At 44.4% G+C, this 288,358-nt stretch overlaps 1 protein-coding gene, 1 long non-coding RNA gene and 1 pseudogene across 16 annotated transcripts; 1 reads left to right on the top strand and 2 right to left on the bottom strand.

Moving 5' to 3' along the window:
* Positions 1–3,728: 3,728 nt before the first annotated feature.
* On the bottom strand, positions 3,729–29,510 carry LOC138845405 (TBC1 domain family member 3B-like). Of its 15 annotated transcripts, none has more exons than XR_011382498.1 (10): positions 28,029–29,416; positions 27,375–27,444; positions 25,831–25,870; positions 25,346–25,423; positions 23,622–23,731; positions 21,888–21,936; positions 20,768–20,888; positions 18,876–18,941; positions 18,173–18,272; positions 3,729–15,793 (listed from the first exon to the last, which is right to left on the bottom strand). XR_011382498.1 is itself a non-coding variant. In XM_070057973.1 (10 exons), the coding sequence occupies exons 6-10, from the start codon at positions 24,863–24,865 to the stop codon at positions 18,727–18,729; spliced, it is 546 nt and encodes a 181-aa protein (XP_069914074.1). In that variant the 5' UTR covers positions 24,866–24,922; positions 25,346–25,423; positions 25,831–25,870; positions 27,128–27,213; positions 27,375–27,444; positions 29,426–29,510; the 3' UTR covers positions 3,736–18,726. The 15 variants fall into 15 exon arrangements, 12 of the variants coding, with proteins under 12 accessions (XP_069914074.1, XP_069914075.1, XP_069914080.1 ...); XM_070057973.1 differs by lacking the exon at positions 28,029–29,416 and adding exons at positions 24,815–24,922; positions 27,128–27,213; positions 29,426–29,510 and having other exon boundaries at positions 3,736–18,941; XM_070057974.1 differs by lacking the exons at positions 25,831–25,870; positions 28,029–29,416 and adding exons at positions 24,815–24,922; positions 27,128–27,213; positions 29,426–29,510 and having other exon boundaries at positions 3,736–18,941.
* A 1,678-nt stretch (positions 29,511–31,188) lies between these two features.
* Positions 31,189–32,287, bottom strand: LOC138845404 (high mobility group protein B2 pseudogene; annotated as a pseudogene).
* A 43,446-nt stretch (positions 32,288–75,733) lies between these two features.
* Positions 75,734–257,648, top strand: LOC138845452 (uncharacterized). Its single transcript, XR_011382716.1, has 4 exons — positions 75,734–75,883; positions 218,396–218,513; positions 252,794–252,971; positions 257,490–257,648. It is a non-coding gene; the product is annotated as an uncharacterized lncRNA (long non-coding RNA).
* Positions 257,649–288,358: the final 30,710 nt, after the last annotated feature.

The following is a 288,358-nucleotide window of genomic DNA, read 5'->3' as shown; positions in this document are numbered from 1 at the left end:
GATCAACTCCAGTGCATTTAAGTCTGGTGTTCTGCCAGGGAGACACTGGTCATCCAGGGAAAATCTGAATCTCCTCCCACTCCCATCCCCATCCCATGCCACTTGTCCCCCGATTCATGCTTACGGGATTCTCTTTATTCTTGTTAACATTTAGACTTGCCAGAAGAGAGTCCCTTGTCACTCCTTTTCATGAATATTGTTTGCCTGTTGGAGAGCACTCTGTCTCTCTGATGACTGCTTATCTGCCCTGTGCCCCCACCCCTCAGGTGCAGTGCCCCCAACCCTGTGCCCTTCGTTCCACAGCATCAGCAGTTGCTGTGTGTTTATAGCTTTGTTCTTCTCAGCATTGAGAGACAAGCTCTTGAGCTTTTCTTCCTCTTCACTGATTTTCTCCTCTGCAATTTGTTAACACTTTTCTTCTCTTAACCAGGTCCCTGTCCCTGTGTCTCTTGTTTTGCAGACCCTGTGTTTCTCTTAATTTAAATGAGAAGCTGAAGCCTGTAGTTAAAATATTTTTTTTCTGCTATTCTTGAAGTAACACCTTGACAGTAGAAACTCTGTTTCTGAGCACCCGGGACTCCATCTTGAGAAAGCACCCCCAGTGTGATATTCTGGTCTGAAACTATGATCTAAAACTGATCTAAAACTATGCTCTAAAATATGCTGTTCTAAAACTATGATCTAAAACTAGACAATAACAGTACTCAGGCAATAACCGTTCACTGCATCCCACTTGGCAGAGCATAGAAACTCCCTAGTATGATTGCTTAAGCTTAAAACAGATAAGCTGCACCTGGATACTGTTAACATTGTAATTTGTCTGTTGTCAAGGTTGTAATTGATACTTCCCAAAGGCCTTAGATCAGCTTGACCCTAGTAACCATGTATTCCCCCTCCCCCAACCTTGTGGTTTTTGCCTTTATAAACCCTGTTTCTTTGAGCTTTGGAGTCAAGAGTTCTTTAGGGCATAATCTTGGGCAATAAAGGACTCCAAAGTTTATCAGTGTGTGGTGCTCCTGTGTTTGCAATCGCTCAGATGTGACAACCTGCACACCACTGCTTCCTTCTCTTTGGGTGGCCATGTTTCTTGCGTGCCTCTCTTCAGAAGCTGAGGCTCCAGGTGCTCCTTCCTTCCCCACCCCGGAAGCCATGCCCATCATCTGCTGGATCCTTTAAGCCCATCCCACGTCTATTGCTGCCGTCTTGTAGCACAGGTGGACAGTTGAACACCAGACCCACTGAGACCTCTGGCTTACATGGCTGGGAATCAGCATTGCTGGATTCAGTTGCATGGGGAAAGGAAGCCTGCTGCTCCTTGTCTCAGTGTGACTGCCCCTCCAGCCAGCACAGCCAACACAGGGTGCAGTGAGGGTGTGCGGGAGAGGGCTTCATCCTTTCTCTGGCTGGTGGACAGTCTCTGCCCATCAGGAAGATGGCCTGAGTTATCATCTCACTCCCTGCATCTTTAGGAATGGCTAGTAAACAGGTGGAGGAGAGCCTCAGACGTTTGGAGCTGCCTGTTGGCGTAATTCATTCAGCATTGCAGAGAGGAATGGTAAGCATTGCAAGAACCTAATACAGCTGCCTCAGGGGAGAGCTTGCAAAGAGCCTCCTGGTGCCATGTGGAAGCTGTAGTTACTTAGGCACTGACTCAGGTAATAACCAGGAAAAAATAAAGTTGAATTTCTACCTCTCTCTTTAAACCAAAAAAAAAAAAATTCTCCATATATTGAGTACTAAAATCTTTCACAGATGAAAAAATAAAAGAACCAAAAGTAAACATGAAGACACCTTTTAATCTTAACGTAGAAAAGGCATTTGAAAGGATCTCGCAGAATCCAGCAGTCTTAAAGAGAGAAGATGGATAAATTGGCTGATAAAATAAAATGATTTTTTCATGGCTAAAAGGTACCATTAACAAGGTATCTTGGTCTATTTGTTGTTACTATTAAAAAATTCCTGAAGCTGAGAAATGTATAATGAGAAGTTTTTTGGCTCGTCATGTTGGAAGCTGAAAGGGCAGGATCAGGTGGCCCCATCTGTTCAGCTTCTGGTGTGGGGCTCACGGCAGATGGCATCAGAGTGGTGGCAGCAGGTGCAGAAGAGAGACCGGGCCAGCTGGGAAGACTGAGGGATTCAAGGCCCTGGCTTGCTCTCCATAACAAGTCACTCTCTGGGGAACTAACCAGGTGCCACCAGAACTACATTCCTCACTTTCACAGGTGAGGCCCCCAGTGATGTGATGACCTTGCACCTGGACTCCCATAGCATGAAATTTCTACTGCCTGGCAGTGCAATCCCACTGGAGAGGAACTTCCGGCATGCGAACGCTTTTTGTAAAACATTATTTATTTGAAAGGCAGAATGACAGAGAGGGAGAGATAGAGATGTTCTAACTGCTGTTTCATGCTCTAAACAGCTGTAAACAGCAGGGGCCCAGAACTCCATTTTGGTGTCCTATGCGGGTGGAAAGAGCCCAAGGATTTGGGCTATCTTCCGTTGCTTTCTCAGGCACGTTAACAGGAGCTGGATCTGAAGTAGAGCAGCCAGGACTTGAACCAGGCACTTTGCTAGGGGATGTGTGTTTCCCAAGTGGTGACATAAGTACTGTGCCCAAAGCCTGCTCCATTCACTCTACCTTGGAAGTTTCCTTTATGGGAATTTGTCCTAGGCGTATCCCCATGAAAAGCATAACATCATTTACTACAGCTCTGATTACTCTAGTAAAAGAATGCAAGCTATGTAAAAGTTCATCCATTGGGATCTTATCAAGTAAAATACAGTAAAGAAAATAATACACAGAAATACCAGAGTCACTTCTTTTATTTTTTAAAGATTTACTTATTTGGAGGCAGAGTTATAGAGAGGGAGAGACAGAGAAAGAAAGGTCTTCCATCTGTTGGTTCACTGCATGGTCGAAACAGTTGGAACTGTGCTGATCCAAAGCCAGGAACCAGGAGCTTCTTCCCAGTCTCCCATGTGGGTGCAAGGGCCCAAGGTCTTGGGCCATCTTCTACTGCTTTCCCAGGCCATAGCAGAGAGCTGGATCAGAAGTGGAGTAGTCAGCACTTGAACCATATGAGATGCCAGCTCCTCAGGTGGAAGCTTAGCTTACTGAGCCACAGTGCTGGCCCCCATGGAATCATTTAAAAATGAGAGGCAGTCTACCCACACAGAGAGAAAACACTCTCATGCCATATTAAGTGGAAAAGCAAGGAGTGCTGCAGTGTACACAGAAGGAGGGCTGCACAACCAGGTCACTGTGCATCTACAGCCACCTCTGGAGGGAGCAGCAAGAAACTGGAGACTGGCTTCAAATTTTTATTTTCACTTTTTTTAAAAAGATATATTTATTTATTTGAAAGGCAGAGTTAGGGATAGAGAGATTTATCTGCTAGCTCACAGGTGGTGGCTTAAATTGCTATGCCATGTAGACCCCACTTTTTTATTTTAAATTTTACTGAAATGCAGAGGGAGAGAGAGAGAGATCAATCTTATCCTATCCTCAATGCCCATAGCACCCAGGGATGGTCCTAGCTGAAAACCAAGATCCCAGAACTCAAGCCAGGTCTCCCAACTAGTGGAGCCATTGCCTGCTGGCTTCCAAGAAGCTAGAATTGAGAATGGAGCTGGGACTCAGACCCAGATGTTTTGATCTGGGATGCGGGTATCCCAAGTGGCGTCCTAGCCATGGTGCCGGATGCCAACCCCAGTATCAATGCTTTAAATGCACAGTGGGGGAGGGGAAGATTCACTGTTTACCACCCGCCCCTCTATGCTCTGTTTTCTAAGACAGTCATATATATGTATCAGCTATTCAAAAAGAGAAAAACACGATACATATATGCACTGAAAAGAATGTTACTCATTTAAGTTATTGTGGCTGGTAAGGAAAAAACTCACATTTTTCTTGTTTTTAAAATAGAAGAGTCATAAACCTGTTGTCAAGAGATGGAATCATTTTATTTCCATCAGCTGAATTATCATGGCAATATTGGACACGGCATCTCATGGTGGAGACAAATGCGGAGTCAGCACTGATCTTTCCAGTTCCGTCTTGGTTTTTCCTGCAGAGACAGTGCTGTCTGGTCAGAGCTCCCGAATCACCAGCCTCAGTCTGCACTGCCGATGTCACCTCCATTGATCCACCAGCCCCCTTTACTCGGGGAGCATGGTTGAAAATGAGGTTTTCCTTAAAATGCTCTAATCTCTTCCCTTGTTAATTCTCCACCCCCTGCCTGACTCTCTGTTCCCTCTTCCCTGTACCCCAGGCAGCTGTCCCAGCCAGCTCTGCTGACCTTGTGGCCCATGTCCCTGGCTGCACCTGCTTCTGCTGTCCATCTCCTGCAATGCTACATGTATGGGTGGTTGGCTCAGCAACACTGACGCCTTGGTGGGGGGAGCGGCTGAGCTCTGGGTGGCATTTGAGAGCTTCACACGCTTGACCTCAGCTTTGTTTCACCCCTGCCCCCTGCCCTATGCACCCACATCCTCTGGGTTTTGAGGGAAGAACCAGGCTGGAGCCTGCTTATGCAAGACAGGGCTGTATTGGAAGGATCCCTGGAGAGGCTTGGCTGTAGTGGCCTCAGGAACCCTCGGGCCCACCTCTGGTTCCTGTTCTTCCCTGGGCACCAGCTCCCTGTGTTCCTTTCTTTGGCTCTGTTCTCCACAATGGACATGGACAGTGCCTGAGCTTTCTGCCTGCAATCTCAGCCACTAAAAGTGAATGGGCTTCTAAGACCCTAGTTCCAGGGAAGTGTCTCAATGGCCAGAGTGGTCTAGGTAGGAGGGATCAGGCAAGAACATGGCAGCTTCCCCTACTGATGCCTGGATACAGGTGCGGACGTGCAGTTCCCAGCAGCTCCATGGACGCTGTCCCCTTCAGTCCCCATGTGCTGGGGACGATGTGCACTCCTGGTGGAGGGGATTTGGGGGCAGGAGGTGGATTGGGAGACATGAACAGAGAGGAATGAGGTTCTCCCAGGAAGAATCCAGTGCACCAGGGCCCTGGGGGCTTCTCCAGCATGTCCTCTGCACGAGGTCGTGGTTTCTGCTGGAGTCACCCCTGGCTCCCGGAAGTTGGGCCGCTGAGGGAAGGAGTTCCTTCTCTGCCTTCATGGGAGAGACTGCATGCTGGAAATGCTACCTGCTGCCAGTTTAGCTTTTGCTAGGCTGCCCTTCAGCCTTGGTGAAGCGCCTGCCCAGGAGAGCATTGCCTGAGACTATGTTTGTGTCTGTGCTGTCCAGGGGCTTCTGGGAATGGCTCAGTCCCTGCTGAGAAGCCACTAGGCAAGTAAAGTGACCGCACTTTTGAGGGTAGAGGCCATTGCAGGGGTAGGATGCTGTCATACCCGGCTCTGGTCCAAAGCAGAGGTGGTGGATGGGTGGGGAGTGCTGAGGAACAGGCTGACATCGGCTTCAGAAGGGCTCTTCTGATTCCAGAGAGGGCTGGTTCTGAAGGGAGGTCCAGGGTTGTGGGGTGAGACCATTTTGATTCAAGGTAGTCCTGACAGCTGGGGTCTGTAGAACTGGGGTGGGGCAGGAACAGCTGAGGCCACCCTCAGGGGGTCTTAGCTCCTCTGGCCTCCAGGGGGCTCCCTGCTCTTCTGGCCTCTGGCCTCTGTGTTTTCCTCTGAGGGCCAGGTGCCTGGGAAGGGACTCTGAGAACCTGCTGGGGTTCAGGCCATGGGCTGCAGCCCCCCTATCTTGGCTGGAGACTGTGTATCCCCAGGAACTAGTGCTCAGGGTAATTTGAGTCCCCAGTTTGCATAACCAATAGGGCCATTCTGGCACCCTGCACCCCCTTCCCTGTTGCAACCCCTCCCAGTGAGTGATGCCCGAGGCCCCAGACACAGTCCCAAGTGCCACCCAGCTCACTTCCCTTCTGGATGCTTTGAAGCAGCCACTGAGCCATTGGTTCCATCTGACCTACAACATGCACCCAGAACCCACCTTGTTGCAGATGCGCCTCTGATTCTCTCTTCTAGGGCAGTGCCAGATCCTCTGCTCACCCACCTTCAGCGTCCATTTCTCCCCATCCACCACTCTGCTGAGGGCCACAGAGTTCATCCTTGGGCCACACGGGACTTCCCTCCTAGGAATCCTCGCACTGCCTTCTGCACTGGGGTGGGGAGGGGTGGAGGCAGTGGTGCACATCTCCCGGTGGCTGCAGGGGCTGCAGGCCTCTCAGGGCTTCCATGTGCCTGCAGAAGTCTGGGCATCACATGACCTGGGTCTGGCCCTGACCATCTGTGGGTCTGAGGCTGGGGGTGGGGGTGGCCCCAGTGTGTGGATGCTGACTTGAGTCTGCATTGCCTGGGGATTTGTGTGCACTATGTATGTGTGTGTGTGAGTTTCTGGGTGCATGGTACATGCTTTCCATCCCGTGTGGCACCTCTGAGCCTGTCCTCTTGGGGGTGGGAGTGATGGCTGTGCATGGGGGATGTTCTGATCTGGAACAGTGTGGAGGGAATTGTTCTGTATGTCCCATAGAGAGACCATGTGCTCTGTTGTTGGGAGCAGAACAGTTGTTGATTTCTGAGACTCAGGTCTTTCCTGCTCCTGTTAGGGCCACAGACTGGCTGTTGCTGGTTGTTCACAACCTGAGCAAGTGCCCCTCCCTTCCTGAGCTCCAAGGAGGGGAGGAGGGGGAGAGGCAGGGGGAGAGCACGGAGCCAGCCAGGCCTCCATCTGTCTCCATGATTGACCACGTCTGGGAGAGTGCAGGTCAGTCTTGCGGGGAGAGCTGAGTGTGCCAGGCTCACTGTGCAGAGACTGGGTGCCCTGGAGGGCTGGGGAGGCAGCAACTTCTCATTGCTGCATCTCTTCTGGCTTTGGGGTCCTTTGTATCTGAGCAGAGTGAAAGCATTTGTTTGAGAAGAGCAGGTGGAGGGGTGGTGAGGGGTGGGGGAGTTTGAGTGAGGGGAGCCTGGGCTAGGAGGGATCCAAGAGTCAGGGGCACTGGGGGGCAGTGGGGAGCCAGAACCCCAGGCCCTGGTGGCCCTTCTGAGCCTCTCTGTGCTGGGCTCATCCTCATCCTGCTCCATATGCCTGGTTCACTCCCCCATGAGCCTCTGGCACCCAGGCCGCTGTGTCACCTGCTTGTCCCAAGGAGGAAAACCCTAAACCAAGAATGTCCTTGACACATAGGACAGAGATGGGGCCTGAGACTGAATTTCTCCATGCTGGTGTGGCCCTGGGAAAATGAGGAGGGGGCCCTGGCAAGACAGCCTGGCCCCCACCCCAAACCAGACCGAACAGGACAGCAGCAGCAGCTGTCAGCTGTCGCTCGAGTCTCCCTACACCCACCAAGGTCCTTTCTATCACACAAAGGTCGTTCCAGATGACTTTGGGTGTCAGGAGACTTTCAGTTTATTTAAAACCAGAAGAGGACTCCCATTTAGGGGCCCGTGCGAGGGAAGTGGAAAGTTGTGTGCTGAGAGAGAGGAACAGAGCTTGCGACAGTGGCTCAGGGACTTTCATCTGGAAGGAAGCTTCTGCCTTTGAAGAGGCAGCTGGAGGGAGGTTTGATGTGGGCCAGAGGGGGAGAGTTCTGAGAATGAGCCGCACAGTGGCCAACTCCGCCAGTCAGTTCAGTTCAGTGCCACTGACATTCGCTCCGGAGACGGCCCGGGGCTGGGAAGGGGCAGGGCCTGCAGAGAAGACCGAGACGTGGCTCTGCCTTCAAGGTGCTCACAGGCTGGTGGGGAGCCAGGAAACCAAGACCGGCCACCGGTGCCACATGTGGAAGAGGAGAGGAAGTTCATCCAGCCCTCTGCTGGGGCTCTGGGTGGAGAGCAGGCAGGGCAGGTGGGTGTGGGAGGCTAAGGCATGTTCACAGAATGGCTTACACCACACTGTCAGAGTTTAGGTGAGGAGAGAAGACAGATCTCACTAGAGGGGTCACAGTCACACATGGTTTTTTCTTGGGGATAACAGAATGGGAAGAACTTGCTGTTGGGAATACTTCAAAACATTCATGGGGAAATGGAATTAAAAGATGAGTTTAGAGTTTGATGTTTGGCTTGGCGGTGAAGTTGCCCACATCCCACTTTGAGAGCCTGGGTTTGATTCCCAACTCTGCATCCTGCCTCCAGCTTCCTGCCAACCCACGCCTTGGGAGGCGACAGTGGGGACTCAAGTGGTTGGGCCCCTGTCAGTCACATGGGAGATCTGGACTGAGCTCCAGGCTCCTGGCTCTGGCCTCGGTCAAGCCCTGGCCACTGTGGGCATTTGGGGAGTCAGTCAGTAGTCAGTAGCTCTCATCTGTCTGTCTTTCTCTGATGGTTTGCCTCTCAAATAAATTTGAAAAATTTCTAAAGGGGCCATCATTGTGTGGGAACCTGTGTTTCTCTCCACCAGAGGCTGGGACAGAGAACCAATGGAAGGTGCAGGAGCAGGATGGAGCTGCATGTGGGAGAGTGACAGCAGGTGGCCAGCAAGCCCAGAGCCAGCCTGGCCACAGAAATGGCTGGGCAATAAGGGCAGAAAGGACATAGTCCCTACACCTCTGAGTGGATATCTGTGATGATTTTTGTAACTTGTATGGAACTACCCTACGTTTATCCCCAAAGCAATATTGTGGAGAAAGGGGCACAGTGTCGTGCACAGCCCAATCTGCATTCTTTGCTTGTGTTTCTGCAAGCCCACGGAGGGGGCATGGTCTCTGGAGATGCTGTTCAAATTGGCCTTTTTTTGCCCTCCCTGCAGCTCCTGGAGAAAACCATACAGAGTTTTATATTCTCAACCTGAGAGCCAGCTGCCTTGGCTTGACTCATCACCGAACTCATCACTTCCTGCTTGTCGACTCCCTCCACCCTCACTGCAAGCCTTCACCTCCTCTTCCTCTGTTCACCTGCGAGCATCTGTTAACTTCCTCCACTCCCATCTGGTGTCCATTCACAGCAGCCCAAGGATCCACTGCACAAAGCAGTCCTTTTGTTGATGGGGTGTGGGTGGAGAGGCAAGACTGGAGTTGTTAGTGAACCCCGGAAGAGGCCAAGCTGGGCATGAGACAGGTTCCTCCTGGTTGTTTTGCCAAAGGAGCCCCACTGAAGTGGCAGGGAAAGGACAGAGGAGGGACCTACAGGAGTGAACCAGCAGTGTCAAGGTCACTGAGCCGCCCAGGGAGGTCTCCTTTGTGGTGATGACTGGACAGGAGGACAGCCTAGATGTCCCAGGGACTTACTCCACCGAGACATCCGAGAGTCCCACGGCAGTAGGGCTCAGCCTGCCCAGATCGCTGGGGCTTTGGCCTCCCCAAAAAGCCATGGGGACAAGGATGAGCTGGAGCAAGGCTTCCTTTCTTCCCACTCTGGGGGGAACTCCTCAACCCCTGGCCTGCCTTCCTCCTGCAGCTTCCTGATTCATGCCGAGGTCTGGCAGATGCTTCCAGAAACCTTGAGGACCCGAATAAGATCTGTAAACATGCACCTCCCATTGCATCCCTCTTGCCTGCCTGGGAAACGTCATGCTTCAGTGGAATCTAAACAGCCTTTAATTGTGCATCAGCTCTCAAGGACCATTTAGGAACCCAACCAGTATTTACAAATGGATTTGAAATTTTCTCAGTAAAGGGAATTCTGTGACTTCTCAGTGCCTTGGAAAGCAAACAGAAGATAAGGCAGGCTCATTATTTGTTCAGTGATATGGGCAGGGTGGGGGGGCCATGGCCCAAATCAGGCACCCTCAGGATTTTATCTGGTTTGAAACAGGAGCTTTGGAATGCACCTGACTGCAGGGAGTGAGCATCACTCCAGAGGGGAGTCCTGCTTCCTGAGTAGAGCTCATCTGGTTCTCAGACACAGAGAGGCAGGCAGTGGGTGTGTCAATGGCTTTCCTCTAGAGCTGGCTGCTCTCCCCCCCTCCCTCTCTCTCTCTCCTTCTCTCTCTCTCTCTCCCTCCCTCTCTCTCTCTCTCTCTCTCTCTGCGTATCTTTGAGCTTGGAGCTGGGTCTTCTCAGTGGACTCACTGGAACTATACCACTGCTTCTGCTGGGTCCCTGGCTTGGGATTTCTTAGACTCTGCAGTCACATGTGTTAATTCTGTGTAGTGTGTGTGTGTGTGTGTGTGTGTGTGCGTGTACACAGCCATGTGTATCCTATTTGCTCCATTTCTCTGTGGAACCCAGACGAATATGATATCATCTGTGGTCTTCATTCCAGGTTGGGCTAGATGATGCTTGTCTCTTTTAAATGCTCACAAGCATTTTCTCTCATCTTACTGGTTTTTTACCCCTTGTTTACAGGGGTGCCTCCTGCTTCACATCATAAATTTCTTGGATTCATTTCCATAGTTTCAAGATGCAGCACTAGATGCAGCCAGGGTGACCTGAGAAAATGTATGCACCAGTGGTCAGTGCATGAGCTGCCGAGCTGCTGTGAGCTCTGTTGATTGGAACAGGGCCCAAACCTACCTCCTCAGAGCTCCCTGTCTAGTTCTGATTCTCCAACCATGGCTAAGTCAACATAGGCTGACACCTGTGCCTTGGGAAAGGTATTCATCAGTATGTGTGCAGAAAAAGGCCATGTGATCGAAGGTGTTCCCTGGGGACATGGCCTCAGACAGAAAAGCAGAAGGAACAGTCAAATTACAGTGAATAAGTGAATTACAGCATGTCAGCATGTGGGCACTTACACAGTTTTCAAAACTGTCATTCTGAAGACAGTGGGACAGTCTCCAAGCAGACAGACATCCTAAAGAGAAAATCCAACTCTGTACAACAGTCTTCATTTGTTCATTCATTCATAAGCACAATGCACAAGGCCTGCTCATTATCAATGAGTCTCGATTTTAATAAAGACTTTCAGGGGAAAGGCAGATGGGGCTACACCCTCAACACAGGACTTTGATTTGTGGGTATCTGCACCTGCATTTCTCTCCTCCCCCTGGGCCCTCTTCTTAATACCCTCAAAGCCTCCTCCCTTACCAGGATGGCCTCGCCTTTCTTCTTTCCATCCTGCTCCATCTCCTTTTCTCCTATGTGGTCTTAAGAAACCAGAATTATCTGGTTTCTGCAATCCTGGGTCCCCACATGCCATATCCTTCTCCATTAACAGTGGAGTCTTTGGGAGTATACTTTTCGCAGAAGGCAGTAGAAGGATTGTAACTAACAAAGTATGTCTCCTGTCCAGACACATGCTAGAGACTACACATCTCATCAGAGATGCCAGCCTCCCTGGGTCTCAGTCTACTCTAAGCTCCATGTGGTGCAGAGGGCACAATGCCCAGTAGCTCTGGGACAGGTGAAGCCCCTCATGGCTGTTCATGAGGAACTGAAGGTGGCATTGATGGTGCTTGTGGCACATCATGACCCAGCCATCTTTGCTGCCCTGTTCTCTCCCTGGCACAGTGGGGAGGAAGCTTCTGGAAGAAATGAAAGGGAGTCTTTTGTCTAGTTGTAGATATGGCCCTATGGTGCTTAAATAATTCATGTGTTTGTAAAATAGCAAAATAAATGTTTTACATTTGAATTTCAGCCATGAGGAACACCCTTGAAGCACACAGATTAAGAGCTAGACTCCAGACATGAACACCATTGCTCAGCAAGGTGTTGCTACCACTGGAGGCTCATAAGTTGGAGCTGATTAGACTCCACACTCAGAGCCCCAGGATTCCAGCCTGGTGGCTGGGCCTGGCCCTCCTGGGAATCCAGGGAGGAGTCTGCCTCTTCCTTCTCTCTCTAAAACCTATTTCATTCATATGAAAATCAGAGTGACAGAGAGAGATAGGGAGACAGGAAGAGATCTTTCATCCATTGGTTCACTCCCCAAATGGCCAGCTGGGCCAGGCTGAAGCAGGAGATGGGAACTCCATTCAGGTCTCCCACGTGGCAACAGGGGCCCAAGCACTTGGGCCACATCTGCTGCCTTCTCAGGTTCATTAGCAGGGAGCTGGATTGGAAATGGAGCAGCTGGGACTCAGACCAACGCTCATATGGGATGCTGGCATCCACAGGCTGAGGCTTAACCCACTGTGCTGCAATGCTGGTCCCATCCCACTTGTCTTTTTCTGGTGAGACACCAGAGGCCTGGATTTGGAAGGCTCATCAGCCAGGAGTTAGGGACAGGAGTTTTAATCAGAAAGGAGTGGATTCAGGAAACTAGGAGGAAGAGCTGGGCAGGAGGCTGGGCTCAGGAGGTGCTGCTGACTTCCAGGGGCTCTGGGCAGGCTCAGAGAGCTGCTCTCCAGGAGATCGGAGACTGTCTCAGCAGCTGGCAGTGGGTACATGAGTGGTAGCTGGGATGAACCCCAGAAGCTGCTGGCATAGCCCCGTATCTGCCAATTGCTGACACCTGTGGCTGCCATGGAAAGGGATTGAAGCTCCTCCCCTGCTTCTACCTTCCAGCTGTCATTGCAACCTCGTAGTAGCTGCATCTCAAACAAGTCCTGCAGGCAGGGGAGTCCTGGAAGTGTGGTTCCCAGGCTCTCAGCCCCACAGTCCTGGAAGGTGCTGAGAGGGCAGAGCTGTGCCGGGGACCACGGGTGTCTTTTTTTTTTTTTTTTTTTTTGACAGAGTGGATAGTGAGAGAGACAGAGAGAAAGGTCTTCCTTTTGCCATTGGTTCACCCTCCAATGGCTGCCGCAGCCAGCATGCTGCAGCTGGTGCATCACGCTGATCTGAAGCCAGGAACCAGGTGCTTTTTCTGGTCTCCAATGCAGGTGCAGGGCCCAAGGACTTGGGCCATCCTCCACTGCACTCCCAGACCATAGCAGAGAGCTGGCCTGGAAGAGGGGCAACCAGGATGGAATCCAGCACCCCAACCGGGACTAGAACCTGGTGTGCTTGCGCTGCAAGGCAGAGGATTAGCCTATTGAGCCACGGCACCAGCCGGGTATCCTTTTTAGCATTAGACTTGACAAGAGGCAGAGCCCACTCCAGTGTCTCTATTAATAGAATAAGCTTATGATTCTTCACTCTGCTATGATTCCCACCTGCTGCAGATTTGGAAGGGACTAGGGAGGCTAAAGGAATGGATAAAATCTCCTAGTGTCATGACACAAGCAAAACGACCCTTGCATTAAAATATATGAGAAACCAGGATGGAGATGCACCCATAGCTTTGAATACTATTCATTTATTTCATGTTATCTCCTGAGGTTCCTCCTATAATATCCATTATTTCAAATGTTCAAGTATTGCTTTCATCTTGAAAAATATGCTTAATAAACTTAAGAAAGTATTACTGCTGTGAAAAAAGTCCAGAAGCACGATATCCATTTTGTTATATATATAATATATATATTTCAAAAACATTACTTTAATGGCTCTACATTATTTAGTCATATGAATTTAACATTCATACATAAATCTTTGCTCTGAATTTAGTTAATTCCTTAGGATAGGTTTCTAGAAGTGGGCTGCTCATCCAGAACCATGAGTTAATTTCTTTGCCAGTGTTGAGAGTGATTACCTACCACCAGCAGCACACAAGACTGCCCTTCTCTGTCACTTTGTGAATATGAGTGCAGACTGTTTATCTTATAAAAACACAAAAAAAGGACTTTGTCATTTCTATGGACAAATATTTTATGACTCTATAGTTTTGCTTTTTTAAAAATTATCTTTACTTATTTGAAAGACGTAGCAAACAAGAGTGAGCAAGTGAGAGAGAGAACTTCCACCCACTGGTTCACTTCCCCAGATGCCTGCAACATCTAGGGCTGGGTTAGGACAAAGTCAAGAAGAGCCAAGAACTCTGGATCTCCCACATGGGTGGCAAGAACTTAAGTACTTGAGACAGTCATCTGCTGTCTTCTAAGGGTGCACATTAGTGAGAAACTGGATCAGAAGCTGAGGTAGGACCTGATCCCAAGCATTCTGATGTGGGATGTGGGCATCCAAGTGGCAGTTTAACCTGCCCCATCATTTCTTTGATTTTCACCAGGAAGGTAGAATTATATAATTTTCATTATTTAGGTCCTGCATATGTCTTTACAAAATACTTATTGTTATATAGGTACTGTCAGCTTAAGGCACAACATTCAAAATGAACAGCATGACATATGGTGATGGTTAAGACTGCTTCCTGCCCTTCTGCTGGGTCAGGGTGCCCTGCGGTCAGAGTATTTGCCTGTTTGTTATACTCCAGAGTGTTGTACATACATATAAGCCACAACACACATGTGAACACATATATAATGTACACACACTGTACATTTTACAAAAAGGTAGAATATTACGTACATCATTTTGAAACTTTTTATATCAATGTAAATTATAGCACTTTCCATGTATTAGCACAAAAAAAGCTATGTTGCATTCTTTTTAATGTCTGTAACATATTCTAATATACTATGATTTATTTAACTAGTCTACTACTGATAGTCATTTTAGGTTATTTTTCATTATTATAAACCATGCTGGAATCAATAACTTTGTAGTAACTAATTTTTAAACATTTAGATTTATTGAATTGGAAGTGCTTAAGTGTAGATTATGTATGTTTTAAATTATATATATATTTTAAAGACTTATTTATTTGAAAGTCAGAGTTATGCAGAGAGAGGAGAGGCAGAGAAAGAGAGAGGTCTTCCATTCAATGGTTCACTCCCCAATCGGCCACAATGGCCGGAGCTGTGCCGACCTGAAGCCAGGAGTAAGGAGCCTCTTCCGGGCCTCCCACATGGGTGCAGGGGCCCAAGGACTTGGGCCATCTTCTACAGCTTTCCCAGGCCAAAGCAGAGAGCTATGAAGTGGAGCAGTGAGACTAGAACCGGCACCCATATGGGATGCCAGTGCTTCAGACCAGGGCGTTAACCCACTGAGCCACAGCTCTGGCCCCTTAAATTTTAATACATATAGTGTAGTGGGTATTTTTGGTAACCTTAATAAGAAAAATAAAAAAATGCCTAATACTGAAAGCCTAACATTTTATAGAATTTTTCTTACATTTTTTTCTACACATAGTTATATTTATATATAGTTTGATTACAAACTGTTTGTGATTAGAAGAAACCAATTACTGTCTTCTTGAGCCATGCTGGGATTGCAGCCTGGGAGTGTGTTCCAATAGTAACATCTGTGCTGAGGAGCTGTGACTGGGACATGGGGTACCCCGATAAACATGATGTCTAGGGGCTGGTGTTGCGGTATAGTGCATGAGGCCACCGTCTGCTATGCCGACATCCCATGTGAGTGCCAATGTGCATTTCTGCTACTCCTGATCCAGCTCCCTGCTGATGGCCTGGAAAAGTGGCAGAAGATAGCCCAAGTACTTGGGGCCTTGCCACCCATGTGGGTGACCTGGAAGAAGCTCCTGGCTCCTGGCTTCAGCTTGGCCCAGGCCTGGATGGTGCAGCCATTTGGGGAGTGAACCAGTGAATGGAAGATCTCTGTCTCTCTGTCTCTTCCTCTCTGTGTAACTCTGCCTTTCAAATAAACAAATAAATTTTAAAAACAAAACAAAAGAAACCACGATGTGTAGGTGTGTTACGAGAGTGTTTCTGGATGAGTTTGTGAGTCAAGGGGCTCAGTGATGTAGGATCCCTCCCCAGGGTGAGTGGGCATCTCCTAACCCATTGATGGCCCAAACAGAGCAAAACGCTGAGAAAGGACTTTGCCCCCTTTCTTCTGCCTCATTGTTGAGTTGGGACATCTAACCTCTCTTTCTCCTGCCCTTGGCCTGGAATTAACACCACTGGCTGCTGTGCTTCACAGGCCTTGGACTCAGATTCAGTTACAACAGCTGGCTTTCCTGTGACTTCAGCGTGCAGACTGCAGATGGAGGGACTTCTTAGCCTCACGTTTCTTGGGAACCAGTTCTTCATAATACCTCTCCTTTTTTATACAAAGCTATTCAAAAAATTTGTGGAAATCAGAATTAACAGATGCCCCAACAGCCAGACCTCGGCTGATCCTGGGCTGATTCTAGGTCTGCTATGTGGGTGCAGGGACCCAAAGCACTTGGACCACCTTCTACTGCTTTCCCAGGCCAGAGTAGAGAGCTGGATGGGAAGTGGAGCAGCTGGGACTTGAACCGGGGCCCATATGGGATGCTGATGTAGCAGCCAATGGCTTTACCTAATATACCACACAGCACTGGCCTTTAGAAACAACTGTTGACTTCTTTTCATAACCATGTGTATTTGGTCTGGTTAGTAACACTTCCATTTGAGGGAACTGAGGCACAAGGCTTTAAATAACACACTCAGGGCCACGGGTGATGCTGAGGACTCTTCCAGGCTGCTGGCCCCAGAGGGGAGGGTGTGTGCAGCCTGGGCCAGGGGAGCCCTGGGACAGCTCCGGCTGCTTCTGTACAGCCACACGGGGTGGTTGGCCTTGCCCACCCCACCTCACTCTCTCATCTCTGGGGACCGAGGCACCAACTCAGGACCCTGCCACCTACCCCACCTGACCTCCTGGGTCCTAACAGTGCATTGGCTGAGTTACCCACATCTGAGTTCCTCCTAAATGGCTGGAAAGGAACTGAGCCTAAGATGATGGGAGTGAGAGCTGGGGCTGTGGGGCAGACATGGAATCTGGTTCAGGCCCTCGGGGACAGGGAAGGCAGTTTCTAAAGAGGTGGCAGGGGCCGGCGCCGTGGCTCACTAGGCTAATCCTCTGCCTTGCGGCACCGGCACACCAGGTTCTAGTCCCGGTCAGGGTGCCGGATTCTGTCCCGGTTGCTTCTCTTCCAGGCCAGCTCTCTGCTGTGGCCAGGGAGTGCAGTGGAGGATGGCCCAGGTGCTTGGGCCCTGCACCCCATGGGAGACCAGGAAAAGCACCTGGCTCCTGGCTCCTGCCATCAGATCAGCACGGTGCGCCGGCCGCAGCGCGCCAGCCGCGGCGGCCATTGGAGGGTGAACCAACGGCAAAAGGAAAACCTTTCTCTCTGTCTCTCTCTCTCACTCTCCACTCTGCCTGTCAAAAAAAATAAATAAATAAAAAGGTGGCAGGGGTGCCCTGTGTCTTCTGACCCTGGGCCACTCTCCCTTTCCTGGTGAGACTGGGCTGTCGCTGCTTCTGTCCCACAAGCACCCAGGGGAGGCAGCACCTGGAAGCACAATGGGGCCACCCCAGTGCCTGAACAGCTTTGCACCTGGGCCCCCACTGCCAGCCTGTAGAGCTGGGACAGACCCATCTCTGCTCTGCATGGGGCCCCAAGCACTCAGGTCATTGATGACAGCAGCAGCAGGGGATGAGCACGGGGACCTCTCCCCACCAGAGCCCAAAGGCCAGCAATGCTCTGGGTCCCAATGACTTATGCTGGCCCGAGGCTAGGACTGCAGAGCCCACACTCAACCGCACTTGGGTTCTGCCGTGGGGGCCCCCAGCACCTGCCTCTGTGCCCACCCCTGCTCACAGGAGTGCACTCAGCCCCCATAACTGGGCTCGGGGCACCTGGGCCTTCCAGGGGTCCTTAGATGGCTGAAAGGGACCCAGTATTGGCTGGCTTTGGCTGTCACTGTGCAGGGTCTCCCACAGGCCCACCTCCCTCTAGCCCTGCCCACATGTAGGTGGGAGCCCCACCCACCCCTGTCCTATTAGGGTCCTCTGTGCAGACAGCTGTGGTCAAAGGGTCAGGGGCCTGTGTGGGGTCAGTTGGGGAGAGGCCCCCTGGGTAGGCAGGGCTGCTTCTCATCTTGCTGGAGTGGGGGTCCAACTGTGCTCTGGGCTCCTGGGGTCACTGAGCCAGGGCACCTGCTCCAGACCTGGGCAGCGTAGCTCAAGGCAGGGCTTCGACTCCACCTCACAGTGGAGGTCAGCCAAGGAGCCAGAGCCACAAACAGAGCCCTGAGGACAGCTCCACAGCCCGGTCCCAGAGTCATGGTGGGAGAGCTGTCACCCTGTCCCTACCCTGCAGGAGGATTCAGGGAAGCTGCCCAAGGCCCTGCCAGACCATGCTGTCAGAGCTTCTGAAAGCAGAACTGCTGAGCCCAGGGAGGACAAAGAGGATGAGGAAGAGGTGAGGTCCTGTCGGCTGCCAGGGCCTGGCACTCCCACTATTGATTCCCCCAAGGGAGAATGGGAGGGGCCGTGTGCTAGACTCACCTTTGGGAGGCAGGAGGCACTGGAGCTTCCCCAGCTCACGCATGGAGGCCCACAGCTGCCTGATGACCACATCCTCACTCATTGCCCAGGCCTGCTTCAGCATCACCCGAGGGACAGGCAGGGGGACCCCCAGCTCCTCCGTCCCTTGCACCCAGGCTTCTATGGGCCCTGAGAACTCACTGCAATGGATCTTGAGGGCCACGTACGCCATGGTGGTGAGCACATGCTTGCCCTCAAGGATATAGATGTCCCACATCCTCAGAGCCAGGGGGAATGGCACCTGGAGGACAGAGGCATTGGAGGACCCCGCCCATCAGGGCCTCAGCAGGGCCCATGGGGTGGGTGTGCAGTGTCACTATCCTAGGACAGAGGGAGACTCTAGGAGGCTGCATCACACAAGAAGGCCAGAGCTCCTCCTGGGAGGGAAGGTGAGGGTGGGGGACTCATTTCATTGGGAGATGAGGCCATGCCTCACAGCCACATCCCCACTCACTCAGGGAACCAGACCCAGAGAGGATGACCATGTCCTGTCCTGGACCCTGGGGGTCTGCACACTTTGGAAGCCACCCTGGAGATGCCAGACAGCCCAGGGACCTGGGGGAGGGGTCAGCCCTGTGCCACTGGGGGTCTATGGATCTCTTGCCACTGGCCTTTGCCAGGCTCTCAGGATGGGTCCTGGTGGGATCTGTTCCCTCCTTGCTGTCCCTGAGGCTCAGCCTCAGCTTGGACCACCATTAGCAGGGCAGGGCCTGCCTGGTCTGCACAGCAGGCTCCCTCCTGTGTCTGCTGGGGCTGGTGGAGCTCAGGGTCACAGGCCACCAGGACAGAAGAGCCAGGCACTGGGAGAGGAGCTTCCCTGGGAAGGGGTCCCCGGGGCACTTACCCCATCCAGGAAGCACTGGATGTACCAGTGCGTGGTGTAGTCCTCCAGGCACACACCTTCCTTCTCCTAAGAAGAGGCAGAGGGGGCTCAGGGCCCAGGGCCCAGGCCTGACTCCCTCTAATCTGAGCCCTGTGGCAGAGCCCCTGGGTGCAGGAAGCCCAGCAGCAGGTGCATCCCCTCTCCCAGCCATGCAGGTTCCTGAAGGGACACAGGTCCCTCAGTCCACTCTGCCCTGGGGACAGCATCTCCCTTCAATCTACGCAAACTCTGGGGGACCAAGTGCTGGAAAACACACCAATACCCAAGCTCCCACAGACCCCAGTAACCAAGGAAAGTCTTGGTGAGGATGTGGCCTCCCCTGGCTCAGGAAGCAGTCAGGACCCCTCTCTGTCCTCCCCTCCCTGAGCACAGAGCCCCCGAGAGGAGAAAGGAGATGCTTTACTTACCAGGTGTTTCTCCAGGGAGGGGAGCACGCGATGCACAATATCTCTCAGGTGTTGCTGGAATTGCTCCAGTTTTGGGGTGTTTGGTTTGTAGAAACCTTAGTATCAGCCACACCCCCATGGTAGAGCTTCCTCCTAGGAAGGCTGGGTGGGGTGTTTCTGAGCACTGAGCATCAGGGGCAGGTGGGAACGAATGTGGCCAGGGCAGAGGACCTGCTTGGGAGGTGGGTGCAGGTGGGTGACTGTGTGTAGCCCAGGCCAGGCTGCCCCCTGGATACTGCTGGGGTGAGTGCTGTCAAACTGGGTGTCTCCTGACCATTCCAAGACTCAGGAGTGATGAGGGAGTGACCCTACAGGGGATGCTGCCTTCTGCAAGTTCCCTGGGTGTGGCTCTGTGCTTGAGAGGCTGTGTAGCAGACTCATAGAATGGCAGATGTCCTAAACAGCACTCTGGCCTCAGAATAAGCCCTAAAGGCATTCGGATCCAGCTGAAAAGCCCATGAGAGTATTTCAGGCATGGAAAGCCAAGACACTCTGGCAAAAAAAAAAAAAAAAAAAAAAAAAAAAAAAAAAAAAAAAAAAAAAAAACAAACCTAAATGAAAGATCTCCGTGAGTGAGATCCCAGTGGAAAGAACAGGTCTTCAAAGAAGGAGGTGCCTTTCTCTGAAGGGAGGAGAGAACTTCCACTTTGACTATGACCTTGTCTAAATAAGATAAGAGTCAGAGAACTCAAAAGGCTTCCATAGCCTTGGAAACTCATGACAAGAGACTAGGGTGATTACTGATGCCATAGACAGGAGTGTCAATTTGTAAAGTCAACAACAGGAGTCAGTGCACTTACTCCTCATGTAGGATCTCTGTCCTTAATGTGCTGTACATTGAGATTTAATGCTATAACGAGTACTCAAATAGTATTTTTCACTTTGTGTTTCTATGTGGGTGCAAACTGTTGAAATCTTTACTTAATGTATACTAAACTGATCTGTATATATAGAAAATTGAAAAAATCTTGATATGAATGGAAGGGGAGAAAGAGCGGGAAAGGGGAGGGTTGCAGGTGGGAGGGAAGTCATGGGGGGGGGGAGCCAATGTAGTCCATAAGCTGTACTTTGGAAACCTATATTCATTAAATAAAAGTTTAAAAAAAAGTTAAAAAAAAAGAGAGGCTGTGTAGAGATGTGTGAGGCAGAAGAGCCAGAAACAACCTGAGTCACTGGACAAGGACAGGATCCCTTGTTCTGAAGGTTCCCACACCCAGGATGGCCATGGTGAAGCTGCAGAGCCTTTGGAAGGTGGTAAAAGAAGGGGGCTGGCTCAGTCTAGGATTCCTCTGCCAGCCCTGGCTTACAGGGAGCCCCCCCCACCGGGACATTGTCCTGCACATTCAGGAGCCATTGAGGGCCTTGCATGGACTTGCATGCTCTGGGCCCCACACGCCATCCACCTACCATGCATTGTGTGCTTGCTGTTTTCCATGAGCTGGACCAGGGCCCATAAAAAGTCTTCCTCAGGCATGAACACGAGTAAGAGCCCCACAACATGGCTCAGGCCCTGGCTGTATCCCACCTCCTGCAAGATCCCAGAAAACCTTTAGGAGACCTCCCTTGGCAAGAATAATATCCTGGGATGACCCACCTCTCAGGGAGATCAGTGTCACCCACTGAAGGGTCTAGGAAGATTGGGGAGGGAGCCCCTGTGCCTGAATCCCGCCATTTGGTGTCAGCAGCCCAAGAATTGGAGCCCATAGAAGTTCTCCAAGTTCCTGGAGGGAATCCTGCAGGGCCTGAGCTTAGGCAGCACAGGGGAGAGACCTGAAGTCTGGACACCTGTTACCCCCAAGATGTCAGGATGGGCCAGGTTGCTGTGGGAATCCAGATCCATGCCCATGGAAGTTTCTGGACCCCTGAGCTCTGCAGGTGACCTAGTGGCCCTTTCTCACATGAGGAAGAAGTAAGCCAGGAAGTGCTACCAGGACCAGAACAGGTGTGCCTCTGTCATGGGTGCAGGCCTGGGCTTCCTGAGTGCCAGGCCCCCTGGGAACCAGGGCACCAGGCAGGGTTGGCCAGTGGCAGGTCAGGGGGATGGGGATGTCCAGGCCTTGCTGGGTCACCCATGGATCCCTGCACCTGCTCCACTCATGGGAAAGGTCTGAGTGGGTGGTTGTGGCAGTAGTGCTGTGTGGAGTGGGATTCAGGCCCATGGGTCCAACTACATGTCTGGTGGGTATAATGGCATCAGTGGGACCCAGACTCAACTTTGATGAGCAAAGTCATACACCTTATCTGCCCTGCCTTCGCCCCCCACCCCCGTGTGGAATGCTAGTCCTGGGAGGGGCAACCCAACACTGCCAAACTCCTGGGCTCTGGAGGCCAGCCCAGGAGAAGGCTGCCTTTCTCCTCCCAGAACTTGAGGTTGGGGCCAAGGAGGCCTGGAGCTTGGCCCCTACCCCTCTGTCTTGGAGTTGTGGATGAGAGAGGCCCCCTCAACCCAGCCTGGGATCTCTGTGACCAGGGGTGCCCTGCAGGGACTGCCGGGATAGTACCTGCGATATGATCCCAGAATACTCACGGGATTGTATACGGAATACTCCATGAGCACTTGGAATAAGGCGTGTTGGCTGGAAGAGAGAGGACAGAGGCTGTGCGTCCTGTGCTACCGAGGCTCTCAGTGTGGCTCTGCCTAACAGAGCCTGACAGCCACACGCAGGGCCTGTGACACTCTGCTCGTGAGCAGTGATGTGGTCAGGGCACCTGCGTGTTGTCCACTGTGTGGGTGAACACTGCCTGCAGGGACACGCACACCTCTCAGGGTGCAGTCACGTGCAGTTTTGTTTCCCCAGGTGGGTGTTCATTGCACAGGTGAGCGTTCCACTGTGGGAGATGCAGTCCCATGGGTCTAAGCCATGGAGAGTCAGCCTCCCATGCACGTTCAGCCTGGAAGGGGGCAGCTCCTGTCGCCTATGTATTCCCCATGAGCCCTCTGTGGCCAAACTCTCCACCTCCCCCAGCCCATGGCCACCACTGCCCTATTGTGTGTTCCAGGGTTTGGCCTCTTGCAGATGTCCTGTGAGTGGATCATAGCATGTGTAGCCTTTGAGGGATGCTTCCTCTCTTAGCAGAATGCACCTGAGATGCATCCAGGTCAGCCCAGGGCCGAGCCTCATCCTGCCTCTCACTGAATCCCGTTCTCGGATTCAGCTGTGACACGGGTTGCTTATCCGTTTCCCCACTGAGCATCATGCAGGCTACTCCTGTGTCCAGTGACTGTGAACACAACTGTGAATCTTGTGTGTTTTCTGTGCACTCAGCTGTTCTGGTGGTTGTGTACATGTGCGTGTGTGCTGGGGGTTCGTGTGGAAGGTGTGTGTTTCTCATTGTGAGAAATGGCCCTGGGTGCTGCCGAGGGCCTGGGCTTCTGTGCTCTGTTCCTGGCAATGAACCAGAGTGGCACTCACCTCACATTGTCCCCAGCACCCAGCGTCCTCAGTCGTTTTTTTGTTTTGTTTTGTTTTGTTTTTGACAGCCAGAGTGGATAGTGAGAGAGAGAGACAGAGAGAAAGGTCTTCCTTTTGCCATTGGTTCACCCTCCAATGGCCGCCACGGCTGGCGCACTGTGGCCGGCGCACTGTGCTGATCTGAAGGCAGGAGCCAGGTGCTTCTCCTGGTCTCCCATGGGGTGCAGGGCCCAAGCACTTGGGCCATCCTCCAGTGCACTCCTGGGCCATAGCAGAGAGCTGGCCTGGAAGAGGGGCAACCGGGAAAGAATCTGGAGCCCCGACCGGGACTAGAACCCGGTGTGCTGGTGCCGCAAGGCGGAGGATTAGCCTAGTGAGCCATGGCATCGGCCTCTCAGTGGTTTTAGTTCCCCCATTCTCACAACTGTGCACTGGTGTCCCATTGTGGTTTAGGTGCTAAGCATGTGTTCATCGTTGAGGAGGTGAATTGTGTGTGCCGTTATGAAGGGGCCCTCCTGAGTCTGTGTCCCTGAGGTACTGGGCGGCTGTCCTCTGCTTCCTTGTTACTGAGGTGAAGGGCTCCTTGAATATTCTGGAAATAATACCTTTATTAGGTAGATTGCTAATACTGTCTCCCCTTGTGTTTCTTTTCATTTCATTCTCTCTACAGTGTCTTTGAGAAAGTTTATATAATATAAAAAAGTTTATATAATATCTAAAAGGCAATTTTGTTTTCTGTGCTAAATGAACTATTTTAGGTTTGCACCTAAGTCTTCCCTAGGCACCCCATGTGCCCCAGGACCCTTGCTCCTCCCACCCCCAGGTCCTCCCCAGCCCAGAGGCCTCACTTCATTCTGTAACGTTCCTGGAAGATCAGGTGGTTTCTGAAAGTCCATGTGATGGTGGAGTCGATGTGATGGAAGTGACTGGCACCCAGTCTGGCCTGCTCTTTCATCTCCTGCAGAGCAGGGACAAGGAGGGGGACAGCCTCAAGAACTGCAAAAGCCCCATTGCCACACAAGGACTTCAAGTCCACGTCAGCTCTTCTGGCTGACAGGGAGAGTTCCCTGCAGGGAGCTCATTCCTTTCTGGGTCCCACGTTGAAGGAGGGTCATGGACTCCCTACTTGCCTCAGCATCCACATCACCCCAGTGGCCAGCATCCCTGCTGAGGGGGCCACTGAGACCCTGATGGTCAGCATCAGCCAGGGGCTCTGAAAGGTCCCTGTGCACTACCCCTGCCTGCCCTCAGCTCTCAGCACAGACTCGATCTGACCCCAGCCAGGCTTCCAATCCTCCTCACTGGCATCTCAGGCCCTCCAGAAGTCAGCCACAGCCTGACCACTCCTCCATGCTGCCCCCTGCTGGAGGGGCCCATCTCCATCCAGATGTTGGAAGCCACCCTTGGCTTGGAGCTGAGTCTGGGCAATGACTGTTTCAGGCCCAGCTCCCAGGGCAGCCCCAAACTGCAGACTTGGGAGAGGCAGGGTGGGCCACACAGCTGGGCCCTTCTCCCTGATGGCATCTGGGGACATGAAAGCCAGCTGCAGTTGCCAGCCCTCTGTTCACACCAGTCCTTGCTCCCTCCTTTCCCAGAAGCATTGAGAGCTGTCTGACCATTGGACCAGCCACTGCAGGCAAGGGCAATGCCAGGGGCTGCAAGTCCATGTGAAGGCAGGGCCAGTGAAGGGCAGGCCCTGTTAGCACAGAGCCTGTGGGGCTCCCTACCTCACACCATTGTGATCTCACACTGGTAGACCTCGCTATTCATGGACCAGCAATTCCTCTGTTCTGGCCTTATCCCAAGCTGCCCAAGTGAGCTCAGCAGAGAGCAGGTTAAAGCCTCTGGCACAAAACACATCTGTCCAGTCCCAGCTGGGTCTGAGGAGATGTGGAGGAGGCACTGACTAGGATCTAGGGAGAGGAAGGCAGGATGGGGAGGAGGCTCCCAAGGGCTCAGTGAGGGACAGTGCACCATGGAGACAGGCTCCTGACCAGGCCTGAGCAGCTCAGGCCCCCTTGGGCTGAGTGCAGAGCCATACCACATATTTGCCTGGATTCTGGGCCTTCTTTTTGTCCACCTCCAGCATCATGGCCCACACCTTCCCATGCACCTGCGCAGGGATGCCTTAGTAAATTCTCTGCTGAAACTATAGGAGAGAGGAGGCTCTGGTGAGTGGTGAACATGGCCACTCAGGGAGGGAGCATAGGGTGAGACAGCAGGAGGGAGAAGCCAGGGGAGGATCTGCCCAGATGGGGGCCTTATGACCCACAGTGACTGGAGGGCCAAGGGCTCAGGGGCACTGGCTCTGCTGTGCACTGACTGCCCCCTACAGGGCACCTGGAACCACACCTGCCCTGCATCCAGGATTGTCTTCAGCAGTGACTTCAGATTTTCTACCAGGACAGTGTCCTGTGTGTATGGGAAGGGGTGCAGATGACCTATGTCCCTAGGGGTTGGACAGTTGCCCCTGGGCATCTGAGAGGCAGGCAGTGCCTGGCACAGGAATGGGCACTGCTCAAACCCCAACTCAGCTCTCAGTGTTCCTGAGGGGTCCTCATTGCCACGGTACCTTCTCGCTGCCGCAGTATTTTCTGTGGTTCTTCATCATTTTTATCCATTTCTGGATTCTGCGCATCTCCTGTTTACACTGGAAAATGAGACAGGATGACCTGAGCCCAGCTTCGGGCTCTGAGAATGGCCCTCAGATGCAGCTCAGGAGCTCTGTGGGTGCTCAAATGGAAGGAGCCAGAAAAGGCAGACCGTGAGCCCCAGATCTGTCTGGGGGAGTGTCAGTGGCCTGGCCTCTGACCCGAGCTGCCCTGTTGTAAAGACAGAGCCCCTGAGCTCCAGCCATGTCACTCCCAACCATGCCAATGAGTCAGCTATGGCTCAGTTCTGGGACAGGTGAGTGTGTGAAGATGTCAGCAGGTGCCATGTAAGTAACTCATCGCAGGACCTTATGGTGTTCCCACTAATCACTGCCCAGCCCCATGTGCCCCCTCCACCCAGCTTTGCTTCCAGATGACTGGCCCATGGCCAAGGACTTGTCCTTACCTTTGCCCCTAGGGTGCTGTCTTGGGGCAATTTCTGCTCACTGGAAAGCAAGGGAGGTGGAGAGGTGAGGACCGGACCACAATAGGCACCTCTACCTCCCTAGTGGGCCAGGGAAGGACCAGCTTCATCCTCTCATCCCAGGGGACTGAGACAGGAAGGGAGGGGCTGGTGACCATGAGCAAAGGGAGCCCAAGGCCAGGCAGGGGCCCTTGCTGCCAGTGGGGGGCTCCAGGCCTGTCAGAGGTCCACCTTTCTGGGTGTGTGGCAGCACCCCCACAGCGGCTGGGGGGTTGCTGTCCTGAGCAGGGCCAGGCTGCCCAGGGGTGAGGCAGCTATATCCCCACATCAGCTCTCCCAGGATGTCACCTTGGAACTGAGTCCAGGTGGCCTGCCTGAGAGATGCTCAGTGTTGTGAATGTGCACCTGGAGCTCGAGGCACCTGAGACCACCACACTCCTCAGGGTCCCCCACCACATACCCTCCCCCACTGTGCACTGGCCACCTGAGGTGCATGCACCCCACCTCACCCCTCCTCTGTCAGCCCGGACTGTGGCCATCTCTCCACCACTTGGCTCCTGCTTTTTCTCCAGGTTCTGGCACAACATGGAGGCAGAAGACCCCTATCCCCATGCTAAGGTGGGCTGCTGAGTCATGCCAGAGATGGCCTGAGATGGCTCCATCCCTCTAGGTCACCAGAGCCCACCCTCCAACCATGGGGCCTCTCTCCCTGACATTTGTGGGAACAGCTTCCAAGTCTGACTCCTGCTCCCAGGCCCCAATCTCCCAGCACAGACCCGGGGGCAGGGCCCTCAGCTGCAGCCTCCCTGCAGTCTGTACTGTGGGAGCCCACAAGCAGGTTCAGAGCCAGAGAGACTACATCCCTGGCCATCCTTCAGACTAGGTCTTCATAAGCCTTGAGCCTGGCCCCTAGACCCAGGCACCTCCTGGACAACTGCCAGCTGCTAGGCTTGTGCCCCAACCCCATGGACACAGCTCTGGAATGTTGATGGCCAGGCTTTGTTGCCTGGGAGCATGGGGACCCTCAAGCCACCCCCTCTAATTAACAAAAACAGAGGCCTCAGAGTAAGAGTGTCCAGTGCTTGCCCCACATCCAGCTCTGTCCCTGCCTGCAGTCCTGAGTCACAGGGTCACTTGGCTCTGGCCAAATGCTGACCAGTGCCTGCCTATGACCACAGCTGGGGTCAAGGTTGGGGCCTGGGGACAGGTGTGCCACCTCATGTTGGGGTTTCTGACCCCAGTCCCTGCCCTGGGGTGAGCTGAGGTGTGGAGGACTCACTGCAGGAACCCAAGCCTTTCTGGGACGAGGCAGCCTCCCTCATCGTCCTCTTCTTCAGTCTCCAACAGTGCCACTCCTCAGCGTCCCTGCAGCCGAGAGGGACCCATATGAGAAGCCCGGGTCTCAGCCACTGGGGGAGCTGAGCTGCCCGCCCTGCTCTGTGTCCCCAGGGAGGCGGCATCTGGCTCTCACAGGCACAGTACTTGAGGCAGGGCCCCACCCCCTCTCCCAGCACCCTGGCCCATACCTGCTCATATTTCATGATGATCACTGCTCGCTCCTGGGCCCTCCGGGACCTCAGGGTGTTCATATCCCATCTATAAGACACACACACACATGTGAGCCAGCATAGGGGAAACCATGGGAACTGCTGCCCTGAGGGCTGTCCCCCTGGTCAGAGGGAGTACCGCCACATAGCCAGGTGGGTGGGCACCTGATGGCTGCATCCCAGGAGGATGACTGATCCAGAGCACAGGAACTAAGAATGGTTGGGGAAGGACAGCCCCCACCTTGCCTCTCCTGCCCTTGGAAAGGATGATCCTCCCCCAGCCTGGCACCCATGTGTCCTCCAGGGAGACCAAGTCTAAGGGTCTCCCTGGATGCTCCCAGCTCCCACATCTCTGGGGCTCTCAGAGCCAGCCTCCCTGCCCCACCTGATACCAGTTGACCCAACATCTAGTCTTGAACCCGTGTCCAGACTCATACTCACACCAAGGCCCATTTGACACTGATGCCCAGCAGAGAGGGAGGAATGAGATGACTGTATACACACTCTGCACACAGGGGCCCACTGAGAGCTTAGCCACATCATTCATGGAACCCAGCGTGGGAGACCAGTGCCACCCACCTGGGCATGACCTTCCCCACACCATAGCTCATGCAGAGAGCAAGTCCCACTCACCTCTGTCGAAAATCCATTCGATTCTGTCAAATGTGTCTCCTGCCTACGCTACCAACACCTGGTCAGTTGAGCAGTAGACACACTACTGGCCACTGGTCGCCTCACAGCCCAGAGTGCGCATCTCAGTGACTGTGACATCACAGAAGCCTGCCAGCCAATCCCAAGTGGCTCTGCTGTGGCAGGGGTCAGGGTCCTCAGCCCTGGCTTCATTAAAGGTCACCAGAAGTGGGGCCTGTGTTCTCCACAGGGCCCAGGTGAAAAGGGCAGGACTCTGGCAGTACTGCCCCAGAACCATGGGGTCAGGGCTCTCTGTCACCTGCTGTAACGTTCCCAAGTCCCAGGAAATCTGCACCCCCTGCCCCTCCCTTCTTCTTCAATTTTATTATAGCACCACTGTGAAGTCCTCTTTATTTGAACACAAGATGGCATAGGGAGCCCCACATAGACCTTTCCCCACACTCCCAGGCTGCCCCTGCAAAGACCTGAACTGAGACTCCCAGGTGTGAAGCTTCCTGTCCTACCACAGGCACCACCCCAGCACTGCCAACCTCTGCTGTCCCCTCCAATCAACCTCAAGAGACATCACAGGGCCTCATCTGAGTCCTGGGACATGGGGCTGGGCAGGTGCTGGGAAAGACTGAGTGTGCGAATAAGCCGCCACTTCCTTTTTTTTTTTTTTTTTTTTTTTTTGACAGGCAGAGTGGACAGTGAGAGAGAGAGAGACAGAGAGAAAGGTCTTTCTTTTTGCCATTGGTTCACTCTCCAATGGCCGCCACGGCTGGCGCGCTGTGGCTGGCACACCGCGCTGATCCGAAGGCAGGAGCCAGGTGCTTCTCCTGGTCTCCCAGGGGGTGCAGGGCCCAAGCACTTGGGCCATCCTCCACTGCACTCCCTGGCCATAGCAGAGAGCTGGCCTGGAAGAAGGGCAACCGGGACAGAATCCGGCGCCCCGACTGGGACTAGAACCCGGTGTGCCGGCGCCGCTAGGTGGAGGATTAGCCTAGTGAGCTGTGGTGCCGGGCAGCCGCCACTTCTTACAGGGCACTCTGGAGCTGCCCCTGTGTTTCAAGTGAGCCATGGGCCTGCGTGCATGGCTGAGAGCTGTGGCTACACAGCTGCAGAGATCACCTCTGACAGTGGTGCTTAGGGAGCGCAAGGTGAGCCTGCGTGCTAGGGCCCTGCCTGCCCACAGCACAAAACCTCAGCACACAGACCAGACCCCTCCACGCACTGCTCCAGCCCTTCCTTGAAACCGCTCTGAGTCCCAGGGCCAAGGGCTCTGTTCCTGTGGTGTTCACACACAGGCACAGCCACTTCGCCCATGGAACCCAGCATGGGAGACTAGTGCCACCCACCTGGGCATGACCTTCCCCAAGCCAAGAGCAAGTCCCACTTACCTCCATTGAGAATTCATTTGATTCTATCAAATGTGCCTCCTGCCTATGCTACCAACACCTGGTCAATTGGGCAGTAGATGCACTACTGGCCACTGGTCGCCTCACAGCCCAGAGTGCACATCCTCAGTGACTGTGATGTCACAGAAGCCTGCCAGCCAATCCCTAGTGGCTCTGCTGTGACAAGAATCAGGGTCCTCAGCCCTGGCTTTATCAAAAGTCACCAGAAGTGGGGCCTGTGTTTTCCCCAGGGCCCAGGTGAAGAGGGCAGGGCTCTGGGAAGGGTGCCATGGAACCAGTGGCACCTGCCCCTTTGTGTCGGGCCCCCTCTGGGTTCCTGTGGAGCTGTTTGGTGGGACAACCCAAGGGACTGACCTTGAACTCTGCAGTCTGATTTTTTTCATTTTTTCCTACAGTGGTGGCCAGTGCTCCATAGTAAGAAGGAGAAGTTCAAATAGAGAAATCATCTAGAAACTTTGAATGCAGAGAGGGAAGATAATTCAAATCTCTAAGTGCCATGTATGTGATATAAATTTATAAGGTATTATCACACATTTCAGAAATATATCACCACACTGTATATTCTAAATGTCACATAATGGACTCAGCTTTCTGATTTCTCAAATATGTCTTCTGTGCTGTCAAATATATTTTAAAAGTAAGTATCTTTTTAATGGCCCATAGTGGGTCACCTCGACAGAACAGGAGAAAAATCACAATTTCTCCTGGTGCTAAGTGCTTTGTACATGCAGAGGTGGCCAGAGAGAGGGAAAGAGTACACTGTTCTTTTCCAGGTTGTGGTGTAGGAAGGGTGAGGTTGGAAAACCACATGGGTCCCAATGCTGCCTGCAATTCTGGCTCCATGGCACCTTCAGGAGGAAAGGGAAAGGGGTGTGGTCCCTGCTGTCAGGGTGGGAGGGAACAGAGGGAAGGGCACCATGTGTAGCATGGACCCTGTCTGGGCTATCTCATTTACTCCTCCCTTCTCTACCCTGATACACACAGCCGTCTATCAGAAGGGTGCTGAGGTCAAGGCCTGGACCAAGGCTCTGTTAAGGTGATGCTGCCTGAGCAGGAGGCTTCCACTCAATCTCATCCCAGATGGACTGTGGGGCATCCGCCCTGGCCAGAAGTTGCCAGCTCTGCAGCCTGAGAAGATGGAACCCACGGAGGCACTGGGGCATCTCCAGCCCTATGATCTTAATGGGGAGACTGGCAGGGCTGGGGGATAGGGAAGCATTCAGGGTCCTGCCCTTAGGGGAAACAGATCTAAGTCAGTTAGATGGGGCCAGATGAATAGCAGAGTTACAGAGCAGAGGGAGGGAGGGGGAAGGGCAGAGGGGAGCGGATGAGGTCAGTCCTGAAGCTGCCATGTTGAAGCCCCTGCCCTTGTCACTACCCGCAGCAGGTGTGTTCTGGGAAGCCTAGAGATCGGTCACATGGAAAAGGAAGGGAAACACAATGGGGGCTTGGGGGTCCTGGCTAAGCTGGGCCATTGGGTTCCTACCTGCAGAGGGCGCACAGGCCCAGGTGGCATCTCTGAGGAGGAGCTCCACATCCCAGACACCTGGTTCCGTGGTGTCCTTCCAGCCTGACGTCCATGGGTCTCCAGATGTCTAGCACCAAGCCCTGGCTCCGAGTGCAGGCAGATGGCTCCTGAGATAACCTGACCTGAGCCAGGCAGGCAGAGGATCCCCCAGGCCTTGGACCTCCTCCTGGGATCCTGTTCGCTTTGTTTCTGGCTGTGTTCCTGATGCTTAGATAGATTTTTTTTTTTACATAACATACATAATTTTATTACAAAATTTTTTTTAAAAAAAACAAAGAATGCAACATCCTAAAAAAAAAAATCCAAATTTACTAATGATACTAATTCCTACAACTTTGCTGTGCTACCATACACAAGTCAAGAAATTAAAGAAACCATTAAATATTTAGGAACATTCAACATCAGAAGCTTTAAAATCTAACTGTATGTAGTAGCCCCTCAAAAAGCTACAACCTGCATTTTTTTAAAAAAAGTATTTTCTCTACAAAGAATCTTATTAGCTATACAAAAATCTGTACAGTTTTTTTATACTGAAGCTAATATTGAGCTGCACTTGAATTCACATTCTTAGCAAAACAACTGCCTGAGCGCACACGCACACTCCACACTCATCATTACAGGATAGCCATTTATTCTTCATCTTCATCCTCTTCCTCATCATCTTCATCTTCTTCCTCTTCTTCTTCTTCCTCCTCATCTTCAGGTTCATTCTTCTTCTTTGAGCCTGTGGGTCTACCAGGGCCCTTCTTTCCCGCTTCACTTTTGCCCTTGGCACGGTATGCAGCAATATCCTTTTCATATTTCTCCTTTAGCTTAGCTGCTTTCTGTTCATATGGTTGTTTATCTTTGGCTGACTGTTCAGACCACATCTCACCCAATTTTTTTGCAGTGTCCCCAATGGACAGGCCAGGGTGTTCACTTTTGATCTTTGGGCGATGTTCAGAGCAAAACAGAAAGAAGGCAGATGGTGGTCTTTTAGGAGCATTGGGATCCTTTTTCTTTCCCTTCTTATCACCCTTGGGAGGAACGTAATTTTTCATCTCCCTGTCATAACGAGCTTTATCACTTTTTGCCATATCTTCAAACTTGGACTTTTCCTTTGCAGACATGGTCTTCCATCTCTCCGAGCATTTCTTAGAGAATTCCGCGAAATTGACCGAAGAGTCAGGGTGTTTCTTCTTGTGCTCTTCCCGGCACATCTGCACGAAGAAGGGATAGGAAGACATTTTGCCCCTCGGCTTGTTGGGGTCTCCTTTACCCATGACGACGGAACGGCGGCCACCTGGTGGGGAGGGAGCCCGTGGGTCGGCGCGGAGCCCGCCTAGATAGATTATTTTAACTTCATGAGCTGGAAGGCATACCTCCTTCACTGTGTTGCCCTGTTCACCTGCCTTTCAATCAGGGGACCCCTCACCAGGAAGTAGCGCCTCTTACCCAGGATATGGGGGTGGTACCATGTAAACACTTCCATTTTTTTGAAAGCTCATAAAAAGTGAGGAAGGATGGAAGCACTCTCTCCTTGTAGACTCAGGACAAGCAGAGCAGGGTATGATGATTCCCTTCCCTTAGCCATTTCTCCATTAATAAAGCCCTAATGGGCCTGTGTATTTTTCTCACTTTGTAACTAAAGTTTACCACACTGCAGGCTGTGTTTGGGCCTGTATTTAGAATTCTTCTCTAAGTAAAAGGCAAGAGTCTGGAAAATTAATTTAGGCTCAGACCAAGCCCATAACATTCCCAGTTTCAGACTGACCCACTCAGGAGTCGGGTCAGGTCCGTGGATCCCACCTTTTTGGGAGATGCCCATGCTTTCACTGGAAGGGTCTCTGCCAGGACATCTTCCCTGCAAGCCTGGGGCCCTGGTCCCATGCTCCCCTCACTGTCCACAGGAGCTGTTGGGAAGCTGCTTTCTCAACCCCTCTGGCCAGAGCTGCCCTCCAGCTGTTGTCTCCAACCCCCAGGCCAGGCCCACACAGCTGGCGGTCAGGTTGGTTCTGACCTGCTGACTGTTAGCAGTGCAGTTTGTTCAGAACCAGTACTGTGCAGGCTGCAGGCGGGAGCCACAGCAGCACTTAGAAAGTTCCTGGAAAGTGGAATTGAAAGATAGGTTGCTTTTGTGTGGGGGGAAAAAATCTTTGTAATCAGTGCATACAAGGGGTCTACAGAACATTCTTGGAAATGTACATTATGAAAAAATAGTGCATGGATTTCAGTGTTTTTTTTTAACCAAAATGAACTTGTCATTGAATTCCATGTTCCGTGAACTTGAATTGCCCTCGTATTTTTGGTATCACTCACATGCACACTGTGGCTCCACAATGATTCATTTGCTGCTGCTGTTGCTGTGTTCAGCTGTGTCCTGTGATAAGATGCTATCCACCTGCCCCTGAGGAACAGGCTGGAACCCTGTCTATGAGCATCACAATCATTATCAGGGCCTGCTGCGTGCCCTGTGCTTGTTAGAGGCACTGCCTGCTATGGAACTGATTTAAGCATCATGCCTGTGATGATCCCCCTTTGCAGAGGAGAGAATGGCTCAAGGCCATTAAGCTGAGTTTTTGAAAGGGGAAGGATTCAAACCCTGGCTGTCTTACTCCAAGGCCAGGACTTCTAAGTGCCTTATCACCTTGCACATCAGCACTGCTCTCTCTCTCCTGGAGCTTGCATGGAGACTCCGATCCAGAGCAGACACAGACATGCTTTGAAACCATCAGCCTTGTGGCTGTGGGCCTCGCTTCACCCATCTATAAAATGGGTATAATGATTGCTCCTCTCTGGCATTACTTGGGAAATAGCAAATACTGAGTGTGGAGCCTGGATAAGTCTGTTGTGAATGCCCCGTAGCTGACAACTGCTCTCACTGGGGAAGCACAGGGCCTGTGGCCTTGGTGGGTAGTCCTGAGCAAATGCCACAGAAAAGCCTCTCCCTCATAATCATTGTCCCACGGCTGTGATGGATAGCTCAGAAAAGCAGTATTGCTGACAGCCTTTTCTGTATGGCCCCTCGTGAGAATCTCTGGCTTCCTACATTGGCTTCTGCCTGTGCTCAGCCAGCTGGACCACAGCCAGGTGTTGGGGAGTCAAGAGGGATTAGCCACAGGCCTATTCCAGATGCAGAAGGTTATTACACGCATGGTCTCCAATGAGTCACATCTGCCCATGTCAACTCTGGGCCAGGCCCATGATTTTGCTTTGTCCAAGGGCACACCAATCAATGTGACGTGGGTAGAGGCTGGACGGGTATGCATGCATTATAGTGTGAGGCCAGCCGAGACCACGTGGAGGAGCCACTGAAGCACCCAACTGTCCAGCCATGATCACCAGACACTTGAGTGAGGCCATCAAGGTGCGCACCAGTCCCCAGTTGATTTCCCATGACCACAGGTGCAGGGCACTTTCTGCCCTGGCAATGGAGCAGTGCTGGGGTTGCCTCCACATGTGCTGGAGGGCTTGGGCTGTCAGGGTGCTTCCTCACCACTAACCTCCTAAGGAGAGGGACGCTTCTGGTCTGCAGTGTTTGTTTGTTTTTTTGGGGGGGGGGCAGCATCTCTGCCATGAACGCTCTCTCTGCACATGGTGGATGGTGGTTTGGGTGCTGGCCACGCCTATGCCTCCATTTTCTGTGTAGAATCTGCTACTTTTGGAGTATGTCAGCAGGGTAACCCCACATGACCTCAGCTGCCTCTGCATGCAGAAGTCACAGCTGCCCGGTCACCCCTGTTCCCTCCCACAGAACAGTTGTATGCCTGTGCCTGCGTTTTACATGTGCACACCCCAGGTCCTGCCCAGCTTTGTGGCAGATCATCTTCTGTGCACATCAAAGATGGCACTTGCTCTTGAAGTGAGCTTCCCCATTCACTTCCAGGCTCAGGAGGCAGGCCAATAAGAATGCATGGGCAGCCTGGCACTCCTGGCTGAAAAGGGTGTTAAATACTCAGGTACCTCAGCTCCGCCAAGGAGCAGGGATAAATATGGCAGGTAGGAAATGGCCTAAATTGCTCTTGATGACTCTATTCAGTAATGTTGGTCTTTTCCTTCCAGTCCCACATAACAATAGTCATTTTCAAAATGGGGTGCTGCAGTTGTTTTTAAGGAGGAATTGACAATAGTGACCTATAAAGCAGTAATTTGCCAAATGTTCTTTCTTTAAGCTGTTCGCTGGGAGATGCAGGAATGTCATTGGACAGGAGGGATGGTGACTCCAAGAACCACTCATCAGAGTGCCTGACAAATGCTCTGACTGCACCCAAACAATGCTGAGCCCTTAGATTCCTTATGTAAATTCACAAGCAGCAGCCCAGTCCAGCCTCTGTCCTTCGAGATCACAGGTGCATGTGAGTCATTCTTTATGCTCTCATGCTGCTGGATGTCGGGTGCCCAAGGTGAGAGTATGTGTGGGTGTTTTGCATATGCTCATCTGAGACTCTGACTCTGCTCTGCTCGGGGCTGGCATTTGTTCTGGAGTTTTCCCTGCAGTCCTCCTCCCTTGCTTGCCAGTTCATGAAGGCAGAGCATCACATGCCAGACTTGCTGGCCAGGGTGAGGGGTGGGAGAGAGTGCATCACAGGGTCCAGGGTGCAGTGGCTTTCAAGGTATTGCCCCTCCTGCCTTTGAATTTCCTGAAGCCCAGAGCACTCAAGACCTTTTGTTAAAGGCCTTTCAGGGCAACAAGAGGAGGGAGAGGGAGTAGACTTTCCATAGTCTGAGAGAGGTGATGGGAAGAAGGGTGCCCCTACTACTTAATGGGAAGATAATGCTATACTAATACTTAATGCCATACTACTTTTAGAGGGAACAAGGCCTCAGGGGAAATAGTTCCCAATGTGGGCCAGGGGAGAATGGCTTGCAATTCTCAGCCTTTACAAAACTCCTGCACCTTGTAATGTGCACTACAAGGGGGTACTGCTGGGTCTCCTAAGCCTCCTTTGGCCTTAAGCCATGGAGTTGTCAGCAGCAACCCTGTTGTGGCTGGAGGCCTCCCTGTGGTTTATGGACTTTTTCTATGGGCCCATCTGTTGCAAACCTGGAGAAGGTGGCCCCAGTGATGAATGAGATTTTGTTTTAAAAAAGTTTTATTGATTTGCAAGGCAGTCACAGAGTATGAGAGAGAGAGAGAGAGAGAGAGAGAGAGAGAGAGAATATTTTCTCTGCTGATTCACTCCCCAAATTGTTGAAACAGCCAAGACGGACAGACAGAAGCCAGGAACTAGGAACCCCAACCGGGTTTCTCACATGAGTGGCAGGGGCACAAGCACTTGGGCCATCTTCCACTGCCTTCCCAAGCGCATTAGTAGGGAGCTGGATCAGAAGTATAGCAGGTGGGACTGAGACCAGACTCGAATATGGAGTACCAGGGTTGCAAGCAGTGGCATAACCTTCTGTGCCATAATGCTGGTCTCACAATGGGGATTCAATTCCTTTTATTCTGCCAATATTTTATTATATCAATGGCACTACATTTAAATGGCCATGAGGCCAATTCAATGTAATTCCATTGGAATAAAATTCAAGGATTTGAAATGCAAGGGTTCATGGGAGAATGTAATTAAAAACTGTCTATTTGGGTGCAAACCTTTTTGAAATCCGTGCATAGTTTGTTAATCATATGTACATTTTCCATTAACTGTTTTTTTTTTTTTGACAGGCAGAGTGAACAGTGAGAGAGAGAGAGAGAGAGGAAGGTCTTCCTTTGCCGTTGGTGCACCCTCCAATGGCTGCCACGGCCGGCGCGCTGCGGCCGGCGCACTGCACTGATCCGATGGCAGGAGCCAGGTACTTATCCTGATCTCCCATGGGGTGCAGGACCCAAGTACTTGGGCCATCCTCCACTGCACTCCCTGGCCACAGCAGAGAGCTGGCCTGGAAGAGGGGCAACTGGGACAGAATCTGGAGCCCCGACCAGGACTAGAACCCACTGTGCCAATGCCGCAAGGCAGAGGATTAGCCTAGTGAGCCGCAGCACTGGCCCCATGAACTGTTTGAAGACCTGTCATCCACAGCAGCAAGCTGGGTGAGGAAGGGCAAGTCTCCTCCCACAAGTGGAGGCCTCCTAGAGGGAATAAGCTGTGGGTCATCAGTCAGCCTCTGTGTCCTGGGGCTGTCATGGAAGGACCTCTTGGGGAGTCAGCAGGGGAGGCTCAGGAGGCTGCTGGGGCAGAGGGAGGGCTGCAGCATGAGGGAGAAGCTGAGCATGGGCAGCAGTGTGCTCAGATGGAGGGGCAGCTTCCTGCTTCTCAGTTTCCATGCCTGATGTCCATCCTCCAGGAGATGACTTCAGTGGAGGGTACAATTCCTGTCTTATGAAACAGCTCCATCCCCTTGTGGTCCTATCAAATAAAAGAGGAACCCAAATAGGAATATGGGCTGGGACAACCCAAACACTCTCTATGATGAGATTCTTAATGGTTGCCAACAGCAGGAGGCATGTTGGTGCTGACCCCTCCCCACACATCCTCCTGTTGCATCACCCCATTGCCACCTGTTTGGTGCCAGTGCACGGCCATCATCCTCTGCCTCACTCAGGGTGAGCTCAGTTGCTGCAGCAACAATACCCTGGGATCTCAGGGGCGTAAACAAGCACATTCATTTCTCTCAGCTTGCAGGCTGGTGGGGGGCTCTGCTCTCCCTCGCTCAGGTTGGGAGGGAGGCTCTCCTCTTTGCTTTCCTGTCCTGGCCTTTCTGCTTCAGAGGCCCAGTGGTTGGGAGGGCCTTCCTGGAAAATTGACTGTGTCCCACCCTGTGGGCTGTGACCAGTCAGGGATATCAGGGCAGCCTGCATCCACATCTGGTTCCAGGTGGGTTCCAGTTGCTGGAAAAGGATCCCTCGAGATTTTCCATGTCTCTGTCTAGAGCCTGGGACCAGCAGGATGAGGAGTGGCAGCCATTTTGGTGGGATGTGCAGCACACCAGTGGAATATGTGGTGGCCTCTGTTCTTGTTTCTCTTTTTGGGGTACTTGCCAAGATTCTATCAAGTATGTGGGCTCAGCCGGAAGCGCTGGAGACACTTACCTCTACATGGCATGTATGGCATCATTCTGAACCCACTGACCAGCACTGAATTCCAGAGGCAAAGAGTCACTCTGGGTGGCTAGCATGGTGCTTGTTTTTGTGACCTTGGGACACCGAAATGGTGCAAATATGTTGATTTGGGGGTGATTCTCCCACATGTTAGATATAAAATATATTCAGAATTCTGGATACTGACAGCTCACTGCTGACTGTGGTGTTTGCCCTGTGTGTGGGTAGATCTGTGTGTCATCACACACTTCCCAACTGCAGTGCTGTCTCTGGTCTACAGCACCAAAAGGTAGCAAAGGTGGTGACCAGGTTCCTTTATCCTGTGCTTCCCCCAACCCCCTTATCTCTGGTTACCAGGTGGTCTCCCCAGCCCCTCTGCAGACTCTGTGCCAAGTATATGGTGGCCCCTGACTGCACTTGTATTCCCTGAGGACTCTCAAGACTATTGCTTTACAGTGCAATGAGCTCTGACAGAGGCCATCTCTTGCTGCTGATTCAGTGGTGATGTAGTGCTCTCATGTGCTGGTCTTTTTCTTTTTTTAAGATTTTATTAATTTTTTGAGAGGCAGAGTTACAGAGAGAGAAAGATAGACAGAAAGGTCTTCCATCTGCTGGTTCACTCCTCATATGGCCACAATGGCCAGAGCTGAGTAGGTCTGAAGCCAGGAGCCAGATGATTCTTCCAGGTCTCCCATGAAGGTGCAGGGGTCCAAGCACTGGGGTCATCTTCTATTGCTTTCTCAGGCCATAGCAGAGAGCTGGATTGGAAGAGGAGCAGCAGGGACATGAAATGGTGCCCATATGGGATGCTAGCACAGCAGGTGGAGGCTTAGCCTGCTATGCCACAGTGCTGGCCCCATGGGCTGGTCTTAAGTCATGCAGGATGGAGGACAGAAATTCCTTGTGAGAATGGGATGGATCTTTTACCTCTACCCTGCCTCCCTGCTGGAGGTGGGGTATGGAAGGCAGGTGTGTCATCAGTAATGGTAGAGGTACCATTTTAGGAATGCAGCAATTATGGCCTAGAGTTCAATAGAAGACATGGTAGGGACATGTGCTGTTCTACTTCAATGCTATAAAACACCAAATGCTAAATTTAACACCAACAGAAAATGAGTTATCTCTCACATTTTCCTGTGCACTATGATTAAGAATAGCATTGTGTGGACATGATCAATGAAACAAAATAATGACCTCTAAGAATGCCACGGGAAGCCAGAGTTCATGGATGGTGTGTATGATAGATGATGTAATGGTCACGCACAAGTAACGATGTCATTAAGATCAAATAACTTGAGGGGCAAAATCTGTTATTTCACTAAATCAGTTTCCAAGGTCAATGGCCATGGCTCCTGAATAATAACAGTGCTGATACCTTTTACTTATCACAGGGGATGTAAAAATGGTATACTGGACAACAAAGGACATGAAGAGATGGTATGCTCATTGGACAGAAAGCAATTACATCAATATCCATATATACAAATATACCCAGCAATCACTAGAATCTGGAGAGTGAACATCTCCATGTCGCCCAGAAGTTTCCTTGTGCCCTTTGGCAATCTTTCTTTGTGCTCTGTTCCAATACTCACTCTCCCGGGGCAGCCTTTAGTCTACTTTCTATCATTATACATTAATTTGAATTTCTAGAATTTTCTATTAATAGAATCATATAGTATGTCCAAATATTTAAATAAACACAAACTTTTTTTATGGAGTTTTCTTCATTCCTCTTTTGGACAGTTTGTTATCAGTGTGTAGAAACTTGTGTAGTCTTTGTTGCTGATTCTTCATCCTGCAACTTTACTGAATTTATTTTTGGTGCTAACAATTGGAGGAGTAGTATTCAGTATTTTCTATATGTAAGATTATGTCATGGGGCCGGCGCTGTGGTACAGCAGGTTAACACCCTGGCCTGAAGTGCTGGCATCCCATATGGATGCTGGCTCGAGTCCCAGCTGCTCCTCTTCCAATCCAGCTCTCTGCTATGGCCTGGGAAAGTAGAAGATGGCCCAAGTCCTTGGGCCCCTGCACCCACGTGGGAGACTGGAAAGAAGCTTCTGGCTCCTGGCTTCGGATTGGTGCAGCTCCAGCTGTTGCAGCCAATTGGGGAGTGAACCAGTGGATAGAAGACCTCTCTCTCTCTGCCTCTCCTTCTTTCTCTGACTTTCAAATAAATATTTTTTTAAAAAAGATTATGTCACATGCAAATAAGGACAATTTAACTTCTTTCTGATTTTAGTGCCATTTTATTTCTTCTCTTGCCTAATTGCTCTGGCTGGGACTTCTACTACTATGTCAAATATTGATACAATTGGGCATCCTTGTCTCATTCCTCATCTTAGAGGGAAAACTTTCAATGTTTCCCCATTAAGTATGATGTTACCTGTGGATTGTTTACATATGGCTTTCATCGTGAAGTGGTACAGTCCTTCTTTCACTTTCATTAGCTCGTTGACAGTTTTTATCCTAAAACAATGCTGAATTCCATCCAATGCTTTTTCTGCATCTTTCAAAGTGATAATACAGTTTTTGTCCTTAATTCTATTAATGTGATATATCACATTTATAGACTTCCCTGTGTTGAAGCATCCTTGCATCTCTGAGATAAATCCCACTCTATGATGACCCATGATCCTTTTCATGCACTATTGAATCCCATTTGCTAGTATTTTATTGAGGGTTTTTGCAATCACATTCATCAGGAATATTGGCCTGTAATTTTCTTTCACTGTGGTATCCTTGTCTGGTTTTGGTTTTATAGTAATGCTGGCCTCATAAAATAATTTTGGCAGTATACCTTCTTTTGCAATATTTTCAAAAAGTTTGAAAAGGACTGGTATTATTTCTACTTTAAATGTTTAGTAGAATTCAGCAATGAAGGCATCAGGTCCTGGGCTTTCCTTTGGTGAGAGAATTTTTATTAATGATTTAGTTTCTTTACCCATTATTTATCTACTCAGATTTTCTGTTCCCTCACGATCCAGTTTGGTGGGTTGTATGTGTCTAGGAATCTATCCATTTTTCTTTATGGCTGTGTAATTGATGAAGCGAACTCCTATAATCCTTTGAGTATTTGTGGTATCAGTTTTAATGTTCCCTCTTTCATTTCTGATTTTATTTGAGTCCCCTTTTTTCCCTGGCCTAGCTAAGGATTTGTCAAATTGTTTTGTCTTCTCAAAGAGCCAACCCTTGATTTTATTGATCTCTCCTATTCTCTTCCTAATTCCTTTGGCTTCTCTGATATTTATTATCTCCCCTCTGCTAACTTTAGGCTTAGTTGTTCTTTTCCTATTTCTAGTTATTAGAGCTATGACAACAGATTGCTTATTTGAAAACTTCCTTTTTTTCTTGTAGGTATTTCTTGCTATAAACTTCTCTCTTAGAATTGCTTTGGCTGGGGCTGGTGTTGTAGTGCAGAGGGCTAATGCCCTGGCCTGGGGCGCTGGCATCCCATATGTTGCCGGTTCAGGGCCCAGCTGCTTGGCTTCCTACCTGGCTCTCTGCTGTGGCCTGGTACTTGGGCCCCTGCACCCATGTGGGAGATCCAGAGGGAGCTCCTGTCTCCTGGCTTTGAATCGGCACAGCTCCAGCCATTGCACCCAGCTGGGGAGTGGGCCATCAGATGGAGGACCTCTCTCTCTTTATTGATTGATTTATTTATTTAACAGATAGAGTTAGACAGTGAGAGAGAGAGAAAGAGAGAGAGAGAGAGAGAGAGAGAGAGAGAGAGAGAGAAAGGTCTTTCTTCCATTGGTTCTCTCCCAAAATGGCCACTATGACCAGAGCTATGCTGATCTGAAGCCAGGAGCCAGGTGCTTCCTCCTGATCTCCCACGTGGGTGCAGGGGCCCAAGCACTGGGCCATCCTCCACTGCCCTCCTGGGCCACAGCAGAGAGCTGGACTGAAAGAGGAGCAACCAGGACCAGAACCCGGTGCCTATATGGGATGCCAGCACTGCAGGCAGAGGATTAACCAAGTGAGCCACAGTGCAGGCCCCTGTATCTCTCTCTCTCTCCCTTTCTCTCTCTGCCTCTTCTCTCTCTGTGAAACTCTTCAGATAAATAAACAAATCTTTTAAAAAAAAGAATTGCTTTGGCTGCATGCCACAAATTTTGATATGTCAGTTTCCACTTCATTTGTCTCAAGATACACTTTAATTTCTTCATTGACCCAGTGATTATTCAGGAGCATGTTGCTTCATTTCCATGTTTCTGTAAATTTTCCTAAATGCATTCTGTTATTAATTTCTAGTGCCATACCACTGGAAAAGATAGGTGATCAAAAAATATAGCTGATATGATTTCAATCATCTTTAATTAATTAATGTTTATTATATGATCTAATGTGATTTACCCTGGAGAATGGGCTGTGTGTCCTTGAGAAGAATGTGTATTCTGCTGCATTTGGATGGAATGTCCTATAGATATCTGTTAAGTCAATCCACTCTGAAGTATAGCTTAAGTCTGGTGTTTCCTTTCTTTTTCTATCTGAATGATCTGTTCATTGCTGAAACTGGAATGTTGAAGTCCTCTACTATCATTGTAGTACAGCCTATTTGTCCCCTCAGGTCTACTAGTAATTGCTTCATACATTCAGACACCTATTTTTGGGTGCATATATATTTACAACTGTTAGATCCCCTTGATGAACTGACCTCTTAGTCATTATTAAATGACCCTCTTTGTCCCATCTTCCAGGTTTTTACTTAGTCTGTTTTATAGAAATATAGCTACTCCTGTCCTTTTTTGGTTTCCATCTGCATGGAATACCTTTTCAATCCCTTTCTCCTCAGTGAATCTTTACAAGTATAGTGAGTCTCTGGTAGCCAGAATATAGTTTAGTCCTATGTTTTTATCCATTCAGCCACTTTATGTCACTTTACTGGAGAATTAATCTATTTTCTACAATAGATGTCATGAGGAACAGCTACTTAGGCCCCTCTTCCATCTGGCCCTGTGGCTCTCCACAAGGTGCACCCCATGGCAAATGGCATGCTTGCAGTGGCAGAGCCATGAGATCAGTCCCAGAAATGGGCAGAAAGGATAAGATGTCATTAACACACACCAGCTGTCGTCTGTCTCCCTCCCTCCCCCAATGTCACAAGGCAGAGAAGGACTCTGGAAATGCTGTGCTTTTATGTGAAAGGTCAAGGAAGCCAACAGGTTGAACACCTGTTCAACCTTAACTGCACAAAAAATACTGTAGGTAAAGCAAGAAGTTATGTTCCATGCTTGCCATGCGAACAAGACTGAGGAATTCAGAAGGCACAAGAAGCATGAGATACTTAGCAGCAAGAAGAGAATGTCAACCTCCTTGTCTTTTTCCCTCATTCCATTTATGTTGCTTCTGCCTGATCCTCCACCAATGTCCTTTTCTCTTTCCATTCACAAGTGTGTTTCTCTTAGCAGGTGTCAACAAAATATAGCCCAAAGACCAAATCCAGTCCACTACCTGTTGTCATAAATAGTGCTTTATTGAGATATAGCCATGCTCATTTGTGTCTGCACTGTCTGTGCTACAATGCCAGAGTTAAGTACAGGTGACAGAGGCCTTATTGCCTGCAAAGCCTAAAATATTTTCCATGTGGCTTTTTATAGGAAAATGTTGGCTGGCCCTGCCCTTGAAAATACACTATGCCTAATCTATGGTCCATAGAATGCTATAATCTTGGAGTTGAATTAGTGTCACCTTATTTTTTTAAAGATTTATTTTGTTTACTTGAAAGAGTTACAGAGAGAGGTAGAGACAGAGAAAGAGGTCTTCCATCCACTGGTTTCAATCCCCAGATGGATGCAATGGCTGGAGCTGCACCAATCTGAAGGATTCAGGAGCTTCCTCCAGATATCCCACATAGGCACAGGGGCCAAAGGACCCGGCCTGTCTTCTACTGCTTTCACAGGCTATAGAAGAGAGCTGGATCAGAAGAGGAGCAGCCAGACTAGAACCAGCACCCATATGGGATGTTGGCAATTCAGGCCAGGGCTTCAACCCACTGCACCACAGCACCAGCCCCAGTGTCACATTATTTTTAAGAGTCCTTAATAAAATTGAGACTCTGAACTATGCAGAGAAGTTTCTGCAAGAATTCTCAGAAGCCATATTATGTTTATACACATTTTAAGTCTCCAATGAAGAGATGTTATGGTCTTGGTGCCTGAACCTTATTTTCAAAAGAAAATGAGGGCACAGGTATTGTGACAAGAGGGTTAAGCTGCCTCTTGGGATGCCAGCAGCATCCTCTATCACAGTTGAAGTCCTGTCTACTCTGTTTCTCATCCAGGTTCCTGCTGATACATCTTGGAAGCTAGTAAGTGGTGGACCAAGTACTTGGGTTCCTGCTGCCCACATGGGAGACCTAGGTGGAGTTCCTGGCTCCTGGCTTAAGTCTGGCATAGTCCTGGTTGTTGCAGGCACTTGGGGAGTAAACCAGTGGGAGGGAGTTTCTCTTGCTCTCTCGTTCTCTGTCTTTCAAAAGATAAAAATAAGCATTTAGTAAAAATAAAAGAGAGAGCCTTAGGCAGAGGCCTTAAGTACTATCACTGTATTAAGTGTATAATCCCAAGCAGCAGGCCAAAGGAAAGGAGCAGGGGAGCAGAGAAAGAAAAGAAGGAGAAATGACTCTGCATTTCCAGTCTGGCTGCCACCAGCCAGGGCTGCTGCTGGCCTGTAAACCCTGGATTCCTTATTGGTTTTCTACCTGGATGATCTGCTCATTGCTGAAAGTGGAGTGCTGAAGGCTTTTGGCCATTGTGACAGAAAAAGAAGAAAATGTGTCCATCAATTTGTAGGGGCTCAGAGTAGGTGCCCATGGTGACAGCAGGCAAAGTCAGACACCTGTGCACCTGCCTGCAAGTGTAGCCCATGCAGAGGTGTCACCAGAGGTGCAGCCCAGAACAAGAGAAGGGTGATGACACAGAAAAGATCTGAAGTGGTGCACACAGTTCTGATGCCAGAAAACACAGAATGTTGAGCTTCCTAAAGCTACTTGTGATACAGATGAGGCAGGGAGCCAGTGAGGAACAAAGGAGCTAAGAAGTTTCCAGCAGTCTCGTCTCATTGCCTGGATCCTAACTCCCCCCTCCTTGCCGGTCAATTTAATTGATGCACCTGAGCCTCCTGTATCATAAAGATGCCATTATGAATATGTGTACACTGGGCTCCACGTGGAGATGCCAAGAAAACCTTCCCAGGAATCATCACATGCACTGAACCCTGCTCAAGCCCCACCCCATTTGTATATTCAGTTAGGTCACCGCCCCTATCCAATAAAAGAGACCACTGAACTGGGCTACAAATGCTTCTCCTTGTAGTGTGTGCCTCTCCTCATGGGGCTACCCATGTTAACTTTCAAATGTTCTCTCTCTAAATAAATCCTCCTTCCATTTTTGCACTCAATATATGACTCTACTTTGAATTTTATCTCACATGGAGATAAGAACCTGGAGTAAATACAGCTGGGGACCTTCCCCACCCCACCCGCCTACAGCAGTTGGAGTCTTTTTTTTTCTTTTTTTAAAGATTTATTTATTTATTTGAAAGACAGTGACAAAGTGAGGGGGAAAGACAGAAGGATCTTCCACACTTGTGCACTCCCCAAATGCTCTCAGCCACTGAAGCTAGGCCTGGCCTGCCTCAAGCCAGGAGCCTGGAATTCCATCCGGGTCTCCCATGTGAGCACAAGGGCCCTAGTACCTGAACCATCTTTTGCTGCTTTCCCAGGTGTGTTAGCAGGAAGCTGTACGAGAAGCATAGCATCTGGGACTCAAACCAGCACTGGGTTACAGGATGCTGGCATCACAATAGGCAGTTTCATCTGCTGCACCACAACACCAAGCCCTGGAGTCCTCTTTTCCATGAGTACCCAACAGATACATCAAAGAGCACCAATGTCATTCACACTGGTCTACACTGTCCAGGCCACACTTCTATAGCTCCCAACTATCCACATCAGAAAGCCTCCCTTCTGACTCTCACAGCCTCACTGATGTTTCCTAAGTCTCTTCCAAGCCAGGTCTCTCTTCTCAGCAGCAACCCCTACCGAGAGGCAGCTGAGCCTAGCGAAAACAGCACACCTGGGTTAAGGGAGCCCAGTTTGAATGCAGCTCACCTCAGCAGCTGTGGGATCCTCTGTCAGGTTATCCAAGTTCCACAAGTCTCTGTTTCCTGAACTCTAAAGCAAGCTGACTACACATAGTGCCATGAGGAATCAAAGGTCACCCAGGTAAAGAGTTGCCCACAATACCTACACAGTGCACTGGAACTGTCCGTTTTATTATGACTGTATTGTCTCATTGTGTTGGCCTTGCATTTCCATGAACTCCTCTCTTCCCTCAGCTTTCTGTTATCCCCAAGTTACCCCTTACCCCTGTCTCCATATTTCCAAGTCATCTTCTCCTGTGGAATGAATTGTGCCCCTCACTCACAAACTCATACATTGGAATCTCAACCTCCAGTATAACTGCATTTGAAGATAGGGTCTTTATAGAGGTTTTGGTGGCTAAATAAGGTCATAGATATGGGGCCCTGCTCAGATAGGATTAGTGTCCTTAAAAGAAAAGATATCAGAAAGCTTATATTCTATTATTCTATTTCTCTCTCCTTTGCTCACACACATGAAGGAAAAGATATCTGAAGAAAAATGATTCATATAGAAATCTAGATTTACACAAAGGACCAAAAAGACTGAAAATAGTAACTATGTGGGGAAATACAAAAAACAAGTGTCAACAAATTTTCAAGTATTTAAGTCATACAGAATGAATTCTGTGATTATCATGCCATTAGATTAGCAATCAACAATAAAAAGATATCTGGAACATCACCAAATTTTTGGAATCTAAATAACATACTTCTAAGTAACCCATTGATCAAAGAATATATCAAAAGGGAAATTATAAGGTATTTTAATGAATTAAAACAAATTAATGAAAAAAGCAACTCACCAAAATTTGTGGAATGCAATGAAAGTTACAAGATGAGGCAGCTATTCCATTCTTCAATATTTACCCCCAAAATAGTAAAAGTTTGTGTTGGGGCTGGCACTGTGGTGCAGCAAGTTAGCACCCTGGCCTGAAGCACCAGCATCCCAAATGGGTGCTGGTTCTAGTCCCGACTGCTCCACTTCTGATACAGCTCTCTGCTATGGCCTGGGATAGCAGTAGAGGATGGCCCAAGTCCTTGGGCCTCTGCACCCAATGTGGGAGACCAGGAAGAAGCTCCTGGCTGCTGGCTTCAGATCAGTGCAGCTCCTGCCATTGAGGCCATCTGGGGAGTGAACCAACAGATGGAAGATCTCTCTCTCTCTCTCTCTCTGTCTCTACCTCTCTCTCTGTAACTCTTTCAAATAAATAAAATAAATCTTTTTGAGGATTTACTAGGAGTAAATTTTAAATGTTCTCATCACAAAAAAGGTAAGAGCATTGAGATAATTCATGTCAATTAACTCATTTAGCCATTCCAAAATGTGCATGTATTTCAAAATATTGTGCTGTATGTGATAAATATATGTAATTTTTGCCAGTTAAAGTACATTTATAAGTAATAAACAGGCCTGATTCAACAGCCTCTCTGAGGTCACCAGACCTTTTTTCTGGCTGAGAAGAGTGGACTCCAGCCTTTGGTAGCACCTCTGCTTGCCTTGGGAAATATCTGAGGTGCCGGTGGGGGTCTCCCCAAGGGGGACCAAGGCATCAGTTTCTGTCTGCAGCAATTGGGTCTGCCAGAGGTGGGAGCTGAGGCGGCTCAGTCAGTCTTTGCCATTGTCTAACCGGAAGGAAAGTTTCTTTCCCTCCCCACTGCACTCTGAGCACTCTGCAAGGGCCTGAAGAGCTTCCTTTAACAACTCACACTGAAAGGCAGTTCTGAGCTGGAATTTCACTGAGGGCAGCCCTGGGGGTGGGAGTGGGAGCCAAGAGGTCAGGCTTCCTGACAGGCAGGCGGGCACACCTCGGCCAGTCAGCCCAGTGGTCCCTGGTTCCGGCCCAGTCTCAGCCTGGGGGAGAGCAGCCCTCCAGGTTTTCCCTGAGAGCAGCCTTCCACGTCCATCGGGAGTTCTGGAGGCCCTGGGATGGGCAGGGCAGCCACTGCCTTTGTGCCTGGGCCTGGTGACTGTCCCTTCCGTGCTGCTGCTTGCCCATGCCTCACCCTGACAGGACTCTGGTCTCTCGGCACCTGCACTCCACTGTGTCAAATTCTGCAATCCACCATTTGCCCACCTTAGCCAAGGACCCGGGCAGCTGCTGAGGCCGGCAGTCTGTGGGGCTCCATTTTGCTTCTCCTTTGGGCTGAAGACTTTTTTTCTTCATCATTTCTTCCCCCAGCCATGGACAGGGCCTCTGGGTCCAGGGACAACAACCACACGAGAACTCTGGGGCAGCTGTGTCGGTTGCAGCATTCAAGTCGCAAGTACTTGATCCAGCACCTGCAGCCTCCCTGGATCCCAAGGGCCGAGGAGCCGGAAGCGCACCTGCACAAAGATGTGGGAGGCAGGCAGCGCCCCGCAGGACAACGGCTGCGCCTGGACATCCACCCCGTGGGCAGCGCTCCCCAGCGAGACACTATGACCCGGAAGTGATGCTGGCACGTGACCTCCTGCTCCACCACGCGCATCGCCTGGGTTCCAGCCTGAGCGTTGAAGATACTGCTAGGAGCCGCCAGGAGCTGGTGTCCGAGGCTGGGAAAGACCCCGCCCAGCCAAGGGTCAGGCCCATGGTGGCCACGCCGTTTTTGGGGACGTGCTGGAACTCTCTTCATGATTTTCTGCGGGGGCTCTAGCGATTCTCCACGGCGGCTTCCGTAAGTTTTCACCTCAGGACTTTCAGTTTTGTTCCTGAGAAACGAGTATTTTTCCCCCTCCTACAGGGAAGGTTGATGGAGGAAGGAAGGTGTGGAAAAGAGGGAGAGGGGGGAGAGAGAGTAGGAGACGGGAGAAGAGAGAGGAAGGAGGAAAGGAGGGAGAGTGAGAAAGAACTTTTCCTGCTGGCCCTGAGAACATTTTGTGGCATTTCCTCTTCCCCGAGCCAAAAGTATCCGTGGCAACTCAGTGAGAAGAGGCCATCGCCGCCTCTCTTTTCTGAATCGTACTGATGTGTGACGTGTGCTGCAGTGTGCTTGCGGAATTCATAGGTGTACAGCTGAGGGACTGTCACAGACCCAGCACACGTGGCACGAGTGTTACGATGAAAGTAAAAACAGAACCGTACTGAAACCCAGGACTCCCTCTTGGGCTGTGTTCCACCACCGCTCTGCTCTACTGATGCCCAGTTTTATTTTTCCCGGATATGTGTGTCTTGCTTTTGTGGGGCAGTGTTATCTTTGTGAGGGTCGTCTGCATTCTTCCGGTGGGTCATGGAAGGCTATTCCTGCGGCTCTAGCGTTCCTGCGTCCATGGCCATTGGAGCAGTTCTGTCCGCGTTCTATGCAGACCCTCTGTGAATGTCTGCAGCAGATCGCTGATGGCAGCACCGTGTGTCCGCGCAGGCATACGCGTTCCTGTAGGAACTGGAGGGGCTGTGTCACTGAGTGCGCGTGTTCAGCCTTGAGCCTGCTGTCTCAGGTGTGGATGCACCTTCCCGCCAGCAGTGTGTGAGTCCTGATTGCTTCCTGTCCACAACACCTGGCATTTGGCACGTCTTTGCCTTTCAGCCCTTCCAGGGAGTTATCATGATAGGGCCCTGTAGGTATGGGGTGTGTGTGTATGTGTGTGTGGGTGGGTGTGTGTTTCTTTTTCAAATCTTGTAGTGTCGGCCGGCGCGGCGGCTCACTAGGGTAATCCTCCGCCTGCAGTGCCGGCCCCCCAGGTTCTAGTCCCGGTTGGGGCACTGGATTCTGTTCCGGTTGCCCCTCTTCCAGTCCAGCTCTCTGCTATGGCCCGGGAAGGCAGTGGAGGATGGCCTGTGTTTGGGCCCTTCACCCGCATGGGAGACCAGGAGGAATCTCCTCGCTCCTGGCTTCAGATCGGTGCAGTGCGCTGGCTGTAGCAGCCATTTGGGGGGTGAAGGAAGACCTTTCTCTTTGTCATCCTCTCTCTCACTGTCTAACTCCGCCTGTCAAAAAAAAAAAAAGTTTCTAGGAAAACTGGAATTAAAATGTAAGTTTACTTTGATGCAAAAGTTTTGAAATCTATGCATCATTTCTTCCTTCTAAATGCTTTACCTGACCTTTTAGAAGCCTCCTTGTACACATGGCTTTCAAAAAGTCTTGCACCAACATAAATTGAGCTTTTACCCCAGTTTTCTGCCAATTTTTGCAGCCCCCTCAGACTTTCTCTCTACTCCTGATGTCTTTCACCAGCCGTGGGTTTTGTCTGTTCTGGAGCATCCTGTTGACGGAACAATACGTCATGTTGCTTCCAGAGCCTGTGGCTCAGCCATGCTTGCTGCTGCACAGAACCCTCGTGTGTTCCCTGTGATGGCTGAGCACCCTGCAGGACGTGAGCAGACCCGTGTTGGCAGCTGACAACCCCTTGCTACTCTGATGGCCATTTGCATGGTTTCCCGTGTTTGGCTGTGATGAGCAAAGGTGCTGTTATATGTGTTCTTGTCCCAGTCTGCCTGTGAATGCACATTTTCATTGTTCTGGGGGAAATGCACCTACCAGTAAAATAGCTGGGTTCTAGAGTAGGTGTAAGGTTTTTGAAGAACCTGCTAAACTGGTTTACAATGTGGTTGTACCATTTTATACTCTCTAAGGCGATGTTTGGGAATTCTGTTTTCTCCCCATCCTTGCCCACATTCGGGGCCATCAGTTGTTTTACAATAGCCATTGTATTGTGTAAGAGTACCCCATGTGGTCTTTTTTTTTTAATTAATTTATTTATTTGAAAGAGTTATACAGAGAGAGGAGAGATAGAGGTAGAGGTAGAGGTAGAGCTAGAGGTAGAGGTAGAGATAGAGGTAGAGGTAGAAAAAGAGAGAGGTCTTCCATATGATGGTTCACTCCCCAATTGGCTGCAATGGCCCGAGCTGTGCCGATCTAAAGCCAGGAGCCAGGAGCCAGGAGCCAGGAGCCAGGAGCCAGGAGCCAGGAGCTTCTTCCTGGTCTCCCACACTGGTGCAGGGGCCCAAGGACTTGGGTCATCCTCCACTGCTTTCCCAGGCCATAACAGGGAGCTGGATTGGAAGTGGAGCTGCTGGGTCTCAAACCAGCTCCCATATGGGATGCCAGTGCTTCAGGCCAGGGCCTTAACCCACTGTGTCACAGTTTTGGGCCCCCCTCTATGTGGTCTTAATGTGCATTTCTCTAATGACTAATGATGCCCAGCACTTTCATTGTGGCCTGCAAGGAGGGGCTTCTTGTCCATTCACAGCATTCCATCGTGAAGTGTCCAAGACTTCTGCTCATATTTTATTTTTAAAATGTTGATTTTAATGGACATACAATATTTATCTTTAATTGTGGGATACAGTATTCTAATTCAATACTTGTATACAGTATATAATTACCAAATCAGGGTAATGAGCATTTCCACATCCTTATATTTTTTGTTTAGAGCCTAGAGCTCCTGTCTTCTGGTTCTTTTCAGAACAGTGGGTTACTCTGAATTGTACCTTCTTTGTTGTGGTGTAGAACACTGGAACTTATTCTAATTCTAACTGTATTCTGATACCCATTACTCAATCTGTCCCTGCCCTCCTCCTCCCTGCCCTTCCTAGCCTCTAATATTCACTATTTTCCTATTGAAGAACTTTGGACATTTCCTGGCTTGGATGAATATGAATATAGCCACTGTAAACACTTAATACTAGCTTTTCTGCAAATATATATTTTCATTTCTCTTGAGCAAATATCTAGAGATGAATTTCTAGGCTATATACTAAATGTATGTTTCACTTGAAAAGAAATGGTTAAACCACTTTCCTAGAATGGCTGCTTGGAGTGGGCATTTGGCTTAATAGGTAAAATACTATGTGGGACACCCATGTCCCTAATCCCCTAATCGGAGTACCTGGGATTGAGTCCCAGCTCCACTTCTAATTCCAACTTGCTGCTAATGCACACTTTTAGAGGCAGCAGGCTAATGGCTCAGGTAGTTGAATTTCTGTCACCTGGGTGGGAGATTCAGCTTTAGTTCCCAGTTTAGGCTTCAACCTGGCCCTGCATCCGCTGTTGGGTAATGAACCAGCAGATAGGACGTCTGTTTCTTTGTCTTTCAAATAAATAAATAATAAACATAAAGTCACTGTTGCATTTTGGGTTTGTGGGTGTTTTAGTTGCTTTATATTCTCCCCAAGAATTTTCATTTTTTCCTGGTAAATGTTTACTATAACGGTTAGTTGTTATTGCTTAGTTTGATGAAGGTCTAGTGTTGCTGAGAAGCATCTCAAAATGGAGCCTAGCATTAAGACATTAACTGTGGAGGTGATAATTGAATTCTGCATGTTGTGATTTGGTCTTTGGGGCCAGTCTGACCTATGCTTGTCTTCCTTAATTTAAGGAGTTGATTTTTAATAAAGAATTGACTCATAATCATTATACTGAATACAGAGGGACTACAAGCTAAGGGAGCCAGACTGGGGCCTGATAAAGTCTACAGCAGAGGCATTAGGGAATTGGAACTCAGTTTCAGTTCTGTTTCTAATTTTCCTCCATTCCCTAGTGTCTGCATTGTTTTGTGTTACTTGAGCAATTTTTGGTGTCCTATTTTACTTACCGACTGAGTTTTTGATTTGCAAAGTTTTTTAGTGACTTCTCTCTGGAATTACTTAACTTTACCAAGTCTAATTAGAATTGATATTTTATCAATTTCAAATGGAATATAGAAATCTGACCACCATGTTGTCTCTTTGCTCTCCTCCCTGAAGTTATAATTGCCATACTTGATTACAGTATGCATTGAAAAATCTATAACACAATGTTATTTTTTTTATTTGACAGATAGAGTTAGACAGTGAGAGAGAGTGACAAAGAGAAAGGTCTTCCTTCTGTTGATTCACGCCCAACATGGCTGCCAGAGCTGGTGCGCTGTGCCGATCCAAAGCCAGGAGCCAGGTGCTTCTCCTGGTCTCCCAGGGGGTGCAGGGCCCAAGCACTTGGGCCATCCTCCACTGCCTTCCCTGGCCACAGCAGAGAGCTGGCCTGGAAGAGGGGCAACTGGGACAGAATCCAGCACCCCGACCGGGACTAGAACCTGGTGTGCTGGCGCAGCAGGTGGAGGATTAGCCTATTGAGCCATGGTGCCAGCCATTAACCATCTCTTAAAAAGCAGGTCTGTTGCGGGGCGGTGTTGTGGCAGAGGGTTAATGCCCTGACCTGAAGTGCTGGCATCCCATATGGGTGTCAGTTTGAGACCCAGCTGCTCCACTTCTGAGCCAGCTCTCTGCTGTGGCCTGGGAAAGCAGTAGAAGATGGCCTGAGTCCTTGGGCCCCTGCATCTGCATGGGAGACCTGGAAGAAGCTGCTGGCTCCTGGCTTCAGATTGATGCAGCTCCAGCTGTTGCAGCCATTTGGGGGAGTGAACCATCAGACCTCTTTCTCACTCTGTCTCTCCTCTCTCTGTGTAACTCTGACTTTCAAATAAATAAATCTTAAAAAAAGAAAAGCAGGTCTGTTGGCAAAGGATTCTCCTAGGTTTCCTTTAATTTAAAAGCAGTTTAAATTTCATGGTTCTTTCTGAAGTATATTTCCACTGTTTGTAGAGTTCTAAATTGATTCTCTTCTTCTAGTGCCTGAAGAATGAATGTCATCTAATGAGGAGTTCCACAGTCATTCGGATCATTGTGCCCTACAGGTAACATGTTGCTTATCTCTGTCCAATTCATTGCCTTTACTTCTTTGCAGTTTCAGTTATGCATTTGAAAACATGAATCCTGAGTTTTGTTAAAGTTTTGAATCTGTAAGTTGTGTCTTTACCTAAACAGGAAATTTCAGACATTATTATTTTTCCATGTTTATATTCTTTCTTCTCTGGACTTTGTTGACATTGTGTTAAACTTGTTGTGATTAACCAACATGTTCCTAAGATCTTATTTTTTTTTTCAGTCTCTTTTCTCCCTATTCAGAAAGTATATATTTTTAATTGGGTTATCTTCCCTCTGCCATCTCCATTCTGGTATAATTTTTTTCTTTTGTAGTCATTGTATTTTTGTTTTAATATTCCATTCAATCTTTACATTTTCTGTTATTGGTATGACTTTCTGTTCATTTGTTTCTGAGTTATTTCACAATTACATGCTGGAACATTTTTTTTTTCATTTTTGATTCTCTTTATATACAGAAGATCAGTTTAGCATACATTAAGTAAAGATTTCAACAGTTTGCTCCCACACAGAAACATAAAGTGAAAAATACTGTTTGAGTACTAGTTATAGCATTAGATCTCAATGTACAGCACACTAAGGACAAAGATCCTACATGAGGAGTAAGTGCACAGTGACTCCTGTTGTTGACTTAACAAATTGACACTCTTGTTTATGGTATCAGTAATCACCCTAGGCTCTTGTCATGAGTTGCCAAGGCTATGGAAGCCCCCTGAGTTCACTGACTCTGATCATTTTTAGACAAGGCCATGGTCAAAGGGGAAGTTCTCTCCTCCCTTCAGAGAAAGGTACCTCCTTCTTTGATGACCTGTTCTTTTCACTGGGATCTCACTCGTAGAGATCTTTCATTTAGGTTTTTTTTTTCCCCCAGAGTGTCTTGGCTTTCCATGCCTGAAATACTCTCATGGGCATTTCAGCTGGATCCACATGTCTTAAGGGCTGATTATGAGGCCAGAGTGCTGTTAGGACATTTGCCATTCTATGGGTCTGCTGTGTATCTCACTTCCCATGTTGGATCATTCTCTCCCTTTTTTATTCTATCAGCTAGTATTTGCAGACACTATTCTTGTTTATGTGATCCCTTTGGTTCTTAGTCCTATCATTACGATCAATTGTGAACAGAAATTGATCACTGGGACTAGTGAGATGGCATTGGTACATGCCACCTCTATGGGATTGAATTTGAATCCCCTGGTATGTTTCTAACTCTACCTTTTGAGGTAAGTCAACTTGAGCATGTCCCGAATTGCACATCTCTTCCCTCTCTTATTCCCACTCTTATATTTAACAGCAATCACTTTTCAGTTAAGTTTCAGCACTTAAGAAGAATTGTGTATTGACTACAGTATTCAACCAAAAGTATTAAGTAGAACAAACAAAAAAAAATACTAAGAGGGATAACATATTAAGCTGCTCATCAACAGTCAGGGTGAGGGCTGATCAAGTCACCATTTCTCATAGTGTTCATTTCACTTTAACAGGTTTCCTTTTTGGTGCTCAGTTAGTTGTCACCTGTCAAGGAGAACAAGTGGTATTTGTCCCTTTGGGATTGGCTTATTTCACTCAACATGATGTTTTCTAAATTCCTAAAAGGGATCACTTTTCAGTTAAAATTAAGAATAATTGTGTGTTAATTACAGAGTTCAACCAATGGTACTAGAACAAAAAAAATTACTGAAATGGATAAAGTATTACATTGTACATCAACCATGAGGACAAGAGCTGATCAAGTCACTGTTTCTCATAGTGTCCATTTCACTTCAACAAGTTTCCCCTTTGGTGCTCAGTTAGTTGTCGCCAATCAGGGAGAACATATGATATTTGTCCCTTTGGGACTGGCTTAATTCACTCAGCATGATGTTTCCCAAATTCCTCCATCTTGTTGCAAATGACTGGGTTTCCTTGTTTTTGACTGCTGTATAGTATTCTATAGAGTACATGTCCCATAATTTCTTTATCCAGTCTACTGTTGATGGGCATTTGGGTTGGTTCCAGGTCTTAGCTATTGTGAATTGAGCTGCAATAAACATTAGGGTGCAGACCACTTTTTGTTTGCCAATTTAATTTCCTTTGGGTAAATTCCAAGGAGTGGGATGGCTGGGTTGAATGGTAGGGTTATATTCATGTTTCTGAGGAATCTCCAGGCTGACTTCCATAGTGGCTTAACCAGTTTGCATTCCCACCAACAGTGGGTTAGTGTCCCTTTTTCCCCACATCCTCGCCAGCATCTATTGTTGGTAGATTTCTGAATGTGAGCCATTCTAACTGGGGTGAAGTGGAACCTCATTGTGGTTTTGATTTGCATTTCCCTGATTGCTAGTGATCTTGAACATTTTTTCATGTGTCTGTTGGCCCTTTGGATTTCCTCTTTTGAAAAATGTCTATTGAGGTCCTTGGCCCATCTCTTAAGTGGGTTGTTGGTTTTGACGTTGTGGAGTTTCTTGATTTCTTTGTAGATTCTGGTTATCAACCCTTTATCAGTTGCATAGTTTGCAAATATTTTTTCCCATTCTGTCGGTTGTCTCTTCACTTTCCTGACTGTTTCTTTTGCAGTACAGAAACTTCTCAATTTGATGCAATCCCAAATGTTAATTTTGGCTTTGACTGCTTGTGCTTCTGGGGTGTTTTCCAAGAAGTCATTGCTGGTACCTATATCTTGCAGGGTTTTTCCAATGCTCTCTAATAATTTGATGGTGTCAGGTCGTAGATTTAAGTCTTTAATCCGTGTTGAGTGGATTTTTGTGTAAGGTGAAAGGTAGCGGTCTTGCTTCATGATTCTGCATGTGGAAATCCAATTTTCCCAGCACCATTTATTGAATAGACTGTCCTTACTCCAAAGATTGGTTTTGGACCCTTGATCAAATATGAGTTGGCTATAGATGTTTGGATTGATTTCTGGTGTTTCAATTCTGTTCCATTGGTCTATCCATGGAACCATATCCATATTGAGATAATAATATGGTTTTTCTTCTGCAGTCTGTTAATGTGGTGTATCACATTGATTGTCTTGCACACATTAAACCATCCCTGCATACCAGGGATAAATCCCACTTGGTCTGGGTGGATGATCTTTCTGATGTGTTGTTCATTCTATTGGCGAGAATTTTATTGAGGATTTTTGCATCTATGTTCATCAGGGATATTGGTCTGTAATTCTCTTTCAGTGCTGCATCTTTTTCCGGTTTAGGAATTAAGGTGATGCTGGATTCATAGAAAGAATTTGGGAGGATTCCCTCTTCTTCGATTGTTCTGAATAGTTTGAGAAGAATTGGAGTTAGTTCTTCTTTAAATGTCTGGTAGAATTCAGCAGTGAATCCATCTGGTCCTGGGCTTTTCTTTGTTGGGAGGGCCTTTATTACTGTTTTAATTTCTGTCTCAGTTATGGGTCTGTTTAGGTTTTCAAAGTTTTCCTGGTTCAATTTAGGTAGGTTGCATGTGTCCAGGAATCTATCCATTTCTGATAGGTTTCCCTGTTTGCTGGCATACAAATCCTTGTAGTAATTTCTGATGATTCTTTTTATTTCTGTGGTGTCTGTTGTTATGTTTCCTTTTTCATCTCTGATTTTATTGATTTGGGTCTTTTCTCTTCATTTTTTAGTTAGTTGGGCCAATGGGGTGTCAATTTTGTTTATTTTTTAAAAAACCAGCTCCTCGTTTGGCTGATTTTTTGTAATGTTTTTCTTGATTCAATCCTGTTGATTTCTTCTCTGATTTTAATTATTTCTGTTCTCCTACTAGATTTGGGTCTGGTTTGCTGCAGTTTTTCTAGATCCTTGAGATGTGTTGAAAGCTCATCTATTTGGTGCCTTTCCAATTTTGTGATGTAGGCACCTATTGATATAAACTTTCCTCTTAACACTGCTTTTGCTGCATCCCATAAGTTTTGGTATGTTGTGCTGTTATCCTCATTTACTTCCTGAAAATTTTTGATTTCTCGTTTAATTTCTTCTATGACCCATTGTTCATTCAGGAGCATGTTGTTCAATCTCCATGTGTTTGCGTATGCTCTAGGGATTCCTGAGTTGTTAATTTCCAACTTCATTCCTTTATGGTCTGAGAAGCTGCATGGTATGATTCTAATTCTTTTGAATTTGCTGAGATTTGCTTTATGGCCTAGTATGTGGTCAATCCTAGAGAAGGTTCCATGTACTGCTGAGAAGAATGTAAAATCTTTAGCTGTAGGATTGAAAGTTCTGTATATATCTGTTAGATCCATTTGGGCTATAGTGTCGTTTAAATCTACTGTATCCTTGTTGATCTTCTGTGCTGTTGATCTGTCTATTTCTGAGAGTGGAGTATTGAAGTCCCCCAGTACTATTGTATTGGGGTCTAAGTCTCCCTTTAATTCCCTTAACAAATCTTTTAGATAAACCGGTGCCCTGTAGTTAGGTGCATATACATTGATAATTGTTATATCTTCTTGTTGTATTGATCCCTTAATCATTATATAGTGTCCCTCTTTGTCTCTCTTAACAGTTTTTGTGGTAAAGTTTATGTTGTCCGATATTAAGATGGCTACACCCGCTCTTTTTTCATTTCTGTTGGCATGGTATATCTTTTTCCAGCCTTTCACTTCCAGTCTGTATGGATCTTTGTTGGAAAGATGTGTTTCTTGTAAGCAGCAAATAGATGGGTTTTGTTCCTTAACCCAATCAGCCAATCTGTGTCTTTTAACTGGACAGACAGTTCAGGCCATTAACGTTCAATGTGACTAATGATAAGTGGTAACTTTGCCCTGCCATTTGCCAAAGATAAGTTCTAATATATGCTTTGAATTCCCTGTGATCTTTTGCTGTGAGGTTTCCTTCCTTTATCTTCTTTCATATTGATGACCGTGTTTCTTTGTTTCTTTAAGCATCTTTTGCAGGGCTGGATGAGTGGCGACAAATTCTTTCAATTTCTGTTTGCTATGAAAAGTCTTTATTTCACCTTCATTCACAAATGATAGCTTTGCAGGATATAATATTCTGGGCTGGCAGTTTTTCTCTCTTAGTACCTGGGCTATATCTTGCCATTCCCTCCTAGCTTGTAGGGTTTCTGATGAGAAATCAGCTGTGAGTCTGATTGGAGATCCTCTGAGAGTAATCTGACATTTCTCTCTTACACATTTTAGGATCTTTTCTTTATGTTTCACTGCGGAGAGTTTAATTACATCATGTTGTGGTGAGGATCTCTTTTGGTTATGTTTACTGGGGGTTCTGTGAGCTTCCTGTACTAGGATTTCTCTGTCCTTCTCCAAACCTGGGAAATTTTCTGCTAATATCTCACTAAAAAGGCCTTCTAATCCTTTCTCCCTCTCCATGCCTTCAGGAACTCCTAGAACCTGAATGTTGTTTTTTTTAATAGTATCCTGCAGATTCCTGACAATATGTTTTAGATTTCTAATTTCCTCTTCTTTTCTTTGGTCTGACTGTATCCTTTCCTGTTCTCTGTCTTCTAAGTCCGATATTCTCTCTTCTGCTTCACCCATTCTGTTCGTAAGGCTCTCTATTGTGTTTTTCATTTGATCTATTGAATTCTTCACTTCATTATGATTTCTCGTCACTATCCCAGTTTCTTGTTGTACTAGTTGTTTCATTTCATTTTGATTCCTCCTTAATATTTCATTTTCATGAGAGAGATTTTCTATCTTGTCCATTAAGGATTTCTGTAGTTCAAGAATTTGTTTTTGAGAACTTCTTAATGTTCTTATCAATTTTTTGAGATCTGCTTCTTGCATTTCTTCTAACTCATCATCTTCATAATCTTGAATTGGGGTGTCTTTTTCATTTGGGGGCATCATGGTGACTTCCTTGTTTTTATTGCCTCGGTTTTTGCGTTTGTTATTTGGCATATTGGAGATATTTGGTTTCTTCACGGTGGTGCTTTTTCTTGTTATACTATGACTCTAGATTAAGTGGACTGTCTGTTTTTGATGGAGCCTTAGAGGCTTGAGATGGGTGTGGCCTGAGAGCTCTGTTTGGTGTGCCAAAGGTGACACTCCCAGGTTAGGCATGGTAGATCTCTCTCTCTCTCTTTCTTTTTTTGATTCAAAAGGGAAGTAATTCTGCACAGCTGAACGAAGTTGGAGGTAGTTAGCAGGTAAATTATATACCCACAGGAGCCAGAGATCAGAAGCTCTTTCCCAAGGACCACATAGGGAATCTGTTCTGCCCTCAGGGTGGGCTCAGATTCTCCTTCAGTCTCCCACTGGGTTGCCAAAGTTATGGAATTGTAGCATCTCTGGAGAGTACTCATGTGGATTCTGTGAGTTCTCTCTCCCACCGTCTCTTTTTTCACAGTCTCAGTTCAGTAGCACCACAAATTTACTAGGTCCTAATCTCCTGTTAATTCGCCCTGCCCAGAGTCAGGTTTTTCTGCTAGGCTCAGGGCTGGTGCAGACCTGAGGTCGCTCTGCTTATGAGGTATGTCCAAGATGGCGCCTGCTCTTTGTCTTGCTCGCCCTTGAGAGGTGAGCGGAGAGAGAGAAACCCGTGTCCGTACCAGTCACCTTTTTTTCCTCTCTCTCTCTTCCAGTTAGCCTGGTGAACTTTTCCCCCCGGGGGTCGTTCCCTCTAGTCTCCTCTCTCCGCTTGCCCGCCGGTGTCTCAGGCTATTGAGGTTCAGCTCACCTCGCGTTCCAGCGCTGGTGTGGTGAGTCTGCCACTGGTGTCCCGAACTGTGGGCTCCCACGTTCTCCACGCAGGTCCACTGTGAATCATGCGTTCTGGAAGAGTTTCTTCTGATGTTTCCTCCCCTACTCTTCCTTGAACCTGCAGTATCTCCACTTTTATTAAACTGTCTCTCCCCGGACTATCAGTGTGCTCCCTTCCTATTCCACCATCTTGCCTCCTCCCCCTCATGCTGGAACATTTTAATGTTAACTGTTCTAAATTCTTTGTTGGATAATTTTAAAAGTTTGTATCTTGGCATTAACATCTGTTGCTTTTTTTTCTCCCATGTGAATTGCTATGTTTCTGGCTCTTCATATATTAATTTTGGATTGCACCCTGGGTATTTTGAATATTGTGTTATAAAATTCTGAGTTTTAAAGCAAATCTTATGGAGAAGGCAGTTTTTGTTTTGTTAGGTAATCAGTCCTGGTTTAGGGCACATCTTCCAATCTATCTTCTTGGGACTGTGGGTCTAAAGTTAACCAAGTTTTCAAGGCTTTTGTAGTTCTCTTTGGAGCCTGTGTGTGTGTGTGTGTGTATAAATGAAATCAGGGTAATGACATATTGTTTAGTTTATTATCAAATTTATTATGTTTACTTGATCAGATCTACTTGTGTCCAGCTGTGGGTAAGCCCAGAAATTCCTTCAAAAAATCTTTTAATTCTTGGGGCTTTAGTTGCTCCTCTCCCCAATGTGATTCTTTTATTTATTTATTTGACAGGTAGAGTTATAGACTGAGAGAGAGAGAGACAGAGAAAAAGGTCTTCCTTCCATTGGTTCACTCCCCAAATTGCCACTATGGCTGGCGCTGTGCCAATCCGAAGCCAGGCGCCAGGTGCTTCTTCCCAGTCTCCCATGCAGGTGCAGGGGCCCAAGCACTTGGGCCATCCTCCACAGAGAGCTGGACTGGAAGAGGAACAACTGGGACTAGAACCTGGCACCCATATGGGATGCAGGTGCTGCGGGTGGAGGATTAACCAAGTGAGCCACGGCGCTGACTCCCCCCACAATGTGATTCTGTGACTGCTTCTGCATCCAGAGACTAGTGGCACCAAGACAGAGGGTGCAAAACACCAATAAAGGTTTGAATTGCACTTAGGGCCCAAGGCTCTGGGCACTGTGGAGGAGGGCTCCCTTGCCCCAGGGTCTGGGTTCTTCTGTCCTGGGGTCTGGGATTCAAGAAGATGGAGAAAGAAAGAAAATCAAGATTTCTGTTTTCTCTCTAAGCCCTAGAAACTCCTTTTTCTGATTATTGTGCCAAAGCCCTTGGGCTCTTTCTGTACCCTGGTGCCTGGCTATGGGTTTCAGCTGGCTTTGCAGGCTGACAGATACTACCAGAGAAACTGGTAGACTTCCATCCATTAGTGATACTTTTGATTCTGTTCTTCCTCCCTAATCTGCCTCTTATTTACTTTTCAGGTCTCTGAAATTACTGCTCGATGCATTTTGTCCAGGTCTTACAGTTACATTTAGTATTAGAAAAAGGGTGGATTGTATTTAGCCTATTGTATCCAAAATTGCAACTCCTTTATTGATCTCTATTACAGCGATTTCATATTTTGTGGTTTCAAGATGTCATTTTCTCAGATGTTTCCTTTTCTTTCTTCTTTAATAGTTTCATAATATTAATAAAACATGCAACCAGGATATGAAGAGAGATACTTTTTATTAAAAATGATTTTTCCAAATGATTTTCTTTTTTTCTTGATTAGATTTGCTGTTGTCCCTTTTATTTGTATTTTAGTGTTTCCTGTGTCTTTGTTTTCCAGTTGTTCACTAATCACCTCCACTCCTAATGGCACTGAAGTACTCTTTGAAATGGTGAAAATGTTGAAAGCACATGTCTTTCTCTTTTTGTATAGCTGTGCTTATCCCATGCATTGTGATACAGGTTCTCCCTAAAATAGGAGATGAATGTTCTTATTTCCAGATTTTTTGATGTACTAATTGTGTGCCCTGAGAATAAAGCCTACACATTTTCTTCTTTTTAAAATATAGAATATTCTTAATGTGTCTTATTTTTTTTCTTTCTTTTTGTATACTATCTGTGGATACTACAAAAGAAATTGTATTTTTGTGATTCTGGGGTAGTGTGTTATCATTTAATGACATTATTATTTGTCTGTTCTTCTGCTTTCCTTACTGAGCTATGACCACCCTGGGGGCAGGTGTAAATGTTTTTTTTTTTTTCATATTTGTGTTCCCAGCAGCCAAGACAGCCAGGCAGAATGTGGATGCTGGAAACATTTATTCATATTCTTTCTGACTGTGTAAATTTCTTTGACATTCTGTATGTTTCTGAAGCCCATTTTCTCTTTTACTAATTGATTTTTCTACAGCATCAATTGCATTGACCACTTCCAATCCTCATTTAAATTGTTCTATAGTGTGATTTAAGTGTATTGTCTTCCTTTTTCAAAGATGTCAAAGGAATAAGTTCTTGTGGTCTGAAGTTTTTTTCACGTTTGCTCAGATTTTGTTTCTTGGGAGTCTGTCTTGAGGTTTTATTTTTGTTGCTCATCCTTGTCCAAGCCTTGGATTTGGGGTTAGAGTGTTCTTGATCCTTAGGTCCAACTAATACTGGAATATGGAGTGCCATATGATATCACCATGTGCTTATTAATAAATTCCCAATATTAATAAGCCTGTGTGGCTTCTTGCCTAATATTCAGATAAGAATTCTGAACACCGGCATAAATGAACGAGGCAGCATGATAAGTTTTTAAGCATTTTATTCAGTGGGAGAAATGCATAGGAGAGTGTGGACCCTATGTAAAAGAGAAAGAAATCTGGATTCATACCAAGTACCAGGAGCCAGCCATGTGGAGGAGCATGGAGGCCAGGAAGCATGGGGCAGGTGGCCCTGGATGTGCAGGGGCAGCAAGCTTCCCCCCACCAATGGAAAAAGAGGCAAAAACCCAAAAAACGGCCGGACCCACAGTGTCCCAGGCCTTTAATCCACTTCCAGAGGGGAGTGGTTAGTTAATCTGATTGACTGGTAGGCCCACAGGTGTGTCTAGGTAGGGGCTTGAGGTCACACAGGGGTGTGGTTAAGGCATGTCCTTCCAGCTGACAAACCTGATCAATTTTATCCTCTATGCCTGCCTACAACACAACCAGAGCTGTTGACTTCTGTGTTTTTCAGATTTCTAGCTTCAGTTTTCCCCTTATTCAGAATGAAAGGATCATCAATATTGCTTCTAAAATTGGGATTTGTTGTCTGTGCTAAATTTAAGTAGTTTTATTATTCTATCATTCCACTTTTGAGAATATCAGATGTTTCCAAAGATGGATTAAATCTCACGAGGAAGGTTTCTTTCCATTTGCAGCAAGGGTCAAGCATCTGTTTTCTTGTAGTCATATTGTCAGTACTACTTCAGCATCAGGGTGTGGCTGGGGCTTGGGTGATTGCTGCATATGCCTCTTGGATGAGAGGAAATGGCACTTGCTGAATCTGGGGCTCAAGTCTGAACTTAGCACTGTAAGGTCCCTCGTGCCTGGCCTGGTTGTGCATCTACGGGTGCAGTGTCAGCACTTAGCTGGCCACCAGTGTTTGGGCCATGCTGCTCTCTCTCTTGACTCGATGTCCCCTGGGAGGCAGAGTTCTGGGACTGGGTTGGCAGCTGGTACCAACTTGTAATTTTCTCCCACTTTTTAAGACAGAGTATACATTTGCTGCAGAATATGAAATATGCTCAACATTCTTGTCAAACACTTTGGGTGTTAATGTGAATTTTTTTTACCCTTTGACAGAAAATGTCATGGATATTTTAAGAGGAAAAAGGGAGAAGGGGTATGAATGCCCTCGTGGTGCCATCCTTCTGGAATGACAATATATTCTCATCTTAACTTCCTTACCTGTAACTTTTATCTGAGAATCTTTCCTGTGTCATGTCTGGTAGCTTCTTAGTTTCCAGTAGCATATATTTTAGATGAGGTTTTCATCTTCTTGATGACACTGACTGTCATATATTCGATCTTGACTTTGAGTCTACTGTCTCGCATTCTTGCTTGTCCTAATAAAATCTCCTCTGTCTGTTGCCATGGCTCGGCCATCTCTTAAAGTCATGAGTCAGGAAGTTGAGTCTTGCATTGGCTTCTGCTTTGTTGATAGTTCATACCCATTTCTCTTCCAAAGTTGTGATCTTTGGGTGAAAGAAAAATTAAAATATAACCACAATCTCTATCTATGTTCTTCATTTTCCTCTAGGTATCTGAAATCTTTCTATGTGTAAATCATTTGCTTTTTATTTTATTTGCTTTGAGTAATAGGGGAGAGATTAATGATCTGTGAGCTGCTTGCATCTCATAAGACTCCTATGGTGTATCATGTTCATGTTTCAAGGGAGCATACGTCTATCACAGCAGTGCTTGGTCACCTAAGCCTGTCACGTTGGTTACTATTTCCTCAAACACAATCTATCACATTAAAGCATCGAAGGTAAAGTTTTATAAGGATTGGCGAGAAGGTCACAGGAACAATTTATTAGTCTGCTTTTGGTTCCTTTAAAATACCTTCAATTAAAATGTCCTTCTTGGAAAGGCTTGATTTCAGTGTATAATTTGGAAGTCACAGTTCACAATTAGGTGACCCCATAGTCTAGCATCTGATGGAGGCTGGTCATGGTGGGTATGGAGGAATAATTATGTGGTGAGCCAGGCAGGTAAAAGAACAGCTGGCTAGAACTTTAATAATTATTTCTTTGAGAACCACCTCCAAGTGCACACTTCCATGGTCTAAAACCTCCCACCTGACATACCTCCCAGGTGCCATAATTAGATCAAGCCTGTGTCTTTAATCCATTGACCTTCAATGTTAAGATAGTAGAGTTTATTTTATTTTATCTTTTAAGATTTATTTATTTATTTGAAAGTCAGAGTTACACAGAGAGAGAAGGAGAGTCAGAGAGAGAGACAGAGAGAGAGACAGAGAGGTCTTCCATCCACTGGTTCACTCCCCAACTGGCCACAACAGCTGGTGCTGAGCTGATCCAAAGCCAGGAGCCAGGAGCTTCTTCCAGGTCTCCCATGTGGGTGCAGGGGCCCAAGGACTTGGGCCATCTTCTGCTTTCCCAGGCCATAGCAGAAGGCTATGTAGCTGAGACTAGAACTGGCACCCATATGGGATGCTAGCCCTGCAGGAGGCAACTTTACCTGCTACACCACAGCACTGGACCTGGTAGTAGAGTTTAGTGCTGTGGTGTAATGGGTAAAGCTGCCGCCTGTGGCGCCAGTATCCCACATGGGTGCAGGTTCAAGTACCTGCTGCTCCTCTTCAGATCCAGTTCTCTGTTATGCCCTGAGAAAGCAGTGGAAGATGGCCCAAATCCTTGGGCCCCTGAACCCACATGGGGAACCCAGAGGAAGCTCCTGGCTTTGGATCAGCCCAGCTCTGGATGTTGTAGCCATCTGCAGAGTGAACCGGTGGATGGAAGACCTCTCATGCACTTTCCCACTCTCACTCACTTACTCTCTGTCTCTGTCTCTCTCTCTTTCCCTCTGCCTCTCTGTAATTCTACTTTTCAAAGAAAATAAATTTTAAAAAAAGCAGTAGAGTTTAACCATCTTGTATGAGTTTGGGGAAGACAGGTCTTACTCAACCCATGACAAACATTCAGGAGCCAGTAATTACCTATCTAACTATGTATCTATGTATCTGCTTGAATCAATTAATCTTTCTATCTATCAATTGTCTGTGTATCTATCTCCTTAGGAGACTAGAGTCAAACCCTGAAAGAACATCTGGGGCCAGGGTGAATTTCTCTGCTCATTCAGGGCTTTCTGGTCACACCTCCATGCTTCTCTGTCCTTCATACATTGTTCTTCCCCTTTGTGTGCATATGGTTATGATCAAAATGGGCCTTCAGCTGTTCCTCAGCACTTTCCAGTCCAAGTGCACAACAGAGATAACTGACATCTTCACATCTCAAACTCCTGGGAGAGAAGATTCCTTGATCCAGATTGGGTCCACTCAGCTGCATCAAGTAGGAGTGAAAATGTGTACCTCTGAGTAGGTCAGTAGTTCTCAGCAAAAGGAGTGTGTTGGCTGGAAAGAAACCACAAAACAGTTCTGCCACAGCATCCCCTCCACACAGCATCACTGGCTGCTGAGCTCTCATGGACATGGCAAGTGTTGTTTTCTCTCCAGTTTGTTCAGACTCCTCCATAGAGTCTGGGATGTTTCTACTTATCCAGAATGCCTGGTGCTCATCCTCCACAGGCAAAATGGAGAACATACAATTTTAGCTCTGAAACAGGCCAGAGATTCTTCCTACTTTAAACCTTCTGTTTGTATGCCTGTTCTCTCATCTGAAAAGTGGACATAAATGGTGCCTTTCACTATTGGAAATCCAATAGGATCATGTATGGAGCGGTACCCAGGATAGATAGTATGTGGCATGTGGCATGTGCACAAATGACTTTGAGCCATAGTCTGTCACATTCTTGCACTGGTCACTGATTTATCCTTTCACTTTGAGCATCCTTTTCTTTCTGGCTTCCTTCTCTCTTGCGTTATGACAGCTCACTGTCTTTGCAAAGCCCCAGGCTGTGGTTTGTAGAATTCTCCTTGGAAACCACAATAGCATTTGCCCATTTCCATCCTATCACAAACTTTCCATTTTTGCATTAGTTTCACAAAGCACTGACAGAAGCTTGTGAATTCCATTTGAAAATTCTCTTTTAACTAGGAGTAGAGCTCAAGTTACACAGATTTGAAAGCACTAAGAGACTGTGGGTGCTCTTAAGTTTTCTGAATGAATTTAAGGCTCTAATTGCTTCATTGTTGTCCAGTCATTTTATTCTCAGTCTGGATACCAGGTTCTTGAAGGAGTGGTTAAAACATCCATAGCCCCTATCTCAGTACTTGTATTTGATCTCCAGCTCTTACTCCTGGCTCCAGTTTCCTGCCGATGTAGACCTGGGAGGCAGTGGTCTCTCTGTTGGGTTTGGGCCCCATTTTCATTCTTTTTCTTTTTTTAAAGATGTATTTATCTGAAAGGCAGAGTTAGGGAGAGAGAGAAATATTCTGTTGGTTCATGGCCCAATAGCTGGGGCTGGGCTAGGGTGGACTGGGCTGAAACCAGGAGCTTCATCTGGTTCTCCCACATAGGTGACAGGGGTCCAAGCACTTGGACCATCTTCCACTGATTTCCCAGGGGCATTAGCAGGGAATTGGATTGGAAGTAGAACAGCTGGGATTTGAACTGGTGCCCATCCATATGGGATGCTGACATCACAGACAGTGGCTTAACCCACTGTACCACACCAGCCCTTGAGTGATTCTTTCACACTTTGAATTCATTACTGTATGATTCTTTTACAATCTGAATTCTCAATAGGCAGATCCAGTGTTTTCTGTAGATAACAGTTTCATTAGCTGAGACAACATGAGTAACTTATTCCACATCTGATTCACAAGAAGTTTTGAGGTAGCTGTAACTATATCCTAATCACTTCTCATTGTATTTTAGTTATTTACAATAGCGGGCAATTGCTTGAGGGCAGGGATCAAGCTTCATCCTTAAATTTTCTTTGCCTAGAATGCAGCCTCATAATAAAGATAACAATAGCCACTATCTGTTGAGCTTTTATTAGGAGCCAACTGCATTATCTTATTTAATCACCACAGCAACCACTGGGAAACATGCAGTTACATCTCTTTCTTTATGGATCAGACAATGGCATTATAGAGAGGTTAGTTAATAGGCTCACATTTCCTACTGTAAAATGTTAAGGCTGTGGTTCAAATGCCATAGGTCAAACTCCAGGGCCAGGCTCTGAGATGCTGCACTGTTTTATTTTGTGTTTGGGGGCATCAAGCACAACTGAATTGAACGCCTGATTTCTTCTTTCTCACCAGAGTGTTTAGGTAAGATGGGATCAGATATTTTTTAGAATTATCTTCCTTCTCAAAGCCTACTCTTTCTCTTAAATTTCTGAAATCCAAGTTGTAACATCTAATATATATTTTAAGCTTTACCCAACTGTTTCATCTTTTACTACCATGGATTGATATGACAGCAGAGTGAACCAGTGGATGGAAGACCTCTCTCTCTCTCTGCCCCTCTTTCTCTATGTAACTCTGACTTTCAAATAAATAAATAAATATTTTAAAAAGATTTATTTAAAAAAAAAAGTCTAGGGTGACATTTGGGTTACTTTCTTCACTGTCTGCCATCCTTCTGTCCAGTTCTTGTTTTGAATAGGTCATATTCTCTCAATCGCTCTCTCTCTCTTTTTTTTTTTTTTTTTTGGACAGGCAGAGTTAGACAGTGAGAGAGAGAGAGAGACAGAGAAAAAGGTCTTCCTTTTCTGTTGGTTCACCCCCAAAATGGCCACTATGGCTGGCGTGCTGCGCTGATCCTAAGCCAGGAGACAGTTTCTTCCTCCTGGTCTCCCATGCGGGTGCAGGGCCCAAGCATTTGGGCCATCCTCCACTGCCTTTCCAGGCCACAGCAGAGAGCTGGACTGGAAGAAGAGCAACCAGGACAGAACCGGCACCCCAACTGTTAGGTAGGAAGTTAGATATGAGCTTATGTGTGTATGACAGGCCTAAAGAGAAGACATCTATATCCAGCATATGCATCTACATCTCAAAGTCATCCCAATAATGTTTCAGGGGCAGCCCAGTATTCGCATCCTGCCCTGCCCCCTTCTACCTGATAACCTGCCAGGTGGAGGTCCCCGCCCCTTCTGCCTGACAATCTTCCACAATCTCCCAGATGCAGCCCAGTATCTGCATTTCAAACACCCTGCCCCACATCCCAATTCTCTAGGGGTCCTGCTCACCCTTCCTCTGAACCCAGGATGGCACCAGCTAGGCTTCCTCCTGTCTGATACCTTCAAGGGAAAACTCAGATAGGAGCTTCTTAATATTTACAGCCAAAAATCCTTTGTTTCAGGAGGAAATGTGTGAAGACAGAGACCCATCTCCTTAAAAACCCCCAGCCTCAACCAGACTGCGCGCTCAGCCCTCTGCCTCTCTGCTGAGCCTCCTGCCTGCCTGGCCAGGTGCAATGTCTCCACTCAACCATGTAACCTTGTTCCTTTCCCCCACCCCAGTCAGAGCAATGACACTCTCTCCCAGGTCCTGTCTAGAGAGGTGCCCATCCATTCGTATGGATGTCCCTTCCCTAATAAACTTTGCTACTTTTACTTTCCACTACTCTGTCTCACACCTGGATTCTTTCTTGTGCGAAGATCAGAACTCTCCATTCTCCGGTAACACAACCAGGACTAGAACCTGGGGTGCCGGCACCACAGGCAGAGGATTAGCCAAGTGAGCTGAGGCACTGGCCACCAGCCCTTCTTTTAAGGCAGGCATTAATGAGATTGTTTGGTAAGGTGCAGGCTGAAGTCCTACACACTTCTAGGAATGAAACACATTTTCACTCTGTTTTCTACAATGCTTGAAGGCAGTTGTACTTTGGAAAGAGACGGTCTCCCCCGAACACCTGCAGGGTACAGCTACGGGATTCTGAAGTCAGGGGAGACCAGGATCACTGCCTCCCATGCATGTCCCTAAAGATGCAGTGTTTATGGAAAGGAGCTGGTTTAAAGGGGGATGCTGAAGTGAGAAATTGAGAAAATAGGCTGTTTTCAGCTTTGCTGTGCTTGTAAAGCTTGGAAAATCAAGAGCCACATGGAGGATTAACCCAGTCTGTTTCCTGCTGTGCTTCTGCTAGGACAGATTCCCTGTAGGCCTTTCTGCCAGACTTTCATTAACAGAGTCCCCATCACTGGCTCAAATCAGGCCCTGACTCTGGTCGGATTGCTTTGCAGGGATTTGTTCTGAGTGGGTTGGTGGCAAACACTTCACTTTAGACATGGCCAAGAAGGAGAATGTGGTTTTGTTTGGTGATAAAATGCAATTGCAGCTATTGGGGAAAAAATAGGAAAGTAGAGAGTTTCTGATGTGTGTTTTTAGCATGGTGTTAGGACCTGTGGAGCTATAGCCTAGAAGTGACTAATTGGCTCCAGTGTAGAAGTCAGGACATGCCTGTGTTAAGCTCTAAATAATGTGTAGGGAGAAATGACTTAGTTTGGCAGCCCACGGCAGACTCGCTGCAATTTGCCCATAGGGAGAAGAAGTAATTCAAAATTTGTTAGTTTCCTATTCAGGTTCTTGATCAGTTAATTATGTTATGTTAGTTACCTTCAGAAAAACTCCTTTGAAAATAACTTTTTTCTTTTAATCACTCCAATTTTATAAATTAAGACACAGAAGCTCGGAAAGACTTAGCACTAGGTCACACGTTTGGTCATGATGGGATCCAGATCTGATATCACAGCCCACAATTTGCAAGTGTCAGATCAGTGTTTTTTATACGTGGCTTAATCTCAATATAGGACCTACTTTGTTATAAACACACACACACACACACACACACACACACAGACTCACATACATGTGCACATGCACACAGTGAAAGAAATCAATGGGCCACAAGCATCTATGGAGGAAGTGTGATTATAAGGAAGACATCCTTGAGTTTACTGGGAATAAACCTTTCCTGATCAACCTCACTCCCTTCATTGATAGTTACTGGATATAAAAGTTGTGAGGAAAGACCTTAATAATGATCTTCTTGAGGGGCCGGCACTGTGGCATAGTGGGTAGGGCTGCCTACTTGTGATGCTAGCATCCCATATGGGCACTGGTTCAGGTCCTGGCTGCCCTCCTTGGGCAGCTCACTGTTAATGGCCTGGGAAAGCAATGGAAGATGACCCAAGTGTTTGGGCCCCTGTTACCCATGTGGGAGACCTGGGTGAAGCTCCTGGCTTTAGTATGGTCCAGTGCTGGCCATTGTGGCCATCTAGGGAGTGAACCAGCAGATGGACAATCTTTCTGTCTTTCCCTCCCTGTAACTCTTTAAATAAAAAGTCCTAAAACATGACTGGACTAGTAGTTGTGACAGTGGGCTTTTTCTCTTGTACTCTTGCCAGCTATGACTCCTTCCCTTTGCAGGCATTTCCTTCCTTCCTGTGATCCTGCTTAGATGTACACACTGGGACTCCATGTAAAGCTCCGGGCTCTGGGTGCACTCCTGAAGGCTGACTGTGTCACAGCTTGTTTCTGTGTTCATGCTACTGACAGAGCCCTTTACATTTTGGAGATCTCTCTCTTCTAGCCACTGGAAGGCTGACGATGGCACCAGTTTTAAGTCCTGATACAACCCTGACAGGTGCCTTGAATCTTTGTGGAGGGTCAAGTGTGGGCTTCTGAGAAGGGTAGGGAGCTAGTGGTGGGTGTGAAGCAGGGCAGAAGTGGAGATGAGCAGGTGGCTAAGCTAACTTTAGGCACTGAAGTCCAAATAACAATGACCTGGGGTAAGATGAGAAGACCCAAGCATTCCTTGACTTGGCTGGAAGAGAGTGACCATCTCATCCGAGTGACAAGGAGACTAGGCCAACAGCTGCTTTTGTTTCCATCCATTGTGGATCAGAGCAGCCCACCTCAGTGGTTCAAAACAATAAGGATTCAGTTAGCTTGAGAATCTTCAGTAGCTGCGGGGTATAGCTGGGAGCTCAGTGGGGCTGAGGGTGGACACCTTGGTTCCTTTCTACATAGGCCTCTCTACATGCACACCCCACTCCGCAACAGCTGTGTGGGGTTACCTCACAGCCTGGTCGTGGGGCTCTCAGAGTGAGCATTCCAGAGAACCAGGCAGGGCTGCAGGCCTTTGATGGTCTCCCCTTACACAGCATCATTTTGTACATTCTATTTGTGGAGTCAGCACAAAGGGCTGTCCCCATTCAAGGGGAGGGAACATGAGCCTTGGTTCAGAATCACATGGTAAGGGAGCAGGTGAGATGAAAGAGGCTCCTGTGGTCATTTTGGGAAAGTCACCGAGGCTAACAGGAAGGCTGCAAAGAAGAGAAAGGGGACAAAATGTGTTGTGGGCTTTCGTTTAAGGATTTGTGGTCTCACTCTCCCAATGGCTTTTTAATTCCATCCACAAGTGATGGATGGGTGCTGAGGAAGTTCACAGAGAGTGTTTTGTTCTGAGAATATTGAAACTTTTTCTGATAGAGGTAGCTCCATTGTTGTCTTATTTTACCCTGGTTATAGCTTTGGTGCAATGAGTGGAATTTATATTCTGGTACAGACTAGGGAAGTGGAGTTCTCTTCTAGTTGGAGAGACAGCAGAGGAAGGCCTGAAGAATTTGTTCAGAACATTGTGTGTGTGTGTGTGTATGTGTGTGTGCCCCTGTACCTTTCAGAAGGTAAGTGATTACACAAATGAACTGCAGTGCAAAAAGGCTGAGGCACTGTAAACTAAGCCCTGGAGACCAACTCAACAAAGTGAGAGGCTTTTTGACTTTTTCTAGTCTCTGGGATGGAGATACAGGCCCTGGAGCCCACAAGACAAGAAGAGTGTTTTAGGTAGAGCAGTCCAAGGCTTCACCCATGCTTTTGACCCTGATGGGCAGAAGAGGCATCAGGTAACAATTGCTTCCCCTGTGTCATGGGAGCTGTGGCTTCAGTGGAGACAGGGTGAGGCTAAGACCTTTTAAAATTGCTAACTGGTATTTGTTTTTTTTTAGAAAAATATTTTTGCTGGTGCTGCGGCTCACTAGGCTAATCCTCCACCTGCGGCACCAGCGCCCAGGGTTATAGTCCCGGTTGGGGCACCGGATTCTGTCCCAGTTGCTCCTTTTCCAGTCCAGCTCTCTGCTGTGGCCCAGGAGGTCACTGGAGGATGGCCCAGGTCCTTGGGCCCTGCACCCACAAGGGAGACCAAGAGGAAGCACCTGGCTCCTGGCTTCAGATTGGTGCAGCATGCCAGCCGCAGCATGCCAGCTGTAGCAGCCACTTGGGGGATGAACCAATGGAAAAAGGAAGACCTTTCACTCTGTCTCTCTCTCTCTCACTGTCTAACTCTGCCTGTCAAAAAATATTTTTAACTTTGAAAGATGGGTGTGTGTGTACAAACACACGACAAGAGCCCCCAAATGCTGAATGACTCCCCAAATGCCAGCAACAGTTAGAGCTGGGCCAGGCTGAAGCCAGGAGCTAGGAACTCATGCTGGGTCTCCCAGGTAGGTTTAGGGACCCAAATACTTAAACCATCACCTTCTGCCTACCAGGTTCACATTAGCAGGAATCTTGAATCAGTAGTGGACCTGGGACTTGGACCCTGGTACTTGGATACGGGATGTGAATGTCCTAAGTGGCTTAACTGCTAGGCCATATGTCAGCCCTTTAGCTGTCATCTCTATAATGTCACTTCTGTTTTTCCTGTTAGAAGCAGGAGATAAAGGTGATATAGAAAGGAATCTTTCTAGAGAACCCACTGCCATGGGGATGATAAGCATTCAGTGGATGATTTTGTAATGTTGGGCCATTGACAGAAATATTGCATCCTTGGAGAAGCACAGAACCCTACTTTCTCAGGTAGTTATGATCCAGAAAGAAAATCACATCTTAAAAAGTGAGATTTACCCCCCCTCCAAACACACACACGTTCATCCTGACCAAGTGCCAGCCTTCCCTATTCAGATACATTCAGCAGCCATGAAAGCTCACATTGCGCACTGCACCATGGCATCTGTTGAAAATGTACTGGTCCCTAAAGCAGGTCTTCTCTCCATAGATAGCCTTGCAGGAGGGGCACTTCAAGCTCCCATCCTTGTTCCCATTGCAGTACATGGCCGGCAGGCACAGCAGGTGGAAGGCATGGCTGCACTTGGCGAGGCGGCCAACAGCCACGGGCCCCATGGTCTTGCTGTCGGTCACGTCACTGTACCCAGATGCCACGGACAGCTTCTCCATGCAGATGATGCAGTCTTCATTGGGGGCGACTTCAGCTCCTTGGTGTACTTTCTAATCACCTGCTCTGGCTCTGGCTTCAGAGTCCCCCTGCAAGTGCTTGCTGGACCTGGCTGGGCTTCGGCATCTGCACAGACACAATGGCAGGGACACTCCCAGGGTTGTTCGAGGGGTCACTAGGGAGGGAGGCACTGGCTACTCTGGATGTGGAGGCTCCTGGGGGCAGCAGCTGTGGTCCCAGGTGAGCAAGGCTGGAGCAGAAGAAGAGGGACTGGCTCCCCACAGCAGGAGCTGCTCCAGCCCAGGGGTTGATGGTGTTCAGCCTGTGCGCAGACCTGCTGCTCCAGGTAGTCACAGATGCTGGTCTCATAGGCAATCCAGGAGCTGTCATCACTCAGCCACTCCCAGAGGACACCTTGGCCAGGGACTGAGTGCTGGGGAAACAGGTGCCTCCTGACAAAGGCACATAGCCAAGGCAGTGTATTAGATGATGTAAGATGAAATTATTTTATTTTTATTTATTTTAATTTTATTTATATATATTCTTTCTCTTTTTGGAAGTGAGGTTGTTAGTTAAGAGTGGGAAGGAATCTATTTTACTTAGGTCGGTAGTAGTCATGACTGTTAAAGTTGGATGTTGACTTGAGTGTTGAGGACATAAAACAAAATTAAGACCAGTTAGCATGATTATGGATTTTCTTATGGAATGATTTAGCTCTTAAGGTTAGGCAAATGTATCTTTAAAGTGACAGATAAGCTATTTTTGTTTTTGTGGGCCATAGCCTCTGTCTCAATATTTGACTCTGCCATTATTGCATAGAAGTAGCCATGGATAATGTAGAAGTGAATGAATGCAGTTGTATTACAATGAAAGTTACTCAAAAACTGGCAATCCATTTGGTGTGAGATGATTAATTTCTTCTGATTTATCTGCTTGAGTGTGCAGGTAAAGGCAGAAGATATAGGGGTGTCAGTAGTCTCTTCTGCCAACAAGTATGATGGAATAAGAAAAGGTGCTAGAAGATCAAGTGTGTCTCCAAGAGATCTAGGTAAATGTGTTGTGCCATGGACTGTGAGTGGGTTAAGAGAGAAATGAGGATATGGGGGCAATGATGGAAAATGCAAAGAGGCCAAATCAAGAATTCCAGGTCTCTGTAAGATCAGAGAATGGCAGAGATTGAAGTGCTAGGCTCAATTTGCTGAAAGTTGGAAGGTGGGGGATAGATAAAGGGAAGTATATGTAATAGAGACTGCTCAGAAGTAGAGTAGTTACTGGTGGTCTGGAAGGCAGGGGAATGGAATGGAACAGGAGGAAAGATTAATGAAATGAAGAAGAGAAGTTGTTGAGTTTAATCAGCAATGTATTTTCCAAGAATGGTGATGTATGAGGATACTTCAAAAAGTTTGCAGAAAATGGAATTAAAAGATAAATTTATCTTGGTGCCAAAATTTTTAAAATTGGAAAAATGAGGTATCTTCAAAAACTTTGTAGAAAATGTGTATTGTGAAAAAACACTAGGTACAGATTGCAATTTTTTTTTCCCTCCAAAATAGATATCTTCTGGTATCATCTTCCACAGACTTTTTGAAGTGCCCTTGTGAGTGTTGCTGAAAAGGAAGACAGTGACCTGGACTCTGCTGTGTTCAGTGAGTGAGGAAGAGTGACTGTGTGGTCGGCAGGTGATCGCAACAATGAAGGCAACAAGGGGTAAGTTTGAACTTAGACTTCAAAAGCACAGGGATTTATGAGGGAGGGAGGGACACTTCACTGGGGAAAATGAGGCTCCTGAGCCCAGCTGCAGGCACAGTGGACAAGGCCACCACAGGGAGGGCTGCAGGATGTTTGCTGTGCACAGTGATAAGCTGGTGTCCTCTCAAGAAAAGGAAAAGGAAGTTCAGTTCAAGATCACACCCTAGGAGAATTTACTGACAGTTGAGTATGAGTTTCAGTGATGGTACAGGCTGTCCTGTCAGCTGGAGAGGAGGTGGCCCCCGAGTGTACGTGACAGACAGCTTGGGATGGTGGCTCTTTCCTGGAGGGACCGGGAATGGGTGGGTAGTGTGGCAGTTGGGAGAACAGGGCAATGAAATCTCTGGTCAACTGCCTCCCCCCCCCCATTTTTTTTTTTTTGAAGTGCTTTTAAAGTGGATTTTAAATAGACTTTTTAATTCACAAATAGTTGCATATATATATATATATATGGTGAGCAATAGAATGTTTTAAAAATCAAGCTAATGCATATATCCATAATTTCACTGATGTATTCTCTTTCTGTGGTGAGAATGATAATCCACTGTTTCAGAAACTTTTAATCTCACAGTGTATTATTATGAACGGTGGTCATCGTGCAGGGCAGATGCTCACTGAAGCTGATTCCACAGTCTCACTGAAACTTTGAACCCTGCCATCAGTATCGCCTTTTGCCTCATACCCCTTCCCTCCCACCTCTGAGAACCACCTTCCTGCTCTGTTTCTATGAGATCAGCTTTTTAAGATTTCACATATAAGGATACTATAAAAAGATCATGGGGAAAAGCTTGTTATGAAAAAATCATACATGGATTTCAAAATTATTTTGTCTAAAAATAGACTTACCTTTTAATTCTGTTTTTCTGTGAGCTCTTTGAAGTACACCCTCTCATGAGTGAGATCATACAGTATCTGTCCTTTTGTGCTTGGCTTATTTCACTGGGCATGATGTCCAATTCCTTTTATTATGTGAAATACAGTGACCAAATTAAGCTTGTTCAGAAATTTAAATTGGGGTGACTGGAACCATGTTTGAATAAATAAAGAAATTTTTTAGGAGTTATGGTTAATTAAAATTAGCTTACGTCTTACTGAAATTCAGGAAAATTGTGTCCTCACTGCATTTTGTAATGGGGTTGAAAGTTTTCCAACCTGCAGTGGATTCCTCAGCTTTGGAGTGCGGCAAGTCACACGAGATGTGCTGTGACAGTGCCACCTGACCAAAGGGAGAAAAGTTTGTGGAGTTGCTCCTAACTGTGGCTCCTTGGAACTCCTCTGGAGGAAACCGAACTATGTAGTAGAACATATTCTAGAAATGTCTTCGCACTAAGGTCGAGAGTCATGGGTTGGGACCCGGTCTCCTGAGGCTCTTTTCTCTTAGAAGAAGAAGCATCTGATAAATGCAGCAGGGAAAGACCCCACGTGGGGAGGGTTGTCCAGTGACAGGCTGTGGCTGACGGCAGTGAAAAGTGAGGGTTGTGTTTTGTGTCCCTATGATAGTGGGTATATTTTAACTTGATGTTTCCTTTGCCAGCAATATGGAAAAAAATAATAGCATATGATAATGTGATATAGGACAGTTGGGTAAATTAGGCCACACAAATAAAATTTTAATTGTATAATTACATTCTTAAGTTGGATGATTGCCTTACTTGCTCTTAATCTGCACAGGAAAATATTTTTTAAAAAATTTGTTTACTTGAAAGGCAGAAACAGAGAAGGAGACAGAGGGAGGGAGAGGGGAGAGGGAAAGATCTTCAGTCCACTGATTCAATGATCAGTGGCTGTAATGATCAGGGCTGGGCCAGGCAAGAGCCAGGAGCTTCTTCCACGTCTCCCACATGGGTGCAGGGGCCCAAGTACTTGGGTCATCTTCTGCTGCTTTCTCAAGTGTATCTTCAGGGAGCTGGAACAGAAGTGGAGCAGCTGGGATTCAAACCAGCACCCACATGGGATGCTGGCACAGTGTGCAAAGGCTTAACATTCTATGCCACAGTGCTGAGTCAGGCAAACTTTTATGAGCCATTTTTGTGAACTTTTATATACTTTTTGTGGGATGTGGCTGAGGCACAGTGGAACTTAAAACTGGATGGAAAGCCACATGTTCTACTCAGATACCTGCTACTAGACTCTGATAGAATTTACTGAGAAGTACTAAATCACTTTGACTTTGTAATTCTCTCTCTCTCTCTTTCTCTCCCTCTGTGTGTGTGTGTGTGTGTATCATTGTTGTATGAGGAAAAGATTTCAGAATACTGCCCAAAATAACTTGAAACTGATTTAAGTCTCTTGGGGGATTCCTGAGGGCAGTAGAATGTGAGGATGATTCTGGAATTGGGGAGGGCAGCAGGCTCTTCTGTTAAGACTAGAACTGGTGCCCACATGGGATGGCAGCACCACAGGTGGAGGCTTAGTCTACTATGATACATTGCCAGCCCCAACCCTCCCTTGATTTCTACAATGATCTACTTTCAATTTACTTTATACTCATAAGATTAACCCTACACCCTACACTAAGTAAAGAGTTCAACAAATAGAAGAAGACAATGTTCCTCAATGGTAGAGAAAAGGGCTATAAACAGTCATTGAATCTCAAAATGTCAGTTTCACTGCTATACATTACATTTTTGGTACTGTGTTACCACAGATCATAGAAAACAGGATGTTTGTCTTTTTTGGGACTGGCTTGTTTCAATAAGTATAATGGTTTCCAGTTGCATCCATTTTGTTGAAGACAGGATCTCATTCTTTTTTTGTAGTTGAGTAGTATTCCATACTACTTTTATATCTAGATCTATCTATACCACAATTTCTTTATCCAGTCATCAGTTGATGGACATCTGGGTTAATTCCATATCTTAGCTATTGTGAACTGAGCTGCAATAAACATGGGAGTACAGATAATTCAAATGCTGATTTCATTTCCTTTGGGTAAATTCCCAGAAGTGAGATGGCTGGATCATATGGTAGGCCTATATTCAGATTTTTGAGGTCTATCTCCATACTGTCTTCCATTGTGGCTGCAAAAGTTTATATTCTTGCCAACAGTGGATTAAGGTACCTTTTCCCACACATCCTCACAAGCATTTATTGCTTGTTGATTTCTGTATGAGAGCCATTCTAACTGGGGTGAAGTAAAAACTAATTGTGGTTTTGATTTGCGTTTCCCTGATGGCTAGTGATCCTAAGCATTTTTTCATGTGTCATTTGAATTTCATGCAATTTGAATTTCCTCTTTTGAAAAATGTCTGTTCAAGTCTTTTGCCCATTTCTTAACTGGATTGTGTAGTTATTGTTGAGTTTCTTGAGCCCTTTATAGATTCTGGATATTAACCCTTTATCAGTTTCATAGTTTACAAATATTTTCTCACATTCTATTGGTTGTCTCTTCACTTTGCTCAGTGTTTCCTTTGCAGTGCAGAAACTTCTTAGCTTGATATAATCCCATTTGTCTATTTGCCTTTGATTGCCTGTGCTTCTGTGGTCGTTTCCAAGAAGTCTTTGCCTATACCAATATCTTACAGAGTTTTCCCAATGTTCTGCTCTAGTAATTTGATGGTATCAGGTTATAGATTTAGATCCTTGCTCCATTTTGAGTTGATGACAATCAACCATAAATGTATGTATTTATTATGGACACTAAGTTCCATTTCATATATATATATATATGGTATATATATGAAATATATATATATATTCATGTCCTTATGGTAGTACCACAGTGTTTTGATGTTAGAAAATGTGTCTTTCAACATTATTCTTCACTTTTTTATAAGATTTATTTATTTATTTGGAAGTCAGAGTTACGCAGAGAGAGAAGAAGAGTCAGAGAGAGGTCTTCCATCCTCTGGTTCACTCCCCAACTGGCTGCAATGGCCAGAGCTGCACTGATCCAAAGCCAGGAGCCAGGAGCTTCTTCCTCTGGGTCTTCCCACATGGGTGCAGGAGCCCAAGGACTTGTGCCATCCTCCACTGCTTTCCCAGGCCATAGCAGAGAGCTGATTATCCTTCATTTTCAAAAATTGTTTTTCTATACTGGTTCCCTTACATTCCCTTATGAATTTTACAGTCACTGTGTCAACTTCTGAAGAAGAGGCAGCAAGAATTTTTATAGCACTTAAAATGTTAATCTTTCTAAAAATTTGGGGAGCATTATATTAACAATATTAAGTTTTCCAACCCAGGAACACAATGTGTTTCTCCATTTATGTAGATATTTAATTTTTTACAATTATGTTTTGTAGATTTTAGGTTTCTATGTGGAAATCCTTTTGAAAATTTTATTCTTATATTTTGATAGTAATTATAAATGGAATTGTTTCTGATAATATATAGAAATATAGTTTATTTTGGTCTATTGATATTTTATCTTGCAGCCTTCTTGAACATGTTTATTAGCTTCTTGTGGATTTCCTAGGATTTTTCTCTACTTAAGATCATGCTATGTGAGAATACAGATAATTTTACTTCTTTTCCAAAGAAGTAGCCTTTTATTTCCTTCATATTGTGAAGCCTACAATATAATGTTGAATAAAAGTGGTGAGAGCAAAAATATTTGTATGTTTCCTGGTCTTGGAAGGAAAGCTTTCCGTTTTTACTACTTATATACCATGTTAACTGTGGGTTTTTCATATTTATCCATTGTCAAACTTGAGTTTATCTTCCATTCCTAGTTTGTTGAATTTTTTTTAATCACAAAGGGCATTAAGTGTTCTCAAATACTTTTTTCTTTCTATAAAGATGATCTGTGGATTTTTTTCTTATTTTATTAACATGATTTACTACATTAATAGATTTTTTCATGCTAACCACCCTTTCATTCCTGATCTGGTGCTCATGGCATATAATCCTTTTATTATGCTTCTATATTCTGTCTGGTAGTGTTTTTTGAGGATTTTTACATTCTCTCTATATTTTTAAAGACTTATTTATTTAAGAGGTAGGGTTATAGACAGAGAGGAAGAGACAGAGAGAAAGATCTTCCATCTGCTGATTCACTCCCCAAATGGCTGCAACATCTGGTGCTGGACCAATCCAAAGCCAGGAGTCAGGGGCTTCTTCTAAGCTTCCCACATGAGTGCAGGAGCCCAAGCATCTGGGCCATCTTCCACTGCCTTCCCAGACCATAGAAGAGAGCTGGGTTAGAAGAGGAGCAGCTGGGACTTGAACTGGCACCCACATGGGATGCTGACACCATAGGCAGTGGCTCTACCCACTGTGACACAGTGCCAGCCCCTTTTACATCTATATTTATGGGTGATATTCATTTGTAGTTTTATTTGTGATATATTTTATTTTGGCATCAGTGTAATACTGGTATCCTGGAATAAGATGGAATATTTTCCCTTCATCTACATTTTGCAGGGGTTAGTGAATTAATTATCCTATAAATGTTTGGGGGCATTTACCAATAAAGACATCTAGTCCTGGACTTTTCTTCATGGGACTTTTAAAGTTGATTATTAATATAGTTTTTGTTATAGGTATATTAAGATTTTATGTTTCTATTTGAATAAGTTTTTAGTAGTTGTATATTTCTATGAATTTATCCACTTTATCTAAGTTGTCTAACTTATTGGCATGTGATATTTCCATAGTGTTCTGTAATGTTTTGAATTTTTGTAAGGGTGGTAATGTCCCTTTCATTTCTGATCTTTACTAATTTAAGTTTTTTTCTGTTTTCTTTTTATAATTAAGTTTATATGGTTCACTGATTTCTTTTAAGTAATCAACTTTTGGTTTCCTTGGATATCTGCATTTTTTCTATTCTGTTTATTTCAGTTTTAATTTTTATTTTTCCTCCTTTTGCTTTAGATTTAATTTGCTCTCCTAGTTTTTTAAGGTGAGAGTTTAATTTTATTGATATGATGTCTTTATAATTTAATATAAACATTTACAGCTATAAAATTTCCTGTGGAAAACAGTAGAGATGAGGGGTTGGCATTGTGATATAGTGGGTAGAGCCAATGCCTGTGATGCCAGCATCCTATATGGGTGCCGGTTCATGTCCCAGCTGTCCCACTGCTGATCTAGTCCCTGGTAATGGCAGCAGAACGTGGCCTGAGTACTTGGGCCTGTCACCCATGTGGGAGACCAAGAAACTCTTTGCTTTGGCCTGGCTCTGCCCTGGTTGTTGCAGATACCTGGGGGGTGGACCAGTGGATGGAAGATCTTTCTCTCTCTGTTTCTCCCTCTCTAACTCTTTCAACTAAAAAGTAAATCTTAGAAAAACAAAAACAAAAACAGTATAGACGTTCCTCAGCAAACTGAATGTAAAACCACCAAATAGTCCAGCAAGAAACAACATTATATCAACATTCTATCAAAGGAGATGGGGTGATTATATATCCGAGATAACCAAAGCCCTGTGTTTATTGAAGCACTGTTTACAATAACCAAGATGCCCATTGATGGTTGAATGAATAAAAACACGTGGTACATAAACACAATGGAATCTTGTTTAGCCAGAAAAAAAGATTTAAGTTGTGTCACTTGAGGCAACAGATAGACCTGTGTTAAGTGAAATAAACCAGACAGAGAAAGACAAATACCATGTGCCCTTCACTCACTGAGGGAAGTTGGTCACATACATGTGAAGAGTAGAGTAGGAGTCGTTAGAGTTTAGAAAGAGTAGGGGAAGGCAAGGACAGAAAGAAGGTGGATAAGAGGTACCACAATACAGCTCAGGTGGTGGGAAAGTAGTTCTCACATTCAGTAGCACAATAGGATAATCATAGTCTATGACAATTAATTTTACATTTCAAAATAGGGGTTGAAAGATCCCCAGCACATAGAAATCATAGTATTTGAGGAGATGGAGATGATACTTACCTTAATTTTATTATCATTCCATATTATATACATTTTACCCGTGTCAAAATATAACACTGTGCTCCATAAGTGCAAATATTATGTGTGTTACAGATAATAAATAAAATGTCTTCAGAGCACTTGTTTTGCTTTTGCTGAATCCTCTAAATTTTAGTATATTGTTTCTTCATTTCCATCCATCTCACAACATTTTCTAATTTCCCTATTGATTTTCTCCTTTGATCCATTGGTTATTTAAGAGTGTTTGCTTTAATGTCTATATATTTACAAATATCCTACATTTCCCTATGTATTGATTCCTCACTTCATCCCGTTCTTAACTCATTCCATTCCATTCCGTATGATTACCATCCTTCTACGTTTACTAAGACTTGTCTTATTGCCTGACATACACTGTATCCATGAGACTGTTTCATGTTCACTCAGGAAGTACATGCATTCTAAGATTGATGTAGGTCTCTAAGAGGTCTGTTAAGTCTACCTGGTGGACAGCATTGTTCAAGTCTTCTACATGCTTATTAATTTTCTTCTAATTCTATTCAGTATTGAAAGTGGAGGTCTTTGTCTTCATCCATCATTGTTGATATTTATTATTACTTAGAATTGCCTAAGAATCTATCATTATCTCAAAATAAAAGTTTAATTTATTCATTTTTAAAATACTTTATTTATTTGAGAGGCAGATTTACAGAGAGAGAGGGAGAGAGAAGTCTTCAATCACTGATTCACTCCCCAAGTGGCCACAATGACTGGAGCTGGGCCTATCCAAAATCAGGAGCCAGGAGCTTCTTCCAGGTCTCCCAGGTGGGTGCAGGGACCCAAGCACTCAGGCTGTCTTCTACTGCATTCCCAGGGCATAGCAGAGAGCTGGATCAGAAGATCAGCTGGGCCAGGAACTGGTGCCCATAATGGATGCTGGCACCACAGGCAGAGGCTCAGCCCACTGTGCTACAGCCCTGACCCCTAAATTTTAAACCATCTGTACAGGGGCTGGTGCTGTGGCACAGTAGGTTAAAGCCCTGGCCCACAGCACCAGCATCCCATATGGGCACAGGTTTGAGTCCCTGCTGCCCCACTTCCAATCCAGCTCCCTGCTAATGGAGCAGTGGAGGATGGCCCAAGAACCTGGGTCCCTGCACCCATGAGGAGACCCAGAAGAAGCTTCTGGCTTCAGATTGACTCAGCTCCAGCCGTTCTGGCCATTTGGGGAGTGAACTAATGGATGGAAGACCTCTCTGTCTCTGTCTCTACCTCTCCCTATAATCCTGTCTTTCATTTAAATAAAATAAATCTTTAAATAATAAAACATCTGTACAAACTTCTAAGTGTAATGGAGCTCTGTTATTGGTCCCTTGTTTAGCTTTAGTTATTGGAGACCTCTCCCCACTTCATTCCTCTCAAATTGAAAGCCTTAGCTTTGCTGGCAAATCTAAAAAAAAGTTGCATTTAGCATCCTGTTCTTGAAGTGTCAAGATGAATCAGAATATAGCAGTACACAGCAGGTGGCAGAGCCTGATCCCTGGGCATGACCGAGTTGATCTTGGAGGGATTGTCCAAAGGTAGGGATGCTTAAGTCTCCGTCCTCAGAGTGGAGTTTCAATTATAAGTCAGTAATAGAGTTAGAAACCAAACCGGTTGAAGTCAATGTGGTTAATGTAGCATGGGTGCAGTTGAAAGTCAAAAGCTAAGAGGGGACAAACAACGAATGAGAGTCACTGTGTCAGAGAGAAAGCAAGCAGGTGCCAAGGTGCAGATCAGGGATCCCACCAAGTCAAAGCAAACGTTCTCTCTGGGAACATCTGCCAGGCCTGGCGGGGTTCTTCTCTACACCTTATTTCTGGCTGCCTTTATTCGTGCTCCTCTAGAGGATTTTCCTACCTCTTTAAAGGTGCCCAGGACTTCTGGTGGTCAGTGGACTCCTTATGTGCCTCCAGTAAAAGGACTCCTGCGTTTGGTCACACAGGTGTTCAGGGTCTACGATAGATTGAGTATTGCACTATGGGGAGTGTCTGGTGCAGCCTCTGGCCCATAGCAGAGACTCCACAGATGTGATTTTCTGTTTGCTGCTCTTAAGTTGTGCTGTGTCTTGTATGCCATTGAAATTGCACTGAAATTGCTTACTTATGTACTTATTTATGTGTTTATTGACTGGCTCTGGCAATCCTTGAGATTCCCTTGGGGAAAAAACATGGTGTAATGAAAAGAAGCTACCACTCAGCATGCCTAGTTCTGAAAACTACAATGATGAATCAAGTTATGGAACATCTTTGTGTACATACGGTACACACACATAGCCATGCAAACATGTGCACCTGCACGTAGATGCATACACTGGCACCACACACACCAGAGCATGGCTATTGTAATTATTAAGTTTGACATTTGTAAAGCACCAGCACTGGGCCTGGTGATCAAAGAGTGGAAGTTCCTTAATATTTTCTCGCATTTCTCCTTCCATTCCTCTGCCTCAGCTTTTGCACCCTGCCCTCTGTGTGTGTGTGTGCGTGTGTGTGTGTGTGTGTGTGTGTGAGAGAGAGAGAGAGAGAGAGAGAGAGAGAGAGAGAGACTGAGACTGGCTTTTACTCATTTGGAAAAATAAGCTCAAACATTCTGGAATCCATTGTCCAGAATGAGATTCTGGCTTTAGGCAAGTCAGCCACCAGATTTGATAATTTTGTTCTTGAAGCTCACCATTTCTTGTAGCTAAATTCACCAGATGGAGCAGAGGTAGAAGGATAGGTACAAGAGTGCTCCTGCTAGCAAGAGGCTTATTTTGCCCCTTAAGTACACGTGAGTGTTCCTGGTCTCTGCTGCACAGGAGTCTCAGGCTCCTGTGACTGTGTCATTCCTTTTGCTTTCCCTCCATCCTCATAGAGATGGTGGTTGTGCTGCTGCACCTGGATTTTGTTACCGTGGTTACAGCTACAGTCACTGATGGAGAAGGGGCAGGGAGCTGTATATTTATCAGGGCAAATTATACTGACATTTAAATTGGAAGCATCATCATGGAGTACAGCTGCTGAGGAGTGGGAGTGCATGTGCCCCCTTTCCAACTGGGATGTGGGGAAGACTCTTGTCTCCTTCCGTGTGTGTGTGTGTGTGTGTGTGTATGTTCATGTGCATGAATTCCTTAGCCTGTAACATGTTTGGAGGTCTGAGATTCTGATTGGGAATAGAAAAGAGCCTTTTTATTGTTTATTTTTAAATTTATTTTCATCTACTTGAAAGGCAGAATGACAGGGAGATGGTGAGAGAAAGATCATTCATTCTCTGGTTCACTCTCCAAATGCCTGTAACAGCCAAGGGTGGCCACTGCTGAATCCAGGAGCCTGGAACTCCATCAGATTTGCTGTGTGGGGACCAGGGCCCAAATATTTGGGCCCTCATCTTCTATCTCCCAGATTTGCATTAGCAGGAAGCTGGATGGGAAGTCAAGTAGCCAGGGCTTGAACCTGCACTTCAGTATGGGATGCAAGTGTTCCATGCCATGGCTTAGCCTGCTGTGCTCACATGCCTGCTTGAAAGCCTTTTCAATGAGTTGAAGGGTCAGTGCTGAATTAGAAGTTTCTCTTCAGATGCTATAAATGATGACAAGCCAGTCAGATTTGAGCAGAGAATGATACCTCTGAAGCTTCAAGGAGTTGAGATGGAGAGTCAGATGGACAGAGCTTGGGAGGGAGGCAGCAGTCTGAGGAGGGGGGAGATGGGACAGAGCCTTGGCTAGGTGGGTGCTGGTGTCTACAGTCTGCTGCTGGGCCCTGGGGCCTGGCAGGCTCATGGGAGGTAGCAGGTGGATTAGCTCAAGGATGCCCATGCTGTCTGGAAAGTGGCAGAACCAACTATACTACTGAGTTGTGTCTTCCCCTCCTTTGGGAAGAAGATGAGTTTAAGGACAGACTGGTTGCAAATGTTGTCTTTGTGCAGTAGAAGGCTTGAAATATATAAAACATCTCCACACAGAAGTGAATTTGCCACTGGAGTTCTTCCTTGTTAGTCAATTAACAAATATCTACTGAGTTCCTACTCCGTGCCAAGGGTGAAGGAGCCTCAGGCCTGCAGTGCTCTTCTTTGTTCTTAACCTCAGTGTCCTCACCTTAATTCAGCACCTGCACTCAGATCAAGTGCACCCTCCTGAGACAGGCATTAGGACATTGGAGAGGATAAGAAGCTCTAGGCAGAGCTCTAGGAAAAACCTCTAACTGGCTGTAGATTTAGACTCTACTTTCCAGCAGGTAGATGGAACAAAGCTCCTTGAAACCTCTGAGCCAATTCCTACCTTAGTGCCAAGAGTCCAGGACGGTGCTGATGGAGGGATGCCTTGTCCACTTTACCTCATTTTTCTGGTATTGAGTAATCTAAACGGAACCACTTCCATGAATACTTTGGGAGATGAAGAGCTTAAACATTCTGTGTTCTCATTGGTTAATCTGGAGAGGATGTGTATGTGGCCAGCCATGTATACATAAAACTCCATCCATTTGTGCTTTTACTTCTGTGTGTACATCCAAGTGGGTGCCTGCATGTGTTCAGGTATGCAAATGTGGGTGTGTGTGTTTGTGTGTGCATTACATACAAGGGGACTTCAAATAAGTCCATGGAAAGTGTGTATCATAAAAAAACCTATGAATTTTAGCAGTTTTTTGCACCAAAATAAACTTATCTTTTAATTCTCTTCTTTTCAAGAACTTTCTGAAGTCTCCTCATATGTAAAAGACCTCTCAGTGTAGGCATTTGGAAATCAGAACTTGATTTGAGGGTTGCTGCTGTTTCTCATAAACTCTGTGATCTTGAGCAGGCAACAGTAGCTCCTTGAGCCACATTTTTTCATATGAACATGGAAATAATTAATCCTATATCACAGGCATCTTTGGGAGGATTATATGCAATAATTAATATAAAGCATCTGTCAGGTGCCTGGTACCAAAAGGGCGATTAACAAATATTTCAGCTCTCTTTCCTGCCTTCCCATCTCCCAACTGTGGAAAGGCATGCCTCAGATTTTGTTGTTATTCTCAGCTGGAACAAACAGCTCTAACTTAGGCATATCAGTAGCTTGAATCATAGGCAATTTATAGAGTTTTGTAAAAGCATATTCACCTATTTGTTCTCATATCCATTGGCCACAGCAAAGCAGTCAAAATCATTCTTACAGAATTTTTTTTAAAGATTTGTTTATGTATTTGAAAGGCAGAGTTACAGAGCAAAAGGGAGACACAGAAATCTTCCATCCCCTGGTTCACTCCCCAGCTGGCCACAAAAAGCCAGGGCTGGGCCAGGCTGAAGTCAGGAGCTAGGATCTTCTTTCAGGTCTCCCACATGGGTGGCAGGGATCAAAGTACTTGGACCATCTTCTGCTTTTCCAGAAGCATTAGCAGCTGGATTGGAAGTAGAGAAGCTGGGGTTCAAACTGGTGCCCGTATGGGATGCCATCTTGGCAGGTGAAGGCTTAACTTCCCAAAGTCATTTTAGTTGGTGACATGTGGAAGAAAGAATGAGAAGGCCCAATCAGAGTAGTTGTTATCTATGATAGCAATGCCTAGGCTCTAGCTCCCAAGCTCTTGACTTGAACAGAGGAGGATAGGACTGCTCCATATAGAATGACATTAAGATGCAGATAAAGTACCCTCCTTATCATTTCTTCTTTGTGTTTGGCCACAATTGGTCCCCAAGTCTTGGAATGCCATCCCAAAGAGGAGTGGGGAAATTGCCTCCAGATTTAACAGTCCTTGTTTGTGGTTTCATATCTGAAAGATCAGGGGCTTTGTGTCAGGTGTGAGAGGCTCTGGGGATGCCTTCCTGCTTGGTCTAGAAGAGAGGATAAGACCTTTTATTACAGCCCTGCCACTGGTAGGTGATGGCTCCACTTGGGCAGGAACCTTGAGCTGGTTCCCTCTGAGAAGTGGCTGACACTACTCTTGCATTGGTGGCTCCCTGTGTTTGGGACTCCCAGTCCACCTAGGATAAGGGTTCATGGCCTGTGTGTTTGTCTTCATCCATGTTGAGCAAGAGCCATGCTGGGATCTGTAGCCATTCTGGCTTGGTTCAAGAGTGGTTTAGTTGAATCTAGCGGACAGGGTTAAAGAGAAGAGCTGCAGTTAGACTGTGGAGGGTAAGATTTAGGGGAGACCAAGACTAAGGTGCAGTCTCTGGGATTTCTTATAGCTGTGCAGCTTGGCCAGTGTTAAGGTGGGCCAGGGAAGAATGTAGAGGAAGTAATGACCTTGAACATCAATATTACTGAACTGCTGGATATTTACTGCAAAGGAGCTATACTCATTCCTTATTTATCTGTTGCCACAGGATCACATTGATTCATAAATGCAAGAAGCCAAAGGCTTTTATTTATTCCCACTTTACCCAACTGAAACAGGCAGCAGCAACCCTGCCCCCACTCCATCCTTAATGTCCTCCAGGCATGGGCTGTAGAGAAGTTTCTGTGTCTGTCTGTGGGTGTGCAATCCTTAGTCAAACTCAAGTGTCACCTTTTAAAAATTTTTCTTTCCAAGATCAATTCTTTAAAATCACTTACAGTTCTTTTTTCTGTGGGCCAGCTTGGTTTCCCAGAGGGCTAAGCTGGCATCCCATATTTGGAGTGCTGATTTGAGTCTTGGCTGTTCCACTTCTGATCCAGCTCTCTGTTAATGTGCCTGGGAAAGCATTCAGAAGATGGCCCAAGGAACTGGGTCCTTGCATCCATGTGGGAAACCTGGAGGGAGTTCCAGGCTTCTGGCATTGGCCTGGCACAGTCCCTGCTGGTGTCAAAGTCTGAGTGTTGAAGTCCAGTCAACTGCACTTGAGTTCCATCAGTAAGAACACTAACCAAATCTTTCTCTTCATTGAATGCAACTTAGTATCTGTCATTGTGGGTAATGATTTTTTTAAGGTTTATTTTTATTTGAAAGAATTTCAGAGAGAGATCATTAGATCTTCTATCCACTAGTTCATTCCCCAGTTGGTTGCAACCCTATGGGTTATGATTTTTTTCTCTAGTTTGTTGAGAAGCTGAAATGAAAATTTATTAAAAAGCTTCTATCTGCTGGATCATTCACAAATGGCTGTAATAGCCAGGGCAGGGCCTGACTGACCAGAGCTAAGAATCCATCTGATTTTTCCAATGAAGCTCTCAGGGACCACAGTACTTAAGCTACCTTTCAGTGTCTTCCCAAGCACATTAGCAGAGAGCTAGATCAGAAGCAGAGCAGCTGGAACTCTAACTTGTCCTCTCATATGGGATGATGGTATTTCAAGCAATGGTTTAACCCACTATGCCACAATGTCAGCCCCTAACTGAAAATTTAAATATTTTCTGCTCAACTTCTTACACACACACACACACACACACACACACACAAAGACACTTGAAAATGTGGACAACAGAATTAAAAGGTAAGTGTATTTTGATGTAAAAACATCTTAAATCTATGTATAGGTGTGGAGGACACGTAAATCTATATATGGGTGTGCATACACACATGTGCTTGTACAAAGTTTGTGATACACAAGAGCTTAACTGTGCAATTTCTTCTCTGTTGTCTTCATTCTCTATACTTCCTATATTAGGCAGGAATATAGTTTAGGTTAAAACCAATTGGGATGGGATTTAGTGGTTTCTGTAAGGTGGAATTCAAGGAATAGAATTGACTCAGAAATAGATTCAAAAGATCAAAATATTATCAGTAAATAACTCAAAGCTCAAAAACATCATGAGTACACTGACATTTCTTTTCATACTTCTCTGCTGTGTTGTCTCTGGGTTTTTTTATTGAGAAGACTTTTTCCAACTGTGACACAGATGTTCCCCAGGCACTAACTGGCCTGACCCACAGGCAGCAGAAGTTCTGTCCCAAAAACTCCAACAGGAGTTCTGAAGCTTGATCTAGAAAGCTGATTCCCTGACCAGCCCTGACCTCCAACTCTGGTTATCAGGCCTGATTCAGGGTCTGCATTCCCATGGTTCCCCCTCCAAATCCCTGTAATAACCTGGCTTGGACCATGGTGAAGCCAGGAGCCAGGAACTGCATCCAGGTCTCTTTCAGGGTTGGCAGGACCCCATCATGTGAGCTATTCCCCAAGATCTGCTGTGGCAGGAAGCTGGAGTTGGGAGCCGAAGCTGAGAACTGAACCTAGGCACATGGATGTTTCTTAACCATTAGGCTAAACAGCTGTCCCCAAACAAGGCTCTTTAGACTAAGAGAGAAGGAACTTAGTGCTTGGCAGACAACACAGTCCATGTGATGATTCTGTCTGGTTTTGGCTACAGTAGTCTGCATTACTTTCAGCTTCGCTGTTTGTGCTTTCCATTACTTAGGGCAACTATGATCTGAAAATATTACTGAAGTGCAATGCAGAATTAAAGCATTTTGAGAGAGAGAATATGCACATAACTTTTATTGCAGTTTATTGTGATAATTGTTATATTTTCTTACTAGCCATTATTAATCTCTTAATTGTGCATAAATTATCAATTTAACTTTATTAGAGGCATATATATATATATATATGTGTGAAAAAAACAGTCTTGCATATGTAAGTTTGGTATTATCCATGCTTTCAGGTATCCATTGGGGGTCTTGGGCATTTCCCCTGTAGATCAAGGGAGGCTAACTGTAATCTGTCATTGTCTGCAACATTTGGGCTCTGGACAATGCCTCACGTCTTTGTTTTCTGTCCTGTCATTCCTTAGCCCTTTCTTTCCAGACTGGAAGCTTTAGTAGGAATGTGCTTCCTCTGGAAGAATACAATGCATCCAGAATGAACAATGCTTGTTTGAAACCAAACATGTGGGTTTAAGTGTTCCTCCTGCAACCCCACCATCACTACTACCACCATCATCAAGAATATCCATTTCTTGAATACTCAACATGTGCCAGACCCTGGCTAAGTGCCTTGAAACAGAATCTCATTGTATCTTCACAATAAAGTATTATCACCCTTAGTCTTCACAATGGGACAGATGTCTTTGTTTGCTCTATTTTACAATTAAAAAAAGCTGAGGCTGAAGTCACAGTACACAAAGCCAAGATTTGAATTGGATTTTCTGGACTCCAGGTCCTAGGCTTTTAACTAAGCTCTATGCCATTCCCCCAAAGCATTGTAATACTAATGATTTACCTAATGTTAACATAATTTTTCAGCTTTCTGAGCACTGTTTCTCAACATACAGCCCATGGACCACTTACATCAAAATCACTTGGAATTGCATGTTAAAAATTCAGATTCCTGGGCCTTATCCAGAAATCCTGTCAGAATCTGTGGGTAGAGTGTAATGATGATAGCTCTCATGTGATTGTTTCCAAAGTGTGAGAGCAGTTGTTGAGGGGAATTGTAGGATGACCCCTCTTCATGCTCATTTCAATCTTTTGGTTACTTCCTTGTAACAGTTCTCTCAGCAGCAATAACTTTTGAATTCACTGAGAATGGGGAACCAGGAGCAGCAGTTGGCCAAGGTCAGGATTCTCAATCTGACCTTAAGGTTCAAAGTTTTGTTTATAGGGAATGAGAAATTTTAGCTCAGCTAGAATAGCTCCAAGTCAGAGCTACTAGCATGATTGCTCATTCCCATCCTCCAGTTCAGATGAATTTCTCCTGTTGTATTTATCAGCCTTCTTAATTTCTTCATGTTATTTACCCACATCTGTAATTATTATTTACTGTAGTCCCTCCTTACCTGTGGTTTAGCTTTCTGAGGTTTCAGTTACTTATACTCAACAGCAGTCCAAAAATATTAAAGGAAGAATTGTGCAAAGAACCAATTTGTAAGTTTTAAATTGTACACTGCCATGAGTAGTACAATAGGATCTCACACCATCATCCTCTGTCTTGCCTGGGAAGTGAATCATCCCTTTGTCTAGTGTATCCACATTGTATAAACTACCCTCCTGTTAGTCACTGCATAGCCATATTAGTCTCAGTTATGAAAACCTATACAGGTTATTGAACTATCTGAGGTTTCAGGCATCCACTGGGGAAGTCTTGGAACATATCCCCTGAGGATAATTGTGTTAATCCTCTCCTTATCTGATTGGAATGCAGCTTCCCTGAGGGCAGGGGCTTTGACTTTGCTGAGGAGAGTCACCACAGAATCCAGAGACTAGCACACGCCTGACACCTTCTGGATGCAGGGATACTTAGAAGAATGCATCAGTGATTTAGTGGAAGAAGCATGGCAGTGGCAGTCTCTTGATAGTGACCTAAAGGCTGGCACCAGTGTTGTGGACTGAAATGCTTTCTATCATTTGAAGTCAAGCCTCAGCAGCTTCTTGGGAGCATGAGAGTAGGTGCCAGTATCAGTTAGAATAAGCAAGTGCATAGGATCCCCAGCAGCACTCTGATCCAAGCAGCTGTTTGAAACAAGTCAGAGGCCACATGGAAGACATGTATTGGAGATTATGGGAAAAATACACCTGACTGGCCTGTGGCAGGCCAGACCCTGGATTTGGGCAGGATTTCCTGGTGCCCATGAGTAGTGTAGGCTATTGATTCTGTTTGGCTATTAGTGTTCTGTTTAGCTGGGTTAGACCCAGTGGGAGGAGTGGGCAGAGATGAGCCTGAGATGTACGGTTGTCATTGGGCACAGGCAATAGTAATATCTTTTGTTCTTGATGACACAGGCTCTTTGCTCTCTTCCTTTGGAGGTTTCCATGCCTGTGGTTCCTGTTCTCTGTGAGGTGGCGGAAAAGAATTACCTTGGCCCAGATCCTGAACCATCTCCCTCAAATGCTGAAATGCCACATGAGGTGTTACAGTGTCTTCATGTCTCAGCAACAAAATGTTGAGAGGTTTGAATTCTGCCTCTAATTTCTGACTATTCTCTGCTTCTAGAAATTTATTGGTGGAGACTCCAGTATAAAATGAATACATGCTCATTAAAATATTTAGAAAATATAGTAAATTAGAGAGACAAAAATAGAATTAGTAACACTACATCCCCAAACAACTGCTGCTAATATTTTAGCTTATTACTATCCTACAAATTTATTTTGAATAGCTTTTAAAAGTTTGCATTTGCTTTACATAGTAGTAATCATGCTGTATACATAATTTCGTATCCCCAAGTATAAAATTATAATGGTAACATAGCAGCTTTTCCTTGTTATTATAAGCTATTCATAAATATCAATTGTGTATACACAGTGGCTTTAATCATTTCCTTACTCTTGGACATTTAGGTTGTTTGCAATTATTGAATAATGCTGTGATGAACATCTTTGCATATAAAACATTTCCCACATCAGGAAATTTTTTTTCTTAGTGTGAATTTCATGGAAATGGAGCCACAGTGTTCATGTTTGTAAATTACCCTTACCAGCAGCTGAAAAGTAACTTGTGCAAATTATAATAAGGTGCCATTTCCACCAGGAACTTGACTGCCATCTACAGGAAAATTGTCTCAATAACTACATCTATAATTCTTGCAAGGAGAGTAGCGCCCCTTGGAGTTGTTCAAAACTCAGCCTGTACAACCATAAGTGGCAGACCTGATGTAAATATTTATAAGATTCCAAACTCCTTTCCATATTTTCTTTATATATATTTGAGAGGCAGAGAGCTCCCATCTGCTGGTTCACTACCTAAATGTCTACAACAGCTGGGGTTGGGCCAGGGCTGAAGCCAGGGGCTAAGACACAACCCAGGCCTTCCATGTGAGTGCCAGGAATGCAGTTACTTGAGCCATCGCTGCTGTCTCCCAAAGTGCCCATTAGCAGAAAGATGGAATCAAGAGCCAGAACTGGGAATAGAACTCAGGTATCCCTATGTGAAATACAGGCATCTTCCCCCCCCCCCAAAGGTTTATTTTATTTTTTGAAAGGAAGAGTTAGAGGAACACACACACACAAACACACACACACAAAGAGAGGGAGGGAGGAGGGGGGAGGAGAGAGAGAGAGAATGAGAGAGATTTTCCATCTGCTGGTTCACTCCCCAGATGGCTGCAGCTGCCAGAGCTTGATCAGACTGAAGCCAGGAGCTTCTTCCTGGTCTCCCATTGGGTGCAGGGGCCCAAGCACTTTGGCCATCCTCAGCTGCTTTCCCCAGGCCATTAGCAGGAAGCTGAATCAGAAGTAGAAGAACTGGAGCATGAACTGGTGCCCATATGAGATGCTGGCATCACAGATGGTGGTTTTACCTGGTACCCCATGATGCTGGCCCTGGATGCAGGAATCTTAACTTCCAGGCAAAACACTCTCCCCAGTTCTCTTAATGGTAGTGTATAAGTATGGCATTTTACCATGCTTTAGTATGGAAACTTATTTTAATTGTTCTAATTTTTGAGGGACATGGTACTTTATTGATTTAGATTACTAATGAGGTTTAAAAATCATGATTTTCAGTTTTCTCTAAGGAACAAAAACTCTTTTATCAAAGATAGATTTTTCTTTTTTTTCCATCAAAGAAATGTTAAGAGGAAGTTGATAACTGAGGCTAGGTCTGGCGCCCAACTAGACAGAAGGTGTCTGCGGCATATGCCCAAGTCTAGGTCTCTGTGGCTGGGAACACAGAGTTGGCTCTCGGAGTTTCCAATTCTCCCTTCTAAGAGGATTCCTCCTGCTCTTCCCTGTCACTCTGGATTTATCCAGGGATCTCTTGGCTGTCCTGTGAGGGGTGCAGAGTGGGAGTGTGCTCTGCATGAACCCACTGGATGGTGGCTTCTCATCTTGCTCAGCTGTGTCCCAGAAGCCTGAGGCATGGCGGTGGCACACCAGCACCAAAGTGAGTTCTGTGCTCAGGAGCTCTCCCCTGAGCAGTGGGCCGCCTGCTGAGCTGGCCGGCCACAGCATGCTCGGGAGGCCTTCCTGAGGCCCTCACCCACACTTTTCTACACACTGTGAGGTCTTCTCAGCTAGAGCCCATGCTTAGGCCTCATCCATCCAAGAAAAGTGTATGAGCTCCACCGTTTCTAAGCAACAGCTCCAGTCCCTGTGCACAGTGGCCAACAAGGACAACCTTCCTGTCCTTGTAGAGTTCTTTGCAGCTGGCAAGGCAAAGAACAGACGAGTGGTCAGATAGATGAGTAAGGCAGCGATGTGCTCCTGAGGAGGTTGGTGGCTGGGGACACAGGAGGCTCTTTTGAGGAGATGGCAGTTGAGCTGAGACCTGAATGACCTTGTAAGTGAAGAAAGAGGCAGCTCATATCTATTGAGACATTACCAGGTGTTTTTGGAGGGTATAATTTTTTTAAATTTTTTATTTTATTTTTATTTTTTGACAGGCAGTTAGTGAGAGAGAGAGACAGAGAGAAAGGTCTTCCTTTTCCATTTGTTCACCCCCCAAAATGGCCACCATGGCTGGTACGCTGTGGCTGGTGCATTGCGCCGATCCGAAGCCAGGAGCCAGGTGCTTCCTCCTGGTCTCCCATGTGGGTGCAGGGCCCAAGCACTTGGGCCATCCTCCACTGCACTCCTGGGCCACAGCAGAGAGCTGGACTGGAAGAGGAGCGACCAGGACAGAATCTGGCACCCCAACCGGGACTAGAACCCGGGGTGCCAGTGCCACAAGTGGAGGATTAGCCAAGTGAGCCGCGGTCTGGCCTGGAGGGTATAATTTGATTAGTGCATGCTTCAAGGTGTAGGATTGCATCCAATGGTCATAGAGATGAAGGTCCTGCAGCTCATAAGCTTCAGAGCCAAATTTATGGTCTGTGTGTATGAGTGAAATCCTTGTGCCCTTTGCACCAAACCAGATCTGTATAAAAGGGGGCTGATAGGCCCTGGGGCTGAGTAGCTGCAGTCCCTGGGTAGTTTGGGCAGTGATGAGAACGAGGATGAGACCAAGAACAAGAATTATTCTCTTCCCCTGATTTCCCCCACCGGTTTTGTTTTGTTTTGTTTGCATCTGAAGTTCTCTGTGATTATAATTGGAATGTTCCTTGGTGGGCAAGACTATCAGAATAGATAGAAAAACAAAATATGCTGCCTCAGAAAATCTCACATATACCCTTCTCTACCTCCAGAGAAGCCAGCCTCTACTGAGGAGATACAAGTATGTATTTTTTTAACATTTCTTTTTTTTTAACTTTTATTTAATAAATATAAATTTCAAAATTACAACTTCTGGATTATAGCGGCTTCTCCTCCCATAACCTCCCTCCCACCCGCAAACCATCCCATCTCCCACTCCCTCTCCCATCCCATTCTTCATCAAGATTAATTTTTAATTATCTTTATATACAGAAGATCAACTTAGTATGTACTAAGTAAAGATTTCAACAGTTTGCACCCACACAGATACACAAAGTATAAAGTACTGTTTGAGTACTTGTTTTACCATTAATTCTCATAGTACAACACATTAAGGACAGATATCCTACATGGGGAGCAAATGCACAGGGACTCCCATTGTTGATTTAACAATTGACACTCTTATTTATGATGTCAGTGATCACCTGAAGCTCTTGTCTTGAGCTGCCAAGGCTATGGAAGCCTCTTGAGTTCACAAACTCAGACCTTATTTAGACAAGCCATAATCAAAGTGGAAGTTCTCTCTTCCCTTCAGAGAAAGGTACCTCCTTCTTTGATGGCCCATTCTTTCCACTGGGATCTCACTCACAGAGATCTTTCATTTAGGTCATTTTTTTTTTGCCACAGGTAACACATTTCTTTTTATCATTTTTAAAATTCTTTTTATTTTAACTTTAGTTTTTTTTTTTAAGTGAGTTGTACTATGTTTATCATCTTGCCTATCAATAGACAAATGGCTCTGTCCCAGATGAACCCAAATTGGAGCAAGTGTGGGCCCTTTGGAAGCCCTGATCAGTTCTAGCTGTGTTGAATCTTCTGGGAGCTGTTTTAGCTACAGCCTGACTCTAGGCTGTGTTGGGTTAGAACTCTTCTGGATGGGGCCTATGCTGTAGTGTAGCAAGTAAAGCTGCTGCCTGCAGTGCCAGCATCCCATATGGACACTGGTTCAAGTCCTGGCTGCCCACTTCCATTCCAGCTTTCTGCTATGGCCTGGGAAAGCATTGGAAAATGGCCCAAGTCCTTGGGTCCCTGCACCACATGGGAGACCCATAAGAAGCTCCTGGCTTTGGATCAGTGCAGCTCTGGCCATTGTTGCAGCCATTTGGGGAGTAAACCAGTGGATGGAAGACTTCTTTGTCTTTCTCTGCCTCTGTCTCCCTATAACTCTGCCTTTCAAATAAATGAATAAATCAATCTTTAAAAAAAAAGACAAAAAACTTCTGGAGAGGATCAAGGATGAAGTCATCAGCTCAGAGCTGTCAATGGGACTGTCAGCTTGTTTTTTTTTTTCCTAGTGACCTGTGACACTATTGACATTTTCCAACAGTAAATGTAAGAGGGAACTAGGCCCTTTTGGACAGGCATTGTGGCCCACACAGGAGACAGACAACCCTGAGATTTAGTGTGTGCAGGCCCAGTGGGAACTTTGACATCTTAATCATGTTCTTACTCAGTCATCCACAGCTAATATATCTTCCTGGCAAAACAGGTGTCTTCCATAAGGAACACAACGGGGGCAGATTGTTATCATAAGAGGCTGCCAAAGTCTGCTCTAAATTGTCCCTGAACCACTGATAATAAACCAAATTGCTACAAATAGACATCAGTTTGCAGAAATGTTAGCTGTCCAAGGGATGCCTTTGGCTTTGGGAGCAGAGGCAAATGTGTTACAAGTATCAGGTGTGTAGGAAGGGAACTTGAAGTTACCTTTGAGGACAACTATTGGGTCAATTGTGATAGTGAGTTGTGCTGTTCTTTGAGTGTTCCCAAGAGTTTGTCCTCAGCCTCCTCAAATCACAGTTGGTATTTTCAACAGTATGCTCCATTGGTCTGAACAGGTTTACTGCTTTGGAATCCTAGGCCATTTGTGAGACTGTTTGAGTTCTTGCATGAAAAAGACTGATGAGAGAAATTTTCATCCTGTTTTGCATCAGGGTTATACAGTGGTGACTGAAGGAATGGAGTGGAATTGGGCCAGTATCATTTGGTTTTACTCTGTTTAGTCCAGGGTTCCTTGAGTGTTTGGAGAGCTAGGGCTAGAAAAGAGTGGAACCCTTTCCCAACTGTCCAGATGCAAGAGTGTAGTGAGCTAGATGTGGAGCACTGGGCCTCAGGGGCAGCAACACACACTCGCTTTCCCCAGGAGGATATTTCAGTGGGGACTTTGAAGGGTCAAGACGGAGAGGAGAAAGTACATACTCTGCCCTTTCTCTTTTCTCCTTGACTGCCTGCACTTCCATCTCTTTCCTTTTTAAAGCACAGGCTACTATTTCAGAGAATTCTTTATTTTATAAAATTTAGAATGTAAACAGAAAGGGAAGAGACAAAGTGTTATTCATAGCCTCACCACCCAAAGATGAGCAATAACACACATTTAAGCCCATTTTCTTTCTGTCTTTCACTCTGCCTGGTTACTTTTACCTAATTATGAATTTTTTACTCACATTTTATTTCACTTTATGTGCTACTACTGATTCTTTATAAACCACTTTAATGGCTACATAATATTCTAACAGATGGGAATAGTATAAATTACTTAGCAGTTGTTGAATGTTGAGATTTTTTTCAGTGCTCATTTTTATAAGTGAGAGTACACTAAATATCTCTGCAAATAACTCTTTCTCTGAATTTAAAAATATTTCCTGAGGATGGAGTGCTAGAAGCACAATTACTATGTTAAAGTAGGTAAGTATACTCAATACTCCTTTATGTGTTTTCTTTCCCTCCCTCCCTCCTTCTCTCTTTCTCTCTCTCTCTCCCCCTTTCATCATGCTATAGGTTAAGTCTCTAAACTTACTGATCCTACATAGCTGCAACTTTGTACACTGTAACCTAATGTTCTCAGTATAACACATGGGGTATGTATGGGTGTATGTGTAACCAAGTTAGTTTCCTGAAAGTCATACAAATTGACAAACCCAGTCCCATTTTCCTAAATTTTGTGTTCCATTAAATGACACTCACCACTGTAACCACAATAACAAGGCTTACTAAATTATAATAAATATGATTGTTATGTTGGAAGATAACTGAAATATTTTTCAAGTGCATTTGAGATCAAAATATACCTGGAAGGGAGTGGGCATTTAGCTTAACACTTAAGTTCAATTCCTGGACCCAACTCCAGATTCCAGCTTCCCACCAGTGTAGACCTTGGGAGGCTGTGCTGGTGGCTCAAGGAATCAGGTTTCTACCAACCACATAGGAAATGTGTATTGAGTTCCTGCTTCTGGCATGGCCTTGCCCCAGCACCAGCCATTGTGGGCATTTAGGGAGTGAATCAGAGGTGGGAATTCCCTCCACCTCTGTCTCTAAACTAAAAAGGAAAAGTCACATGGGAGCTGAATGTGGAGTCCCTGCTTGCAGAAACAGGCCTGTTGCCCACAGATGTCTGGGACCTGATGATCAGAGACAGAGCATGGCTTCAGATGGGACACCAGGTGGGGTGAACAGACCCCATCCATGTGAGTTCTCAGCCTCACAGAAGTTTACATGAAACGTCAGTTTGAAGAAAACAGAAATTACCCCTCATTCCATCCTCAGATAATTACATGAATCTAAAGCTTATAAATAAGATGCCAAAGTAGCAATTTTGGCAACCTTAAATTCCAGGACACTAGAACTTAGGGAGTCTGTGCTAGAAAAAGACAAATAAGTGCTATATTTATTTATATGACATTTATATCTCATTAGCACTTTGCTAACATACTTAGTTGCAATAAAATTAGAAGTGTATATATACTCATGTTAGAGACTTTTTATATATTATAAATTATTCATTAATTATATTGTAATTAAAGTTATATTTTTATGTTTTATAAATACGCCATTTACACACATATATAAGGAGAGAGCACACATACATGCACGCTCACTGAGCTCATGAGAGTGCTGTCCTTTCCTTTCCCTCCAGGCTCACTTAAGGCTTTCCATTTTCTATTGCATTCTGCTTGTGTCTCGGGACTGTTACAAATGCTTGGTAGCTGAGAGTGCACTAAAGAGGGTCTAGGTACCTCACTGAGTCTAATCATGGCCTCTACATTAACAAGAACAATGACAGCTGAATGTCTTGCTTAGGCTGTGCCAGCAGCTGTGCTGAGCATCTCCATGGATTCTCCAATTTTATCAGCACAGCAACTCCAGGGTTTGGTGTCATACCCATTTTATAGGCAGGCTGACTGAGATCTTGAGGGCTGAAATGACTTACCCAAGCTCATTCATCTAATAGTCAGTGCTCAGGGGTGGGTGTGGCCCATGGCTGAAGCATGCAGAAAGGAATAACTTGTTTCACATTAAGAAATGAAATACTCATTTGTTTCACACTAGAAATGAAATACTCATTTGCGTGGATTTCAAAACATTTCTGTGCTCCAGTGAATTGATCTTCTGCTTCCATTTCCATGAACTTTTGAAGTACCCATGTGTGACATTCTTGTATTTTTTAAAGATTTATTTGTTTATTTATTTGACAGGTAGAGTTACAGACAGTGAGAGAGACAGACAGAGAGAAAGGTCTTTCATCCATTGGTTCACTCCCCAAATGGCCGCTACAGCTGGAGCTACGCTGATCCAAAGCCAGGAGCCAGGTGCTTCCTCCTGGCATCCCATGCAGGTGCAGGTGCCCAAGCACTTGGGCCATCTTCTACTGCCTTCCCAGGCCACAGCAGAGAGCTGGACTGGAAGAGGAGCAACTGGGACTAGAACCCGGTGCCCATATGGGATGCTGGTGCTGCAGGTGGAGGATTAACCCAGTGCACCACGGCACTGGCCCTGCATTCTTGTATTTTAAAAGGGAAAGGATAGAGTAGGAAAACTGTAAGTTTAGGATGCTCTTTAGTTGTAGTGAGAGTGGACTGTCATAGCTAGTGACCAGTTGTGTTCTCTGCAAATACTAACAGATGCACCATAATGAGTTGGAGAGGTCCCTGCAGCACCAGAGTTGGGGTCACATCCAGTGCAGGGAAGCTCTGGACAGAGGCTCTGAGCCTGGTTTCTGTGTGGCTGAGGAAAGGGCCATGGAAGAGGCTGCCACCTTGATTGGCCAGCCTTACCCCTGGCATTCCAGGACACAGACCCAGAGCCTGTGCTTTCAAATGTTGCACAGCTCATTTGTTAAATAAGGCTTTTATTTAATAAGTATAAATTTCATAGAAACAGCTTTTTGGATTATAGCGGTTCTTACCCCCATAGCTGCCCTCCCACTCCCACTCACGTACCACCTCCTACTCCCTGTCCCATCCCATTCTTCACTAAGATTCATTTTTTTAATTATCTTTATAGACATAAGATCAACTCTAAGTAAAGATTTCAACAGATTGCACCCAGATACAAAAAGTATAAAGTACTGTTTGAAGACTAGTTTTACCATTAATTCTCATAGTACAACTCATTAAGGACAGAGGTCCTACATGGGGAGCAAGTGCACAGTGACTCTGGCACAGTTCATTTTTTAAAACTGAATTTTGAGGCTTTAGATTTCATAAGGCTGACATTTTTGGCTTGGAAAGCCAAAACTTTCTAATGCATTACTGTTGAGGAATGTGGATGTTTTGTTCAAATCCTAAGCAAAAGGCAATTACAGAGTAAAAGGGAAGATAAATTATATACAGTTACAAGCCAGAACGTAATGACAGTCATATCACATGATAGCAGACCTGTAAACTGCTAAGGCTGCATGTTGAGGACATTCTCTAGCCTCAAGCACCTACATTTTTTTAAAAAAGTAAGCTGAGGGACCTGGTGCTGTGGTGTAGTAGGCTTATCCTCCACCTGTGGTGCTGGCATCCCATATGGGTGCCAGTTTTTGTCCTGGCTGCTCCTCTTTCAATCCAGCTCTCTGCTGATGGCCTGGGAAAGCAATGGAGATGGCCCAGGGGCATGAGCCCCTACACCCACATGGAAGACCTTGAAGAAGCTCCTGGCTTCCGATCAGCTCAGCTCCGGCCATTGCAGCCATTTGAGGAGTGAACCAGCAGATGGAAGATCTTTTCTCTGTCTCTCCTGCTCTAACTTTACCTCTTAAATAAATTTAAAACATTTTTTTAAAAAATGGGAAGCTGAAAATAACTTATGCATCTTAAAAATTCAGAGAACAGTAGAGTGAATCAAATGGGGGGAGCAGTAGATGTCAGAGGAAATGAAGGTGATAGAAAATAAAGAGGAACTGTTCACAGCACAGCCTGCAGAGGGATGGAGTCTGTGTTGCACTGGGGTTTTGTACTTGCATTATTGGGCTACTGGTGCTCCAGCTCTGCTAAAAGCTCAGGTGCAGGCCCTGAGGGGCACAAAGGATTTGCTCTGGTCAGAGTTTGGTTGCTGTGGTAACAGTACTCTGTGATGGTGGTGGGGCTTTAATCCGTGATTGCACCAGAAGGGCTCTGTCCTCCTGAAGGGGCTGATCCCAGTACCACAGGAGTGGCTCAGTCCTTGAAAGAGTGCATTCTTGACAAAAGAGTGACTTTTCCTGACTCTTCCTCACAGGCCCTCTACCCTGTGTAACACCCCGCCAGAGATGGCCCTTCACTGGGAATTCCAGCCTACAGAACCCAAATGAGTGCCTGTTGTTGATAAACTGCCCAGTCTGTGGTGGTCTGTTACAGCAGCAGAACATGCGCTGGGACATGGGCTTCTGCCAGTGTCTGATCCTGCTATCTGTTGAGTTTGGTAGCAGTCCTAACAGTAATTGCTGTGTTTACTGAGCACTTACTCCATGCCCGTGGCCTTGCTGCATTAGCTTATTAATCCTTACAGCTTCGTACAAGGTAGATACGTTTTCCACACTTCCAATGCTAGGGAATGAGCCCTAGTTTAGAGGTTTCATTTATCCAGTGGTGATTTCCTGAGTGTTTACTTTGTGCTAGGCAGCCTTCTCAGTGAAGGTGCAGTGCTGAACAAAACGTGCCAGTATGGATTTCTATCCTAGTAGCAACTGCCTGAAGTTACCAGAGGGGAGTTGTGAAGCTGGCTCATGTCATTAGTCACTTCCTATCTGCTTTCCTTTTTCAGCACCACACCCTGACCACATGGCTGCTGACCACTGCACCGGCTTCACAGGGGGCTGGCACCTCAGCATGGAGATGAGCAATGGCGAGCACACAGAAGGGCCTGGTGAGTGCCAGCCAGTGTGGCTCTCATTCACTTTGTTCTTGCATGGCCCTGACCTCTTTCAGCTCTCATACACATGTCCCAAGCAGAAGGTCCAGTGCCTTTGTGTGCTCAAGGATTTAACTTTACCCAGAAGGAAGTCTTTCCTGGGTCCTTGGCTTCTGGGAGGTTATCTCTGCATCCTTGGATGGTCTTTGTCCACCTAGGAGCACTGGGTCCTGCCACAGAGGTTACAATACAATTTGGGGATTAGGCTAGTGGTGTGAGACAGTCTCTCAGTGGGCACTGGCCATGCTAGAAAGAACAGTGATGTGAATGGCGGCTGTCTATCACATAGTGTCCGGTGACCCCAGAGACACTGAAGACTGAGATCGAGCACGTAGACAGTCAGTCATGCCTGTGGGTGGAGACCCGGTGAAATCCCTGAACACCAGAGGCCAAGTGAGCTTCCCTGGTTGATAGAAAACTGTGTTGTCACACACAATCACCAGGCTCCACAGGGGACGGACAGCAGGAAGCTGTGTCCTGGGTGCTTCATCCGTTGACTGAGCCAGTCTCTATCCTTTCCCTGCATTAAACCCTAACTGTGAGTCTTACTCTGAGTCCTTCTGATTCATTATCAAAACTGAGTGGTTTGTGGGAGCCCTTGAGCTTGCAGTAGGGGTCAAACTTCACACCAAACTTCAAACTTCATGCAGTACACTTCCCAGTTCTCTTTTGGGGATATGTTAGATTGAGCAAAAGTGAAACCAGTCTGCATAATAGCAGAATGCCCCAGCTTCATGCTGGATTCATTGCTCCAGCAGTGGCCAAGGCAGCCTGTGCCCTGAGAACAGCAATAGCAGGGCAGGGACAAGTTCTGAAACCAGGCCCCAGGGCTTGGGCTCTGCATCCATCAAGGGTGAATGTGCACCGTAGGGTGTGCAGCTCACACCTCAGGTGATAGCTACTTCTTCCATGACCTCAGAACATTTTCCCTCCTTTATGTGATTACTTATTTACATCCTCTGTCATCCTAAAGTGATTGGAAGTAACTTGAATAGATATATATGTGCTCCAGTGAACTCACTTTCCAAAAAAAAAAAAAAAAAAAAGGAGGGAAGTGGCAGAAGAAGGAGGAGGGGAGGAGGGGAGCAAATGGGAAAGGAGTGAGAAGAAGGAGTCGACTTGAAATTAACATCCAAAGTGCACACCATAAACATCACTTGCATCTATTCATTATGTTGTTTAAAGCCTCCATGTCCTTATTTATGTGTGTGTTTATTTACTTCCTTATTTATTTTTTTCTGACCTAGTTACTCTGTCTCTGACATTTCATTGCACTAAGAGCCTTCTACTGTAATAGCTGCTTGTCAGTTTTCTCCTGCATTCCTAATGGTTTTTGCCTTATGCTACGATGCTGTGTGATTCATTTCCAGTGGTTCATGATTGTTAGGTCTTCATTATGGGCTACACTTTCTAGCTATGTAAAGTAAACCATTTCTCTACTTAATGCATTTTGCCATGGATTCTATCTTGATACTAAAATGGGTACTCCTAAGCTATTATTTCTGAACAGCCACTATACTCTTGAGTAACTTTTTAATTGCAAGGCTTCAGTGTCATTTGGTTTTGTTTGTTTCTGATAAAAGCAGTATATATTTGTATTTGTTTTCAGTGCAGTCCCACATGAAAATCTTGAGTTTGACAGAAGAGTTTAAAGTGATTACATATTATCATAGTTGGTGTTTGGTATTTCTCATTCCCACACTAACAGGTCTATCTTGAAGTTCCAGATTTCCATCATCCATCTCCCCAAGTCTCCACTGTCTCCCTCAAATTAACATTCACCTCATCTTCCTTACCTCCATAAATTGTATCACCAGACAGCCAAATTATTGCACATTTATGAGTAAAACAGGGGTCTGTATTTCCAACGAGCTTCTCCTCAAGGAGGCACTCATGGTGGCTTGGGTGCAGATGGGAGAAGCATTATAGGTCAGCTACACTGTTGGTTTATGGGGATGGAGCAGGCTAGCAGACTGGGGACCCCCATCACCACCAAAATGATATAAAGAGCTTTGCTTGGGATGCAGAGTTTCTTCCATGTGGCTGTTCCAATGCATTTTGTTTCACTATTGCCCTTCTAGTTGCCTACTAGGGAGCTCTGGAGTTGCTTTGTTCTGCTCATCTTCTCTTTCCAAGGTCAGCACACTTGTCTGGGACATGTCCACTTGCACATTGATTTTTAGAATGTGCTTTACTTCTTTGGTGTTGGACTGAGGTTAAAGGCCTCTGCTTCTAGAAGCTGTGGTTCATTTTGGTGGGGTGTTGGGAGAGAATTATTATCTCCATAGCTGTGTGAGACCCAGGTTTTAAATCAGTTACTTTCAAGATGCCCTGGCCTACTCAGGCTTATGTGTTTTTTGTTTGTTTGTTTAATCTTTGGCTTAGAGCTTCCCCTGGGTTATCTTAGAACAAATTCTGTTTATCCCTGTTGTTTTGGGCAGTTTATTATCACTCTTACTATTCTGACTTCTGTTTCAATCCAATTTTATCTCATTTCCATATTCTTGACAATTCAAAAATAATTTTTGGGCCATTGAAAACAATTTCTTATTTCCAAGGCTGCTTCTGGTTTTATTACACTAATGAATCTCTTGGGAAAAAGGTAGATTTATGTTTCTCTTTATGGATGCTTCTTATTTCTTTGATATCAGTCTATTTCTTTCTTATCAGATTGTATTTTTTGATTTTACTGATAACATAAAAGAGATAGTTTAATTCTGTTTTGTGGGGAGCAATCCGGACTGGACTAAGTTACTGGAATTAAGACTTATTCTATGCATCTGCTCTCCCACAATATGGCGCTGGGAGAGAAGTAAACAGCTTCCGCACAGCTGCCTCCAGTTCAACCAATAAACTGTAGGACTTGCTACTGATTGGAGGAGAGCAGAGTACTCGGCGTGTGGGCAGCCGAGTTGGGATTGGCGGAGGAGGACTATAAAGGAGGAGAGAGATGGCATGCACCAGGAACATCTAAGGGGAACATCTAAGGGAACACCTGTGCAGCCCCCGAGAAAGCCGGCCGGCGGTGTGCCGCTCCCCTGCGGAAGTGGGGAATGTGGCCAGGGGGAACTGCCCTTCTACGGAGGTGGAAGGGATAGTAGCCAACCCGGGAAGAACCAGCAGCAAACCCGGGGAGGGCCGAGCAGACAAAAGAACAGCGCAGGGTCCTGTGTCGTTCCTCCACGAAGATGGGGAGCGACATAATGGTGCCGTGACTCGGATATGAAGCCTAGGCAGGGTTTAGTGTCGTTCCTCCACGAAGAGGGGGAGCGACACTGTTTTCCCTCATAGAGTATGATTTTAGAGAATTGCTTTATCTCTTTTTCTCTTAATGATTCACAAAGTCTGCAGGGGCCTCTGTATCCCTCCCTGCCCCCTAGTTTTTTCCTTTTTCTATTTACTCATTTTTCACTGCAGAGCCATTTATCCAGGCACAGTATTTTGCCAAGAAAACTTTCAATTCACTTCTGACCAGGTACAGGTTATAAAAAGAACACCCCTTGCCAAGAAAGGTTGCACATTGAATTTCCTGAATCAGTCACTTTCATTGGCATTTTTTATTCATCCTGTGCTGCCAGAGGCCACCAAGTACCTTTTCAAAGTATTCCAGGAATGGTGGTCTTCAAATGGTAGCTCTTGAGTCTACAGGAAATGGAAATATAACTACTAAATCATTTTTCTGTACTATTGACAAATGAATAAATGATGTAAGTAATGGGAAAAATGTAATTTTGCTCCTAAGTTGTCTCTTTCTCATGCTGTTTATGGGATGAATTGGAAGAGGGTCAATTCTACAAGGTCATGGGGTTTAGTTAAACATATTACTAGGGAGGGTTATAAAGTGAAGATCAGCAAGGCAGAGTTCTGGGTTCCTGATCTCCAGGCATCCTTCCAGGATACCCCTGCACCAGAGCCTTTGGGATTTGTTTTGTCTGTGCTCTGTAGGAGGGGCTTCAGCAGAGTCACCACCTCCCTTGCTAACCCTTTTAATCTATGCTGCCTTGGTGGTGACAGAAGAGGTCAGATGCAGTTTGTTTAGGGAGGTGTTGGAATATGCATCAGGAGATGCTGGGAGGCTCTGAGAAACTGTAGATCTACTATTAGGAGGGGGGCTGAGCTCCCCATGGATGACTGGGTTCAGGCCAGTCACCTACCACTGGGTGTTGGAGTAGTCCTTGGTCTTGGTCTCAACCACAGTACAAAGCACTTTCCAGAGAAGTATCTAGGGATCATTTTTCCAATGACCCCACCCAATTTTCCACAGATTATAATTCATAAAGATGTCTAAAATTTGGTCAATAAAAAGAATATCTTTAATTTCCCATTCAATCTTGAGAGCCTATGAATCTGTGGGATTTTTTAAGTTTATTTATTTGAAAGGCAGAATGACAGAGAGTTGGAGAGAGAGAGAGAGAAATGTTTGGTTGATTGATTTATTTCATCTGCTAATTTTCTCTCCAAACTGCCTGCAACAGCCAGGGGTGGGCCCGGCTGGGGCTGTGAACTAGGAGCTCCATCTGGGTTTCCCATGTGGATGTTACAGGCACAAGTATGTGAATCATCATCTGTTGCCTCCGGAGTGTTCTTGAGCAGGAAGATGGATTGGAGGTAGAGGCAAGACTTGACCTCAGGCACTCTGATGTGGGATGTGTGTCCTAGGCAGCAGCCTACCCTCTATCACAACACTCATCCCACAAATCTGTGATTGTAATGCAATCTGTTTTTGAAGTTGTCACATACATATTTATCTTTTTACTATTTTACTTTGAAATAATCTCATATTTCTGGAAAAGTTGCAAAGATAATAGAATTCCCATTTAGCTGTGAAAGAAGAAGGACCTCATCTAATATGTCCATATCCATATGTCCATATCCTAACCTCTAGAACCTGTCACTGTGTCACCTTAAAAGGCAAAAGGAACTTTGTTTCTGTGATTGGATTATGGTTCTAGAGAAGAGATGCTACTGTGGTTGAATTTGATGACCCACAGTAAGCAAAGGGGTCCTGATAAGGGAAAGGGGAGGCTGGGGAGTAAAGGAGGGATTTGGAGATGCTGTGCTGCTGTCTTTGAAGAGGGGACAGGGATATGAGCCAAGCTGGAAGCTGGAGAGGCAAGGAAACAACTTGCTGAATAGGCTGAGAGTTTTACTCTGGGAACAGGAGAGTGTTCTGGAGACAGATGGTAGGTGGTGATCATTGCACAGTAATGTACACGTGCTGAATGCCACTGGTAAATTTTATGTTATGCATATTTCACCAGTTCTCTAAAAAGGAAAGGAAGGGGCCAGTGCTGTGGTGTAGTGAGGAAAGCCACTGCCTGCAGTGCCAGCATCCCATATGGTTGCTGGTTCGAGTCCTGGCTGCTCCACTTCCAATCCAGCTCTCTGCTGTGGCCTGGGAAAGCAGTGGAAGATGGCCAAGTCCTTGGGCCCCTGCATCCATGTGGGAAACCAGGAAGAAGTTCTGGCTCCTGGCTTCGGATCAGCCCAGTTTTTTTCTGTTTTGGCCATTTGGGGAGTGAGCCAGCTGGTGGGAGACTGACTCTCTCTCTCTTTGTACCTCTGCCTTTCTGTAACTCTGCCTTTCAAATAAAGTAATAAGTCTTAAAAAAAAAAAAACTGGGGTGGGGGGAGGAGGAAACAGATTCTGCCCTAGAGCCTCCAGAGGGAAGATCTTGATTTTAGCCTAGTGATGCTTCTGCCCTGTAGAATGATAATGTGCTTGTGCTATTTAGGTCAAAAAGTTGTGGTCCTTTGTTATAGCACCAATAGCAAACCAGGCCAGTTCCCTTCACTTAGTTTTCCTTAGTGTTAAATCTTTTGTAAACATGCTCTGTGAATTAAAACTAGGAAATTAACATTGGAACAATCTTGTTAACTAAACTTCAGTTTTATCCAGTTTCCGCAGATTTTCCACTGGTGTTCTTTTCCTGACCCCTCACCCAATCCAGGATGCTGCCTTGCATTTAGCTTCCATTTACTTTCATTAGTCTGGTCTAAACTGTGACAGTTTCTCCATCTTTTGGTTTTATGAGCTTGGAACTTTTGAAGAGTCCTGGTCTGATGCTTGTGGCATATAAATCAATCTAAGTTTGATTATTTTCCTCACGATTAGAGTGAAGTGTGGGTTTGGATGAGAAAACCACAGAAGTGATATGCTCTTCTCATCATATCACACCAGAGGGTGTCATGTGATATCAATACATTCTATTATCAGTGGTGACAGTGGCTGAGAGAGTGATGGCACATTTCTCCACCGTGAAGTTCCTGTTCTCCATTTCCAGACTTCTCTCCATAAAGTCACTGCAGTTTTACTTCACAGTCTCTATTGGTAAAGGTATACAAGATCTTTCAGAGTCACCCAAATTGGGTGTGAATGCCAGATGTGCCACTTCACAGTTTTACAAAGTTGGAAAATCAATCTCATGTCCACGAGCCTCATGCCTTTCTCTGTAAAACTGGAAGAGTGAAAGCTATGGCTGTTGTGAGGCTGATACGAGATGGCACAGCTAGTTACTGAGGAAATACTCCTTCATCCTCCACAACTTGGCAAGAGTCAGGTTGAGGGGAAAGGGTGCCAGTGGTGGGTATCAGTGATGAACAATTGATGATAAGGACTATGTCTGCTGAGAGGTCACCATGTGACAGGAAGGGTAGCCATGTGCATATCACAGCCTGGGCCTGCAGAGCACCGTGAGAGTGCACAGTGTGAGCCTCTTCCCTGGATGTCAGGAAGGTTGCTGGGAATAGTGCTCAGGAGGTATGCAGAGCTCTCTGCTCTTGGGGCACAGAAGTGTGCTCTCCTTGCTCCACACTAAATCACAAAAGGTGTTTTTCATTTTGAGCCCCATGGATTCAGCAGAGCCTTTGAAATGCCAGTGAAGGTGATGATGCTCCGAGTGGGAGCCGTGTGTGCAGTGGTTTCCTCGTGTCCCTGACCACAGTCTCTTGCCTGGCCTGTGTCACTAGCCCAGTGTTGGGCATACATGCTCCATGGAAACCTCACGTTTGTGCATTGGCTCCTTCAGCACATGCTAATTGCCCGGGATGAAATCTATCTTGAAAACTTCCATGCATTCAGCCTGTTTAACTTTGCACAAGAATTTCACAATGGTATTCTGCTTACGTGCATTTCTGATCTCTTCACTTCTAAAGGAGTGCCTTGTTGCATACACAGGCAGTCATTGAAAGAAAACTTGTATATTTAAAAAGTGAAAAGTAAATGAACTCCTGCATACCCATTACTGAAGTCCAACAATTAACAAGATTTGGGCACCTCTGCTTACTGTGTCCTCCCTCCTGGTTAAGAGTTTTCTGGCTGATATATTTAAGTAAATGCCAGATATCCTGTCACTTTATACCTATTTTCTCTGGTGTATATCTTTAAAAATATACAGCTTTTCAAGCAGAATGACAAATGGATATCAAGCCTACTAAAAACAAATAGTGAACAGGATGAGTGTGTGGTGTAGTGGTTAAACTGCTCTTTAGAATGCCCACATCTCATATTAGACAGCCTGGGTTTGAGTCCAGGCTCTGCTCTCCATAGCAGCTACCTGTTAATGCACATCTGAGGGGGCAGCAGGTGATGGCTCAAGTACTTGAGTCCCTGCTACCCACATGGGAGACCTGAATGGAATTCTAGGCTCCTAGATTTGACCTGGCTCAGCAGCTCAGCTGTTGCAGGAGTTTGGGGAGTGAAGCAGCAGGTGAGAGATCTCTGTCTCTGCTTTTCAAATAAGAAAGCCAGTTAACAAAGCAACAGTAACTTGTTCTCTACTAAGAATGAAGGGTTTGGGAAGGCCCAGTGATTGCTGTTTTAGAATAGGCCCGAGTAGGGATTTGAATTGTAACTTTATCACTTATCTTCTGCCCATGGAAAATCACTCTTCAAATCCTGAAGATGTCTCAGTATCCCCTGCATTCATCACAGCTTTGGCAAGAGGAGGTATTCTAGCCAGCAATTGTGAGGCAAACTCAGGCAGTTTGGGGAGGTATATTCTTAGTCCACAGGAAGATAGGTTCCAGATTGTGAGAGGCCATTCTATAATCTGAATCACAGGAGGCTCTGAGGAGGACAAGGTGCTGGTCTCACAACTCCAGAGTCTACTGTTCTTCAGGGACTGACCCATCAAGTCATTGATCTAAACAAGCACAGTGCAATTGAGCAATACAAGGTTAGGCTGATTACATCGCAGTGAACAGAAAACAGCTAGTAACATTGCTTTCTGAAATTCCATGTGTGTTCCAGTTATGATGCTAGTGAAATAAAATGGCCAACAAATTTTTTGGTGGGCTGCATAGTATCACTAGTTTTTGACCTCTGTATAAAGTTTGGAAAAGCTTAAACTATGCTCCTCTCTTCTTATCCAGACAATTGGACAGACAAATGGAGTCCTCAAACAGGTTGTGGGGTCTACTCAATGATGCAGTGAAGAGAGCTGTTGCCTGCCCGGGTACCTCAACCTGCACAATCTGTCTCTTCACATTTCACTGTTGGCTTTGTGATTCTGTGATACCTTGTGATCCATGGCTCAAAAGAGGCTGGGGAACCACTGATCTGGTGGGTGGTCACTGGGCATCTAGGAGGAGAGGGCCGTGCCAGGCAGTTCTTCAGTTGTTTCCTCCATGCAACAGCTGAGGGATGAGGACAGAGGTCCCTTTCCTTTTCTGTGAATCTGGGTAGTGTCGATGTGTGGTAGCGCTGTGACCATCTGAGCAGTGTCCTATTGCATAGCTTCATCACCAGAGGAACAAATGGCTATGTTCCTGACTTGAAATTTATGTACCAAGAATCCCAGCTCATGTCTCAGCAGCAGGTGAGTATATGATTGGATGTTGCCCAGATGTGGGCTTTTCATCAGAGCAGGACAGCTAAATGGGCCTACCAGACAATGCCAAGAGTGCTGGCTGTCTGGGGCAAACAGGGAAATCATGGCTTTTGAACACATACACTGATAGTTTCTTTCCTGTACCTTAACAAAGCAACTCAACCCAATTAGTGCAAACTACCAAAGGCTTTTGGTTATATTTAGCTAATGGATTCCATTTAAGGAGTAGGTAGATAATGATGTGAAGCACAGGCTGTAAGCCAGAAATCCCAAGGAGCTGCACTGCACATTTGCCTGGTGGGGGAGTGAGTGCACCTGGAAAGGCACCAGTGGACTAGAGCCGTGGTGTCCTCCTCAGTGTTACACAGAGATGCCCTGGAACTAGGAGGACCAGAACATTGTCCCTTTCGTGTTTTAAGCCATTCTTCTCTTCTTATTCTTTTTTTTTTCATTGTCACTTCCAATTGTAACTCACTGGCTGGTGTGGTCCCAGCCCCATTGTCTTTGGAGCCCACCACAGCTGTGAGCCAAGGAGAACCCTTGTAGCAATATCCTGAGTGATCCCTTAATGACAAGTTAGTGATTCCTTTGGGTGCCTCATTCCTCAATTGCCCATTTGCTGCTGTCTCTTTAGCTCTGTTATGCTTATAGCTTGCTCATAGAATGTTTATTGCCCAGAGAAAAATCCGTGCAAAAATTCCCTCAGCAACCTTTCAGTCTGTGGGTAGCCAGTCATTCCCTCTATGGAAGAGGTGTGCCATGCTTGCTTGTCTGTTGAAAGAGGGCCTAATGTGAAATAAGAATTCAGTGTGCAAAATAGAGGACACCAGGCAGGCCTTTCTCTGAGCAATGCCTTCAGACCTTTTTCCATTTAGCTATCATGTGTAACCTATTGAGATTTCCACTTTGTCAATTTTCGTATGTTACGGTCTTTGGGGAAATCATTGTTACCTTTAAGATTTTCCATAGCGTAATTTTATAAGTATACAGGGTATTCACTTATAATTTAAAATAATATCTATGTATAACTGGCTGTATCTCCCTTCTTTGTAATTTTGTTGACTTATGACTTTTGTATTGATTAGTTTCAGCTTGACTTTGTCTCTTTTAATAGTATTTCCAGAGAACCAGGCTTTAGCTGTTCTAATTTTACTATTTTTCCATTTGTGTCAACTTTTGTTTACATTATTATTCTCTATTATTTCCCATGTTTTCCTAGGATTTTTAAGGGGGATGCTTAACAACATTTTCCCTTTGTATTTTTGTGTTGTGGAACTATATAATGTTTTAACAAATGAGATCTGCTATGCCCAGATTCCATAAATTTTACTATTTTAAAAATTATTTTAATTATCTGACAACATTATAGTCACTGTTCTCTGTGTTCTTTTCTTCACCTACTTCATACATTACAACAGGAAAGTCAAAAGTATGGCTTTATCTTAAGATTGGCTGGGTTAGAATCCCAGTTACTATACTGACCAACATGTGATCTTCCTTGGAGATGGATGGTGAGGACTGGGTGGATAATCCATGGGATTAGTTTTGCGTAAACTATGCTACTATGCTATGCTCAAGATTCTCTGGGTGTTTGGGGCTAGGGTTGAGGGAATTGCCTCCAAGTGTGAGAATCTCAACAGGGATTTTATAGCTGTAGCCATTATTTAGTTACTGCCAGACTTCCATAGTTATTGCTTTTGTTCTTGTTTTTTTTTTTTCTTATTAAGATTTAGTTATTTATTTGAAAGGCAAAGTGACAGGGGCACACACATACACATCTTCTATTTATAGCTGATTCACTTCTCAAATGGTCATAACAACCAGGGCTGTGCCAAGCCAAAACTAGGAGCCAGGAACTCCATTCTGGGTCTCATGTGAGTGGCAGGGGCCTCCATACTTGGACCATCTACCAGAACTTTCCCTGGTGCATTAGCATGGAGCTGGATTGGAAGTGGAGCAGATGGGACTTGAACCTGTGCTCTGATGTATGGCAGCATGACAAAGCAATGGTTTTAGTTGCTTTACCACAATGCCAGTCCTCTGTTCTTGTTTTTGCTTTTCATTGTGTATTTGATCAGATGCCTGCCTTTATGGAACACAACGTTTCTCCACATATGCACATCATTCTTTCTACACATGCTATAAATTATTTATCCCATAGACCACTTCACATTTTATGTTTTTTCTTTTAGTCTGTGATTTTTGCATGAAATGTGTGTGTGTTTGTGTGTGTGTGTGTTATCAAATGGTTTAGAATTGGAAGCTTGGTCCCCAGTGTTAAGAGATGGTAGGACCTTAGGGTAATTTACTACCTTAGTCCAAGGAAATAGATTATTGGGGGTATCTCCCTTGTAAGAGATTAATCCACTTCTCATGGGACCCCATTTGGTGCCTCTAATACAGCAAGCCTGGCCCTCTCCAATGTGTGGCTTCTGGTCCCACCCATGTAGTCAGTCAGTCTCTCCCTCTAGCTCACTCTCTCTGAAACACACACTGTCCCATCATGATGCTGTCTACCATGAGGTGAGGCAGCCAGGGCCCTTGCCAGAGATGGTGCCATGTTGTTTGGATTTTCAGCCTCCAAAATTGTGAGCCAAATAAGTTCCCTTTTTTTTATAAGCTACACAACCTCTGGTACCTTGACAAGCATAGCAGAAAATGGCTGAAGACAGAGTGAAACATAAGTATTCTTGATTATCCACAGGTGGTGAAATGCAATAATTTTAAATTCCCCTTTATTGCATATGAGAAGTTCTTGGATTTTAGTTTATTTTGGTAGCTTCTTTTTCCCCTTTTTTTTCATGGAACCTGTGATTTAGATTGTTGATTTTTTCTTTGCATTATACTTTTTATTTCAAAATTAATATCATTATTATATCAAAAACCATGCTTACTGTCTGTGTTCACTTTTTCCCTGTGGTATGGCTTCCTTACCTGCTTATCAAAATACTTCCAAGACAGCATGTCTTTGGTGTAGCCCTTTGCCTTCTGGATAACTGGATGACTGTCTTCACACAGTCCTCCCTCAGGACCTGTAGGGCATCAATTCCAGGACACCCCACACCCCTGCGGATCCTGAAATTCATGAGCCTAGGTCCCTTAGATATAACTACCTAATATTTGCATATCACCTACACAGAGCCTTCTGTGTACTCTATATCATCTCTAGATTACCTAGAACACCTAATGCAATGCAAATACTATGTAAATTGTTGTCATACTGTGTTATTTAGTTTATTAGGACAAGAAAGTAAGTCTGTAAATGTTCAGTAAAGATGTAGGCTTTTCCTCTGAATATTACTGATCTGTGATTGGTTGGATCTGCAGATGCAGAACCTGTGGACACCAGGTGCTAACTACACCTTCTCTGGAGAACCCTGGCTAGTACACTGCCCCATATGTATTAATTTACATAAACCTGAATTCCTGTCACTGGGAACCTCTCGGGAAAATACCTTTATGTAGCCTAAGACCCTTGGCATGCCTAGATAGGATACTTTTTCACAAGAAGGGATGGGAATATTGTGCTGTTGCTGTTGGTACTCACCGTTTCTTTGAAGTTCTTGTAATTGTAACTTGGGAGGAAAGCTTGTGTGATCTGCTGTAAGCTCTGCTTAAAAGTCAAGTTTGCTTGAATTTTATTTTTCTATCACACACTAAGGAGATACTTAAAAGTACTTTCATGATGGCAGCATACCTGTGGCCCATTTACTTTTATTTATTTATTTTTTGACCCTAAGAAGTATTTGAAAGCTTTGGAACATACACTGCCCAGCCCTCCTCACTGAGTTTAATCCCTGTGTCCCTGAGTCACTCTCATCTGCTGTCACAAAGGAGATCAATAGTTTGGGTGCCTTGGCTTTTGCCAATAACTGATGAACCCTGCCTCAGCCAGAGGACAATACACTATATGTAATACCTGGGCATTAATGGACACTGATTTTGAATGAGAACCGAAGGAGAATGGTGCCCTTTGGTCTTTCCCAGGGAAGGGAGGCCATCCCAATACTGGCACACCTTGAAGACTCCCAAGGCAGTGGTTCTCTGTGGTGGGAGTCAACATCACCTGGGAAACTCAGTAACCACCCATAGGCTCAGGACCCAAACCCTGTTATGTAACTGGACCTCTGTGTTCTTTGTTGTTGTCCCTGGTGGCTGTGATAGGCCGTGGAGCCTCGGGTCTGAGAACCACAGCCCTAAATCCTACACATGCTCCATTCTTTTCTTATCAGCTCTCTGGTGAATTTTGCCTTCCCTGTAAGCTTTCCTGAGAACCCTCAAAGAGATTCTAATCCTCTTTCTTTTTCTCGCCCCAAACATACTAAGAAGTTTGTTTGAACCTCTGATTCATCTGCTTCAAAGAACTTCCTTGTTTCTGGGTTTTTCCCATGTGAGTGGCTGAGCCCTGTTCTTTTGCCCTCTTTGTCTCCATTCACTCTCCTTTTCCAGCTTCTTAGGCCGCTAGCAGGGGCTCCCAGTGATACCCGACATTCTATGGTGACTTTGCTGCCCTTATTGAAAATTTATTTTCTTTTTGCAATTTTTGTTTTTCTCTAAGCTCTGTATGAATGATATCATTATTTGTAACCTTCCACCTGTAGCTCCCACCCCCACAGTCTAATCTCAAACCAGCAGCTAGAAAGATCTTCTGAAAATACACTCATCCCTGGGTATCCCTGAGGGGTTGGTTTCAGAATCTCCCACGGATACCAAAATGCACAGATGCTCAAGTCCCTCATATGAAGTAGCACAGTATTTGCATGTAACCTACGCACATCTTCCCCCTTACTTGAAACCATTTCTAAATTACATAGAATGCCCAATACAAGGTGAAGGCCATGTACATGGTTGTCTTACCATATTGTGTAGGGAATAATGCCAAGAAAATACATCTGTGTATGTTGAGTCCAGGTGCAATATTTTACCTGAATAGTTTGCTCATGGTTGCTTTGACCTGTGGATGCAGACCCAGTGAAGGTGGTTACCCATGAGAAGTCCAGATCCCATCCCTGTCGTGAGTTCATCTGATGTCCAGTGTATTTCTTTCCCCATCCTGCAGTACTTTCCCACCTGTGCAGTGGATTCTGTGATGTGTTGCTCCAGTCCCTCCTCAGGACTAGAATGTGTTTCTTCCAGCTGTCAGGCTCCTGTAGGAAAATATTCTACAGACAGAGAAAGCAACTGCTCCCAAGCCCGTGCCCCTTCCTGGGCAGCCTGTATCTGACAACTGGTGGATGAGTGGGCCTAGAGTCCCAAACCCCCACTTCAGTGGGGGTGATGAGGATGGGACATCCCTGGGAGCTCCCCAGCAAGCTAGCTGACTCCTCTGTGGAGACCAGGTCAGGGTCTCCTCCTTTGGTTCAACCCTGTGTCTTCTCTCTTTTCATTTATATATGTTGATCCCTAGGGTACTCCTCATAGAAAGCTCTTGCAGAATCCTCTCATTCTCAGAGTCTGCCTCATAGGGACCTGCATCACTTGGTCACTTCCTCAAGTCCCTGTCCACCTTGTGTGGCTGGAGCAGTGCTCAGCATGATAGCACCTGTAGTCTTTATGGGGGTTCTTTCCTTCTTCCACCTTGTTCTTCCATCTACATATCATGATGGCTGCTTCCTTGCTTTGTGTCTGTGGTCAAAAGCCCCCTCATCATGGCCTCCTTACATAAAATGAAAACCTTGTGCTCATGACCTTATTTTATTTCCCACAATTCCCAAAACCATCTGACATAAATACTTTCTGGTATATTATGTCTTCGCCTATAAGTATGTAAGTTCCATGGGAATATTTTGTTTATTACTTTCCCTAGTGTCTGGTACAGAGTAGAAACCAAATAAATATTGGTTGAAGGACTGGATAATGAATAAATTCTATTTGATTTTGATTCCCTGTTCTAAGTCTGCAATGACTGTCTCCTCTTATGCTTTCTCTTGTTTGGTTGCAGCCAGATGGCTGGGATTTCCAATGAGTGGGAACACACTCAGTAGTACCACAGGACTTCACAAAGTTCTTGAAAAATGGATTTTTTTTTGACAGGCAGAGTTAGACAGTGAGAGAGAGAGACAGAGAGAAAGGTCTTCCTTCCATTGGTTCATCCCCCCCAATGGCTGCTATGGCTGGCACACTGTGCCTATCCGAAGCCAGCAACCAGGTGCTTCCTCCTGGTCTCCCATGTGGGTGCAGGGCCCAAGTACTTGGGCCATCCTCCACTGTCTTCCTGGGCCACAGCAGAGAGCTGGACTGGAAGAGGAGCAACCAGGACAGAATCTGGCACCCCAACCAGGACTAGAACCTGGGGTACTGGCACTGCAGGCAGAGGATTAGCCTAGTGAGCCACAGCACCAGCCAGAAAAAATGGAATGTAAAGATGAATTTGTTTTGGTATGAAAAAAATTGAAACCATACATGGATTTCTTTTTTTTTTGGGGGGGGGTGAAAAATAAACCTGCCTTTTAATTTCATTTTCTGTGAACTTTAAAAATTATTTGAGAAGCAGAGAGACAGCCTCTCTCTTTCCTTCCCTTCTCAAGTACATGGGGTTAGGAGGGTCCTACCTACTGCTTTACTCTTCAAATGCCTGCAACAGTTGTGGCTGGGCTTTGGCAGAAACTAGGACCTAAGAATTTTTTTAAAAGATTTTATTTATTTTTTTGAGAGATAGAGTTACAGACAGTGAAAGGGAGAGACAGAAAAGTCTTCTGTCTGCTGGTTCACTCCCCAGCTGGCCGCAACAGCCTGAGCTGCACCAATCTGAAGCCAGGAGCCAGGTGCTTTCTCCTGGTCTCCCACATGGGTTCAGGGGCCCAAAGACTTGGGCCATCCTCCACTGCTTTCCCAGGCCACAGCAAAGGGCTGGATTTCAAGAGGAACAGCTGGGACTAGAACCTGTTCCCCATGGGATGCTGCGCCGCAGCTGGAGGATTAACCTGTGTGCCATGGTGCCGGCCCCGGAAACCTAAGACTTTAATCCAGGTCTCTCATGTTAATGGCAGGTTCCTGATTATTTAGGCTGTTAGCTACTGTCTCCCAGGAAGCTGGAAGTCGAGAGCCAGAGATAAGTATAGAACCTGAGTGTTATGATATGGGACGTGGGTGTCTTAATCCTTAGCCCAAACACTCACCCCTCCATGCACATTTTGAGGTACCTTCATATATTCCTGACTAGCTGATGTAGCAGTTGGTGGTACATGAAAAGGAGATAGGAGATTGAAAGAAGGCCTAGAAAATGCCCATTTTCCCACAAGGGAGTTGGAAATAATCTTCTGACTTCTTTTCTTGATTCTTCTGTGCTCTATTTGAACTGTCATATTTCAAAGCACTGGAGACTGACCTGTGTGTCTGTGACCACTTTGTCTTGAACCTTGTCACTATCATGTATGAATCACAAGGGGAGGTACTGTGTGGTCTTCTATGGTGATCAATAGCCCTTTGCTGGGTCATAGCATTAGAAACTCTCACTTCAGGGGACCAGTTAGTTTACTTGATCATGGATTCATGCAAACATACTGTTCTGTTCTGTAAAGTTTTAAAATCCCCATTCCTTAAAAACAAATGAATGCAAAGCCCTTATTTCAATTAAGAGAAATGAAAACAAATAAGTCTTCAATTTGGACTTACCTTGTTATTAAGGCTTTCTTTTTAAAAATTTTTTTTTCCCATATAGGAATATGAGGTGTGGGCATCCTTTTCTGTTGAGATGAATTCAAAAGAAGTCATTCAGCCTGATATTGGGAAGTTATTAATTGTGAAAGGCTCTTTGTAGACCCTACTGGATAACCCAGGTGAACAGGCAGGGACTGATAGAATTAACTGATAAGAATCTATAAGCACAGGGGACCAGCATTTTGGCACAGTGGGTTAATCTGCCTCCTGCAATGGCAGTATCCCCTGGCTGTTCTCCTTCTGATCAAGCTCCCTGCTAATGCACCTGGGAAAGCAGCAGAGGACGACTGAAGTACTTGGATCCTGCCATCCACATGGGAGACCTGGAAGAAGGTCCAGGCTCCTGGCTTCAGCCTGGCCCATCCCTGGCCGTTGAGACCATTTGGGGAGTGAATTAGCAGATGTAAGATCTCTCTTTCTGTCTCTCCCTCTCTCTCTGTAACTCTGCCTTTCAAATAAATAAATAAATCTTAAAAAAATTATCAGCACATATCCAAGAACACGTGGCATTATGTATAAATATCCACCAGAGTAGCTGTTACTTCTTATTGGAGAAAAATGAGAATCCTGTGTGCCATAGTCCAGAAGGGGGCGACAAACACATTTAAGGGACGATTGATTCTTAAATGTCAAAGGGCCCTATGCAGGTAGCAGTTTGTGAGAAAATCCTCTAATTGGATGGTTTAAGAGCAGAGCCCAGCCTTTCTGTGTCCAGCAGGCCAACCCCTTTGAGAAGGTCAGGGCATTCACAGCCTGCATATTTTTCTCTCCTGTCCAGAGTGGCAGGAAGAACTTGGGCATGGGAGTCCGGCATGACTGCCTTTGAGTTCTTGGCTTTGCTGTTTATGAGCTGTGTGGCCCTGAGCATGGTATTTAACCTTGGTTTTGCTCAATATAATTTAAGATTAGTAAGCCCTCTGTCATCAGGCTTTGTGGATGAAATAACGTGCAGTGTGTTCCCTGTTGTCAGGTCTGCATAGCTCCTGTTTGTAACGAAGAAGGGAGCTGTTCTGGGTGATGCCGGCCCCTGGCTTGGCAGGGCAAGGGATGAATGGGCCAAGTACTCATGTGGCAGCCCTGCCTCTGCTCTCTTCACCGACCTTACCTGGGGACCTGTGAGCTAGAGTTTGTTGGTCATTCAGATACCACAGCTTGGCAAGCCATTACTTCCCAGGAGATGGGGATAGGCTTGTGTGCAATGTTATTTGTTTGGAAGGAGGAGAAAAGGAGATACCAAGGTAGGCTAAGGTTAATGCTCTTAAAATGGACAATAAATGTGCTACAGAGCCAGATTAGTAGGAAAAATGCATGCAAAATGAGCTAAGAATTCTTAGAGGTCTGAAGTGGAAGCTTAGTCTCCCAAATAGGACATTTTACCGCCTTGGGAAATTGGATTTGTTACCCTTTGGGACAGTGAAATTCCTGGATAACTTAGCAGGGTGTCTAGAATGTGGGCTTCCTTGAATGATGCTTTCGAGCAGCAGGGCTCTTGCAGTGGGGCCATGTTGCCATGGAAACCCAGAAGCTGGAAGTTCCTCCATGCCTCCCAGAGGATGTCAGTTACATCCAGAAACTTGGGGAGCATAATGAACACAGACACTTGTCATTTTTCTAGGCGCCATCTAACATTCTATGTATTTAAAATATGCCTGTGGAAAGAAAATCCTGTGGTTGAGCTGTTTATTTTAAGAGAATTCCCTTGTGTGGCTTTGACAGGCAGATTTCTTCCTGTCTTTGCATTAAAGGAGAAAGTGAAGCCTTCCGGTGGTGAGTGGAAATGCAGTTAGGAGATTCACTTATGGGGGTCCATTCAGGCTGTTACATCACTGCAGTGCTTTGTGGTCCTCCTGGTCCCCTCACATCATGATTCTCAGTCCGGGTCCTGGAAAGCTATGGAACTGTGCACCCACCCTGGTTGGCCGATCAGCACATTTGTCTTAATTGAGCAGCGCAGGAAAGAAACCTTCATTAAACAGCACTCTCTTCAAATGTCAGTTGTTGAGAAGTAAGAATCATACTTTTCTGCTTAGATCAATTTGCTATCTGAGGCCAGCTGTTAGGATCTGACTCTGAGAACACAAATCAAAAGTCTGCATAGAAAGCAGTCACAAGGAAGCTGGTTCAAGATCAGTTATTGCTGTTCATTTTCAGTTGAATGTATGTGTGATGGTTAATTTTAGGTGTTAACTTGGCTGGTTTAAGGAATACATAGAAAGCTGGAGAAGTGTTGTTTTAGCATGTGAGTCTGAGTGGAGTAGGCAGGAAGACCCAGCCTCCATGCAGGTGGGCATGGGGGTCTGAAGAGACTAAATGGGTAGGCGATCTGGTCTCTCTCAGAAACAGCTGGGGCAAGCTCAGCTCCCACTTTGAAGGGCAGCTGCTAGTTTCTGGACTGCAGGACTTATGCCTCTATTCCCTTGGTGGTGTTCAGGCTCTCAGCCTTGAACTGAGACTCACACGTGGGGCTTCCCCTTGTACTGAGGCCTTTGGACTTGGAATGAGCCATGCAACTGGCATCCCAGGGTCTCCAGGCTGCAGGTGACCTGTCATGGGACTTCTTGGTTGCCATAACCATGTGAACCTAACAAACATGTTTCATATACCCACATACCTATGCTATTCATTCTGTATTTCTAGACACTACAGACTAATACAATGGAGTAGGTATATGTGTATGGATTTGTTTGTTTTTACCCAAACATGCCATTTTTGAGTTAGAATTTGCAGAAGAAGCACTTGGACCTCTTACCATGGACACAACTGACCATAAGATGGGAAGGCTTTTTCAGACGAGGCTGGGGATTGGTAAGGTCAGGCATGTGCCAAGAGGTGAAAGTGCATATTTCATCAAGTTTGTCTTTGTCTAACCCTTTACACAGCCACATGACAACTGAAAATCCAGCTTCCCTAGCTGAGAACCAAAGACTGTGTCTCTTTGACTTCTTAGTTCAGGGCAACCTATTCTTTTTACTTTGCTTTTAAATGTCAAAATCCTAAGTAGGTCAACAGAAACTAGCATGTTGTTAGTTCTGTTAAGATTGGTTCATGAAAGTACAGCAAACCACTACATTTGGTTTTCAGGAATATTTGAAAATTGCATTTTATGGAGTGGATCTGGTTGCATCTAGTAATTATCTGCTTGCGGCAGAGAAGCTAACAGTATTGATATAGAAAGGCACAGATATTACTTGGCTTCCCTGATTGAATTGGGGGCAGTAATTACACAGATCCCCAAGTATGTATAACATGTGGCCCTGGACAAAGATTATTTTAGGAAACATCTTCTTGGTATACTTACTGGGATTGTGGTAATTAGCACAATAAAAACAGGAAAGAGCAAGCTGAGTCTGAGATCTGTCCCTACACAGCTCTTTCCTCCAATATCATATACACTGCAGATGGGGAGCTGGCAGAATCATTACACATATCAAGTGTATTAAAGCAAGAAGTGTGGCACAGTGGTCAGAATTTAAGACTTCACATGGGCTTTGCACTAATTGCTAGTCTGTTCCTGGCAAAAATCACTTAAGCAGTTCTCCCACCTCATATGTTATAAGAAAGCCAAACTGAATGAACACAAGGTTTCTTTTTGTTTCTACAGGAACATAGTCTGCTATGTGGCCTGCAGGGGCTGTGCAAATATCTCTCTCCTTGATGGGCAGGAAAGGCACAATTCCCTGGTCAGCAAGAATTGTGTTACAACTTCCCAGCCCTCAACTCCCAGCCCAATGCTGAGGGCTCCAGAAGACTAGAACAGTTGCCCTACTTTTGCAGTGTCAGCAAGAGTCTAAACATCTAAAACAGCCTTTGAGATGCTGTGTCCCACATCAAAGTACCTGGGTTCAACTACTGGGTCTAATTCCTGCCTCCAGCTTTCTTGCTAATGTGCACTCTGGGAGAAAGTGGTGATGGTTTAAGTGACTGGGCTCCTGCCGCCGTGTGGGAGACCTGGATTGAGCTACCAACTCTGGGCCTTGGCTCTGGCCCAGAGTAACCAAAAATGTTGCAGGACACAGGCAAGAGGGGTGCACAGAAACAGGGGCAGAGGATCTGAAGCAGTTTGCAAGTGCATGGTCTCCTGAGCCTGCTTCTCAGAGGATGTTCCAGAAAAGCTTCTTTTGTCACATTTGCTCATGGGGGCCAGACCTCCACAGACGAGGAAGCTTCAAGAAACCAGCGTGAATCAGGTTGTTTAAAAAATTATTTTTTATTCATTCATTTATTCAAAAGGGGAGAGAGAGAGAGACAGACACTGATCATCTACTAATGTATTGCCCAAATGTCTGCTACAGCCAAGGGCTGGGAAAGGTTGAAACCAAGAGCCCAGCACTCAATCCAGGTCTCCCATGGGGGTGGCAGTGATCCAGCTACTTGAGCCCCAACCTGCTGCCTCCCAGGGCGTGCATTAGCAGGGATCTGGAATTGGAAGCAGAGCCAGCACAGGCACCCAGGCACTCCAGGAGTCAGAGGTTTGAATGCAGTGTATGAAAATGTGTGCTGTTTGAGCAGGAGTAGCTCTCTGGCTCCCCTTTTTCTATATTCTGGACGCTCCTTTCATCCTTGCTATAAAAGTCCTGGCAAACTGCTTCTTGGGAAGACACCTTCTTTTCTGTAGAGAGCTACACTTTCTCACTGTCTCCTTGTCACAAGTAAGTGAAGCTTTCCACTGAGCAACTCCCACTTGAGGCTGATTATTTGGTGACACTCCAAGTGAATTGACCTCTTGTGTCCACTAACACCAGTCCTATTCATTGTGGGCATCCGGGGAGTGAACCAGTGGACAGCATCCATCCCTCTCTCTCTCTAATAAATATATGAAAACTACTTAAAGGTAAGCACCTCTCTCTAGAACCAACAGCAAGGGTTGCCCGGGGAGTGCACTTCACCGGCATGCTCCCCTACACTTTCCTGCATGAGAAGTAGAGATGACGATGACCCGATGGTGGTCTCAGTGGTGTTTATAGGATTGTAAAGTTGTAAATCTGGCAAATGGGAATAGCTTACAGTCTCTTAAATTTTTTAATATGCTACTTTATACAAAATTAGAACTTTGAAAAGAACACAACCTTGGTCGCCTTCCCTGTGAGCACTATTAATGATCATAATTTTGTAGAGAAATTGCTTTTCTCTGGGTGGTGCCTCATCTGACTTGAGGCCCTCTGCAGCAGAGGGTAAAATTACCACAATGACAAGCCTCCTCATGGCTCTAACCCCCGAATGGACCCTTTGAAGGATCCTGGATTGTCTGAGTCTGTTATCTCTGCAGGGAGACCAGCTGTCTTCAGAATTGCTTTTGGGGCCCCATCATGTCATTGCGAAATTGCTGTTAGTAATCTTGCCAGCATTTCCCAGATTTGTTTCAGATAAGCTTGGGCACGTGCAACTCCCTGGCTTCCAGTGTTATTCAGAGACTTGGTGGAGGACTTAAAGCACTTACTTTCTTCAACTCATTTCTCATCATAATCCATCAATATCACAGTGTTTTTATTCTCCATTTCACTTTTATATGATCCTATTAGTTGAGAGAAACCCAAGTGATATTTTTCTTTACTGTGGCCTTGTCTCCTCCTTGCCTTTATTAGAACTCAGGGATTATATACCTGTCACTAAATCAGAATTCAGCCATTCGCTTAAACAATTTTCAGTGGATTTCACTAGGGTTGGAGTAAAGGTAGCTCCTTCTTCTCCATATAAATGATATTTACAACCTGTCTCTCTGTTTCTTCGGAGACCAGTGATGCTCCTCCTTGGTTTTTGAGGCTGGTAGCTTGGTTATCAGGGAACTGTCCATGCAGTACTCCTGGTGTTTTGGGCTGTGTTTATCAAAGTTAAAGTGAGACTTTGGATGGAGTGGAGAATGAGTCAGGCTTTAAGCCTGAAGCAGCATGGCCCTGTCATGACTCCTGCATGTTGACTCAGCAGAAGCTTGGTTCAGGTGTGTGGCAGTCGTCATTCCCAGGTTTGGGGCTGCATGTCATTAGATTATCAGGTGAAACCAACACTCCATGCTACTGTGGAGCGGGTGATGCTGAAGGAACTCTTGGAGAAGTGGCTGCTTCAGGAGCACTGCTGCCCTACATTGCTTGTTTCTGTGGGGCCCCTCAGTAATGATATCCAGCCTAGCAAAGTGTACTTTATCCATTCGTGGTTATTTAAGTAATGCAGATTCCCCTCCCCCAATGCACTCATATAATCAAAGTCCCCATTCATCTGTTTAATTTGACAAAGCACTCACTGACAGTTTGTAGCACTAGGAATGGTGAGAGGAATAGAGGTGAGACAGTTCCTGTGTATGTGGTGGCTGAGTTGAGTGGATTTGGTGAGAGACATGCTGTGACATAGTGACAGGGTCAAGGGGGAGGGAAGGAGTCAGGGCTGAGACTGGAGAAATGACCAACTGGGGGATTTTCCTCTCTAAGCAGGTGACTTCTACTGCACAAAAGCTGCTCCAGTACAATTCCTTTATAAAAGGGAACTTCAGAAAGTTTGTGGAAAGAGCATTTAGCCTAGCAGTTACGGATACCCATGGCTCTCTTCTGGAGGTCTGGGCTCAAGTCCTGCCTGTGGATCCTGACTCCAGTTAGTGCACGTGATGGCTCAAGTCAGGTCCCTGTCAACCACATGGGAGACCTAGCTTGAGTTCTAGCTCCTGGTTTTGACCTGGCAAGTCCAGCCCTGGCCATTGCAAGCAGTTAGGGAGTGAACCAGCAGATGGGAGCTCTTCTTTCTCTCAAATAAAATGAGATACCCTTGGAGCCATGTTGCTTCCTGTCTTTCCTTCACACAAGGTATCCTTTCTGTCAGGGAATGATGCTGTTTCTGGCTTCCAAACATACCAAGTTAATGCTTCTACCACCTCCCTGATATCACTCTGGGATGTGCCATCACCATCTCTAGCTTGGACTACACCAGTACTCAAGCTTACTTTCTCACTGCTTCTTTCCCTGCTTCTGTTTAATTTGTGACACTATAATCAAAATAATTTATGCAATACATAAGCCAGATCATGCCACTGTTTAAAAGCCATGAAATGACAAAATTTCATTTACAGCAAAGGCCTCAAGTAATGAGCACCTACATAGTCCAGCCGTGGTGACCTCTCAGACCTGACGTCATCGTGCCCAGAGGCAGGAAATAAGTTGAGTAAAGTGTAGAGGTGGGAGAGGTAGGAATTGTAGCAGGCTGAGGATGCTGAGGAATTCATGATTCAGGCCCAAGTCTGGCAGCATCTCTTCAGTTCCTGTGGCCGCCATCTTTGAATATGGGCATTCTGTATCATGTGGTCTTTTTTTTTTTAATTTTTAAAGATTCATTTGTTTACTTGAGAGAGTTACAGACAGAGACAGGGAGACTCAGAGAGCTCTTCCTCCTACTGATTCACTCCCCAGATGGCTGTAAGGACCAGAACTGGGCTAAGCCAGAAGTCAGGCACTTCCTCCAGGTCTCCCATGAGGGTGCAGGGGCCCAAACACTTGGACCATCCAACTTCTCCTGCTTTCTCAGGCCATCAGCAGGGAGCTGGATTGGAAGTGGAGCAGCTGGGACTGGAACTGTCACCCCACATGGGACACTGGCACCGAAGGGGGATGCTTAACATACTATACCATAGCACCGGTCCTCTTCTTTTTGGTTATGTTAAATCTCTTGAATATTAAATGTTGGTAATAACTTTCCCTGATGGTTTTCCTGCTTCCAGTTATCTGTACACTCTGTGTCCTTGCTTCCTGCTAGTGCTCACTCAGTGGCTGCCTCCATAATGTGGCCTGCTAAGACCACTGTACTTTAAATTTCATCTGCACCCTTCCCCATCCTCCTTCTGCAAGCATTCCTGGTTCCCTCCTACCTTGCTCAATATTTTCTTCCTAAGCACAGAAAATGCCCCTTTCCAGTGTCTATTTTTTCACTTACTTACTAGAATTACAGTAGTAAATAAACTCTCCCCTAGTGGCCAACTAGAAGGTAAGGTCCATGTGATTAGGAATTTTATTATATTTGTTCCCTGTTGTATCCCAAACACACTGAGCAGGGTGTAGAAGATGGGGTGTCCTCAGTACATTTGTTGAATGAATGAACCCAGCAGTTCTATGCCTTCTCTCTGTGTATTGGTCCCAGGTACTGGGAGATTTTAACTCTTTAATCTGAGAAGGAGTAGCCAATGGAGTCATAAACCACTTGCTGGTTTTGCCAGAAAACTCTGGGGTGTGTTTTGTTATATTCTGTAGAATTTAGATAAGATTGAAAAAAATGACTCTGCTGGTCCTCCACATCCTCCCCCACACCATAGAAGAAAAGAGGTGCTTCCGAATTTGGGGATAGCCAGATTCTTGACCGATAACTTGCACCACACTCTGGCCCTCTTAGAAATTCCTGGGTGTCTCATTCTCCACATGAAACAGAAGCAGTGGCAGCCTGATGTACAGGTTCAGTCTGTTCGAGATAGCTGACTCTGTCACTGAGATATGTCGGCTGAGTGCCACCTGATGCCACAGCAGTCATCTCCCTGGCATTATCAGTGCCACGAGAAAGCTGCTTTCTTGTCGGAGACTTGTGTGAGCATCCTTCTCCTGGGAACGCGAAATCGTACATCTTGTCCATTTCTTCCTGGAGAGTAATAAAAAGGTGTGCACTGGGCAGGGGTGAGTTGGGGGAGGCCAAAATGATCAGATCTCTGTTTTCTTCAACAGTGAGTCAAGATCAAGAGATAATATGAACCCCACCCTTCTTCTCTCTGAGCCTAAAACAAAGTGAATAAATTCTTGCATGTTGCAGCACACTTAGGGGGCATTCCATGGGGGATACTTTCAAACAGGAAATGCTTTCAGATTCACTCATGTTTTGGCACTGTCCAGATGCCTTTAATTATTTTTAACTCTTTGGCAACAGGAGGACAATTGGTTTTGATAGCTATCCTCTAAACCTGATTGGCTTAACTCTTTGTATCTTCTGGGAGTAAAGAAAGACAGAAAAATGCATTGCTGATGGCTTTGCAATGTAAATAAAAGGAGGAGAATAAAAGAACAAGCCCTTCCTGTACTCTCACTCTGGTTTTCCCAAAAAACATTTTTGTGATTCCTAGCAATCCTCTCAAGACAGGGAGACAAAGATTGTAATGTAGATGGAACAGTCTTAATTAGTGAAATTGACAAGAAAATACTTATCTCTTCATACTGAATGACAGCAAAACACAACTTAGGGAATTTGTCATTTATGCAAGACTAAAAAGTGATTCTGTTGTATCATGTTTTCTCAACCTGATGAGTTTATGGACAGGTTTTTGTGTAGCTTCCTGGATCATGAATATTCTGAATTCTCAGCTTTTCTTATCAGCAAAGAAAAAGCAATTTACTCCATAGGGCCTGAGCAAACAAAGTACTTCAGACTCTTTATATTTCTCCTTTTATAGAAGCTAATTCTCTGCTTGAAAGGGAAGTTGACTATTTTTTCCTCATATATTTCTTGAGCAAAGAGAGGCAATTTTATTATTATATATTGTAATTTTCTTAAGAAAAAAAAGCCATGTACTTTTGAGCTCCAAGGTGCTAAATCCTAGACACCTTTTCTATCCATATTGTGTCTCATGAAAGAATCATTTGCTAAAACAACTGTCTCTTCTAGTAGAACACAAATATTTGTCAAGCATTTTTCCATTAGAAATAGTGCACAGCTGTGCCAAGAACCAGTTCATCCTCTGTGAGTCAGCAGATTCTTCCAACAGAGTGAGAGGCATTGCTGCTGTCCCACAAGCCAGGGATATTGTGGGGAGTTATTTGCTGTGCAAAATTTGCCAAAATCCTGTTCTGATTATCTCTAAGCATATTTATCATTGAATTCTGTGTTAATTTCAAGAGTAGTATCAATAAACAATATTGTTTATATGAGGGTACTTTAAAAAGTTTGTGGAAAACAAAAGGTAAGTTTAGTTTGGTGCAAAAAATTTTGAAATCCATGAGTATAAGGGGTTTTCAAAAAGTTTATCGAAAGTTCATATTGTAAAAAAAACACAAGGATTTAAAAAATGTTTTTGCACCAAGATTTTTTTTTCTAATTTTTACTAGCCTTTTGAAGTATGTTAGTGAATCATCTTTTCCCTCATATTGCACACACCTTTGAAAATGCCTCTTTTTTTTTTTTTTTACAGGCTATGGATTAATTTTGGAAGACTAGAATTATTATTTTTCCAGAGAAGACATTATGGCTTCTCTGAAAAAGAACCCAACCCCCTAGCACTGATGACTGTGCTGCTAAGCCATGAGGTTTCCTTATAGCCCAGGATGGCTACTCTGGGTTCCTGAGAATCCCGGAAGTGGGGTGAGGGCTGGAGAGGAAGGCCAGTACTGGGGGCCTTTCACTCCTTTCGCTGCCTGTTGATGAGGTTGAGCCTTGGACATCCAAAGCCTTGCGTAATTGGGTTCAGGTGCAAGGAACATTTTTTCAGTGTGTGTTTGCACAGATTGGCAATATCAATACATCAGCCAAAAAGTGGTAATAGCCAGAATTGACTTCCTTATACTTTGGCTGGGTGGGAAGGTTGGACCCCAAGAACAAGGGCAGAGCCCATGGGGAAAGGCTCTGACTGTTCTGTCTGGGGGCACTGCCATGCTGCTTTTGGGGCCTGTATCCTTTGACAACAAAATTAGGACTTTTTATAGGTGAGTGGGGGTGTGAATGTGTGGTGGCTGTTCACAGTTCTGTGGATGGAGTGCTTAGTTCAACAAGGTCAAATTTCCGATGTCCATCCTTGTGTTATCTAGTCATATTTTATTTTTTATGCTCCTGCTGACTCACTGTGGGTATAGATTCACTGGCAGTGCTATGTCCTGTTACATCTTATTCATGTTCACAACATCATATTGAGGCATATTACATCTTTAAGCTTATCAACTTTACTGAGGCATTCTTGATGTTCAATCAACAGCACACCTGTGAAGTGGACAAGTTAATATGTTGCATATAGGTATCACCCAGGAAGCATTTCACAGTCAAAATCTTGTCCTTCAGTCCCAGAGGTTCCCTTGTGCTTGCTTGTAACTCTGCCTACCACATCTCTGACCCTCTAAGGATCTGCTTTTTGTTGTTGTAAATTTGTTTTCATCTTTTAGAATTTAACGTCAGTGGAATCAGGAAGTATGCACTATTTTTGGTATGGTTTCTTTTCTTTCTTTTTTTTTAAAGATTATTTATTTATTTATTGACAGGCAGTTAGACAGTGAAAGAGAGAGAGACAGAGAGAAAGGTTCTCCTCCCAAATGGCTGCCACAGATGGTGCTGCACCAATCTGAAGCCAGGAGCCAGGTGCTTCCTCCTGGTCTCCCATGCAGGTGCAGGGCCCAAGCACTTGGGCCATCCTCCACTGCCCTCCCGGGCCACAGCAGAGAGCTGGATTGGAAGAGAAACAACTGGGACAGAATCTGGGGTGCTGGCACCACAGGTGGAGGATTAGTCTAGTGAGCGCGGCATCGGCTATTTATTTATTTGAAAGTTATAGTTACAGACAGTGAAAAGGAGAGACAGAAACGTCTTCTGTCTGCTGGTTCACTCTCCAAATGGCCGCAATGGCTGGAGCTGCACCGATTCGAAGCCAGGAGCCAGGAGCTTCCTCCAGGTCTCCCACGTGGTTGCAGGGGCCCAAGCACTTGGGCCATCCTCCACTACTTTCCCAGGTCATAGCAGAGAGCTGGATCAGAAGTGGAGCAGCAGAGACTTGAACAAGTGCCCATATGGGATGCCAGCACTACAGGCGGAAGATCAACCTACTGCACCACAGCACCGGCCCCTGATATGGTTTCTTTCATTCACTCTAATCAGTATGATTTTCTCCATTTTAATTCTTGAGTACCATCCCATCATGTGGACAGCTAGCAATTTCTTTATCCTATTGCATATTTGTGTTACTTCAGTTGTTGGCTACTGCAAACAAAGCTACTATTCATATTAACACACAAGTCCTTGTGTGGTCATAAGCTTTTATTTCTCTTGGGTGAATGCCTTAAAGTGGAATGGTAAGTGTGTGATTAATTTTTTATGAAACGGGCCACTTATTTTACAAAATATTTGTGCCATTGATATTTCTGGTTGTCCTGCCTCCTTGCCAACAATCTTTTACTTTTAGAGCTTCTAGTAGGCTATACAGTAGAATCTTACTGGGGTTTTGATTTTCCATTCCCTGATGACTATTGATGTTGTGTTAATGGGTGATCTCTAATGGATATGCACGTACTTACAATCCATGAATCTATTTGGTAAAATACTCATTCAACTATCTGGCCTATTTACATTGTCTGTATTATATTCTCTTAATTATTTTAGAGTTCTTTATGTGTTTTGTTTATAAGTTCTTCATCAGATATATACTTTGCAACTATTTTTTCCCCTATCTGGTTTGTCTTTTAATTATCTTAATGTCTTTGGAAAAGTAGAAATTCCTAATTTTAAAGAAACCTAATTTATCATTTTTATTTATATTTTGGATTGTAGTTTTTGTCTGTGTCTAAGAAATCTTTGCCTAACTCAAGGTGACAAACTTTTTCTGCATATTTTTATTTAGAATTTTTGCAGTTTTGGTTCTACATTTTGGTTTGATAAATTTTGAGTTAATTTTAGTATAAGGTGGGAGGTTTGGGTTTAATCTCTTTCGCTCTCATTTTCCACACACACACATTCACATGTTCCAATTGTTCTTCATCTTTGTCAAAAATCAGTTAATTATATATGTATAGGTCTATTTCTAGACTCATTATTATGTTCAGCTGACTTATTTGTCTAATTTTGCTCTCTTATAGTTTAGTTTTTTTGGGAGGGTAATCTGTGTCCTTTCTATTTCCCTATGAATTTTAGAACAGTTTGTCAATTTCTATTTTTAAATAGCTTGCTGGGATTTTGATTGGAAGTACATTGAATCTATAAATTCACTTAGCACTAATTGACATTTGAAGAATATGGAATATTCCATTCCAAGGCATAGTATTATCTCTCAGTTACTTAGATTTTAATTTTTTTTAGTTTGTAGTGCACAGATTTTATAGATATCTTGCTAAATTTCTCCAAAAATTTCATTTTTATGATATTGTATATTGTATCTTAATTTCAGTTTCCAGTTGATTGTTGCTAAGACATAATAATGCTCTTGATTTTTGTAAACTAACTTTTTATCCTGCAATGCTATTTAACTTACTTATTAGTTGCAGGTGCTTCTGTGTAGATTCCGTAGAATTTCCTACATGAACCATAACATCTCTGGCTAATAAAGACAGAATCTACCTTAAGATGTTAATGTCGTTTTCTTAATCTACTGAACTACCTAGAGCCTTCTGTATACCGGGAAGTGATCTGAAAATAGTTGTTCTCTTCTGCTTTGGTTGCTTTTCATTTCCTTAATTGCCTATTGCATCAGCTGGAAATCTTAGCACTATGGGGAAAGTGGACATCCTTACTTTGTTCCTGATTTTAGACACAGTTCTTTATTTTCAACGACAAGAATGATAGTACCTGCAGGTTTTTAGTATATTTCCTGCTCATATTGAAAACATTTCTATTCTACTTTGCTGAGAGTTTTATTAGGGTTGAATGCTGATTCTTTTTTTTATTTTTAATTTTATTTAAATTTATTTGAGATGTAGAAATACAGAGAGTGATAGAAGGAAAGGTCTTCCATCTGCTAGTTCACTCCTCAAATGGTTGCAAGGGCTGGAGCTGGGCTGATCCGAAGCCAGGAGCCAAGAGTTTCTTCTGGGTCTCCCACATGGGTGGCAGGGACCCAAGCACTTGGACCTCCTCTAGTGCTTTCCCAGACCACTAGCAGGGAGCTGGATCAGAAGAGGAGCAGCCAGGACATGAACCAGCATCCATAGAGGATGCTGGTGCTGCAGACAGAAGTTTAGCCTACTATGCCACAGTGCTGGCCCTTAAATGCTGATTCTTGTCAAATGTTTTTTCTGTATATATTAAGTGATTTTTTAAAAGTCTGTTATATCATGAATAACAATGATATCATATATATAGATCTTGTATTCTTGGGATAAACTTCATTTGGGCATAACATGTTTTCTTGTATGACATTTTAAAAAATTCATTAATGTGGAAGGCAAGGAATGAACCAGAAAGAGAGAGAGATCTTCTATCTACTGGTTACTCCCCCAGTGGCCACAATAGCCAGGGCTGTGCCACACTGAAGCCAGGAGCTAGGAACTCTGTGTCTCACATATGAGTGGCAGGATTCCAAGTTCTTGGATCATCTTTTGATGTCTTCCAAGGTGCATCAGTAGGAGGATGGATTGGAAATGGAGCAGCTCGGACTCAAAATAGTGTGGGGAACCACAGGCTGGCCACCTGTGGGAACTTCCTCACTTTGCTGTTTGCATGGCCTGTTGTAACAGCTTGTGCAAAACAAGTTAAGGAAGTGCTGGCTGCTGAGCAAAACAAGTCAAGGAAGTGTTAACCACAGGATGTCCTGAAGACACACAAACAACCCCGATGGAGCAAGATGAACTTTAGACCTGAGGCACTATGTGCCTCAACTTGATTGAACTGTGCCTGCATGGACTGCATGTGAACAGACTTGCCATTGGCTGGGAGCATCCTGCTAGGGGAACCTTGGTTATATAATGGGGATAGTATTGTGTAGGGGTGCGGGGGCTTGGCTTCTTTTCTTTCGCCTTGCACCTGGATGAATAAAGTTCCATGAGAACTGAGCAAGCAGCGATCGTGTCTTTACTACACTGGACTCTCGCTGGCGAACGTCTGGCAAAATAGAATTGAAATGCTGGCACTTCAAGCAGTGGCTTTAACCTACTGTGTCACAGCACCAGCCCCTTTTTGCCTATCATTGTATGTACTTTGCTTAAATTTTTGTTAATAATTTTGAATATGCATTTATTAAGGCTATTGGTCTGCAGCTTTTGTTTTCCTTTTAATATCTCTGTGTGGTTTTGATGTCAAAGTAATGCTGAACTTGTAGAAAGTGATAGGCAGTATTTCTTTAAATTTCTGGAATAGGTTATGTAAAACTGTTATAATTTCTTCTTTGAGGTTTTCATAAAATTCATGGGCTCATCAGTTCTTGGAATTTTTTTGTGTGTGAAGGATTTTTAATTTTCCTATACATTAAGTTTCTTTAATAAATATATGGTTTTTCAAAATACATATTTCTTTTGTGAGATTTGGTAGTTGTGTCTTTCAAGGACTTTCTCTCATCTTATAGGTCATTGGTTTCCTTGACATTAGCATGTTAAAATATTCTGTTATTATCCCTTTAATGTAGGCATGTGCAGGGTTTGAGTGATGTCACCGTTCCCCACTCTGAAATTGGTGATTTGTGTCTCCTTCCCTTTTGTATTCCCAGGCCAGTATCACCAGAGGATTATCAATTTTATTGACTTTTTTAGGGACGATTGTAGGTTTTTCCTCTATTGTTCTTCAGTATTCATTGATTTCACCTTAAGTTTCATCATTTATTTCTTTGCTTTTGATTTATTTTTATTTTTCTAGTTTTTTTTTTAACATAGAATTTGTTGTCATTGAATTAAGAACTTTCTTTTTCTGAAAAAGTCAGCATTTAATGATAAACTACCCCTCAATACTGCTTTAACTGAACCCACAAATTTTTATAAAACTGAATGTTATGGTGTATTTTTAAGGTATACAACATGATATGGGATGCAGTTAATAATGAAAAGGTTGCTCTGGTGAAGCAGATTAAAATATCCATTCTGTCTTGTAGTTACTTGTGTTTTTTGTTTTACTGGCAAGAGCAGTTAAAATCCATTCATTTAACATGAATCCTCAATATAGGACGCTTTTGTTACCTGTAGTCCTGGCTAGGATTTGGATGTAGTTTGAGTGTCTCCAAGGCTTCATGCATTGAAATTCAGTCCCATTGTACAGTATTAGAAGGGTGGAAACTCAGGCTGACTGTGGTGTCTGGTGGTGAGGCCTCGAGGAGATTGTTGGATCAGCAGAGCTCATTGGGGCAGGGCACCCAGGATGCGGTCCCAGTGGCTTTACCTGGAGAGAGGTCGGACACAGAGCTCTGTGCTCCCTGTCCCTTGCCCCGTGCTTCCCCAGGTGGCCTTGGGACTGACTGCAGGAAGGCATCACCAAATGGGACCATTCGACCCTGCACCTCCATCACCTCTTTATCATGTGGCTGTGTCAGGTATTTCCTTGTCATAATGCGAAGGTGACTGGTATGTCCTCATGCTGTGCATTAGCTCTCTAGAATTGTCCATACTGGGTTTGCTGCTTTGTGTCTTCTGACCTTCATCTCTCCACCCACCCCCTTGGTGGGTCACCACTTGCACTTGGTGACCATTGTTTTACTTTCTATTTCTGCATACTTGAATTTGGATAGTGATTAATATTGCACATGTCTTTAACTGAGATCCTGCAGTCCTTACTGTGTTTAGCTCATTTCACTTATCATGATGTCCTTTAAACTCACATATCTTGTGTCTTCTTTTCTATAGCTGAATGGTATTTGTGTGTGTGTGTGTGTGTGTGTGTTTCTTTGTCCTTTTGTCTGCTGATGACATATAGGTTGTCTTCCTACCTTGGCTATTGTAAACAGTGCAGTACTGAACATGGGAGTATAGATATCTTTATGAAGTGACTTCTGTTCCTTTGAGTCTATACGAAGAGGAGGGATTGCCAGTCATAGGACAGTTATTTTTTTGTTTATTTGACATGTAGAATGATAGATAGTGAGAGAGAGACAGATAGAAAGGTCTTCCTTCCGTTGGTTCACTCCCCAAATGGCTGCTACAGCCGGAGCTGTGCTGATCCGAAGCCAGGAGCCAGGTGCTTCCCCCTGGTCTCCCATGTGGGTGTAGGACCCAAGCACTTGGGCCATCCTCCACTGCCCTCCTGGGCCACAGCAGAGAGCTGGACTGGAAGAGGAGCAACCACGACTGGAACCTGGCATTTTTTTTGGCAGTTTTATTTTTAATATCTTTAGATACCACCATACTGTTTCCTGTAATAGTTATAATTTGAAATACTTTGTTTTCATTGTTGTTCAGTTCAAAATGATAATTTCCCATTTTGATTTATTGTTTGACTCATGAGTCATTTAAAAAGCACAATTCAGAGAGAGAACTAAATGAAAATGAGCAAATAAATACCCAGGATGGAGCTTGCTCTGGGAGTCCATATTGATCTGGACAATTGGGTAGAAACTGGTGAGAGCAGGGTACTGAGGGCCCAGGAGTGGTGGATGCTGGCAAGCTGACCTCTAGAGACAAGGCTTCACCCTGCAGGAAAAATACAGAATTGGGTCTGGAGTCCTCATATGCTGGAGCATTGCTTACTTAAGAATTTAAATGGACACATTTGAAAGTGTCAGGACCAGAGAGGCTGTTGTGAGAAGGCCCTGTTTCTGTGGAAGGGAAGGGGGTGGAAGAGCGCGACAATTCTGGGTGGGTTAGTGGTGAGAAGATGGCAGGTGGAGGAAGTTAACAGTGCTACACAGACTTCAGGATGGCTGATTTAGAAGAGAGAAATCTTACTGTGTATTGAGAGACAAGGATGCTCTGGAACTGTGGAAGCTCACAGACTGTCCAGATGTAGAAGGGGACCAGTGGCTGATCTGGAAAAGTAGAGGACTTTTGTTTTTAAATCTTAAGTTTTTAAAAGATTTTTTTTATTTATTTATTTGAGAGGTAGAGATACAGACAAATGGAGAGACAGACAGAAAGATCTTCCATCTGCTGGTTCACTCCCCAAATGGCTGCAGTGGCCAAAGCTGGGTCAATCTGAAGCCAGGAGCCAGGATCTTTTTCTGGGTCTCCCACATGGGTACTGGGGCCCAAGCACATGGGCCATCTTCTACTGCTTTCCCATGCCACACCACAGAGCTGGATCAGAAGAAGAGCAGCCAGGACACAAAACAGTGCTCACATTTGTTGCCTGTGCTTCAGGTGGAGGCTTACTATGCCACAGAGCTGGCTTGGTAGGAGACATTTTTAAAATAAACTACAATGAAATGTAGAATTCACCCAAAACAAGTACAAATGGTAAATAGAAAGTGGGAATCAATGTCAGGCTAATAACATTTCTCTACAGTGAAAACCAAGAGCCATAACACAAACACTCCAGCAGGAGTCAAGTACTACTAAATAAGCACTTGCAGATACTAAAGAATATCTTGATTCAAACTTTGAGATACATCCTGGTGAAACATTTAGATGTTAAAATTAGAGAAAGATAGTGTCATCTGGGTGCACAGGCCTAGAAGACCATCCAGGCAGCAAAGAAAAGAGGGAGTCAGGTAGGCATCTGATTGCTTTCCAGCAATCTGCAGAACAAGAACAAGGAGGAACAACATTTTCAAGAAACAAAAGTAGTGGCCGAGAACTGTGTCCAGACACGCTGTCCTCAAAGTGTCAGCACAGCAAAACAATTTTAAACATGCAAAAGCTCAGGACTACTGTCTTCAGATCTTTCCCAGAAGAATCCATGAGAGAAGAGCTTTGCCTGCATTAGGAGTGGTGAAGCAGCTTTGGCAAAGGGCTGGGAAGATGATCACCATGAATCATGTGTGCTCTTCCTCTCTCCCAGGAAGGGCAAAGCCGAGTGCTGCCTGGCGTCCATCCCAGCCTCACTTGCAGAAACATGGCCTCAGTGGGCTGATCTAGGATCAGCCAGGCAGAAATGTTTTCTAGGTCATTCTTGGCTGCGGGTGAACGTCTCAATCCTTTTTTACTTTATTTTATTTTATTTCATTTTATTTTTAAGATTTATTTACTTCAGAGGCAGAGTTACAGACAGAGAGGTCTTCCATCCACTGGTTCATTCCCCAGATGACAACAATGGCTGGAGCTGAGCTGAGCTGACCCAAAGCCAGGAGCTTCTTCTGGGTTTCCTAGTCAGGTGCAGGGGCCCAAGCACTTGGGCCATCTTCCACTGCTTTCCCAGGCCATCAACAGGGAGCTGGGTCAGAAATGGGGCAGGCGGATACTTAACCTGCTACACCACAGTGCTGGCCCCACTTCTCAGTCTTGATAAAGAAATGGAAAATAGACCATTTATTTCAATAAATATTAATGTAAATATTAATATAAATAATAAATATTATTTCCCCAACTGTGGTTGCCTAAGGTCAGAGACAACCCAGAGACAGCACTGTGAAGCAGCAGGGGGCTGGAGGCTGCAGCCTGCCCATGGAAATGTGTAGAGAACTGGAGTTTGAGTCATACTGGCAGGGGCAGACTGTCTTGCACAGAGGAAACAAGCAAGGTGGAAGTTCTGATTGTCTCCAGTGGCCTTCCATTGGGTATTTGAATCCTTGTGTTGGGTGACAAAGACTGTTCAGTCCCCTTCCATTTCATGTTAAATGTGCATGTGGAGAGGGAGGGATGTTATCTTTGCTTCAAAAACGCCTAAGCCTTGGTTCCAGAAGCAGGCGATGGGCATCCTAAAGTGTTTATAAAGGTTTCCTTCTTCTGTTTACTTTCCCTGACTATACAAGATGTGTTCCTGTACTAGCAGTAGCAGCATCATTGGCAGCTTGTTAGAAAGAAGTACAAACTTGTGGCCAGTGCTGCGGTTCACTAAGCTAATCCTCCGCCTGCTCTCTGTTGTGGCCCAGGAAGGCAGTGGAGGATGGACCAAGTGCTTGGGCCCTGCACCTGTATGGGAGACCAGGAGGAAGCACCTGGCTCCTGGCTTTGGGTGGGTGCAGCATGCCAGCTGTGGTCGCCATTTTGGGGGTGAACCAATGGAAAAGGAAGGCCTTTCTTTCTGTCTCTCTCTAACTCTGCCTGTCAAAAAAAAAAAAAAAAAAAAGAAAGACAGACAAACTTGTATATGTTTCTAAACTGAATCTCAAATTTGAATAAACATACACATTATGTGGGAATCTTATTAAAAACCTAGACTTAGGCCCCACCCTAGGCTTCTGAACCAGAGATTTTGCATATCTTGCAAGCTCTTGGGTGATTTCAGTGCTGCTGGGCCTCATGCCTCGCCCAGGTCACTTAGGCTCAGCTCCTCTCCTAAATACTTGTGAAGGAAATCTTTCTGATAGCCCCATTTTCCCTATAAACACAAGTGTCCCGTGTTTCCCTGTAGATATCTAATGAGAGCAATATAGCATTCTAGGTGGAGAGAATCTGCTCCTCTTTGGAGGACCCAGGCCTCGGTGTTGTCTGCTGTGGTTGTTCTTGGCTGGATTTCCTTTGGCTGACGTTATTAGGAAGCTGCACAAGGGCTCATGAATCCCAGTTGTGCACAATTGTCTTGAACTTTTTCATGATTTCTTGCCCGTTGCACAGAGGGCTGCCCCTTAATGTATTGGCAAATGTACTGTGTAACACATCAGTAGGATGGAATCCAACAAATAGTAAACTGGTGTTATTTGATTTTGATTGATCATAATCACATGGGCCTTTTAAAGATACAAGATTCATGGGCCTTACCCCAGAGATACTGAATCAGAATGGAGGTGGGACAGGAATCTGCATTTTTTTTACACAAAATTTATGGGTGATACACTGCTCTGTGTATTCCTACATCTGACAAATAATTTCCCTAGAGTTGTGTAACCTGGTGATAGGAGGTCAGGTAAAAAATGAGCAAAGATAGTAAGAATACAAAAGATTTTGACAAATCAATTAACCAGCTGAGTCTAATGGAACACTCCATAATTGGAAAATACACATTTTTTAGAACACATAAATAGTAATTATCAAAATTGTCCATGTAGTAAGATTTAATTAAGCTTCCAAAATATAACAGAATGATTTATAAACAGATTATATTTTCTAACAATATTAGGTTTCAACAGAACACTTTTTACTTAAAATGCCCCACATGTTCAGAAATCTAAAAACTCACTACTAAATAATTTATAGGTCAAAGGTGAAGCCATAATGAATATTAGAAAATGTTTAGGGAAAAATAATAAAACCACTATTGAAATTTGTGGGATGCAGAGAAGTGGTAATCCAAGGGAAGTTTAAGTGGAAAGGATAAAGAAAATGGGAAAATCTATAAACTGAGAATCTAATTTAGGAAATTTGAAAGTGAATGTCAAACTAAAGACAAAAAGAACTGCAGAAGAAATATAATGCAGAGTTGGCTTTTTGAAAATATCATTTGAAAACTATTCAGAAAGATTGAATAATGATTAGAGAAGAGATAATAAGAATAAAGAAGACATACATAAATATACAACAGAAATTAAAAACTAATACAATAATATATAAATGGTACTTGCCTATGAATTTGAAATTCAAGATTATCAAAAAATATGGTTTATCAAAACTGAGCCAAAAAGAAACAAAAATCAACAAAGTTAAACCAATGGCTCTCCCATTTACATAAAAATGAAAAAAAACAACATCAACAAAAAAGTCAAGATAATTTTACATTTGAATTCTATCAAAAGTTCAAGTAATAGACAATTCTCATAGGATAAACGTGTACCAATACTACCAGAAAAGAAAACTTTATTTTATAAGAATAATAACAAATCTACATGAAAACTACAAGAGCAATAAAATTACAGGCCAGTCTCACTCATGAACATACATGCAGATATCTTACGGTATCTGTCAAATAGGTTCGTACTCTATGAAAATGGTCGTGTGTCATGACTGATAGGAGTTATCCCAGGAACACATGGGTGCATTCACAGTAGAACACCTCTTGTTAGGTATCACCATGTTTAGAGGACTTGGACGAAAACATGTCCACAGATGCAGAGTCTCTGTACAGAGTACTTACAGGTGGTCAGTAGTGAAAACTGAGAAGATTGGTACTGGCAGGAAACTTCCTGAATCTGATAAAAGGCACTAGTCAGCAAGTAACTGTGTGTGACCTGTTCAGTGGTGGAAACCTAGAACCAGTCTCTTTAGGCTCGGACGCTAGGTAAGCAGCAGTGTTCTTCATGGGGAGGTCCTGTGCAGTGTAGCCAGGCAAGACAAGTAGAATTTATGGAGGCAGAAGAAAACTGTTGTTATTCACATGTGGTATAAACACAAATATGTGGAAACTGCAAAAAGTTCATGGAAAAATGGAGTTAAAAGATAAGTTTATTTTGGTGCAAAAAATTTTTGAAATCCATGTAGTTTTTTTTTTTTTCATGTTTCCATGAAATCTTTGGAGACCCCTGGATATCCTACCCTAATATTCCATAAGCAGATACTTATAAACAAGAATGAATTCAAACTCTACTACACAAATTCTAGATCTGAAAATAAATTGTACTTTACTTTTAGTATTTAAGAGGCAGCACCATGGCTCATTTGGTTAATCTTCTGCCTGCAGCGCCGGCATCCAATATGGGTGCCGGGTTCTAATACTGGTTGCTCCTCTTCCAGTCCAGCTCTCTGCTGTGGCCCGGGAGGGCAGTGGAGGATGGCCCATGTGCTTGGCCCCTGTACCCACATGGGAGACCAGGAGGAGGCACCTGGCTCCTGGCTTTGGATTGGCACAGTGCTGGCTGTAGTGGCCATTTGGGGGTGAACCAAGGGAGGGAAGACCTCTCTTTCTGTCTCTCTCACTGTCTAACTCTGCCTGTCAAATAAATAATTTAAAAAAGAGAGAGAAAGTGAGAGAGCTCCCCAAATGTCCCCAACAGGTGGGGCTGGGCCAAACTGAAGCTAGGAGCCAGAAACCATGTGGGTGTCGGGGACCCAGCTATTTGAGCCATCACTTGCTGCTTCTCATGGTCACATTAGCAGGAAGCTGGAATCAGGAGTGGAACCAGACATAATCCCAGGGACTCTGATAAGGGACGCAGGCGTCTTAACTGGTGTCTTAACCATTAGGCTAATGTGTGCATTAGGCCCCAGATGGTACCTCTCTGCTAGCAGCAAGGAATAGAAAAATGTCATTATTTTAAAAAAGTGGATTTAACAAAGTGCTAACAAAAATGTAATGAACAAAGGAATACCTGTAACAAACTTAATGTCCCTATTGAAAAAATATAAAATTCTGGGGCTGGTGCTGTGGTGTAGCAGGTGAGGCCACCATCTGTTGGCTCCAGCATCCCATGTGGGTGCTGGTTCGAGTCCCAGTTGCTCCAGTTCCAGTCCAGTTTCCTGCTGTTGCACCTGGGAAAGTAGCATATCATGGCCCAAGTGCTTGGGCCCCTGCACCTACATGGGAGACCCAGAGGAAGCTCCTGGCTTCAGATTAGCCTAGCTCCAGCCAGTGTGGCCATTTAGGGAGTGAACTAGTGGATGAAAGATATCCCCCTCCACTCTGCCTTTCAAATACATGATTAAGTCCTTTAATAATATGAAATTTTATGGAATAATATTAAAAAACTTTTGAATTAATGGAGAAATATAACAAATTTTCATAGAGAGCTACAATACTTTTAAAATGTTAGTTCTTCCCCAAAGGACTCACAGACTTTTTGACTAGAGTAATAATCCTAGCAGTTTTTCTTGGAATCTGACAAGGGGAAGCTAAAATTTGGTGAGGACAATGTTAGATGGAGTCAAGAAGAAGGAAAAAATAGATAGAAAATGCTCAACTAGATATCATACCTTAATAAACTAATAATAAACTATATTATTATTTATGAGAGAGACAACTAAACCAATAGAATAGAACTTAGAATCCAAAACAGAAGAACTTGAGCTTTGAGGGAGCCAGCAGTACAGACTTTCAGATAGGTACTTAAAACTGTTGTGTTGGGATGGTTGCTTTTACATGGAAAGTGAAGTTAGATTATTATATTTTTCAGTTCACTAAAATTAATTCTAGGTGGATTACACACTTTAACTAGAAAGGGAATCATTTTAAAATTCTAGTAAAAATGGTAAAATATTTCTGTGACTTTGAATTAGGGAAGGATTTATTAATCAAGATATAAAAAACAGACTGTGAACCTGATTAACTTGCCTGAGGTAAAATTTAGAGACCTGAACCTCAAGAGACCCTAAAGAGCCTTAGATGACAAGCTTGAAGAGAAGCTGGGAAGAATTATTTTCCATAGAGACAACTAGAAAGATGTTAGTGTGCAGCACATACAAAGAACTCCCAATTCAAGAGAATTGGTAAAAGAAGTCTGTAGAGTAAACCAGTGAACCAAAGACATAAATAGCCATATTTCCAAAAGGAAACACACATGGCCAATGACATGAAAATACACCCAAACATGTTAATACCACAAAATACATATTAAATTACTACACAGCTGCGTTATGTGTAGTTTCAGAAAACTGCCAAGAAATGTGAGCTGAGAGGAAGATGGAAAATAGTGTGATGACCCGACAAAGAAATACTATAATACAACACTGAGAAATGAGTGTATTGCCCCAATGAATCCCAAAGGAAGAAGGGACAAAAGGTTCAGAAGAAGTCATGTTGAACAGGGCTTTTATAAACTAAAAAATAAGAAAATATTTCACCAGTGCTTATGCATTAAAGCTATAGAGAAAAGCAAAGGAATGATAAATAAAAAATACCAGAATGTGGGGATGTGGTTATTTGTTGGTGGGGGGCAGAAGGATGTGATTAGAGATAATAATGGGAAATATCTATTTTTTTTTTTGACAGGCAGAGTGGACAGTGAGAGAGAGAGACAGAGAGAAAGGTCTTCCTTTTGCCGTTGGTTCACCCTCCAATGGCCGCCGTGGCCGGCGCGCTGCGGCCGGCACACCGCGCTGATCCGATGGCAGGAGCCAGGAGCCAGGTGCTTTTCCTGGTCTCCCATGGGGTGCAGGGCCCAAGCACCTGGGCCATCCTCCACTGCACTCCCTGGCCACAGCAGAAGGCTGGCCTGGAAGAGGGGCAACCGGGACAGAATCCGGCGCCCCGACCGGGACTAGAACCCGGTGTGCTGGCGCCGCTAGGCGGAGGATTAGCCTAGTGAGCCGCGGCGCCGGCCTCTATTTCTTAATTGGCATAGTGAGATCCTGGGTATTTAACTGCTGTGTTTCATATCTTACATATGCTAAGTCATTTAAATATTTGAAGGTAACATACTTAAAATGGATGATTCAGTCAAATATGTTTTTCTGTATCAAAAAACAAATACAAAAAAACAACTCTGAAGGTAATGCAAAACTGTGTGCTTGCAATTCCTAAGGCAGGTAGAATGAGTCAAAGGGTAATGTTCTTGCCTTTACCTAGAAAATAAATCCATGAAATATTTAGTGTCCAGGCTTTCAGCAGTGCACATTTTAGTTAAATCCAGTCTTCTTGCTTTTTATAATTTTTTTTCTGATCTCTGAGTCAAAATTCTTTGTCCTAATCATTTTAATTTGATTTCCTGTGAGATTTTCTTTTCTTTTTTGTTTGTTTCTTGAAAAGTTTTCTTAAGTATATTTAATGTAATATTTAATGTAATATCCAATGTAATTTTGAGATATGTATAGATGATAAAACAGTTACTGTGGTGGAGCAAATTAAGGAAAACATATCAGTTTGGCTTCTAAACAACACTCACATGGGTTTTCTGTTTGTTTACCATCTCAGAATGTTTTTCTGGCTTCCTTTATGAGACATGGACAACAGAAACACACCAGGTTTTTCAGTAGAGAGGACTTAATGGAACGTGTTACACAGGCATTTAAGAAAGCAAAATGAGAACACAGCAACAGAACCTGATACCAGCTAATGATGGGAAATGCATGGAAGATGACGGTGTTCAGAAGTGGAATCTTGGAGAGGATTCCTGCAGTCCAGGCTCAGTCTTGAGAAACATGGATGCTGTTTGGCAGCTCAAGGAGACCCCTGACAGAGCAGGGCCCATCTCTAGGAAGTACTGTTGGTTATCATGGTGAGGTGCCTCCTGGTGCTGCTGAGGCTGCACCTGCCAGTGGGAAGTACAAGGAGAGTGCTCCTTTCTTGCCTTCAGCTCTCCAGTTTCCTTCCAGAGCCCCCATTGATGGAACTGAAAGGAAACAGCTGGCCAAGAAAGAGAGCATTTTGTTTCCAGGATTCTAACTTCAGCATCACAAAGCCAAATAGCAGGGGGTGGGTGTGAGGCTGTAGCTTAATAACTATCACTCTGCACCGTCTTGGGGCTTCAAGTATTGGAGTGCCTCAGGGCTTCTTCCTTAGTCTGTTCTTTTTCCCGTCTGTACTCTCTGGCATTACATCCACTCTCAAGCTTTTTGTGAGTATATCATAAAACTCCCAAATGTGTTTCCCTGGCATTCACTTGAGCTCCACGCTTGTATATCCATCGAAGTAACTTGGATGCCCCCAAAGCAATTGCAGACTCACTCCTTGCAAAATGGAGTTCTTGCAATTCAGAACTCTTTTCTCTTCTCAGTGAACCTCATCACCAGTCATGTAGTTGTGCAAGCAAAACACATGCACATATTTCTTGGTTTCCTCCTTTATATTCACCCCACTGCTTATGTAACCATCAGCATTTTTGAGGTTTGGACGCAGTTCTCTCCTTTTCACCTATGGCCTTGGCCATGGCCATGGCATGATTGCTTCTCACATGGGCCACAGTAATTGCCTTTCAACATCTCTTCCTTCTTCTGTTACTCGTTCCTTTGACTCTTGACATAATAGCCTAAATGATCTTTAAAAAATACAAATTATATCATGTTAATCTTCCATCTTTCAAAAATTTCCATTCATGGAGCAAAAAAGACCTCTGTGACCACCTGACCTGGACTGCGCCTCTTCCCCACACCTGACACCGTTCTTCCTGAGCACTGCTCTCTGGCCAGGGCACCAGGCATGGTTGGCTCCTGTCATCTTTCACATCTGAGATTGAATGTGACTTCTTTGCAGTGGTCTTTCCTTGTTGTCTGTGTATAGTAGCCTGCTTGTTTTGCTGCTCCACTCTGTAATTTCTTACTATTTATTTTCATATTAATACTTGCATTTTTTTTTTTTTTCACTTGTTTAATAGGTGGGCTCTAACATTTGTGTTTTAAGACCTTATCTTTAAACCACTGTGTCTCCAGGAGCTACCACAGTGTCTGCCACACAGAGGCTTTCAGCAAATGTGTGTTGAATTATTGAGGGCTGTGAGAGCATCTAAATTCCAGTTATTTCCATGTGTATTAATCTGGGTGAATTCAAATAAAAAGCAAACTAGCATGCAAGAGTAAGCTCTCTTATGTCTAGAAAGTAGCCTAGAAATGTTTGTTTTAAAGGTAGCGCATCCAAGAGTGGCACCAGCAATCTCCACCTACCCAACCATTTACAGCTTCAAGTTCCTGCTGGGCCCTTCTGCAGCCAGAATTGCTGATGATGACCAGCTCACTGGCCCAGGTTGCCTCCCTGCATCTGAGCAGAGTGCTTAGTGTCCATTTGATTAAAGGGGGCCACACATCTTACCCCATGGCCAATTTTGACATTATTTTTAAATATTTATTTATTTACTTGACAAAGTAAAAGAGAGGGAGAGATAGATACAGGGATACTTCCATCCAAAATGCCCACAACAGTCAGGGTTAGGCCAGGTTGAAATCATGAGCCATGAACTTTCCTTGGGTCTCTTGTGTATTTGGGGCTTCATCCACTGCCTCCCAGATACACTAGCAGGGAGCTGGATTGGAAGCACAGAGTAGCCAGGACTCAAGCCTGGGAGTCTTTTTCCTGATATGGGATGAGAGCATCCCAAGCAGCAGGTTAACCCGCTACACTAAAAAATACCATACCTGCCATGACATGAATTTTTGTCTTCTTTTCCAGCTGGCAGCTTAGAACATGGTGCAGAGGAGAGATCTTGGAATCCAAGAGATTCAACTTAGATCTGTTTTTCACACTACTCACTTTATTGACATCTCTGACTTTTAGTTTCCTCATTGTAATGTGTTATGTGTAATATTTGTATCATAGGATGTCTGTGAGGATTAACCTAAATAAAATGTGTAAAGTATCTTAAAGTGTGTGGTACAAATTTCCAGGAATTCTGTGAAGCTGACCTTGTGGTGTTCAGAATTTAGGAGAAAGCTGTCAGCACAAGCTCATTTCCTCTGCTTCCCTCTGTATCTGTATTTGCTGGATAGGAGTCATCCTCCAGCTCTGGGCTGCCTTTCCTTTCCTTCCCAGGATCCTTTCTCTGCTCTTGTCCATTTTGCTCTTGGCCAGAAGGTCCACCTCTGATTGGGGCCCATGAGAAGCACTGGTGGAGTTAGCAGGAGCCTGTATTCCTGGCTGCCTCCCTGAGGGGCTGCCAGGAGGGCCTGTGTTCCTCAGCCGGTGGTCTGAGCTCTGACAGAGACCCTGTGAAGGGCATCCTCTCTGCCTCTGGGCTGCTGTAACTGATCTTTGCTCTCACTCCTTTGAGGAAGGTGATGACTCTCTGCTTTACTCAAGGTACCGGGCTTCCTGCTGTGGGCCCCTGGTATCCTACTCACCCTGTTGTCAGCGGTCCCTTTGTTAAGCTGTCTTTGAACTGTTCTAATTTGGGTGTGTCATCTATTTCTGCCTGAATTGGCCTGATCTAAGTAGCCAGTAGTGTACTCTCAGTCCTGATCCACACTTTGTCCAGCTTGAATACACACACACACACACACACACACAGATGTGAGTCATATGCTTGCTTCTACCATTTCCCCTTGTGGGAACCAGGGAGCACTGCCTCACTACTGTTTCACTCTAGATGAACCTGTCTGGCCTGTGGCAGCCATCAGCCATCCCAATGGGCCCAGGCATCTCTCTGCCAATACACTCCCTGCAGGATTGTGACTGCTCTCTAGTGATTGCTCCTGTTGGCCATCCCATCAATGTCCTAATCTGAGTAGGTGCTTTCAGCTTCCCTGGTCTGGGAACAGCGCCAGCACTGTGGGTCTCTGACACTTGTAGAAGTGGCTGTCAGCTGTTGTCTCAGCTGAAACACTCCCACAAGATCTGCTCCCTTTCTCTGTTCACCTCTGCCAGGATGGGGAGCAAAGTGTTTCCTCATGTTCTGGCTGCTTGCACAGCCACCAGGTGTGTGGAAGCATCAGGACTGCCAGGCAATGGAGTGAGTGGCAAAGAGGCTAGCATGGTGGAACTGTGGTCCAGCTCTCTGGACTACATTTAGGCCAGTATTTTTGGTAAGGGCCCTGGGATGCTATTGTTTTACAAATCAAGAATCCAGCTGGAGACAGCTCTGATGCTGTGGCTCCATGCTTTGTTCATACTTCCTTACAGATCTCAAGTTGCTGATTGGTATGATGTTTGAAAAAGATGTTAAACTTACAAAAGATTTTCCTTGTTACTACCAAGGCACACTTCTAGCCTCTAAAACACAGGGTGAAAGGATAAAATCTGCCTTTCCTGGTGTGACTCACTATCTTGCTTCCTTAACTTGAGTCAGAACTTTATACACTTGCCCTAAAGTCTGTCAGTCAAAGCCACACACAACTGCTGACCCTCTCCAGGCTTACCCACAATGCCCTGGGCATGGAAGGAGTGCTGTGAGTTATTACATATTTTAAGATTTATTTTATTTATTTGAAAGGCAGATTTACAAGGAGAGGTGGAGAAAGAGAACTTACATCCATTGATTCACTCCACAAATGACCCCAAGAGCTGGGGGTGGGCCAGGCACATACAGGAACCTGGAACTATATCCTTGTCTCCACATGGGTGACTGGGGCCCAGCTACTTGGGCCATCTCCTACTGCCTTCCCAGGCCCATTAGCAGAGAGCTGGATGAGAAGCAATGCATGGCTCCAACCAGTGCTCTGATAGAGGATGCTGGTGTTGCAGGTGGTGACTTAACCTGCTGTACCACAAAGCCAGTCCCTACTTTTATCTTTAAAGCTCTGCCTTTGAAAGGACTGGTGAAGAAGAGAAGCATAATAGACAATTGCGATCATTTGAGATGGTCCTTCTTGACAATATGGATAAATAGGAGTGGGTTCAGACTGAAATTAGTGGCATCATAACTGGTGACCTATGCTAGCAAAGGCTGTTTATTAATAACATGTCCATGTGGAGAGAGGCTTCTGAGAAGCTGCTCATATGTAATACTCCCTCATGTCCTGCTCAAGACCCTCTCACAAAATTCAGTAAAGATCTAAAAAGACTACTTATCGATATTACTTATGACATACAACTAGGCCATATAGAAGGCATTTGGGTGGCAAAAATAGGATTCCGATGCTCTCAGTTGTTAGGAAAAATGGGCTAAAATTTGCAAGGAAAAATCAGAAAAACTCAGAGCTACACAGACACACACACACATGCAAAGACAGCAGCTTCTAATAGCAGGCACTATCTGACGGGAATTTCCACCAAACACAAAGCAAAGCAAACTGTTTTTGAAAAGCTCCTACCCAAGTTCAGCCTCAGGATGCAACCACGTGAAAACAGCCGGGAATACCATTTATCCTGCCTCTGCCATCTGCCTCCTCACTCTTATCCTGGGTTTGGCCAAAGCTGAAAACATAGCAGCATTCACCGGCAGTCCCTGTAAGGAGGCTGACTCCAGGTGGTCCAAGAGCCTGACAGGACTGCCTCAACCTTGCATTTTTCTATCAGGGGCCCCTCACTGGAATAGCTCCAGGGTCTAGCCAGGAAGTCGGTTGAATGAAGTGTGGGGGTGGGAGAGGTGGGACTGTAGTGAGCCCAGGATGCTGAGGGAATCCTGATGTACACCCACATCTGGCAGCCTCACTCAGTTCCAGCTGCTGCCAGCTTTGACGGGAGCACTCTGTCACCCTCTGGCCTCTGCTTTCAGCTTCTGTTAAATCTCTGAGTTAGTTAACATTGGCACTGATTTTTCTTTTTTTGTGGTATACCATGTGCAGCATAAAGTTTACCGTTGTAACCATTTTCAAGCACATAGTGCAGTGGCATTAACTACATTCACAGTGTTAAGCAACCATTATCCCATCCATCTCTGAAGCGTTTTCATGTTCTCCAACAGAAGGCCTGTCCCTGTTAACAATAACTCCCTGTGCCCCACTCCCTTTCAGCCCCTGGCAAATTGCATTCTAGTTTGTCTTTATGAACTTGAGTAACCCAGGTACCTCATCTTAGTGGAATCATAACAATAGTTGTTCTTTTGTGTCTGGCTTACTTACTTAGCATAATGTCTTCAGGATTCAGCATTGTTGCCACGTATGTCAGATTTTCACTCTTTTTAAAAAATTAAAAAAAATTTTTTAAAGATTTTATTTATTTGTTTAACAGGTAGAGTTACATTCAGTGAGAGAGAGACAGGTCTTCCTTCCATTGGTTCACTCCCCAAATGGCCGCAATGGCTGGAGCTGTGCTGATTTGAAGCCAGGAGCCAGGACCCTCCTCCCGGTCTTCCATGTGGGTGCAGGGGCCCAAGCACCCAGGCCATCCTCCACTACTTTCCCAGGCCATAGCAGAGAGCTGGACTGGAAGAGGAGCAACCAGGACTAGAACCAGTGCCCATATGGGATGCTGGTGCCGCAGGTGGAAGATTAACCTAGTGTGCCACGGTGCCAACCCCTTTAAAATTTTTATTTTTCATTATGGTAAACATAAAATTTGCCATCCTAACAATTTTAAGATTTATTTGTAATTATTTGAAAGGTAGAGTTAAAGAATCGATCTTCTATCCACTGGTTCACTCCCTGATGAATGGCTGTAGCTGGGCTGATCTGAAACCAGGAGCTTCTTCTGGGTTTCCCACATGGGTTCAGGTGCCCAGGCACTCAGGCCATCTTCTGCTGCTTTCCCAGGCCACAGCAGGGAGCTGAGTTGGAAGTGGAGCAGCCAGGACTAGAACCAGCTCCCATATGGGATGCTGGTACAGCAGACAGCAGCTTAACCAACTGTGCTACATCTTAACAGGTTTTTTTTTTTTTTTTTTTTTTTTTTTTGGACAGGCAGAGTGGATAGTGAGAGAGAGAGACAGAGAGAAAGGTCTTCCTTTTGCCGTTGGTTCACCCTCCAATGGCCGCCACGGCTGGTGCACTGCAACCTGCACACCGCGCTGATCCGAAGGCAGGAGCCAGGTGCTTCTCCTGGTCTCCCATGGGGTGCAGGGCCCAAGCACTTGGACCATCCTCCGCTGCCTTCCCTGGCCACAGCAGAGAGCTGGCCTGGAAGAGGGGCAACCGGGAAAGAATCCAGCGCCCCGACCGGGACTAGAACCCGGTGTGCCGGCACCGCTAGGTGGAGGATTAGCCTATTGAGCTGGGGTGCTGGCAACATCTTAACAGTTTTTAAAATTACAGTTCAATTGTGCTAAGTGTGTATTCACATGGTTGTACTTTTTTTTTTTTCTTCGAGACAGAATTACAAAGAGGGAGACACTTTTTAAGGCTAGATCAGATTTCCATGTGTATATCACATGGGTCTCCATCTGTTGTAGGCCCTTAGGATGCTGCCATCTTTTGGTAACTGTGGGTAATGCTGTGACTAACATCAAGGGGTACATGCTTGTTTCAGCCCTGTGTTTGTCCAGAACTGGAATTAATGGGTTGTCTGGCAATTCTGTGTTTAGTTTTTTGAGGATGTACTGTTTTATTCAACATTTTACATTCCCACTGGGAATGCACAGGTTTCCAATTTCTCCACATCCTCACCAACCACTTGTTACTTTCTGTTTTGTTTGTTCACGTGCTTTTATAATAGCCATCCAAATGGGTTGAAGTGGTATCTAATTATGGTTTGATTAGTTTTCCTGTAATGATCAGGGTGCTGATTAGTTTAGTTATGTGTTTATGCTGCCTGTATATCTTCTTTGAAGAAACATCTGTTTAAATATTTTGCAAATTTTTCAACTGGGCTTTTCATTTTTAAACTATTGAGGCATAGTTCTTTGTACATTCTGGATATCAATCACAGAGCATAAGATTTTCAGCTATTTCGATCATTCTGTGTCGTCTCACATTGTTGATAATGCTGTATAATTCCTAAAAGCTTTTAGTTTTGATGAAATCCAACTAGTTTATTTTTCTTTTGTTGCATGTGCTTTTGGTGGGTATCATATCCAAGAAATCATTGCCAAATCCTAAGTAATGAAGCTTTCTCCCTGTGTTTTCTTTTAAAAATTTTTTAAAATAAAGTTAGCTCTTATATTTAGATCTTTGATGAATTTTCAATTTTCTTTTCTTTTCTTTTCTTTCTTTCTTTCTTTCTTTCTTTCTTTCTTTCTTTCTTTCTTTCTTTCTTTTTTTTTTTGACAGGCAGAGTTAGACAATGAGAGAGACAGAGAGGAAGGTCTGCCTTCCTTCGGTTCACCCCCCAAATGGCCACTTTCAACTGTGCTGCACCAGTTGAAAGCCAGGAGCCAGGCACTTCCTCCTGGTCTCCCATGCGGGTGCAGGGCCAAGGACTTGGGCCATCCTCCACTGCCTTCCCGGGCCACAGCAGAGAGCTGGACTGGAAGAGGAGCCATGGGGACAGAACTGGCACCCCAACCAGGACTAGAACCCAGGGTGCCGGCACTGCAGGCGGAGGATTAGCCTAGAGAGCCACGGCGCTGGCCTGATGAATTTTCTAAAAATAACTTTTCGTGTGTATATTATTGGCATAAAATATGATGTGTTGGAACACATATAGATAGAAAAAGCTGCCATAGTGAAACATTAGCACCATCATCTCATATAGCTACCTTTTAAACCTTTTTATGTTATCGGCAACAGTGTATTTTCACTTATTTAAGTTTAAACATCAAAATATTTTATTAGCAATAATTGTATGTATTTATGAGGTATAAGATGGCATTTCAGCACACATATACAGTATGTATTGATCAAATCAAGATGATTGGCATTTCCCTCTCTTTGTCATTAATTCACAATTAGCGTCTTGAAGCCTCTCTCCTGTATTTGCTTAGAAACTGTATGATAGGTTGTTGTGACCTGCAGCTACCCCGTTGTGCTGTGCAGCACCAGGAGCTTATTCTTTTTGTCTAATTCTGACTTAGTACTGATCTAGTTCCCTCTGTTTCCCCACCCCAGGCTCTATCTCTATGCTCAGATTGAGTTTTTCAGCTTGTGGCTATGAGGAAGAACATGTAATATTTGTCTTTATGTATCTGGCTTATTTTACTTAACATAATATCTTCCAGCTCCATTCATTTTTTTCTGCAAATGACAGGATTTCGTACTTTCTTACGGGTAAAGAATACTCCATTGTGTACATATGCCACACTTTCTCTTCCCATTCACCTATTGATGGACACCTTGGTTGATTCTGTATCTTGGCTGTTGTAAATAACACTGCAGTGAATGTGGTGGTGCAGGTCTCTGATACAGTGATGTCGTGTCTTTGGGATATTTACTCAGTAGTAGGACTGCTGGATCATTTGGCAGTTTTATTTGTGGTTTCTTAAGGAATTGCCAAAATGTTTTCTAATTTTTGTTTTTGTGGCACATGTAGCTAAAATCTTATTCATTCAGCATGAATCCTATATACAGTTGATTTGTGGCTACTCTATAAAGTATGAAGATCCAGTTAAATTCTTTCGCATGTAGGGGCTGGGGCGGTGGCACACTGGGTTAATCCTCTGCCTGTGGTGTCAGCATCCCATATGGGCACTGGGTTCTAGTCCCAGTTGCTACTTTTCCAGTCCAGTTCTCTGATGTGGCCAGGGAAGGCACTGGAGGATTACCCAAGTGCTTGGGCCCTTGCACCCACATGGGAGACCAGGAAGAGGCACCTGGCTCCTGGCTTTGGATCAGTACAGCACTGACTGTAGTGGCCCTTTGAGGGGTGAACCAACAGAAGGAAGACCTTTCTCTTTGTCTCTCACTGTCTAACTCTCTCTGTCAAATAAATAAATAAAAATCTTAAAAAAAATTCTTTTGCATGTCGACTTCAGTATCCCTGATGCCATTTGTTGAAAGAATGCTATTTTTCCCACTGAATGGTCTTAACATTCAACCTTATATTTATAGAAGGATTTATTTATGGACTTTTTATTTCTATTTATTTATTTCAATTTGTAGTCAGTGTATTTCCTTTTACATTGGTCAATGTGTCTGGCTTTATATTTGCACCATTAAGTTTTATTTTTTTTTAGGATTTATTTATTTATTTGAAAGGCAGAGTTACAGAAAGGCAGAGGTAGAGAGAGAGGTCTTAAGTCCACTGGTTCACTTCCCAAATGGCTACAACTGCTGGAGCTGCTCTGATCTGAAGCCAGGAACTTATTCCTCGTTTCCCACATGGGTGCAGGGGGTCAAAGGACTTGGGCCATCTTCTACTTTCCCAGGTGCATTAGCAAAGAGCTGGATTGGAAATGGAGCAGTCAGTACTCAAACTGGTAGCCATATGGGATACCAGCACTGCAGGCAGAGGCTTTACCTGTTACACCACAGTACTGGCCCCAGTAGGTCCACTTCTAAGTGAAACACACACACACATACACACACCCCTGTTAGTATCTAGACATAAAATAACAATAGATTACCACAAAGAAACAAGTCTCAGGCTACCCTGATTCTATCCACATCATTAGAATCTGAAATAACATAAGCAGCGTCTAAAGATGATTGATGAAAGAATGTATCTTTATCTAAGAACTTCAAACTGAGTAAAGTTATCTGTTGATAGCAAACAGCAGACATTTTCAGATGTGTAAGATTTCAGAAAACTTCTGTATACACAGTTGTCTCTTGTTAGCCATAGGGGATTGGTCCCAAGATCCTTGGAAGATAGCCAAATTGGCAGATACTCATATAAATCATGCACATGATCTTATACTTTAAATCTTGCTAGATTACTTATAACTGTCAGTACTGTGTAAATTCTATGTAAATAGTTGTATACTGTATTATTTAGGGACTAATGACAAGGTGAAAATTTTGTACATGTTCGGTACAGTTGTGACTATTTTTAAAGCTTAATTTTGGGGGGGGCAGAGCCAAGATGGTGGAATAGTGAGGGCACACACCGATAGTCTGGTAAAATTTAGTTTAATAAAAGTGGAGTTACGGTAGCCTCAGAAAAAGGATCAGGAAAAAATTGCAGAGGAAACTCTTCCAGATCTAGTGGCTGTGACTCGGAGGACCTACTGGGAGAACAAGGTCGCCCACCACGCAGAAGCCGAGCCACGGGAGCCACAGGGTCTGCGCACCAGTGCAGGAAGGGGAGTGGATGTCACACAGACACCAGCGGGGAGAGTTGGGACGCCCAGGGCTCAGAGTCCACACATCGGCGCTGGAAGGGGAGGTGAGCTCAGTAACCCGAGACATTGGTGGGGAAACGGCGGTCAGAATCTAGAGGGGAGCAGGAAAGTTCACCAGACTGACTACAGGAGAGAAGGAAAAAAGGTGGGGGGGGTACTGGTACAGAGGAGTTTCTCTCTCCGCCAACCTTGCAAAGGTTGCAAGGATGCAAGGTTTGCAAGAGTTTGCAAGAGTTTGCAAGGTTTGCAAGAGACAAAGAGCAGGCCCCACTCTGGATTTACATAACAACAGGGAAGAGCTAAGGAACTGAGTCACTACAATTCAGTAGCCTAGGTAACCCAGTGGGAGTCCAGAGGAGAAACAGAGCCTGCACAGACTCTTTGGGTAGAAGCCAGAGACTGGAAACTAAATACCATCAATTCTGCACAGCCGTGCGGTGCGGTATTACTTACCTCCTGAATAAATAAATAAAATAAATAAATTAATTAAAAAAAGAGAGAGATTTACCACGTATAACCTGAGGGTGTCACCTTTGCACACCCGTAACCCTGAAGAACCAAGCAGAGCTCTCAGGCCACACCCATCTCAAGCCTCCAAGGCTCCTCCAACAGCAGGCAGTCCACTTAACACAAACATAGTATAAAATAAAAAAATAAAAATAAAAATAAAAAAAAAACAAATCACAGTGACAAAAGAAGAATTAACTATGCCAAGCAACAAACACAGAAATCGAGGGAAAAAGATCAACGATGACACTATGATGCCTCCAAATAAACAAAACGCCCCAAGCCAAGATTATGAAGATGAGGAGATAGAAGAAATGCAAGATAAGGATTTCAAAAAATTTATGATAAGAACATTTAGAAGTTTTCAAAAGCAAATCCTTGAACTACAGAAATCCTTATTGGACAGGATTGAAAATCTCTCTCATGAAAATGAAATTTTAAGGAAGAATCAAAATGAAACACAGAAACTAGTAGAAGAGGAAAGTGTGATAGTGAAGAGAAATCAAAATGAAATGAAGAGCTCAATAGATCAAATGACAAACACATTAGAGAGCCTTAAAAACAGAATGGGTGAAACAGAAGAGAGAATATCAGACTTAGAAGACAGAGCACAGGAAAACACACAGTCAAACCAAAGAAAAGAAGAGGAAATTAGAAATCTAAAAAATATTGTTGGGAATCTACAGGATACTATTAAAAAAACCAACATTCGGGTTCTAGGAGTTCCTGAAGGCATGGAGAGAGAGAAAGGATTAGAAGGCCTTTTTAGTGAGATACTAGCAGAGAACTTTCCAGGTTTGGAGAAGGACAGAGACATCTTAGTACAGGAAGCTCATAGAACCCCCAATAAACATGACCAAAAGAGATCCTCACCACAACACGTGGTAATTAAACTCACCACAGTGAAACATAAAGAAAAGATCCTAAAATGTGCAAGAAAGAAACATCAGATTACTCTCAGAGTATCTCCAATTAGACTCACAGCTCACTTCTCATCAGAAACACTACAGGCTAGGAGGGAATGGCGAGACATAGCACAGGTGCTAACAGAAAAAAATTGCCAGCCCAGAATATTATATCCTGCTAAGCTCTCATTTGTGAATGAAGGTGAAATAAAGACCTTTCATAGCAAACAGAAATTGAAAGACTTTGTGGCCACTCTTCCAGCCCTGCAAAAGATACTTAAAGATGTACTACACTCAGAAACACAGAAACACGGCCATCAATATGAAAGAAGGTAAAGGAAGAAAAACCACCAGTAAAAGAGCATGGGAAGCTCAAAGCATATACTAGAAAATATCTCCGGGAAAATGGCAGGGCAAAGTCACTACGTATCAATAGTAACATTATACATTAATGGTCTTAACTCTTCAGTTAAAAGACACCGATTGGCTGATTGGCTCAAGGAACACAACCCAACTATTTGTTGCCTACAAGAAACACATCTCTCTAACAAAGATGCATGCAGGCTGAAAGTGAAAGGTTGGAAAAAGATATTCCATGTCAACAGAAACCAAAAAAAAAGCAGGTGTAGCCATATTAATATCAAACAAAATAAACTTTAATACAAAAACTGTTAAGAGAGACAAAGAGGGACACTATATAATGATTAAGGGTTCAATTCAACAGGAAGATGTAACTATTGTAAATGTATATGCACCTAATTACAGGGCACTGGTCTATTTAAAAGATATGTTAAGGGACTTAAAGGGAGATTTAGATTCCAATACAATAGTACTGGGGGACTTCAATACTCCACTCTCAGAAATAGACAGATCATCTGGACAGAAGATCAACAAGGAAACAGCAGATTTAATTGACACTATTGCCCAAATGGATCTAACAGATATCTACAGAACTTTCTTTTTTCTTTTTTTGTAATATGCATTTTTTTTAACTTTTATTTAATGAATATAAATTTCCAAAGTACGGCTTATGGATTACAATGGCTTCCATAAGCTGTACTTTGGAAATTTATATTCATTAAATAAAAGTTAAAAAAAAGCTTAATTATTGAAAGGCTGAGAGACACAGAGAGATCCCATCCATTGCTGCACTCTCCAACTGCTGACAATGGCCAGGATTAGGCAGAGGCCAGGAGCCCTGAATTCAATCTTGGTCTCCACTTGGGTGGTGGAAACCCAAGCACATGAGCCATCACTGCTGCCACTCAGGGTCTGTGTTGATGGGCTGCTGGAGTCAGGAGCTGAAGTCAGGCATGGAACCCATTTGCTCTGATGGGGAGTGTGGGTGTCTTAAATGCTGTACCAAACATCTGCCCACATACGTGGTTGCTTTCTTGAATATTTTCAGCCTCTGATTGTTTAAGTCCATGGGTGTGGAACTCACAGAAATGGAGGGCTGACTTTCTGTGTCTAATTTCATGAACAATTATTTGAAGACAAAGATTAATCAAAATGAGTTTCTCCAAAAAGTGAAGAGATCATTCTAGCCGGGGTGAGGTGAAACCTCATTGTGGTTTTGATTTGCATTTCCCTGATTGCTAGTGACCTTGAACATTTTTTCATGTGCCTGTTGGCCATTTGGATGTCCTCTTTTGAAAAATGTCTATTGAGGTCCTTGGCCCATCTCTTAAGTGGGTTGTTGGTTTTGTTTTTGTGGAGTTTCTTGATCTCTTTGTAGATTCTGGTTATGAACCCTTTATCTGTTGCATAGTTTGCAAATATTTTTTCCCATTCTGTCGGTTGTCTCTTCACTCTCCTGACTGTTTCTTTTGCAGTGCAGAAACTTCTCAATTTGATGCAATCCCAATAGTTGATTTTGGCTTTGACTGCCTGTGCCTCCCGGGTCTTTTCCAGAAACTCTTTGCCTATGCCAATATCTTGAAGGGTTTCTCCAATGTTCTCTAGTAACTTGATGGTGTCAGGTCGTAGATTTAGGTCTTTAATCCACGTTGAGTGGATTTTTGTGTAAGGTGTAAGGTAGGGGTCTTGCTTCATGATTCTGCACGTGGAAATTCAATTTTCCCAGCACCATTTATTGAATAGACTGTCCTTGCTCCAGGAATTGGTTTTAGATCCTTGATCAAATATAAGTTGGCTGTAGATGTTTGGATTGATTTCTGGTGTTTCAATTCTGTTCCATTGGTCTATCCATCTATTTCTGTACCAGTACCATGCTGTTTTGATTACAACTGCTCTGTAGTATGTCCTGAAATCTGGTATTGTGATGCCTCCGGCTTTGTTTTTGCTGTACAAGATTGCTTTAGCTATTCGAGGTCTCTTTTGCCTCCATATGAATTTCAGCATCATTTTTTCTAGATCTGAGAGAATGTCTTTAGTATCCTGATTGGAATTGCATTGAATCTATAAATTTCTTTTGGGAGAATGAACATTTTGATGATATTGATTCTTCCAATCCATGAGCATGGAAGATTTTTCCATTTCGTGGTATCCTCTTCTATTTCTTTCTTTAAGGTTTTGTAATTTTCATCGTAGAGATCTTTAACGTCCTTGGTTAAGTTTATTCCAAGGTATTTGATTGTTTTTGTAGCTATTGTGAATGAAATTGACCTTAGAAGTTCTTCTTCAGCCGTGGCATTGTCTGTGCATACAAAGGCTGTTGATTTTTGTGCATTGATTTTATACCCTGCTACTTTGCCAAACTCTTCTATGAGTTCCAATAGTCTCTTAGTAGAGTTCTTTGGGTCCCCTAAATAAAGAATCATAGCATCTGAAAAGAGGGATAGTTTGAGTTCTTCCTTCCCAATTTGTATCCCTTTAATTTCTTTTTCTTGCCTAATAGCTCTGACTAGAACTTCCAGAACTATACTGAATAGCAGTGGTGAGAGTGGGCATCCCTGTCTGGTACCAGATCTCAGTGGAAATGCTTCCAACATTTCCCCATTCAATAGGATGTTGGCTGTGGGTTTTTCATAGATTGCTTTGATTGTATTGAGGAATGCTCCTTCCAAACCCAGTTTGCTTAGATTTTTCATCATGAAAGGGTGTTGTATTTTATCAAATGCTTTCTTGGCGTTTATTAAGATAATCATATGGTTTTTCTTCTGCAGTCTGTTAATGTGGTGTATCACATTGATTGTTTTGCGCACATTAAATGAGGTTTCACCTCACCCCAGTTAGAATGGCTCACATACAGAAATCTACCAACAACAGATGCTGGCGAGGATGTGGGGAAAAAGGGACACTAACCCACTGTTGGTGGGAATGCAAACTGGTCAAGCCACTATGGAATTCAGTCTGGAGATTCCTCAGAAACCTGAAGATAACCCTACCGTTCGACCCAGCCATCCCACTCCTTGGAATTTACCCAAAGGAATTTAAATTGGCAAACAAAAAAGCGGTCTGCACCCTAATGTTTCTTGCAACTCAATTCACAATAGCTAAGACCTGGAATCAACCTAAATGCCCATCAATGGTAGACTGGATAAAGAAATTATGGGATATGTACTGTTTAGAATACTATACCTCAGTAAGAAACAATGAAATCCAGTCATTTGCAACAAAATGGAGGAATCTGGAACACATCATGCTGAGTGAAATAAGCCAGTCCCAAAGGGACAAATACCATATGTTCTCCCTGATCGGTGACAACTGACTGAACACCAAAAAGGAAACCTCCTGAAGTGAAATCAACACTATGAGAAATGGTCACTTGATCAGCATAGCCCTGACTGTTAATGAACAACTTAATACATTATCCCTCTTATATTTTTTTTTGTCTGTTCTACTTAACATGACTGGTTTAATTCTGTAATTAATACACAGTTATTCTTAAGTGTTGAAATTTAACTGAAATGTGATCCCTGTTAAACATAAGAGTAGGAATAAGAGAGGGAAGAGATGTACAATTTGGGACATGCTCAAGCTGACTTGCCCCAAATGGTAGAGTTAGAAACATACCAGGGGACTCCAATTTAATCCCATCAAGGTGGCATGTACCAATGCCATCTCACTAGTCCCAGTGATCAATTTCAGTTCACAACTGATCATAATGAAAGGACTAAGAGTCAAAGGGAGCACATAAACAAGTCTAGTACCTGCTAATACTAACCAATAGAATAAATAAAGGGGAGAGTGATCCAACATGGGAAGCGAGATACTCAGCAGACTCATAGAATGGCGGATGTCCTAAACAGCACTCTGGCCTCAGAATCAGCCCTAAAGGCATTCCGATCTGGCTGAAAAGCCCATGAGAGTATTTTAGGCATGGAAAGCCAAGACACTCTGGCAAAAAAAAAAACAAAAACAAAAACAAACAAAAAAAAACCCCACCTAAATGAAAGATCTCTGTGAGTGAGATCCCAGTGGAAAGAACGGGTCTTCAAAGAAGGAGGTACCTTTCTCTGAAGGGAGGAGAGAACCTCCACTTTGACTATGACCTTGTCTAAACAAGATAAGAGTCGGAGAACTCAGAGGGGCTTCCATAGCCTTGGAAACTCATGACTGGTGTATAGGGAGATTATTGATGCCATAAACAGGAGTGTCAGTTTGTAAAATCAACAACAGGAGTCACTGTGCACTTACTCCTCATGTAGGATCTCTGTCCTTAATGTGCTGTACATTGAGATTTAATGCTATAACGAGTACTCAAACAGTATATTTCACTTTGTGTTTCTATGGGGGTGCAAACTGTTGAAATCTTTACTTAATGCATACTAAACTGATCTTCTGTTAAAAAAAAGAAGAAATTAGCAATTCCCAACTTGACTCTCACTGGGATTAAACATGACAATAGGTCTGATCTGATTTCATCATCATTTAAAAAATCATCTATTATTTTTCACTTTATGTTTCTGTGTGGGAGCAAACTGTTGAAATCTTTACTTAATGTATGCTAAACTGATCTTCTGTAGATAAAGAGAATCAAAAATGAATCTTTATGTGAATGGAAGGGGAGAGGGAGTGGGAGAGGGGAGGGTTGTGGGTGGGAGGGACGTTATGGGGGGGAAGCCATTGTAATCCATAAGCCGTACTTTGGAAATTTATATTCATTAAATAAAAGTTATAATTTACCTGTAAAAAAAAGTGAAGAGAGCATAGTATGGAAGTATCAGAGGAATATCTGACTTGGAGCAAAACCAGCTGGCGTCAACAGGAATCATCAGACAATCAGAGGGGCCATTGAGAAAAAATGGGCTCGGTGTCTTCTGTGGAGTGCTCCAGTGTTCTCCAGTGAAACAGAGAGACACTGCCTTACACAGCACTTTTCTGAGAAACCTGGGTCCATGTTACATGACTGCAGGCTGTGGCAGAGAGTGAGATGGTGAAAGATGGCCAGAATTGCATCTGAAATTCCTTATTTGTGCTACAAGGCTAATATTTCAAAGTAATTTTGGTGGAAAAATACAGAAAATGATAGTGCCTAGTCAAGTGCCTCTTACATAATGTACTAAATGAGGTCAAATGTTAGTTGAACTGAAAACATTAAGTAAACATTTTTAATAAATCATAAACATTGGGCAGTTGTTCAAATACAGGATGTAAGAGAACAGACTTGTCAGCTTGTCCTAGGGAGTAACCCAAGGCTGATCGCATCTCTTTATTTGAAAATTTGAAAAGGTTGCTTAAGAATTGATTGGATTCCAAGTAGCAAGATAAAAACAGAGGATTTATAAACAGAGAGGAGGCACCAGGGCTGTGGCACATCGGGTTAGAGCCCTGGCCTGAAGTGCTGGCATCCCATATGGGCACTGGTTCAAGTCCCGGCTGCTCCACTTCTGATCCAGCTCTCTGCTATGGCCTTGGATAGCAGTGGAAGATGGCCCAAGTCCTTAGGCCCCTGCACCCATGTGGGAGACCCAGCAGAAACTCCTGGCTCCTGGCTTTGGATTGGCACAACTTTGGCCTTTGCGGTCATCTGGGGAGTGAACCAGCAGATGGAAGACCGTTCTCTCTATCTCTACCCTCTCTCTGTAACTCTTTCTCAAATAAATAAAATAAGTCTTAAAAAAAAAGAAATATAGAGGAAATGGTCCAGCTTTTTTTCTTACCTGGTGAAATTCCGTCTGAACCCATGATTCTGGACACAGAATGTGGACACAGTGTCAGGATTAAAGTTGGGCTGACAGCAGCACCACACACCTCCCTTGTACCAGGGAAGTTTGGAATCTGCTGTATGGCCACATCTTCCGGTGAAGGAGAGTGAAGTAATTTCTAATATTAAGACTAGATAAGATGCAGGGATTGGGCAATAGGTGGGCCATTACAAGAAGGAGTGTTTTTAATTTTTTTTAACTCATTTATCGAGAGGTGGGGGGGAGGATATGCTCTCATCTGCTGGCTGACTTCCCCAAATGTCCACAGTGACATGACTGGAGCTGGGCTGGTGCTGAAGTAGGGAGCTGGGAACACAGTTCAGGTCTCCATGTGGGTGGCAGGAACCCAATCACTTGAGCCATCAAAGTTACCTTCCAAGGTCCTCATTAGCAGATGGCTGGAGTCTGGAGCTGGGGCCAGTGACTGAGCCCACATTCTCCAATGTGGTCCCCGAGTCTTAACTGCAAGGCTAAATATCCACTCTTGGAAGTTGTGGTTTTGATTTTAAAGAAGGAATATTAAAGAGAAGGTTTTATTTTTAAATTTTTATATGATCATACATTTCTGTGACATTTATTGTGAAGTTCAAAAGCACCTTCCCCAAATGAGTCTGAACACACTCCATGTCTCTGGATGTGTCTGCCAAATGCTTCACACGGATCTGGGGTTTGGGTATGTCCCAGGCCCAGGAAAATGCTGGCATGAAACTGATATAGAGAATCTCGTCATGGCTCCACAACTATCAGAACTTCTTTGGCATTTTTCCCCCTGGCAAATTAAAGAACACAATTTGATTTTGATACCAGACCTCACACTCTAACACACTGCAAGGTGAAGACATTTCTGGTTTTGTAGTGTGTTGATTAAATGTTCATTCCTTGGGTCATCTCTGACTACTCCCCTGGAAGGTTGGCCCATTCAGATTACTATAGGAGATGATGATTCATATTTGAAAATTGAGTCAAGGAGTACACATTTGGCCTAATGGTTGAGTTTCACATCACATTCCCTATTGGAATACCTGGGTTTAATGCCCAGCCCTGCCCCTATCTCCAGCTTCCTGCTAATGCAGACCCTAAGAGGCCACAGTGATGGCCTGAGTGATTATATTCCTGCCACCCATGTATAAAACCTGGATTCAGTTCCAGGTTCCTGACTTTGATTCCAGCCATATGCCATTGTGGGTATTTGGGGAGTGAACCAACAGATGGGAGCTCTATTTGTCTTTCTCACTCTCTTTACTTCTCAAATAAATAAATAAATATTATATAATTTATATGTATTTTATATTTAAAAAAGACATGAATCAAGGATTTCTGGAACAAGAAAAAATCCCCCCCATTCAACTTTTAAGGCACATGCAGATAATTCTTGGTGATCTGATTCTGGAGTTGTCCTTTCTCCTAAGCCTTCTTTGCATGGTCAGAATTGGGAATATCTATGAATGAGATTTAAATGTGGTTCCCACTGGGTGTACCACTTGAATGAATTGGTGTGTGTATTTGCTGAGGTAGATTCAGCAGCTTTTGTTTAGGAAGAGAAACCCAAGAGAGCAGTGTGAAAATATTTCTTGTGTCCCTATGAGACACCAAGTGCTTTCATTTATCAGTGTTTTCTCAAAGCAATCCATGGAGGCATAGAAATGTGTATAGTTATGTAGCTCAAATGTGGGTTTGAACCCTGGTCTTAGCCACTGCTTTGCCCCAGAGGTGTAGGCCGTAGAGGGAAACCAATGGTTTTGCTCTCCAGGCCCCACTGCTCCAAGGGCAAACCCTAGTCCAGAAGACTCTGCCTTCAGTAACCTTTCCATTTCCTCCTGTCTCCTGGCCCAGTGCTCCTACCCCGATCCAGGAGCTTACCTAAGGGCTCTGGAGTAAGACCATGCTAAGGGGATTCAGTCATTTTGATTTTATTACTTCATTCCATTCATCTTATTCCTTCATTAGTACTCTTTTTCATTCATCAAGGTGATGATAGCCCTTCTGAATTAAACATGGTTTCTCTTAGGAGAGAGCTCAAAGGAATCATGGAAGTCAGACAAAGTGACACAGTAGCTACTGGCAGAAGGAAGCCCACTATAGGCATTGGCAGGTGATCCCAGCATCACAGCAGAGCCATGTGGAGGCAGATTGCTGTGCACAGAAGTTATGTGATCCTACTGGGCTGAAGTTCTGCCCTGGTGGCTCAGGGTGGAGGTTGGGGTGGCCCCAGTAGCATTTAAAGAGCAGACAGGACTCCTCTAGAGAGAAAGAGGCTGATGTGAAGATGGCCCCTCGACATGAGCTGGAAGGCCACAAGGTTTGAGAGATGTCATTGTATGAAGCCTTTTCCAGATGGTGTCCAATAAGATGTCTATCCTCTGATCTGGACAGAAGTCCCAAGTTTCTTGAGCTTTCCAGTTGAGTTCAACAATCTGTTACATGCAAGATTCGATGCTAGGTACCAGCTGCATTGGTTTCAAGATTCTTTGGTGTTCATAGGTCAGCTTCTATATCCAGCTGCAGGATCCTCCATCTCCTTGCAGCCACTGAGAATCTGACAGGGGCGGTGTAGTGTTTGGCCACGTGGTGTTTGCACACCTAGGGCTCTATTTCTGTTGCTCCCCTGACGGTGCTCTCACCATGGTGACTCACGGTGTCTGTTCACTATAGCTGCTGGGACAGTGTAGTTCTGTCTTCCTTTTAGCTTCCCAGCAGCATCCACACTGTGACCATGGACTCCCTGAGCTATCTTTCAATTTTATTGCCTAACACATCCTGGACTTCCCTACTATTCAAACTCTCTCAAGTAGCCCTTTTTAAAAGAATTGTTTTAAATTTGATTTAAAGGAAGAAAGGGAGGGAGGAAAAGAGGAAGAGAGAGACATGTAGCTTCTCTTTACTAGTTCATACCCCAAATGCCCACAACAGCCAGGGCTGAGAGAGAGAGATAGAGACAGAAATATTGATTCAGAGAGACAGATCTCTTCTCTGCTAGTTCATACACCAGATGCCTGCAACAGCCAGGACTGAGTCAGGCCAAAGCAGGAGCTGGGAACTCAACCTGGGTCTCCCATGTGAATAGCAGGGACCCAAATACTAGAGCCACCACCTGCTGCCTTCCAGGGTGTGCATTAGCAGGAAACTGGAATTGGGAGTGGAGCCAGAATGTGACCCCAGGCACTCTAGTACTGGATGTCGGTATCCCAAGTGTTGCCTTAACTGCTGTGTCAAATCAAATGCTCACCCATCTTAAATAACCTTCTAACAATTTCTTTCCCATCCCTTTTTCTTTGACTGCTTTATTTCTAGTTTTCATATTCTTTGAGTCATGATAAAAATAAAGTCCATCTATTACAGTTATTTCATATGTCTCTTAAATCTCTTTTAATCAATAGATTGGAAGACATTTTCTGTAAATGGCTGGATAATTAATATTTCTGTCTTTGAAGGCCAGATACTCTGTCACAACTACTCAAGTCTGACATTTTACCATGAATTGACATGGCTGTGCACCAGTGAAGCCTCATTTACAGAAATGGTTTGGTGGCTGGATGTGGCCCATTGACCATGGTTTGTTGATTCCTGTTTTAATCTATACATGCTCTCTTTCTTTCTCCTGTTTCCCCTGTGATGTTTGCTTGTTGAAGACATTGTGTCATTTATTGCATGGAGTTTTCCACAGCCTGGATCCTACTGATTGCAGGACCCTCTGTGCTCTGCACTTCCTGTAAGTTTTTATGGATCTACAGGAACCATCAGACTCAGTTATGATGTTTTAACAAGAAGCCAGTTGTTTGCTCTTCTGTCACCCAGTGCATACGGTGAAGTTGACTGTCCTTTTATGATGCTGGTGATGACCATTGTGTAGATCTGTTAGTCCATTAGGATGGTGTTTGTAATTATGCTCTCCCTTCTCCTTTACTAGCATGGACCTTCCTAGAAAAGAAATTTTCCCTCATCAGCTGTCTCTTACCCGGGTATGTGTTTTCTATAGGAGAGGAAGGAACAGTGTTTGATTATTTCTCATTACTTGCCAGCTTCAAAATAGTGAATTGGTTACCCAGTATCCTCCAAAGTCAACCGGTGAGTCAGCACGTGCTGCTTGTGTGTGGGGGGAACTCACTCAAGGTGTCACTGCCATCTTCAGGGAGTCCCTCAGGGGGGTGACGCATTCTTTGCGTTCAGGTAGAAAGAGCTATTTAGCACATATTGCGTAATTCCTGCTCTGCATGGTTCTTTTCAGAGGGACACAGTGTTTAGAGAATACAACCTGGAAGAGAAGGTGCTCATGGCTGCTTTGCTGAGTCTATCTTTATTTCTAGGCTTTTGCAGTAAACAGATCTAGGAAATGGTGTTTTACAGTTAAAAATCACTGTAGGTTCATATTGATGCTTCCACTCAATAAGAGTATAGGATACTAAAGGTTTTATTCAGCGTTGTTTATTTTGCATGCAATAGAACACTTTCTCTGCGTGTGCTGCCACCATGTGGTGACACCCCCAGTTCAGCAGAGAGTTATGTTCACTGGCTTCATTTATCTTTCTAGTTTTAAAAGTTTAAAAGTTACTTTTGTTTGATAATTCTGTAAAACATTTATAGAGTTCCAAAGTAAAGTTGCAAACTTGAGAAGTATAGACTTTCTCCTTGATCTTGCCCTTCTGTTTCTTCTCACCATCTATTGAAAGCTATTTTTTCTACTTTAAATAAAAAAGCAAATACTTGTATATCTGCATAACATTCCCTTCTTAGAACACTCATAAGCTAAAAATACTTTTGATACATTGCCATTTCACTCAATAATATATCCTGGACACCATTTCATAGCAGATATAGAAATCTCCCCAAATCCTTGTATGTTTATTTTTATTAAGGCAGAGTGACACAAAGAAAGGTGGGGGTAGAAAGATCTTCCATCCTTGGTTCTCTCCTCAAATGCCCACAGTCACTGGGGCTCAGCCATGATGGAGTTAGGAGGCAGGACCTCCATCCAGGACTTGCTTTGGCAGTGGCCCAATTACTTTGGCCATCATCCACTGTCTCCCTGATGTATTAACAGGAAGCTGTTTCAGAAGCAAAGGAAGTACTTGATCGTAAGCACTCTTGTTTTGGGATGAAGGGACAGCTGAACAGTGTGTGTCCTAAGGGACAGCTGAACCTGCTGTGTCCCAGTTCCTGTTCCCTCCCCTCATTATTTTAGAGCTACCTGGTTCTTCATTTTGTGGGTGTGCCAAGGTTTATTCAACCACTATTTGTTGTAGGCTTTTGGCTTATTTCCAGTCTTTAATTGAGCAGGTATCTCTGCACTTAACTTATGCAATGGTTTTGTATTTTTGCTACTGTGTCATCTAGGTAGATTCCTGTAAGTTGGACTGCAAACTGAAAGGGGAGAAAAGCATGTTATTTTTCTAGATATTACCAAATTTCTCTCCATATTGGTTTTTACCACTTGGTATTTATAAAAGCAAATTTCTAAGAACATAATAGACTTTTTAAGAGTATGTTGTGAAACTTTTTGTATGTTGCCAAGTTGATAATTAAGAAATGTTACTTGGTATAGTTTTGATTTTCATGTCTTATTGTGAGTAAGACTGATGAGCCACTTAGCTGCTGAGGGGCTTGCCTTACCTCCTGGAGCACTGCTGTGTTCTCCATAAAATGGGGACAGCGCTCATTGCCACACAGGGTTGTTGTAGGGTTTCAGTGAAACCACTGGTACAGAGCACATTGTCCAGTGCTTGACCCTCAGTGAAAATTTGTGTCTTACCCTTTGCATGGTTGCGTGTGCAGATGACAGTTGCAAGCTCTTTTAAAGGCAGGATCACTCCATGCAGTCAGAAAGCAGCAACAGAGAGGGCTTTCAGGGGTGGGGTTCCTGTCCTCCAGAGACAGGTGCTGTCTCCTGGAGTTGAACAAATGGAAGCTATGGCCCTGGTGCTGGGTGATGGAAGACGGGCAGCTTGAGCTGGGCCGGAGGAGACCAGTCCTCCTGGGGCTTCCATGTTTCAGCTTGTGTCCTTAGAATATTTTCAGAATCCCACAAGCAAAACTAGTCCTGTGAATCACACTCACCAGACTCCTCAAAGACCAACGTGTGAACCAGAGGCCAAGTTACTTGTGTTGTGTTGGAATTCCTTCCACCTGGATCCCTCTGCCCCACCTATCAGTGAACCTGTGAGTGGCAGGACTCACCATGGTCATCCTCAGTACCATGAGGGTCCTCTCTGTGTGGAGTACAAAATCTTAGGCTGGGTTCCCACAAAGCAAGGCCAGAGACCAATATTGCATGCAGTTAGTTTATTTTGGGATGTCAGCAGGACTAGGAGGCTGGGGACAGTAAGGGCAACTAGGTCTCAAACCCACTGGAGGGCCTCTGGGTTGCAAGTGCTTCAGAGTCATCTGCCCAAAACTGAGGAGTGTTCATTCTCTGATTTCTCTCTGTCACTTGTCATACCTTATCACAGAGGCATTAACTCCTCCCAGCTTCTGTGTCTGTGCATGTTCCAGAATGATAGAGTGGGCTCCTCTAGGCATTCTCCAGCCAGGGCACAAGAGGTCTAGGGCAGAAGGAGGAGATGGCTATGTATAGCTCAGCTGAGGTGTTCAGAAGCCACCATCCTGGGATACCAGTTGTTATGTGAGAGGATGTGAGAGTAGGTGTGTGAGAGTCCAACACAGCCTTGACTCCATATAGCCACTTCATAAGGTAGGGAATCCTGGGATCACTTCACCATGGAGGAGCTGAAGATTAGAGCAAGGAGACAACTTTCTTACAGCCATGCAGCTCTAACTGGTGGGTCAGAATTTGAAGGTAGGCTTGAGTTAACCTTACAGCCTATGCTAGACTTCTGTGTTATGACATTGCACCAGAACTCTTTCCTTTGTCTTTTGAGGTCTCCCTCCAGCCCTGTCAGCCCTGGGACAATGATCCATAGGGATTTTATAGAAGTGCTCTCTCTCCCACTGGTTTCTGGTGCGGGAGAGGGAGAGGGGCTGATCAGGTGGTTATTTGTTTGGACTCCCTTCCTTCGGGTTGTGTGAGGCAGGCTCTGTTTCCAGGTGGAAGAGGGCGGCTCTTCCTGGGAGGTGCCCTTTCATGCCTCTGTTTCTGTCTTGGCCCTCATAGATACTCCCCTATTCTTGGCTCTGCAGTCCTGGGGTGGGAGGCAGTGTTACAAGTCTCATAATTTCCTTGTAACCTGCTCACTCCTTTGTAAACAGTCACTTAGGAAACATCTTCAAGTTGCCTTCATTTGAATGTTGCTTTGTCCCTGATAGATGGGGTCACCTCCCAGGTGCAGGGCCTCACATGGGCTCTGGGTAAGTCTGTCTTATCATCATGCACCCACAACAGAGAGCAGCCTCTCCTGTGGGTGACCAAAGGCAGCTCACAGGCTCAGCCTGTCTCTCCAGCTGCAACACAATGCTGAGCGGCATCAGTACACATTGCTCACTGTCTCCCCTTATCAGTGCTCCATTTGACAGATGTCTTCCACTACACACAATTTCTCTCCAGTCTCTCTAGGATGGTAATAATTTAACAATAATAGCTTAACCGTGAGCTGTGCTTTGCTTTTTTTTTTTTTAAGGCAGAGTTTGACAGTGAGAGAGAGAGAGAGAGACAGAGAGAAAGGTCTTCCTTCCATTGGTTCACCACCCAGATGGCTGCTAAGGCCGGCGCACTGAGCTGATCCAAAGCCAGGAGCCAGGTACTTCCTCCTGGTCTCCCATGTGGGTGCAGGGCCCAAGGACTTGGGCCATCCTCCACTGCCTTCTCGGGTCACAGCAGAGAGTTGGACTGGAAGAGGAGCAACCAGGACTAGAACCTGGGGTACTGGCACCACAGGCGGAGGATTAGCCTATTGAGCTGCGGCACTGGCCTGTGCTTTGCTTTGATGTCCAGACCTTTTTCAGCCTTCTTTGGCTGGTGTGATCCCTATTCTTTGAGGTGTTCCTGTGTGTAGCTCATCTCTTTAGTTCTGGATGGATTTTGCTCATTTTCCTCAGGGGGAGTGGACTGTTTGCAAGTACTTGGTACACAGAGAGGAGCCATGTATCAGTTCAGTTCATCAGGTGGTGATGGTGTCAGGCCAACACACTCCCTCCTTTTGCATCCCTGAGTAGTGTCCTTTCTGTCACTGGGGCTGGGCCAAGAGAAAGAGAGGAGAGAGATGCCTCAGCCTCCTCTCTGCAAACTCAGACCCTAGTTTCCTGCCTCTCGGCACATCTTGGTTCTGGAGAGTTCCTTGCATTGATTGTGAACAAAGAAGACCAGCTCTGAATGTGAACAAACAGGTTTTTATCTAAGGTTTAAAGTCATTCTTTTGTGGCTCCCCTGCTATGCTTCTGACTGTTTCCCTTTCTTGGGAGCATGAATGATCATTTATTAAACATAATAATAATAATAATAATAATAATCAAGTAGAGGCAGGGTATCTTAGCTGCCATTAGTTCAGACTCCAATTCAGTCTTTCCACAGCTTCACTTCATTACAACTCTGTTCGGTTGCATATTCCATAACCAGCATGTGTCATGCGGAATGCAGTCAGGCTTCAGAATCACATGTCAGTAACATGATTGTTCCTGGAACACACAGGGCCTGTGGTCTATAATTAAATAAAAAATAATAAAAAAAAACAACTTGGCTCAAAAAGCAACAGTAAGAAATTTGTTTCATTGCTTAGAACCCAGGAGCTTTGGAATAGCAAAGGCTGACTTCCTGTGCCAAGGGACATGCCCCTTTGAATGTCAGGAGTGGGAGTGACATTCCCTGACATCCTAATGGGGTGAGCAGGGCTCATTGGGATCCCCGAAGTGCTCGGAGGGGCATGAGCCTTGATCCTTTTACTTTCAGAAACTGTCTGCTTAGGATGATGAGAGGCATCCTCTTATTAGTGATCTGACCGCAGCCCCTGCAGCTCTCAAGCAGGAGTCCTGGTAGCTGTGTCTTGTAGCTGTTGTCAAGAGTACATATCACAGGGGGCCGACCCTGTGGTGCAGCAGGTTAAGACACTTTACATCCCTGACATCTCATATTGGAGTGCTGGTTTGAGTCCTGGCTGCCCAGCTTCCAGTCCAACTTCCTAATAGTGCCCCTGGGAACAGCCAAAGATGATGGCCCAAGTACTTGGACCCCTGCCACATATGTGGGAGACCAGGATGGAGTAGCAGCCATTAGGACATGAGTTAGTGGATGGAAACTCTTTGCATCTCTGTCTGTCCCTCCCTGTATCACTCTACCTTTCATATAAATAAATCTTTAGGAAACGTATTTCAAAACCTGGTATACCACAAGTGACATGCAGAGTGCCTAGCATATAGTTCATACTCAAGAACTCGTGGTTCTTGGTTTCCAGCAGGCTGGGCTGATAATAGGCATGGAACAAAGATATATTGGTTCTGCCAATGGTCTTTTTCAATAGGAGCCTTTCCCCAGGTAGGCACAAGGCCTCTTGGCAAGCAAGGGGAGAGTGTGACTTTGTGTAGCTCCCAGCTTCTGACTGTGGGTGTTCGTAGGCAGCTGTGATTGGATGACACATGGGATGAAGTACCCAACTCGCTTTCCTTCCATGCAAAAGTCTGTTTGAATCAGCGTTCATCCTCCTGGTCCTTCAGAAACCTCCAGGCTTCCTGTTCACAGAAGGGCCAGTGATTGGGTGACTCACTTTTCTCTCTCTGGTCCCCACCCCTGGTTCACTGTGACTACTGATCTCATACTGTGTGTGCAGTCCATCATGGCTCACCATCTCTCTTTTGTTTTGTTTTCTTTCTTCTTCCCCTCCTTTCTCTTTCCTCACACTCATTTTCTTTTTCTGTCTACCACCTCTTGTCTTCTCCTCAGTCATATATTCTTGGGACTACTTGGGTGTAGCTTTAATTGTAGTCATCATTCAATTGATTTGAAGGCTCCTTCTGATATAAGACAACCCCCCCCCCCAAATCCAGAAGCAGGCATTTTGGTACCAACACATTTTTCAAAACTTTTCATAGGTATTTTAAATAATTGATTTTAAAAATTGCTCATGGTATCCAAAGGAAAATATTCAGTGTACTCACTCTTTGTGACATCTGATAGAAAAACTCCCTGCTTGTTAGAACAAACAAAATAAGCCTGTCAATGATTTCTAGAGAACTTTGCTATTATTTTCCTTCTACACACAATGCTATAAAACATTTTTTGGTACAGCAGCTTAAAATAAGAAAAGATGTTTGAGTGGATACAGCTATCTTATTGAATCAGAAATCATTTTTCTACTCTTCAATTATTTCCGTTCTGTTGGTCTCCTCCAGTGTTGGGAAACGGGGAGGTAAAATGCTCTTTGCTTCAACCTATTCTGATAATTTAGATAATGACAATAATTATAAGACAGGAAGAGATTTTTATAAAGTAACCCTTTCCCAACTTCTATAGAAGAGCTCAAAGAGAGCAAAAGGAAAAGAGGGCAAATTATTTCTCCAAGCTCTGTGGTGAATGTCTTACAACACCTTTTATCTAGTTGAATCCTAGAAGTTCTCTACAAAACATCCCTGCAGATGGGTTCAAGCACATAATTATCAGCACACACATTCACCTTATTGGAAGGGCTTTAAAGATGTGCCTTGGGGCCAGTGTGGTGGCACAGCCATTGTGCTGCTGCCTACAATGCTGTCATCCCATATGGGGCCAGTTTGAGTTGTGGCTGCTCCACTTGCAGTTCAGCTCCCTGATAATGTGCCTGGGAATTCAGTGGATAATGACACAAGTGCCTGAGCCCCTGCCACCCATGTGGAAGACCCAGATGAAGTTCTAGGCTCCTGGCTTATGTCCAGTGCAGCCCTGGCTGCTGTGGCCATTTGGGGAGTGAATCAGCAGATAGAGATTCTCTCTGTCTCTGCCTTTCTCTCTGTAATGCTGCCTTTCAAATATATAAATGAGTAAATTTTTTGTTTTTGACAGGCAGAGTGGATAGTGAGAGAGACAGAGAGAAAGGTCTTCCTTTGCCGTTGGTTCACCCTCCAATGGCTGCCACGGCTGGCGTGCTGAGGCCAGCATACCGCACTGATCTGAAGACAGGATCCAGGTGCTTATCCTGGTATCCCATGTGGTGTAGGGCCCAAGCACTTGGGCCATCCTCCACTGCACTCCATGGCCACAGCAGAGAGCTGGCCTGGAAGAGGGGCAACCGGGACAGAATCCGGCGCCCCGACTGGGACTAGAACCTGGTGTGCCAGTGCCGCAAGGCAGAAGATTAGCTTATTGAGCCACTGCGCCAGCTTAAATGAGTAAATTTTAATAAAATGAAGTTTCTTATGAGGCTGTAGGGGACTCCTTAAGGCAGAGGCATTTCTAGCCTGGGGTCTTGGAGGAGGCTGAGTTTTGGGTATTTGCCCAGCCTTTCCCATTGGGTTTCCACAACTGTGAATAGAGATGCTGGAAGAGATCACATCACTCCATGCTTCCCTTTGCTGTTGCTACTGATGGGGCAGAGCTGTCGTGGAGGTCAGGACTGGTATAACGCAGGCCCTAAGTTGAGCCTGAGGTGCAAGACACAAACCCAGGGATGGGGCAGCCTTTACCTCCAGCTCTCTGGAAGAAGGTCATTTCCTTCAGCTGCAATACAGCAGACAGAAGAAGCAGAAGCTTGTGTTAATATCTCATGGTAGAGGGGAGGCCAGGAACAAGGCTCCAGTCTTCCTGTGTGGGTAAGCCTAGTGCGGATAATTACATGGGCCACTTGCAAGATCACAGCTCTCCTCGGAGCCCTTGGGAAATGAGACTGCAAACAGCTGTCACCTTGTTTTCAGGGAAGTAACCCGTTGCCCTCTCCATAAGCTACATGAAAAATAGGGGAGGGGAGAACCTGTGACCAGATAGGTGGTAAGTGGAAGGGTGATACAAGAGGCAAGGAAGCTAGCAATGGTCAGAGCCCCATCCTGGGGACCTTCTCAGGATGGATCCATCTCAGCACAGAGAACACTTCCAGTACGCTGTGCTGTGAGTCTGGGTCCACCTGGCTCCACTCGGCCCCAGGAGCATGAACCACCACACTGAAGTGAGTGATGAGTGGAACAACCACTGCTGGAGGGGCTCTGAAGATGTGAAGCCAAGGGGCAGGAGGCAGGAGGAGAGGGGCAGCATGGGGACAGGGAGAGTGTGGAAGGGAGAGACAATGAAATGGGAGTTAAAGGGAAGAATACAAAGAAAGGGAAGTGAAAGAAAGGCAGAGAAGTAGCACAAGAATGTAGAGAGGGAGCTTGCTTTGAGAGGTCTCAGTTGCCAGTGAGGGCCATGTCTGCCCACTGGATACAACGCCTGTAACCTGGCATACACAGACCTCTTCCCTAAATCTTTCTAAGGCTGGCTTTGGTTCCTGCAGGAGCAAGAATGCATTCTCTGACTCATAGAGACTATAACTCAGAGACCAGTGAACTCGTTAAGCTCATAAGTGGCCCCAATAAGAGGCTCTGTGCACATGAGGCTGAGCCCAGGGAGCTTGTAAAGTGGCACAGAAGGGGGCTGGTGTGGCCCCAGGGACAGCATGCTGCTGCAGATGTAGTTGGTGACTGGCAAGTCTTAGGGAAACAGCCAGAGCCCAACTCAGCTGAAAGTGGCATCTGAGTCACTCTGGTTTCTTTGGAGAGGCAGGGGTACCAGGGCCTTAGGAGTTACAGCCCAGACATGGATCAGGGCCCAAGAAGGTGATAGGATAGTAAAGGACAGACTGTCTCCTGTCTTCTCATCTTTACTCAAGAAGGGCCACTTCCCTGCAATCCTTAATTCCCTGCCTGCTACCTCTCTTCTGAGCAATTTTCCTCCCAACCATTATGGGAAGGAACTGCTATCTGAACCCAGGGCTGTGTGAGACCAACACTCATCATCTCCTTGTTGGACAGGAGACATGTCCTTATGGTGGTGAACTCAGCATCACAAGGGGGACAAGGAGGGTAGGGGTGGGGATGCAGCACAGGGGCAACCTGTGGTTGTTCCACGTGCTGGGTGGGTAGTGCATGTGGAGAGAGGGTGCATCCTCAGCATGGAGGTGATGAGGGTGAGAGGAGGGAGCTACAGTGGAAACCAGAATCCAAGGCACCAGCAAATAGCAGTGAGAGCCCTGAAGCTCACACATCCCATTCTCAAGGGAGGAGGCACATCTCTTGTTGAATCAAATTCATCACCTCTTTAATTTAGGACTCTGCTCCGGAATCCTGAATCCACTGTGCCCCCAGGCCCGGCTCAGCTACTTGCCAGGAACGTGCCTTTCTCCTGCTACCTCTTTAGACGCTGGTGGCCTCCTCCTGCAGACCCCATCAGGACTGAAATTACCTTTTTAGATCAACAGTTATCTGTTTCTATGGAAACATGTTTGGGAGGAGAAAGACAAGGCCCAGAGAAGGGCCAGTACGTGCTGCAGGCTTGGGGAGAAATAGTACAGTGGTTTATTCAGTTTGCTTTCTGATTCATGATACAAATGAAAAACCTAACTTGAGTCATTAAGACCACATCCAGCAGCCTGGGGCCCATTTGAGGACCAACAGTGATAAAAGCTGTCTTCCTAGGAAGAGTCTGGTCATGAGTAAGCTACACCTTACCCTTGGGTTAAGTGACACTGGGAGCTGAACACAGAGAACCCAAGAAGTGGCCTTGCTGAGGCTGTCCTGTCAGCAGGTGTACGGGAGTGGTTTGCAGGGGGATGGCACATGCTTTAGTTTCATGAAGATCTGCTTTTTCCTCCCTCCTCAGTGTCTAAGTGCCCTCAAAAATGTCATTTACTCTCTTAGGTCTCCCTGTTCCTTATTTCTAAAGCAGTTCTATAACAACCCAATATACCACATGACACTTAGTATTGACAGTTATTATCAATCTATTTAATTCTCTGAACTTCTGCATGAGCTTATTTTTAGAGAGACATTGGATAGGCCACCATATTCATGATTTTATTTTAATTTGAAGTGGCTGAGACCCAAGTTGACTTAGCTATCTTATTAAGGGCTCTCCAGGAAACTCTTTCAGAGTCCTGGAATCTCCCAAAAAATGTCATTTTCTAATACAACTTCTTTCTAGTGTCGGAATTTATTCTCTTTTTTAAAAGAATTCTTTTATTTATTTTGAAAGACAGAGAAATTAGAGAGAGAAGTAGAGCCAGAGACAGGGGGGAGAGAGAGAGAGAGAGAGAGAGAGAGAGAGAGAGAGAGAGATGTCTTCCATTCTGCTGGTTCACTCCCCAAACGACCACAACAGCTGGAGCTGAGCTGATCTGAAGCCAGGAGCCAGGAGCTTCTTCCAGGTCTCCTATGTGGGTGCAGGGGCCCAAGGACTTGGGCCATCTTCTACTGCTATCCCAGGCCACAGCAGAGAGCTGGATCAAAAGAGGAACAGCTGGGAATCAAACTTGTGCCCATATGGGATGCCGGTGCCCCAGGCTGGGGCTTTAACCCACTGTGCCACAGTGTCAGCCTCAAAATTTATTCCTTAAAGTAACTGTATTCTGTATACCTGAAAGAAATTCTGAGCTGCCTGATAACCATGCTGTGAAGGCAATGTTCACATCAAAAGTGGCAAAAAATGATGGCTTGGGCAAGGTCTGAAATTATAAGAACTACATTTTACATGTGCCTTAGAAAACACACATGCACAACTGAAATAAGTCTTACAAAGCAGTATTTATCTTTTCTATCTGCATTGTATCATAATATACTCATATCTTTTATTTCATTTTATTTTTTCCCAAATGCTAGTCATCAGTTACTATTTTTAATGGTCTACTAGTGGGTTACTTACCACAATTTGGACAGCATTCCCAATCTAGAGCACTACTTTGACATCTACCAAACCCCAGAACTTGATCACAGTTTACATCCCAAAATTCTCAAGAAAGAAAGAGCATGTTTAGTTTTGCTTCAGTTTGGGGTCTCTTCTTGTCCTAGCCAACAATGGCTGGAGCCTACCCATGGCAGCTCTTGCCCATGTCTGTCCATCTTTGGGCATTTTTATATTTTGGAAACTGGACAGACACTTTGGATACTGTCCATGACACCTGGGTGTTGGGAATTGAGACAAAGAGCCTGAGCTAGTCAGATGGTAATGTGTACCATTTATGGTCAAGTACAGCTGGGGCCAGGGCCAAAACCACAGCCATCCATTTAGACACTTATGTGGGAGGATTTTGTGGGGAAACAGAGGTGGTAAAAGAAAAGACAATCTGACAACTACATGACTCTCCAGGCTTGCTAGAGGCTGGACTCTACTCATGGAGATGATCTCTGAGGTTTCCCTGTTGGAGTGGGAAATTATTTTAGGTATTGGATCATCTTTTTTAATGCTTGAATGTATGCGTTGTAGAACCTGAATTATACCAATACAGGAAGCCAAGCTTAAGACCTTCAGAAATCAGGTGGGAAATCGTTTCAACTTGAACTTACATTTTACCCCCTAAAGTTGGAGAAAGGGACTCTGAAACTGTGAGAGATGAGAGTGCTCAGCTCTTTTTTTTATTAAAATTTTTTTGACAGGCAGAGTTAGACAGTGAGAGAGAGAGAGAAAGACAGACAGAGACAGAGAGGAAGGTCTTCCTTTTTCCATTGGTTCACCCCCTAAATGGCTGCTACAGCTGGCATGTTGCAGCTGGCACACTGCACTGATCCAAAGCCTGGTCTCCCATGTGGGTGCAGGGCCCAAGTACCTGGGCCACCCTGCACTGCACTCCCAGGCCACAGCAGAGAGCTGGACTGGAAGAGGAGCAACCAGGACAGAATCCAGTGCCCCAACTGGGACTAGAACCCAGGGTGCCAGTGCCACAGAGGATTAGCCTAGTGAGCCACAGCACCAGCCAACTAGCAACATCTGTGCCATGTAACAATGACCAAGTATATCCAAGACAAGTTATCATAGCATCAGGACCCTAGAGGAAACAGAATGAAATACCCTAAATAGCTTTAGTGGTGGTGGTGAAAGCAGAGATAGAAGACAGTATTGGTTTCAACAAAGTAGAATGAACATAAAATGGAGTACTCTCCCACGATAGAAAGGAGTGAACTGTTGAGCTACTCCAACACTTGCATGAATCTTAAGTGCATATTAATGAGTGAAAGAAGCCAATCTAAAAAGAATGCATACTATATGATTCCATTGGCGTGGCATCCTAGGAAAGGTAATACCTTAGAGAAGTCTTGGTTTATGGAAGGGTATGATCAACGCATACATTTGTCAACTTAGAGAACTTTACAACATGAAATTATTCTTAAAATGTTAGAGACATGCACAGCTTAAGACAGGAAAGGATGAGAAATAGCATAAGGATTGTGTAAGAGGTTTATGTTCATCCCAATCCTAATACAAATATTACAAGTTACATATCAATATCTCCATAGATATGAGGCTTAGAGAGGCCCAAGATGGATCTTTGAAGTAGGAGGACTTGGTCTTTGAAAAGGAAACATTCAAAGCATCTTCCCTGACTTCTTCTGTGCCAATTGTAGAAACACTGAAGTCCTGAGCAGAAGAGTGAGAAGCTCAGTGGGGCCCTGTCCTCCGAGAAAATGCTGTCATGTTGGGAAGGCAAATGCATGCCCTGATTTCCTTTACATGAGTGCAACATACTTTTGGCCTTGTTGTCAGATTTTGCAATGTTTAACCCAAAAAGAAATTATTCTCCCTGTGTGTCTCTTAGATCATGGAATCTTTATTTTCATATTGTTTTAGCTGGATTTATTCCTTCTATCAAGTACCTACTTACTGAATATGTAACTAGCATTGTCCCTTTCTTCTTACCATTATATACTAACTTCTTTATCCTAGGTTACCATGTAAACTGCTGCTGTCATTGTTCTATGAAATCTAACTATTCCCAGTCCATATCAGCTTATGGAGACAATAGGATCACAATTATCAAGTTGTTTTAGTTACCAGTCTCAGCCTCTGAGGAGTGATTGGAAGCTTTACCCCATTCTCTCTCCCAAATCTACTCCATTAGAACAGACTATCCAGGAAGTGGCTCACATATGCTTGCAAACTTAGCATTCCTGGTTCTAGATGATACTTATGTCTTCCCTCTCTCTGTGTTTGGCCTGTGGCTCCCTTCATTTCAGGAAGATTCATTGGGTGATGTCTTTGGCTGTTCCCATGCAAGAGTGCCTCCATTTAGTCTTGGATTCATTCTCAACCACCACCTGCCATAACTAGAGTAAAATCGAGCCTTTGTGTACAATGAGCTAGGGGTGCAGTTTTTACCCAATATCTTAAAGAGATTTCAGTGGTGTTATTTTATGGTTTCTACTCATTCTAAATTTAGCCTGTTTTCAGAAAGACTAGGGTCTTAGGAGATGTGGGGTGGTAGAGAGTGGAAAAGCAGCCACTTAGTAGAACTCAGGATTTTACCTTCATTTCATCATGTGGGGACTTGGATCCTCAAATGCTTCAATGTCTTTCTACCCTTAAGCAAGCACTTCCTAGGAGGCTCTTGGCACTTTACCATTCTTCTAGGATATCCACACACAAGCACACACAAAGGCTCAAAATTATCTTTCCATTGTCCCATCTAGTTTTTTTTTTTTTTAAGTTGTTTACTTTTAGTCTCAAAGTATTCCAAACTCTATTGGAAACATACTAGAAAGAGACCAGTGAGGTCTCATAGCAGTAAGGGCAAGTATACACTTGTGTAAAGAGGCTGTATGTATCTTATCTTTAAGTTGACATGTAATAACCCTCTAGAATACCCTGCATGGGTCTTTATTTTCCTGCTAATTTGGAACAGTGACCATATGAAAATAAGAGGTATGCTGGACCTGCACATTTAAATTTTTATTTGAGAGGAAGAGAGAGAGAGAGCTCTAATCTGCTGGTTCATTCCCCAAATGGCTGCAGTATCTAGAGCTGGACAGAACCAAAGCTGGAGCTAGAAACTCAATCCAGGTATCCCTCATGAGTGGCAGGGACCTAACTACTTAAGATATCATCTGCTGCTCTGTGAAACTATCCTTTAAAAGTGAAGGAGAAATAAAGTATTTCCCAGATAAGCAAAAACAGAATTTAACACCAGATTGCCCTTTAAAGAAATTCTAAAGGGCATCCTGCATTAGAAGTAAATCATGAAAACACATGACACTACCAAATTTTATAACAGAACAGGTAGAATCATTATCCAGTCAACAAAATGGCAGGTCTTTGTTCTTATCTAGCAATACTAATCTTGAATGTAAATGGATTAAATTCACCAATCGAAAGACTTAGGTTGGCTGAATGGAAAAAGATACATGGCCCTCACTATATCTGCCTACAAGAAACTCAATTTGCAAACAAAGACACACACAGACTGAAAGTGAAGGATTGGAAAAAGATATATCAGTCAAATGGAAACCAAAAGCTATCAGGCATAGCTATTCTTATATCAGATAAAATAGACTTTGAATCAAAAACTGCAAAAAAAGATATAGAAGGGCATTATACTTTGATAAAAAGTTTAATCCAGCAAGAAGACATAATAATCATAAATATATATATATATATATATATATATACCCAACAGAAGACCACCAGGTATATAAACAAAATACTATTAGACCTAAAGGGAGAGATAGACTTCAATACAATGATAGTGGATGTCTTCAAAACTCCACTCTTATCAATGGACAGGTCATCCAGACAAAGACATAGAAGATGCATCAGAGTTGAAACATACTATCCAGCAAATAGATCTAAGAGACATTTCCAGGACATTTCTCTAAACAGCTACAGAATACACATTCTTCTCACTAGCACATGGAACACTTGATAGGATGTACCTTATATTAGGCCATAGATCAAAGCTCAGAAAATGTAAAAATACAGAAATCATATCATGTATCTTCTTGGACCATAAAAGAATAAAACTAGAAATCAACAAGATCAATAGAACACTCTTGAAAATTAAACAGCATGCTACTGAATGATCAATGAGTCATTGAAGAAATTAAAAAGGAGGCCGGCGCCGCGGCTCACTAGGCTAATCCTCTGCCTGCGGCGCCGGCACACCAGGTTCTAGTCCCGGTCGGGGCGCCGGATTCTGTCCCGGTTGCCCCTCTTCCAGGCCAGCCCTCTGCTGTGGCCAGGGAGTGCAATGGAGGATGGCCCAGGTGCTTGGGCCCTGCACCCCATGGGAGACCAGGAAAAGCACCTGGCTCCTGGCTCCTGCCATCGGATCAGCGCGGTGCGCCGGCCGCAGCGCGCTGGCCGCGGCGGCCATTGGAGGGTGAACCAACGGCAAAGGAAGACCTTTCTCTCTGTCTCTCTCTCTCTCACTGTCCACTCTGCCTGTCAAAAAAAAAATTAAAAAGGAAATAAACTTTCTTGAAAGATACGAAAATGAAAACACAACATATCAAAACCTGTGGAATATAGCAAAAACAGTTTTAAGGAAGTTTATACCATTAAGTGTTTAAAAAAAGAAAAATATCTCAAAGATCTAATGATGCATCTTGAGGACTTAGAAAAGCAAGAACAAACCAAACCCAAAATCAGCAGGAGGCAAGAGATAATAAGGATCAGAGCAGAAATAAATGAAATTTAAACAAAAAAATACAAAAGATCAACAGTAAAAGTTCTAGCCAGACTAACAAAGAAGAGAAAAAACTCAAATAAGAGATGAAAAAGTAGACATGACAACTGACACCACTGAAATAAAAAGGATCATAAGAATAGTTGGAAAACCTTGAAGAAATGGATAAATTTCTGGGTTCATATAACCTCTCAAAGTTAAATCAAGAAGATATAGACAATCTAAACAGACCCATAACAAGCAATGAGATTGAAGCAGTAATCAAAAGTCTTCCATCAAGGAAAAGTCGGGGACCTGATGGCTTTACTATTGAATTCTGCATAACATTCAAAGAGGAAGTAACTCCAATACTCTTCAAACTATTCCAAAATATTAAATAGTACAGAGGGGGCCAGCGCCGTGGCACAGTAGGTTAATTTGCCACCTGCGGGGCCGACATCCAACATGGGTGCCAGTTCTAGTCCTGGCTGCTCCTCTTCCAATCTAGCTCTCTGCTGTGGCCTGGAATAGCAGTAGAAGATGGCCCAAGTCCTTGGGCCCCTTAACCCATGTGGGAGACCCAGAAGAAACTCCTGGCTCCTGGCTTCGGATCAGTGCAGCTCCGGCCGTTGCGGTCTTTTGGGGAGTAACTAATGGAACGAAGACCTTTCTCTCTGTCTCTCCCTCTCACTGTCTATAACTCTACCTCTCAAATAAAGAAATAAAACCTTTTAAAAAAAATAAGCCATATGGAATTCTACCAAACTCTTTTTCTGAGGACAACATAACTTTCATATGGAAACCAAGCAAGTAGACAGCATGAAAAGAAAACTACAGACCTATATCCTTAACAGATTCTTAATAAACAGACACAAACATTCTCAACAAAATGCCAGGCAGATCAAATGCAAATCAGAAAGATAAAAAAACCAAGTAGTATTTATCCCAGAAATGTAAGGGTATTTTAACATTTGCAGATCAAAAAGTGTCATATATCACATCACTAGAATGAAGAACAAAAACCATTTGGTCATCTTGGTAGATGCAGAGAAAGCATTTGATAATATTCAGCACCACTTCATGATAAAAATCCTCCACGAATTAGGTATAGAAGGAGCATTCCTCAAAATTACAAAGGCTGTATATTACAAACCAACAACCAGTATCATAGTGAATTGAAAAAATTGAAAGCATTTCTCCTCAGAGCTGGAACAAGACAAGGATGCCCACTTTTATCACTGTTATTCAACATAGTACCAGAAGTTTTAGTGAGAGCAATTAGGAAGGAGAAAGAAATAAGACATAAAAATTGGAAAATAGGAAGCCAGATTATCCATATTTCCAGATGACATGATGCTGCACATGGAGAAACCTAAACACTCTACCAAAAAGCTGATAAACCAATCAGGAAAGTTGCAGGTTACAAAATAAGCATGCAAAAAACCAGCTTTTTTGTATGCTAATAATGAATTTACAGAAATCAAGAAGGAAATCCCACTCACAATAGCCACAAAGAAAAATAAAATATTGAGGAATAAATTTAACCAAAGGAGTGAAAGATCTCCACAGTAAAAATTATCAAGCATTGATGAAAGAAATCATCCAGGACACAAAAAATGGAAAGATATTCCTTGGTCATGGATCAGAAGAATCAATATAATCAAAATGTCTATTACCTACAGCAATTTATAGATTCAGTGCAATCTCTATCAAAATATCAATGGCATTCTTTACAGAGTTAGAAAAAAATCCTAAAATTCACATAGAATTCAAAAGACCCCAAATAGCCAAGTAATCCCAAGCAAGAAAAAACAAGGTGGAGGCATTGCAATACCTAATTTCAAAGCATACTACAAAACTATAGCAATTAAAACAACTTAGAACTGGCATAAAAACTACTACTAAGATCAAGGGAGCAGAATAGAGAGCCCAGAAATCAATCCATGCACATACAGCCAACTGATTTTTGACTGAAGTAGTCAGATGATACTGATAAACTCTTCAACAAATTGTGCTGACAAAACTGGGTATGTATGTATATATGTGTGTGTATATATATATATACATATATATATATGGATGAAATTTGATCTGTACCTCACACCATGTACAAGATCAACTCAAAGTGGGTCAAAGACCCAAATTTAAGACCTGAGACTATGAAGTTGCAGGAAGAAAATGTAGGGGATGACTTCTTGGTCAAGACTCCAAAGTGTAGGTAACAAAAGTGAAACTAAAAAATAATGGGTCTATATTGTGGCCAGTACTGTGGCATAGGCAGAAAAAGCCACCGCCTGCAGCACTGGCACCCCATATGGATGCTGGTTTGAGTCCTGACTGCTCCACTATTTTTTTCTTTTTTTAAAGATTATTTATTTGAAAGGCAGAGTTACAGAGAGAGAAGGAGAGAGAGAGAGAGAGGTCTTCCATCTGCTGGTTCACTCCTCAGGTGGTCACAATGCCTGGAGCTATACCAATCCAAAGCCAGGAGCTTCTTCTGGGTCTCCCACATGGATGGCCACTCCACTTCTGATCCAGCTCTCTGCTATGGCCTGAGAAAGCAGTAAAAGATGACCCAAGTCTTTGGGCTCCTGGGTCCTGGCTTCGGATCAGTGCAGCTCCAGCCATTGCAGCCATCTAGGTAATGTACCAGAGGATGGAAGACCTCTCTCTCTCTCTGCCTCTGCCTCTCTGTAACTCTGCCTTTCAAATAAATAAATCTAAAAAATGAGACTTTATCAAACTCAGAAGCTTCTGCACAGCAAAGGAAATGATCAATAGAATGAAGAGACAACTAACAGAGTGGGAAAAAAATATTTGCAAACCCACCTGACAAAGGATTAATATCCCAAACATATCAGCAACTTAAACTCAACAACAACAGAAAACAACCAATCCAGTTGAGAACTGGGCAAAAGACTTCAATAGACAGTTCACAAAGGAAGAAATACAAATGGTCAACAACTACATGAAAAAATGATCAATATTACCAGGCTTTAGGGAAATGCAAATCAAAACCATCAAGTGAGGTAATCTCACCCCTGTTAGAATGGCTAAAATCCAAAACACAAAGGGTAACAAATGTTGCTGAGGATGTGGAAAAAGGGGAACACTTATATACTCTTGGTGGGAATGTAAATTAGTGCAGCCACTGTGGAAAACAGTGTAAAGATTTCTTAAACTAGAAACAGATTTGCCATATGATCCAGCAGTCCTACTAATGGGTATATACCCAAAAGGCTTGAACAGAGCTGGTTCTGTGGCATAGTGGATTAAACTGCCATCCACAGTGCCAGCATCCTATTTGGGTGCCTGTTTGAGTCCCAGCTGCTTCACTTCTGATCCAGCTCCCATCTAATGCCCCTGGGAAGGCAGTAGAGGATGGCCTAAGTCCTTGGGCCCTCATCACCCATGTGTAAGACCTGGATAAAGCTCCAGGCTCTTGGCTTCAGCCTTTCCCAGCCCTGGCTGTTGTGGCCATTTGGAGAGTGAACCAGCATATGTAGGCTCTCTCTGTCTATCTCTCCTCTCTAAGTAACTGTGATTGCAATTTTTTTTAAAAAAAAAAAGACTTGAATACAGTGTATCAAAGAGATAGCTGCACCGCCATGGCTATAGCAGCACTGTTCACAACAGCCAAAATTTGGAACCACCCAAGGTTTCCATCATCAGATGAATGGATAAAAAATGTGGTTTATATACACAATGGAATTGGAATATTATTTAGCTATAAAAAGAATGAAATTCTACCATTTGCAAAACAAGAGATGCAACTGGAGGACATACTGTTGAGTGAAGTAAGCTGGAACCAGAAAGACAAATACCACAAGTTCTCCCTATATTTGGGAGCTGTAATTTAAAAAGCAAACAGAAAAGAAAGATTTCTGTGTATCAGTGTTGCTGCAAATATAGTTTAATAAAACATTGTTTTATCGCTTTGTTAAGGCAATGGTTAAGAAGTTATACTATGGTCCACTGCTGTGGCTCACTTGATTAATCCTCCTCCTGTGGCACTGGCATCCCATATGGGCATCGGGTTCTAGTCCCGGTTGCTCCTCTTCCAGTCCAGCTCTCTGCTGTGGCCCGGGAGGGCAGTGGATGATGACCCAATCACCCGCATGGGAGATCAGGAGGAAGCACCTGGCTCCTGGCTTCGGATCAGCACAGCGCTGGCTGTAGCGGCCATTTGGGGGTGAACCAACAGAAAGAAGACCTTTCTCTTTGTCTCTCTCACTGTGTAACTCTGTCAAAAAAAAAAAAAAAAACTTTAAACAAACCAGTAAAAGAAGTTATACTAGAGTTTTATGATCTGTGATTATTGTAAAATTTATGGTATATGGGTTAAATGATCATTTTTCCATTCAATTGTTGGTTATAGCTGTGTTCTATATTCTCACTAAACTAGGGCCTTTTTACCTTTTTACTTGTTCAACTTCTTATCTGGTGAAGTATTAAGCCTTTTTACTATAATGTAATTTTAAAATATATTACCTCAAAAACTAAAAAAGGAAGGAGGGAGGGATGGAGTCAAGAAACATCTTTATCATTGTTAGAACTGTATCTACAAATCAGATTGAATGTTAAAAAACTAATTAAAACTGAAATAAATAATAAAAAGAATAGCTTGATCAAAACTATGTAATTTCTACTTCCCAATGATGGTGATTGGCAAAGATGGCTACATAAGGAGATGGAGACTTGCATTTAGGAAAGAACTCCCAATATAGTGTTCTTGGTCTGATTTTCTAATACAGCCAGGTAATCTTGACATTTCTGATAGCTGTCATTTAAAGGCAAAGCTGTAAGCCTCTGAAACAATACACTTTCATAATTAATATTCCACTTCCAGGATTGTTTTGGCATAAAGATTGTCCCAAAGAAGAACATTTTGTTGGCTCTGAAGTAAGTAATAATTTAGTTGAATTATAGTCAGTTTTTTTTAAAGAATTTTTTTTTTTCAGGGCTGGTGCTGTAGCAAAGCTGGTAAAGCCACTGCCTGGAGTGAGGCATCCCATGTGGGCACAGGACAAATCCTGGCCACTCCACTTCCAATCCAGCTCCCTGATAATGTGCCTGGGAAAGCAGTGGAAGATGGCCCAAGTGCTTGGGCTCCTGTGAACCCATGTGGGAGACCCAGATGTGGCTTCTGACTTTGGATTGGCTCAGCTCCAACCATTGCAGCCATTTAGGGAGTGAGCCAGTGGATGGATGACCTCTCTTTCTGCCTCTGCCTCTGCCTCTCTGTAACTCTGCCTTTCAAATAAATAAGTAAATCTTTAAAAAATAATTTTTATGAAGTTATGAATATTTTTATAGGAACTAGAATAGAAAAATATAGGGAGAATGTCCTATAATCATATAATCAAGGGATGGTATGACTGCTACTGAGGAATATTTTATTACTTCAAAGTGTTCTGACTCTGACATTGGACATCTTTGGTGGCTCTCAACAAGTTATTTAACCTTTTCTGAGACTTGTTTTCTTCATCTTAAAAATGGAAATAATAGTGAGCTAACTGAAATCATAGAGTTGTGAGCACTGAGTGAATCCATGTATGTAAAGCATAGCAATGGCCAATACTCAGCCAATTCCTCATAAGTGCTGGTTCTTAACATTACTGCCATTCTTATCATTATTATGGTCCTTATTATTTCTTCATAGTTTTATTCTTTTTTCTACATATACTTTTGTACATAGTTAAGTTCATTCTGTCTATATAATTTTGTGGCTGTTAATCACATACATTAGAAAATGAACATTGCCCAAAGTTATTGCAAACCTCTGTACACATAATTAAAAAATAGTGAAGTGAAGTAATAGTTTATTTAAATGCCAAACCTTAATTTACTTAACTATTGTTGGATATTTATGTTATTCATATTTTTCAGTATTACAAATAATGAGACACAAAACATCTGTGCAGAAGCTTTTGTGCAAGTGCTTAAGCTTATTTCTTTTGAATGGAAATACCAGTTCAAAAGTAAAACTTGGAATGCATCTGGTAAAATTATTTTCTAAAAAGGTTGTGACAAATCATATTTCCAAGAGCAGTGTACAATTGGGCATATTTTGCTGAACCATTGACAGTGTATGAAATTCTTGTTAAGATTCCTTCTGCACATAGGTGAAAGGGTGTTAATTTACACAACACATTTAACTGAGCATACTATGTGTTAGACATTATGCTGGGCTCTGAGATAAAGGGGAGACATGATAGAATCACTCTCCTCCTATGGAACTCTTACCCCTTGGGCTGATACACACAAGAAAGAAACACAATTCCTTCACTGCATTCTAAGTATGATGCATGCTGTTAGGGAGAAGTAAATGCTGTTACGAGAGGTTAAGGAGGAAAACTGTCATAGTCTGGAGCGATCAGGAAGGCTTCTCTTAAGAGGGTAAAGTTTCATCTGTTGTTTATAGAGGATAGCAGGAGTACCTGAGCAAAGGGCAGGTACCAGGAAGGGAGTCCCAGGCAGTGGGAGTGAGATGTGTGAATGTTTATTATTTTTATTTATTTATTTATTTTTTATTTTTGACAGGTAGAGTGGACAGTGAGAGAGAGAGAGACAGAGAGAAAGGTCTTCCTTTTGCCTTTGGTTCACCCTCCAATGGCCACCGTGGCCAGCACGCTGCAGCTGGCACATCATGCTGATCCGAAGGCAGGAGCCAGGTGCTTCTCCTGGCCTCCCATGCGGGTGCAGGGCCCAAGCACTTGGGCCATCCTCCACTGCACTCCTGGGCCATAGCAGAGAGCTGGCCTGGAAGAGGGGCAACCAGGACAGAATCTGGCACCCCGACTGGGATTGGAACTCGGCGGAGGATTAGCCTATTGAGCCTCGGTGCTGGCCTGAGATGTGTGAATGTTTAGAGAGGACAGGAGCATGACTTTCTGGAAGAGCTATGAGATAGCCATTGTGGGAGATACAGAGGGAATCTGACAAGACTTGGCTGAGGGGTAGGGAGAATATGGGCTTTATCCTAAGAATAGGAGGAAGCAGCTGCAGGGTTTTGGGTCTGGGATTAGCATTAACAGATGACTGTTTCAGAGACAGTTGTGGCTAGGATTTGTGGTGAATGGCTTGGAGAGAACTGACAGAGTTAGCTCTTGAGCTGTATCCATGGAAGGATAGGTAAGTTGAGCTAAAGTAGTTGCAGATTCACAGAGAGGAAAAATGGAATGTTATCTTCAGGAAGTAGGATGGGCAGTTGATTGTTTCTGGAAGGTGAAGGAAGAAGGAAGCCTTTTGTTGAACATGACTGTTAAACTATGGAAGTTTTTATAGTTTGTTAAAGGGTTTTCCAGTTTGTTAGGAGTTTGTCTCTTGGACAGCATGATTCTTGTAAGTATCATTCTATACTTTGTAAGTATTGTCCCCCTTCTGAGACTCCACCTGGCTATATATTCAAAAAGCATGGCTCTTGCTCCCTTTATTTATCTGGAACAGTGGACCGTTTATCCAAAATATATTTTACAATTATGATGGACAGAATTGAGATTCTTTTGAGATACCAAAACTTGATTTTCTCCCAACTAAATTAGAAGACTGGTTCTAACACAAAATGACCTGAATAGGGGTGCAAATTTTAGTTGACATTTAGAGGTGTCCAAATAAATTCAGGTCTTGAAGATTGCTTCTCTCCAAAAACATAGTCTCTGAACTCACAGTGCCTAATAAAAAAATTAAAAGAGAAAGAAGAGTCATCAAGGCTCAGGCTTCTTTCCCCAACTCTTGTTCCCCGCACTCCTTCTCCTCTGCCTCCCTATCCCACACTTGCTGAGCTTCTCTTCTACTCTTAGAACCCTGAAACTTATACTGATTTCTCTGTTCCTACAAAACATGTTCAGACTCACCCTTTCAAGATCCATTTGAATAACCAGGGCATTCTCTCAAACATTTCCTGTATACCCTGAACAAAGTCTGAGCAAGGGCTATAGCTGAAGAGTTCTCCAAGCTTAATGAGGATCTTTGTAAATTGACTGAAGAATTTCAAATTGTTATACAAACTTTTGAATTTGTTTGTGTGACCTTTCTCAATTAATACATATCCTCACTGACTAAGGTCAGGCACAACACTGGATGGCAAAGTAAGTTGGAACATTCCTCTAAGGAACCTCCAATGCAATATGTTATCAACCAGGGAAAAAAAAACTAAGAAAGAGCCAAGAACCATTCTTCAGCATTCACTAAACTAGCAGGTTGAAAAAGATTCAAGACTGCACCCTGAAAAAAGGTGGAAAAGTTTATAAGGAAAACTCTGAATGCCTCCCTCAAATGTGATAGCTGTTAAAATGTCTTTGAGTTTTGTGTTTGTAAATGGCTTAGTTGGAGATCTTGTCATTATACTTAGACAGCCTCAACTTAATTGGGAAACAGTGCTCACCTCCATTTTAGTTAACTTTATGAACCAAGTAAACTTAAAGCAAGGAAAATACAGCTTCCACCACTTTCTACTCCTCCTAACAGAACATGGCAATCTGACATCATAAAACCAGTTTTCGAGGGGTCTTCTACAACTATAGAAAGCACGGAGAGGGGGAAATTTGCATATTAAATTAAATGTGTGCCAAAATGTGCCAAACAACCCCATGAGAAACAATTTTTCATGCCCTCTATGGACTAAGGGTGCTCTAAGGAAACAGGATCATTTATGGCCATACCACCCTGAATGCACCCAATCTTGTCTGATCTTGGAAACAGAGGATCAGAATTCTGATTCAATCCCATCAAGGTGGCATGTACCAATGCCATCTCACTATTCCAAGTGATCAATTTCAGTTCATAATTGATCATAATGATAGGATTAAGAGACAAAGGTATCACATAAACAAGATTGGTGTCTGCTAATACTAACTGATACAATTAAAAAGGAAAGAATGATCCAACATGGGAAGCAGAATACACAGCAGACTCATAGAATGGCAGATGTCCTAAACAGCACTCTGGCCTCAGAATGAGCCCTTAAGGCATTCGGATCTGGCTGAAGAGCCCATGAGAGTATTTTAGGCATGGAAAGCCAAGACACTTTGGGAAAAAAAAAAAACACCCTAAATGAAAGATCTCTGCGAGTGAGATCCCAGTAGAAAGAACAGGCCATCAAAGAAGGAGGTGCCTTTCTCTGAAGGGAGGAGAGAACTTCCACTTTGACTATAACCTTGTCTAAATAAGATCAGAGTTGGTGAATGCAAAAGGCTTGCATAGCCTTGGAAACTCATGACAAGAGCCTAGGGTGATTACTGACTCCATAAACAAGAGTGTCAATTGTTAAGTCAATAACAGGAGTCACTGTGCACTCTCACCCCATGAAGGCTCTCTGTCCTTAATATGTTGTACAATGTGAATTAATGCTATAACTAGTACTCAAACAGTACTTTACATTTTGTGTTTCAGTGTGGGTGCAAACTGTTGAAATCTTTACTTAGTATATGCTAAATTGATCTTCTATCTTCTGTATATAAAGATAATTGAAAATGAATCTTGATGTGAATGGAATAGGAGAGGGAGCGGGAGATAGGAAGGTTGCAGGTAGGAGGGAAATTATGGGGGGGGAGGGAGCCACTATAATCCAAAAGCTGTACTTTCAAAATTTGTATTTATTAAATAAAAGTTTAAAAAAAGAATAAAAAAAAAGAATTCTGATCGTACCCCTTCATCTTTTGTGTGAAACTTTCCAGTGATCAGAGAGGAGATTCTTGGCATGCTCTCTGACACCAGAGCAGCATTCTCTGTGCTGAACCCCACACGCCTCAAGCAGTCCTTTTCTCAGAGGGCTAGGGGGAGTTTCTAATACACCTTCAGGAGTGTTTAAATCCTTACTTTTGCTTTTTCAATTAGATCCTCTCTGGGAGGACAGTCATTCCTTTTTAGTTCTTTCCTCAGTCCCAGTTCACTTACTTAGAAGAGACTTGGAAAGATAGCAGGCTATGATTTCATTTTCCTTGAAGGGGAGATAATTCTTGAAATTGACTCACCCTCCACTTTAACTGACAACACTGAACATTTTTTTTTCTGCGCCGTTGGCCATTTTTATCCTTAACCTAAAGAATGAAAATGCTGAGGGTTTGGCTATTTTTCTGGAGAGGTTTTTGAGGAACTCTGGGCTCAGTCCACAATGGACACTGAACAAGTCCACTTGACTGCATTGACAAAGATTCAAATTGACACAAATGAGCCCGTTTCTTAGAGAATTCCCACTAAACCCTGAAATTCTTGCAGGAATTAAACCAATTATAGAAGATTAAGAAAAATCCAAGGATCTTACAGTGTCTTGCACCAACCCTTTAGCTCTCTTGGTCTTCCTGTAGTAAAACCTAATGGATGAGGCTGGAGATTTGTACATACCTCAAAGTCATCAATACTATTGGCAATTCTGTGACACCTCATCATTCCAAATCCCATACTTTGTATCCCATTAAATGCATTTTTCAGTGATAGACTTTGTAGTGTATGCTGTGAAGTCCAAGAAGCAATTTTTATTTAGTTCTATGTGGGAAGAGCAACACTGTGAATACACCTGGATGGTAGTGCCTTGAGGATATACTGAAAGCCCCTCACAGATGCTGAAGGCAGGTTGGATAGACACTTCTTTCCCTTGGGACTGACTCTCTTGTAGCACATTGGTGAGCTCTTTGTTCCTCTTCTGAAGAAGTCTGTGAACATGATAACATTCCTTCCCTTAAACTTCTCCCAGACAAAAACCACAAAGTTTTCAGCAAAAAACTGCTATATACCCCAGAATATTTAGGACACTGGATATCAAACCAAGAACTTGATTTGAATCCTCATACACTTAAAGGCATAGTAAACTATTCTCAATCTCAGACCAAGAGATGATTACAAGGGTTTTTGGGCCCTGCATGATACTGTGGAAATGGGATACCCATGTTTGCTTTGAAAGTTTGTCCCTTTAACACCTCTCTGAAAGATAACAAACCAGATCCCCTGGACTGTGGAGAGAATGCCTGTATAGTCTTCTGACAGTTAAAAGGACTTTTATGTTCTGCTGTTGGACACTCCTAGTATCATTTCCTTTTCTTCCTTTTTGTGCATCAAAGAGAAAGAAATGCACAGGGGCTCCTTACTCAGAAACATGGAGATCAACACAGGCTCCCTTAGGTATTACAGTCAGCCATCAGATTCAGTAGCTGAGGGACTCCTTTACCTGCCTAAGAGCTGCATCAGCCACAGTGGCTTTAACTACATCCACAGAAAGGCATTCATGGGCTCTCACTAACTATGCACTTCCTGAAGCTGTAGGAGCTTTATTCAACTCTTGTCAAATGCAACAGCTTTCTGCAAGCAAATTTACTTCCTATGAGATCTTGTTCACCTTCTCATGTGAGCATACTTTGAAATGCTCATGGAAGATGGAATTGAATAAGTTTATTTTGGTACAACAATTTTGGAATCTGTGTTTTTTTTATATATTCATTTTACATCAACTGTTAGAAGACTTATTATTCTTTCCTGCTGTGGTAAGCTTAATCCAACAACCATCTTTCCTGTACCTGATGATAAAGTGCCTCATGATTGCCTAACTGGCTACCAAAACCTGGAGTTTATTTACATAAACCTCCTATCTCAAACACATAATGTTTGTGGTTTAATGGTGGATCATACATGGCAGATAATGAAGGAAATATTACCCTGAATGTGCTATTAGCACCTACCTTTTTGGAGTAGTTGAAGCAACCCTGCTGCCAATGGCTACTTGAGCCCAAAAAGCAGAACTCTATGCCTAACTAGAACTTGAAAGGTAAACTAAATATTGACAACATAGCAGTTATGCCTTTGGGCATGTTCATGGTGTTGACATGCTTTGGAAACAGAATTTGTGCTCTCTAGTGGAAAGTAAATTAAAAATAGTACATTTGTTGATAATTTATTAAATTCCATTCATCTGCTCTCTGCTTTAGCCATAATCAAATTTCTGGGCACTAAAAACCGGAATCTGATGAAGCTACAGATACAAATTGGCTGATACAGCAAAAACATCTGCCTTGAGTTCCAGTATGGCTGAAATCTTGTAGGTATTATTGATCATGCCTTTCCCAATGTTTAAATGATGTTAAACATGCCCAGTCTTGATTACCACATAAAAATTTTATGGGCCAGCATTGTGGAATAGTGGATAAAGCTGCAGTGTGTGACACCAGTGTCCCATATGGGTGCCAGTACATAACCTGGCTGCTCCACTTCTGATCCAACTCCCTGCTAATGTGCCTGGGAAAAGCAGTGGAAGATGGCTGTAGTGTCTCTCCATGTGGGAGAACCAGATGAAGCTCCTGGCTTCAGCCCGCCCCGCCTGGCCATTGAGGCCATCTAACAAGTGAACCAGCAAATGGGCGACCTCTCTCTCTGTGTTTCTCCCTCTGTAACTCTGACTTTCAAATAAGTAGATAAATCTTTGAAAAATTTTTTGTTTCATGTGATTGATGATTGCATTTTTGCCTGACCACAAATTTATGGTGTGGTTCCTATAATAAACCAATATTTCCAGAATCTGTGAATAAAGCCCTACCAAAAATGACACATCAGATGACTCATTGGGCAAATGATAGACTAGTAAGTTTTATGAAACAGTGTTGGAGGGGAAACATTTCAGAGGCTGTCAGAAAGGCACAGCTTTCTTGTACTACTTGTCTATAATTCAACTAGACAAGACAATCAAGACAGTTCAGGTCATTTTGACCTGCCTAATAGGCCCTATTAGGTTTGGCAAAGGATTTCTGTCCAGCTGCCTCCCTCTCAAGGTTGTAAATATGTTCTTTTTATGAGTTATATGTTTCCCATTGGGTAGAAGCATTCCCTTCCTGGTGCACCATTGCCTCAGCAAAACTGTTATTAGAACAGATTATTTCTACATGGAGCATTCCTTCTGAGTTACACAGTGACTGTAGAACTCACTTCACTGGCCAGGTGATACAACAAATGTGCAGTGTTTGGTACATATTACAACGCTTACATTGCAACTATAATCCCTGTTCTTCCAGATTGGCAGAGTAAATAGCATCGTCCAAATTCAAGTGACAAAATTTATGTATGCATTAAAATTGCCCAGCCAAAAGCACCGCTTTTGGTTCGATTGAAACTAAGGATCGTACCTTTTGTAAAATATAAGTTGTCACTTTTTGACATTTTAACTGGATGGCAGATACATTAACCTGCTCTGCTTTTGAGAGTCACTTGATTAAAGGAGACATTCTCTAGTATTTCCAGGGAATAAATAGGACTACAGATAAAAAGCCACTCCTTGGTAAAACAGTCTTTTCACAGTGAGCTCATGGGGAGATAAAGAAACCAAACATCCTGCCATTCCATTTGGTGATTGTGTCTATTGGAATGAGCATTTCTAAGATTTCCACCCAGTGTGATGGAAAGTACATATCAGGCCCTCTTCACCAACCCCTGTGCTGCCAAACTAAAAGGTTTTGATTCTTGAATGGATGTTGCTCATGTATAGAAAGCTCCTAGTCCCTGCTGGAACCCAGAAACTTGAAGCCAAACTGACCGAGAAATAAAGCAGACAACTGCAAAGTGGAGACTGCTCACCTCAGACCTCCAGACCAGTGTCTGATTAATCTCCTGATGGAGTTGGCCTTTTATGTGTTGCCTTCACTACAGTCTTAGCTTTTGCCTTCTAGTCCCTCACACTACAGTTACACTGAATTATATCTTGGCAGAGTGAGCAAATATTTGCACTGTAGCCAATATCTCCTGTTACACTTGGATAAATATTTCTGACAAAGTAGACACTGAGTTGGAAAGAGTCTATGCATGTGCTAATTAGTTAAGTAGAAGCACTATTGGATGTTTGACTTTCTGAGTTCTTCAGCTAACTGCCTTCTAAAGTCAGAATGTGGCTAGCATTGAGTCTTCAACTTTTGTTACCCACTGTGTTTATTGGAATGCTTAAGCTACTCTCGTCACTCCTTACTCAAATCTGCTTAGAAATAAAAGTTTCACCAAGGTCATATAGTGGTCAGTCAAGCTTACGATTCAGAGAAGACATCAGTATGGCAACTTTTTTGGGACCTAAGCAGGCTTGAGAGCTCTCTTCTCAAAACCTCCTTGTTGGTTGACTGTGGCCCTGTCTAGCTCTTCATTTCTTCAAACCATGAGATCCTCTCCGAGGCAAGTCCACCCCTGTAATGAGGACAACTCAGATGTGCTGGTTGACCAGTGATGCTTTCTAGAGAGAAATCTTGATCAAAATGGGGAAGTGTGAAAGAAAATGACGTACCCAAGACTAAAGCTTTCTAAAGCAGGGTCTGGAGATGGGGAAAGGATTGTTCTCCCCTGCTAAAGTTAAATCCATAAACATAGGCAAGCAGCTAACATTGGTATTCATCAGCCTTTAATATCTCGCAACTGGCAATGCCCTAGCACACTAACCAATCAGCATGGGTTTGTGATTTAGGATTTCTGCCGAGCCAGCAAGCTGCCTCTGAAATTGACTTTTTGTGGAAATTCCCTATAGGAAAAGTTCTGCTGTGCTGCCATTGGTCAATTCTAGCTGGTGGTCATGTCTTTGTCATGTCTTTATGGGGATGTTAACTTGCCTACTCTGTGGTTTTCATTCATTTTGCTTGGCTATGTACAGGCATGGAGAAAGTGCTGGGTTCATCTGTGATTGCAGTTCTGCCAGGTGACCTGGTCAAAGGAAGGAAGAGGAAGAATATTGATTGGTTCTATGAGCTAATAGTGGGCTGTGGACTCTATGGTGGATGAGGAGGAAGATGGAGACAGGATCAGGAGATGGAGGAGTTGGGTTGGCTATCATGATGGAGGTAGAGGATGGGCAACATGTGGGCTGTTGAAGAACTGGTGGGAAGGAAAGCATAGACTTTCCATTAGATGCCTGTTGTTACAGGAAAATGAGGGTATATTTGAGGCCTTTCAGGATTCTGAGTGGATTGGTAGAGGGTGTTTTACAGAAATAAAGAGGATGAAGAGGTGAAAAGCCATGGACTTCAGTAATGGAGCCCTAAGAATGAGAGTTGTTAGGAATTGAACCAGAGAAGCAAGTAAACTGATGTCTTTGGGAAATCATGAGTGTCCGAAGATTAGAGTGAAAAGGAGGAGAGCATGGTGCATCCATGCTCTGAGCTGCATTATTCACTGTGTACACTGTCACATAGTGCACTTGAAATGTGTGACGTCCGTATATCTCAAAGGTTACCCTGGACTTAAGGGTTTCAATTTGTTTCTTGCTCTGGATTTGACTCTTGTGACTTCTCTTTTTATGACTTTCCCCATTTATCTATTAGAATTTTAGTTTTTTTCTTATTTATTAGACAAGTAATATATATATTATAATATTATTTTCTTCTATCTGTTGCAAATATTTTTTAAATTTCTAATGATAGTTTAGGGGGTTATGGTAACACAGAAATTAGGACCATGTATAGAATCTGTGCATTTTTTTTAGATTTGTTTATTTGAAAGGCAGAATTACAGAGAGAGAGAGAGCCAGAGCAAGGGTGAGCAAGAGAGAGAGATTTTCCATCTACTGATTAACTCACCAAACGGCTGCAATGGCTGAAGCTGGGTCAGGCTGAAGCTAGCAGCCTAGAATTTCATTGGGGTCTCCCACATAGGAAGTGGGGCAATTGGGAATTGAATCTGTATCTATATGGGATGGCAACATTGCAGGCAGTGACTTAACCCATCACTGCATCACAGTACAGGCCCCAAATATGTACATTTTTAAGTATGTTATCTATGTTTTTTCCTTTATTAATTTGAAATTTAATACATACTCTAAAACCAAATATTAAATTAAAATTGGTAATATTTTATCATATACTTTTAAAGTTTTGACAATTGTTTATTTGTTCCTCTGAATTTTCTGAAGTAGTTTTCTAGAATTTTCTTTCCATAGAGTCACCTAGGAGGATTTCATTTCCCTTTGCTATGAGCTACCAATGTGACCTCAACCAGATTACAGAATCCCTGACATTTTAACCATATGCTCTCACAAGCTGTGTGCATGGCTCTGCCGCATCCTTGCTTCTCCTTCATGGCTCTGCTCAGAGACCTTCATCAAGAATCATCTCCACTCTACTTGCCCTGGTGAACTTTGGAATCATGTCATCAAGTTCCCCTCAAAACCGGTCAGTTTTACAAGAATAAAATTAAGTCCATGCATTATTAAAATACTTAATACAGTATGTATTAAGCTTCTCTATTTCAAGAATGTTTTTTTAAATTTGAGCAATGTTTTAGAGGTTTTTTTTTTCATATAATTGTTTATGTTTGTCTTCCTAGGGTATTTATAATTTTATTCCTTATATATTATTTATGTAATTTTTAGGAACTGATTATTCATGGATAAGTAAGTAGATTTATATGAACTCACTTTGAGGGATCAATGTTTAGAACATCATTAGGGAACTCATTAGTGTATCATGAATTCAGCATTCACAACATTCTGTTTTGTTTTAAATGTTCTTATTTTTAGTTTCGGACAACAATGCACTGTAGAACCATAATGGATAGCTCTTGTGTACTTTCAGCTTCCCCAGTGATAACATCTCACACAGCCACAGTATGTCCTATGCAATTCATATTGGTACAACTGAAGTAGACACCCTTTTGGGATTCACAATCAGTATTCCTTTAAAAAATGGGGCCCAATGCTGTGACACAGCAGGTTAAGCTGCAGCCTATGATGCCAGCATCCAATGTGAGCATTAGTTTGAGTCCCAGATACTTCACTTCTGATCTAGCTTCCTGCTGTTGCACCTGGGAAAGCAGGGGAAGATGGCCCAAGTGCTTGGACCCCTGCTACCCTGCTACCCATGTGGGAGATTCAGATAGAGTTCCTGGCTCTTGGCTTTGGCTGGCTCAGCCCTGGGCATTGTGGCCATTTGGGAGTGAACCAACAGATGGAAGGTCTCCCCCCTACTTTCTCTCATTCATTCACTCATTCACTCTGCCTTTCTTTTAAAAAATGAAATATAGTTGGATTATTGGAATAGTGGTTATATCCCGAATTCCCAGGTTCAATGTAGCCAACTCCAACTCCTGACTTCAGCTTTCTGCCAATGCAGACCCTGGGAGGCAGCATTGGTTCCAGACTCCTGGTCATTAGAAACATTTGGGGAGTGAACTCAAAGATTGGAGCTTGCTCTCTCTTTCTCTCTCTCTCTCTCTCAGATAAATAAATAGCTAGAGAATAGAGTGAACTGGAAAGAGCATATCGGGAGGCATCATGAGGGGTATTTGACATGCTATGTGTATCACAGCAGTTTAGACACTACTTGAGATGGCTGTATCTCATATTAGGGTGGGGTCAAGTCCTGGCTCTGCCCTTGATTCCAGTTTTGTACTGATTTGCACACTGAGAGGCAACAAGTGATGGCTCAAGTGTTTTGAGTCCTTGCCACCCATGGGAGATAGAATTCCAGCTTCTATCTGGCCCAGCTCCAATTTTGGAGGGCATTTGGAGAGTGAACCAATGGATAGGAGCTCTGTCTGTTTCTTTGCCTTTCAAATAAAAGGAAAATAAATCAATTAATAAAAATTGTGAAAAGAAGGCTTCATGAGTTATAAGGGTATTAGGTGTGTTTATGAAAGCTTTGTTTTACTCTTGCTGGGTTAGGATATAAAATTTCAGGTCTGTGCCCAAAAAGCTCAAAAAATATTGTGCTGGACCTTTATCAATTGTAATAAACTTTCCCAGTGTCTGTGTAGATTTAGAATGAGGGCACATCTTTGCCATTTGGAAAAGAATCAAAATTAGGACTCTTTGTTATTTAAAAGGCATGAACCCTGGGGTAGGGGGGAAGTCACTTCCTGGCCACAAACCCCTGCATCATGTCACATGCCTCACCAAGTGTTATTTAGATGTCAAGTTTCATTGTAACAGTGTTTTCCGCTCCAAATGTCTTACACACTGGGCAATTAGGATAATTATTTCAGAATATATTAATTTCAGAATTGGAGTATCAGTGAGCAATTTGGACAGAGAATTGAGTAACTGGCCAATGTTGGGCAGGTCTTTCTGATTCTGAAATTCACATTTTGATGGAACTGATGCCTTCTCTGCTTTCCGTGTGTGAGGATTCAAGGGTAAATAGTCCTTGATTTGCCCTTCTTGTGGCTCCTAGTGGGGAAGGTGTTTCTTAGGTATGAAATAATGGCACTCTGTATTTCTATTGGCATGATAAAGGGATTTGGATGGAGCATGGTGTAGGGCATCTGGGGAGAACATGTGGTGACCTCACAGGCAGGCAAGGGACCCCTGTCCTGAGACTTGAAGGCCATGGAGGGATTCTTGGTGGATGAGATGTTGAGATGTGGAAGGCAAACTGACAAGGAGAGAACGGTGTGATACACACAGCAACCAGAGGTGGTGGCATTGGAAAATATAAGGACACAGATTTTCCTTCTCTTCTTTGGTGCATTTTTTGGGTAGGGTGGGGAAATTAGTGAAGAAAATACATAATTCTTGCAGAGGCAAAATGTAAGAAAGCCCTGGAGATCAGAAGAGAAGGTGGGCTGAGGGAGGGGCTGCCCTTTGAGGCCTCTTAACAGAGCTCTGTAATTAGCATTGGGCAGGAACAAAGGCAGTTCCAGGGATGCAGAGAGCCCATAAGCCTCAAAAATCTGAAAAGTGAATCAGCTCATCGTCATCAAGTACTTAATTGGGCGCCTGCCAAGTCCACACATGGAGTTCTGTTCCTCATGGCAGAAATATATGCTACTGAGTTTGCATTCACTCTGCTGCCTCAGTCAGTTGTTTCACAGCCAGCATAAATCAATAGCAACCACCCAGGGTGCAGTGATTGTTGGAGGTTCAGTTCACAATGAAGGCAGAACAAACCCCAAACCACAGGCATACCCACTGCCTGGACCCACAGGCATTGCTGAGGCCTGGGAAGCCAGGGAGCCTTTCCAGCCCTCTGAGAGGGCCCTGGGTTTGGAATAATAAATAGTTATTCACTGTTTAATCCTTCACCACCTGCATCCTCTGAAAACCTCAGGCAGTAAAGGGCAGCTTGTTTGGGGCTGGCATGGGAGGAATTCCAATGAAGCCCTGTGCCCAGATCTGTCCCCCTTGCTGTCACTGTCTCTGTGCACCCAGAGCATAGAGTATGTGGATCTAATGATTTGCCAGCTGACAGAGGGGCCCAGCCAGACACCATCTGACTATGATGGCCACTAGAGAGCCTCTTCCTCTTCACCCTCTCCTGGAACCCAACCCTCTTCAATCATGGGGTTGGAAGTTTTTGTAAAGAAATACCAAAGACTTTGATTCTAGTGAGTATTGTTTTTACAGAATTGCTGGAAGAGAGCTTGCAAATGCATAGGAACTAAAAATACTAGACATACCCTCTTTTGGCAATGTATTTGGGGAAATAGGACCTCCCCCCCCCCAGATTCTGGCAACAGGTTGAGGACCTGGTAGAAGGAGTGCCAAGCTAGAGGTGACCAACAGCTTCCACGAGTCCTCAGTCACCAGGACTCCAGCACTGGAGGGCTTAACACTTTGCTCCTGGGAAGTTCACCCAGGCTAAGTCAGTACTGAGGAGAGGTTTCCCTGCACAGCACCTGAGGCTGCAGATGGGTACCTGGGAGCACACAGAGCATCACTGAACAGGAGTCTTCCCCTGCAGAATCTGGGAGAAGGAATGGTAGGGCCAAGTCAGAGAAATTGAAGGCTTTGGTGAGTCCCTCATCTCTGCTTGGTAATGTGCTCTTAGATTTTACTACCCAATCTTGAGTTTTTGTCATTTCCCTCTCCAAGGGTCAGCCCCATAAAGTGACATACTTGATTCTTTGCTTTGTCCTGTCTGGAGAGCCATTTCTCTAAAATGAAGTTTTTTTTGTTTTGTTTTGTTTTGTTATTTTTTTTTTTTTTTGAGAGGCAAGGAGAGATAGAGGGAGAAAGACATCAGTCCTGTCTGATGATTCACTCCCCAAATGCCTAAAACAGGCATTACTGGGTGCAAGCTGAGAGCTGGAACTCCATCCAGGTCTCTCACCTGAGTAACAGGGACCCAACTACTTGTGCCACCTTGAGGCTTTCTAGGATGCTCATTAGCAGGAAGCTGAAATCAGGAGCAGAGCTCAGACTCAAACCCTGGTACTGCAGGGTGGGATGTGGGCATCTTGACTGATGCCTCAACCACCAGGCTACCTGTCCATCACTACGACTGGAAAATCTTAATGTAGTCTGGGGTGAGGGTTTCTTCATGAATAGCACAAATCTTTTGTTTATAGCACAAATATTAGAGTCTGGGATCTTCAAAACTTCAGCTTTTGAAATCCGTTAGTGTCGCTCCCCCTCTTCGTGGAGGAACGACACTGAACCCTGCGCTGTTCTTTCGTCTGCTCGGCCCTCCCCGGGTTTGCTGCTGGTTCTTCCCGGGTTGGCTACTATCCCTTCCACCTCCGTGGAAGGGCAGTTCCCCCTGGCCACATTCCCCACTTCCGCAGGGGAGCGGCACACCGCCGGCCGGCTCTTCTCGGGGGCTGCACGGGTGTTCCTTCAGCTAGATGTTCCCTTTAGATGTTCCCCATAGATGTTCCCCTTAGATGTTCCCGGTGCATGCCGCCTCTCTCCTCCTTTATAGTCCTCCTCCGCCAATCCCAACTCGGCTGCCCACACGCCGAGCACGCCGCTCTCCTCCAATCAGGAGCAAGTCCTACAGTTTATTAGCTGAACTGGAGGCAGCTGTGCGGAAGCTGTTTACTTCTCTCCCAGCGCCATATTGTGGGAGAGCAGATGCATAGAATAAGTCTTAATTCCAGTAACTCAGTCCAGTCCGGTTGCTCCCCACACGTTAGCCTCTGTTAGAGGCTTTAATTTGGTATCATTTTTCTCAATGAAGCAATGATGCTGCTGATTGAAGGCCATGGAAAGTATAAGGAGTGCAAATGCCTGGGGAGAAAATTTCTCCAAATACCATCCATGGCACTTATTGGACAGAAAGTAACCTTCTATCTGCTTGGATTCCCCCAAGCTGCTAACAGTGTTTTTAAATTTCTTGTAATAAGACATGAAAAAAGAAATGAGATGTAAATAGTAAAATAAAACAATTGATGATTTTCTGGTTACATGGGTACTTAGAAAATCTAAAGCAATCAATTCAAGCACTATTATTGTAGTTCAAAATGTAGAACAGTTGCATGATAAAAATAATATATCTGTGTATATAAAAATCAGTATGCATTGTTGTGATTGTAGTGACCTCAACATTTTTAGTCCTCCATTTTACTGAATATCCTATCATAAACTTGTTTCCCTGTTGTAGGGTGTTCTAAATACTATCTTCAGAGTTGATAGATTTTTTTCAATAGAATTCTTAAAATCAATGTTTTTTTTCACTCAATCCATTATTGATAAGATGTGAAATACAAAAAAAAAAAAAAAAATCTGTCCATGGTAACAGATAACATGATGATCTACTTTCTCTAACTGAAGGTTTTGGGCTCTCATTTTTTCCTGTTATCTATCATATGGCATACATAATATTATCATCTTTATTTTCCTAAAAAGAATCTTGCCTATCAAAAGCTACCCTGTTACTAAATTTCCATGCAACCACCATAATGCAGTCAATACAGCAGAATCTAATGGAGCAAACTTCTTTATAGTAGAACATAACAAAATCAAGAGGAAAATGACTTGTTTGTGTCAAGTCTGACAAGGAGAAAAGATGCAGAGCTTATTCAAATGCACATGCACTCTCAAGAATGCAGTGTTTTACTGTGTAAGGGATGTGAACAAAAAAGAGCATCTACGATTAGCCAAGGATTGATTGGAAGGTGTCCATCATTTTTAGTATTCAAAGAACTGCTAATGTGCACTACCTGTAAAAGTCATTTTGTAGATGCTAAGCAAAGTGAAATATTATGATAATGGAACTTGAATTTGGTGGGTATATGGTCCTGTTGACATGCTTATTCATGACTGGTGAGGCTTGAAGTGGGAAGAACTCCTTTCAACAATGTTGTGGAAATATTTAGTGAGAGGCATAAAGGTCTTTACATTTTTCTTGACCCAATAGTTTCAAACTCTAAGAATTTATGGCAGTGTTTTCCAGGATAGAAACTCCACATTTGCACAGATAAATTTGTTGCAGCAAAAGAAGAGTGTGGTTAGTTAATGTGTGCTCTGACAGGTCATCGATGCTCTTGGACTTGCTCATCCACAAGTCTCAACAACCTGGTGACCTTGGGCAAGTGATGTAACTCAACCGTGTCCCAGTTTCTTCATGTGATAATCATGATGGGGCCTAAATTATGAGTTGTGGTGAGGATCAAATGAGTTAACAAAAGAGAGTAATTTTAAAAAGTGTAGAACATTGTAAGCACTCTATAACAATGATTATGAGAAAAATGTTTTTAAGATATCAACTTAACTACTCAACAATAGGAGAATTGTTTAAAAGTTATGTTACTCTGACATGATGCCGCTTCATAAAACCATTCATATGGTATTTTAATGACTCCAAGACAGAAAAACAAAGTTATGGTAGAATATTGAGCATAATGGAGGGCAAAAATTTCTGAGGTTCCTAAGGTTACAACCATGGAAAATATGCATGAAGGAGGGAAGAGGAAAAGTATCTGTTAGTGTGGGGTAGTTGGATCTGGGTAGTTTGCAGAGCAGTTCCTTTCTTCTTGTGTCACCTTTTTAATTTTAAAAAAGTAAGCTATAACATAAATGAAACCAATTCCTTCTAAACACTGCCTTTGGTTTTGGCTGCTCAGGTGTGCTAAATTGAGAACTTGGAATGAGGTCGTTCATGGAACCTCAGGGGGTGCAGATGCCAGACTCAGCAGCAATAGCAGGGGGTGCACATTGCCATGCCCTGCAAGCCCTAGTCCATTCAGTAAGTGGCTCCAGCCCACTCTGCATGGCCCTGGCCCCTGCTGTGGGAGGCAGGTGATCCCATCCAGCCAGATCATCTCTGTAAGTGAGATTCTTTGTTCCATTTTTTCTGTTGTTTTCTTTTTTTATTAAAGAGTATGGTGACTTTTTTTAAAAATACATTGATTTACATTATATATATTGTACACTATTGAGGTATAATTGGCCCACAAAAATCTGCCCATACCGAATGTGCACAAGCTGGTGAGTTTAGACCACCACTACTACTTTAATCAAGGTAGTAACCTTGTCCATCACTTCTGACAGTTTCCTCCTGCACTACTGCCCCCTTTTATTTGTTTTATTATGGTAAGAACAAGAGAGAGAAATGGGGCATTGTTGTTTAACAGGCATAATGGTTTCAGTTTTGCAAGAGGAATAAGTCCTAGAGAGCTTCTGTATGTCATAGTGCCTGGAGTTAACACACATGTAGCTACTTGAGGGGGACTTGGCTTTATCTGAGAAGATGCTAAGGGCCTCAGCATATGCTGCCATTAGATGGTCCAGGGAAAACATTTGAACAGCACTTCCTGAGGAAAAATTGAGCAGTGAGGTGATTGAGTTGCTGGGAATTTGGCCAGCTCTTGCCCTTGCAGGGATGAGCCTGTACCTGAATGAGACTAGGAAAGGAGGACTAGTTTATAAGAGTATTAAAGGGGAAGATAATCTGGGATCCTTGTCCAAATGCTGGTGCCTTGGATGGTAATGGTCCTGTACTGCTATGATATTTAGATTCTGGCCTTCCAGAGATACTCAGACTGTAGGCAGAAAGGTGTGGCTTGAGGCCAGATCACTTCTTTGTTTTGCCACTAAGATGACATCTGTGCATCATAGCAATACACTGCAGTGGTGGGCCTTGTGTTTACTGCTTGATGTGTTAAGAACAAGACTCATGGGCCCAACAAGACTGATTGTATTGGCTCATTCATTTTCTTAAGTAATATTTGAGGTCAACTGTGGGTCAGACACTATTCTAGGCTCTGGAGATATGTTGAGGGCAACAACCAATCCATGCCCTCAGAAAGACAATGTTCTCTCTGTACAGATGACAATGAATAGGTTGGCAATGGCACATATCATTTCATGTGCCTGAGATGACAAAGAAAAATAAAGCAGGAGAGAGTGGAGAGTGACAAGTGTAAGAGGACCACTTCAGGTAGAGTGGGGGATACTTCAAGGGAGTTACATTTGGTCAATGGGCTAACTGCAATGAGGAAGTGAGATCTGAGATCTACATGAAACATAACAGGAAATGTTTTGCCTCTACATAAATATACCTAGAATCCAGACACTTCTCCCAGTCTTCACTGCCAACTCTCTGGACCAAATAACCATTAATATTTAATCCTCCATCACATCTGGTCTATTCTCAACACAGCCTCTAGGGTGTGTTTTTAGAACTCAAAAGTTGTACAGTGCAATTTTAGTGCTGAAAGTCATGAATGACTTCCCATCTCATACAGTCAAACTTCAAGTTCTTATCATAGCCTTCAAGGCCTGATGTGAGCTGCGTTTGTCTCCTGTGGCTCTGTGAACTAGGATGAGTGCTCTGCACAGTGTGGGCTAAGGCCTTTCACCCCAATTATCATCCTAAACCTGGAGGAACAAAGCCTTCTGTCACTTCCCTAGGCCCATTGTTGACTCTGGACAGCTCCCAGGAGGCTGGAGACAATGGAGACTGCAAGAGCTGAGGACTAAGAGGGATTCCTATCTCACAATCCCACTCCTAGAAAACAATGAGAGAATTTGGTCAATGGCAAGGGCTGAAATCTATTGTGTTTAGGTAACTAAAATACACATCACCAATCTGGATATTTTGACAGTGAACTTTATCTGTGCATTGAGGTTGCATTCATTTTGCTAGTTCTGACATCTGATGGAGACCAGAGATTCTTTTTTTCTAGTGGTCTGAAAAAAGAACAGGTAAAACACAGTATTCTGGAGGCTGGGCCTGAAAGGGGCACACATCAGTTTCTACCTAATTCCAATGGCCAGAGCTGATCATTAACCCCTCCTGGATACAAAAGGATAGGTAGATATTTGCCTGTGTGCCAGGAAGAGAAAGGTTTGGAGATGATCTGGCCATGTCCTGCCACACCTGGAAGAGCTGGCTCCTGTGCATGAGCTGGGTCTCAATGTTGAGAATTCCAGGCAGGTGAAATGACATGACAGGCTGTGTTCACTCTTCTGGAAGAACTTGGGCCTTAGTCAGCACACCTAATGCTATGGCTTAAAATAATATCTCTACTCAGGCACCCCAGGCATTTTTATCTCCAATTCAGACCCCCTTCTGAACTCCACACTTGAATGTTGTTATCCAGCTGCCCACTGCAACTCTCTGTTTGGGTACTTAATGTGTCATTCAAAAGTAATACTTCTAAAATGGAACTCCTAAATTCTTCCCTGTCTCTCCAAACTTCCTCTTCTCAATGAAAAGTAATTGCATCATGCTAGATACTCAGGAAATGGCTTCTACAGTAATTTAGCTTTTTGCTAATATATCTAGCTCATCTACAAGTTCCTTTGGTTCTATCATCAAAACAGCAGCATTTTCCATAGATTTTCTTTCTCTTTGCTAATGCCACCTTTGACTTAACCACCATCATATTTTGCCTGGAGTTTTGCAATGTCTTAATGGCAGATTTCCCAGCTTTGTTCCTTGGCTCTTGTTTCCAGACATTCAAATTTCTATGAAAATGACAGGTCTCTCAGTAGAATCTTTTGAAAAAAGAAATCCCATTTTCAGAGGTGTGGGGAGCAATCCGGACTAGACTAAGTTACTCAAATTAGGACTTATTCTATGCATCTGCTCTCCCACAATATGGCGCTGGGAGAGAAGTAAACAGCTTCCGCACAGCTGCCTCCAGTTCAACCAATAAACTGTAGGACTTGCTCCTGATTGGAGGAGAGCAGCGTACTCGGCGTGTGGGCAGCCGAGTTGGGATTGGCGGAGGAGGACTATAAAGGAGGAGAGAGACGGCATGCACCGGAAACATCTATGGGGAACATCTAGCTGAAGGAACACCTGTGCAGCCCCCGAGTAGAGCCGGCTGGCGGTGTGCCGCTCCCCTGCGGAAGTGGGGAATGTGGCCAGGGGGAACTGCCCTTCCACGGAGGTGGAAGGGATAGTAGCCAACCCGGGAGGAACCAGCAGCAAACCCGGGGAGGGCCGAGCAGACGAAAGAACAGCGCAGGGTCCTGTGTCATTCCTCCACGAAGAGGGGGAGCGACACAGAGGTCCATGGTCCCCAGAACTTTTCCAGGACCACTTCCACTCTCTTTAGAGATACCCAGACCTGCAGGCTCTGTGTGGAAGAGATTTACACTAAGCCCTTGGTCTGAGTAGGTTGGAAGCCAGTGTCAAACAGATAAAGTCTTTCTAATTCAAGGCGTATTTTAGGAATGGTGCACATCTTGGAGCTGTCCGGATACCTGTTGTTGTCAAAGTCTACCATCAGAATGTAAAATTCACACTATACAAACTAGTGCTTAGAGTACAGAAGGTTTATTGGACAGAGTAGGTGGTCGTGAACAGAACAAGGGACATACAGAAATGAACTGGACAGTGCCCCTGCCCTGTCATCTCTTCCACATGGACAGAGAAAAATTAGGCTTGGAGAGGTCCCATCACATGCAGAGGCTCACAGAGCACAGCTGGGCTGGTCTGGCCCCCAGGGCCAGAGAGGGGCAGTGCCTCCAGTCTATGTCACATAGCTAGAAAGGGGCAGGTTGGTGATGGTAGATGAAATGATGCTTTTCCTTTGGAATAGAGAGGGAAACTGAGCCCTCTGGGGAGCCAGGGAGTGTACGTAGAGGTGGCCCAGAGAGGGGCAGGGCAGCATAGCCATGTCTCAGTGGAGATAGTGCAAGCTGTGGCAGTTCCCCTGATGACTTGGAAGCTGTGCAGGCAGGGCGGGTGGAGCTGGCAGGTGGGCAGCAACCCAGCACAGGTGTAGCTTGGTGCTGCTACAGGTGGCTAGAGCACCGCAAGGCCTTGTTGCAGGTGCTGCATATGAAGGGCTTAGTGTGATGCATGGTGGCTCTGCAGCAACAGAGGACTGGTGAAGACACTGGTGCACTTAGGTAGCTGTAGCTCTAGTGAGGCTGGGACTCCCTTGACTGCACAGTGCACATGTAGAAGACCTGGCTGGCACTGACAAACCTTGTGGTGGAGGGAGGAGTGGAAGGAGAGGCCTTGGGGGGGGTGGTAAGATGGGGGTGGAGATGAGGGCCAAGGTGGGGGGACCATGGTGGCATCTTAAGTGGCAACTGTGGAGAGGAGAGAAGTTAAAATCACTTCCTTCCCTTTTTCTCACTGCTTGTTACCCATTTCTAGGCCTTATTTTTTTTTTAAGATTTATTTATTTATTTGAAAGAGCTACACAGAGAGAGAAGAGGCAGAGAGAGAGAGAGAGAGAGAGAGAGAGAGAGAGGTCCTCCATCCAGTGGTTCACTCCCCAATTGGCTGCAATGGCCGGAGCTGCGCTGATCCAAAGCCAGGAATCTCCTCCAGGTCTCCCACATGGGTGCAGGGGCCCAAGGACTCGGGCCATCCTCTACTGCCTTCCCAGGCTACAGTAGAGAGCCAGATCAGAAGAGGAGCAGCCGGGACTAGAACTGGTGCCCATATGGGATGCTGGCACCCCAGGCCAGGGTGTTAATCCACTGCGCCACAGTGCCGGCCCCCTTTCTAGGCCTTCAACTGACCTTACCTCCAAAATGAACACTGACTCCAGACCAGGTCTGCAGATTCCGTAAAGATGCTCCTGGGCCACCTCCCACAGAACTCAGCAAGACTGGGGGCAACCTGTCCTTGCCCCTGAGCCCTCCACCCAGCCTGCTCAGAGCCTGAGTGATGTCCTTCCTCTTCACTTCCCTATCCTCTGTGCACCAGCAGCAATCAGTTTCCAAGTCAGTTTCCTTCTTTTATCTTCTCAGCCTCCCTGTCCCACAACTGGGGACTGCCTGGCTCCTCCCCTTGGGCTATGCCTAAGCCTGGGGGATTCTCCAGACACCACCTGGAAAGCATCCCTTCTCTGCAGACATCTCTACCTGTTGATTTCACCCCTGGGATTTCCCCAGAACCCCACTAACCCAATTCCCTCCACACCTGTAGGCCTCTCCATCCTCCTACACTATGGAACCCCTCTTGCAGATCTTTGGGATGCCTCAGACACCTTCCCTCTCAGCACTCCAGGGCCCCTGTGTCCTGCTGCCTGCTTTGTTATGAGGCACTGATCTTTACTTCTCTCTGTCCTCTCCTAGTCCACGTTACACATACCAGGACAGTTGGGGTCCCTTTGCCAAATTGTACTTCAGCAGCCCCCTTTTGATAAATGGCTGGCATCTGTTTCACTTCTTTTCTACCTCCTCAGCCCCCTGCCCTGCCCCCATATGCAGTAGGCCCTTGTACCTGTTTTTGGGTCTGTTTCCCAAATGGCTTCTCTGGTCCCCTTCCTTCTGTAAGCCCCATCCACATCCAGGCATCTCTGCTCCCCAATCCTGCCACAGCATCTGAGGGCCCTCTCCTACTCCCCTTAATTACCAAAGGAGCCCTGCACCTCTGCTTCCTCCCTTGGCCAGCCACGTGGATCCCACCTTCCCCTTCCTTGCCACACAGCACACTCACCCTAGTGGTTCCAGCCCACACCCCCGACTTTAGCCCCAACTCAGGCTCCTGCATCCCTCTTAGGCACCATACATGCTGCAGTGGCCTCTCAGTCTGCAGGGGCTGCCATAGTCCTGGGGCTTCCCCTGGCAAGTGCACTCTAATGCCTATTTTAAACTTGAAGGTATCCTTGGAAAGATAGAGCAGCCATGCCTCGTAAGCTAGGTTTATATTGATGGCATTGTTTTCTAGAATGGGGATTGGGACCAAGACTCAAAAGGAGTCACAGAGGTCTGTGTTACCTTGAGCTCACCCGTGCGCCCCATCACTTGAATGTCCCTTTTTTTCACTTGACTCAGAATCAAGAGCACTTTCTGGTCTTGTTTTATTCTGTGGCTGAGATAGAACAAGTTGTTCAAGTGTCTTGGGATATGTTCAATTAGATTAAGAGGCAAACAAGAAGTCACAGGTGAATGAGTGAATCAGAAGTCATTACTGGGGCCACAGGAGCAGGGTTCGTCTGAAAAAAAAGGAAAAGAGAAAGAGTAGGCCAGTAGGTCCATAGAGCACATGTGACCAAGTGGAAAATGTATGGGGAATTTTGGATATAGGGGAGAGGGATAAAACAGAGCCCTGGCCAGAAGGGAGACATGGGGGCACAATTCTCAAAGCAATAACCCAGATCTAGACTCAGAACTCAGACTGGTGCAGCATCCATGCTTCCTTGTCAGTGAAATCTTTAAGCCCTTTAATATTGTACTCAGGTCGGTTGTTCAGAAGCAGCTAGGTGGGAGCTAGGGCCTGCAGCTGCTCATCTCCCTGTTTCAGTTGTCATCTCGGGCAGGCACCTGAGGGACAGGAGCCAAGAAAGAAAAGGCCCTTCATTTCGTGCCTGGTGTTCAGTGCTGCGCAAGCATTTTGTCATCGATTCTTTAACAGCCTGTAGGGAGAAATTATTACTCCTATTTCAAAGGAGGGGGAAATGTGATCTGGTGACATCAATCATTATCATTCATAGCCAAGGGATCTGCAGAGTTAGGGTTTACACCTGGTGTTTGTGACATCTCAGCCTGTGCTCTTGGATGTAGCACTGTCCTCTCAACCATGAATGTTGGACTGCAGGACAGGCCATATCTGAGTAATGGACAAGTGATGCTCGAGGGCAGGAACCACTTGTTTTCATTTCTGTGTTAGGAGCATCTGTTAGAGAACTTTGAAGATGCGTGGTAAAAATACATAGAACCAGGCCAGCACTGTGGCCAGTGGCTTAATGATTGCAATGCGGGCATCCCATATTGGAATATTCATTTGCATTCCAGCTGCTCTGTTTCCAATTCAGCTCCCTGCTTTCCATGCCTGGGAAGTCAGAGAATGATGGCTCAAGTACTTGAGTCCTCCGCCGTCCATGTTGGAGACTTGGATGGAGTTCCATGCTCCTAGCTTCAGCCTGGCCATTTGAGGAGTGAGACAGCAGATGGAAGATCTCGCTCTCACTCTTGCTCGTGCTGTTAACTCTTTCTCATGCTGTCACTCTGCCTTTCAAATATGTAAACCTTTTTAAAAACTAGTCACCCAAAATGGGCTATTGAACAGTTATCTTCTGTTATTTATTTATTTATTTGAAAGTCAGAGTTAGAGAAGGAGAGGCAGAGTTACAGGTCTTCTCTCTGCTGGTTTACTCTCTAATTGGCTGCAATGGCCAGAGCTGCTCTGATTTGAAGCCAGGATCCAGGAGCTTCTTCCCAGTCTCCCAGGCAGGTACAGGGGCCCAAGTACCTGAGCCATCTTCTACTGCTTTCTCAGGCCATAGCAGAGAGCTGGATTGGAAGTAGAGCAGCCGGGACTGGAAACTGCATCCATATGGGATGCCAACACCGCAGGCAGCGGTTTTACCAGCTATACCACAGTGCTGGCCCCAACGGTTATCTTTTAAATAATCAAGCTCATAAAGCAATCTGAGCTTCTAAGACACTAGGAAATAGAGGTTGGTGCCTCAATTTTTACCAAGAAACTTTTACTTCATTGAGCCTCCCAGTATCATCCTGCACTGTATACTTTATATATCTCCAGCCACCTGCCCCTTAATGCATATACTTCAGATGGCCAGGCTTGCTTGCTTTCAGGGAAAATTACCAGGCTTGTTTTCACTATAACTAATATTTCTCTGAGCATCAACTTCCATTGTCTTGGTAACTGCACCTCTCCTGCTGGGCTTTGTGTTCATAAAGGCACAGGAGGATGGGGGCAAGGCTGTGGCTGGTCATAGGAAAGCTCATTTTGTTACACTAAAGAGTCACTGTTGGGAAGGAACTAGCTGTGTGCTTTAGTATCCATGATCATCCACAAGGCATCCCTCCCCTATCTTAGAGAAAGGAAAGGATCAGCCTACTGGAATACCAGCCTTAAAGAAGTGCTTCATGGTGCTGTGAAAATACACAGGGGAGCCACACAGAATGCAGATCTGATCTTGACTCCAGGGCAAATGGTACTAATGTGAGCTCAATGCCATTTCACTGGGCCTGGGAAAAATGCAAAGCCCTTTGCCCTATGCCTTCTGAGCAAAGCTACTGAGCCACTATTCCTGCTTTGGAAACTGAAGATGGCCAAGCACTTTGCACCAGTATCTGAGTTCTCAGGGTCTGCAGGTCTCGTCCTTGGCTAGGTGGCTTGAGGGGAAATTACCCCACCTCCAGTCCTTTTCCCACAAGCACGTGCCATGGAAGATGGGTTTCTCTTTTGCATCCAGCAGTGTTTCAGGGCATCATGACCTCTTCTCGGGAGAGTTCTATGCAGTTTCCTCCTCTTAACCCACAGTTTCCCCTTTCTCTAGAGACCAAGTCCCCTTTCTTCAGAAGTCAAGCCTCTATACAATATTCTCAATATGTGTTCCCAGGACCAACAACATCAGCATCAGGTGGGAACTTGCAAGAGATGCAGATCTCTTGTACCCCAGACCTGTTGAATCAGAAACCCTGGGAGTGGATCCCAGTGAAATTCTGATGCACCTTAAGATTTGAGATCCACTGTTTTCAGCCCCAAGAGAAGCTCATTTTGTTGTATTGAGGATTTCACAATAAAGAAGGAGGCTGGCATTCAGTTCTTGTGGCAAAATCTCTTTGCACCAGTCATCACCCTGCCATCCCTGCCAGCAGCATTGAGCTTTTGAACTGAGCCTCACCCTTTGATGCTCCCTCTGCTTTGTTTCTCTTTGAGAGATTCATTCTCCTCATTGTAGGTGAACTCTGACTCCTCTTCACTGTATTGGCAGGTCCTTGACAGACTGTAAACATAAGGGACTTGTCTTTGAGGCACGATGTGCAGAAGTAGTCTAGACAAGGGCAGGAGTGACAGTACCTACAGCTTGGGCTGTAACTTGTTCCCTATTTGTGGCCAGTGGGGTGAGTGTATATTCAGGGTCCATGAGGGGTTAGTACAGAAACAGGTGGTTGCAACTCTTTAGGGTGGGAAGCAGTAATGCTGCCATATCTGGGGACTGGACCCCTGGAGCAGAGTTTTCCTGGGCAGAGGGGCACAGAGAAGATCATGGTTGACAATGCATGCTTAGGAAGTGCAGGCAGCAAGGAGTTTGGACCCAGGTGACTGTCATGGGAAGCTGCAGAGGAGAGTGTTCTGGAAGGGCGTCCATGGCACTCACCAGCAGGCTGGACCAGCTTTCTTCTGCTGACTCTGCTAAAGCCTATAAAGGGCAATCACTGCACATCTAGCATCTCAGGGCTCTGTACAGGCAGGCATGGCATTAGTGGGACCAGGAGATGGGGTCTCCGTGAAGGAAGAAGAAGAGGCACCAGGGTTCTAGCAGGGAGAGGTGCATGCTTTGAGAGACGCAATGGAGTGTAAGCGCTGCAGCAGGAAAGGGAAATCATTCCACTAACAGGAGCTCTGATCTGGAGTGCTGGGCATATGTCCTTCCAGAAACTGGGAAACAAGAGTTCTATGTCTGCCCGTTCCTTGTAATCCTAGCCTGCCCTTTTCTTTCCCCTACTCTCTCATATATTCTGGGTCAGATCTTGTGCTGCAGATTGCTGTAGAATGAGGATCCTCTTGTCAAGCTGAGGTTTCTGTAGAAACGAACAGACACCTTGCTTTCCAAGTCTTGCAGGGAGCATTTCTGACAATTTACCAGAAGTGGAAGCATGTTTTTTTAGGCAAGGTGTCTGCACACCTCGGAGCAAAAACATAATACACAAAACATTATGTTAGAGCAGAGCTGTTCTGTTTTTTTTGTTTTTTTTTGGATTTTTCCTTCTCTGTCATGCCTGGCTCTGCAAATAGACCTTTGAGTACGTCCTGGCATCTCCTGCTGAGATAGCTTGCAGTCTGGCTGATCTCTACCCAGTGCTGGAGCTGTCTGAGCTCTACCACATACAGCCCTGAGGGTGTCTCAGAAGAGAGTAAGAGAAGGTGGAGAAAAGTACCATTGAGGGCCTTTGTTGCAATAAATGGAGAAAGTGAGGGTTAAGAAGACTCAGATAAGAACAGGGATTGTGCTGTTGAAACTTTTGGTAGTTTGGGATCAAAGCTGCAATGTGTTGTATGCTACAAAAATTTGAGGAACTATGATTCTTAATTTTTTTAAAAAAAGATTGATTTGTTAGAGAAAGAAAGAAGGAAGGAAGGGAAGAAGGGAGGAAGATAGATCTGTCTCTTCCATACTCAGGTTTGTTCCCCAAATGGCCTTCAATAGCCAGGTCTGGAGGAAGTCAGGATCCAGGAACTCCATCCTGGTCTCCAACATGGATAGCAAGGGCCTGGGTACTTGCATCTTTATCTGCCACTTTCCCAGGTGCATTAGCAGAGAGCTGGATCAGAAACAGAGCAGCCAGGATTCAAAAGAGCACTTGATAGAGGATGCTGATGTCACATCCAGTGGCTTAACCTGTTGTGCCACAACACAAGCCCCAGTGACAATTGACTTTTGATTGAAATATCCAAGTAATGGTCATGAGTGTGGTGTGAAAGTAACTGAATTTTAGAGGAAAAGTCAATATCAAAAGATACTACAGTTTTTTTTATTTTTTTAATATTTAGTAAATATAATTTTCCAAAGTCCATAACTTCCCCCCACCTGCGACCCTCCATCTCCCACTCCCTCTCCCATTCCATTCACATCAAGATTCATTTTCAATTATCTTTATTACAGAAGATCAATTTAGTATATATTAAGTAAAGATTTCATCAGTTTGCACCCACACAGAACATAAAGTGTAAAATACTATTTCAGTATGAGTTATTGCATTAATTCACATTGGACAACACATTAAGGACAGAGATCCCACATAAGGAGTGAGTGCACAGTGACTCTTGTTGTTGACTTAACAATTTGACACTCTTGTTTATGGAGTCAGAAATCTCCCTAGGCTCTAGTCATGAGTTTCCAAGGCTATGGAAGCCTCTTGAGTTCACCAACTCTGGTCTTATTTAGATAAGGTCATAGTCAAAGTGGAAGTTCTCTCCTCCCTTCAGAGAAAGGTACCTCCTTCTTTGATGGCCCATTCTTCCTACTGGGATCTCACTCACAGAGATCTTTCATTTAGTTAGTTTTTTTTTTTTTTTTTTTTGCCAGAGTGTCTTGGCTTTCCATGCCTAAAATACTCTTATGGGCTCTTCAGCCAGATCTGAATGCCTTAAGGGCTCATTCTGAGGCCAGAGTGCTGTTTAGGACATCTGCCATTCTATGAGTCTGCTGTGAAGATACTACAGATTTTACAATGATTGTGTCAGAGGGCTTGAAACCAGGACACCCCATGACAATTGAGATGGTTGATAGTATCATGAGCCCAAGTTAATAGGAACAGGGCTGTAGTCAGCAAGTATTGCAGAGTGCCTTGGCCTTTATATGCAACTCCTTTGTGCCTGGGGACACTCTTCACTAGCCCACATTTGTTTAACTGTGTATGGGGCCACTTGGTGACAATCCACAGCCTCTCTTATTGCAGAACCCATTTATGGCTTCCATTTGTGATGGAAGCAGAGCTAGATAGCTGGTGCTGGGATTCTTCTTATTTGCATATTCAGTGTGTGAGGTTAGGGGAGTTTGATGTTAATTTCATTCTCCAGTGTGACTGTGGACATGATGAAAGACATATCTGTCTGGACCCAAGCAGTCTCTTTAGCAGGAATACCCAGCTGCTTCAGAGGTTCATCTGTGGACCTTTTTCTAAAACTGATGGGTGATTTATGTAGGTAACAAAAGGCCTGAAGGCCTCATTGTTGGTCATGATAGCTACACACACACACACACACACACACATACACACACCCTGAGGATCAGTGTCTCTCAATTAGTGTTAAAGGTTGATTATTTTGGGAGGCCTTGAGCATCCATGTCATCTGGATGAAACCTGCTCCATACTATGGGATGGGTTTCATGCAGGGGATGTAAGGAACTAAGCCCAAAACAGATTTTAAAAGATGATACATACCATGTGGAGAATTATCTTAGCTAGCTTAAACATTTGTGAGTTTCACATACAGGCTTGAGAGTTACATTGCCTACGGCTGCATTTTCAGAAGGTGATAAACTACCCAAGAATGGGGGAATCAGAGTTCTTTGCCTTCATTAGGTTATCCTCATGACTCCTGGGGCCACAGCTAGTGCAGGAGTTTTGCGGTATTGATGATACAAGAAACACATGCCTTTTAAGAAAGGAGGAAGAACTTCAGTTGCACATCATTTTCCAAGTGAGTACTGGATGTTGTGGATTTTGGGTTCCACAATAGGACTGCATATTCTTTGACAGTTTTCTGACACTGTCCCATCCTGTTGAATGTGGATGGGTTTGTGACTACTTCACCAAGAGAGTAGGGCACAAGAGATTCTGTGTGACTTCTGAGGCTAGATCAAGGGAGCCAAGCAGCTTCTGCCTGGTTTTCTGGAATTCTCACTCCTGAACCCTGAGCCTCTGTGTGGTAAGTGTGACTACCTTATGGTGCTGTAATGGAGAGGTCACATTTAGGTACCCTGAGCCCACCTTCTACACCTTTGAGATAAATCTAGCCAAGCCATTTGTAACAAGTCCATGCATTCCAGTCTTTCTGGCTGGATACCTAGACCTTGTAGAGTAGGTTTGAACCATCCCTCATCTGCCCAACCCAGATTTCTGACCCACTAAATCTGAGAGAATAATAAAATGATGTTCTGTGCCACTGAACCTTGAGGGGGTTGTTGTGTAGCAGTAAATAAGTAGAACAGTAGGTAAGACTAGAATTAACATAGTATCAATAGCTACATATGGTACTATTCTTGTTCTACGTATGGCAAAATAGGTCAAGCCAAAGTATTTCTAGTTAGCTGGGGTGGGGATGGAGTAATAGTGCTATCATATATAAGTATACCTTTATTTGAAGACAACCATGTGTCTCTTTGAGGAAGTACTCCCCCAGAGAATTTGCAGGTTTGGGACTGTTCACCCAGGCATAACTGGCTTGTTGGTTTCAGGTGAACCATGTATGTGTCAGCATTCATGACCTCATTGGAGATTATTAAGCTGTCCAGTTCCCACTGGGACCCTGTGGACAGGAATGGTTTTGGTGTAGTAGCTTGTTAACAAGGAATTATTACCACAATAGTGCTGTAGAACATGCCTGTCCTCCCCCCAGTGGTTTAATGAAAAAGCATTGATTTCGCTCATGAGTCTAGCACAGAGATCTGAAGGAGAAGTCGCGAGGACTTTGCTATTACCCGCAGCATCACCACTTGAGCTGTGCAGGGGGTTGTCCTGCTGCCGGGGCATCCCCATGTCAGTGCTTCGGCCACTAAGGGGGAACCTGCCGCTGCTGATGGTGCTTCTGATAGTGAGCTGAGAGTGCTAAAAGATGCTGGAGTAACAGCCACAGCTCTGCTCCAGGTGCCAGAACTGGAAGCAGGAAGAGTCCTTTCTTTCCTTTACCTATTTCTAGTGTCCTTCCCGTAACTCAGTGTTGGCCCAAAACTAACAGGAAGGAGTGACAAGGGATTCTGGGCTATGTAGTTTTTGAACTGCCTACTCTAGAATCACACAGCACAGGGAGGTGAGTGGGGAGTGGTTCCAGGGCTGAGAAACAGTAGGCAAATAACTGACACACTTGGGAATCTTAATTCTTGAAAACTTCAAGAAAATCTTTCAAAATAATGTTGACAAATCACAATAAATTAGAACTCTTTTTGATAAGAAAAATATAATATGGGGCCAACATTGTGGCACAAATGGATTAAACCACTGTCTACAATACCAGCATCCCATGTAGGAGCACCAGTTTGAGTCCCAGCTGCTCTGCTTTCATGGCCCAAGGACTTGGGCCCATGCCACCCACATGGGAGTTCCTGGCTCCTGACTTTGGCCTGGCCCAGCCCTGGCTATTGGGACCATTTGGGGAATGAACCAACTGGTGGATGATGTCCTTCTCTGTATGTCTCTCCCTCTCTGTCACTCCACTTTTCAAATACATAAATCTTTAAAAAATATATAATCTGAACACAAGACAACTTAAGAAAAAGCAAATTTTGACACCTAAAATTGAATACTCAAAAAAAAAAAAGCTAGATTTATATACAGGATTAAGTGATATCTTCAGCACTTAGTTTCTCTCCATCTCTATCTTCTCACTCCATTTTCTTTCTTTTTTGCTTTTCCATTCTTTGGCAGGATCTCTTATATGGTAATAAGACTCTCAGTAGATTTGGTACAATAACTTCATAGCCATGAAAATAATGAGGAAGGGGGAGAGGTGGGCATTTGGCTTAGTAGTTAAGACTCTGGTTAAGATACCAGTAAAGATGCCTGCATCCCATATCAAAGTACTTGGGTTTGATTCCTGTCTCTAACAACCAATTGCAGCTCACTGCAGACCCTGCAGGATGAGGCAGGTGAAGAGATAGCAGATGATGGCTCAAATAGTTGGTTCCCTGCACCTTTGTGAGAGATCTGGGCTGAGTTGCAGGGTTCTGGGTTCTGGCTCCAGTCTGGCTCAGCTCTGGCTTTGGGGGGGGGGGTGAACCAGCCAATGGAAACTTTCTTTCTCTCTCTCCCTCACTCTGTTTCTCTCTCAAATAAATAAATAAATCAGATTTTACAATTAATAGAGATTCTTCCTCTCCCTTTCAGTTGTTCCACCCACATCCTTGAGCCAGTACTGATTGGTTCTGAAATGCCATGTGCTAGATTGTGCTAATTCAGCCACTTAAACATAGATGGAGTTCAAGGATTGGCAACAGTGTCAACTTGGACTCAGTTCAAGTGCTATTTCCTTTGCTTTACCTCCAAAATATTAGGTAAGTGGTGCACAGCTTAGAGGAGGATGCCAGTGTGTGCCTGGGGCTCCCGTTGCCTTTCTTGTTTGGCTCGAAGGAGGCACAAAGTCTTAGCAACTCATCTGGAGAAAATGTTCACTAGGTCAGGGGTCACAGGCCTTTTACTCACCCAGCCATCCAATTCGCCATCCAGAAAAAACCTCTACCATGATACATGGCATTGATTGCTCTGCTTAGCAATAAATGACCCAAGCCTAATATCTGGACCTTGAAGTTTTTGTGCTATAGTAGTAATCCAGAAGTAAGTTTCCTCCTTTCCTGCAGTAAATAACAGAGCCTAGGGAGTTTCTATCTACATCTTCTTGGGGTCTGTCCATGGGCAGACCTGGTCATGGTTTATCACCTCTGCACCAGTTATGTCTGGGTGCCTTGTATGCCCTAATTGCATGGTTTAGGGTTCCACAGTAATCACTGGACCCAGGATGATATCAGCCCAACTCAATATATATTCAGAAGCAAGGAGGGAGGGGCAATCCCACAGAAGAAAGCATTGGGTGCTGTGATCCGAAGAGACTGGGTAATAGAGAGGCAAAAGCAAGGTCTCTCTACTAATGGTTTCCTCTAACTCTGGGTACAGGAGACTGAGTCTAGGTCTACTGTTCCCAACAACTTGGATTCTGGGAAAAGATACCACTGTAGTATTTTCTTTCTAAGTCTGGCTGTTATTTTGCATCACAAGGCATGGTCTGTCCTTTCCCAGTTACCATCTCTTCACTGATGCATGGTGTCAACACCCCTGAAGGCTATGCCTGCATCTCTGGCTATTGTTCCTCCATGCTTGGCAGCTGCACACTCTTCTCCAGCATCTGCTGCCATAGCAGTGTTATTCTGAGTGTGTGGAGACTTTCCCAGGTTGGTTTCTTCTCTAGCAGGGTTCTGAGTTCTTTCCAGCTTCTGTGTTTTCCAAGATGCCATCATTCTGCTTCTCTGCAGTTGGGGAGTTCTGTCCAGCCAAGAAGTATTTTTTGTTAAGTCATCCCTTCCAAATGTTTTCTCTACAACCACTGTAATGAACTGACAGATGGGTGTCTCATCTTCAGGAGATATAATGAAGATTTATTTTCTAAATGGCTAGGACAAGCCAAGGTTATCATACAAAAAACCAACACACTGCGAATTGTACTTGGTTCAACTAAAGAATGTCAATTTCATTGTATATGACTTTCTCTCTGAATCTTGTTCATCCAACACCTATATCATTATGTAGACAAACATTAATTTTGAGAAGGCAAGAATTTTTATTAATTCCACCTTATGATATTTAGAATAACATTTTAAAAATGTTAATTCAGATAGGATAGTCTTTCTGGTCATTTGATTATCCTGTGTCCATCAGAAATAAATGATTTGGGTTCTTTGTTTGGGCAACCTGAAAAAAAAAGTCCATGTGTACAAGTCCATTAGGTCTCATTCACACCTGGCTACAAACAATGGAGTTCTGGGATTAGATCTACTACTCTAGCTTTATTTAGATAAGCACATAAATCTTCCACAAAAAAATTCCACTTTTTGGATTCCTAAATGAACTGCTTGGTATTTTTTAAAATATTTTAATTTATTTATTTGAGAGAGAGAGTTATAGACAGAGGGGGAGATGGAGAGAAAGGTATTCTATCTACTGGTTCACTCCCCAAATGGCCACAATCACCAGAGCTAAGCTGATCTGAAACCAGGAGCCAGGAGCTTTTTCCAGGTCTCCCATGTGGATGCAGGGACCCAAGCACTTGGGCCATCTTCCACTGTTTTCCCAGGGCATAGGCAGAGAGCTGGTTCAGAAGAGGAGCAGCCAGGACATGAATAGGTGTCCATAGGTGTCTCTGCCACAGGCAGAGACAGCCTTCTGTGCCACAGTGCCGGCCCTGACAACCTGTTAACTCTTGCTAGTAACTAATCCTGGAGCCTGCTACTTGGCTTTTGTAAAAGACTCCGTTCTCTTGCCCTTGTAGCTTCTTCCTTTGCTCCTTACTAAAGGGCCATTGCATAGGAGTCTGCTTAGAGGTTGAACACAGCTGTATTCTTGCTGGTTGTTTTTCTTTCTTTTTTTTTTTTTAACATAACAGGCAAATACAACAAAATTAGTACCACAAAATATTTGGCCTCTCTGCAGGAAGTCTACACAGAAGTTGAAATGCTATTGCTCTGACTGTTGAAATCTTTACTTAATGTATGCTAAACTGATCTTCTGTATATAAAGAGAATGAAAAGTGAATCATGTGTGAATGGAAGGGGAGAGGGAGTGGGAAAGGGGAGGGTTGCGGGTGGGAGGGACGTTATGGGGGGGAGCCATTGTAATCCATAAGCTGTACTTTGGAAATTTATATTCATTAAATAAAAGTTAAAAAAAAAAGAAAAAAAAAGAAATGCTATTTCTCTGTACCCAACAATTCACAGTGAATGCTGTGGTGGGAAAGTTGGCTCTACACCCAGAGTGAACAGTGGAAGCAAACCATAAAAAATAAAATGTACTACCACCAACTGACATTATGGAAATATGACACTGGCTGGCCAAAAACCACAGTGTATCAATTAGCAGGATCTTAGTGGTTGGCAGGAGAAACTCTTGATTCTGGAAACAGAATGTTACATATTTTATGCAGTTCTATAACATTTCCCTTGTATTCAGACAAGATATACAACACCTGCAGTGTGTGTTGGGAAATCTCTGATGACTGTTCAAGTTGCAGCAACTGTGTCCAGAGACTGTGTCAGTTATATCTGGTGAACACAAGGACTGTTCTGAATGGACCACATAGTGGATCAGTGTGCTTTTCTTCCCACAGTGCTCTGTAGACATTTCAAGGCCTTGACTCCCACCCCCACCCCCTGTCCATGTTGTGGAAGAAAAACTATCAAGAACCTTGATTGCCTGATTATTTGAATTGGGACCTCACAGGATGGGTGAACTTTGGAGTGGGCATGGTGACGAGTATGTGTGACAGTTTTCGAAGTTCCTGGTTGAGTCTGTCAGTCCCCTCAGAGTTGAGAGGTCCTGGGAAGGAGTTTATACCAACCTTGAAGCTAGCGGGAGCCCGGCCATGGGTTATTGCATGTGATGTGTGTTTGGAAAAGCCTGGCCAGAACCAAAAGTTGACTTTGGGAAAGTGCCTTTTCCTTTCTGAATTAAAGTTTCCTTGTTTGGAAAATATAATTATTGCTAGAATGAGGAATAATAAATGAAACACAGAACCCTACTTGACATACAGTGATTGCCACTCTAACTACGGTTATTCACTTACAGTAGTGGCAAAACAAATGGGACACAGGTCTGCTTAGGAAGGTAAGATTGCATTTTGTCTCTAAAATTCAGAATGAAGATCTGCGATGCCTTTAAGAAGAATTCATGTAAAAAAATTTTTTTTAATCTAAGGCACTGTCACTTTCACCCTGGATTGATCTGGGATTAGTCAGATCTTACTCTGTGTGGCCTTTAGAATATTCCTGGATCTGCCCAGGCCTCAGTTGCTCTGCAGTACAGTGGATGTAAGAATCCTGATTTTCTGGCAGTGCTTTAAAGATTAAATATTATAATATACATAAAGCATCTCCATAGTACTTGTACCTCTTTAGAATATATGTTACAATGTAATAATTAATACATATTAGCTTCCGTTTCTTCTTTCAGTTCCAGAAATGACCTTTCTTGGTATTTCCCCTAATTCCATGAAGACCCTTTACTGGTTCCAGGTACCAGCTGGACCACTGTCCTGGCATATACCTGCCTTGTACCCTTACTTGAATGCCCCAGAGAAGAGAAATATGACTGAAGGTGAAGATTCACATCACTGGCTGACCCTCACTTTCTTGCCTTTGGCTTTGATAAGAGTCCCTGAATTCCATTTCCTTTTCTTAAATCAGTGAGAATCTTCTGCATCCTGAAGGTCAACATGGAGAAGCCGGAAGAAGAGCAATGTAGAATTCAGCATTAGCTTCCTGTATCAGTTGTTGGCTTTCTACACTTGCAAGTCACCTCAGTGTGCCCTCTTGTATTACTTTTCCATTGTCAATGTAGCCACAGAGTTGGCTGCTCAAACAACGCAAATGCAATGTATAGTTCTGCGGGTCAGGAGCGTGGCCCACGTCTTGCTGGGCTAACACAAAGGAGTCCACAGGGCTGCATTCTGGGTGCTCTAGGAAATGATTCATTCCTTGTTCACTTAGTTGTCAGTAGAATCTAGTTCTCTCTCTCTTTTTTAATTTTACTTTTTACAATTTGTGATCGATGTGTAATATTTGTATACCTTTATGGGGCGGAGTACAATATTTCAGTTCGGACATACAATGTAAACTGGTCAGATCTTCTTTCAGCGTCCCTACTTCCTCTTCCTTCCCCTCCATTTGTAGCTTAGCAGCTCTCTCCTCTAGCTCTTCATGCAGTCTACAGTGCATGACTGTGACCTGCAGGGACCCCGCTGTGCTATGAGCACCTGCACCTGTTGCTCCTATTGGAATGTGTTTTGTACCTGTTATCCAGTCTCCCTCTGTCCTCTAACCTCCACCCCTCCCAGTCTCTAGTAATCAGCTATTTCTTCCACAAAAGAGAGAGAACATGTGGCGTTTGTCTTTCTGGCTTGTTTCACTTAACCCAGTTCCTTCCATTTCACTGTGAATGTCAGGGTTTCATACTGTTTTATGGCTGAGTGATATCCCATGGGTTTATATACCACATTTTCATTATTCAGTTGGCCACCCATAGACACCTAGGTTGATTCCGTGTCTTGCTATTGTGAATAGTGCTGCAGCAAGCATGTGAGGCCATATATCTCTTCTGTGCTGACTTCATTTCTTTCAGCAATGTATGCCGAGAGTTGGGGCAGCTGACTCCTGTGGCAGGTCTATTGTTAGTTTTCTGGGGGACCTCCAAATCTTGTCCATGATGGCTGTCTAATCTGCATTCCCACCAACAGTGCAGAGGGTTCCCTTTTCTCCATATCTCACCAGCATTTATTATTTTTTCATCTTTTTAAAAATCATAGCCACTCTGAGTGGTACAAGATGATACCATTCTTTGGTATTGCAGAACCCAAGTCCCCGTTCTTTCTGGCTCTAAGCTGTGGGCAGCCCCCAGCTTCTAGAGTGCATCTCCTGCTTGTTCAAAGTCAACACATCCTTCTGTGGTCTTCAAAGTAGGGGCTCCTTAGGATTAGATTTGGCCCACCTATCTCATCCAGAACCATCTTCCCCTCTCAAGGTTCATACCTTAAGCACATAAGCAAATTCCCTTTGCCGTGTAAGACAGCACATTCCTAGGCTCCAAGGTTCAGGAATGGAAATGTCATTGTGGTGTGAGTCTGCTGACCTCATCTCTAGACTGAGGGGGACAAGTAAAGGAGCAGAAAGTGCAGTCTCAGAGATGTGGTGATTTCACTGTATGTGACTTGAATGTTTCTAGGAAAAGCACAGCAAGTAAAGACTGTAGTATATTACAATGGAGATATTCAAAAAGGCAGAAGAAATATAACCCAGACTTTCTTTTTTGCTTTTTATTTATATATTTTATTTAAGTTACACAAGTTTCATATATTTCCTTTATACCATTTTAGGAACATAGTGACACTTCCCCCCCCCATCCTCCCTCCCACCCATGCTCCAACCCTTTCTACTCCTCCCTCTTGGACTCCCACTCTTAATTTTTACAGTGATCTTTTTTATTCAGCAAATTTAATGATTGTTTAGTTAACCCTACCCTACGTGAAAGAGTTCAACAAATAGCATGAAGACAAAACAAAACACTGTTCCTTAACAAATGAGACAAGGGCTATAAGCAAACATCATCTTTCAAAATGTCTATTTCACTCCAATATATTATATTTTAGGTACTGTCTTAGTTACCTCAGATCAGGGAGAATTATGATATCTGTCATTTTAGGACTGGCTTATTTCACTAAGTATAATGGCTTCCAATTGGGACCATCTTGTTGCAAAAGACAGGATTTCACTTTTTTTTTAACAGCTGAGTAGTACTCCATACTGTATATGTGCCATAATTTTTTTTATCCAGTCATCAGTTGATAGACATCTGGGTTTATTCCAAATCTTAGATACTGTGATTTGTGCTGCAATGAACATGAGGGTACAGATAACTCTTTCATATGCTGCTTTCTTTTAGAGAAACCAGACTTTCTAGTACCTAATTAGAGGTCCTGCTGGCCACCATTTGTGTTGTTCTTTAAGGAATTTTTGACAGGTTGGTAAATTACACCCTACACAGCACTAATTGATTTTGTCGTATCTTCAACTGAGATTGCCTGAGTTTCTTTCCTTCCACATTTTTTTTCCCTAGGGGCTCTGGATTTAGTTGCTCTCCCAAGAAAATTGACGCAGAGCAGAGAGAATCACTTTGTTTTTCTCCCAGTCCAAGGCTTACCTGAATTAATCAGTACACAGAAAGATGAGATGAGTTATGTTAACCTAGGGTACTAACATAGTGCACTAATGTGGGCAACACAGTGGGATAATACTGCGGGAGCATACTACGTAACTGTAGCTTGAGTAGTTCTTAGGATCCAAGCTCCAAAAACCTACACTTAAGGGCATGTTCTAGGATAATAACAGCCTAGGAAAAGCTGAGGTGGCACAGGCTTGGAGACCCAGTGGCAGGTCAGGAGAGAGTGACACTAGGACAGCTTTTCTCAATACTAGCTACACCTTAGGACCTCCTAAGGGGCTTTATGAACATTCAGATACCAGGCTCCCAACCTTGGAGATTCTGATTTAATTGCTGTGGGTTTTTTCTTTTGCTGCTTAAACTCCCCCAGATGATTTGAATATTCAGGATTGGAAACCCCTGCATGAGATTGACTTCCATGATGCTAGCAACAATTGTCAAAATCCCTTTGACCAGGCATCAAAAACAGAGCATTTTCCAAACAGAAGGGCAGAAATCTGGTAGCAAAGTTGGCTGAGGCTGGGGTTTAAGGAGCAGTGGTCTCTAGGCTTAGCCCCTCTGTGTTCTTGACATCCTTCCTCTCATGTGTCCAATCAGATGGATCCTGGGTTTCATGACTTGACTAAAATGTCAAAACTGGTTTCTGTTTCCTAGGAGCATGGGTCCCGGAATGCCTCTCATTCAGTTCTAAAAGAAAGGTCTCCCACCCGCCTCTCACTGTCACACCTTTATAGGAGAAAGTGTGAAGGGCTAGGCTCACTCTAACTCTGTGATGAAGGTGGGCCCCTGCACTCCTGACTTCTTCCCCTCCCAGGGTCCTGCCTGGTTTCCGCAGTTCAAGAGTCAGCCAACTCATCTCTCCAGGTCCTGAGACTGCTTCCTCCCCACTGCCAGCCTCATGGTCCCTCCACTGGTGCCATTTGTCCTTGTCCTGGATGTGAGAGCTGATGCCTTGCACCCAGATCTGGAGGGACTGGGTTTCTATATCCCATTACTAATGTGCCCATCACTGACATTGCACCATATCCCCTGGGGAGGGGGCTAGGTTGCTGGAACAGAGTTACAAAAACTTCATGAGGATCTGAATAGCAAGGTTCCTTTTTATAATAGCCTTTCAAATATAACTCTCTGTTTTCTTCTTTCCAGTTATTTTAACCTTTCTTCTTCACTGCCTGTAGAACTTGGCACAAGATCTAATAAGGTTAAGATCATAGAAGACTGTGTGTGACCCTGTCTCCAACATTACTGCTTTCAGCCACCATGCCTGGACTGAGTGGTGATTTTTCTCTCATACTTTCTGTCTTCTGTAGTTCATACAGTAGGAAATACGTGATTTAAAAAAAAAAAAAAACAGAAGCATTGAGGGGCAGAGAGACAGAACTAGAGGAAGAGTGCTCTCATGTGCTAGTTTATTCATCAGATGCTTACAATGGCCAGTGCTGGGCTCAGGCTGACGCCGGAGCCTGGAGCTGGATCCAGGCTGGGGATACCTTTTGAGGTGGCAGCAGTGTCATTCTCTTCAGGGTACCTGGTAACCTATATCCCACAGCTTTAACAGGTCACAGACAAATTGCACAAATTCCACTATACAAGGAGTGGGAAACAGTCTGCTGGAGGTGTGTTGCATGCTGGGAGGCCTAAACATCATGAGTGAGTAATGTTGTGTTCCCCAGAACAGTGTAAGAGAAGGCAGTGACTCCTGGAAATTATAGAATTTCCGTGTAATCCCTTAGCTCCTGAGTCTCTGCCACATGACATCTCCTAGTGCAAGCCTTTTAGAACAGAGGGTGTAGTGGCCGGCCAGGTGCATTGCATTTGGGTGGTGAGTGAATCCCCAAATCCCCTTCTAAGATCTGGGGCTGGAATAAGGTTGAAGAACAGCTGTTAATATTTTCATGTTGGGATTTCTTTTTCTACTAATTCCTTTTTCCAACCTCAGCATCTCATACAATAAAGTAGTCAAAACTACAGTGTCAGTCACCATAGTTGGATATCACTTTGATAACAGTGTCCACCAATAAGTATCCACCAATAAGTATCCTTGGAACCCTATCCCTTATTTACAACATAAACATGGGCCACATTTCCCAGAATGCAGCATCGGTTTCATCTACCCATGATATCACATCAATATTTTTTTAGAATTTGCATATTTTTTGCCCTATGTGAAAGTTACTGGTCTGCATGAAGGAAGATGGCATCAGTGTTCAGCCTATTTCACAGAGCACCAGTTTATGTGGGAAGACTTGGATCATTCCCCAGTTTTCTGACTGTATTTAGGTCCTTGAATCAAGTGACAAATGGTGGAAGGCACCCTTCTCTCCTGCATTGTTGAAGGTGGTCTCTCTTTCTTAACATTATGGTGGAGTTTCCCTCCAATGAGACCCTTTATAGGATTTTCTCAAGTCAGCTTTATCTACATCAAAATTAGGATCCATTATTGGAGTCCAGCACTGGTCCCTGTGACTTCATGTCCCACTCTGTTTCCATGTTTTTTAGCTGTGTTTTAGGGAGAGGTTGAAAGATTCTGCCTCCAGGAGCTGCTGTCAGCCATTACTAAGCCAGCTGTCTCCAAGGCTGCTTTTCATCCTCCTCACTTCAAACCACCTGGCTCAAATGTTGTACTCACACTCATCTCTCTGCTTCCATATTCTGCAGGGTGAAACTGTCATAATTTTTGTGGTTTATGTGAGCTGTGATTATTGATGATGGAAGTGCTTTTCTGCTTACAAAGGTAGTAAAGGTAAAGTGGGCTGTTTTTTCACCAATAAGATAATCTAGTTCATTCTCCACCATCCTGGGCTGATGTGAGGACTCTGACACCCCTGAAAATGACAGACATTTTAATCTGCCACTCAGATGTCCCAGGAACCCCTGGAGAACTGGGGTCTTGAAGGGCAGGAATTATTCAAGTTTCTCCTTCAATGCTCAGATACCTTGGAACCCTCCACCTGGATAGAGGTGTTTTTTGTTGAGCAGTGTGGTCTCCATGGTAGAACGCGTGTTTAAACCCTCAATCTTTAGACATTTGCACAGAAGGAAATCTGGGTTGAGTAGGAATTGAGAGTTTCTATCTCCATTGAAAGAGAGAAAGGAGTAGAGTGATTCCAAGTGAGCTGATGTGATGGAGAGTTGGGGGTAGGGCAATGGTTGTGTAGCAAACAGAGGTCAGCAGGGAGCAGACAGGAGGACAAGGCAGGATATGAGGATGGAATGGCTACTGTGTGGCTGGGAATAGGATTCTGATTTGGAAGGGCTGTCAGGGCAGGGAGGTGGAAGGCCAAGAGAAGATGAGAAAGGGACTGTGCAGACAGGAGGATGCTTCTCTGCCTGCCTTGGGCACAGGTCCCTGGGTGAAAGATCCTGAGAACCAGGGAGGCTGCCAGGGGAGGGAGTCCTTTGCCATTAGGGGCTGGCCAGGCAGAGGTGACAGCTCTCTGGTCAGGATATCCTTAGGCTACTGAGTCTGTTGGGCCTCCAAGGGCTCTTTGTCACATGCTGTCCATGTTGTACAGTAAACTCCAGGACCTGCAGGGTCAATCCAGTGCACTGGGGAGTTTGTCCTAGGGAACCGTCACACCATTCTTGCAAAACCTGGGCCAGGGTGGAGCCCTGGATAACTCACATTCTGGTGCTGAACTCCCCTCCCATTCCAACCAGGAAAGATCAGATCTACCCTGTCCCCAGAGGACACCTCTTTCTGCAGCTTGAAAATAACCCAGTTGAAGGCTCCTGCCTGGGGCCTGAGGTGAGTTCTCCATTTTCTTAGGCCCCACATTGGCTGCCCACACAGGTGACTTCATCTTGCAGAGCCGAGGAGCCTGGTTCCCTTGTGCAGGGAGGCTTGGATGACACAAATGCCAGATGGTATCCCCATGGAGGCCATCCTTCCATTGTGCGTTTATGCACACCTCTCCCCCACCCCATCCCATCCCACCAATCTGTAATATTTAAAACACAGCAGGCCACGGAAGAATGTGCACAGGATCCAGTTTTGCCTTTGCTTCCTAAAACAAAATAAATCTGCAGAAAGAGAATCATATTTCACCAAAGTCTCTCACTAAATTAATCATAGGCAACTATAATTCATCATATGTCCAATTAGCAATTAATTATGTACAAGAGAGACAAATGTTTTATTGAGACCAAGCAACAACGTGTATCATCTGTCATGAAGCGTTTTCTCCTCACACTGTAGGGAAGGGATTTATGGGCTGCAGATTGCATGAGCTGGTTTTGCTCTGGAAAATATGAACTCACCTGGACTCACATCAGAATGACAACCTGCCGTCAGAAAGACTCTGGGTCTGGCACAAGGAGATTTTAGCTCTTGAGCATGATTCTTTCTTTTATTAATATTATTAATTAATTTATTTAAAAGCATTACAGATAGGGAGAGGCAGAGGCAGAGAAATCGTCCATCCAATGATTCACTCTCCAAATGGCTACGCTGGCCAGGACCAGGCCAAGCCAAAGCCATGAGCTTTATCCAGGTCTCTCACATGGGTGCAGGGTCCCAAGCACATGGACCACCCTTCACTGCTTTCCAGATGTATTGGTATGGAACTGGATTGGAAGTGGAGCAGCCTGCACTTGAACCAGCACCCATATGGGATGCCGGCATCACAGGTGGCAGCTTTACCTGCTGTGCCACATGCATGCCCCAAGCATGCTCCTTTCATACCCCAGAAAGAAGGCCCTGCACGTGGGTTGTACATAGTCCCTGTGGAGACCTCAGGGCAGAGTCCCTTCCCTCAACACAACACTGGGGTGGGTTCTGGTGTGGGGAGGAGTCGGTGAGCAGGAAGCAGAGGCAAGGGGCACCCTTGCTTCTCTGCTGATGCAATCTGCACATTGAGAGGTGCCCCCAAGAAGGTGAGAAAATCTCTTGTTCCAAGTCAGACCTTTGCAGCTTTGTTTTCACCTGAGTGGAGTTCGGAGACAGCTGGGGAGGTGTCTCCAGCTCAGCACAGCAGGATGCCAGGGACTTCTGGGCACTGAGAATTTCACTTCTTAGGGAATCTCAGTTGCCTTCCTGGAGTCCATCCCCTTTCTGAGAGAGCCCCTCATTTCCCAGCCTTGCAGGAATCACCCTACACCAGCTTCAGCTGTGGGCTCTGAACACCTGGAGCCAATCAGTACTCCCTACCTTTAGGGCCCTGTACTGTGTTCATGGACTATGTAGGGAGCTCAGGAACCTCAGGGAAAGCTGGGGCATGGATTCTCTTTGCTGTGCTTGAGTAGAGAACATCACTATTGTTAAATCCACTATTGCAGCCATTGCTGGTACTACTATTAGTGTGATTACAAAAAAAAAATACAGTGACACTTGTAGAACTATGTTATATATAAATAAATATATATGTATACATGTTTATATATATACATATATATATATATATATTTCCTCACTTAGTAAAACAACCCTGTGGGATAGAGATCATTACTGTTCTCATTTTAAAGAAAAAATTCGAACCAGAGAAGTTAAGTACTTGCCCAAGGTCACAGAGGTAAAGTGCTGTGGTTTGGATTTAAAACAAGGTACACATGTTCTGCTTTGCAAAACTTGTAACTGCTGAAGACCTAAGTGGAAGTCTGAAGGTAGTGGGAGGCCACGATGTGGCACTGAGACATGCACGGATGGAGAGGAAGCAAAGGTGCTGTCTTGTGTGGCCGGTATCAAGTTCTTCCTGTAGCCAGAAATACCTAATTCTGCTCTTGTAAGTTACATGAATCAGTGGATTTTTCTGTATGACCTCAACCCTTGTGAGACAGGTTTCTTTGCCTTCCAACTGAACAAAACCACATGCAGAAGCTGGTTCCAGGGAGCAGAGGTTGACAGTGCTGGACACTGATGTGGCATTGACTGAGCTGATGTGTGGAGAGGGGTAATGAGAGGAAAGCCTCCACTGCAGGCAGCAGGATTAACACTACTGGTTTTGCTGCAGTGCGTTAACTGCTCAATCGCCCCCTGTTGGTTTTCGATATTCAGACCACTTATCTTTCAAGCTGTAGCATTAGGGGTCTTGGAGAAAATTAGGATGTTGAAGTTGGCCACTTATTACAGCCTCCAGGAAGGCCTGCTCCAGTTATCTAATGATATGTACCAAACCGCTCCGAAATGCAGCGGCTTAAAACACATTTATTATGAGTGTTCACGGTATGTAGGGTGCCTGGGCTCACTCAGTGGTCAGCGCCTGGAGCCCGTCATGTTGCCGTTCACTGATGGACTAAAGAAAACTCAGCTGGGTTGGATGTGCAGACTGGTGCTCTCACAGGGCAGGAAGTTGATGGTGGTGGTCTTCTGGGAGCTCAGTTAAACTGTTGACCTGAGTGCCTTCACATGGTATCTGCAATCATGGAAGCTGATTTTTTGGGTTAAGATTTATTTATTTGAAAGGCAGAGTGACACAGAGAGGGAGAGGTAGAGAGATCATTCATTCACTGGTTCACCCCCAAATGTCTACAACAGGCTGGAGCTAGTCCATGATAAAGCCAGGAGCCCAGAACTCCATCTGTGTCTCCCATATGGGTGGGAGGGGCCTAAGTACTTGAGCTATATACCACTGCTTTTCCAGGTACAACATGAGAGAGCTGGATTGGAAGTGGAGCAACTGGGACTCAAAACAGCAGTTTGACATGAGATTCTGGTGTTGCAGACTTAACTCACTGAGCCAAAACCCTGGGCCCTAAGCTCTGTTTTGAGAGGCCGTGTCCTGGGCCAGCACTGTGGTGTAGCAGGTAAAAGCCACTGCCTGCAATGGCAGCATCCCATATGGGCGCTGGTTTGAGTCCCAGCTGCTCCACTTCTGATCTACTATGGCCTGGGAAAGCAGTGGAAGACAGCCAAGTCCCTGGGCCCCTGCACCTGCATGGAGACCCTGTCTCCTGGCTTTGGATCACCACAGCTTGGCCATTGTGGCCAATTAGAGAGTGAATCAGCAGATGGAAGACATCTCTCTCTCTCTTTCTCTCTCTCTCTCCCCCTCCTTCTCTCATCTGTGCAACTTTGACTTTCAAATAAATCAATCTTAAAAAAAAGAGTGTTGTCCCAAGCATTCAAAAGGCCTGGATTTTAAGCTGAAAACCTTCTTATCATGTTGGAAGCATTCTGTCACTTATAAGAGAATCAGATGAACCCATTAGTTTTCAGAGGAAAGGGTCACAGAAGGGCAGGCATGCTGGGAGGTACAGCTTTCTGGGAGACCAATTTGGAGACAAGCTCCAGAAGGCCTTGCAAGAAAACAGGGTGCTTACTTTGGATCTGTCTGGAAGAGAAGCAGGGAGAGAGGCTCTTTCAGTAGGAAACCTGCAATGCAATCAGCCTTGCAAGGCTAAAAGAGCAGATCCCCAAGCTACACAGTTAGGCTAGGCTAGCATGTGGCAAAGAGGGTAACACCGGGGTGCAAGGGGATCCTGATTGCCTGTTCCCATCCCACAAAGTCCCACTGCAGCTCTTCTCTGATTGACTCTGCATTCTCTGGCCCCAGGAAGAAGCCTACAACTATGCTTCTAGGCAAGGGGAATATTCGCAGTGCCTGCCCTCCCTAGGCTTGTGCTCCACATTCTGCTGCCATGGCATGGAGTAGAACCTGAACATTGTGGCAGAGAGTGATGGGCAGAGCCCCAGCATCTAACACCAGAAGGCCATGTCCCCAGGCCCCTGGTGTTGAGAGATAGGGTTTGTCAGGGTCCCTGGCTGAGGGGCTGCTGCATGAACTGGTTGGAAGCACATAGAGCTGAAATCCACCGAGTCTTTCAAAGAGCTTTCCCCACAAACAAGCTCCCGTTCAGCTAAATCAGTCAGTGAGGGCTCAGTTCTAGATGAACATGGAAATATTTCTTGCTTTAACTTGTATTTCCTTTACTCCTAGTGAGGCCAAGTATATTAACATGTCTGTGAATTGCTTAGATTTTCTGCCAAATTTTTTACCTGCAATTTGTGTTTCTATTGGGTTGTCTTCCTGTTAAAAACATGAAATTTTGACAGAATATAGATACTAATCCTTTCTCATATATCTGTGCTATAAATAGTTTCCCAATCCTTTATCTATTGACTTCATTAATGATATCATTTTCCATTATAATATTTAATAGTTGAATCTGTCTTTTTTTTAAAAAAAAGATTTATTTATTTATTTGAAAGGCAACATTAAGAGATCTATTCATAGATTCACTCTCCAAGTGGCCAAAATAGCAGGGACCGGGCTAGGCTGAAGTCAGGAGCCTGGAACACCATCTAGGTCTCTCACATGGGTGCGAGGGCCTAAGCACTTGTGCTGTCATCCACTGCTTTCCAGGAGCATTAGCAGGGAGCTGCACTGGAAGTGGAACAGCCGGGACTGGTGCTCATATGGGCTCTGGCATCACAGCTGGCAGCTTAAGCTGCCATGCCACAGTGCCAGCCCCAGTCCTTTTTTCTTTTTAATACATACAACTTTTGGGTTCTTCACTTTGTTGAAATGTATACTGTGTACACTCTGGAAGTTCCAAAAGGGCCTTTTCATCAACTGAGTTGCCTCAGAGCCCAGGTCCAAGGAGCTGCTCAGAAAACACTCGTGGGTAAAGGAAAATGTTGAGTGGGCAGCTGGCCTGAGCCCACCCTTGGCATAGCTGGGAAGCAGTTTTTGTTGGCAGCTGGAAGCAAGGTTCACAAGGTAGATATGGCTCAGGAAGGTCGTAGGCCTCCTCGTGTGACATCGCAGAAGTGCACTTTCCCTTGACAGAGTACATACAGAGGGTGAGATTTTGGGCTAAGTGAGGAAGGCCCTCGCTGAGGAGCCCCAGTAGATGACTTCACTCTGTTTCCTTCCTGGGTGTCCACTGATGTTCCTCCTAGCCTCTCCTTCCACGTCATTCTGCCCCCTTAGCTCCTGCTGTTCTGCTGTATCCTTCCTTGAGTCATCTCCTTGTGGGCTCCAGATTTGGGGAGGATCTGAGGAGCAGTCTTGGGGCTTTCTCAGATGAGAGGTCAGCTCCTGTTTTTGTCTCACAAAGGCCGCCACTCCATCTTCTGCAATCAGCATTGCTCCTCTCTGTTGACAGGCTTGGGATCTGTGAGGTGGGGACAACATTCACATCTTCCTTTGAAGAAGACACTGTGATGAGGAGTCAGAACTTCCCCCAGGCAGCACAGTTGTGATTCCACCTCCCCCATGCACACACACACACACACAAACACCCAGATGTGTAAGCAGGCACACACACACGCACACACCCAGACACGTACACAGACACAGACACACACAGGCACATATGCAGTCACATAGACACACAGAGACATTACACAGGTACGTACACACACCCAGACATGTACACAGGCACACACACACATACACACCCAGACATGTACACAGGCACACACACACAGACACCTATGCAGGCACATGTGCACAACTGCAGCAGGATTTTGATCTCAGGTTCCTGGCAGTTAGATTGTGTACTGGGCAATGAGCTGAACAGTGTGGGGAGCAACTGGGAGCAACTCGGACTAGACTAAGTTACTGGAATTAAGACTTATTCTATGCATCTGCTCTCCCACAATATGGTGCTGGGAGAGGAGGAAACAGCTTCTACACAGCTGCCTCCAGTTCAACCAATAAACAGCAGGACCTGCTCCTGATTGGAGAGCAGCGAAATTGGCATGTGGGTAGCAGAGTTGGGATTGGTGGAAGAGGACTATAAAGGAGGAGAGAGACAACATGCACCAGGAACATCTAAAGGGAACATCTATCTGAAGGAACACCTGTGCAGCCCCCGAGAGAGCCGGCCGGTGGTGTGCTGCTCCCCCGCGGAAGTGGGGAAAGTGGCAGGGGGAACCGCCCTTCCACGGAGGTGGAAGGGACGGTAGCCAACCCGGGAAGAACCAGCAGCAAACCCGGGGAGGGCTGAGCAGACAAAAGAACAACGCAGGGTCCTTTGTCGTTCCTCCGCGAAGAGGGGGAGTGACATAATGGTGCCGTGACTCGGATAGGAAGCCTAGGCAGGGTTTAGTGTCATTCCTCCATGAAGAGGGGGAGCGACAAACAGGAAACGAATTATATGAATATGACAATAATTATTCTTCACTAAAGTGGATGGAGTTAGTCACTACCTAGTAAGAAATAATTAAGGGGCTCATATATGTGCCTTTTTTCCTCAGTAGAGCTCCTAAAACCCTAACAGAGGGACCCAGGTAAAATCTTTCATTCTGATGTTTGGTCTTTGATCTCAGTTCCTGATACAGAATTCCAGAGTAATAGGATTGGCTGTTCCTATATCCTTTGTATTGTCTTGGGTCATAGGAGTAACAGCTGACAAGGTGATTTTAAAGTTCCATTCCCTGACTCTAGGGAGGGGAGAGTTGCTGCATTCAGGTTGAGTTGACTACCAGTGGCCAATTATGTAATCAGTTGTGCTCAGTCAATGGAGCCTCCATAAAAACCGGAAACAATGGGGTTCAGAAAACTTTCAGATGGCCGAACAAGAGGAGGTCCCTGGAGGGTGGTGACCCAGAGGCAGCAGGAAGCTCCACGCCTCTTGCCATTTGCCTCGTTCTCTGCAGCTCTTCTGGCTGGGGTCCCCTGGGTCTCTGCAACAGGTATTACAGGAAATGGATCAACATGAGTTAAGGACTTCCCTGAATGCTCAGAGCTGCATTCAACTTCTGGAGCCTCCTGTTCACAGCCAGTTGGTTAGAAGTTCTGGAGGCCCAAAGTTGCAGTCAGCATCTAATGGGGATAAGCAGGGATCTGACTACCTCCAAGTAGGTAATGTCAGAATTGAGCAGCATTATAGGACTCCCAGCTGGGGAATTGCATGATGTGTAGGAAAGGGAGGGGAAACCCATATGAATTCTGGTGACCAGAGGTAAAGTATTCTGACTACTCTGTGATGTGTGAGAGTGGGAAAAATGCTTTGTTTTCTTTTTTCTTTTTCTTTTTTTTTTTTTTTTTTGACAGGCAAAGTGGACAGTGAGAGAGAGAGACAGAGAGAAAGGTCTTCCTTTGCTGTTGGTTCACCCTCCGATGGTCGCCGCGGCCAGCGTGCTGAGGCCGGCACACCGCGCTGATCCGATGGCAGGAGCCAGGTACTTATCCTGGTCTCCCATGGGGTGCAGGGCCCAAGCACTTGGGCCATCCTCTACTGCACTCCCTGGCCACAGCAGAGAGCTGGCCTGAAAGAGGGGCAACTGGGACAGAATCCGGCACCCCAACTGGGACTAGAACCCGCTGTGCCGGTGCAGCAAGGCAGAGGATTAGCCTAGTGAGCCGCGGCACCAGCACTTTGTTTTCTATATTTACATCCTTGCTATGTAAGGAAATTGATAGCCATACAATCAATTGTTTGCTTTACCATTCATTAAGCTCCCACTTGGACTTAGGTCTGTGCTAGGTGCCGAATACTATATATGTATTATCTTCAGGCAAAGACAAGGCACAAGATCTACTGCAAAATGCAAAATCCCTCGGGGTAGAATATTATTAGTGTGCAAATGGAAACATTAAGAATTGTGGGAACAGAATAAGGAGAGATTAATAATAACTAAGGAAAAACACTACTACAAATAATAGTAGTAGTACCATTACTAGGAGTCAAAATGAGAGCACTTTAACATGTTTGTGGAAAAATGGAACCGGATGGTATTTATTTTCATGCCAAAAAAGGTTAACATCTCTGATAACTTCTTCATAAAGCACATTTTCCATGAACTTTCGGAAGATGATATGCCTGATTTCTGACATGTTTCTGCAGCATAATGAACATATCTCCCTATGCCATTTTCCCAGAGCTTATGAAGTCCCCTCACTTTTTTGAGTGCTTACCATCTGCTAAACACTTCAAATGCATTCTCTTAGTTAACTTTCATGACCAGTGTGGGTGCTCTCAGTACTTTTGTGTTTTCATTTTCATGAAGCTAGAACAAAAACAAAAATCACAGAGATGCAAAGGGAGTAGCTCAGTTCAAAGGGGAAGAAAATGGCCAAGCCAGCATGGAGTTTGATCCCAAGTGTGCCTGACACAAGATCCTGGTCTCTGGAGCTGTTTTCTCAGGAAGGTAACATTTGAACTGCATGCGGAAGGGTGGAGAGAGTTTTGAAATATGGGTTTAACAGCATGGGAAATGGAAAAAACAAAAGCCAACACCCTGAAGATGGTGAACGCAGAAAGTATTCTATAGCTGTCCTAACGGAAATGGTAATCACCTCCAAACCACATGAAATAAACATGCCATGCTGGCCTAGGAAGTGATAAATCAATGGAATGAAAGGGATTCTAGACACTCCTGGATATATGGGGGTATTAGTTTGGAAAAGGATAGCCTTTAAAGTCAGTGGCTAAATGATTGATTCTAAAATAAATGACTTTAGACCATTTTGAAAAACCAAAATAAAGTTATACCTCAACCTCACTGATTATTTAATTCTGTATATGAAAAACGAGATAAAATGACAACCTATAAAAAACTATGAAAATGTTTTTTAACAGGTTGATGGTAGGCAAGGCATTATTAATCTAACTACAGAACTCAAAAGCCATAAGGAAAAATCTATACATTTAAATCTATATAATTTGAACTACCTGAACAGCAAAAATTACTGAAAAAGTTATTTTAAAGAAAATATTTGCCATCAAAATACTAGAAATATGAGTCACATCCCTAATATACAACATGCTCTTAATCTATAAATCAGCACAAAATAGACATCAGTATAATAAAAGGCAAAAGATGAACAGATATTCAAGTAAAAAAAGTACAAATAGATAATGCACATTTAAAGGAAAAAGGACAACTTTATCCGTGATGTAGAGTGTGGGTTCAATTAATGACAGGGTTCCGTGGATTCCATGGATTTTTTTATCACATGGGTATATAAAACACAAAATTGACCTGGCTGGGCTGGACCAGTGATGGTGGGTGTATGAGGGAGGGACACTGGGGAAGAGATGCATTGCACTGCATTTGGTGGTCTTCCCAGCACCTGCTCTGTCTGGGATGCTGCTCTCCTTTGCACCAAGCCCTGCGGCACTCATTTTTCACTGGGTCTTGCCCACCCTAGAAGCCAGGGACATCTGAAGGGAAGAATCAGGTCTTTTTAGTTTTATTTTTTAATGGATATTTGGAGATACAGATAGATTCACAAGCAATTCTAAGAAGTAATAGAGACAGCCCCTGTACCCTTTACTCAGCTTGCTCCATTTGGCATCATCTTGTGATAGAAAACACCCCAGTGAGGATCATGGACAGTGATGCAGCTGAGACACAGAACATATCCACTCCCTCAATGTCCACTCCTACTCCCACTCCTGCTCCCTCTGTAGGCCCCAGCCACCATTTGTCCGCCCTCCATTTCTGTAACTATGTTGCCTCAAGAAGATGACACAAGTAGGATCACCCAGTATGGAACTTTTGGGATTGGCCTTTTTTCACTCTGTGTAATGCCCTGGAGATTCATCTAGATTCTTATATGTATCAGCAGTGCTTTTTTGTTGTTGTTGCTGGGTAGCAACAAATTGCCTTTTGAGCAAATAGGTTGTTTTCAAATTTTGGACTATTATGAATAAGACTGCTCTAAGTTTTTATGTAAAGTTAAATTTTCATTTAATTAGCATAAAAGCTCAAACGTGGGATCACTGAGTTGTCTAGCAGTCACAGGTTTATTTGTTTTTAGAATCTGCCAAACCATGTTCCTTAGTGGGTGTGCCATTTTACAGTCCTGTAGTAAGTGCTCTGACTTCTCAGCATCCTTGCCAGTGGTTGGTGTTGTCAGTGTTCTTTATTTTGGCCACTATAATATGGTGCAATGATACCCTGTGATTTTAATTTGCATTTCTTTAAGGACTCATTTTGTTGGACATGTTTTCATGTACTATTTGATTTTTTGTGGGACTGTACTAACATTTTATATTATCCCATTTTGTAATACTAGTTTTTCAGTGTGCATCTTTGTATAACTTGTTCAGTGGTTACTCCAAAGATTATATATCAAACATTGTTGTCTACTTATTTCACTGTTTTACCAGTGTGAGGGAAGTCTAGGATCTTTACTTCCCTTTTTAAAGAAAGATTTACTTATTTAATCAAAAGGCAGAGTGATGGTGTGGGGGGGTGGGGGTAGGAGGTGGGGAGAGAGAGAGAGAGTGAGAGCGAGAGAGCAAGAGTGAGAGATCCTTTATCCTCTGGTTTGCTCACCATGTGGCCACAACAGCCTGTGCTGAGCCAGGCTGAAGCCAGGAGCTAGGAATTCCATCCTGGTCTCCCACATAGGTGGCAGGAACACAAGCACTTGGGCCATTGTCTGCTGCTATTCCAGGCACATTAGCAGGGAGCTGAATCTAAAGTGGAGCATCTGGGACTTGAACTGTGCTCCAGTATGGGTTGCCTTCATCTCAGTGGCAGCTCAACACATTGAGCCACAATGCTCACCCCACTGTCTCCCTTTTTATGTTTTTATTTTCCAATGCTTATAATATAATTGCCTTAAGTATTGCATCTACTTACATTTAAAACCACATCAGTGTGTGATAATTTTTGCTTCAGGAGATAGCTTTTTGGCACAGTGGTTAAGATGCCATTTGGGATGCCCACATTCCATACTGGAGTGCTTGGGGTTGAGGCTGAGCTGTGTTCCTGATTCCAGTTTCCTGTTAATGTCCACCCTGGGAGGTAGCAAGTGATAATTCTAGTAGTTGGATCCCTGCTTTCTTTGTGGATAACTGGGATTGAGTTCTAGGTAAGCTGACTTTGAGCTGGCCTAGCCTGCTCTGGCTGTTGCAGGAGATGGAAGATCTCAATCTCCTTCTTCCTCTCTCCCTCTCTCCTTCTCAATGTCTGTCTTTCAAACAAATTAATGTACTTAAAGCAGTAAAATCCATAAGTCTACCAACTGATGACTGGATAAATAAAATGTGGTATATACACATGATGGAGTATTACTCAGCCATAAGAATGAAATCCTGTCTTTTGCAAAAAATGGATGAAACTGGAGCCTATTATGCTTAGTGAAATAAAGCAGTCCCCAAAAGATAAATATCATGTGTTCGCTCTGAAATGTGATAGTTAATCTGGAATGCAAAAAACTGTATAAGAATGAAACTGTCTGTCCCTGTGGAACTGTGGTCATCAGTTCTTGTGGAACTATTGTCTATTCCTGTGGAACTTGTTGGGTGCATTAAGCCTGTGAGTATAAAGTATATTGAAAGTATTTTATTGCAAAAATTAAATGAAAAAAGAAAAAGGAAGGTGCAGGTATTTAGGGAGGGAGGGAAGAAGGAGGGAGGAAAGGATGATTATCTCCTTTTTTTTTTTTTTTTTTTTTTTTGACAGGCAGAGTTAGACAGTGAGAGAGAAAGACAGAGAAAGGTCTTCCTTCCGTTGGTTCACCCCCCAAATGGCCACTATGGCTGGCGCTGTGCCGATCAGCAGCCAGGAGCCAGGTGCTTCCTCCTGGTCTCCCATACGGTTACAGGGCCCAAGCACTTGGACCATCCTCCAGTGCCTTCCCGGGCCACAGCAGAGAGCTGGACTGGAACAGGAGCAACCAGGACATAATCCGGTGTCCCAACTGGGACTAGAACCCAGAGTGCTGGTGCTGCAGGTGGAGGATTAGCCTAGTGAGCCACGGCGCTGGCTCAGGATGGTTATCTTCTTAGAAATGTATTTAAGAAGTACATGAAATCTGTTCTCTTCATGTTAATAAAAATGTTAAAAACTTCAACTGTCAAACACAATTCAGAAAATTCAAAAGAGGAAGTGAAGCTCGTTATATTGACCGTTACTGTGTGTTGTCTTCCTTCTTGATCTTCTGGTATTATTTCTCTAATCGTTTGCTTTCAGCTTAGAGAACTTCTTTCAGCTGTTCTTCCCTTAGGTCTGCTGGTGGCAGATCCTCCTAGTTTTCCTTCATTTGAGAATGTCCTGGTTTCCTGTTTATTCCAGAGGAATATTTCCAATGGAGTGGGGTTCTGTGTTAATGATCCTCTTCTTTTTGCATGTGAAAAGTGGTTTGCCTTTCCCTTCTCACCTGAATGGCTTCTGGTGGTAAACCCATTGTGTTTGAGCTCCCCCTTTCCCCTGTAAGTAACCTGTACAATCTGCTGTTTTCAAGACTTTACTCCTAGTCTTCAGTTTAACACGGTTGACGGATTTGTCTTGGTTTGGATTTTTTTGAGTTTATCCTAGTTGAGGATGGCTCAGCTTCTGGAATTGTAAGTCTATGTATTTTGTGAAATTCAGGAGTTTTTCAACGGTCAGTCTTCGAAGTTCATTTCCAGGTTACTCTGTTTCTCTTTCCTTCTGGGACTGTGATAACACAAATGTTAGATGCTTCATTATACTACCTCAGGTCCTGAGACTCTGCTTGTTATTTTTTTTTTCAGCCTGTTTTTTCTTTTTTTTTTAATCTTTTATTTAGTAAATATAATTTCCAAAGTACAGCTTATGGATTACAATGGCTTCCCCCCCCATAACCTCCCTCCCACACACAACCCTCCCATCTCCCACTCCCTCTCCCATTCCATTCACATCAAGATTCATTTTCAATTATCTTTATATATAGAAGATCGATTTAGTATATATTAAGTAAAGATTTCATCAGTTTGCACCCACACAGAACATAAAGTGTAAAATACTATTTCAGTATTAGTTATAGCATTAATTCACATTGGACAACACATTAAGGACAGAGATCCCACATGAGGAGTAGGTGACAGTGAGTCCTGTTGTTGACTTAACAATATGACACTCTTGTTTATGGCGTCAGAAATCTCCCCAGGCTCTAGTCATGAGTTTCCAAGGCTATGGAAGCCTCTTGAGTTCACCAACTCTGATCTTATTTAGACAAGGTCATAGTCAAAGTGGAAGTTCTCTCCTCCCTTCAGAGAAAGGTACCTCCTTCTTTGATGGCCCATTCTTCCTACTGGGATCTCACTCGCAAAGATCTTTCATTTAGGTGTTTTTTTGTTTTGTTTTGTTTGGTTTGGTTTTTTTGCCAGAGTGTCTTGGCTTTCCATGCCTAAAATACTCTTATGGGCTCTTCAGCCAGATCCAAATGCCTTAAGGGCTGATTCTGAGACCAGAGTGCTGTTTAGGACATCTGCCATTCTATGAGTCTGCTGTGTATCCCACTTCCCATGTTGGATTATTCTCTCCCTTTTTTATTCTATCAGTTATTATTCGCAGACACTAGTCTTTTTTGTGTGATCCCGTTGACTCTTAGACCCAGTCTGTTTTTTCATTATTCAGCTTGGGTAAGTTCTTTTGTTCCATCTACTTCTTGGATAACTTCTTCTGTTCCCTCCCTTCTGCTGCCAGGCTCTCCACTGATTTTTTTATTTCAGTTATTATATTTTTCTGTTCTAAAATGTATACTTGGTGATTCTTTATATTTTCTCTTTGCTGAGACTTTGGGGGTTTTATTACATTATTTTCAATGTTATAATTATGCAGTGAATCCTTTACATGATGGCTCATTACTGTGTCAAGAAATTTTAGTATTTCTGCCATCTTAGTGTTGGTATCTATTTATTGCTTGTTTTCATAGAAATTTGGATTTTAATGGCTCTTGGTTAGATGAGTGGTTTTTGACTAAAAACTGGACATTTTGGATATTGTGTTATAAGGTTCTGGATCCTGTTTAAGCCTTTCATTTTCATTTGGCTTTGTACAACTCTGCCCCAGCCAGGGAAGGGCATGTATGGTATAGCTGCAGTAAAATTAGAGAAGTCCGAGTTCCCTACTCAGCCTCTGCTAATGCTGGGATGAGGCTCTGTGTTACTCTGCATGAGGCTGCGGCTTCCAACATGACTCCTCTCTGGCCCTTAGATCATGCCACCCTGGCCGGGAGGGATAAGAGTGCCCACTTCATGCTCTCTGAATAACCTCCCTGAATGCTCTGGGCTGGGGTAGGAGATGTCAGGAGTAAAGTCTCAGCTGCCCACATAGACAGCACAGTAGGGCAGAGCATGGAGTGTGGTCATTACTGCCCATAGGAGTGCAGGACAGGAGCTCAGTCCTGTCTGATAACCATAGTGGGATGGGACAGTTGGGGACCTTCTGTCAGACAGAATACCAGGTTCTCTGCTCAGCCTTTCCTGCAGGGTTTGGGATGAGTCTGCAGTTTTCTCTGCGGTGTTTGGTGGCAGTAGAGCAGTTTTGTGGCATGCTTTTCTGCTTTGCTAGGCTTCCTGTTTCCTGATCCTTTAAGTAGAAAACTTTTGAAAGGTGTTTTTTTGTTTGTTTGTTTGTTTTGTCTATGCTCATTGGCAGTTGTGGGCTACTGTCTTCTCCAGCACCAAGTCTGGGTAGATGAAGCAAAGAGAAAACCCAAAGAACTCTGTTATTCATTGGGAGCAAAAGTCTGTAGCCTATCTGCCTTCTTTTCTCCAAATTTGAGAGTCTTCTTGTGTTTTCTTTGTATGTAATGTGCAGGACTTCTAGTTGTACCTAGTGGGAGATTAGGAAAAATTATGACAGTGTCATCATGCTTTCTGCATAGTGACTTTATAATGCATTTTAACATCTGATCCGCAAGGTCTCTCATTAGTCTTCTTTATGCATTTCTTGAATACTATCAGCCTGTTTCATATGTTCTGAAGGATCACTTTATCTTGTTTCAAAAGAACAACCACAAAATTGGGACTTCAATTAGAATTGAGTTAAATATGTTTATATATTTATATCAATTATAGGAGGAATCATGGTTTTGTGATCCAAATACATGCAATGTTCCATTTCTTCTTATTTGATTTTATGTCCTGTAAGATCTGGTAGTTTTCTTATGTTAGGTTGAATACATTTTATTGTTAAACTTGTTCCAAAGAAATCTATTATATTTATTTTTACCATGAATTGATAACAGTCATGCATCATTTATAAATAAGGAGGGGTTCTGAGAAATGTGCCATTAGGAGTTCTGGTCATTGCGTGAACAAGGTAGAGTATATTTACACAAATACGAGATGCACGAGCCTGCTGGCAGCAGAGCATGGCCTGCTAGTTCACAGCAAATGTTGTTTATGTAATTAGAAGGAGTGTACTCTAAAATAATGATAAATAGTGCAATATAGTAAATAAATACAACAATGAGCTTGTTGTTTATTATCATTATCAAATATTATGAGCTGTCAGAAGGGGTTTCAAAAAGTCATAGACAAATTGAATTAAAGGAGGATATGAATTTTCCATGAACTCTTGGAAGCCCCCTCATACATGATTGTATATGTTATACTGGCAGTGCAGTGAGTTGATTTACACCAGTGTCACCACAAACAAGTGAGTGGTGCTATGTGGGACATTACAAAATCTACAATGTCTGTAAGTGAAGGAATTTTTCAGCTTCATTATAATCTTAGGAGTCCATTGTCATCTATGCAGCCTATTTGATGGAGATCACTTTATGTCACACATGATTGTGTTTTCTCTCCATTTATATCTACTATAGATGCTATTTGTTTTTTAAAAAATATTTATTTATTTACTTATTCAAAAGGCAGAGTGACAGAAGGAGGGAGGGGGAGAGAGAGAGAGAGAGAGAGAGAGAAAGGTTTCCCATCTCCTGGTTTATTCCCCAAATGCCTGTAACAACCAAGGTTGTGTCACACTGAAGCCAGGAGCCAGGAACTCCTTCCAGATCTCCTACATGGGTGATAGCCCATGTACTTGGGCTATCACCTGCTGCTTCCCCAGGTGTGTTAGCAGGAAGCTAGATTAGAAGTGGAGCAGCTAGTGCTTGAACTGGCACTCCAATATGTAATGTCACACCACCCCTTATGCTACTTATTTTGTATACATATCTTTTTTTTAACTTTTATTTAATGAATATAAATTTCCAAAGTACAGCTTATGGGTTACAATAGCTTCCCCCCCATAACGTCCCTCCCACCCGCAACCGTCCCCTTATCCACTCCCTCTCCCCTTCCATTCACATCAAGATTCATTTTCAATTCTCTTTATATATATAGATATAGATCTCTTTATATATATATATATAGATCAGTTTAGCATACGTTAAGTAAAGATTTCAACAGTTTGCTCCCACACAGAAACATAAAGTGAAAAATACTGTTTGAGTACTAGTTATAGCATTAAATCTCAATGTACAGCACACTAAGGACAAAGATCCTACATGAGGAGTAAGTGCACAGTGACTCCTGTTGTTGACTTAATAAATTGACACTCTTGTTTATGGCATCAGTAATCACCCTAGGCTCTTGTCATGAGCTGCCAAGGCTATGGAAGCCCCCTGAGTTCACTGACTCTGATCATTTTTAGACAAGGCCATGGTCAAAGTGGAAGTTCTCTCCTCCCTTCAGAGAAAGGTACCTCCTTCTTTGAAGACCCATTCTTTCCACTGGGATCTCACTCACGGAGATCTTTCATTTAGGTTTTTTTTTTCCCCCAGAGTGTCTTGGCTTTCCATGCCTGAAATACTCTCATGGGCATTTCAGCCGGATCCGCATGCCTTAAGGGCTGATTGTATACATATCTTATACATGGCCATCATTAACAAATACCCTTGCCAATTTTATTGGCTTTCCATATAATTTTTGGAATTTCTAGGCAGGCAATCGTATTATCATTTTAATCATTTTCTTCTAATATTCATAGTGGTGTTAGTGGTCAGACAACTGAAAAGAATGCCTGTATCAGTGTGGGAATGGTTGAATAAATGTCTATTGGTCTATAAATGGAATGCCAACTGCCTGCAGGAAGCAGTGAATTTGGTTAGATTTCATCTTTGAAGTGCAACATGAGAAAAGCAACATGAGAAAAAGCAAAATGCATCAATATGATCTCATTTTTTTCTGGAACGCTGGGAAAGTACATGTGTGCAGTTGTATATATGATATCTGTATGTATGATTATATAAACAGAGGGGAAGCTAGGAAATGATAGCAGTCAGTCTATCTTGGCAGTGGTTGATGAGAAGAAAAAGAGATAAGCAGAAACAACATAGCCTGTCTTGCCATGAGCTGGTTCTCACCATGGAAACAGCACATATGATAGAGTCCCGTTCATGTTAAATCTCACACAGATTTAAGAGAGCCCTGAAGTGATGGTCAAAGCAGTGTCAGGGTGCTGGTGCTTTCTGGTGGATTTCATATTTACTTGTCATTTTTTTTGGTTTCTATGAATTATTCAAAATGTTTAAGGTGTATTATAGAATCCGAAAATACAAGATAGTCTTTTTTTTTCATGGTAGAAATTTAACACACAAAAGCAAAGTGCCATAAGGGCATCTCTGTATATGAAATCAACCTGTTCTTTTGCAAATCTATGTTACATTGATGAAAAGCAGCAGCTGCTGTGCAACCCAGAGAATTCATTAGAATATTCCTGAATAGAGTTCAGCACTGTGGTGTAACGGGTAAAACCATTGCCTACAGTGCCAGCATCCCAAAGGGTGCCAGTTCCAGTCCCAGCTGGTCCACTTCCGACCCAACTCCCTGTTAATGCACCTATGAAAGCAGTAGAAGATGGCCCAAGTGCTTGGGCTCCTGCACCCATGTGGGAGATCCTAAAGAAGCTTCTGGCTCCTGGCTTCAACTTGGCCCAGTTTCAGCTGTTGGAGCTATTTGAGGGATGAAGTAGTGGATGGAAGATTCTCTCTCTCTCTCTCTCTCTCTCTCTCTCTCTCTCTCTCTCTCCAACTCTGCTTTTAAATAACAAGTAAATCCTTTATATAAAAAGGAGAGTATTCCTGAATTGCGGTTCCAACTTCCCAGTAGTCTTTTGGAAGGATGAGAGCCTCTGCAGCCTGGGAACTTAGGGACAGTTTCTCAGCTCTGCTCTAGTTTTCCTTCGGGGGGGGGGCACTGTAAGATTCAGTCTTAAGTGGGAGATTTCAGTTGTTGAAGTGTGTGTGTCATGTGCACACTTGTCCAGAGAGGCTGAAATTCCTTGGTTTGATATTGCTGAGGTTATACAAATTGGGGAGTGGGAATACTTTCCTCAGAAGAGATGGGAATGCAGGTGTCCCAAGAAGGGATAACGGGTCTGGGAAGACAGGAAAGAAGTGAAGGATGTCTGTATAGGGGGTGTGCAGGTCGCCTGGGACAGGGTGCCTGCGGCCCAGTCTGTGTCCCTCTTGACTTTCTCTTTTCTTCCACATGCACCAGGGGCCGGCCGCTTTCCTTTCCACACCGCACATTTGCAGGACTCCTTCTCCTTCAGGCCTCACTGACTCTGCCACTCTTTTCCCTGCACATCCATCTTGCTCGTGGAAGTTCAGGTTCACTTCTTCCAGTGGACACAGTGGGACAGCAATAAATCAAAATAGAGTAAAAAGATGAAGATGCATTATAAACCATCTCAGTAAAAGGGATAAATGACCTGAAGAAAGTCAGGTGTAAAGAAGAAATACCACAAAGAATTCAACTTTCCCTGGACTGCCACCGGGCCCTAGGGAATGCTGACAATGGAACTGCTGGATGCAGGTCTTTATCCCTGCTCCTTCCTGGTAGCAGGTGGAGCAACATCTGCTGAGCCTTGCACTGACCACCCAAAGCAAGTCAAGGGGATTTTAAGACAAGAAAACCACTTGACATGGTCGGGGTGCACAGGTGAGAGTCCTGTTTATCAACCCAGATTGGCTTAGAGCAGCACCATTTATTCTCTCCCAGATACCAGTCTGCTGGAGTAAATGAATCTGCCTCTTACCTCAGGTGTGCATGTGACCTGGGGCACCTCAGGTGTATTCCACTGTGGCCCAGGAGGCAGCCACTAGAGGGAAAGTTTTCTTAGGGAAATAGCACACATGGGAGAGGGGAACCCCACCCAGGCCAGCACATCTCAAGCTGTTGTTTGCAGGGCATCTGCTAACAATTCATTGGCCAAGAGCTGAGCCCCTTCAGGGCACTGGGTATTCTCACTCCCAAGAAGGTTGGTGGTGGATGTTTTTGAATAACATTAGAAACCTGAGCTGCACTGGGTTAAACTGCTACCTGTGGCATCCTATATGAACACTGGTTCAAATTTGGCTGTTCTTCTGATCCAGCTCCCTGTTAATCTGCCTGGAAAAGCAGTTTTGGGTGGCCAAAGCACTGGGGCTCCTGCCACCCACATGGGAGACCCAGATGGAGTCCCAGGCTCCTGGTGTCAGCCTTGCCCAGCCTCGGCTGTTGCAGCCATTTGGGGAGTGAACCAACAGATGGAAAATCTCCTTTTGTCCCCCCCTCCACCTCTAATTCTGCCTTTCAAATAAATAAATCTTAAAATAATCAAAATTCTGTGCCTGCAGAATCTTACCTGGGTGTGTCTGGCATAAAAGGGAGAAGTCTGGATCTGCCTGTAAAATGTTAACCATCATTGTCGTGGAGCAGCAGCATAACACATGGTTGGGATTTTCTGTTATTTTCCACATTTCATGCACTTATGATGTCATGTTTTCATAATCAGAACACACATGACAGAGAAAATGCCTTTTGAGAAGCCTTGTCCTTCTCAGCTGAGGGAAACAAGAACAAGACAGCCTCGATGGAGGGGATGAGGGCTGGGACTTTGGTTTTTAATCCCAGTGGTTTGCAAAGGAAAAGCGAATGCTGCAAAACCTGACTTGTTTTCTAAGATCATTCAATTCTGCGGTCAGGGCAGAGGCTAAAGTGCTGCTGTTTATAAGACATTGACTTTTATTCAGGGGCTGAGTGACAGGAAACTTTTGGAGGAATGAATGTCCATGCTCCGTCCTGTTAAGAAGGCGATGAGTACCTGGGTCAAGGATGCTCACTGTCTTCTCAGATTCCTCTGCTCTCCCTGTCCCCATCTGCAAAATGCCAAGGCTGAGTGCAGTGATCGGTGAGGTCCCTTGCAGATGTCACTTCCAGTAATTCCAACATTCCTCTAGCAGCTCAGTTATCTCCAGATCTAACATGTTAAAAGACGCACCCCAAAGGAAGAGTTCTAATTCTCTCCCTGGCCTTGTGCTGACGTCTTCTTGGTAGCTCACACAGAAGCACATGTGGGAGTTTCTTTTATTATTGTTTCCCAGTTGCACAAATATTAATAGGTATTGCAGAAATTTAAAAACACAAAGAGGATGGGCGTTTGATGTAGCAGTTGAGACATTCGCTGTTTGGGAGCCGTCATCCCATATAGGAAGGCCTGATGTAGAGTGCCCATTCCACTTCTGATTCTGTCTTCCCACTAGTGCACAGTAGGCATTAATGGGAGGAATCAGTGGTGGCTGAAGTGCTTGGGTCCCTGCTACCCATGTGGGAGTCCTGAATTGAGTTCTAGGCTCCTCGATTCAGCTTGACCCGGCCACTGCTATTGCATGCTTATGAGGACTGAACCAGTGATGAGAGTTCTCTCTGTCTGTCTGTCTGCCTTTCAAATAAAAATGAAACATTAAAAAAATTAAGGGCTTAGCCGCCATCTACCTTAAAAAATAAAAATACAGAGAAAATAATTTACTTGTAATGCTACCACTGTTAACTTGTTAACTTTTTTTTTTTTTTTGACAGGCAGAGTTAGAGAGAGAGAGAGAGAGAGAGAGAGAGAGAGAAAGGTCTTCCTTCTGTTGCTTCACCCCCTAAATGGCCACCACAGCTGGCACACTGTGCTGATCCGAAGCCAGGAGCCAGGTGCTTCCTCCTGGTCTCCCAAGCGGGTGCAGTGCCCAAGCACTTGGGCCATCCTCTACTGCCTTCCTGGGCCACAGCAGAGAGCTGGACTGGAAGAGGAACAACTGGGACAGAACTGGCACCTCAACAGGGACTAGAACCCAGAGTACTGGCACCGCAGGTGGAGGATTAGCCTAGTAAGCCACAGCGCGGGCCCACTGTTAACTTTTATAATACATTTCCAGTATTTTTCCATTGCATGTGTACCAGAACTATTTTGAACAACTATTTATTTATTTGAAAGGCAGAAAATGAGAGAGAAATAAATCTTTCATTTACTGGTTCACTCCTTAAGTGCTTGCAACTTCTGGGCATGGGGCAGGCTTAAGCCAGAAACCAGTAACCTATCCTGGTCTCCTGTATTAGTGGCAGGAATTTGAACCATCATCTGCTGCTCCCAAGGTGTGTTTGAAGGGGGATGGATCAGAAGTGGGTAGCCAGGACTCTAATAAGCACTCTAATAATCACTTGCTGATATCTCAAGTGGTGGCTGAACCTGCTGTGCCACAATGCCCTCCCCTGAACTGACCTCATTTTTTTTTTTTTGCTTTATAAGTTGTGACATTTCCTGTACAATTGTCTTCTAATCTATTATTTTTAATAATTGCATGAGATTTAATAATTTAAAAAATTTTCTTCATGGATTACAGTAGCAGTAACCCATTTTTGACGTTCATGTGTTTTCAGTGTGGGGAATGGATGAAGTGTTTGAACAGCCTGAGTTTGAAATACTGGATCCAAGATTCCTTACAGAGTGTGTGACTGGCCAGAGGTCCTGACACCTTTAAGACTCAAATGGAAACACAGCATCTACTATCTATGGAAGGTTTCTTGTGAAGATGAAATAATACTGGTTATGACACAGGTCAGTGTCCCAATCATGCATCCCATGCTTGCTCCCCACCCTGTCTTCTGCCTTCATCAGCGGCTTCACTTTCCACAGAGGACCCTCCGACTCTCTCTGTGGAACCAGAAAAGGAAGGCTGCAAACACTTGGCAATTACATCATAGTATTTCTTATTTGAGTAAAAGATATGTATACATACATATACACACACACACATATACATAGACATATATATTATAAAAGGTAAATTAAATGTATATATATACATATATGTATATATATATTCATTCTTGTGAGGTGATTGCTCTTGTCCCCAAGCTGGGTACAATACAAAATGAGCTAACAAGGTGTTTGGGTATCCCCAGCACCAGACAACCCTGTTAAGTCATCCAGGGGCCATGAGCCCTTTGCATTTCTCTATGGAGAGGACATGGAGTAGATGAGGGGACCCAGAGCACCCATGGATCCTTGTATTAGGGACTCTTGTGTCCCTAGCTGCTCAGCCTCCAAATGACCCATCCTTTATGAACAATACCCTGTAGTGCAGCCTAGAACACATTTGATCCCTAGGGCCCTGTCCCTTAGAGGCTGGTGGTGACATGAAGGACAAGCTGTCCCCTGTAAAGGAGGGGACTTTACAGAAACAGCCCTGTTCTCACACAGAGCAGAGCTCAGCTGTGCTGCACATACAATGTCTCTAACAGAGCAGGAGATAGGCTTAGCAAGTAACATCCTGCTTGGAACACCTGCATTCCACATTGGTGATCCTGGGTTTGTGTCCTACTGATGCAGACCCTGGGAGGCCACAGGTACTGATTCAAGTAGTTGAGTCCCTGCCACCCACATGGGAGACTGACATTGGGTTTCAGGCTGCTGGGTTTGAGCTGACCCCCCCCCCCCCGGCTGTTGTGGGCATTTGGGAAGGCAAACGATGGGTAGAAGAACTCTCTTGTGTGTCTATCCATGTCAGATACATTTTATGAAAACCTACTATGGTGCCTCATAGTGCAAGGGCTCAGTGCACCTGAGTACAAGGTGGTGTGTGGGGAGCAACTTGGACTAGACTAAGTTACTGGAATTAAGACTTATTCTATGCATCTGCTCTCCCACAATATGGCGCTGGGAGAGGAGAAAACAGCTTCTACACAGCTGCCTCCAGTTCAACCAATAAACTGTAGGACTTGCTCCTGATTGGAGGAGAGCAGCGTGCTCGGCGTGTGGGCAGCCGAATTAGGATTGGCGGAGGAGGACTATAAAGGAGGAGAGAGACGGCATGCACCAGGAACATCTAAGGGGAACATCTGAAGGAACACCTGTGCAGCCCCCGAAAGAGCCGGCCGGTGGTGTGCCGCTCCCCTGCGGAAGTGGGGAAAGTGGCCAGGGGGAACCGCCCTTCCACGGAGGTGGAAGGGACAGTAGCCAACCCAGGAAGAACCAGCAGCAAACCCGGGGAGGGCTGAGCAGACAAAAGAACAGCGCAGGGTCCTGTGTCGTTCCTCCACGAAGAGGGGGAGCGACAGTGGTGGTACTAGATAATGACTAAATTAAGCTAATGAACATATCCCTTAACTCACCTACCTGTCATTTTTTTTTTTGTAGTGAGAAAATTTAAAATCTATGATCTAAGCAATTTTCAAGTAGGAAATAATTTCTTTAAGATAATTTCTTACAAGTATAATTATCCTTTTAAGTTTGGGCAGTTTTAAGGCTTTTAATAAATATACACTGTTTTGCCCTCAGAATGATTTCAGAAATTTACACTCTGTTTTCATGTGTTTTTACCAAAATTAGGATAAAATACATAGCTAAATTCCACTATTATGATTCTAAAATTAATATATACATGCTTACTGAAACAGCACCCAATTTTTTAAAAAATCCAGTGCATTTTTCAACAAAATGAGCTCTGCATCATTATTTTTAATGCAAGCTAGCATTCCATGGTATTGTAGTGTTTGATGTAGTCAAGTCTTTATTAATTAGGTTAGATCTATTATTTTGTTATTTGCTAAATTTTACAGTGAGTCTTGAACATATATCTTCATAAATTTGTTCAATTATACCATCAGTATAAATTTTAGAAATGAACTTGCAGAGTTAAAGGATAGTCAAGGGGCTGGTGTTATGATGCAGTCGGGTAAGCCACTACAGGCATCACGCACTGGAATGCTGGATTGAGTCCTGGCTACTCTGCCTCATCCAGCTTCCTGCTAATGTGCCCAGGGAGGCAGCAGAAGAAGGCGAAGATGGCCTTAGGTGTTTGGGCCCCCCACCAGCCATGTGAGAGATCTGCATAGAGTTCCTGTCTCCTGATATAGCCTGGCACACACTTTGCTTCTGTGGCCATTTGAGGAGTGAACCAGTGGATACAAGCTCTCTCTCGCTCTCTCTCTCCCTCTCTGCATTTCAAAGAAATTTTAAAATAAAATAATCTTTAAAGATTAAAAATAGGCTGGCACTGCAGCTCACTAGGCTAATCCTCTGCCTGCAGCACCGGCACCCTGGGTTCTAGTCCTGGTTGGGGTGCCCGTTCTGTCCCAGTTGTTACTTTTCTAGTCCAGCTCTCTGCTGTGGCCTGGGAAGGCAGTGGAGGATGGCCCAAGTGCTTGGGCTCTGCACCCGCTTGGGAGACCAGGAGGAAGCACCTGGCTCCTTGGCTTTAGATCAGTGCAGTGTGCCAGCCATGGTGGCCATTTGGGGGGTGAAGCAACAGAAGGAAGACCTTTCTCTCTGTCTCTCTCTCTAACTCTGCCTGCCAAACAAACAAAAAAGAATAAAAATAACAGATAGGCAGTCTTAGAACTTTCTGTTTTAAACCTACTCATTATCAGCTCTCTCCTAAAAAGGTTATGCTAACTTTGCCTCCCACTAGGAGTAACCGATTCTGAATGACATTGATGACATTGATTATTATTATTTTTAGCTTTGCTTTTTTTGGATCAAAAGGTACAATGTTTAACAACACTTAAATGTTTATATTGCTATTTTTTTCTAAATTATATTTCTTAGTCTGTTGATAAATTTGGTATGTTTTGTTTATAAGCCATTAACATTGGTCTCCTTGGGGATTTCCTATATTTTTTCTTCTTTTTTTAACTCAGATTCTGTTTGGTTTGCTGTGTATACTATTAATATTGCATTAATAAGTATATATTATAAATAGCACATATTAGTATATTGCTACGTATTATTTTTCATATGTATTTTAATTTCACGAGTTTTTCATGTGACTCTTACCTGTCCTTTAGATGCCAAGCTCAGAATGTTCTTATCCCTAGATTACAGTTTTTCAAGTTATCTTAAAATTGTATTTCCTTTATTTGAATCTTGAATTTCTCTGGAATCATTTAAGTGGAAGCTGGAAGATCAGAACCTAATTTTGGGGGGCATTTAATTTAGTAATTTTATTGAAATAAAGGTGTGTCTGTTTACGCTGAAAAAAAAAGTTCTTGTTGGCATTTGCTGGGGACAGCATCTTTGAAATTAAGGCCGTGGTGCTGCTACGCAAACAGGCAGATCGCAGTGCCAGCCTCCTTCTCAGCACAGGCCATGAGGATGGCAGATGGGGAGTCCTCTGTGCTTCGCAGAAGCTCCCACTTGTGCTCGGGCTTCTCGATCCTCCTGGGAATGCCAACTCTACCCCTAGTTCTTCAAACCTGGAGGGACAGTTTCTTCATTCAACAGTTATTGAGGTTCTGACTGACTTTTTAATGTTAAAAAGGAGTATCTCAGGTGCCCTGCCCTGAGATAGTTTACCACGGAGAAGGTATCATCTCCACCAGCTAACATCCCAGTGCAGGCAATAGGTATATGACTGACAGCACTGACTGGCACTTGTCATCAGGGCCAAACTATAATAGCTGCACACAACTGTGGGGTGCATCAGTACAACCCCCCCCCCCAAAACAGGGAAGGAAGAAACTGTGTGATAAATGGAACATTCTTCCATTAGATGAATCTAGGTCTGCAGTGGAGACATGCTGAAAATGAGGACGATCAGCAGGGCAGCATCGCGCAGAAGCACTCCATAATTCCCTAGCTCCTTGGATCCCTTCACTACAGTGAAGATATCATTCAGGAACACAAAAATACAGTGTCCAGATGAATGGCAGGAGCTTCTCTGTGGCCCCCCCCCCCACTGTGTTGAATGGTTAATCAGAATCTAATTTCATTTTGTCCAAATTTAGCCAGTTTTCCTGTCACCAATTATAATAAATAATACATTGTTTATACATATGAGATTTGCCTGTATTGTAGGCTACGTTCCATTTTGTCTGCTTTAGAAATCTGAGCTCATGTTCTTTGCCCCATTTTCAGTGTGTATACCCTGATTACTTGGGTTAAATCATTGAGGCTTTTAATGTGGCCTGAAATATGTGCTCTTTCATTACCCTTTGTGAACATTTCTTCTATTTTCATACAAATAAATGATTCCAGTACAAATCAATATCCCCATTTTAATGTTGAAAATTATGATGAATTTATAGATTAATGTAGGAGAAAATAACATTTTTGCAATTGTGTCTTTCCTTCTAGGAACATGCAAGGTCCTAAAATTACATTCATTAGACATGTGTCACTTCTTTCAGGTAAGTCTTGTTAAATCTATATTAGGCCATGCTATTTGTTGCATAATATCAAAATAACTTTATTCTTAATAGTGCCAGTTTGTGAGTATTGATATAGAAGCTTTTTCTTCTGTAAAGATTACTTTTTGTAACCTACAATGATCCTTAACTGTCTTCATACATTTTAAGCTGCTATTTTAATTTCTTTTTTAAATTAAAAAAAATGTAAAGGTAAACACATTTCATGTATTTCATGGATACAGATTTAGGAACACAGTGGTAATTCCCACCCTCCCCTCTCTCCCACCCATATTCCCACTCTTCTTCCTCCTTCTTTTCTTATTTCCTCTCTTAATTTTTATAATGATATATTTTCGATAAGTGAATAGTTCAACAAAAATACGAATTACACAAACGCTGTTCCTCAACAGTAAAGACAAGGGATGTAAACAATTATCAAATCTTAAAATGTCAGTTTCACTCCTACATGTTACATTTTTGGTACACAAATGTACACAGATCTGGTAAAATATATGATATTTGTCCTTTTGGGACCGGCTTATTTCACTAAATATAATGGTTCCAGTTTCGTCCACATTGTTACAAAAGGCAGGATATCATCCTTTTTATGGCTGAGTAGTATTTCATAGTATATACATACAACAGTTTCTATCCAGTCATCAGTTGATAGACATCTTGGTTAATTCCTAGTAAGCAGTCATACTTGCGAACCATGATAATTTGGGTCATTTTAGCTTCTAATTATACATTTTTCCCCTTTGAGGCATTAGTTAGAGGTTCTAGGACAAAAAAATTATGGTGATGCTAGGGTTCCTTCTTCCTTCTTGATTTATTAGCATGCTGCAAAATATGAACAATATTTTCTATGGATTCTGATTTTCTTTATTGACATTTACCTATTTCTTTCCCAGAATCTACTGAGAGATTCATGCATTTTTCTTTCTCTTATATAATTAGTTAAATAATATATATTTCTGTTAAATTATTGTTGAATTTCCAGATAAAGTTTTCATTATTTTTTGACTCTTTTATATTATGCCACAGGATTCAATTTTATCAGACTTGGTTTATGATGTTTCAGCAATTTTACCATTTTACTCCTCCTCTTCTTTCTCCTCCTCCTCATGCATGAATAAGCATTATCAAACATAAGCTGAAAGCATAAAATATCTTATAATGCACTTACATAATTTTTACCTTTAACATTATTCTTAAGGTATATGTCATTATTTTACTTCAGGAAAATGATTTAGAATAGTTAAGTGTCTGTTGCTCCCCTTCTTCGTGGAGGAACGACACAGGAACCTGTGTTGTTCTTTCGTCTGCTCGGCCCTCCCCGGGTTTGCTGCTGGTTCTTCCCGGGTTGGCTACCGTCCCTTCCACCTCCGTGGAAGGGCGGTTCCCCCTGCCACTTTCCCCACTTCCGCGGGGGAGCGGCACACCACCGGCCGGTTCTCTCGGGGGCTGCTCAGGTGTTCCTTCAGATAGATGTTCCCCATGCATGTTGTCTCTCTCCTCCTTTGTAGTCCTCTTCCACCAATCCCAACTCTGCTACCCACATGCCGAGTACGCTGCTCTCCTCCAATCAGGAGCAGGTCCTGCTGTTTATTGGTTGAACTGGAGGCAGCTGTGTAGAAGCTATTTCCTCCTCTCCCAGCGCCATATTGTGGGAGAGCAGATGCATAGAATAAGTCTTAATTCCAGTAACTTAGTCTAGTCCGAGTTGCTCCCCACAAGTGTCTGTCATAAAATATTTCTTTGCAATAGAGCAAGAATTTTAAAGTAGTTCCAATTACTTTCTAAGCCTCTGATTTTAATCATTTTATGTATCCTTTATTTTTAGTGGAAAGATTGGTACATAGATTATTTCTTAGTGCTGTGTTTGTCAAATTTTATTATCGGGGTTGGGCTTGTCTAGTAAAACAAGTTGAAATGCCTTCAGTCTTTGCAATGTTATTAAATATTTTAAATATTAAATTAAATTTTCCCCTATATCTGAAAATATATTTACTTTATTGTTCCAGAAGTGTATATTTTCATTTTTCCTGTATCAAACTTGCTTGATTTTATACATTTTATTGGCTTTGTAAAAGAAAAAGTACTCTACATATCAGTTATACTGTTGTTCTCAGTTTGCTTTGGTTTAAGAATTACGTCTTAGCTTCTTGGATTAAATACCCATTTCATTAACTCTCTAAAATGATCATGAGACCAAACAAAGCTCATGTTTTTATCCTTCTTCCAGTGTCCTACTGAAAAGACCCTACTCCTGTAGCAGGGATAAATGCACACAGTCAATAAAGCACAAAATATGTAAGAAATTCAGTGATCAAGGGAGCATGTGACAGTAGGGAAGGGTTAGTGAGTAGGAAGGAAAGCCCTCTAGGAGTTTAGAGGAAAGATTCTACCCTACCTCACACAATTGAACATGGACTACAGAGCAAATGCATTAAACCATGACATAAATGTTCTCACATGTGTCTCTTAGTACCACAAGATTTTTGACAATTCATTTGTCCAGAGAACAATATAAACAATGAGAAAAGTGAACTCAAGAAAACAGAAATTGAAAAAAAAATACATCAGTAAATTGTAAAGATCAGACTACCATTAAAAACATTCGAGAACAACAATAAAAATCCCACAGATAAAACAATGATCACTTAAATTAAATTAAAATTTCAGCAGAAGTAGTGAGTATTACATAACCAAACCAAACAAACAAGAAACAAAACACAAAGGATAGAACTGCATATCTAGCCTAATGTTTTGTTACTCCTATGCCAAATATCCTCATTCCTCTCCCCATGGGCCCTCTGCAGATTACTTATGTAACTTGATAATACTTTGCCTGTCTGACGAATGCCTCTCTGTCACAGACAGGCACTTGATGTACTTTGGTCAGCAAAAAATGAGTGAGTGGACTTAACGAGTATGACGCTGAACCAGGATTTTGACCAGCTGTTGGGCCCCACTCTCTTCTCTTTGCTTCTCTCTGAAGACAGTCACGGAAAACCATATGGGGCTGCTCATTCAGCCCAGGGCCTATCTACAAGTAACCTGGGGCAGCTGATGCCCACATAGCACAAGGGAAATAGAATCCTTTCTGATTAGAAGCACTGAAATGTCAGGATTGTTTCTTAATCCAATGTTTGGTAGTCAGCTGGCTGATTCTGCAAGCTTGAGTAATTATTCCAAATTCGGGGGGAAGCATAAAAATGAATGAATATGAATTTTAAAGATAAAACTTAAAAGACAGGTGGGATAAGAATCCAGAACACATGGGGAAGGAGTTCAAAAACATATTGGCATTAAATTGGAAACACAAGAAGGGTATGAGTCGATCAGGGAATGATTACATTCTATAGAAGAGTAAATATTTCTGTTGTGAAATGTGTCACTTATTGTTCCTTTATTTTTTATTCAATGCAACTTTGCAGATTTCTTCTTTCAATTCCAGAACATTTTTCTTGATTACCTCTAATCCTCAAGTGTGTAGAACAATGAGTGATACCAAGTTAGTTCTTCTTGAAGCATCTAAAGAAAATGACTATTTTTCAAGATAATTCTGAGAAGTGCAGGGAGATCATTCATCTCCTTTCTGTCTTATTGGTCCCTTGTTCCTGGCAGAAAACCAAAGGCCCCTGCTCTGTTCTGAATGTGCACCCCCCACACACAAGTTCCTCTCATGCTTACCATGTTGGAAGTTAATTGCTGTTGTTGTAGTGTGAAGAGGTGGGCCCTTAGGGTGTGGTTAAATCCTGACAGTGAGGCCCTCACAGATGATGGACCTCAGGGGTGGAGGGAGTAGGTGCTGCCTCCCCCCCCCCCCGCCTGAGGGCACAGCAGTGAGGCATTGTCCTGCAAACCCATGGCAGCCCTCACTGGACACACCAAACCTGCGCTGCCCTCACCGGTGCTCACCATGCTCCAGCACTGTAAGGAGTGAATTTCTATTTTTTGTGAATCACCCACCCTCAGGCATTTTATTACACCAGCACAAGCAGACGAAGCTGTCCTTGGTTCTCTAAGTTGGAAGGGGTACAGGAAGAAGCTTCAGAGCCTTGACTTTCTCCAGAGAAACAGGTAGGTTCTTCTTCACTCCCTGCTGCCAAGGCGGTAAAAGGGAAAGCTCTTCCAATTAACTGTGATTGAGAAATCTGTTCTTTTGCTTTCTGTAGATACGTTGTAATGCATGTTTAAAAACTAGTTATTTAAAAGTAAAAACCAAGGCATACTAGAGTTCTTGTTTCTATTATTTCAAAGTGTAGCAGAGTCTGTGCTGTGGTGTAGCAGCACCTCCTGTAGCGTCAGCATCCCACATGGGCACCGGTTTGAGTCCTGGCTGCTCAACCTCCAATTGATTTCCTTGCTAATGTATCTGGGAAAGCAGCAAAAGATGGCCCAAGTTCTTGGACCCCTGCCACCCACATGGGAGACCTGGATGAAGCTCCTGGGTCCTGGCTTCTGACTGCCCCAGCTCCGGCCTTTGCAGCTGTTTGGGGAGTGAATAAGTGGATGGAAGACCCCTCTCTCTCTGTCTCTCTTTCTGTCTCTCTAACTTTGCCCTTCAAGTAAATAAATAAATCTGTAAAAAAATAAAAAAATGCGTCATACACCATAATCTCTCAGTTGATAAGGAAAAAAAAGAGCACTTGATTTGTAATATTAAAACACATTTCATTTTCTCCTAAGTAGCAAACATATGAGGGCACTTCAAAAACTTTATGCAGGGGCCAGCACTGTGGTGTATTGGGCTAAGCCTCTGCCTGCTGTGCCAGCATTCCATATGGGTGCTCATTCATGTCCCAGCTGTTCCTCTTCTGATACAGCTCTCTGCTGATGGCCTGGGAAAGCAGTTGAAGACAGCCTAAATGCTTGAGTGGTCAGAAATCTGTGGGTGATCAGAGCCTGTCACTCTAGGCCTCTGCCTCACAGGCAACAGTTGATGATTTGGGGAGAGAGAGCTCCAACAGTGAAATGACAGTGAAATTGCAGACAACACAGCAATGCCTGGTCAGCCACCCCCCAAATACCCATAGGATGAACACAGATGACCTCAAGGTAGTAACCCACGTGAGGTCATCCCATCCACACCCAGTGAGAATCCCTATGTTTGTGGCAGTCCCCAGGCACCCCAGGCTCTCAGGCAGCCACTAGACCCCATCCCACCTGCATGTTTGCCATTAATATAGGAGCAGACACAGAATTCAGACCCTGGATTCCAACACCTGTAGAAAGGCTTCTGCTAACCAAGGGCTGAGGATATGCTTGTGTCTTTCCAGAGAATGCAGGACAGCCCATTTGGGTACCAGCCAGAAACATCAAGCCTGCAACTGACAGTCAACCAGAACCAGCTGAACAACACTGAGAGCCCATCTTGTTAGCAGACGCACCTGCCCTATCATCCTACCCTGAGGAACTGCCCACAGCCACATCCATTACTGGTTTATATTCCACTAGCTCTGGTCAACCACTCCAATGGCCCACAGCCTGTGTGTGGTCATGCCATTCCTGATTACCATTGTTCCTCATTCCTACCCCTTCTGAGCAAGCACTCCTGTGGTCTCCCATTTTGAGTGCTGGTTAGTCAACAATGGGTAAGATCCCCTGGGGGACAACCTAAGACAGGCACAGCTGTGTACGGATGCCACAAGGAAATGGGGTCAACAATGATATGGCCAAGAATCATGCCTCCCATTGCTCAAAAATAAATGAAAAGGGGGAAATGTGGTGGAATGAGAAGGCTATGCCAAGATGGTTGCTGGCAAGTGAGCATCAGTTACTCAGGAACGGCTTTGAAGCCCACCTGGCAGTGGAGCCTGTCTAGCAACAGGCTGTGATTGGATAGTTTCAGATACTGCCTTGCAACAGGTTGTGATTGGTTAGGGCATAAACCGCCCCTTGACTGGATTGGCAGCCTTGGCTATTTAAGCTGCTGTACCAACTGAAATAAATGAGTCTGCAGGCTGCTCACCTCTGGCCTGCTTTCACCCAGCTCCCGGGGTCTGTGTGGTGACTCCGTGCCTCTTGCCCCCACCATGTTCCTCCTCTCAGAACGAATCCACAGCAACACCTTCCTACTGTTTACATGTCTCAATTGGACATAACTGTGCTTGAAATCAAACCCTTCCTTGATAAGGTGTTAAATGGAAGAATCTATGAGGAGAAAACTGAGAAGAAATTTGGGGAAATATCTAGCAAGCTAATGCTCTGGTTTTATTTTACTTTGTAAGATTTATTTTCTTTATTTAAAAGAGTGCAATGGAGGTCGGGAGAGACAGAGGAAGAGATCTCCCATCCACTGATTCACTCCCTAAATGGCTACAATGGCAGGGGCTGTACGAGGCCAGAGCCAGGAACTCAGAAACAGAGCTTCATCTGGGTCTCACATCAGCAGCAGGTACCCAAACACTTGGGCCATCTTCTGCCTTCCCACGGGCATTAGTAGGAAGCTGGATTGGAAGTGGAGCAGCTGGGTCATGAACTGGCACTCTGATATGGGATGCCTGTGTTGCAAGTGGTGGCTTATCCCACTACACCACAATGCCAGCCCTCAACTAATGTTCTGTTAAGGGCAAGGTTTTCCTTTCTGAAAATTGACTGAACTTGGATTTTATGTAGGATATATTATACTGAAATCTGAGTAATGGTCTCCAAAGATGATCAGGCCCTAATAGTTGGAACCTGTGAAGGCAGTCTTACATGGAAGAGGGAAATTCACACGTGTGATTGAATTAAGGGTCAGGTGTTGGGAGGATTGTCCTGGATGTTCCTGGTGGGTCTTTGGAAGAGAAAGGTAGAAGGAAACTCTACAACAGAGGAGGAGAAAACAATGCCATGTCAGAACAGAGATTGGAGTGGTGCATTTTGAAGGTAGAAGTTAGGGCCCAAACAAAGAAATACATGTGACACTTAGGAGGAGCAGCAAAAGGCATTAGAGAGCGTGTGGCCTCACCAGCACCTTGACTTCAATCCAGTGAGACTCACTTCAGACTTCTGGTCTCTAGAACTGTAAGATAATACATTGCTGCTGCGTTAAGCTACCAAATATATGCTGTTTTCTTACAGCAGCCGTAGGAAGCTAATACTGATAGTACCTGGAAAAATTGTTGTAGTTTCTGAATTGCCCTACATATTGGAAGACTCTGCTCTGAAAAAAAAATCCACAAAATTTTGTTCAATGTGTAACATTTGGTTTATTAGATTTTTATTTTATTTTTTTTGAGAGGCACATAGAAAAAGAGAAATCTTCTAGCAGCTGGTTGACTCCCTAAATGTCCACAAGGTGCTTGCTGAGCAAGACTTAAAGTCAGGAGCCAAGAACTCAACCCTGGTCCCCCATGGGTGGCAGGATATACACTTCTTTAAGCCATCACTACTGCTTCCCAGGGTCTCTATTTACAGGAAGCTGGAGTCAGGTGCTGAGGTCTGGGAATCCACCACAGGTATGTGATTGGAACCCCAGGTATGCTAACCCCTAGCCAAACACCAACCCCATTGAGTTTCTGTAGACCTAAATGTGCCCAAGCACTATTCATTTGTGGAAATTATTTGGGATGAAGACTAGGAATGAAACCTTTCAGTTTGTTAAGGATTGAACTGTGGCTGCCTCGAGGTTGTTGATGTTTTAACCTGGAGTGGCTGTGAATACAACCCTAATTGTAGTGGGGTCTAGTTAGATTATATAATTAAGATGATGCCACAGAGTGGGCTCTAGTCCAACTGTATTGGCATCTTTAGAAAAGGGGGATTTTTGGATATGGAGGCAGACACATACAGGGGAGGATGAGACAAAGACACAGGATGACAACGTCTGCAGATGGAGAGCACCTGAGGCTGCCCGAGCTAGGAGAGGGGCAAAGAACAAGTTCCCCTCACAGCTCTCAAGGAACCAGCCCTGCAGGCACCTTGCTCTCCACCTGAGCCTCCAGAACTGGGATAGCTCACATTACACCCCTGATGCTCCAGCCCATGGTCTGTGGGACTTTATTTGGGGAACCCTAGGAAGTGAGTACACAGCTATCACCAAGGTTTTGGGCATTGCTGCTTTTTTTTTTTTTTTTAAACAAAACTGTCCCATGTGCTACTGCATTCTCATGCCCTCTCATTCATTACTTCTATAGGCTACAGTCAAGCCTTCCCACTAGGAGTTGTTTAAATCAGGTTTTGTTTTATTTTTTTGAGTTTACATTTAAATTTCAAATGGATGAATTTCTAGGTAGCTAATTCTGTGTTTACATTGGCAAGTTGCCTTACTAACAAATCTGAGTAACTCTCTGTCCCTTGCTATGCTTCTATCTTTTGTTCTTTCTCAGCTACAATCATAAAGCCCACATTTCATGGAACATGGCGTGGACAGGATTGCTTATAACCTAAATGGATTGGGATGGCCTTGAGCTTCCAGGACCCAAGGAGAGCAGAGTTCTGCAGATAATCTGGAGATCAGGAAAGACTGGGTAGGGAGTGGGAAAGTTCTTCACCCCACCCCCAGTTCCCATTCATCTGTAAATGAGTCCAGAGGCCAGAACCCAAGTGTGCTTTTCCACTTTAAGTGTCTGAGGGCTCTCTGGACTCAGGTTGAATCTGCTGGCCCACTGAGCATTAATGTTCTTTCTGTGGCTTAAGCATAAAAATGCAAACCAAAGATTTCACTCCTTGGAGAGCTTGAATACAGCTGCTTGCATAGTAGCTGAAGGGATGCAGACATCCCCAGGGTTCCTGATAGGGACTTCTCTTTGGGTTATGCATCTTGAGTCTGTTCACATGCCATTTCCTCATCAGACACCTACCTTCTAGGGAACTGGGCAGGGCAAGAGAGTGGGTGTGAAAGCACAGTGCTCAGATCTGTTTCCTCTCTGATCCGTGTTGAATGGAGTTGGGTCCCTGGACCACCAGTGAGGGTGGGGCTGCCTGCAAGGGCTGGCTTTCCTTTAGTCTTAGCTTGGAGAGTTTATATCTGACATGGGAGCTGGTGAAATGATCATGGATGCAGTGGAGCTGAGCTAGTGCATGAAGCAGAGGTGCTTCTTAATTTGGTTTCTCTGACTTGGAGAATTGTAGATCGGAATATTGTAAAGCTATTGCCACCAGTTTTAGTCACACCTATTGCTGAGAAGTGATATTTGGGGAGAGTTTCAAGAATAATTTGATGGGAATTTAGAACAGAGAAATATTCGCATCATCTTGCTGATTCTACTACTGCTCAGAAGTCAGAAAATCATAATAGCTAATCATTTTCTAAGAGTTTACTGTGTGCAGATCCTATCCTATGCATTTTTTCCTTCAATAATTCATTTAATCCACAGAAAACCTTTTATGGTGGGTGAGAAATTGAGTGGAAGGTTCAAGTAATCACTGAGCCAGCACATCAGAAGCAAACATGTTTTAACAACTTGGCAAATAGGAAAATGATGTTCACTTGGCTTTAAATACTGGGAACTGGTTTAGAATATGTTTAGAATATGCTGAGAAAGAAGCCTACAGAGAGTGCTCTCCCTGTCTGCTGGGGAGAATACTCCCTAGAAGTTCCTTCAGGACCTGAAACACTGTTACATGTTTCCCACACCTAGAATTCTGAGTGTGTGTGTTTGAATCTATTCATGATTAGTATTATAACAAGTTTGTTTTGCTGTTTATATGTTTTTATATGGAACCTCTTTGTGTAAATAGGATGATTGGTTGATTGAATAGTTCATTATTTGTTGATTGAACACACCTGCTGTGTACCAGACCCTGGGCTAGTCGCTGAGGACACACAGAGAACAAGATACCCATGTTATTTGCACTAAAAATATTTATGATCTAGCTCAATTTTTACTGTGCCTCCTACAATATTGAGGCAAAAACCAACATTTAAATTACCCATAAAAAACTAAGAGGGAAAGGTGGGAATATAGGAAAAACAGAATCCTTTAGGTGAAGGGGCTCCCTAAACCCCAGAAGAAGGGTCGGGTTTGCATCCCAGTGGGTTAAGCCACCACTGGGAATGCCCACATCCTGTATCAGAGTGCCAGTGGAAGTCCAGGCTACTCCACTTCTAATCCAGTTCCCTAATAATCCTTGGAAAGCAGTAGATGATAGCCAAAGTAACATGGGTCTCTGCCACCCAAGTGGGAGATCTGGATGGAATTCCTGGCTCCTGGCTCAGCCAGGCCTAGCACTGGCTATTGTAGCTACTGAAAAATTGAACCAGGCCAGCACCACAGCTCACTAGGCTAATCCTCCACCTGCAGTGCTGGTACTCCGGGTTCTAGTCCCAGTTGTGGTGCTGGTTCTGTCCCAGTTGTTCCTTTTCCAGTCCAGCTCTCTGCTGTGGCCCAAGTGCTTGGGCCCTGCACCTGCATGGGAGACCAGAAGGAAGCACCTGGCTCCTGGCTTTGGATTGGCACAGCCCACCGGCTGTAGCAGCCATTTGGGGGGGGGTGGTGAACCAACAGAAGGAAGACCTTTCTCCCTGTCTCTCTCTCTCACTGTCTAACTCTGCCTGTCAAAAAAAAAAAAAAAAGTGAAGCAGCAGATGGAAGATCTCTCTCTCCACCCCTACCCTCTCTTTCTGGCATTCTGCCTTTCAAACAAACAAATATTACAAAACAAACACAGAATCAGGACAAGGGGCTAACCTTGGTCTGTGCCAGTCTCAACTGTTCTTTCTTCTATTTCCTTCTCCCTCTTCAGCAGAATGAACAGATGCCAGTAGCCCCCAGTTAGCTTGGCTGGAGGAATTCCCTAAAATCTGTACACTGTGGGGAGCAGAGGCTGTGCCTGTCCATTGGTCACACACTTCATCCTCAGCTGTAACCATTTGTTTGCATGAATGCATGGGGTGATTTGTCTTTGTATTTTTAAATTTTTTTAAAAATGATTTTGTCTCTGTCCTCCATTGAAATAAAAAGGTCAACCAAGGATCATGAACAAATCGTGCCTGGGGTGGTGGAGAGAAAGCAAAGGGAGAGGGAGTGCTTTGTCTGTGGATCAGCCAGTTTATGGCAGAGGTAAAAAAGATTGTGTTTCAAGCCAAGTTTTGTGCATTTGTCAATAAAACCAGGCTTGGAAAGGGCAGAAATCAGCCCCACTTGTCACAAAGTCCCCCATGGGTAAGAGTCCATCCCTAGCAGAGGGGCTTGCATATGGTGGTGGTCTTCATCCTAATAATAGTCCTGCTCTGGCCACCTGGAGCTGGGCCTCAGCAGACTCGGTGGTGAGGACTTAAATACAAGGTATGGCCCCAGGATGCTGCAGTATGCAAGTGAGGAGTGCACAAGGACAGGAGGGATTTGATGTAGGATGCATTGGTGAGCAGGCTGCTTTTACAGGCTAGTGGGGAAGTCAGAGTTTCCCAGAAAGTGTGTGGAAACTTTCACATTAGTTTTCTTAGGGACGTGGGGAGCTTACAGCTGGGCACTGCCAGGAATTTGTAGTTCAATAGTTTAATTCTCTCTCTCTCTTTTTTTTTAAATTCTCAGAGTGGTTGGGAACAGTGATTATTGTGAGATCAGCATCTTTGTATACAGACATGCTTCAAACATAGAGCAAGTGAACTTCACGACGCAGCAGCCTCCCTTGGTTATGGAGAGCCTGGACTGTGTTTAGGCCCTGACAATGCTCTGCAGGGCTAAGCAAGGCCCTTGCAGCTCAAGGATGGAGGTCAGGAGCAGCAAAAGCAGAATGTTCCCTTCAGCCATTAGGACCCAATGGGGCCTCCAGATTCTCTCAGGCTTCACCTTGTGCAGTGAAGTAAAAAGAAAAGACTGAAATGAACTGGGAAGAAGAAAGAGGACTCATTGGGTGTGAAGACAGTTGTGGAAGATGGAATTCTGTTTGGTCTAGCAGGTGAAGAAAGAGGTGCGATTGAGACTTGATGTGTCCAGGGCTCCATGACTTGGGGGCTGCGTGATCTACTTTTGTAAAGATGTTGTTGCAACACTGCTTATACTGCAAGATACAACAGCATCCCTGATTGTCAAATAGGCCACATCCTAGGTGGGAGGGTATGCGCTCAACAGGGCACATGTGGGAAGCTCTTTCCCCAACCTCTCCCACACTTTTAATATTTTCCCAAATTGCTTGATGTCAACCATGCTGTAATTTAATCTTCTTGAAATTAGCATGTTTCACTTTGTTTTCTTTGCTCACTATTTTGAAGACAGGCTGGTTAAAACCTTCCCACTCACAAAATCGCTAGTCAAAATATTTTAGGAAGGAAGCACAAACATTCATTGTTTGCCTTATTAAAAATTAACACAGGCAGATAGAGAAAGACTACAACATGTGTGCTTGTCTCAGTCCTACTTGTGGTCTGTCCCTGTCCTCATCTGGCACATGAGGTCTCAACTCAATATTCTAACCCCACAAGGTTGCAGGAATACAGGAATGAGACTGAGGTTAAAATATCTTAGGGTCACACCAGGGAAGGAAGTGGAGTCAGAGCTGGAGCTGGAGATGTTTGGGTCAGACTCATGTTGCCCCTGAAGCACTGTAATAGGGCAAGAAGAAGGTGTCTGTGTTTCTTGTGCATAACATAGTGAGAAAACTTGCCTGCTCTGAACTCCAAGCAGCACTTCCCAAAGAGAGCAGAAACTGTTTTTGCATTTCTGGATACTCTGCCCTCCAGATATTTTTGAGTCTCTTGCCTATGAACTCCCTTGGATTCTTTAAGTCAGTCAGGCATCCGTGTCTGTGAGTGCTTTTTGAGTCGTTCCCCTGTGCCAGATGCTCTCTTGGGTGGTGTAATAGAGAGAATAACTTGCCTCCTGCCCTCTTCAAGGCCGCGGTCTTGTGGGGATGTGCTCCATAAGAATCTTTGGCAGTAGGGGAAGTCCTCTGATGAGGCCAGTGCCCAGTGTTCTGGGGGTCCATGGGCGGGGCACCTGGTGGCCTAAATTATTCAGACACCTATGTTTGGGAGCACAGCTGTCATCCTTATCTCTAACAGTTTTCCACTCCAGGGACAAAAAGCCCTAGGATGGGGGAAAGCCTGGTGGAAAACAAACCTTCTTTCTCTAGCCAGGGTTGGGCAAGCTGCCTCGGGTCGCTCCTCACTTAAAACAGCACAGTCTCAAAAGTGGGTCACAGCTGAGAGCCGTGAAGTAAAACGTTTTGTAGGGAGATCAATCATGAGAAAAAACAAGTGGTCCTTATGGTTTCACTGTAACCTACAAATTTTGATCAGAGTGGCCGTTCTCCATTTTATTTTTCATTATCTGAAGACAGCATTTAAAATAATATTTTTTTTCAGAAGCAGAGTGATGGGGATAAAAGTAAGGGGAAGTGTGGGGTAGTGGAAAGATTATCCATTTGCTGGTTCACTTCTCAAATGCATGCAACCTCCAAGGCTGGGCTGGGCCAAGCCAAAGCCAGGAACCAGGCACTCCATCCAGGTCTCCCACTTGGGTTGCAGGTGTCCAATTACTTAAGCTATCACGTGCCGCTTTCTAGGGTGTACATTAGCAGGACGCTGGATCAGAGTGGGGCTTGATCTTAGGCCCTCTGATATGTGAAATAGGCATCCCAAGTAGCAGTTTAACCCTGGGTTAACCCACTGTGCCACAGTGCCAACCTCAAGGACAACATTGTTTTTAGGTGCAGTGTTATGTCAGGCATCTCAGTAGTTTGACAGACTTTGTATCACTTAATCCTCCTAACAGGGCTCTAATTGGGTTTTAACATGTTTCCACATTGCAAAGAACCTGAGACAGAGAGCAATTTGTTGACTTACTTAAGGTCACACTGCTTACCAACTTCTCAACTGAGGGGTGGAAGAGTGTGCAGGATGTCATGGGGCCAAGAGCAGGGTGAAACCTAAGACAAGCCAGAACCCACTGAAATTGACTGCAAACTGTATTCCCTACAAACACCAAGGAGGGACTGTGCTGCCATGGGTTGTAGTTGTTGAGCAAAGAGTATGATGCAGTTGTTATGAGCATAATAGCAGGATCCCTAGAGTGTAGGGAGAGGTGGCAAGAAGATGTGGAGACTTGATCCCACAAAGTCTGCTTCCATCAGAGAGATACAGACTCGGGCTTGCCCTTCTGCTGGGTCAGCAGGATGGGGAGTTCAATGAAACTCAACAGGACAAGGGGGCTTGGCCAAATATTCAGAACAGGGAGTCAATACCAGGGTACAAACCTGGGGTGTCTGGTCCTTCTGTCTGCCACAGGCCCACTAGAAATGAATCTAGCTCACCTGTTCACAGTGAGGAGTCTCTAAACAGATAGTCATGCCTACCCAGAAATTCATTTTAATCTTTTAGATGTGAAGCCAACTTGAACTTTCCATTCTGACGTGGAAGCAGGCTGGGGCAGATAACAGGTGCTGGGCCCTGAACTGTTGTGAGGCAGAGCTCAGCATCCCCTTGCAGGCAATGACCTTGGCTGGCCACTGCTTGATGGTTCGGATCCCTTGTGGCACAGTCTCCCATGGCAGGGGCTCTCCCTCTCTCAGACCCTCTGCTTTACCAAAGCCATGGCCTCAGAGCCCCTCTGGGTTCCTCACGGTGAGCCAGAAAACAAATTTGCAGCTGGCTGTTTTATACCCTGTTGAGCTCCCCGACAAGTCTGCTCTACATCTCTAATCAATAGGCTGAGCTGCAGCACCACTTCCCAGCTGTGGTGGACCATGGGCTATGAAAGGCTCACTCCAAGACTTGGAGTCTGTCACTCAGGTGTAACCACATAGACCTAAAAATCAGGGAAAGACACTGAGACACAATGAGAAACAGGGGCTGTGTGCCTGCCTGAACCCCAAGGCTCTAGTTCTCTGCCTGCTCTGCCCCACCTTTGTGTGGACACCAGGGAGGACCCCACAGACCCTAGTCCAGGGACATGCTGGACCTCCCGGCATTGCAGGGATGTCCCTGTGCCAAGCAGGGAATGCGCTCTAAGACTGCCTTGGAGAACTGGCCCCTCTGTCATTGGCTTGCGTTGTCTTCAGATGAAATTCCTCTCTCTAGTCGTAGCTTCTCTCCATGCTCCTCTCTGCAGCAGAGTCCCAAATACTCACTCACCCTGTGTGTGTCCTTCAGGCCCCCACTGCCATTGCTCACATTGTCCTGGGCTTAGAAGGCCTACACATTGCCATTTCTTGAAATTGCCCTTCCTTCAGAAAGCAGCCTTCACAATAAAACTTTCTTCTATGCCTCCCAGGAGACCAGGAACTTATTGTCTTTCCTGCTCATAAATCTCTGCAATAAACTTTTATTATGCCCCTTCTGAGAGTTGGCTTTTTTTTTCCCTCTAGGAGTCTCCTTAGATCAAGAGCTCCTGGAGGGCAGGGGCAACACTGATTTATTCTGCGTCCTGCCCAGGGCACTCATGGTGGTGTCCCCACACAGAAGGACCCAGTAGGTGTCTCAAGGCTGCAATGATAACCTACAGTCTGTTCTTCTCAAGCAGCTTCCCAGGCTGCAGCCAGGGCATGGGGCAAGGTCACACACGCTTGGTGTGATCTCTCACTGGTTTCATGATAGTGATCCCCCAAAACCTTCTATTTCCTCATGTGGAAGGTAGGATTATAATTACTTGATGACAGATAAGGGCAGAATCTAGATGTCCACCTACTTGATCCCAGTCCCCATATACTCCTCACTAGGACAAAAGAGCATAGGAAGGACCTATGTACCATAGGGGAAAACCCAGGATACAGTGTGCACTTTTTTTTAAGATTTATTTATTTGAAGGAGTTACAGAGAGAGAGAGGCGAGAGAGAGAGAGAGAGAGAGAGAGAGAGAGAGAGAGGTCTTCCCTCCACTGGTTCACTCTCCAAATGGCCACAAAGGCCAGAGCTGGGCCAATCCAAAGCCAGGAGCCAGGAGCCTCCTCTGGGTCTCCCTCATGGGTGCAGGGGCCCAAGGGCTTGGGCTGTCTTCTACTGCTTTCCCAGGCCATAGCAGACAGCTGGATCAGAAGTGGAGCAGCTGGGACTCAAATCAGCACCCATATGGGATGCTGGCACTGCAACACTTGCTATGCCACAGTGCTGGCCCCAGGAACACAGAATTTCATGAGCTTGCTGATCAACAAGGAATTCCGCTGGTCCCTCTACTCTGTTTATATTGAGCATCATTTGTGTGCTTTGCCCTGATGCTAACCTCAATACTTTAACCATCTATGTAGTATTCTGCTGTATGATTAAACTTTGATTTAGTCAGTTCATCACTTATTAAGATGGCCCAACCACTGGGGCCATCTTCTACTGCTTTCCTAGGTTGTAGCAGAGAGCTGGATTGGAAGTGGAGCAGCCAGGACTCAAAATGGTGCCTATAAGGGATGTCGGCACTGCAAATGGCAGCTTTACCTGCTACACCAGCCCCTTTGGGCTTCTTGCAGGGGTTACACTTCCAGGTGCCTCTGTGGGTCCTACATATGGACTGAGCAGGGGAGCTGTCCTCTCTGTCCAAAATCAACAGTTAGAGGCAGCCTTTAGAGGTTTATTGTAAAAGGTTTTTTTCTTCAAAGTCTCTTGACTCCCCCTGGTCTTACCAAGACAAGGTGGGAGACTGTCACAGGTTCTACCTTGCTTACTGGAGTCAGGAAACAAGACCCCTCTCTCCCCCACCAAAGGAGGCTTTTCTGAGTCTGGTTTTGTTAATGCACCATTCAGTTTCTCCACCAGGTTTCCTTTCCTGTTGGACCAGCCTATTTCACTAATTCCATCTTCCTGAGTGTGCTCTTTTATCTTCCACACACTTCAGAGTTCCTCCATGCTAGTGAAATATTATGCATGCAGCTGTTTTGGGGGATTCCCCTCTTTGTAAACCCATTATTTGAATAACCTCATGGCCTAAATTAGGCAGAAACAGAGTGGAAACATTGTATACTGATGTTGGTATCAGAATTTTCCTTCTACCTTGGGAACCATTTTCTTCTGAGCATCAGTCATAAGATAGAGATGATCTTACCTACCCCAGAGGGCTGTTGAACATCAGATACCATGGAGTGTGTTCAGATCCTGCCACAGAGCCAGAGTTTGGCTCAATGGGTTAAGCTGCCTCCTACATCAGAGTGCCTGGGATGGAATCCTGTTTCAGCTCCCAGTCCAGCTTCCTGCTAATGTGCCTGGGAGGTAATTAATGATTCAAAGACTTGAGTCCTTCCCAGCTATGTGGGAGACCTGGATGGATTCCTATCTCCTTGATTTGGCCTGTCCCAGGCTCAGCTCTTGTGGACCTTTGGACAGTGAACCAATGAATGGAAAATCTCAATTCTCTCTCTCCCTCTCCTTCCCTTTCTCCCCCCATCTCTCCCCCTCCCTCTCTCCCCCTTTCACTGTGCCTTTCAAATAAATGATGGCTTAAAAATCCTATCACAGTAATTGGTTTAAAATAGGTCTTTGGTACATGTTGGTACATTTTTAATTCTCTCTTGAAGGTTAATTCAACAAGATGCTTTCTCCATTTGACTACCTGAAACATTTCCTAGGAGGGAAAACTTGGAATTCAGGCTTGGCCAACACTAAGTTTATTACCTCATCACTTTCTGTGAGCAAGAGAAGAACAGTGTCAAGTGCAGTGCAGTTATTGAGAATGTGGGTTCTGGAGTCAGTTCTCCATAGCTGTGTTTCTGAATCTGCACAGATGTACATCCATGGTCCAGATGCCAAGCTTCTCCCTCATCCACTTGCCTGTGGACATAATATTGCGGTGGTCATAATAGTATTCAGACTGGTGCCGTGGCTCAATAGGCTAATCCTCTGCCTGCAGCACTGGCACCCCAGGTTCTAGTTCTGGTCGGGGTGCCGGATTCTGTCCCGGTTGCCCCTCTTCCAGGCCAGCTCTCTGCTGTGGCCAAGAGTGCAGTGGAGGATGGCCCAAGTATTTGGGCCCTGCATCCACAAGGGAGACAAAGAGAAACACCTGGCTCCTGGCTTTGGATCAGCGTGGTGCACCAGCCACAGCGCACCGGCTGCAACAGCCATTGGGGGGTGAATCAATGGCAAAAGGAAGACCTTTCTCTCTGTCTCTATCACTGTCCACTCTGCCTAACAAATTTTTTTTAAAAAATTTTAAAAAAAATAGTATTCAGTCCACATAACTCTGCAGATTAAAGAAGAACATGTGTGTGAAATGGGGGTATAGATTTGATACTACACAATAAGTGCTGCAAACTACTTATATGTTCAAGAGTCTAGAAATTACTGACAAGAATCCAGATTGGTTTGGATCAGATTGACATATTAAATCAAGGTGATAATACTTTATCTGGGGAAAATATTATTAGAGAGAAAATAAAGGAGTTTCCCTATTTAAGCTACATAAAACTTTAAAATTTAAACACCTAAGAATAATTGTGTGCTAATTACAGAGTTCAACCAATGGTACTAGAACACAAAAAATACTAAAATGCATAAAGTATTACATTGTACATCAACAGTCAGGACAAGAGCTGATCAAGTCACTGTTTCTCATAGTGTCCATTTCACTTCAACAAGTTTCCCCTTTGGTGCTCAGTTAGTTGTCGCCAATCAGGGAGAACATATGATATCTGTCCCTTTGGGACTGGCTTAATTCACTTAGCATGTTTTCCAAATTCCTCCATCTTGTTGCAAATGACCAGGTTTCATTGTTTTTGACTGCTGTATAGTATTCTATAGAGTACATGTCCCATAATTTCTATAACTTAATATGTTATCCCTCTTAGTATTTTTTTTGTTTGTTCTACTTAATACTTTTGGTTGAATACTGTAATCAATACACAGTTATTCTTAAGTGCTGAAACTTAACTAAAAAGTGATTGCTGTTTGTGGGGAGCAACTCGGACTAGACTAAGTTACTGGAATTAAGACTTATTCTATGCATCTGCTCTCCCACAATATGGCACTGGGAGAGGAGCAAACAGCTTCTACCCAGCTGCCTGTCACCAACTTGACAAGCTGCAGGAGCTGATCTTGCTCCTGATTGGAGGAGAGCAGCATACTCGGCGTGTGGGTAGCAGAGTTGGGATTGGTGGAAGAGGACTATAAAGGAGGAGAGAGACAACATGCACCAGGAACATCTGAAGGAACACCTGTGCAGCCCCCGAGAGAGCCGGCCGGCGGTGTGCCGCTCCCCCGTGGAAGTGGGGAAAGTGGCTAGGGGGAACCACCCTTCCACGGAGGTAGAAGGGACGGTAGCCAACCCAGGAAGAACCAGCAGCAAACCCGGGGAGGGCCGAGCAGACAAAAGAACAGCGCAGGGTCCTGTGCCATTCCTCCACAAAGAGGGGGAGCGACATAATGGTGCCGTGACTCGGATAGGAAACTTAGGAGAGAAGAAATGGGAAGAAGTGGGAAAATACCGGAGAGAGAGACTAGCAAAGAGCCTAGGGGAAAGCCGGACGGAAAAGGTGCCAGAAGAAGCTATTGAAAGCCTAGGCATAGACTCGGATATGGACTGTGGGAAAGAAGTTAGGATTGAAAGCGAAAGTGAAAGCTTTCATAGACTCAGATACGGACTACGGGGGGAAGCTGGGAGAAATCTCTAAGGTCGAAAGCGATAGTGAAAGCTAGAACAAACAGACTTGGATACGGACTGTGGGGGAGAAGCCAGGAGAAATGAGAGAGGAATATTGTTGGAAGAAAACTTAGGGAAACATACCGGGTAGAGAAAAATATTAGGGAAATTGAAGCTGCGGGGGCAGGCTGAGGCGGAAACGTAAGCTATGTTGGAATTCTTCTAGTCAGCCCGGGGAGCAAAAGGCGAAAAGCTAAACCAGAGGCAGAGACGCATAAGCCAGGTTGGAATCCGTCAGATTAGCCCGGGGAGCAAAAGACGGGAAGCCAAGCCGAAGGGCGCAGACGTGAGCTGGGTTGAATTCGCCAAGTTAGCCCGGGGAACTTGGACTGAATACCGGTGGCGGAAACGTGAGCTGTGCTGTGTGACTTGTGGAAGCTGCTGCGCGCAGAGAGAGTGCTCAGGGCACAAGTAGATAGGGAACCCGGGGCTAGCGTGAGGCCATGGTGCGGACACAAAGGGCGCGGAGCACGCAGAGCTGAGAAGCAGCCTCGGGGCGGGCACCAGGAAGCCGCAGGGATAAGAGAAACAGAAGTTTAGAAGTAAAATGAGAGAAATAGGAATGCTGGCAGAAAGAATAGGAGAAATAGGAATGCCCGGAGATAGAGAAATAGAGAAAAATAAGGCCTCCCCACACCACAGCAATGAGAGAGCTTGGATTCGGTCTGCCTGATTAGGGAGGTGGTGAGCACCTACGGGTGGCTAGCAGCTTATGCGCCGCAGGTCACCGAAGACAGGCACGAATTAACATCAATAAGTCTCCCCACAATACCGCAATGAGAAGGCTTGGATTCGGTCTGCCTGATTAGTAAGGCGATAAGCACCAGCAGGCAGCTCGACCAGAGTATGAGCTGCAGGTCACCGAAGATAGGCATGAATCAACACCAATAAGTCTCCCCCACAATACGGCAATGAGAAGGCTTGGATTCGGTTTGCCTGATTGCTAGGACTTCTAAGCACCTGCAGGCAGTTCTAGCAGAGCAGAGCATGCACTGCAGGGCACCGAACTCAGGCACACATCAGCGCCTAAAAACTTCCTCACAACATGGTGAAGAGAGGACCCGGATTCAGTTTGCCTGATTGATAGGGCTTATAAGCACCTGTGGGCAACTCTAGCAAGCAGAGCAGAGTGTGTGCCGCGGGGCACCGAAGACAGGCGTGTATCAACGCCAAAAATAAAAAGAAATGGGGGATCTGTGGGGAGCAACTCGGACTAGACTAAGTTACTGGAATTAAGACTTATTCTATGCATCTGCTCTCCCACAATATGGCGCTGGGAGAGGAGCAAACAGCTTCTACCCAGCTGCCTGTCACCAACTTGACAAGCTGCAGAAGCTGATCTTGCTCCTGATTGGAGGAGAGCAGCGTACTCGGTGTGTGGGTAGCAGAGTTGGGATTGGTGGAAGAGGACTATAAAGGAGGAGAGAGACAACATGCACCAGGAACATCTGAAGGAACACCTGTGCAGCCCCCGAGAGAGCCGGCCGGCAGTGTGCCGCTCCCCCGTGGAAGTGGGGAAAGTGGCTAGGGGGAACCACCCTTCCACGGAGGTGGAAGGGACAGTAGCTAACCCGGGAAGAACCAGCAGCAAACCCGGGGAGGGCCGAGCAGACAAAAGAACAGCGCAGGGTCCTGTGTCATTCCTCCACGAAGAGGGGGAGTGACAGCTTTTAAATATAAGAGTGGGAATAAGAGAGGGAAGAGATGTGCAATTTGGGACATGCTCAAGCTAACTTACCTCAAACAGTAGAGTTAGAAACATACCAGGGGATTCCAATTCAATCCCATCAAGGTGGCATGTACCAATGCCATCTCACTAGTCCCAGTGATCAATTTCTGTTCACAATTGATCATAATGATAGGACTAAGAACCAAAGGGATCACATAAACAAGAATAGTGTCTGCAAATACTAGCTGATAGAATCAAAAAGGCAGAGAATGATCCAACATGGGAAGTGAGATACACAGCAGACCCATAGAATGGCAGATGTCCTAAACAGCACTCTGGCCTCAGAATGAGCCCTTAAGGCATGCGGACCCGGCAGAAAAGCCCATGAGAGTATTTCAGGCATGGAAAGCCAAGACACTCTGGGAAAAAAAAAAAAAAAACTAAATGAAAGATCTCTGCGAGTGAGATCCCAGTGGAAAGAATGGGTCATCAAAGAAAGAGGTACCTTTCTCTGAAGGGAGGAGAGAACTTCCACTTTGACCATGGCCTTGTCTAAATATGATCAGAGTCAGTGAACTCAGGGGGCTTCCATAGGCTTGGTGTCTCATGACAAGAGCCTAGGGTGATTACTGATGGTGGTTACTGATGCCATAAACAAGAGTGTCAATTTGTTAAGTTAACAACAGGAGTCACTGTGCACTTACTCCTCATGTAGGATCTCTGTCCTTAGTGTGCTCTACATTGAGATTTAATGCTATAACTAGTACTCAAACAGTATTTTTCACTTTATGTTTCTGTGTGGGAGCAAACTGTTGAAATCTTTACTTAATGTATGCTAAACTGATCTTCTGTATATAAAGAGAATCAAAAATGAATCTTGATGTGAATGGAAGGGGAGAGGGAGTGGGAAAATGGAGGGTTGGGGGTGGGAGGGACGTTATGGGGGGGGAGCCATTGTAACCCATAAGCTGTACTTTGGAAATTTATATTCATTAAATAGAAGTTAAAAAAAATTTAAAAAAAAATTTTAAAAAATTTGCCAATCTGATTCCCAGACTTGTATTTACTTTAAAAAGATAAACAATTTTTAAAAATTTGAAAGGCAGAGAGAGAGAGAAATGGCGCTCTCCCACGTATGTTTTTTCTTAATGCCCCAATATCCCCCAGCAGCCATGGCTGGGCCAAATGGAATTCAGGAACTAGGAATTCAGTCCACATCTTCCACATGAGTGGCAGGGACCCAAGTACCTGATCCATTGTCTGCTGCATCCATGAGTGTAGATTAGCAGCAATCTAGAATCGGGCAGACATGGGACTTAAACCCAGGCACTCTAATAGGGGATGCAGGCATCCCGAGGGACATCTTCACTGCTACCCAAATGCCTGCCCCTTGCATCTCCTTGTTGATCATTTCCAGTTGTCTCCTTGATCTTCCCCAGCACCTTGTAGAGTGAGCTCATCAACTCAGTGAGACAGCTCCCTTCCCTTAGACAAAGGCAAGGCTTTCCTCACTTGCCATGGTGGCCCCTTTCCTGGGCTATGGGCCCTTCTTGTCCCCCTGTCTTTTGTTCTTCAGGTGCACAGAGGAGCACAGCTCATTACTCACACAGCATCCCAGTCATATATGTGCATGTGCATTTGCCTCCACACACAAGAGCACATGAATACTCAAGAAATGCATCCGCAGATAGCCATACAAACATATGCAAAGTCAGATGCACCATGATAAACATGAATACACACAGAGAAACAACATGTGCTAGATATGACAAGCAGTACTTGGCAACACTCTGCTTGCCAGCTGCCTGCTCTCACACCGATGAGCACATGAATACCATGCACACGTGTACTCCGTTCATGTGACTGTTCTTTGTGAGCATGGAGTACACACAGTGCAGATGGGTTGTCCTTCTTGTGCTAATCACATTCTTTGTATGAGGAGCTTTCTCTAGATCCCTAGATCAGCAGGACAATCCCGTATCCTATTACAATCTGCCAAGAAGAAATAGATACGTCTATTAGTCTGCTCTTTGCTTGTTTCATCATTGTGACAGCCTCTCCTCGGTCCATATCCATCAGTTCCCTACACCACCTGTCAGCCGAGTCTCCACCACTGAGCTGCAGGTTAATAGCTCTTTAATCTCTATTTAATTGGTCATTAATAATTCCAATAGTGCTTTCCTCTGTTAATTGATTAAAAAACACTTTCAGTGGAAGTGAATAATGAAATTCATAGCAACCAACTATGGAGTGAATTTGCTTGTCATCAAGATAATCAAGAAGAAACAGCGACCAAAACACTCTGCTCCCTTTGCAGACTTCTGGAATGCTAGGACTGGCAGGGCCTTTGGAATTGTAATACATCAGTATTTCCCACATTGTGATCCACAATGATTAAGCAGTTTTCTAGGGAAAATAATATTCTGTGATCAAAAGAAGTCTGGCAGACATGACATTCAAATCCTTCCCAGGCTTTGGAGTTTTAAGTCCACATTAGAATGTTAAAAGCTATGCAACTCCATAGTTTGATAAACTTATTTACAATTGTTTAGCCAATCTTCACCCAACCTTACTTGACAATAAAACCACATACTTTACTGAGCACCCTTTGAGTTCTCTAATGCTGCACAACAGATTGCCTCCACATTTAGTGGTTTCAGATAACAGTGAAGATGTATATTTCAAAATCCCATGTATTTCCTGTTCTGGAAGGTGGAAGATGCTGTCCCAGTTGGTGCTGTCTGGGGTGCCACTTCTCTCATGTGATTTCTTGTTTCCAGATGGCTTTCTTACAAAGGTGTGCTCAAGACAATGTTTCAGTAGGGCCAACCACAGAACCATTAGGCAGCCAAAGGCCTAACTCCTGAAAGTTGGACAACAGCACTTCTGCTGCATAATATCAGGTAAAACAAGTCACAAGGCCAGGCTGGACTCAAGGGATGTGAACACTGCTGTTCCTCTTGGTGGGAGGCCAAAGTCGCATTGCAGAGGGTCACTGAGAGTGGTACAAGGAAGTGCCTTGGAGTACAATCTACTACTACACACAGAACACAGTTTAGGAAATGCTAATATAGAACAAGTCCCACATTTTCTGGGTTTGGATACTGAGATTCATGGGCATAGATTGGTTTTCCCAAGGATACATAGCTGGTAATCCACAGAGTTGAGGTTACACTCTGGTCCCCAGACTCCAGGTTTTCTTACTTTACCATGTTGTTCCAGAGGATGACTGATTGTGAATGATTTCAATGTTGTCCAAACTCTTCTTCCCTAAATTTTCAGGGTCCAAGAACCTGATGTTGGCCTTCTAAGCAAGTCTGGTTTGACTGTTAAATCAGGAATAACTCAATTCACCAAGGACTTGCTTCCTGTCTCTCCTTTCCATTTAGGATAGGTTCTGGTCAAACTTGATGATTTTGAACAGCATGTGCAAGGTGAGCTGTCTTTCAGAAACCTCTTGTGAGATCACATAAGCAGGGTCTTTTTCTTGCCAATACTTCTGCTGTGTTTCCTGGATCTCTATTGAGTCCAGCATGTTTACAATCCACAGTCAGATCCACACCTAATCCCCCATGTCTCTTAAACCACAATCCACCCCGGGCTAGTCACATCAGTGAATTTACTTAATGCTTATCTGAAATGGCAACTTATCCCAAACATGCCTTTCATGTTATTAAAATGCTTAAAAGCAAATCCAGAAATAATAACCCCTCCATGAATATTCCCTAAACTGATCAAGACAACCATGAAGGCCGGCGCCGAGGCTCACTAGGCTAATCCTCTGCCTTGCGGCCCCGGCACACCAAGTTCTAGTCCCAGTCGGGGTGCCAGATTCTGTCCCGGTTGCCCCTCTTCCAGGCCAGCTCTCTGCTGTGGCCAGGGAGTGCAGTGGAGGATGGCCCAAGTGCTTGGGCCCTGCTCCCCATGGGAGACCAGGATGAGTACCTGGCTCCTGCCATCAGATCGGCGCAGTGCGCCAGCTGCAGCGCGCCAGCCACAGCGCACCGGCTGCGGTGGCCATTGGAGGGTGAATCAATGGCAAAAGGAAGACCTTTCTTTGTCTCTCTCTCTCTCACTGTCCACTCTGCCTGTCAAAAAAAAAAAAAAAGACAACCATGAAAACCTAACCCAATTTTTATGTCTACAAATTCTGCTCAAGCTCCTTCTACTTAATTTTTATGATGACCCCTTATTTTGCATGCTCTGTGAGATTTTTATTGACTCAAAGCATGTTTGGGGCTTGGACATTTTCTACCTAAGTTCAGTCTTCTGTTCATGTATAATGTGTTTGAATTTTATTTTATTTTATTTTAATGCCAGCAATATGACTTAGTCTTGAATTCTGTGCTTTCCAATGGAGGAAGACACATCTGAATTGCTCTTTGCAGAAGCCCAACGTCATATCTGCTGCCCCAGTGCCTGGGGAATACTTGGTGACAACAGCTTGGTCAATGTCTCCAGGACAGGGACTTCCAGCCACATTGCTTAAATATTTTCATGAACTTGACTTTAAATGTCCCAGCTTGCTTTGCTCAGGAAGGCTAATGAAAAAGACACATTAAACAAAGGTACACTTTGCAGACAGGACAGGAGACTGTAGCTTTGTATTCCTTTTGTATTAACATTTATTGTGAACAGAACCCAGCCTCTCTCTAGATGGCATTTTCTGCTCATGTGTCACAGTGTGAAAGGCTCTGAAGTCTGCATCTCCTTCCCATTCTTAGCTCATTACAAGGCGGGGTGAACAGAAGGATGAAGGGTTTTGTGGCTGTGATTTATACATGAGGAGCAGAGGTGGATGTTAAGTCCCTCGCCTGATATTTAAATCTAAGGCTACCAGGGAACTAAACAGGAGAAAGAAAATAATAGGTGACATTATAAACATAGCCAGTATCAAATAAACTGAAAGATCTTTCTGGAAATGCTGTTAAAATGCAGATCAACCCATTGTTTATTTGGTTGATTTTCTCTGAGGCTGAGGGTGCAAGAAGCAGGAAAATAAATACATCACGTGATGCCTGTGTTTGAGAACTTCAGAGAGGCAGGTTAACTGATGAAGTTCAAGTGTCAAGGAGAAAATCCCCTTTGAGCCATTTTAGATCTCGGAAGGTGCCAATCTTCCTGGGCCCTGATATTAAAGTCCTCTTAGTGTGAAACTAGGTCCAGTTGGCAGAAGAGAGCAGCAAATGACATTTTGGAGGCTGGCCTAATCTGATGAACAATTAAATCACATTCCCCTGAAATTTGCCTTTCCAAATATTGTCTGTGCTCATGTCAAGATGGAAAGTCACTTTGTGCAAGCATGTTGGTTTAGAAATGAAATGTCCTCTAACATAAATTGAAGCAATTTCTCTGTTCATTAGGTCACCTTTCTAGAATTCTCTGAGAGTCACCTGCAGTCACAGTCTTCCCTTTAAAGCATCTGCCCTCACATCCACCCACTCCACTCCCTACCTTTCTTTCTACTTATCGACTCACCAGAATTAGTAACTCATTTTGGTGCTATTTCTGCTGTAGGGTTACCCAAGTTAATATGTATGTAACTGTGGCTGACTCATCATTCACTGGAGTTTGAAACATCAGAAGCAATGAGTTAAGGGAATGGAGGAGACAGCAAGGTCATTGCAGTCTCCTACCAAACAAGCTTTCTTTTCCCTGGGGACTGGGACCAGTTTCCTATGAAAATGTCAGGTATCATGGAAGCGAGTTCATGAAGGAACTAACATCAAAATGCTCCAATGTGTTCTTTTAGAAGATGAGAACATTATAGGAGAGATGTGTGCAGTCCTCAGAGAGGAAGGGTTGTTCAGAGGTGTGTGTGTGGTGGTGGTGGGGCAGGTAGGTTGATGCAGGAGACTGTCACAGCCTAGGTATTCACTGTAGGGATAACAGCCACTAAGCCAACTCATCTCAAATCAACCCTGGGAGCATTTGTGGGGAGGTTGGAAAGTTAAAATGAGGGTTCATGAATCACTGATATAAGTTTTTTTTTTTTTAAGTCAGCTTTGCTAACACTGAAATGGAACCATCCAACTTTGTCACTAGAGTGAGCAGTCTCTTAAAGCCTAGTTTCTCTGATAGACTGCATGCTGGGGAGATACCATAACTCGTATCTGAAGCTATATCATGCATATTTTCTCCTACACAAGCAAAAGTAGAGTCAACTCCTCAGTAAGTAATAAAGTAGTATATGTCTTATTTAAAAATATCTTTTTAGAGCTCCTCATTCTGGAATGGAATAGGTATTTCTTTCTCTATTACTCCCACTAATGATTACTGAAAAATTTGGCTATTATTTAGAAAACAAGCATAAGAATACTGAAAGGTATAGAAATGAAGGCAGACCAACTAGGGACTTCAGCACCCAAGAAATAACACAATGGTGAATTTCCTGGTTTTCCTTTTTTCTTACATATTTCAGACTGAGAACTCAAGAAGCCAGCAATTCAGAAGTCCCAGCAAGTGTAGATAAAATAAGCCATAACCAAAGCCTGCTTTCTCTTGTCAAAGAATCAAGAAAAGCACAGCCTAGCAAGACAGAAATCACTTAATCAGCAATCATTGGATTGCACATAAAGACCCCAGTTAGTCCTATCACACCAGACAAGGCCAAGTGTGGAGCCTACACTTCCAGCTTGTTGATTCAGAAATGAAGAACCACAGCACCCTCCTTGGGATGGTGTCAAGGCCCAATAGGGAACTGAGGTTTTTCATCTTCACTTGCCTTTAGAGACCTGGCTTGTTGTCAGTGGAGACCATATAGAACTCCTGTGTGTTCACTCCAAACCTAGCCACTCATTGCGATACTGACACACCACTCCTCCTTTGTACTGGGGTAGTGTCCTAGGAGGCCTACCAAGCATCAGACTCGACCATTACCCATTGAAGATGAGGCCACTCCCTCTGCAGTGTCACAGGCTGCTCAGGGGAGAGCCAGACCTGCAACAACAAGAAATGCCTTTTGCATCAAAGGAAGCCAAGTGGGGAACCTGAGCTTCTACAGCCATCACTTACAGGCTGACAGAAGGATGAAATAATACAGAAGTCTCAACACAGAGAGAAGGACCAGGTTTCAGTGAAAAAGGGCGCTAAGTCTGGGTTTCTCACATGGATAAGGGCCCACACACTTGAGCCATCACCTGCTATCTCCCAGGATGCACAATGTAAGAAGCTGGAATTGTAAGCACAGCCAGGATGTGAACCCAGATATTCCAAAATGGGACGTGTGTATCTCAGGTGGCATCTTAACCACTGTGCCTAGTGCCTGCCCCTAGTGTCTGAGGTAAGGTTTCTATGCCCCCCTTGAATCAGTGTAATTATGACATCAATAGGTACTGATGTTGTGTGTATGTTCACACACACACACACCCATATTATTGTGTTTCTGTATATTTATTTATTTTTATTTTTATTTATTTATTTTTTGAAAGGCAGAGTGGACAGTGAGAGAGAGACAGAGACAGAGAGAAAGGTCTTCCTTTGCCGTTGGTTCACCCTCCAATGGCAGCTGCGGCTGGTGCGCTGCGGCAGGCACAACGCGCTGATCCGAAGCCAGAAGCCAGGTGCTTCTCCTGGTCTCCCATGCAGGTGAAGGGCCCAAGCACTTGGGCCTTCCTCCACTGCACTCCCGGGCCACAGCAGAGAGCTGGCCTGGAAGAGGGGCAACTGGGACAGAATCCGGCACCCCGACCAGGACTAGAACCCGGTGTGCCGGCGCCGCAAGGCGGAGGATTAGCCTAGTGAGCCGCGGTGCCGGCCTGTGTTTCTGTATATTTATATATATACATGTAACACACACACACACACATACATATAGTAACACCTAGAGTTCCACTATGAAACTAAATAGGAATTTTACTCAGACACCCAACAGATAAAATGTAATTCTAGGAGCCGGCGCCTGGCTCACTTGGTTAATCCTCTGCCTGCGGTGCTGGCATCTCATATGGGCACCAGATTCTAGTCCCAGTTGCTCCTCTTCCAGTCCAGCTCTCTGCTGTGGCCAGGGAGGGGCTTGGGTCCCTGCACCTGCATGGGAGACCAGGAGGAAGCACATGGCTCCTGGCTTCCGATCTGTGCAGCGCTGGCCATGGTGGCCATTTGGGGAGTGAACGAATGGAAGGAAGACCTTTCTCTCTGTCTCTCTCTCACTGTTTATAACTCTAACTGTCAAATAAAAAATGTAATTCTAAAAGTGTTTGAAATTTAAGAATAAGAAATAAAAGCCAGCAAAAACAAACAAAATAAAAATGACAGATAAAAATTCCAACATATCAATAATGATATTGAATTAACATAATTTAAACACTATAATTAGAATGCAGAATTCGGTGTAGTGGTTTAAAAAGTATGACTTGCCAGCGCCGTGGCTCACTAGGCTAATCCTCTGCCTGCAGCGTTGGCACCCCGGGTTCTAGTCCCAGTCGGGGCATCAGATTCTGTCCCGGTTGCTCCTCTTCCAGTTTAGCTCTCTGCTGTGGCCCAAGAAGGCAGTGGAGGATGGCCCAAGTGCTTAGGCCCTGCACCCACATGGGAGACCAGGAGGAAAAACCTGGCTCCTGGCTTTGGATTGGTGCAGCCCACCGGCCATAGTGGCCATTTAGGGGGATGAACCAACAGAAGGAAGACCTTTCTCTCTGTCTCTTTCTCTCACTGTCTAACTCTGCGTGTCAAAAATAAAAATAAATAAAAAAATAAAAAGCATGACCCCCTGGGGCACGCTTTTGATCTATTGAGTAAGACACCACTGGGGATGCCTGGAATCTGGCTCTGATCAAGATTCTACCTTCCTGTTAATGTGCACCCTGGGAGGCAGCAGGTGACACTTTAGGAAACTGGGCCCCTGTCACCCACATGGATGACCTGGACTGAGTTCCCAGTCCCCTGGATTTGACCCCCAGCCTCTTTGGGCATTTGAAGAGTGAACCAGCTGATGGGAGATTTCTCTGTCTCTCTGTCTTTCTCAAATAAAAGAAATAAGTAAAGTGGCCCAATTATATGCTGTCTATAAGAAACTTACTTCAAATATAATGATAAAGGCAGTTGGAAAATAATGGATGAAAAGCGATACATAATCCAAGCATTAATCTAAGGAAAGCAGGGACAGCTATATTACACCAGATAAAGGAGGCTTCAAAGCAAAGCAAACTGCCTGGGACAGTAATGGATGTTATAAAGTGTTAGGTGTCAATACCCAGGTGACAAAGCAGTCCTAAAAAGTATGCAGCCAGCAACAAAGCTGCAAATTATGTGAAACCAAACCCAATAGAAATGAAAGAAGAGACAAATCCACAATAATAGCTTGGGGACCTCAGTGCCCTTTCTCAATACTTGATAAAATAGAAATTCAGCAGAAAGATCCTATCACTCAATGATGCCATTGACAATAGGATCTAATTTGCATCCATAGAACACTCCACTCAGTAACAATAGAATATACTTTCTCTTCAGATGTGCACAGGACACATAGCACAGGCTATAAAACAAACTTTAACAAATTAAAAAGAATTTAAATCCTACAATGTGTTCTCTGCAACCACTGTGGAATCAGACTAAAAATCAATAACAGAAAGTTAAGAGTGTCTTCAGAAGCTTGGAAACTAAATAATATACTTAGAAATAATCCACGGGTAAAAGGAGATGTCTCAAGAGAAATCAAAAA

Source organism: Oryctolagus cuniculus, chromosome 15, assembly GCF_964237555.1.
Source record: "Oryctolagus cuniculus chromosome 15, mOryCun1.1, whole genome shotgun sequence".
NCBI classification, from domain to species: Eukaryota; Metazoa; Chordata; class Mammalia; order Lagomorpha; family Leporidae; genus Oryctolagus; species Oryctolagus cuniculus.
Note: the sequence above shows the minus strand (reverse complement) of the source record. Positions and strands in the feature narration are given on the sequence as shown.

Excerpts from the sequence above, each read along its gene's own strand:
- LOC138845405 (XM_070057968.1), bottom strand. Across the intron at positions 23,732-25,345 it reads AATACTGCGGCAGCGAGAAG|GAGATGAAAGAGCAGGCCAG; the intron begins GTACCGTGGCAA and ends CCTGCTCTGCAG. Across the intron at positions 18,942-20,767 it reads CAGCAAGCACACAATGCATG|GAGAAGGAAGGTGTGTGCCT; the intron begins GTAGGTGGATGG and ends GCCTCTTCTTAG.